The sequence below is a fragment of the Acanthochromis polyacanthus genome, chromosome 9 (genome assembly GCF_021347895.1).
Source record: "Acanthochromis polyacanthus isolate Apoly-LR-REF ecotype Palm Island chromosome 9, KAUST_Apoly_ChrSc, whole genome shotgun sequence".
Classification (NCBI taxonomy): Eukaryota; Metazoa; Chordata; class Actinopteri; family Pomacentridae; genus Acanthochromis; species Acanthochromis polyacanthus.
The window spans coordinates 5,219,593-5,445,696 of NC_067121.1; the positions used below are offsets into that span (position 1 = coordinate 5,219,593).

At 40.7% G+C, this 226,104-nt stretch overlaps 14 protein-coding genes and 1 pseudogene across 27 annotated transcripts; 6 read left to right on the forward strand and 9 right to left on the reverse strand.

The window, feature by feature from the left end:
• Positions 1-576: 576 nt before the first annotated feature.
• LOC110965058 (zinc finger protein ZFP2-like) lies at positions 577-3,494 on the reverse strand. Its single transcript, XM_022213981.2, has 2 exons — positions 3,197-3,494; positions 577-1,810 (listed from the first exon to the last, which is right to left on the reverse strand). The coding sequence occupies exons 1-2, from the start codon at positions 3,366-3,368 to the stop codon at positions 924-926; spliced, it is 1,059 nt and encodes a 352-aa protein (XP_022069673.1). The 5' UTR covers positions 3,369-3,494; the 3' UTR covers positions 577-923.
• A 2,480-nt stretch (positions 3,495-5,974) lies between these two features.
• LOC110965062 (zinc finger protein 502-like) lies at positions 5,975-19,162 on the forward strand. The gene is made up of 5 exons (XM_022213986.2): positions 5,975-6,248; positions 7,138-8,036; positions 10,862-11,108; positions 13,248-13,577; positions 13,868-19,162. The coding sequence occupies exons 1-5, from the start codon at positions 6,035-6,037 to the stop codon at positions 15,139-15,141; spliced, it is 2,964 nt and encodes a 987-aa protein (XP_022069678.2). The 5' UTR covers positions 5,975-6,034; the 3' UTR covers positions 15,142-19,162.
• A 687-nt stretch (positions 19,163-19,849) lies between these two features.
• LOC110965057 (zinc finger protein 501-like) lies at positions 19,850-24,343 on the reverse strand. Its single transcript, XM_022213980.2, has 2 exons — positions 24,042-24,343; positions 19,850-22,390 (listed from the first exon to the last, which is right to left on the reverse strand). Exons 1-2 carry the CDS (start codon positions 24,262-24,264, stop codon positions 21,300-21,302), a joined length of 1,314 nt encoding a protein of 437 aa, XP_022069672.2. The 5' UTR covers positions 24,265-24,343; the 3' UTR covers positions 19,850-21,299.
• Positions 24,344-27,180: 2,837 nt separating this feature from the next.
• Positions 27,181-30,824, reverse strand: LOC110965055 (zinc finger protein OZF-like). The gene is made up of 2 exons (XM_051953173.1): positions 30,538-30,824; positions 27,181-28,777 (listed from the first exon to the last, which is right to left on the reverse strand). Exons 1-2 carry the CDS (start codon positions 30,707-30,709, stop codon positions 27,411-27,413), a joined length of 1,539 nt encoding a protein of 512 aa, XP_051809133.1. The 5' UTR covers positions 30,710-30,824; the 3' UTR covers positions 27,181-27,410.
• A 665-nt stretch (positions 30,825-31,489) lies between these two features.
• On the reverse strand, positions 31,490-40,382 carry LOC110965061 (zinc finger protein 62 homolog). Its single transcript, XM_051953655.1, has 5 exons — positions 40,089-40,382; positions 37,829-39,275; positions 37,188-37,224; positions 34,927-35,125; positions 31,490-33,268 (listed from the first exon to the last, which is right to left on the reverse strand). Exons 1-5 carry the CDS (start codon positions 40,258-40,260, stop codon positions 32,343-32,345), a joined length of 2,781 nt encoding a protein of 926 aa, XP_051809615.1. The 5' UTR covers positions 40,261-40,382; the 3' UTR covers positions 31,490-32,342.
• A 201-nt stretch (positions 40,383-40,583) lies between these two features.
• Positions 40,584-50,563, reverse strand: LOC110965059 (zinc finger protein 862-like). 4 transcript variants are annotated; one of them, XM_051953043.1, is made up of 11 exons: positions 50,237-50,563; positions 48,189-48,546; positions 45,665-45,818; positions 45,140-45,394; positions 44,766-44,971; positions 44,445-44,639; positions 43,998-44,228; positions 43,104-43,326; positions 42,688-42,870; positions 42,319-42,526; positions 40,584-42,118 (listed from the first exon to the last, which is right to left on the reverse strand). In XM_051953043.1, the coding sequence occupies exons 1-11, from the start codon at positions 50,406-50,408 to the stop codon at positions 41,691-41,693; spliced, it is 2,613 nt and encodes an 870-aa protein (XP_051809003.1). In that variant the 5' UTR covers positions 50,409-50,563; the 3' UTR covers positions 40,584-41,690. The 4 variants fall into 4 exon arrangements, with proteins under 4 accessions (XP_051809003.1, XP_051809002.1, XP_051809004.1 ...); XM_051953042.1 differs by having other exon boundaries at positions 45,140-45,433; XM_051953044.1 differs by lacking the exon at positions 50,237-50,563 and adding an exon at positions 46,193-46,317 and having other exon boundaries at positions 45,140-45,433; positions 47,977-48,323.
• Positions 50,564-51,276: 713 nt separating this feature from the next.
• On the forward strand, positions 51,277-55,662 carry LOC110972154 (zinc finger protein 37-like). Its single transcript, XM_022222557.2, has 2 exons — positions 51,277-51,536; positions 53,603-55,662. The coding sequence occupies exons 1-2, from the start codon at positions 51,491-51,493 to the stop codon at positions 54,805-54,807; spliced, it is 1,251 nt and encodes a 416-aa protein (XP_022078249.1). The 5' UTR covers positions 51,277-51,490; the 3' UTR covers positions 54,808-55,662.
• A 6,158-nt stretch (positions 55,663-61,820) lies between these two features.
• Positions 61,821-65,141, reverse strand: LOC110972153 (zinc finger protein 391-like). Its single transcript, XM_022222555.2, has 2 exons — positions 64,861-65,141; positions 61,821-63,535 (listed from the first exon to the last, which is right to left on the reverse strand). Exons 1-2 carry the CDS (start codon positions 65,006-65,008, stop codon positions 62,298-62,300), a joined length of 1,386 nt encoding a protein of 461 aa, XP_022078247.2. The 5' UTR covers positions 65,009-65,141; the 3' UTR covers positions 61,821-62,297.
• Positions 65,142-66,924: 1,783 nt separating this feature from the next.
• Positions 66,925-85,733, forward strand: LOC110972152 (zinc finger protein 568-like). 4 transcript variants are annotated; one of them, XM_051953038.1, is made up of 4 exons: positions 66,927-67,199; positions 79,420-81,376; positions 81,972-82,083; positions 84,155-85,733. In XM_051953038.1, the coding sequence occupies exons 1-4, from the start codon at positions 67,028-67,030 to the stop codon at positions 84,683-84,685; spliced, it is 2,772 nt and encodes a 923-aa protein (XP_051808998.1). In that variant the 5' UTR covers positions 66,927-67,027; the 3' UTR covers positions 84,686-85,733. The 4 variants fall into 4 exon arrangements, with proteins under 4 accessions (XP_051809001.1, XP_051808998.1, XP_051809000.1 ...); XM_051953039.1 differs by lacking the exon at positions 66,927-67,199 and adding an exon at positions 75,663-75,796; XM_051953041.1 differs by lacking the exons at positions 79,420-81,376; positions 81,972-82,083; positions 84,155-85,733 and adding an exon at positions 69,361-70,055 and having other exon boundaries at positions 66,925-67,199.
• A 4,597-nt stretch (positions 85,734-90,330) lies between these two features.
• LOC110972393 (zinc finger protein ZFP2-like) lies at positions 90,331-94,450 on the forward strand. Its single transcript, XM_022222777.2, has 2 exons — positions 90,331-90,648; positions 92,234-94,450. Exons 1-2 carry the CDS (start codon positions 90,477-90,479, stop codon positions 93,211-93,213), a joined length of 1,152 nt encoding a protein of 383 aa, XP_022078469.1. The 5' UTR covers positions 90,331-90,476; the 3' UTR covers positions 93,214-94,450.
• A 1,341-nt stretch (positions 94,451-95,791) lies between these two features.
• vcpip1 (valosin containing protein (p97)/p47 complex interacting protein 1) lies at positions 95,792-110,897 on the reverse strand. Its single transcript, XM_022222776.2, has 3 exons — positions 108,074-110,897; positions 103,998-104,084; positions 95,792-101,452 (listed from the first exon to the last, which is right to left on the reverse strand). The coding sequence occupies exons 1-3, from the start codon at positions 110,721-110,723 to the stop codon at positions 100,665-100,667; spliced, it is 3,525 nt and encodes a 1,174-aa protein (XP_022078468.2). The 5' UTR covers positions 110,724-110,897; the 3' UTR covers positions 95,792-100,664.
• Positions 110,898-116,276: 5,379 nt separating this feature from the next.
• Positions 116,277-119,638, reverse strand: LOC127535361 (immunoglobulin lambda-1 light chain-like). The gene is made up of 5 exons (XM_051953205.1): positions 119,205-119,638; positions 118,792-119,112; positions 118,481-118,519; positions 116,905-117,204; positions 116,277-116,780 (listed from the first exon to the last, which is right to left on the reverse strand). Exons 1-5 carry the CDS (start codon positions 119,245-119,247, stop codon positions 116,527-116,529), a joined length of 957 nt encoding a protein of 318 aa, XP_051809165.1. The 5' UTR covers positions 119,248-119,638; the 3' UTR covers positions 116,277-116,526.
• Positions 119,639-127,304: 7,666 nt separating this feature from the next.
• LOC127535360 (immunoglobulin lambda-1 light chain-like) lies at positions 127,305-132,017 on the reverse strand. Its single transcript, XM_051953204.1, has 5 exons — positions 131,639-132,017; positions 131,232-131,546; positions 130,910-130,957; positions 128,718-129,017; positions 127,305-128,594 (listed from the first exon to the last, which is right to left on the reverse strand). Exons 1-5 carry the CDS (start codon positions 131,679-131,681, stop codon positions 128,341-128,343), a joined length of 960 nt encoding a protein of 319 aa, XP_051809164.1. The 5' UTR covers positions 131,682-132,017; the 3' UTR covers positions 127,305-128,340.
• Positions 132,018-167,455: 35,438 nt separating this feature from the next.
• Positions 167,456-168,875, forward strand: LOC110968725 (uncharacterized; annotated as a pseudogene).
• A 23,632-nt stretch (positions 168,876-192,507) lies between these two features.
• LOC127535331 (NLR family CARD domain-containing protein 3-like) lies at positions 192,508-218,791 on the forward strand. 8 transcript variants are annotated; one of them, XM_051953033.1, is made up of 8 exons: positions 192,508-192,632; positions 192,814-194,599; positions 194,677-194,850; positions 204,189-204,362; positions 210,401-210,574; positions 210,872-211,045; positions 217,043-217,089; positions 217,240-218,791. In XM_051953033.1, exons 1-8 carry the CDS (start codon positions 192,560-192,562, stop codon positions 217,311-217,313), a joined length of 2,676 nt encoding a protein of 891 aa, XP_051808993.1. In that variant the 5' UTR covers positions 192,508-192,559; the 3' UTR covers positions 217,314-218,791. The 8 variants fall into 8 exon arrangements, with proteins under 8 accessions (XP_051808993.1, XP_051808990.1, XP_051808991.1 ...); XM_051953030.1 differs by lacking the exons at positions 217,043-217,089; positions 217,240-218,791 and adding exons at positions 211,118-211,165; positions 211,210-211,390 and having other exon boundaries at positions 210,872-211,069; XM_051953031.1 differs by lacking the exons at positions 217,043-217,089; positions 217,240-218,791 and adding an exon at positions 211,210-211,390 and having other exon boundaries at positions 210,872-211,093.
• The last annotated feature ends 7,313 nt before the right edge of the window (positions 218,792-226,104 follow it).

A 226,104-nucleotide genomic window follows, 5' to 3' on the forward strand; every position in this document is an offset into this window, starting at 1 on the left:
ATAGCAGTGAGTTCTACTGTTGATTTCCTACAATCACCTAAGAGTTTGTTCCTCGAAGATGATGGTTCTCCACTATCCTTCAGGTTTTAATCATGCGTTGGATGGTTCTTAACTTGATTTTAGTAGTTTCAGAAATCTCCTTAGTTGGTTTCTTTGCTTGATGCAGGCCAATAATTTGACCCTTCTGAGACAGATTAGCATCCTTTCCATAACCACAGGATGTGTCTTCCAACACGGTTGTTTAAGAAATGAGAAGCTCCTCACTGCATCAGCTAGGGTTAAATCAGTTGTTGCCTACATATTCATCACTGCAGTAATTATCCAATGGAAGGATCTTACCTATTTGCTTAGTTAAATCCAGTTGGTGACTTTTTTATTTGGATAGGCAGTGTACATAACTGGTAATTCTAAGAAAACCACCTCAGAATTACAGAGATAATGAACAATATACTGATGGTGCAGCAGTTGGAACAGTTCAAAAGTAGCCTGAAAATCTTGAGGTTTATAACATTTCTTCAGTATCAAAGTCAGTGATAGCTTTTGGTACATCCAACAATAAACAGCAAAACTGCAACAACCGATTCAATGACCTTCATTTTGCACAATGTAAACAAATACAGGCAAAAAAAACAGAGCTTATGTTGCTGCACATCTGTTCATTTAAGACTTTTAATGTGACATTTTTAAAAACACTTTTTTTTCCAACAATGAAATATTGTTAAAAGTAAAACTGTAATGCTCTTTGGGAAGATTCACCACAAATCCACTGAACAGTTTGACAGCCCTCAAATCGATCGTGCAGTTCAACACAGATGGACATGCAATAAACTCACAGGCTCATTGTTGAAGCACAGTCTAAAGGCGCTTTAAATCCAAAAGGTCTACTTTGAACCTGAACAAATTCTTACAGGTTTTTTTTTTTTTCAAGCTTGACTCCCACTGACGTTTTGGGACGACAACTTACCACCTTTGTGTGTTCTTAGGTGATTTCTTAATGCTGATGAGTCTATAAATCTTTCTCCACAGGTGTCGCAGGGAAAAGGCCTCTCACCCGTGTGGATTCTCATGTGGACCAACAATTTATCACTAAATCTGAACCTTTTCCCACATCTTTCACAAGAGTACGGCCTCTCGCCTGTGTGGATTCTCATGTGGGCTTTCAGCTGAGAGCTAAAGCTGAAACTCTTCCCACATGTTGAACAACAGTACGGCTTCTCACCTGTATGGATTCGCATGTGAAGTTTCAGCTGAGAGCTAAAACTGAAACTTTTCCCACATATTTTGCAAGAATATGACCCTTCACCTGTGTGTATTCTTTCATGATATTTCATAAAATGAATCTGATAGAATCTTTTCCCACAATAATTGCAAGCATACGGCTTCTCACCTGTGTGAATATTGTGATGTCTCTCCATTTGGTATTTATACTTAAAGCATTTTCCACAAACATCACATTGCACAGACTTCAGCTTCAGCTCTGCATTTCCACTTGATCCTGAGTCCGCATGCTTGCTTCCTTCCTGATCTGGGCTCTCAGCTAAAGGAGAGTAGTGAGAGAGGAGTTGGACACTGTTTGGTTCTGGTTCACTGTGGTCACTGTCCACATAAGTAGGAGTCACCATGAAGACGTCACTCTCCTCCTTCAGTATAATCGGCTCTCCCTCCTGACTGGCACAGAGATCTTCCTGTTCCTCTTTAATCACTGGAGGCTCGAGGTCCTCCCGGTCCAGATCGGAGTTCCTGTCCTGGCTGCAGCGTTGCTGGTCAGGGAGAACCCTTTCTTCAGTGGAGACATGCTGATGTGGGAGATCTGGAGGGACAAATGGACACAAGATAAAGGTTACCAATGTAATGATCAAAACCACTGAATATATATATTCTTGCTTAAACAAACAGAAGGGCTCTACAGTGCGAGCAAGTTGCTCAAATATGGAAGTGAAAATCAAACTGTGCAAATTATTTGGGTGCACTGGTGTGAGCAACTTCAGCTGTGATACTTTTGTTGGTAAAGCTCAGTGTACAAAACTTTCACGTCACCGTGGTTACAGATTCGGTGCAACCTCAGGTGAAACCTCTAATTTACACCTCTGACATCCAGGCTCTGCTGTTCCACTTGATGTCGTAGTGTCACCGTGTCAAGATCTGAGGAGCTGTCTCAGATTTTCAGAAAAAGGATTGTGGACACTTACAGGGAATTTAAAAGGACCTCCAAAATATTTAAAACAAATCATTCCACTGCAGGGAAAATCACTTATGAGAGGTTTCGATTTTAAAAAACTGTCATTTTGTCCAAATTCAGCCCAAGAGCAGACTGTTGGATGCAAAAAGACCTTTATTATTATTTCCTATTACTAAATACTTAAAGCATCACACAGTCGCAGAAATTATGTACGCATTCCAAATGATTGAGCATATTTATGCAAGTATCATTTCATAATGATCACAGGATCAGTAAGGATCAAATGTTAAACAGCACCGAGTTCTTTTCTACACAACACAGAGATCAAATCTGTTGGCATAAAGTTGCTGTACCAATGAGCCCTGGGTACCATTTAACCTGTCAGAACATTTCTATTTTATTGTTGGTTAAAGTCAAATCCTAAGGATCACACAAGAGCATGACTGATATGACTGGTCAGAATGTTAAAGATATGCATTTGTATATAGAAAAGCGAAAAAACAAGTAAAAGTAAAACCGTTGTATTATCTAACTACATGTGTATTTTCCTCAGTGCCTTCTAGTTACATGTATCACTATGCACATAATCTGAGCTAAACTTGTTGATCAACTTGGGTTCTGATCTTGTCCACAGCATTTTAAACACTACAGATGTGGTTTTGTTAAGGCACAAATTTTTTCACCAAATTTCTCTCAAACAAAAGTGATTTGGTGAGATAGTTCTGGCCCGACTGGTGGCAGTGGCTAAGCTAACGTTAGCAGGGAATGTGGAACAGGAAAACTTCCAGAAACTTCAAAACACCAAAAACACACAGCCCCGTTGTCCCGTTAGTCAGTTTTCTGTCGTTACAAACAACCGTTAGCTCTGACAGCTAGCCCTGTTAGCATGCTAGCCTGCCGCCTGTACACCTGTGTGCTCTCTGTTAGCTTCCTGCTCCATCTCAGGTCTACAAACCTTCACCAGGCTGTTACACCAGTCCTTTTCATTTTCGCTTCGCTAAAGCCGTCTTTACGTACCTACTGTGCGGATCTTGATGTCCGGCTTCCAGCTGACATCCAGCAGTCTGCGCTGACGGTCGATCTCTTCTTCGTACTGAACGACTATCTTCTCAAACTCGGTGAAGATTTCCTCCGCGGCTGCAGTCAGTCTCTCGCTGATCAACTCCCTCAGATACAGAACCGAAGACATCGTTGCTCCAGCACCTGAAATATTCACCTACAACGCAACAACGCAGCCGTCTTCAATAACTTCCACACATCAGTGAATGCTGCTGGCCTCACTTTAACCGGGTGTCACAATGTGAACGTCCGACAGGACATGTAACTTCAGTTCCGCCTTCAACATCTTTCTTACATCTTTCTCTCCCCTCGCAGTAGGAAAAAACAAAGAATATTTACATATGATGTATTTTCAACGCCAGAAAAATGAAAATATAAAAATACATTTAAATAAATCAACAGTAGACAAATGTACATAATAAAGCAAATTATCAAGTCAAGTCAATCAAGTCAAGAATATTTATTGTCATTATATGCAATTAGTTTTCACCAGTCACATAACGAAGTTTCTTTGGTAGCACTGGTTTAGGAGTCAGCATTAAAAGACATGGACAGTTAATCATACAGTGCATTAAAAAATAAAAAATACATTAAAAGTATGAAAATATATATGCATCAGACTGATGAAAGTGCAGCAGTACAAGGTGCAGATTCAGTCCCATCTCGTCTCAAGCTTTTAAAGTGAGTAAGGATGTATAGAGTTTACAGCTCTGGGGAAGAAGCTGTCCCTCAGTCTGTAAGTTCGAGTTCTTACAGACCTGTGTCTCCTTCCTGAGGACAGAGGCACAAACAGTTTGTTATCAGGGTGGGTTGAATTTGCCGCCTTTCTCTGGAGGCGACCAGCATGAACAGATTCCAGGTTTGGCAGAGGGCGTCCCACAATCCCCTGAGCTGTCTTTACCATCCTGGCCAAGTCCTTCCTGTCCTGCACTGTCATACCAGACCACCATGCCAAAACAGAGAATGCTCTTTATGGTGGTTCTGCAGACGTTTGTCAGCAGCTGAGAATGGAGTTGAGCCAGTCTGAGGAAATAAAGTCTTCGCTGGGATTTCAGTACCAATTATCTTCACTTTCCAACTACTTTCACATAGCTTGAGCATTCTAAGACAAGAGAAAATCAACTTCATTCATCCCAGAGGAAATTGTTTTGCCAGAGTAAAATAAACAAAGGTTGGTGAAACAAACATAATTACAGAGAGGTCAGTAATTTTTTAAAAAAAATAAAAGAATACACAGTACTAAACGCAAAGTGTTGAAATGGACGCCAAGAAATAGTGTCAAAGTACAAAATGTAAACTGTAAATTAAATAACAAGAATCAGATAGATAAGCTGAAAACAAATTGAAAGTAAATAAAAATATTGCATTTGATAGTGATTATTTTGATTGCAAGACTATTGCACCTGATAAAAGCTGCAGGATTCCAGCACTGACTTCAGTTTATAGGATCTCTTCAGCATCAAAATAATTTAGTGGCAGTTGTTGCTGCTACATCCAAGAATACACTGAACCCAAATACAGCGTTACAGCGGAATGTTGGACCATTCTGGAACACTGAGCTTTGAATAATTTTTTCTCAGAAGCTACAGAAAGTGGGTCAGACCACTCTGCTTCCAAATCTTTTAACTTTCTCCTATTAGACGAAGTCAAGAGGAAGTCAAGTCACCTAATTTATTTATACAGCACATTTAAAGCAAATGACATCCCACCAAAGTGCTTTCCAGTATAAAAAAGAGATAAAACTGGGGTTATGAGTTAACCTAACAGACTTCAATCATACAGTGTTATTTGTCTTATAGAGTTATCTGTGCAATTTAAACACAGACCCTATAAAAATTATATGAAATCCAACACCTGACGGTCATAAATAGCTTTAGCTACAAAAATATACATGAAAACTCAACTGTAAATGCTACTTGTCAAAAATTTAATTCAAAATGAAGAGCCACTGGTGGGACATGGCCGTGTAGTGAAAATACGTCTGTTGTCCATTTTGTTGTTTATTTGTCAAATGCAAGCAGGAAAACAAACATGTGAAATAGAGTCTTTGTCCATCTTGTTATAAAATAAATCAAACCAGCTATGAATTGATTAGAATAACTAAATCAAACAAAAATGGAACTGAATAAGTAAAGAAAAAAACTCTGTTCAAATAAAGATCAACTTTTTTTAGTCCTGGAGGAAATTGTTTTGCCAGAGAACAATGCAGTAAACAAAGGCTAGTTAAATATACACAATTACAGAGAGGTTAGTAATTACATACAAATGAAAAAATACAAAGTTCAAAATGCAAAATGTTGACATGTGTAAGATGTCTGAGTGGATGTCAAGGAACAATGTCTAAAAAAAACTTAAATACAAAATGTAAATGAAATAACAACAGATAACAAAAGGAATTCAATAAAAAGAGAATTTAAAAAAGAGAAAATAAGTAGATATTTTGCACAGGAATATTGCACTTGATGATATTAAACATTGAAAGTATCCACACAAACAAACAAATTGTAATTATAAACCACAAAACTAATAAATACCTCTGGCACAGTCTTTATTATTATGCTTATTTTCATCTTTATTCTACTTTTGTATTTCTTGTCTTGGGGTTTTGTTTTGTTTTTTTACTTCATTCCTATCGACTATCGGTTATTTAGCTATTTTAGTGTAGTTCTATAAATGACCTGAAGAGGGAAGCAACACGCCTCCGCTGCGTCTATTCTGATTTTTTGAAGACCACAAAGAAGAAGACACCCGGAAGAAGTGCAGCTGCAGCGCAGGCGTCATTTGCTTTCCTGATGGATGGAAGTTTTTAAATACGGATTAAATATGCCAGCAGTCGAAGTCAGAATGTCTTCAGCTTTGAGGCATTTTATAAACGACAGACTAACTGCTGCTGCCGAGGAAATATTCACGGAGTTTGAAAAAACCATCGTCCAGTACGAAGAGGAGCTCGACCGTCAGCGCAGACTGCTGGATGTCATCTGGAAACCACAGATAAAGCTACACACTTTAGGTTTATAAAACTGTGATGGTCTTAGCCCAGCCACTGTAGCCAGACTGCCTCATCAGTAACACAAACAGCCGCTATCAGTTTATTTTAGATGGAATTTTGGTGAAAGGTTTTGTGATTTTCTTAATTTAAATGTATGAATCGTTTAAATAAGTTAAGCTCAGCTCACATGCACAGGGTGACACATGTAAATGGAGATTATGCTGGAGTCACCCATGACCTGAGTGCACATTAGGAAGATGGATAATATCAAAGTAATGTTTTCAGCTACAATCCACAGTTAACATGTTTGAGCATATTTCAAGTTCTTGTTTACATACTGTGCAACCATCTATGCGACTCATTGTAGGTGGCTAATTTCCACATTCCTCCACACTGCAAATGTTTCTTTTACTTTTCATGAGTTGTAAACCCTCGATTACTCTTGCTTGCTAGAGGTGGTCAGGACAGACTTATTGGAAGCATAACAGTGCTTCTTTCTTATTACACTTCTTTTTTTAAATTATGCCAAATCACATTTTGAGTCTATGTGTTGCTGTTCTACTGCTTTAAAACGTCAAGTCAAATTCCTTGTATGTCAAGAACCATGTGACCATACATTTCTTTCTGATTCTGATTTGGATCAGTTTCACTGATTAGTCAAGCAAGATGTGAAAATGTGGTCTTCAGAGTTTGGACTTTTTTTCAGGACTGATGACACATATATCTGTGATTTGCCGATATTGGTTGACTAACAAACCACTGATACTGTAGCATTATGAAATATTCTGTGCATTTAAAAGCCCAATTCTTTGGAGCCTTGTTAATGGCTTAAAATAGAATAGATTTTCTCGGACATTTGTTTTTGTTTCATCACAATAGTAACATTTTTCTTGTCCCTTTGTCCTTCCAGACCTCCCACAACATTATGTCTGTAAGGAGAACAAGGTTTTTGCTGATCAGCAGCTCTGTGACATTAAGAAAAACTTCTGCCGGGACCAAGAGGAACCAGGACCTCTACAGAATAAAGAGGGGCAGGAGGAACTCTGCACTAGTCTGTGCCATCGGGGACTGGATCTTCCACAGATAAAAGAGGAACAGGAGGAACTCTGCACCAATCTGCATCAGGAGGACACAGAGCCTCCACAGATTAAGGAGGAAGAACGGGAACTTTGCACGAGTCAGGAGGGAGAGCTGCTTGTACTGAAGCAGGAGACTAATACCTTTTTGGTGACTCATAGCGACAATGTAGAAAACCCTTTGACATCAGAGAGTCACTGCAATACTGATGCAGGTGAGAAGCCTTATGCTTGCAACACTTGTGGCAAAAATTTCAGTTATAGTGCTGCCCTCACAGTCCACATGAAAACCCATAGAGGTGAGACACCGTATGCCTGTCAAATATGTGGTAAAGGGTTTTATGAGACTTTTTTGCTGAAATATCATGAAAGAATCCACACAGGTGAAAAACCATTCTCGTGTGAAATATGTGGGAAAGGTTTCAGAAGTAATGACGGCTTGACTGTCCACATGAGAAGCCACACAGGTGAGAAGCCTTTCCTTTGTAACATCTGTGGGAAAAGATTTACTGTTTCATCAGCATTTAAAAGGCATGTGGCTATCCACACAGGTGAAAAGCCTTATTCATGCATTACATGTGGGAAAAGTTTTACTCAAAGTGGGAATTTGACTGTTCACATGAGAACTCATACAGGTGAGAAGCGGTATTCTTGCAACATATGTGGGAAAAGTTTCAGTCGAGGGGGTACTTTGGTTGCCCACATGAGAATTCACACCGATAAGAGGTTGTTGTACTGAAACTTCTGTGAGGAAAAAGTAGCCAAGCTTGAAAAAACATGTAAGACTTTGTTGTTTGTCTGGGTTTAAGGCAGATCTTTCACATTTAAAGTACCTTTTGACTGTATTTCAGCAATGATCCTGTGAGGGCTATCAGGCAAATTCTGAAGTTCTCCAACTCCTGCACCTTCAGTGTATTTATACACTATCTCTTAAATTATTAGGCAGTTTTCTTTCATTTACAATTTAAAGTCTCAAACTTATTTTTTCTTCTTTGAATGCCTCCCTAAGCTCTTGATGCTACATAAAAACTGAAAAGCAGCGTGAGAGCAGAGATAAAGGAGACGCAGCTTAATTTTTCCACTCCCGCCCTTCATTTTGGTTTGTGATTTAACCTTATTTGACAAACGGTGCTTACATGATGATCTTATATTTGTAGGGGATATTTTATTTTTCCAGGAATTTTCTAATTTTGGCAACTATTGTTTCACGATTTAGATGTGACACTAATGAATCTTGGAAGATATTTTTTGTGATCTCGTGTTTATTCTGGCAATAAAGCTTTGTAAACTGAAAATGCACCAGCTGTACACAGATTTGTACTTTGAGTAATTCCATTTTATATTAATTCTTTTACTTTATCATATTTTGTGCGTATGTGAACTAGGTTGGTTCTGTTTTTGTTCCATATGTATATTCCATAAAATTGGATGATAAAACGAAACAACCACAGAGCCTAGTTTATATACGACACACAATTATGGACAACAAGCAAAACTGTCAAAAAACTTACTCCTTCATGCATCATATATGTATAGCGCTTTGAAGAACTGCAGCAAAAAAAAACTTTTCCAAATTGTAATTTTGCAAAACAGGTCTTTGAGCCTTTTAAATCAAGTTCTGTGTTTGCTGAAAAAGGAGCATATGAACAGTTTTTGCGGATCATTTATCAATGTTCTGCTCTGTTTCTTTCAGTTACTGACAAAGTATTAGAAATGTCAGCTTCAGAGAAGTAACAAACACAAAAAAAACAGTCATGATGAGGAACAACATAGAGCCCTAAAACTTTCAAGTAACTTGTTAATCCAAACTAAAAATCAAGAAACACTGAATAGATTTGGCAGCTCTTGATGTGTTCATTTTAAGAACTTTTATGTATGAACTGTAAATGTAGTGTATGTGGGTTCTTGGTCAGACACAAGTAACCTACTGAGCCCTTCAGGACGAATGAGCTGACATCCGACAATCTCATTAACTGTGCTGCGTATGTGGAACTTGTTGCTGACTTGGGATTTCTGGTCTATGAGTCCACTTTTCATTTTTCACTTCCAGTATAAGGTATTCTTGGTTGTTTCCTGCTTATTTCCAGCTCTGTTGTAGAGACGCATGATGGTTTTACTTTGTACATTTAAATCTGTAGCAACTGCAATGAAGGAACATTTGTACTAAGTATTTAATTTGAACTGAATTTAACCTGACTTTAGCTGAGATTACTAAACTGACATCTAATCAGTTAAACTGCTCAGTTTGGAGTTCCACTGGACTGTGGGCCCAGACATCACAAAGCCAAATATATAGCAGCAGATCCTTCAGGTCCTTTAAGTTGTAAGGTGGGGTCTTCATAGATTGGACTTGTTTGTCCAGCACATCCAACAGATGCCGGATTAGATTGAAATCTGAGAAATTCAAAGACCAAGTCAACGTCTCAACTCGTTGTGTTCCTCAAACCATTCCTGAACCATTTTTCTTTGTGGCATGAAACATTTTCCTGCTGAAAGAGGCCACAGCCATCAGGGAATACCGTTTCCATCAAAGGGTGTACATGGTCTGCAACAATGCTTAGGTAGGTGGTACGTGTCAGAGTAACATCCACATGGATGAAGGACCCAAGGTTTCCCAGCAGAACATTGACCAAAGCATCACACTGCCTCTATCAGCTTGCTTTCTCCCCATAGTGCATCCTGGTGCCATGTGTTCCCCAGGTAAGCGACACACCCGGACATCCATGTGATGTAAAAGACAATGTGATTCATCAGACCAGGCCATCTTCTTCCATTGCTCTGTGGTCCAATTTTGATTCTCACGTGCCCATTGTTGGTCTTTCGGCAGTGCACAGAGGTCAGCATGGACACCCTGACTATGTAGCCTCATACACAACAAAGATAAGACCAACTTTTTTTATCCTGAAGGAAATTGTTTAACAATTAACAAACTGTGATGTTCTGGGTATTCTGCCACCTTTCTATCAGAACCAGCATTAACTTCTTCAGCGGTTTGAACAACAGTAGCTCATCCGTTGGATCAGACTACACAGGTCCGCCTTCCTCCCCAGGTGGGTCAATGAGCCTTGGCGGCCTATGACCCTGTCACTAGTTCACCACTGTTCCTTCCTTCTGAGATAGATCCTGACCACTGCAGACCAGGAACACCCCAAAAAAGCTGCAGTTCTGGGGATACTCTGACCTAGTCCCTTAGCCATCACACTTTGGTCCTTGTCAAAGTCACTCAAATCCTTAAACTTGCCAATTTTTTCCTGCTTCTAACACATCAATTTTGAGGACAAAATGTTCAGTTGCTGCCTAATATGTCCAACCCACTAACAGGAGCCATGATGAAGACATAATCAGTGTTTTTCACTTCACTTGTCAGTGGTCAAAATGTTCTGCCTGATCAGTGGAAGTAGCTGCTGTATACCCTGTAAACTCAAAGCTACTGTCTGCGCTGTCCGGTAGGTGGCGGAAGTACATTTCCAACACTTGTTTACCAATCACCAACGAAGAAGAAGAACACATCCTGCGGAAGTAAACAATGACAAAAGCGTTAGCAGTTAGCAGCGTTAGCTTTATGGATGCGTCGAGGTAGAGGACGGTTGTGTTGTCATATATCAGAAATATATTTCAGCCGCTGAGGTAAAAATGACTTCAGTCCAGAATCTGAGTGAGTTTATAAACGAGCGACTGACTGCTGCTGCCGAAGAAATATTCTCAGAGTTTGAAAAAACCATCGTCCAGTACGAGGAGGAGATCGACCGTCAGCGCAAACAGCTGGATAACATCTGGAAACCACAGATACCGTTACAGACATCAGGTATGTAGAACTGTGATGGTCTGAATAAATAAAATAATGAATGTGACTCGTGCAGGATCCTAATCAGAGCTCTGAGGTGCGTTTAAGGGCCGCAGAGTGAAATAGAAATGCAACCGTAGTCATCGTTTACACAGAAAGAAGAAGAATGCATATTAAAGCTTTTTTAAACAGAAGAGCCTGATTTAAGGTCACAAAAAAATAATGAAAGTATGTTAACAAAAAACGCAAAACATCAGTAACCATTCCAGATGTCTATTGAACTGAGGATTACATATAAAACCTTGTCATTCTGTATAGGAGTCCTCAGGTATTTCTACAAGGCAGCCTTGCCTACATATGTGAATGGTAGGAGTTAATGAACAAAAATCCAATTCAATTTTATTTATATATCGCCAATTCAAAACATATGTAATCTCATAACACATAACAGTACAAATTTTAAACAGAGAACCCGACAGTCCACAGTTCTCTTTTGGATTCTCTATGAGCAAGCAGTTGGCAACGGTGGGAAGGAACCAAAAACGAAACGAAATAAACCTTCAACAGGGAAGAAATAATAATCCTCAGACAGAACCAGGCTCAGGAAAGGCTGCCATCTGCCTCGACCAGTTGGTGTGAGGGTGGGGTTGAGGAGGGTGGGGGGGATAACAGGACAGCAGATGGAGAACAGACAAACAGTACAAAGAGAACAATGAACATTTTGGAGGTTGGTGAGGCCTAAAACTGCAGATCAGAGACATTCAGCTCCAGACAACAACCACAGAACCTCGAAGAAGAAACAAAGTTAGTGACATATAACAGTGGAGTATAATTGTAGAGGAGAGAGGCCCAGTGCATCATGGGAATCCCCAAGAGTCTAAATCTACAGCAGGGAGGGAGAACTTACAGTGGGTACGGAAAGTATTCAGACCCCTTGAAATTTTTCACTCTGTGTCATTGCAGCCATTTACCAAAATCAAAGAAGTTAATTTTATTTCTCATTAATGTACACTCAGCACCCCATCTTGACAGAAAAAAACAACAGAAAAGTAGAAATTTTTGTAAATTGATTAAAAAAGAAAAACTGAAATATCACATGGTCAGAAGTATTCAGACTCTGTGCTCAGTATTGAGTAGAAGCTCCTTTTCAGCTAGTACACCCATGAGTCTTCTTGGGAATGACGCAACAAGTTTTTCACACCTGGATGTGGGGATCCTCTGCCATTCTTCCTTGCAGATCCTCTCCAGTTCTGTCAGGTTGGATGGTGAACGTTGGTGGACAGACATTTTGAGGTCTCTCCAGAGATGCTCAATTGGGTTTAGGTCAGGGCTCTGGCTGGGCCAGTCAAGAACGGTCACAGAGTTGTTCTGAAGCCACTCCTTTGTTATTGTAGCTGTGTGCTTAGGGTCATTGTCCTGTTGAAAGGTGAACCTTCGGCCCAGTCTGAGGTCCTGAGCACTCTGGAAGAGGTTTTCCTCCAGGATCTCTCTGTACTTGGCCGCATTCATCCTTCCTTCAACTGCAACCAGTCGTCCTGTCCCTGCAGCTGAAAAACACCCCCCCACAACATGATGCTCCCACCACCATGTTTCACTGTAGGGATTGTATTGGGCAGGTGATGAGCAGTGCCTGGTTTTCTCCACACATACCACTTAGAATTAACAGCAAAAAGGTCAGTCTTGGTCTCATCAGACCAGAGAATCTTATTTCTCATAGTCTGGGAGTCCTTCATGTGTTTTTTCAAACTCTATGCGGGCTTCCATGTGTCTTGCACTGAGGAGAGGCTTCCGTCGGGCCACTCTGCCATAAAGCCCCGACTGGTGGAGGGCTGCAGTGATAGTTGACTTTGTGGAACAGTACGACTCCCCCACTGTCTGGAGGTCCTCTTTTGTAGTGTCTCTGATGGACTCTTTGTTTGTATGATGAAGTGTATTACATCACTCAGATGGAAACTTGAAAAAATCCAAGAGTCAGATTTAAAGGTGCTTTTATTACATTCAACGTCAGTATAAATTGCCTTTGACAGAAACTTTTTAAGGTGCAAACATTTAAAAAAAAGTTACACACAAATAATTGTACTCCTATTTTCACATGATGCTAATGAGTGTAACTTGTTGCTCTGACTTTTTCTTTTCTCTTGTGCCTCTTTGTACCTCCAGACTTACGACAGCAACATGTCTGTAGCGACAAGGAGGTTCTCGCAGACCATCAGCCCTGTGACCTGGAGAGGAGCACCATTCAGGCCCAGGAGGAGAAAGAGCCTCTGCAGATTAAAGAGGAACAGGGGACACTGTGCACCAGTCAGCAAGGAGAGCAGCTTCCATTGAAGCGGAAGACATATACAGTGATGCTGGTTCAGTGCAAGTCCAAATGTGAAGAGATATTCGGAGTCTTTGTAAAAGCAGTTGTCCAGTATGAGGAAGAAATCAACCGTCAGCGCAGACTACTTAATATCATCCAGACACCTGAAATAAAGTTACACAGATTAGGTAAGTAAAACTAGAATGGTGATCAGCACCTGATTTGACCTGCAGTTTGGCATTTTCACCACAGCGCTGAGTCAAAGTAGGAAGCTGTTACACACTGAGCTTCTCTAACAAGAGTGTCATTCACAATGGTGCATTCAAATAATTTGTCAGTTTTGTACACTTTTATTGCACATTTGGATGACATGCTCACACTGTAGAACCTTGTTAATGGTTAAAATTTAAAGACATTTTCAGACGTTTTCCTGTCATCGCAGTCATAATGTTTGTCTTGTGTCCCTTTGTCCCTCAAGACCTCTCACAACAAGATGTCTGTAAGGATGAAGAGGTTCTTGATGACCAGCAACTCTGTAACCAGGAGAGCAACTCCAGTTTGGACCAGGAAGAACCAGAGCCTCCACTAATTAAAGAGGAACAGGAGGAACTCTGCACCAGTCTGGACCACGAGGACCCAGAATTTGCCCAGATTAAAGAGGAACAGGATGAACTCTGTACCAATCTGGACCTGGAGGACCCTGAGTTTCCACAGATTAAAGAAGAACAGGACGAACTCTACTCCAGTCAAGAAGGAGATCTGCTTGTAGTAAAGCTGGAGTCTGATACCTTTATGGTGACACCTTCTTATGAGGAAAGTGACCACAGTGAGCCAGAACCAAACAGTGACCAGCTCCTCTCTCACAACTCTTCTGTAGCTGAGGGCCTAGCTCAGGAAGGAAGCATGCATGCAGACACTGGGTCACTTCAAAGTGCTGAATTTCAGCTGAAGTGTATAAAGTGTGATGTTTGTGGAAAAGCCTTTAAAGATAAGTACCACTTGAAGAAACATTACAGAATCCACACAGGTGAGAAGCCGTATGCTTGTAACACTTGTGGGAAGAGATTTTACGAGATTTATTTAATGAAATATCATCAAAGAACTCACACAGGTGAGAAGCCATATTCTTGTGAAGTGTGTGGTAAGAGTTTCAGAAAAAGTGGCAATCTGACTATCCACATAAGAACTCATACAGGTGAGCGACCATACCTTTGTAACACCTGTGGCAAAAGATTTACTGACTCATCAACATTTAAAAAGCATAAGGCAATCCACACAGGGGAGAAGCCATATTCTTGCAAAATATGTGGAAAAGGTCTCTCAAGTAACTCAGTTTTGTTGGTCCATATGAGAACCCACACAGGCGAGAAGCCATACCTTTGCAACACTTGTGGCAAAAGATTTTCTGATTCGTCCACCTATAAAAAGCATGCAGCAATTCACACAGGTGAAAAGCCCTATTCTTGCAAAATATGCGGAAAAGGTCTCTCAAGTAATTCTGTTTTGTTGGTCCACATGAGAACCCACACAGGTGAGAAGCCTTACGTTTGCAAAACCTGCAAGAAAACGTTCAGTTCAATGTCCGCTATGAAAAAGCACACCAGAGTCCACACAGGTGAGAAGCCATACCTTTGTAACATGTGTGGGAAAAGGTTCTCTGACTCATCAGCATTTAAAAGACACACTGCAATCCACACAGGTGAGAAGGCCCATTCTTGTGGAACATGTGGGAAAAGTTTCACCCACAGGTGAAGAGTCATAGTCCTGGTTCATCTGTGGGACTTAAAAAACTGAAAATTCGTTGAAGTTCAAAGTAGATCTTTCAGATTTAAAGCACTTTTAGACTTTGCTTCAACAGCCCTCCTACGAGTTAATTGCATGACACACAGTTAGAGATGGATCCAGATCTGTCAAATATTAGATCTTTTCTGCGATTGTCCCTCCTAGTTGGAAGTTACTGTCACCAAACCTTTCTTTGTGAATGCTTCTGTAGAATCTTGGTGCTACAGCCTTAGAGGAGAAGACCTCAGAAATGTAATGCAGCAGCAGGATAGAAGAGTGTTTGTCCTCATTTATACACATTAACAACCTGCTGCTTGAATCTTAACTTTCTTGTTGATTCTGTTTGTGATTTTTGCCAGTTACAAACTCCCCTTAGGGCTGCACAGTGGAGTAGTGGTTAGCACTTTTGCCATGCAGCTAGAGGATCTCTGGTTCGCGTCCCAGCTTTCCCGGGATCTTTCTGCATGGAGTTTGCATGTTCTCCCTGTGCATGCGTGGGTTTTCCCAGGGTGCTCTGGCTTCCTCCCACAGTCCAAAAATATGCTGAGGTTAATTGATTATTCTAAATTACCCTTAGGTGTGAATTTGAATGTATATGTAGACCTGCGACAGACTGGTGACATGTCCAGGGTGTCCCCTGTCTTCGCCCGAGTCAGCTGGGATAGACTCCAGTACCCCGCGACCCTAATGAGCATTAAGCGGTGTATCAGTAAGGGATGGATGGACAAACTGCCCTTAAATGTTTTTCTCTGACCATAGCAAATGTCTAGGAAGTTTTTTTTCTTTCTTTCTTTTTAACTCAGAACCTACTAAAGATGTATGTGCACATGTTTTGCATCTTGTTTTATTTTTGAGAAAATAAAAACAGCAGCTGGATTTCTGTGATTCGCTGAACTTTAAAGTCCCAGCAATCACAACAGCGACTGAGCCAAACCATTCGATGTTGCCTCTGAGTTTAGCAGAAAACAACTAGATAATTTTTGTCTACGGTTTGTGAATGTTTCTCGAGTTGTGATTAGATGTTTTTACAGTAATCTGCTGTTCCAGCATGTTTTCTTGCCCCATTTTGGTAAAGTTGCCTTTTCCTTGTGGCTTCCTCTTGTTCAGATCAACTCGTATCGGTCTATTGTCTGAATGGTAAATATGGACAACTGGTTAGCTTAGCTTATCATGAAGGTTGGGATTGTGGACCTATTAAATGTACCTATCAACAGCTATAAAGCTCAGTGATCCATCATGTTGTATGTCATTTATGTAATCTGAAGCGTGAACCACCATGTGGCTGTAGCAGACCTGGCCGTCAGTTTTCCCATCTAAAAACACAAACATATTTTCCAAAGCGTCAAACTTCTGCTTTCAAAAAGACTTGCACACAGTCTTACTTGCAAGAATTTGTAATGTTGTAGTATTTTCTTGGGCAAATTCATAAGTAACGCCAGACTGTGTAGAAATGAACAACGAACCCCAGCGAATAAGTGTTTAGCAGAAAAGGAAACATGCAGGTGACAATTTACCAAATGTAAATATAGAATGTAAGAAATCACAAGAAGATGATAGGAATTAGTTCACCAATAAGTATCTTTGAAGCCAATGTTTGAAGAGTATGATTCCAGAAAGTCTCATGCTCTTTGAGTGTTTTACTAAACAGGGTTATTCAAAAAGAATACACCAATTTCGTAACGCAATATTTTAATGAGGAAAAGCAATAGAAAACTCCAGCCAAGTCACAAGTATTCTACTCACAATCAACTCTTATTTCCCGTCTTACGAGTGTTCAATGTGACTACCCCCTGCAGCTCGGGCAACGTCATTGCAATAAGAGAATTCCTCCCAGACGCGTATCAGCATATCACAATCCACTGAGTTGATTGCTGTTGCTATCTGATGTCATTCGATGACCTATAACATCAAATAAAAGTTGATTGTGAGTAGAATGCTCGTAACTTGTCTGGAGTTTTCTATTGTTTTTCCTTATTGAAGTATTGCATAATGAAATTGGCTCATTCTTTTTGAATAACCCCGTAGTTCTTGCCTCTTAGTGGTAAGGTGACGTGTTTTTTCCCTGTTGAAAATTTGTAACATCTTCACCTTACCATGAGGTAAGTGCCATGAGATGACATACGGTATGCTGTGAATTGGCCGTAAGAATGGAGTTGAGCTGAATGTTCAATCCCTCAGAGGACCAACGACAAGTTGTCCTGATGAGCATCACTGAAATGTACAGCTGTGGGTTTATCCTGGCCATTCGGGTGTGTTGTGCTTTTATGTTCACCGATCTGTTGTTTCATATTTCTGGTGGCTTTCCCCAACACATGATACACAACTGATGACACTGTTGTTAGAAATATCTTTGTATGTATTTAAGCTTTAGTGGTGTTATTGCACTGTGCACAGCAGTAGTTTCCATTCAGAGGAGGGTGCAAGCATGCCTGTGTTAAATGACTAGGTTTCTCCTGGTCACAGAGGCATGCTTAAATTGATGCCTTATATTTCCTCCCAGACTTTAAGCTGTACCAGAATGGAAGGGCCAACTCACATGTTTGGATAATTCTCAGTGATAGATACCCCCATTATGCAAAGCTAATCCTCCTGCTTTATAAAATCCTCTGTAGAATGACAGACCTTTCTCAGTGGGGAATCCCTCTTTCATTTCTATATCTTGATGCAAATTGTGGGTTGCTTTCACGAGTGTTCAACAGGTAACAAAACTGATAATTCACCCAAGCTTCCAATATAAATTCGTTTGGAACTGGTCGTCGTCCTCCTACATATCTGCTTCATAAAATAGATGTGCAAACATTTATTTTGTTTTAAATCCTGCTCCTGCTTTAAAATGACAAAGATGAAAGTCAGTTTACACATCTGTTGCCAACAAATAATTTCTCCATATCTCCCTGTTGCTCTTAAAATGGCAACAAATGATGTCTTCGGACTAACTCATCTTCATCAGGCCTCAAAAATAGTGAGTTTTGTACAAAATAAGTTGCTTTACATTTTATTTGATTGGTCTGTTTTACCTCAAACTGTCACTTCCTTTCACCTAAAGCTTCATAATTGACATAAAAAATGTATTAGTTTGAGCATTTTTAGGGGGTCTTCTGGTAAGACATGCAGCAAATGACTGTGGGTCAGACTCGAACCCATCGCCGCTACATCGAGGACTAGAGCCCCCGATGTGGCGACTATGGGCATCTCCATATACTGTAGTGGATAGTCTATTAAAGGAAAAAACTTTTACTTCTTCCAAAGATTATTTTTATTTTCTTTCTCAATTCTTAGTTTTTTTGAAAAGACTATGAAACAGAATAATAAAGTGAAAGTGGGAGACAAAAACTTACCACCTGTTTTAATTTTCTTCTTTACAAAACCCAACATAAATTAGATTTCTTTGTCCAATTTGCATTTTATTTTGTTTTCATTTCATTAAACTTCTATTTTTTTAACTTCAAAATATTCTCCAGGGTGTTTTTTGTTTTGGTTGGCTATTTTTTTCCGTTTGCCTGTTGAGCTACCTAAGCACGCAGTTTGAACTTTTTTTTCTGGTTTTCTGGCAAAAATCTCTATTTCAAACTGTGAGTCCCACACCTTATGTTTTACAGCTCTCCAAGGTTTATTTTGCTGTTGAGGTGAACAAATGCAAAAATGAGCACTTTGAGGAAAAAGAGGGAACATTAGTGTAGCATGTTAGCATTACCTGAAACTGAATCTTCATCAGTCAGAGAAGAAAGCGGTCGGTCGGATCAATCAGAACAGAAAATTTGTTTCGGACAGTCACTTAACTGAAACACGCAAGAAGATTTTCTTAATGATCTTTGTACTAATAATAGTGTACATTGTAGCATGTTTGGACCTGTACAGAAAGTTCTGTCTGTTAATTTTTGTTAACTTCTCTCTGGTTTGGTAATAAAATATTGATGATACTCTGCTTCAACGTCGCTGTTTGCATGTGTGATGAATTTTCTGCCTGAACAATAAAAATCACTTCCTTCAACTGTTTTTGTGTTTTGTCGTCATCTACAGATTTTACTGTGCAACACAAAGAGACAACCATGCCAGCTCACATTCACACCTACGACAAATTTAGAATCACTAGTTTATGAATCTTTCATCTCATTTTGCAAAGTGGCCAGTGTTTGAGTGTCTGACTGTCCTTTTGACAGTTAAAGCAAATAATTGCCTATTTTCCAGCAAAAAAAAAAAAAAAAACCCGTAGAGAAAAGTGACATCACGTGTGGTTTTGTATTCATCAAACTTTTTCATGATGGTATCATCTGAACTGATGTCTCTCTTCAAATTATTTCTGGAAACAAGAGAAAGACAGTTCAGTGCTGAGATTACATATACATCGTGATGCATTCAGGAAAGGAAGTAAGTAAAACTATGAATGGAAAATTTTATATATTTCTCCTAAACCCTGTACAAACCTTCCACTACCCTCACGGAGCATTAATGCAGCTTTCAGCTAAACCACACAGAAATCTGGCAGGAGGCAACCTGAAGTCTCTGCTTTCACAGCTGCAGCTTTTGACACAGTTGTAGCTGTATAAGCAAACCCTTCAGTATCTAATATGAAGCTGGTATCACACAGTGGAACTTCATAGTGTAGTAATACAACACTATCAAGATGTTTGCAAGTCTTTTGAGAAAGATGTCATGTTAGTCCAATCAAATCCGTCTCTTCCAGATGATACTGAACAGGAAACTGGCTTTATTTCTCATCTTCATACAAAGATTTACAAAGCATCACTGTAGAAATACATCACATTTCAGCATGATTAACAGCACTGTAGCAGATTTACACACATATGACCATAACATGACATTTCCCAAAGTACTTCACTTAAAAAATACAAACATTGATGGTTAAACTCGAGTTCATTTGTTAAATCAGGGATCACAAAAAGATTTGACAACCATCCATCCATTCTCTATACACCACTTTATCCTCACTAGGGTCGTGGGGCGTGCTGACTCAGGTGAAGGCAGGGGACACCCTGGACAGGTCGCCAGTCTGTCACAGGGCTACATATACAGACTATTACACTCACATTCACACCTACGGACAATTTAGAGTAATCAATTAACCTCAGCATGTTTTTGGACTGTGGGAGGAAGCTAGCCTAGCCGCGCTAGACAACCCACGGCAACGAATTTAATTCTCTGCCAGGGTGGGTCTAGTTACCCTCCATAAGGCTCGAGGTTGGATGCTCCTAAAACTGGCCGGACCAATCACCATGAAGTGTAGAGTCAGAAGGCGGGCGTAACTAAGTGACGACAGAGGCGTGACGATTCTGACAGAAACAACCGGCGCACAATAAACAGTTATCTTTCGACTCGGCTTTGGCCACAGCCCTTAAAGATTTGAAGCTAAAATTCAACTTGAAAGATAAACAAAGGACGGCACTGAAGTGTTTCATTGAGAAGAAAGACGTATTTGGACTTATGCCGACGGGATATGGCAAATCCTTAATATACCAGTTGGCTCCGCTGGTTGGGAAGCTAATGGGACTTAGCCACAATCCACCGGCGCTCTAGGAACTACGTCAGCCTATTCGTTGCGCTGATTGCTTGTATGCCTACCCAACTGCTGCAGAGTGATTTGAAAGACAACCTTTTAGCCCGCCTCCCTCCCTGTCGAGCGTTCCTAGACCCTTGTGTCTTAAGAGCTGGGTCTAGTGCGGCTAGGCTAGGAGGAAGCCGGAGTACCCGGAGAAAACCCATGCATGCACAGGGAGAACATGCAAACTCCATGCAGAAAGATCCCAGGCCCAGGCCGGGATTTGAACCTTGGATCTTCTTGCTGCAAGGCGAAAGTGCTAACTACTACTCCAATGTGCAGCCTGATTTGATAACCAGCTTATTAATTTAAATAATCCTGAGGTTTTTTTCTTAGCGGTGAGTTGTCTTACTTCTGCAAATTTATTGTGCTTCTCTAAGAATCACCACGAATCCACTGGACAGTTTGCCAGGGCTTATGAGATCCATTTCTCACAATGTAACAAACTCACAGAGTGATTGTTAAAGCAGTGTAAAGGCCCTTTAAACCTGAAAGGACTGCTATTCATCTGAATCCTTTTTGACATTGTTTTCAAGGTTCGTTCAAGGCTGATGTATCAGGACTATGACTTCTAACCTTTGTGAGTCTTCATGTGGCGCAACAAATGTTCATGCTGAGCAAATTTTTTCCCACATTTTTCACAAAAATATGGCTTTTCCCCTGTGTGAGTTCTCATGTGTCGCATCAGCGGTGATGCAGCCTTGAATTTTTTTCCACAGATGCTGCAGATACAGGGTTTGTGATCTGTGTGAGTTTTCATGTGGACACTCAGAATTTCACTCTGATTGAATCTTTTGCCGCACGTCGCACAAGGATAAGGCTTCTCGCCTGTGTGGATTCTCGTGTGGCGCAACAAATGACAGAGCTGCATGAATTTTTTTCCACATGTCTGACAAGAATGAGGTCTTTCACCTGTGTGAATTTTTTTGTGGCACCTCAAATGGCCGAGTTGGGTAAAAGTTTTTCCACACGTTTCGCATGAATACAGCCTTTCACCTGTGTGAGTCCTCGTGTGTGCTACCAAGCCAATATTAGCTCTGAAACGTTTGTCACATATTTCACAAGCATAAGGCTTCTCGCCTGTGTGGATTCTTTGGTGATACGTAATTGATGACTTTCGAGTGAATTTTTGCCCACAAGTACTGCAAGCGTATGGCTTCTCACCTGTGTGTGTTCTGCGATGATAACTCATTGCCGACTTATATTTAAATCCTTTTCCACAAACGTCACATTTGACGGCCATTCTTTCCGTCTTTGTGTCAGTAGCACAGTGACTCTCTGACACAGGACGTTTTTTTTTCATGTCATTTTGAATTCTTTCTTTGAGAGGTCTCTTCTTTGGCTTTACTGCTGCCTTTCTCCTTGATCTTAAGTCTATATTCCTCTTTCTTTTTCGTACACGGCTCTTTGTTACAGTGGAGACGTGAAAGGCAAATGGGTCATTGTCTGGTTTTGTTTCACTGTCGTCACTTTCTTCAGAAGACTCCAGCCTCAGGACAAACTGTTCTCCCTCCAAGCTGGTGCAGAGTCCCTCCTGCTCCTCTTTAATCTGTGAAGGCTCAGTCTGAACCTCCTGGTTCAAACTGGAGTCCCTTTCCTGGTTACAGGGATGCTTGTCAGTGAGAACCTCCTTTCTGTTACAGGCATGTTGTTGTGGGAATTCTAGGGAGGCAAAGGGACATCAGAAAAAGGTCAACAGCTACATGCAATTGAGCAAATAAGTATTAGCAGGGTGTGAAAAGAAGGTGATTTTTAATGTTCAACAATGTGAATAAATCTTGAGTTATGACACTCTTTTTAATAAAACATGGCAGGAACATTGGGACATAAATGACACAATAGACCTCTTCAAATTTGACCTTTTTCATCAAACAAATGCAAACTGATATTATCCCCATTCTCCAAGGTCTAAATTAACTAAATATATCAGTTACTTTGATCTTGGACCTTGGCTATGCCTGCCTCAAGAGCCATGTAATGTTATTGTTGACGTTTTTCAAAAACACTGCAAAATTCGAGACATTATATCCTTGTTTTCATTGTAGCTTCCCAGAGGTTGATGCTATAGTATTGAAAGTGGTACCAAATGAAAGCCAATAAAATTTTCTTGCATATGGTAGTAAACACATGAACACCTGTGTAAGTACTTGTGAAGTACCACAGGAACAAATTTGACAGTTTCAAGAAAGCCACATTGAACAAGCGACACTACATGTATTAGTGACATCCTATCTGACAGTTTCTTATGCGATATATGTGTCAGTGCAGCGCTATCATACTACCACATTGATTTTTTGCAATGTCCCAATTGTTTGTGCATTAAAATGAGTTAAAATGTACACAGGCTCTTGAGGCAGGCATAGCCAAGGTGCAAGATCAAAGTAACTGGTATATTTAGTTAATTTAGACCTTGGAGAATGGGAATAATACCAGTTTGCATATGTTTAATGAAAAAGGTCAAATTTGAAGAGGTCTAATGACACAAGAAGGCGTGTCTAGAGTACTCAAAAGCATGTGGGTGTTGGAAGGAGAGTGGGTGGAAACCGAAGGTGCAATTACTAGTCTCAGAATAGTGAACACAGGGCATTAAAACTACCTGGAATGGATTTTGTGCAATCAGCATCGGTTTAGCACTGATGTGAAGCAATCCAGCTCCGCCGAGAAAGGTGTGAAGTGAGCAAGCCCTCGTATTTAGGGGAGCCTGTGTATACTTGACATTACGGTAATACAGAACTGCAGGAAAACTCCTAGTTTCCACAGACTCATTTTTCACCTCAATCTTGTAGTAGACCACTCCAGGAAGACCCCCACTCAATTTGGGGTCAATCTGATGTGCCATTTATCTACACAATACTAAAAAATCTGAAAATTACCGGCAGGGGATCAATTGTTTCGTAAACGAAAGCAGATAGACGTACTCGGCCCATCGCCTATTAAGAAAGGCTCCCAAAGCAGCAAAGCCTAACTTCACAGTAGAGTCTCCTTGGAGCAGCATCATGGTGAACAGGTGCCCAACTACTGATCATTTTTAAGACACACAGTTGATAGAATGCTTTTTTTTGCGGAAAATGCCAATGTTCCGTTTCAGTCCAAAGCGTGGCGGTAATGCATCTTAAACAGGTTTTGCCAATAAACCCCCCAAAAAGAAGAAATTGTTCACGTTTCGCTAGCTCGTTAGCATGTTAGCCTGTATGTTTCTATGCTTTTCGCTAGCTCTCAGCTATTTGTCATATTTCCAAACTTTGCAGTGATCTTCTTGTTCAGTCAGTCTCTCTTGTATTTAGTAGATTCGGACCGTCAGAGTTTCACATACCTGTTGCGTGTTGTGTTATCTGTGGTTTCCAGATGTTTTCCAGCTGTTTGCGCTGACGGTCGATCTCCTCCTCGTACTGGACGATGGTTTTTTTAAACTCTGAGAATATTTCTTCGGCAGCAGCAGTCAGTCGCTCGTTTATAAACAGTTTCAGACACTGAGCTGAAGACATGCTCGCTTCAACTGAAGTTACTGATCCGCGCCCCGAAGACACAACTGTCATCACAAACTTCCACACATTCGTAAAGCTAACGCTGTTGGCGCCTTTTGGCTGTTAACTTCCGCCGCTTGTCACACCCCGAAGTTCCGGCAGAAACAACTTTTTCAAAGCAAATGTTCTCACATAGTTTAACAAGACTTAATTGTTTAGAACCTTATTATAAATAACACTGTAATGTAATTTAAGTTAATGATTCAAAGTACAAAAACCTTAAACTGGATTTTTTTTCATTTAAATAGTTCATTATTTCATGCGTGTGTAAATAAATGTAATCTGGCCAATGTGAAGACAAGCATGTACTTGGAGTATTTGAGTAAATGTACTCAGTTACTGCAAGCAGGCTGTTGTTCAGACAGTATTGTCAGATCCAATAACTATAAAACTATGTGTTTTCAGGGGAGCAAAGAGTCCATCTGAGTGGCCCTGAAAAACTGTCTTGCTGGTCATGCCAAAAAGCTTTTGGTAAACAAATCGAACCATTTCCTCCCTTTTGGCATCCTCATCTGGTAGCAATGTTCTTGTCTAGCATCACATTACCGATGTAAATGCCACAACAGACCTTCAGTTTTCCAGTATATACATGCACATAGAACTGGAGTTGTGTCCAGTAAGTTTTGTTTTTGTGTGTGATTAAGAGGACTTAGTGGCCGAAGCCATTGAATCCTATGCCACAGTTGAAACAGAAAGCCTATTTACTATAAAAATTAAAAAAAAAAACAGAAAAGTTTCATGAAACAATGGCACGACCTTGTGCATGTCCCAAGTTTCTGCAGTGAAACGTCGCTTATTTATAAATGGCACCAAGTAGGTCTGTGGTTACACCAAAATACTGGCTAAAAGAAATGATTCATGACCTGCAGAAACCTGACAGAAGAGGATTGTTCTAGTAAGATAACCATCCAAAGCACTCTGTAAAAATCATACCAAAAAAGGACACTGAAGAAGAGTTTCTAAAGAAGGATGGAGTAAATAAAATAACAACTTGCAAAGCTATGTCACCTGACTTGGAATCCCACAGGACACCTTTTGGGTATTTTAAAGAGAAATGTAAAGCAACACAACCCCTTCAGAAAGAGCAGGGTAAAAAAATCTCTGCAAAGAATCTCTTGACAAAATTGTGGACACAGGATGAGGACGATTGAGTTTGTCATCAAAAAATAAAGGTTTACCTGTCAAGTACTGCAAAAATAAAAGGTTTGAATCTCAGCAATGAAAGGTGTACTGACTTTTGTTGCACTGAGTTCCAACTTTGGGACTTGTGTTTGTAATATACTAAATCTAAGTGTCAACATAGACGGGTAATTTTTAATTTGGTGGGAGAACAAATAACTGTAACATAAAACAATTTAGAATTGTCCATCCATCCTCTATACACCGCTTTATCCTCACTAGGGTCACAGGGGGGCTGGAGTCTATCTCAGCTGACTCGGGTGAAGGCAGGGGACACCCTGGACAGGTCGCCAGTCTGTCGCAGGGCTACATATACAGACACACAATCACACTCACATTCACACCTACGGGCAATTTAGAGTAATCAATTAACCTCAGCATATTTTTGGACTGTGGGAGGAAGCTGGAGTACCCGGAGAAAACCCACGCATGCACAGGGAGAACATGCAAACTCCGTGCAGAAAGATCCCAGGCCCAAGCCGGGATTCAAACCGGGGATCTTCTTACTGCAAGGTGAAAGTGCTAACCACTACTCCGCTGTGCAGCCCAATTTAGAATTGTTTGACATTTAATTAAAACAGCACACTCACCTCTGCTGCATAGTGTATCTACTAACATGGCCAAAATAAAAACATGACAGCTTCATTAATTCCTGAGAAAACCAAAAACTAAAGACTAGAGCTGAATATTAAGAATTGTAATCAATAATTTGACGGATACATGATCCAATAAATTAGTCATTTTTTTAACCCTCGTGCTGTCTTAATATCCGGTACACTCCCCTTGTCCTCAGGGTCAAAAATGACCTGCCTCCATTCAGGATCTAAAATAGAGCATCTTAACTGAATTTTCAACCAAAAATCTATTATACAGGAAGAAACAATCTGTCATTTATCACACACTTTGTGGATATCTGGGGTTTTCCCTCTTCAGAAGGCAAAAAGACTGTATTTAATCAGTGGACACCACTCGTTTTTATTGCATCACACGTTACAACTGTTTTCTTTATTGAAGTAGAGGTTTATCATCACTATTATTGCTGCTAAAGGTACTGCATAAGTCTAAACATTATTTGATTAGCAATATATTGTACATTTATATCCGAAGAAAGTACCAGACATATACAGAAAGTAGCTTGAAATGCATATTTGAAGGGAAACAACAGTGTGCTGTTTGCTGTACAATAGACTGGAAAACTACAAAACTCAACTACAAAATACCAGTCACCTAACATCTTTTGAATCATTGCTCCCTCCCACAAGGTCCATAACCTACAACAATAACAAGAATAAAAAAATAGAGGCAAAACTAAAATATGAAGAACATATTAAACTGTAATTATAACATGTAGAACAGTATGCAAATATGTGTCCATAGACTTTACAAGTGTGTTTCTCACATGTGCAGCACACAGTATTAGTGACTCCTCGATGTCTAAAAAAAATCTGATCTGTGACCTGCTGGGTACTAAAAACTGAACTGAAAACTGAATCTGGAATCAATCAATTTTAAATTTTACTGTCTTTTTTAGAATTTGTTTAGTATTATGGCTGTGATTATACTAAAAGAAATTGCACTTGAAGGCCAAAGAGTGATTCTTAATGCAATATTTCACAAATGTTTGGGGTGTCCAAAAACTTTTCCCAGCGCTGTATAAATGAAAAGATCAATTTTGTAAAACACAAAAGCTGCACAAATTTACCACCACTGAATGTAGAAGCATAAATGACTTGACAATTACTCGACCGATAGCATAAATGAGCTTTTATTAGGTAATGAAAATTGACATTTCTCAACGTCCTTTCATGTACATGAGGCACTTGATTGTAATTCAAGTAAAAAATAAGGTTGGAAGTCACTGCTGTGAATTAAAAAATGTACTTTACAACTTGCTAACACAGACACTTGGAGTTGTGATTAACCTCTATGAATTCTTACATGTTTTTTCAAGGTTGGTTCCCAGATTATTTTTTTCAGGACTATGTCTTCCCACCTGTGTGAATTGTCATGTGGCGCAACATATGGCTACGCTGAATGAAGCTTTTCCCGCATGTTTCACAAAAATACGGCCTCTCACCTGTGTGAGTTCTCAGGTGTTGTGTCAGTTGTGAGACAGATTTAAATTGTTTTCCACAGACGCTGCAGGCATAAGGTTTCTCACCTGTGTGAGATCTTATGTGTATTTTCAATGTTGAGGTATCTTTAAACAATTTCCCACAAGTGTTGCAGGGGTATGGCCGTTCACCTGTGTGGGTTCTCATGTGGAGCAACAATTTCTCATTTAATGTGAAACTTTTACCACATGTTTTGCAAGAATATGGCTTCTCACCTGTGTGGATTCTGAAATGGACTTTAAGGTGAAAGCTACGACTGAAGACTTTCCCACATAATTTGCAAGGGTACAGCTTCTCACCTGAGTGATTTTGCATATGAGTTTTAAGGTAAGAGCTACTAACAAAACTTTTCCCACATGTTTTGCAAGAATGTGGCTTCTCACCTGTGTGGATCTTCATGTGGCGTGTCAAGTAATAGCCAACCCTAAAACTTTTACCACAGGTTTTGCAAGAATAAGGCATCTCACCTGTGTGGACTCCTTGGTGATATATCAATAATGACACCTTGTAGAACCTTTTCTCACAAATTTTGCAAACATACATCTTCTCACCGGTGTGAATTCTCTGATGTTTCTGCATTTGGTACTCATCTTTAAAGGTTTCATCACAAACAGAACATTTTATCGATTTTTTCACCGTATCATTATTACTGTGACTCTCTGACAAATGAGATTTGTCTACATTGTTACTGTGATGTTTCTTCTTTGGCCTCAGCTTTGCATTTCCACTTGATTCTGAATCTACATCCTTCTTTCCATCATGATCTGGGCTGTCTGTCACAAAACAGTTACGAGAAAGGAGCTTGTCACTGTTTGGTTCTAGTTTACTGTGGTCGTTGTTCTCATTAGCAGAAGTCACCATAAAGGCATCAGTCTCCAGCTTTACAACAAGCAGATCTCCCTCCTGATTGGTGTAAAGTTCCTCCTGTTCCATTTTAATGTGTGGAGGCTCTGGGTCCTCCTGATCCAAACTAGCACAGAGTTCTTTCTGTTCCTCTTTAATCTGTGGAGCCTCTGGATCCTCCTGGTCAAGACTGTTGCAGGGTTTATCCTGTTCATCTTTAATCTGAGGAGACTCTGGGTCCTCCTGGTTCATAGTGATGCACAGTTCTTCTTGTTCCTCTTTAATCCGTGGAAGATCTGGGTCCTCCTGGTCCAGAATGGAACTGGTCTTGCTCTTACAGAGCTGCTGGTCAACCGTGTCCTCCTTAAAGACAAAATGCTGTGACAGGTCTGAAGGGGAAAAGTGACACAAGAAAAGAGAATTGATGTGATTGATGTAATTGTGAAATGCACTACTAAGCAAACAAATGCTGTATTCATTTTATTGGCCTGTATGTTTTCCTTTTCCCTCAGTCTCTCTTGTCAGCTCCTCTCTGCTCTGTGAAAACACATCCTGCAACTCGGCTGAAAACTCTTTGAAATTATGTCATATGACTGATGGTCAAATCTGGGTCAGTCATGGCTTCAGGACATTTTTTGTTTTTACAGAATTTGGTGCAAACGGTTTATTTTTGGTGCATTTTTAACTTAACACATACAGTTAAGTAATTTTATTGAAATATCACAATTTTAAGCTTTAGCTGGTTTCAATTCTTGACAGGATCACATATGACATGTATTTAGTTCAGTGACCTTTGGAAATCTTAGAATCAGATGATTCTTTCTGTTTCCACACTTTTTTGGCTTAAAAATGGTGTAGAATTTGTGATTTTTCTTTTTAAAAAAGCCCACATATTTCAATCTCAACAGCAGGTTTTGGGTTCGAAGGGGGAAACCATGAGCAGCACCCTACAGTGAATACTCATTAACTAAAGAAATGTAAAGTTTTCCAACAGAGCAGAGCTAAGTCTACAATACATTCAGGTGGCAATTTTCCATTTTAAACTGGTGTTGATTATCACTGTTATCGATAATGATGGTAAACAGCTGCTCAAATCTGCTGTCGTTCACTAACAGCAACTCAATGATTTAAACTGATGATGGAACAAAATGAACATTTGCCTTTGTAAGATTGGTGTAACTGTAATTTGGTGGATAAATAGACTTTGAAACAAAAAGTTGAGACACTATCCATCCATCCATTCTCTATACACCACTTCATCCTCACTAGGGTCATGGGGGGTGCTGGAGTCTATCCCAGCTGACTCGGGCGAAGGCAGGGGACACCCTGGACAGGTCACCAGTCTGTCACAGGGCTACATATACAGACACACAATCACACTCACATTCACTCCTATGGGCAATTTAGAGTAACCAATTAACCTCAGCATGTTTTTGGACTGTGGGAGGAAGTCGGAGTACCCGGAGAAAACCCACGCATGCACAGAGAGAACATGCAAACTCCATGCAGAAAGATCCCAGGACCAGGCCAGGATTTGAACCAGGGATCTTCTTGCTGCAAGGCAAAAGTGCTACCCACTGTGCAGACGTTGGGACACTATGTAAAACCGAAATAAAATCAGAATGTGAACACGTTTGAATCATTTAAACTGTATATTTATGCCACAACATTACAAAAAAAAATCCATCAATGTTGGAACATTGTTTTACATGAATCAGCTGATACAGTGGCAGGGGAGATCATATGTGAGCCCACAGACTCCTGCCCAAAAACCCAAACATTAACAAGACGACTGCAAAATGTTCTTGTTGTCAGTTTTAACATCTGATTCACATATCGTTGTTATTGCGATATGATCTCAGAACTGTTCCGCCTAAAAGGAAAGCTCATACTTCAATGGAAGCTAACACTCAATCCACACTCCAACTAAACCTGAACACCCACCACTTCAAAGCCTGAGCTGCAGCTGAAGAATTTAAGTCAGTCTTTATACACACTGTGGCTTTAATGTCACATGTTTACAGGTTAGAAGGCAGATGCATTAATGTCACTTGTTGTTGTTGCCTCTAAAACTAAATGCAACTCAGAGCTCTGATTCGGTTCCTACATGATTCATAGTTATTAGTTAGTTCATCACAGTTTTACATACCTACTCTATGTAGCTTTATCTGTGGTTTCCAGATGATGTCCAGCAGTCTGCGCTGATGATCCATCTCTTCCTCATGCTGGACGATGGTTTTCTGAAATTCTGTCACTTTCTCTTCAGCAGCAGAAGTTTGTGTCACGTTTATAAAATCTCTTAAATGTGGAACTGAAGACATTATAACCTAAACTAGTGAAATATGTATCTGCTACACAACAACACAACAGCCTTCAAATGCCTACATTAAGCTAATGTTGCTACCAACGCCCTTGCATCGTTTACTTCCGCCGGTGTCACACTCTGGAGCTCCGGCAGAAACACAGACTTTACTTCAATTTCTGCCTTCTTCTTCAAATAAATCCAATCTCTCTTTCCAAAACACTTTATGTAGCCTTATTATAGAATTTCTACGAGGAATACAGGCGAAAAAACAAAAATATGTAAATATTACAGAAAAATGAAAAAAAAATTAACTAACCTCCAGCAAAATATCATCACATTCTAGATGCTAGTGTCATAAACCATATCCACTGCACCATAAATTATTTATGTATAAAAGTCCTATTAACAAATCTTGCATGTACAAAGATAAACATAGATGTGTTCTCTAAAACAAGGCAATGCTATTAACTCAATGGTTATTATCATGGAGACGTCACAGCTTAAGGTCTTGACTTTGTCAATTATTTAATAAAGTTACAAAGAAAAAGAAGAGAACACTGTCATTCAAGTAAAAAGTATTCAATATGCAGAATTATGTATGTGTGTACTGTACATGGTTATGCCTGAGATGATCAGCATTTACTTTGAGACGTAGCCGAGTATAAGACTGTAAAACTGAACTCTTTTCACGATTTACCACACTTTTAAATGAGTCTGTCCACTTTGGCTCCAGCTTTTCCGCCCTTTCATAGTTGGTTATGTCAAAACAGTGGAAGAAACATTCTACGCATCAAACTTCTTTTAGGAAAGAAACTTTATTTATACATCACCTATAAAATAATATAAAAATCTCTCTTATAAAAATGAGTGACTACAGAAACATTGTTGATAAATGCGTGAATCAATGGCATGGCTAAGTTTTGAATCCAACTCTACATTCACAAATCACCAGGCCCATGAAGAGACCTTTGGAGGGGCAGGTGCTCAAAGTTAAAAGGGAGTGTATGAAGCACGAATTTGAAACACCATATAGAAACACACCTTACAATATAACTAGCTGAATTGTAGCAATCCATATTCCTGAAAAATGTAACAGGGAAGATTAAAAAAATCTCTCTTATAAAAATGAACAAAACATTATTGAAACATTATTGTTGGTGAAAGTGTGAATCAATGGCATGGCTAAGTTTTTAAACAAACTGTACATTAACAAATCACACTGCATTCACATGAGGAAAGAAAATTTGGACATATTCACTCAGAAATATTAGGGACGATCTCATGAAGGCAAGAAAAGATGTCACAGGTGCAAGATCTCATACCATGTCACAGTTAGAGACATAATGTACAATACACTGATGGTTAGTTGTTGGAACAGTTCAGAACTTACTCAAGAATCTTGAGATTTTAAAGATTATGTCAGTAACAGTTGTCAGTACATCCAAAGGCAAACAGGAAAAAACAATGATTTAAAATAATAATTCAGTGAATTCTATTCTGCACATTGTAAACAAATACAGGCTATAAAAAACATGATTTATGTTGCGACACAGTGTACCTCACTGACGTTCACATTTATTATGAGCCAAGACTTTAAACATTTCATTTTCTAAGATAATTCATGGTCAAGCTTGGCTCCCACAGGTGTGTCAGGAGTATGAATTCTCACCTGTGTGACTTCTTTTGTGAACAGTCAAATGACTACGCTGAATGTAACTTTTGCCACATATTTCACAAAAATACGGCCTCTCACCCGTATGAGTTCTCATGTGCGTTTTCAGTGTTGACATGACTTTAAATCGCCTCTCACAGACGCTGCAGGCATAAGGTTTCTCACCTGTGTGAGATCTTGTGTGTACTTTCAGTGTTGATGCATCTTTATATAACTTCCCACACCTGTTGCAGGAGTAAGGCCTCTCACCTGTGTGGGTTCTCATGTGGACCAGCAATGCATCATTGCTTCTGAATCTTTTCCCACATGCATTGCAAGCATACGGCTTCTCACCTGTGTGGATTCTGTGATGTCTCTTCATTTGGTAATTATCCTTAAAGGCTTTTCCACAAACATCACAGTTTATAGATTTTTTCCCTATGTAACTATTACCATGACTCTGTAAAACTGGACAGTTGTCTGCATTGGTAATATCGCTGCCGTTTCTGTCAAGCCTCATCTTTGGCATCAGTGCTGCATTTCTTGTTGATTCAAAGTCTATATACCTGCTTCCTTCCGGACCTCGGCTCTCAGCTACAGGAGAGTTGTGAGAAAGGAGCTGGTCATTGTTTGGTTCTGGTGCACTGTGGTCCTCATACGTAGGAGTCACCATAGAGAAATCCATCTCCTGCTGTAGTACAAGCTGCTCTTGCTCCAGACTGGTGCAGAGTTCCTTCTGTTCCTCTTCAATCTTTGAAACCTTGAGGTCCTCCTGGTGCACACTGATGCAGGGTTCCTCCTGTTCCTTTTTAATTTGTGAATGAACTGGCTCCTCCTGGTCCAGACTGGAGTTCCTCTCCTGGTTACAGAGCTGCTGAACAGCGACATTCTTCTCCATCCTACATACATGTTTCTGTGGGGGCTCTGAAGACACAAAAGGACATAAGAAACAAGTTACTAATGTGATGAAAGTAAAAAACACATCCAAGCAAATCCTTCCAGTTAAAACCATAAAGAAGGCTTGACTGTATGAACATGTCAATCAGATTTACAAACAAAATTGAAAGTGTGAAAATTAGACAAATCATATCAAGAGCCATGTTGATTATTTGTTTTACACTGTTCGTATCAAAACAGTTCCACTCCCTTCATTTACCAAAAGACATTCACTTCAGAATTCCAGTACTTTCAGTTCCTAAACAAGCTTTTAACATTGCAGCTTTCATCAAAAAAGAATTCTTCAGAATCAATCATTAAGCATTCTGATAATAGCTCCTTATAAAGTAGCATGAACAACACAGAGCACTAAACTTATCTGTGTTTACATTCATGCTGTTGGATTTACACAACTTGTCTTCAGCGGCACTATTATGGATCACACTACATTTTCACAGATTACTCACAAGCTGCTCAAGTGCAGTTTTTGGCTACTTCCCTCCTTCTACTGCTGCTTTTCCTCTTCATTCAATTAATTCTTTATTATTACACAGGAATTATAGTAAGTCTGTGGGGCAGGGTGTGTCCTGATGTTAGGAAGAATCATGATGCAGGGCTCACCACTGCAATGGCTGACAGCATCACGACGGACGTTAGCATCACTCATTGGCCTAACTGGAGTTGGATGATACAGCTAAATAACTTAGCATAACACAATGTTTCATTTTCATTTCATTTAACCCCCCAAAAATCATTCTATACACCTTCTACAGTTCCTTTATTGAGAATTAACAGTGTCCATTTCTTATGTACTTCCCTCTATCCCATCCATTCATTATCTACACACCACTTTATCCTCAATAGGGTCACACGGGGGCTGGAGTCCAACTGACTTAGGGTGAATGCAGGAGACACCTGGACAGGTAACAGTCTACCACAGGGCTACACATAGAGGCAAACAATCACACTCACATCCACACCAAGGGACAATACAGAATCCCCAATTAAACTCAGCATGTTTGTGGACTGTGGGAGGAAGCTGGAGAACCCAGATGCACAGGTAGAACATGCAAGACCCAGGTCCAGGTCGGGATGCGAATTGGTGCAAGGCAACAGTGCAAACCACTGAAACCTATCTCCTTCTGTCAAACAAAAAGAGCCTCCAAACAGCTAACATGGCTTTTGGCAGTCTTGTCAGTTGTTCCGCCAATCAACCTGTCATTCACTTCTGAGGCCATCTGCTTGGTGAAAAAAAAACTTCCTCTGCATTTTTATATTATTATTATTATCAGTTTAACAGCACTTTATCACCAACTTATCATTAAATTGGTTGTCTTTTCAACCAAGCGGTTTGAACTCCATTCCCTACCTTTAATTTGTCTTCCTCAAAGTGTACAATGTCTGAAATGACAAATAATCACAGTCTGGATCCCAGAAACACCACAAATACATTATCAACTGTCCTGTTAGCTTGACAGTTAGCTTTAGTTAGTTAGCCCCGTTAGCATGCTAGCAGTCGGCTATCAGTTTGTGTGGTCTCTGTTAGCTCACAGCTACATGTCACGTTTCTAAACTCTGCTTTAATCTTCCAGTTCAGTCAGTTTCTCTGGTATCTTCTACATCCAGACCATCACAGTTTTACATACCTGGTATTTGTAAGGTGATCTGTGGTTTCCAGATGTTATCCAGCAGTCTGCGCTGATGGTCGATCTCCTCCTCGTACCGGACGATGGTTTTTTCAAACTCTGTGAATATTTCTTCAGCAGCAGCAGTTAGTCTCTCGCTGATCAACTCTCTCAGATATTGAACTGAAGACATTCTTAGCTCAGCTGCGAACAACACAACCTCCTACAAAAACTATCACTCATCTGTGAAACTTGTCTCCAACTTCATTTTTTCCGGGCGTCTTCTTCTTCGTCATATTCTAATAAAGTTTGCAGCAGACTCGACGCAGCGGAGGGGCTTTGCTGCCCCCTATTGGTCATTTTTCGAACTCCTTGTGTTGAGGTCAAAAACTCAATTTGATTTCTGTAAATCAAACAATGTCGGATTTCATAATTGTTCTTTGTGTTCTTTATATTATATAACAGACCACAGCTATCAAACCAATTTATCATCATATCCATATAGATTATAATGCTTTGTATGTCCTCTACCTTCTTCCAATGGACAAATGCAGAGTATATCTCTATACGGTTGGAGGCTCTGGATCCTCCTGGTCAAGACCGTTGCAGGGTTTCTCCTGTTTCTCTTTAATCCGAGGAAAATCTGGGTGCTCTTATTTCATACTGCTGCAGACTTCTTCTTGTTTCTATTTCTTTAGCTAATAACTTCACTAATAAAAAATAACTAAACCTCCAGCAAAATATCTTCACATCCTTGCTGTTAGTATCACCAACCATATCCACTGTACCAGAAATGATTTATGTATAAAAGTCCTATTAACAAATCTTATACGTAGGGAGCTGAACTGAGATATGTCCACTGAAACAAGGCAATGCTATTAACTTAATGGTTATCATGGAGACGTCACAGCTGATGGTCTTGACTTGGTCAGTTCTTTAATTTAACCTATTTTAAAATCGCTGCATTGGCTCCCCGTGTGCTTCAGGATCGATTTTAAGGTTCTTTTATTAGTTTATAAGTGTCTTAACGGTCTTGGGCCTTCTTATTTGTCTGCATTACTTTTATTTTATCAACCCTCGCGGACCCTGAGGTCCTCTGGTGCTGGGTTTTTAACGATACCACAAGTTAGAACTAGAACACACGGGGAGGCGGCATTCAGTTATTATGGCCCCCGATTGTGGAACACCCTCCCAGAGAACCTCAGGGCCGCAGAGAACGTTGATGTTTTTAAAAAGAGGCTCAAGACCCATCTTTTTAATCAGGCTTTTAACTGACTCATTTTAACTCTTTATAATTTCTTAAGCTGACTTCTACATTTTTTATTACTATTTTATGTATAAATTTTTACTTTATACATTCTTTTCTCTTATCTTCAGTTTTAGCTTCCATACCTTTTATTTATTTATTTATTGATTGATTTTTTATTTATTTATTTGTTTTACTGTTTTAGTTCCTCGTTTCTCCAGTGTTTCCTCCTGGGGGCCTACCACACCTGGAGTTGATTCTGGTCCACTGATGGGGGTGCCGGCCCGTGGATGGCCCTGGCCCGGGTGGCTGGAGAGCTTTACACCTTCGTGTGGAGCTTCTTGACTGCCTGGGCTGGGGTGGTCCTTGTGTCGGCGCCCCTGCAGTCATGGTCCATGACTCCACTCGGTGTGTGTGGCCCCCAAAGGTAGCTTCTTCCTCACTCCGGATTTCGGTGCCCAGCCATGTCTCCTCTATATCTCCTTACCGACAGATGGTGTATGTGGGTGTGTGTATGTTAGTATGTTTGTGTGTGTGGGTATGTATGTCTGTTCGTATGTCTACGTATGTGTGTGAATGTATATGTGATTGTGTATCTGTGTGTATATTTGTGGGGGGTGGAAGGTTTCGGGTTTTTCACAGTGTTTTGTATTGTGTTGTTTTTGTTTTTATCCTCTGTGAGGCACTTTGTGTTACTCTACTGTATGAAAAGTGCCATATAAATAAAGTTGATTTGATTTGATTTGATTTTAATAAAGGCAAGAAGAAAAAGAACAAAAAAAAACACTGTCATTAAAGTGAAAAAGTATTGAATCTACAGACTTATGTATGTATGTATATACTGTACATGGTTGCGCCTGAGCTGATCAGTATTTCAATCAGTCAATCAAACTTTATTTATATAGCACATTTCAAACATTTAAAATGCAACACAAATTGCTTTACAACATTCAATTAAAAGCAAGAATACCTGTCCCTCCCACCCTTGGTATGTACATATATACACACAACTGCACATACACACGCACGCACTCACACTCTCACCACGGACTGTAGGGAGACACGGTATGGCACTGAGGATCACAGAAAATGCCACCATTGGGGCCGTCCACACTGGGAGGAGTCGCAGGCCATGACCGCAGGGGGCTCTGGCTCCTGGACCCCCCAGACCCTCGAGAGACAGACAAAATTTCTTATTTTTTATGGAACCAATCGATTTTAAGTTTTTAATGTCTTTTTAAGGATTTGTTTAGTAGTATGGCTGTGACTGTACTAAAAGAAATTGCATTTGAGGGCCAAACAGTGATGCTTAATGCAATATTTAACAAATGTATGGGGTGTCCGAAAACATTTTCCTACCACTGTATAAATTAATGAAGCAATTTTGTAAAACACAGAAGCTGCACAAATTTAACACTATTGAATATAGAAGCATACATTACTCGACTGATAGCAGTAGTGAGCTTTAACTAGGCAATGAAAATTTACATTTCTCAACGTCCTTTCATATACATGAGGCACTTGATTGTAATACAAGTAAAAAGGTTGGAAGTCACTGCTGCGAATTAAAAAATGTACTTTACAACTTGCTAACACAGACACTCGGAGTTGTGATTTACCTCTATGAATTCTTACATGTTTTTTCAAGGTTGGTTCCCAGATTATTTTTTTCAGGACTATGTCTTCTCACCTGTGTGAATTGTCATGTGGCGCAACATATGGCTACGCTGAATGAAGCTTTTCCCGCATGTTTCACAAAAATACGGCCTCTCACCTGTATGAGTTCTCAGGTGTTGTGTCAGTGGTGAAGCAGATTTAAATTGTTTTCCACAGACGCTGCAGGCATAAGGTTTCTCACCTGTGTGAGATCTTATGTGTACTTTTAGTGTTGAGGTATCTTTAAACAACTTCCCACAAATGTTGCAGGGGTATGGCCGCTCACCTGTGTGGGTTCTCATGTGGTGCAACAATGCATCACTTAATCTGAAACTTTTACCACATGTTTTGCAAGAATATGGCTTCTCACCTGTGTGAATTCGAAAGTGGATTTTCAGGTGATAGCTACAGCTGAAGACTTTCCCACAGGTTTTGCAAGGGTACAGCTTCTCACCTGTGTGATTTTGCATGTGAATTTTAAGATAAGAGCTACTAACAAAACTTTTCCCACAAGTGTTGCAAGAATAAGGCTTCTCACCTGTGTGGCTTATCATATGCTTTTTCAATCCTGATGAGTTACTAAATCTTTTCTCACAGGTGTCACATATATATGGCTTCTCACCTGTGTGGGTCTTCATGTGGCGCTTCAAGTAATAGCCAACCCTAAAACTTTTACCACAGGTTTTGCAAGAATAAGGCATCTCACCTGTGTGGACTCTTTGGTGAAATATCAATAATGATACTTTGTAGAACCTTTTCTCACAAATTTTGCAAACATACATCTTCTCACCGGTGTGAATTCTCTGATGTTTCTGCAGTTGGTACTCATCTTTAAAGGTTTCATCACAAACAGAACATTTTATCGATTTTTTCACCGTATCATTATTACTGTGACTCTCTGACAAATGAGATTTGTCTACATTGTGACTGTGATGTTTCTTCTTTGTCCTCAGCTTTGCATTTCCACTTGATTCTGAATCTACATCCTTCTTTCCATCATGATCTGGGCTCTCAATCACAAAACAGTTATGAGAAAGGAGCATGTCACTGTTTGGCTCTAGTTTACTGTGGTCGTTGTTCTCATTAGCAGAAGTCACCATAAAGGCATCAGTCTCCAGCTTTACAACAAGCAGATCTCCCTCCTGATTGGTGTAAAGTTCCTCCTGTTCCATTTTAATGTGTGGAGGCTCTGGGTCCTCCTGATCCAAACTGGCACAGAGTTCTTTCTGTTCCTCTTTAATCTGTGGAGCCTCTGGATCCTCCTGGTCAAGACTGTTGCAGGGTTCATCCTGTTCGTCTTTAATCTGAGGAGACTCTGGGTCCTCCTGGTTCATAGTGATGCACAGTTCTTCTTGTTCCTCTTTAATCCGTGGAAGATCTGGGTCCTCGTCCAGAATGGAACTGGTCTTGCTCTTACAGAGCTGCTGGTCAACCGTGTCCTCCTTAAAGACAAAATGCTGTGACAGGTCTGAAGGGGAAAAGTGACACAAGAAAAGAGAATTGATGTGATTGATGTAATTGTGAAATGCACTACTAAGCAAACAAATGCTGTATTCATTTTATTGGCCTGTATGTTTTCCTTTTCCCTCAGCCTCTCTTGTCAGCTCCTCTCTGCTCTGTGAAAACACATCCTGCAACTCGGCTGAAAACTCTTTGAAATTATGTCATATGACTGATGGTCAAATCTGGGTCAGTCATGGTTTCAGGACATTTTTTGTTTTTACAGAATTTGGTGCAAACGGTTTATTTTTGGTGCATTTTTAACTTAACACATACAGTTAAGTATTTTTATTGAAATATCACAATTTTAAGCTTTAGCTGATTTAATTTCTTGACAGGACCACATATTACATGTATTTAGTTCAGTGACCTTTGGAAAGTTTAGAATCAGATGATTCTTTCTGTTTCCACAAACATTAACAAGACGACTGCAAAATGTTCTTGTTGTCAGTTTTAACATCTGATTCACATATCGTTGTTCTTGTGATGTGATCTCAGAACTGTTCCGCCTAAAAGGAAAGCTCATACTTCAATGGAAGCTAACACTCAATCCACACTCCAAGTAAACTTAAACACCCACCACTTCAAAGCCTGAGCTGCAGCTGAAGAATTTAAGTCAGTCTTTATACTCACTGTGGCTTTAATGTCACATGTTTACAGGTTAGAAGGCAGATGCATTAATGTCACTTATTGTTGTTGCCTCTAAAACTAAATGTAACTCAGAGCTCTGATTCGGTTCCTACATGATTCATAGTTATTAGTTCATCACAGTTTTACATACCTACTCTGTGTAGCTTTATCTGTGGTTTCCAGATGATGTCCAGCAGTCTGCGCTGATGATCCATCTCTTCCTCATGCTGGACGATGGTTTTCTGAAATTCTGTCACTTTCTCTTCAGCGACAGAAGTTTGTGTCACGTTTATAAAATCTCTTAAATGTGGAACTGAAGACATTATAACCTAAACTAGTGAAATATTTACCTGCTACACAACAGCCTTCAAATGCCTACATTAAGCTAACGTTGCTACCAACGCCCTTGCATTGTTTACTTCCGCCGGTGTCACACTCTGGAGCTCCGACAGAAACACTGACTTTACTTCAATTTCCACCTTCTTCAAAAACTAAAAAAATTTCAATCTCTCTTTCCAAAAAACTTTATGTAGCCTTATTATAACATTTTTATGAGGAATACAGGAAAACAAAAAGATGTAAATGTTACAGATAAATTAAAAACAAATGTAACTAATAAAACTAACAAAACCTCCAGCAAAATATCTTCAACTTCAACTTCAGCTTTATTGTCATTCAACAATGTACCTAGTACACAGTTAAATGAAATGATGTTTTTCACATCCATTCACAGCGCAGAAATAAAAGTAATACTATAAAAATTTAAGAGTATATATAAGGTAAAAATTAATATAAGATAAATAAAAAAAAGACTAAACTAAATTAAAAACACAAGCATACATCAGGCACAGTCATATTCGCTACTGGGGTGATAATGAGTGAGATTAATGTGGCTGCAGTTTAAGGTATGGAGGTGATGGGTGAAGGTCTATTTGTGTTGTAGCCGCAGGGTGTTCGACAGTCTGACTGCCTGTGGGAAGAAGCTGCCTGATGTGTGGGTTCTGATGCTGTGCAGTGTCTTTCCTGATGGAAGGGCAACAAATCGCATCGTTGTTGCTGATGAGGCCCAGTACTAAGGTGATATCGGCAAACTTGATGACAACATTGGAGAGTCTGTCTCGGCAGCGCAGTTATGGGTGAACAGAGTGAACATAAGGGGGCTGAGCACACATCCCTGGGGGGCACCGGAGCTCAGTGCGATGGTGCTTGACGTTCTGTCACCAACCATATCCAGTGTACCATAAATTATTTATGTATAAATGTCCTATTAACAAATCTTACATGTAGGAAGACAAACTGAAATGTGTCTACTGATATACCTTTAGCAGTGTTATTATCTTTATGGCTAACATGGAGACGTCACAGCTTAAGGTCTTGACTCCATCAGTTCTTTAATCAAGGCAAGAAGAAAAAAACACTGTCATTCAAGAAAAAAGTATTTAATCTGCAGGCTTTTGTATGTATGTATGTATGTATGTATGTATTGTACATGGTTGTCCTCAAGCTGATCAGTATTTATTTGTGATGTAGCCAAGTATCAGACTGCAAGACTGAACTATTTTCTTGATTTACCACTCCTTTAAATGAGTCTGTTCACTTTGGCTCCAGCTTTTCTGTCCTTCCATAGTTGGTTATGTCAAAACAGTGGAAGAAACATTCTTCTTATCAAACTTCTTTGAGTAAAGAAACTTTATTTATACACCACCTATAAAATAGTATAAAAATGGGATAGGCTCCAGCACCCTCCGCGACTCTAATGAGGATAAAGCGGAGTATAGAGAATGGATGGATGGATGTTAATTTCATCGTTTTTACACTCTTCCTCGGCTGCTCGGAGCATCTGGCGGTAGGCCCTCCTGTTCCTGTTGAGGTGCCACATCCTGAATGACAGGTCATAAGGAAATTCCTTGTAGGGTGGCGCCTCCAGGGACAGGGTAATGAGCTCATCCATGGACTCCACCTTGAGGCAGTTCCTAGCAGACGTTTTTATGGCTGTGTACCTACTCACTCCTCTTTCACAGTTGACAGATGTCACTGTCACTGTGAGGACTATCTGCAGTAACTTGGACAGGTTTGGGTAGGCCTCAGAGTTCATACGTACGTAGCTGGTATACAGCTCTTTCATGGTGCTGTACTTTGGGATGACAGGGGACAGAAGCTTCCACTCTGTTTTGGCTGCATCTGCAAATAAATAAGACAGCGTTTTCAATAATATTGATAGGTTTAAATTAATTCTCAAAAACTTTCATCATAAATCCAACAATTCCTTTCTTCAAATTGACAATCAATTTTTATTCAGCTACTAAAAAAATGACAGAAATAGCAACACCAATCAACAGGCATCAAAAATCACAATGACATACGTATATGTGGAGACTTACCAGGATCCACAAGTCTTTCATGTGTCACACGCCCCTTCTTCTTCTGCCGACCATACATCCAGAGCAGCTTATCCAGCTTATCCTTGACATCCTTCTTTGGCAGGTTGAGTGATGGCTGGAAGATGTCAAAGCTGGACATCACATCATGGTCTGGGAAAGTGCTTTGGAGATGGGTCACAAGCATCTCCAAAAACAGATCCACTGCTTCCTGAAAGTACAAATGACACTTATTGATCATTCGAATAGTTCTGGATTCAATGTTGTCATTTCATGTGTTGTGAAACTTTACATTCAGCAAAAAACAACACATTTACATGGTTTAAAACATTTTCATTTCTTTTTGCCAAATGTTTTACTTTACTATTTTACCTTAACTTGTTCACGTTGCTTGGCAGTGTCCTTTATGAAATGGTCCTCCCAGTCCGATTTGCCTGAGCTTGGGGCTGTGGCTGGGAACGTCCCATCCAGCTTCTCCAGGAAGCCACAGGTTCCCTTAACCTCCTTCAGGGCCAGTAGCGACACGACAGCGTTGTCCACTCCATCTTTGAGGTGCTATTGTGTGAAAAATAAATCATTAAAAGTAGGGGGAAAAATCAATATGCGGCCTAGTTACATTTATAGCAGTTAGTTGAATAATGATTTGGTGATGTTCTTTTGTGGTAAGAATGTTGCAATATAATTTGAAAGCCATTTATACATGACTTTGCTTTTTCACTTCAGAAAAGACAGAAATTATCAACTCTTTCATTTTAGAATCAATGTCCAAGGGTAAAATTTTGGCAAACCTGGTAAGTCGGTGTGGCAACTTGCATCAGCTTCGACAGGATCCCCAGAAGACCAACCGCATCTGCCAAGAAGTGGGTCAAGTAGATGAACTTGTAGGATCCCATGTCATTTGCCAGGCCCCTGAGTTTCGCCTTGCCCTCTGTTGTTGCCTTCTCGAGGGCACTAAGCACCGCAGGAATGCAGCCTGCTATCGCCTGGGTGCCATCACACAGGCTGAGCCGTCTGAAACAAATGTCATTTCAATGTCTGAATTTTTCATGCAAAAGGTGTTGCTACTGTTAGATAGTTTTTAAGGTTATTTATTTTAGTAGTCTAAAATATATCTACATAATTTTTTGACCTAATTATTCTGGACATATTTTCTTATTCTCCATAATGTACCTACAAACTTTGGTGTGTCACATGATGATGTTACATACAGATTCCCAGGTAACCTATATAATATAATCTGCATAGTTTCTCTATACTTCACATCATTCCATAAGCCACCTTTCCCTTCCTACACTCCTGGACATATTGTGATTGTGATTATCATTATCATTATATTGTTGTTTACTGTTGCTATTGTTGCTCTACTGTATGATGTATGCTGCTGTAACAAGGGAAATTTCCCTGGACACGGAGAGTAATAAAGGATTATCTTATCTTATATGTCCCACCAACAGGTTTCCACATGAAACACCCGTCAAGAAATAGCAGCAGTTGTGGCAGCCTTCAGCCAAAGTTCTTAGAAAAGTCATCACCTTAATATTTTCACCGTATTTAGAATGCCTTCCTGTTGCTATTTCTTACAGGTTCACACAAAAGTTTTTTGTTTCAAGTGCTAAATCTTGCACATCTTTACTACTGTTAATATGGTTAATAGTTTTTAGTTTTTGAATAAGAATACTTACCTTGTGAAAAATGCCTCTTTGATTTTCTTTGTCTGTCCGGTGTGTAGTTTCTGGCTTTGCTCAATGGTCCTGATGAGTTTGGCAGAGAATTTGACAGCGCTAGCGAAACAGTTGAGGGTTTCGATGTACTTGCCAATGAGCGGCACTTGGTTTGCTGCCTTCTCGGCAGCCAGCTGCAGCCTATGTGCCATACAATGACTGGTGACGAGAAATGGCACTTCCCTCCTGAACCTGTATGAAAATATGAAAATTGTGATCATCATGAATAATACAATTAAGTACGCTTGGTCATGAATGCCTGAAGTTTATATCAACAGCCACAAGGAGGAATCAAATTTGCAATTCAATTTTTTTATTTGCAAAAAAAAAAGTGAAATTAAATTGTAAACATTTCAAAGAGATTCTCTTAAATTGTAAATATTTTAACATGCATTTATAAATACTAACTGTGTGGTGATGCCTTTGTTTACTCCAGTCATGACTGAAGCCCCATCTGTGGCCAAACCAACCATTTTCGATTTGTTTAGACCTTTGGCCTCCAATAGTCGGTGGAGCGTCTTGGCAATGGCATCAGATGTTGTCATCTCCAGCTCTCTCACTCCCAGGAAGCGTACTTTGGGGGTTCCATCGTGACCCAGGTACCTGGAACGAAAAACATAAAGAAAGGTTCAATAATGCGGTAAATGAACTTTAGGATTCACTGGTCAAAACATATTTCAGAAATAAAATATTTTTTTAATTTATATTTTACCCATTTGATATACAAACCTTATGTAAACTATCAAGACTGATTTGTTTGCACAGTCAATAGCCTCGACTGCTTCCAGGGAATACAGCTCTGCCTCTTGCACCTCCATCAGCATTTCCTCCTCTACAACTGCTACCATACATGCTCTCAGGTCCTCAACAGAAGTGTGATGGGTGTAATGGAACGACCCATCTTCTTTCTCCAGGATGCGAAGGCTCTTGGCACCCTGAAATATATCAAAATAACAATACTGGATTTAATATTGTACTGAGTAAAACTATAGTAATATAAGTAGGCGCCCTGAAATGTATTGGTACCTTGTTGAGTCATACTTTTTTACATAATATTCAACAGTGTCTGTGTTGGTTTTTTTTTATCTACAACAAAAACCTACATTTTCTAACTGGAGGTCCACCAGGCTGCCAAACTTGACATTTGGGACGTCTTCTTGAGCCATCCAGAGGGTGGCTTTCATGGCAGCCACAATGCTCTCTTTTGCTTTGTTGTCTGTGGAGGTCCTGGCCTTCAGCATCCTCAGGCTGGCTTGCTTACCACCAGCTGCTAGCTGGTGGTCCTCCGTCTTCTGATGTCTTGTCAAGTCATCTTTCTTGGGCACACTCGCATCCTTCCCCTTGGTAAAGATGTTGTCCTTTTTGGCAGCCAGACAGTCCAAACAGAAGAACAAATTCTGAAAAAATAAAATTTAAAGCTTATTTATTTTTTTTGCAAAGTCCTACATTAGCTGCTAACATGTCTTTTTTTTTTCAGTGCAATTTTTATGTTATGAAAATATCTTGATGTGATGTTTACTTGATCATAAATGCTAGACATTTTCCCTTGTAAAAAGGAATATATTTATTCATTAATTTATTTGTCTTTAATTTAACAATGACTAAAGTTTGAATGTATATCTATTTACCTTTTCTTTATCATACAGAAGCCACTTGTGAGAATCGAACCACTCTGCTTTTATCTGCCGGTTGCTGTCGCGCTCTTTCTGAGTCAGGGCTGTCTTCTTTGTCTTGGCTGGCTCTGACAGCTTGACCTTCTTCGAGGGTGGTTCGACAGTCTCACTGTGTGGATTGAAACGTGAAATGTTTAAGTCTAAGTCCTGAATATAAATATCATCACAAAGTGTCAGTCTATATCATTTTGCTAAACTTTCAGATCCAAATTTAATGTTCTTTTCGTAAAAACAGGCAGTCAGGGGTGAAGTCACATTCCCATGTATATATGCATTTGGCCATTTAAAAACCTGTACCTGAAACATGTTCATGATCAAAACTTTTTGACCCATAAAAATATTCATTTCATGTCCAATTTATCTTCTTTTCCTCCTATGGCCAATTCTTCAACCCTCACTATGAACCATATCTCACAACTGTGGCATAAACTCAACAAAAACCTCCTCTTTCTTTCTCGCTTTTCCTGATCGCAAATGACTTGCCTTGTGGGCACACCTTTCACAGATTTCACGCAGTAAAAATAGCATGCTTTTCTGTGATTGGCCGAGAGCGGGTCATGACCCGGGCGTGTGATCAAGATTCGGGTGGCTCCGACCATTTCCGACACCTGCCGAGAGAAAAAGTTTGTTTTTCTTATATTATCGCTCAGGCGTTTCAAAGAAAAAGTAAGTCAAACCCTTTTTTGTTGCTTTTTATAAGAAAAATAGAGCTCCACTGTGGCTCACACAGTTCAGAATGACTGCGCCATCCAGCAAAACGATGTGCCAATGGTGCTGTGGTGATCGGCTAGCGCAAGCATAGCTTTGTTATTCATAGTGCTAATAATGAAGTAAAAAACAACAAAAAAGACCCTAAATGATACAGAAATCATGTATTTAAATGTATTTGTGCTTTTATTCAGTTTGACTGTCCACTTTGCGCAAGACAGCAAGGTTATAAAAGTTCTACATTTTATATTTACGCATATTATATTTAATTTGTCTATATATACAAATGTTATAAACAAGTAGGCTACTGATATCTCTAAATGAGAGGTTGAGAAAAATCACAATTCAAATTCTTCTAATTATCATTGTTATTGTATTTACACTGCAATAGTCCAAAATTATGTGAAAATACATGTACATAGTTTTAGTGAAATAACATAACCTCTGCCTCATTGCCTCTAGAAACACACTGCGACTCACTGACAGTAAAATAACACATCTCTCTGATGCACTTTAACCTTGACAAAAGAAATACATACAGACACAAAAAGAAGCCTGGCATACTTTATCTTCTCAGCACGCTGTGTGGTTAACTAGCAGCTATAACTGATGAGACGTGTGTTTAGAGTCAGACACACACACAGGATGCTCATTCTACTTAGTCAGTCATCTAGAATACACTGTACACAAATGAATCCCGTGCTGTACACACACACGCTTACAAATAAAAAACTAAATTTAAATAAGATTAAAAAAACAATTTTGACAAAAGGGCACCTTGGGCATCAAGAGGCAAAAGGGGAAGGCGCTTCAGCCCCCCCGCAAATCACACTGCATACATATTCACTCAGAAATATTAGGAACTATCTCATGACTGCAAGAAAAGATGTCACAAGTGCAAGATATCACACTATCTCATAGATAGATACATAATGTACGATACACTGATGGTTAGTTGTTGGAACAGTTCAGAACTTACTCATCAGTACACCCAATGGTAAACATGAAAAACAGACTTAATAATTTAAAATAATAATTCAGTGAATTCCATTCTTCACAACATAAACAAATACAGGCTACAAAAACATGATTTGTGTTGCAACACAGTGTACCTCACTGACGTTCACATTTATTATGAGCCAAGACTTTAAACATTTCATTTTCTAAGATAATTCATGGTCAAGCTTGGCTCCCACAGGTGTGTCAGGAGTATGACTTCTCACCTGTGTGACTTCTTTTGTGAACAGTCAAATTACTACGTTGAATGAAACTTTTGCCACATATTTCACAAAAATACGGCCTCTCGCCCGTATGAGTTCTCATGTGCGTTTTCAGTGTTGACATGACTTTAAATCGCCTCTCACAGATGCTGCAGGCATAAGGTTTCTCACCTGTGTGAGATCTTGTGTGTACTTTCAGTGTTGATGCATCTTTAAATAATTTCCCACAACTGTTGCAGGAGTAAGGCCTCTCACCTGTGTGGGTTCTCATGTGGACCAGCAATTTATCGCTACTTCTGAATCTTTTCCCACATGCATTGCAAGCATACGGCTTCTCACCTGTGTGGATTCTGTGATGTCTCTTCATTTGGTAATTATCCTTAAAGGCTTTTCCACAAACATCACAGTTTATAGATTTTTTCCCTATGTAACTATTACCATGACTCTGTAAAACTGGACAGTTGTCTGCATTGGTAATATCGCTGCCGTTTCTGTCAAGCCTCATCTTTGGCATCAGTGCTGCATTTCTTGTTGATTCAAAGTCTATATACCTGCTTCCTTCCGGACCTCGGCTCTCAGCTACAGGAGAGTTGTGAGAAAGGAGCTGGTTATTGTTTGGTTCTGGTGCACTGTGGTCCTCATACGTAGGAGTCACCATAGAGAAATCCGTCTCCTGCTGTAGTACAAGCTGCTCTTGCTCCAGACTGGTGCAGAGTTCCTTCTGTTCCTCTTCAATCTTTAAAACCTTGAGGTCCTCCTGGTGCACACTGATGCAGGGTTCCTCCTGTTCCTTTTTAATTTGTGAATGAACTGGCTCCTCCTGGTCCAGACTGGAGTTCCTCTCCTGGTTACAGAGCTGCTGAACAGCGACATTCTTCTCCTCCATACATACATGTTTCTGTGGGGGCTCTGAAGAAATTAAAGGACAAAAGAAACAAGTTACTAATGTGATGAAAGTAAAACACACATCCAAGCAAATCCTTTCAGTTCAAACCATAAAGAAGGTTTGACAATATGAATATGTCAATCAGATTTATGAGCAAAATTTAAAGTGTGGAAATAAGGAAAATCATACGAAAGCCATGTTGACTACTTCTATGTTTTACATCGTTGCAATCAACAACAGCTTTGACCAAACAAGAATTCTTTGCAACCAATCAATAGTCATTCAGACAATAGCTCCTCAGAGCATGACTAACTGCCTAACTGGACCTGGATAATATTGCTAAATGGCGTGATATAATGTTTCAATTACTTCATTTCAGTAACTCCATATATTTTTTGTTGAACTATCAGGAGAAAAAAGGTTTGACTTAAATTGAAAGCCTTTGACCAATAATCAAGATACACAGGTACCAATTTCACTGTCAACATAACAAGCATAAGAATAAATTTACACACATAAATAACAAACTTTGTATTATCGTTGTGTGCTTTCATGGCAACCTGCGCCCAATGTAGTTCTAAAGAACTATAGAATTGTTAACAACTTTGTTTTTGCAGCTCATAAAGCCTCTACCACTAAAACATATCGTCTTTATTTTATTCACACAAAACCTTCCACAGTTCTTTTATCGAAAATATAGAGTGTTCATCTCTTAAATACTTCCCTCTATCCCCTTCTGTCAAACGAAAAGTGACTCCAAACAGCTAATACGGCTTTTGGTCAAGTGTCGCCTCAGTCTCACCAGCTGTTCCGCCAACCAACCTGTCATTCATTTCTGAAGTCATCTGCTTAGTGAAAAAAGAAACTACCTGTTGTGGCTTCTGGCTGCTCTGATGTGCTCCTGTACTCCATTGTGGCCCAAAAATAACACTAATACAGTCTATACTTATAAAAAGTAATTGTTCAAACTCACAATTATGAACAGATGTATCATCAGTTTATTTATCTTCTGGAGTTCATCAATATTAACAAAGAGCAAAGTCTTTCCAATAATCCGCCACAGTAAAAAAAAAAAAAAGACCTCCTGTATGTGCCACACCTGTGTACAATTAGTGTGGCCATTAAGTACACAGGTAACTAGGTCACAGCACAACTTACTGGTTGCCCATTGAAATGGCTACAACATTATTAATACCAGCATTTTAAAAACAAAGACAAAAAAATCATTGTAGCAATTACACTTCCAGCTTAACAAGTCAACCCTTTTGTTGATTTGCCTGTCTCTCTTTAAGCTTATGCAAATAATGTAATTGCCTGAAAGGAGGGATGAAGTTGTACTGAGCTGAACTAAGTTATGGCACAAAAACATTCACATCCTCTTGCAGTTTACAGCATTTTATCACCAACTTATCATTAAATTGGTTCTCTTTTAACCAAGTGGTTCAAACTCCATTCCTTACCTTTAATTTAAGTCTTGATCAAAGGTAACGTTGTCCAAAATGACAAATAATCACAGTCTGGATCCCAGAAACACCACAAATACAGTTAGCTTTAGCTAGTTAGCCCCGTTAGCATGCTAGCAGTCGGCTATCAGTTTGTGTGGTCTCTGTTAGCTCACAGCTACATGTCACGTTTCTAAACTCTGCTTTAATCTTCCAGTTCAGTCAGTTTCTCTGGTATCTTCTACATCCAGACCATCACAGTTTTACATACCTGGTATTTGTAAGGTGATCTGTGGTTTCCAGATGTTATCCAGCAGTCTGCGCTGACGGTCGATCTCCTCCTCGTACCGGACGATGGTTTTTTCAAACTCTGTGAATATTTCTTCAGCAGCAGCAGTTAGTCTCTCGCTGATCACCTCTCTCAGATACTGAACTGAAGACATTCTTAGCTCAGCTGCGAACAACACAACCTCCTACAAAAACTACCACTCTTCTGCAAAACTGGGGCTCTAACTTTGTCCTGGAACTGTGGCCGCAAACAAAACAAAAGAAAACCAAACCTGACAACTCTTCCGGGTGCCTTCTTCTTCGTCATATTCTAATAACGTTTGCGGCAGATTGAACGCAGCGGAGGCGCTCTGCTGACTCCGATTGGTCATTAGTAGAATTCCATATGCATCGTTAAATCCTTATGTAGAGGCCAAAAACTCAGTTTGATTTTTGTAAATTCAAAGCTTCCAGATTCCTTCTTCTTCCTTGTGTTCTTTATATTATATAACAGACCACGACCAGACTCTTCAACTTGCCATGATATCCAGAAAGATTGCAACACTTTGTAATATATTCTATCTTGTTTCTGTGGATATATACAGAGTATATCTCCATAAAGGTGGGATGTATTAATAGGATCTCACTACATAAATGATTTGTGATACAACTGATATGGCTGGTTACACTAGCAGCTGGAATGTGAAGATATTTTGCTTTAAATTTTATTATAATTCTTGCAACATGTGTGTTATTACACGAATTTTATTATTTATCCCAATAAACACGAATATTTTTGGTAAAATTCTACATAACTGAAGTTTACGTAATATTCATCCAGACAGGTTTGCAGAGTTGTATCTGTTTTATATTGTCACTATAACCTTGTTGTTATTCAGAAAATTTCCTGATCTGTACATGTGTTTTATCATGGATTCATACTTAATCATTGTTGTATAACAAAGGTTATTTTTTTTCTTATTTTCCGAAAAGAGAATTCAAAAGATGAGCAAGGCGACACCACAGATGACCAGTTCCCCTCCGGAACTTCACAATGTGACACCGGCGGAAGTAAACAACGACGGGGCGCTAGGTTTGTTAGCTTTACTGATGTTTGGAAGTTTTTAAAGACGACTGTGTTGTCTCGCAGGTAATATTTCAGGAGTTTAGGTAGTAATGTCGTCAGTTCAACATTTAGGTGACAAACGAGACACAAACCGCTGCTGCTGAAAAAAACATCGTCCAGTACGAAGAAGAGATGGATCATAACATCTGGAAACCACAGCTAGCATTACACACAGCAGGTATGTAAAACTGTGATGATCCAAACGAACTAACTGATTAATATGATCCATGTAGGACCCTAATCAGAGCTGCGAGTTACACCAACTGCAACAAAATACATCTGTGAACATATGACATTAAACCCATTCACGTTCCCCTCAGACTGCTGTGGGTAACAGAAGTTGTGGTGTGTTGACAAATACTGATCATCTGCCAAAAACTGATTGTGTACTTCATGTTAAAGCTGTATTGTTTAGTTTATATACGGCTGTGGTCACAGGTAAAGAGCGTCTTTCCTGAAACTTCAGCGTTATCTCAGTTTATAGTGTAGTCAGGATGGACATTTACGATTATTCAAGGCAATACTATTCTATGTTATCCCATTTTTAACCCATAGTATCCTTCCTTAGCATGTAATTAGCATCACTTATTTAAAAAATGAAGCCCTTACGTCTCTTGCGATCATCCTGTCCTGGAAGTCCTTTATGCCTGCAGCCATCAGGTACCACATCACCATGTGATATTTCAGTTTTTCTTTTTTAATAAACTTGCAAACATTTCTGCATTTCTGTTTTTTTTTCTGTCAAGATGGGGTGCTGAGTGTACATTAATGAGAAATAAAACAAACTTTTTTAATTTTGGCAAATGGCTGCAATGACACACCCATTCTCTATACACCGCTTTATCCTCACTAGGGTCGCTGGAGTCTATCCCAACTGACTTGGGCGAAGGCAGGGGACACCCTGGACAGGTTGCCAGTCTGTCACAGGGCTACATACACAGACGAACAATCACACTTGCATTCACACCTATGGGCATTTTAGAGTACTCAATTAACCTCAGCATGTTTTTGGACTGTGGTGGGAGGAAACCCACGCATGCACAGGGAGAACATGCAAACTCCATGCAGAAAGATCCCAGGCCCACCCCGGGATTCAAACCAGGGATCTTCTTGCTGCAAGGCGAAAGTGCTAACCACTACTCCACTGAACAGCCCTGCAATGACACAGAGAGTGAAAAATTTCAAGGGGTCTGGATACTTTCCGTACCCACTGTATGTTTTGTCTTCAGGTGATCATTCACTGCGTTGCTCTGGTCTTCCATCAAAACAGCAGGTAACCAATGACCGCAGCCAAAAACAAATGAAGTCATGACACAACTACACAGCGAAAGTAAAGAAAAACTATTGTTCTATTAAACTGAAGTTTAAAAACTTGCAAAATGTTGCAAACATCAATTTTACAAAAAGAAGGTATTTTTCAATAGACAGAGTTTTCAGTTTCAACATCTCTGCTATTTTCATGATATTTTCATATGAAAACAGAGTTGAAATGACTTACATGAAATCATATTAAGTTTTTATTTGCATTTTACTAGGTTTGGACATCCTTGAAAAATTTCAGTTGCACTAGCCTAATACTGTGTTGGCCCCCTTTATGCTGCTAAAACTCCTCTGACCCAGTAGAGTAAAGAACCCCTGGGGATGTCCTGGGGCACCGGGATGGTGGCAGTGATTTCTGTGGGTCCTGTAGGTTGCAGGGTGGGACCTACCTAGATCAGGCTTATCCTGGAACATCCCACAGATGTAAGATAATGAAAGAATTTAAATCACTAAGTAAAATAATTAAAGTACCAACAATACTGAACCCTACATGCTATGCATCCTGGTGTTACAGAGTGATTCTTCTCCAGCCTCATGAACAATCTTAATTGAATGCAGACAACAGGATTGAAGCCTTTATCTTGACCAAATTACAGACACCAACCCTACAACAGCAAAGGTTTATTTTGTTCTGTCATCAATTCAAGTCATGGAGATACCATTAGTCAGCAACACCTGCCTTGACCTACTGTTTCAAATGACCACAGTGGCCGTCAAGCCAGACTTAAAGGGCAAGCTGCTGCCTGTTTCATACAGAGTTTTGCTAATAAAGGTGTCAGAAATTAAGAGTCACTCAAACAGGTGCTGTCAGATAATTTGTTGTACATTATTTACACATGTTGCTATTGGTTTTAACTTGTATGTATGTACTCAATTGCAGATCTCCATGACTGACCGTTTTCTTGTGTCCTTTTGTCCCTCGAGACCTTCCACAGGAACATGTCTCTAAGGAGGAGGAGGTTCTTGCTGACCAGCATCACTGTGACCTGGAGAGGAACTCCAGTCTGGACCAGGGGGACCCAGAACCTTCACAAATTAAAGACGAACAGGAGGAACTCTGCATCAGCTTTAACCGAGAGGACCTAGAGCATTCGCAGATTAAAGAGGAACAGGAGAAACATTGTTCCAGTGTAGAGCAGGAGGACCCAGAGCCTCTGTGGATTAAAGAAGAACAGAAGGAATTCTGCACCAGCCTGGAGCCGGAGGATCCAGAGCCTCTTTGTATTAAAGACGAACAGGAGGCACATTGCAGCAGTCTCGAGCAAGAGGACCTAGAGATTCCACAGATTAAAGAGGAACAGGAGGAGCTTTGTATTGGTCAGGAAGGAGAGCTGTTTGTTGTGAAGCTGGAGACTGATACCTTCATGGTGACTCCTATTTATGAGGAAAGTGACCACAGTGAACCAGAACCAAACAGTGACCAGCTCCCTTCTTACATCTGTCCTTTAGGTCAGAGCCCAGATGAAGAAGGAAGCAAGCATGTAGATAATTTTCCCGTGTCAGAGACTCACTGTGGTACTGTTGCAGGCGAAAAGAAAGTAAAATGTGATATTTGTGGAAAAGCTTTTAAGGATAGTTACCAAATGAAGAATCATTATAGAGTTCATACAGGTGAGAAACCATATGATTGTGAAATATGTGGCAAAAGCTTCAGTCGAAGTCGAAGTTTGTTGCACCACATGAGAACTCATTCAGGTGAGAAGCGATATTCTTGTGAAACATGTGGGAAAAGTTTCCGCCTAAGTTCTAATTTGTTGTGCCACAGGAGAACTCACACAGGTGAGAAGCGGTATTCTTGTGAAACATGTGGGAAAAGTTTCCGTCAACGAGGACATTTGCTGTGCCACATGAGAACTCACACTGGTGAGAAACGATATTCTTGTACTGCATGCGGCAAAAGTTTCAGTCAAAGTGGTAATTTGTTACTCCACATGAGAACTCACACAGGAGAGAAGCCATATTCTTGTGAAACTTGTGGGAGAAGTTTCAGTCGAAGTGATAATTTGACAGTTCACATGAGAACTCACACAGGTGAGAAACCTTACCTCTGTCACACCTGTGGGGACAGATTTACTCACACATCAATATTAAAAAGTCACATGAAAAAGCACACAAGTGAGAAACCTTAGGAAATATTTATCAGACCTTAAAAAACAAATGCAGCAGACCACTCAGGTGAGAAGCTGTCATCTTGCAAAACATCTGTGAGAAGTTTCAGGTGAAGTGGTAATCTGGCTGTCCGACTCCCATGGCTGAGAAGTCGTAGCTCTGAGACATGCTTGGAGAAAAATGGAACAACTTTCTCTCCTTCTTTGTTGGTACAATAAATGACACGTGGGTCAATATGACAAGAATATTTATTTGAATTTAGTAAGAACTCTTCAGAGGTTTTTGTGTTTTTATCATTTAATTTTGTGCATCTACTTTGCTGTATTACACAGGTAAATATTAGACTCTGCAGTGAAGTTAGATTCACTTGAGAGCTGTCATTTTTGTACTTATACATGAAACTGTATATGGAAAAACATCTCCTCTTTGACTGCCAAAAAAAATCTGTTTTAGTTGAAGATGTAATTGAAAGTTAACCCACTGTCTCTGCTGGTGTCACGTTGACATGTCTTCCTACCAGCCCTGTCTGAAAACAGTGAACTGGATGAGAGTTCAGAGCAAAGCTCGGCTCTGAGGTGCTGTACTCATACCACTGCAGTTCAAACTATGAAGCTTCAGCTTACCTTTGATTGTGACTGTTGTCTGTGGAAAGTTCTGTTGTAGAAGTGAAAGGAGATTTTGTTGTAGATTTTAAAAATGACAGTGAATGAACTAACCCTGCTTTGTTCCGATGTTTCTTCTTGTTGCCAACACAATCAATAACTGCTTTTCTCATCAATGAGTCTTTGACACTCCAATATTGTCTCTGTTGCTTTTTAAGGAAATTTAATGTATTATATCATTTGTAGACTAGAAATAAAATTTTAATGCTGTGATTTAAAGGGGAAATGGAGACTTATTGACATAAATGTCATTTTATAATCTCAGTGTTTGATCATTTACAAAAAAAAAAGACTTATGTCTGTGAATTCTCTGTCATCCAGGTCATGGTAAGTGTTCCAGTAAAAGGAAGTGAACTTGTTTTTGGTTTCACCTCTCATCCAAATGACGGTACAGCATAAATGAAGCGCATGCATCTAAAGTAGAAGGAACACTCTGAAAACAACGACCCCAGTCTGAACAGAGAAGACAGACGCATTGAGAGAGCAGTGATTAAGCCATCTCTGAACAGTAGAAGTGGGCAACAGCAACACCTGCAGCTAAAAATCAGACATTTAAGGTCAGGTTCTGTGCTCTGTGAATATTTCCTCAGCAGCAGCAGTTAGTCGCTCGTTGATCAATTCTATGTGATTCTGCACTAAAGACTTTGTTAATTCAACTATTGACAACTTGACCATCTTTAAAAACTTCCACACATCAGAAAAGTAAATGCTGCTGGAGCTTTAACTTCATTTCTTCTGGGTGTCCTCTTCTTTGTCATCTTCTAATAGTTTACAGTGGAGGCGTGTTGCTGCCCTCCACAGGTCACTTTTAGAATTCTTTTACATAAGATAAATCTTTCTGTAGTCCAATTCAATTTTTGTTTGATCAAAGTCCATCACAAAACAGTGACCTGCAACATTAAAACACTTCTTGCATTTTATGTCACAACAATCAATTTATCCATCAGTTTGAACAAGAAGCATTGAAAGAAATATTCTTTGTATCGATGTTCTTTGATAACAGTAAGTTTGTTTATGAAGCCTCTTTTACAAAACCAAATCGCACATCTTCCACAATTTGTTAGTCAGCTCTAAAATTTGAAACGGCAAGTGGATTTAAAAATGTCGAAGCAACACTCTCTCAACAGCAAGAAAAGACTGCAGTTGGCAGGGAGCATTAGAAGGTTTCTGTTACAACCTCCAATCAGAATTCAGGTCTGACTGAGGCAGAGTAAATTAAAAATGAAAAAAAAAAACGGGAACATACTGTATCAGAATATGACCTGAAATGACAGAATATGCTACTGACATTGGGTACATCGTATTTTAAAATAAAGTTTATACACAAAAAAAATAGAAGTGAAGAAATAAATGTTTGTGTCCACCTTTGATAAACTGCTTATTTACAGCATAAGAGTGATGCAGATACTTGCTGATTTGTACGAGTGAAGATGTTTGATGTGACGCATTCTGCATGTTGCTACATTTGACGCTTAGCTTTAAAGGTCACATTATACAGATTTTTTTACCTGTGTGCGATCCAAAAGTTAAGACTGTGCCTATAAAAAACAAAAAACTATGAGTCAACTTCAATGTTAGCTTGTTCTTTGTATGTATCATCTAGCTAATCATACATGTATCCAACGGTGTGTTATATGTTCCTTGTTCCCCACCCCACTCTTCTCCCATCCCTCCCCCTTTCCACCCTTCTACCTCTCTACCTTTTCTGTCCCCTAACCCGCCCGGCCAGCAGCAGATGGGTCCCCCCACATATAGAGTCGGGTTCTGCTCGAGGTTTCTTTTTTTCTTGCCACTGTCGCCTTAGGGCTTGCTCTGGGGGTCAGGCATATGGGTTCTGTAAAGCGTCTTGAGACAATTTGACTGTAATTGGCGGTATACAAATAAATAGAATTGAATTGAATTGAACTTTATTTATATTTGGCCGCCATCCCCATCAAAGTAGTCTCCTTGTGCAGCAATACACCGCTCCCATCGCTCCTGCCATGTTTGAAATGCTCTCTGGAAGTCCCGCTGCTTAAGTGTGTCCAGCACCAACTGTGACGCATTCTGAATCTCCTCCACCGTTTCACAATGGTAACATTTCAACTTCAACTTCATTTTGGGAAAGAGAAAGAAGTCACAGGGAGCCAAATCTGGCGAGTAGGGTGGGTGGGGAATGATGATTGTGTTGGTGTTGGCAAACAAGTCCTGCGTTTCCAAACCCCTGTGAGCGGGCGTGCTATCATGGTGGAGCACCCAGTTACCATCGTGCCACAGTTTAGGTCGTTTCTGGCGAATGCTCTCCCTCAGATGCCTCAGGATGTTACAGTAGATCTCGGCACTGACAGTCTGAGTGTGCGGGACGAACTCACGGTGCACAACTCCATGAATGTCGAAGAAGACCACAAGCATGTTCTTTGTCGTACTCTTGACCTGACGTGCCTTCTTCGGTCTCGGAGACTGCTGTTTGGTTTCTGTGTTGTAGTCATAGACCCAAATCTCTTCACCAGTGATAATCCTCGACGTGAAGGTTGGGTCATCCTGGGCCTGTTGACGGAGATCGTCGCACACTTTTACACGCTGCTGTTTCTGCTCAGGAGTTAGGAGCCTGGGCACAAACTTGGCAGCAACACGGTGCAAGTTCAAATTGGACGTTAGGATTGCCTGAACTGTTCCAAAGGACATGTTGACCATGTAAGCAATTTCCTTTATGGTGAGCCGACGATCCTGACACACAATTTGTTCAATCTCTTGGACATTTTCAGGAGTCGTACTCGTAGACGGTCGCCCTGGCCTATCGTCATCATCCAGTGAAGTTCTGCCCATCTTGAAACGTGAATGCCAGACAAAACATCTGGACCGGCTCATCGCTTCCTTGCCGTAGGCTTTCTGAAGTATCTTGAGAGTCTCCTTTGCCGATTTCCCGAGTTTGACACAATGTTGTATTTTTGCTCTCTGCTCAAGTTTGAGGTCCAGGTCACCAGTGGGCACCTGCAAAGGGTCACACGGATGAAAATCACTGCTCGTATTTGTTGCATGTGCGTGACTGTTCTGGGCTCCGTCTGTTTGCAGCAGAGATGGTTTCAGAACTTTTTGATCACACTTTGTGCTGTGATTCTCTGAAAATGTGTCTAAAGTATTATTGTGACTGCTGCTACTGTGATGTCTTCTCTTTGGTCTCAACACTGCATTTCTGGCTGATCCTGAGTCTACATGTTTGCTTTCTTCTTGATCTGGGCTTTGAGCTACAGGTAGGTTGTGAGGGAGGAACTGGTCATTGTTTGATTCTGGTTCACTGTGGTCTTTTTCTTCATAAGTAGGAGTTACTATTAGCATATCAATCTCATGTTTCAGTGCAAGCTGCTCTCCTTCCTGACTGGTGCAGAGTTTCTCTTGTTCCTCTTTAATGTCTAGAGACCCTGGGTTCTCCTTATCAAAGCTGATGATGAGTTCTTCCTGTTCCTCTTTAATCCCTGGAGGTTCTGGGTCCCCTTGGTCCGGACTGGAGTTCCTCTCCTGGTTACAGAGCTGCTGGTCAACGAAAACCTCCTCCTCCTTACAAACACATTGCTCTGGGAGGCCTGGAGGGACAAAAACACATAGAAAAGGTTGTTAATGTATTTAGTAAAGACACACACCCAAGCAAATATATTCTAATTCTAAATATTAGCAAGGTTCTACAATGCAAGATTTAAAATGTGCCAATGTGACAAATTATTTGGGGGCCCAGGTGTGACTGACTTTTAGTCTGTGCTGATTGTCAGTGTTAACAGTTAAATCACAAAGAGCAAGTCAAACCAGCTGTCCTTAACTAACAATGATTCTACCCATAAGAGCTGTGTTTAGTTTAGGATAAAGGAAAAAGCATCTTGATGGAGAAACAGATCTTGACACCGTAATGTGCAGAAGAGAAGGCAGCTTTTTCTAAATTCAAACCAGAATTTCTTCTATTGAAGGAAAATGGTCTACAAATAAAAATGACTGCATTTTTTGTTTGCCAAGAGGTTCTGATCATTGATCCAAGCTTTGCTCCACATTAATCAATGTTTCAGTTTGTCTCATAAGTCTCTCCTTTTCTCCTTCAACTTCAACAGAGGAAGCAAAATCCAAATCAGGTAAGAACACAAAGAGATCTGAAAGTATCAACATTAAATAAATTAATTTAATTGGGGATTCAGAACAGATAAATTTTTAAAATTGCTCTCTCATTTTAAAAGTCTTCAATTAATCCACAGACCACAAGCTGTTTACAGGGAACTCATGAAACACAGAGAAATGAAATATGAAAAATAAATTAAATGCAAAGAATCATCTTCTTTGTTTACTTTTATTTGCTCAAATCTTATTGTTCAGTTTCTACAATAATCCTCTAGTTCAGTCAGTTCCCTCTGTTGTTCTATACATAATGCCCAATTAATGCAGAATATTTCTACTTCAAAAAGACATTTTTGTGTAATTTCTTTCTGCAGCTGTGGCCACCCAACAACCAATAGTGGAGATTGTTAGCAAGCTGTGTGAGTTACATCCAGTAACTTATAGTTACATCCAGTAACTACCATGCTTCTGACAGAACTTTTTTAAGGGACCATTTATTTCCACACAGATGTATTTTACCAGCACAACCACTCACATACAACCAAGTAACTCTGACCATCGAGAAAATGTTCAGGCTGATTTTGCAGCAATTTGACTATGTCCTATTATTGTCATTGAAATGTACAAACACCTGTTTGTTTTTTAACTGTAAGCCAAGAGTGTCTTTGCACAGGGTTTTATTGTTAAAGTAATTTAGGTTTAGCTGTGATTTAGCTGAAGTTCTTGAAGATGAAAAGTAGAGAAGAAAAACAACTTTGTGGAGCTCCAGAAAAAAGTGGAACAAAACGCAAACAATGTAAGACTGACCGAGGACCTGCAGTCAACAGAGAGAAACTGATGGATGTTGGGAGTCCGGACCACAACAAGGAAGCTTTGACTTAAGTGTCTGACATGTACTTATCCCATGTAACTTAAATTCTATTAGATAGATAGATAGATAGATAGATAGATAGATAGATAGATAGATAGATAGATAGATAGATAGATAGATAGGACTATTTGGCCTGCAGAGATTTGCAGAAGAAAACTGGTTGCACCATCGTGCTCCCAAAATAAGTGCATTTTAGAACTATTAACAGAACCCTACATTAGTCCTATTTATTATTTAGTTCATTCAGACCATCGCACTTCTACATACCAGCTGTGTGTTGTGTTATTTGTGGTTTCCAGATGTTATCCAGCAGTCTGCGCTGACGTCCCTCGTCCTTGACGGTGGTTTGTTCGGCAGCAGTTCGTGTCTCGGTAATTAATTCTCCTAAACACTGAGCGGAGCTCATTTTAACTCAAACTGCTGAGATATTCATCTGAGACATGACAACACAGCCTCCCTGCAGCTCAGTCCAAACATCCGTCAAGCTAACGCTGCTGGAGGCTTTCCTTTGTTTACATCCGCCCGGTGTCACACTGTAAAAATCCGACAGAAACACTTAGTGAACGGCTAAAGCCCGGTTCATTTGTTATTTATTCCAGGAAAAAAAAAAGAAGTATATATATATATATATATATATATATATATATATATATATATATATATATATATATATATATATATATAGCAATCAAGTATTTACTAAATGTCTTTATTAAATATAACCAAACAATAAATTTCTCCCCGGTTGTTGATTAAAAATTCTGAGTTACAGTTTTCTCAGTCTCTTTGCTTCATTTCTCAGATCAGAATTGAAATTCTCAAACTACTTGTTCAATCTTCACATCATTGTGTCACTTGTTCACATCAAAAATCAGTTTCTCATTTCTCTGAACAAGTTATAAATGCTTTGGTTCATCCATGCAATGATTCTGACAGGTTTAGGCTGACAGGACAGGTTAGGGGCTTGTTCCTGTGAAGGATTTTGTCACCTTGTGCCTGATCAAAGTTGTTGCAGTAGGAATCTTGAATGCATCTCTGAACACACTAAACCCAGACATGCAGGAGGAATGATTGTTGTAGGTTTATCCCTGTAGAACAGAATCGGTTTAAAGTTCATGAATGTTTAGTATCATGAACATCTCTACCTTTGATAATCTATTTTTACCACCCTGCTGTCAGAGATTCAACGCTTCAGTTTAGCTATTATGAGCATGAATGGAGCCGCGTCACCTTTCCAAATCCGTGGCTCCCAGAGGTACAATACCAGAGCACAGCTTAAAAAACGTAATATTTATCAAAGTTTCTATGCAAACTGTTTTCTTCTTTAATTGGAGGAAAAAGTGCACTAAAGTGCAGACTATTTACCATTTATGTTTAAGACTTGGAAAAGATAAAAACGTCTGAGTTATTTACAAGGACAATGCAGTGTCTTTTCAAGGAATTTTACTGCTCAGCTCACAGAATTTCCAGGTTTCCAAGAATATTCTTATTACAATGTTTGAACCAGAGTCTGTTATTTTGACAGCAATATGAACCAAAAGAAGTCATCTCCAAGTGGTGCTTTTTTGTTTTGCCTTTGTTTATTGAAACATGTGGATTCAATTGAAAATCCACGGGTTTCCCTCCCATTAGCAAACAGCTGAGGATGAAGTCAAGTTCTTTTTGTTTTGTTTTTTTTTTGTTTTTTTTTAACTGAAGCTCCTAGGATTACCAAGACCTGGATGAATGATAATCCACACAGACAATAAGCTGACTACATGTAAAACACAAAGCTGAGGGCTCTTTGCTGTTCAGGAGAAAAAGGATATATTTTCCATATTTTGTTGTCATGTAGTGTAGTGATTTGGTTTCCCACAGTGTGGGCTCACAAAGTCAGAAAGCTCTGTCTTACTATATAAAAATTTCAATCTGTATGAACTCCTTGGTGCCTTCTTAGGTTCGTCATTCGACTGAATCTTTTCCCACAGGTGCGACAAGAATACGGCTTCTCACCTGTATGGATTTTCAAATGACCATTCAAGGTTGACCGCTCAGTAAATTTTGTCCCACAGGTGTTGCAAACATATGGCTTCTCACCTGTGTGAATCATCAGGTGTGCTTTTAACTTTGATGTGCAGAGAAATCTTTTCCCACATGTGCTGCAGGCATACGGCTTCTCACCTGTGTGGATCATCATATGTCTTTTCAAATTACCGATGCCATTAAATCTTTTCTCACAGGTGTTGCATGAATATGGTTTTTCACCTGTGTGCGTTCTCATGTGAATGTTAAATACATCTATCTGACTAAATCTTTTCCCACATGTATTGCACGAATACCGCTTTTCACCCGTGTGAATCATCACATGCCTTTTCAAATTTGCAATGTTTATAAATCTTTTCTCACACATGTTGCAGGCATATGGTTTCTCACCTGTGTGACTCCTCTGATGTATAAGTAGTTTGGATTTATAAGGAAAACTTTTTTCACAAACATCACATTTTAAAGACATTTTCCCTGCGTGAGTATCACATTGAGACTCTGACATGGAAGAGTTGTCCACACTGTGAATTCTATTTCGACGATATCTTTTCTTTGTTTTGAGTTGTGAACTTCTACTTAATTCTGATTCTACAACCTTGTTTCCTTCCTGATCTGGACTTTGAGCCACAGGAGAGTTGTGAAAGAGGGGCTCGTCATGGTTTGGTTCTGGTTCACTATGATCACTTTCCTCATAATCAGAAGTCACAATACAGATGTTTATCTCCTGCTTAAGTGCAAGCTGTTCTTCCTCTTGACTAGAGCAGAAATCATCCTGTTCCTCTTTAATCTGCAAAGGCTTCAGGTCCTCCTGGTCCAGACTGGTGCAGAGTTCCACCTGTTCCTTTTTGGTCTTGGGAGTCTCTGATTCCTTCTGGTCCAGATTTATGCAGCATTCCTCTTGCTCCTTTTTAATCTCAGGAGGCTCGGGGTCCTCTGGTTCTGCCTTAATTTGTAGAGAGTGTGGATAGTTCTGGTTCAAATAGGTGCAGAAATTCTCCTGTTCCTCTTTAATCTGTGGAGACTCTGGGTGCTCCTGGTCCAGACCATTCCTCTGCTGGTTACAGGGCTGCTGGTCAGAGAGAAACTCCTCCTCCTCCTTACAGATGTGCTGTGGGTCATCTGGGGGGACAAAGGGACACAAGAAAAAAGTTACTAGCATACTTCAAAATCAGACATGCAAATAGCTGCAATGCTACGAGTACAACACACAACAAACATTGTTTCAAATGATTAGGCTGCTGCACAGTTCTGTGTTATAAACTACTTAAATTAAGTGTTATCTGTAGATAAACAGGATAGATTAAATGATTTATCAGATGTTAATACATGTCAAGAGGTACTGATAAAAGTTTTTTATACAAATGTCTTCCTATCTCGCCTCACATGACCAGATCTATTTCCACAGCAATGTATCAAAGCTGAGGGCAATGGTCTGGCTGCACCTCATTATTACTATCAATCTATCGACTATTGTGCCGCTTTGATTAAGCTACACTACTAATTTTAACTCAAAAAAAGCAAAGTTAATTTTATTTTGACAAACTGTGTGTCTCTAAAAAGATTAACATATCATATAAAGTGCAAAACTGAAGATTCCAGCATGATAACACCGATTGATAAAAGAGGGATTATTTGAGTCAGTGGTAGAACTCCACAAGTTTTATTAATCCCAGTTTTCTTAACAAAGTGACCAAGTTTGGTCAGTGTATTAAACAAAGTGCAACATGAACATGGTGGATATTTTTACAGCATGTAGCAACTAAAGCAACTCCTTTTCTCTGTGATTGGCTTAAGTTTGGCTGTGTTGACAATTTAATTGACAGGAATATGATCACTGAGGCGTTTCTTAGTCATAATTATCACGATGTGGTTCTGACATCCTTAGCACAATCAAACCATACAACACAAATGTCATGCTGTAAGTGTCAAAGATCTTGGATTTTAGAGGATAAGAAACTCGTTTTGATGTTAGGATTTGTTCATTTTTGTTGAAAGCTGCCCAACCTTAAGCAATGTGATGCTGTACAGCAACCGCTCCTTTGTTTTTTGGTGACAGTTTGTGACCAAGACACAGAAATCCTGTTACTTGAGTGATTTGCTGGTGGCTATGTTTTGAGTGTTGTGGGGCAGATGTGTCCTCAGAATAATGAGGTGCAGTCGGACCATTCTAATCTACCTGTTTCAGAACTCTTCAAGTTCACTGAGTTTCCCTTGTGTCTTTTACATACTGCAAGTCTATGGCTAAATGTTTCTGCTTTTAAAAATAAATGCATTTGTGTTCTTTTTTCTACACAATAACTGACAGTAGAAATACTTTATTACTTTATTAATCTCTGAGGGGAAATTCAAACACTAGAAATAAATGGAACTCAGAGCTCTGATTAGGATCCTAGATGAGTCACATTCAGCATTTATTTCATTCAGATAATCACACCTCGACATACCCGTTGTGTGTAACGGTATCTGTGGTTCCCAGATGTTATCCAGCTGTCTGCACTGACGGTCCTCGTCCTGGACGGCGGTTTGTTCGGAGACTCCGAGTTTTTCTTCTTCGTCTGTTTCCTGCTCGATAATAAACTCAGCCGAAGACATTCTAACTGCAGCTGCTGAAATATTGATCTGAGAAACGACAACACAACCGTCTTCCACCTCAGTCCACACATCAGTCAAGCTGACGCCGCTGGTTTGTTTTCGTCGTTCGCTTCCGCCTGGTGTCACACCGTGAAGCTCCGGCAGGGGACAACAGTTACCTTCAGTTCCGCGCTGTACAACGTTTGTTCCATACTTGGAATAATAATTATGCATTCCTCTAAAACAAAAGAACAGTGACTTTAAAAATAGATATGTAAAACAAACAAACAAACAAACAAAAAACAAGTAGATTAATGTGCTTTAAACAAATTAACTTAAAGCATTTTTTACATTGCAGCTGTGCTGAATTTCATTTAGGTTTTGATAAAGTAATTATATCTATTGTACAATTAATCATTTGAAGAGTTCATTTGCAAAAACAGATAACTCCGTTTTGATACATTTTCAGAAAACGTTTTTTTATTGTTTATTTGAGATAATATCAATCGAACTGAAGTTGAGTGGATTTGACTCAGGAGACAAATACATGACAAAATAGAGAAAAAATAAATTATTAGTGTTAGTATTATTATTATTATTATTATTATTTCAAGTAAACAATAAAAAATGAGTTTTCTGAAAACGGAGTTACCTGTTTTTGCAAAAGAACTCTTCATTTATATATTGAGATGTCAGAATTTCCACTTAACCCCATTTTACACATGGTTGTGTTGTCTTCAGTGTGCTTTATTTTATTTCATTTATTTCTAAGGAAAAGAAAAAAATTCTTGACTTAACAGTTACTATTATATTGCATGTTTAGGATTTTTTAACCGTTATTTGTTATTATTTATATGATATTTGTTTATTCCAAAGTGCGTATTAATAGGTATTACTAACTTAGTAATTATTATTATTATTGTTATTATTAGGCATATTGTGACACTTGCAAATTTAAACTTCTACTCAGGGAAATAAACAGTTGACAATTTCTGCACAGTCATCTTCCTGCTCCATAGAAAAGACAAGTGTTGGGTACCGAGATTACACAAAATCACTGAGGACAAAAACAGACCAACAGAACAAACTGACAGAACAAGAATTAAACATTATTAGAACATTTGAAGAGTCACAAACAAGCTCTGGATGCTGCAGACTGATTAAATCAATGAAATTAAACTGTTCTATGAAACATATTAACACCAAAGTTGTTTCTCAATTTCACAGCCAGAAAATGCATTCGCAAATGTCAAAATACGCTTATATTAGAAATTTTGCCCTTTAAGGTTTACCTAAAATGCACTTTTAAAAAAAATCTCTGGGGAATAATGAGAAAACACATCCAGAGTACCAATGACTGTTTCCATGACTCTGCGTCTTAGACATTAAACTGCTGAAGTCAAACTTAAACTTCTTACTAAAGAATTGTGTTGAACACAAAGATTTTCCATATGACAAATAAAGGATGGTGGAGCAGAAATTAACGATTTGAGTTAGAATTAGTATCAGAATTTTCTCCCATCATGCATCACGGTCGTGGAATAATCTTCAACGAACTCTTAAACTCTGAAACATTCATATGTCTTAATGAGTTTAAGAGTATCATAAAGAATGCAGTGAAGTAGGGATGTCCTTGCATAGCAGTCATTTTGTTTCATTGTTTATTTGTGTATCATGCATTTGTTTTATATAACTTTGGAATTTTGTATCTCTCACAGGTCTACTTCGTGAAAGAGATCTAAAATCTCAACGGGACTTCCAGGTTAAATAAAAGTGAATAAATACAATGTATTTATTTATTAACATTTACTTAATCAGGATAAGATTAGAAATCTGAATCTGATTTACATAAAGGTAAAAACAAATCGACAAAATTGAAACGCGTCGGTGTAATTCCAGTAATGTCCTGTGGAGGGCAGCAACGCGCCTCTGCTGCCTCCAGTCTGATCAGAAGAAGGAGAAGAAGAAGAGCTTCACTGATGTGAGGAGGAAGGTTGTGTTGTCGAAGCTCAGATCAACACCTCAGCAGCAGAAGTAACGATGAGTTCAGTCCAGAATCTGAGAGAGTTGATCAGCGAGAGACTGACTGCTGCTGCCGAGGAAATATTGTCAGAGTTTGAAAAAACCATCGTCCGGTACGAGGAGGAGATCGACCGTCAGCGCAGACTGCTGGATAACATCTGGAAACCACAGATAACACAGCACACGATGGGTATGTACAGCTGTGATGTTTTGGAAGTGCAGGGATAGAAACATGACATTTAACTAAGAGCTAACAAAGACAACACAGTGAACAAGACCAGCATGCTGACTGGGCTTGCTGACAGAGCTCATGTGAGCGTCGAGGTTGTTGTGATTCTAAGAGATTCAGCAAAAAGCAGCTGGTTTATCGGTTCTTGGGATGTTTCACCGTCATCCAGAATGCATCTTCGGTTCTAACTGTCTGCTGAGGAGTTCCACATTTCTGTTTTCGTGGCTAACATCCATTAACAAGACAAAGCAGACGAGCCTGGAGCTGTGAATGGTTGTGAAACTGACAGGTCAGAGATGACTCCAAGTGTTAATGATGTGAAATTTTCTGGAATGAAATCTCAAGGCTGCATGGAGGCAGTAATAGGCGTCGTAGACCTTTTTCTGTTTAGAGGTACACCGATCAGGCATAATATTTGTCTGATATTGTGTTGGTCTCCTTTATGCTGCTTAACCCTCCTGTTGTCTTCATTTACAGGCATTAAAAAATATTGTTTCCTTATCTTAAAATAATCCAAAAATTCAGCAAAATAATTCCCCAAATTTCAGAAAATTTGCAAAACCTTCAGGGAGAAAATTCCAATAATTCCTTAATTAAAAAACAAAAACAAATTTGGCAAGAAAATTCCTGTAAATATTTTCAAAAAAATAGTAAACATCTTTCAAAAAAATCCTAAAAATGTCTAAAGTGATTACATATATATCAGCAAAACTTCTAATATTTTCTTTAAGAACATTCACAAAAAAATCAACCAAAATCCAGCAAATTTCTCTGGATTTGTTTGATTTTTATGTGAATGTTCTTAAAGAAACATTTTTAACATTTCTTTTTTTCTCCACCAAAGAATGTTCAAAGATTTCCCAAAAATGTTGAAAATGTGGACATCAGAAGTTTCACTGTGAAAATATTTTTTCCACATTTTCAATCTAAAACTGGTCAATTTTGACCCGCAGGACGACACAAGGGTTTAAGGGATGTCCTTCATCCTTCTGATGCAGGGAACTCCTGAGTCTCACTCTGAGGAGTTGACTTGAGTCGTGTTTGTTGGACTGCTCGTTTAGTTCCTCCGTGTTTAGGTGTCTGCACTTCTCACTGCGTTGCTCAGTTTGTGCGCTGGTGTTTTTTCCTCAGGATAAACCAGCTTTTGTCTCATAGTGTGACTTTTTCTGTGTTATGTTTGGAGAAAATGCTTCTAAGCTTCTCAGCCACTCCAGCTACACAAGGTTTAACAGTAATGTTCTACCTGTTCTTCTTTTCCTCTGCTTGATGTTATGCTGTTTTTTTTTCAGGATCTCTTTGCTGATTTAACAAAGGGCCAGTTTCAATATCAACAAAGTTTAGGTGCTTTTTTAATATGTGCATGCTCCTTTTCTGTTCCATGTCAGTTTCACAACCCAGATGACCACCCGGTCTGTCAACAGAAGAATAGAGCAAAGAAAAAAAAACTGCTGCAGCTAGTGTTATTTGAATGAGATTTTGTGAAATTATTTGTTTTGAACCACATTAAATGCGTATATTAATGCTAAAACATATAATTATTTGCAGAACAAAATCATGTTTCGAAACATTACTAATAGCAAACTGCAAAGTCCACAGTTCAGGATGTATGTTATGCAGCACGTCTAACGCAGAAATTAAACTCATGTCCCAAAGGTTTTACAAAGAAATTCTTCCGTCCTTGTGTGACAGTCAGACTTTTGATGGTGTGTCATGTGGTAATGCTTCAACACATGTTTGAATTTTCTGTCCTGGTGACTATTGAACAGAAGCAGGACATTAAAATATTCTATCACACATCCAACATGTTCTTACATCTGAACAGCAGAATAAGTTGATTGATAGTGATTCCCACTGCAGCATACTGTATATGAGGAGTGTGTGGGTGGAAGCGTCAGTCAATCACGAGACTTTCAGAATATCAGAACAATTTTTTTCCTATTAAAATAATTGAAATAAGTTGTTTAATTCTAAACAACGTAAAATGTAGGAGTTCCCACGTTTGCACTCTTTAAATTTCCTTTTCATTCATGAGCGAAGTGTTTGGAAAAAAACTGGAGTGTATTTGCTCAGATGTGTTCATAATCACATTAATAACCTTTTTTGTGTCCCTTTGACCTTCCAGACTTCCAACAGCAATATGTCAGTACAGAAGGGGAAGTTCTTGCTGAGCAGGAGCTCTCTAACCAGGGGAGGATCTTCAGTCTGGACGAGGGGGGTCCAAACATTCAGCAGATTAAAGAGGAACAGGAGGACCTCTGCAGCACGTTAAAGCAGACTGACTCAGTGCCTCTCCAGATTAAAGAAGAACAGAAGGAACTCTGCAGCATTATGGACCAGGAGGAACCAGACCCTCAACCGATTAAAGAGGAACAGGAGGATCTCTGCAGCAGTATGGACCAGGAGGACCGAGATCCTCCTCACATTAAAGAGGAACAGGAGGAATGTTGCAATAGTCAAGAGGAACAGCATGTTGGACTGAAGCAGGAGACTGGTATCTTTAAAGTAACTCCTACTTATGAGGAATTTGACGACAGTGAACCAGAATCAAACAGCGACCTGTTCTTCTGTCACAGCTCTCCTGTAGCTGTGGACCTGGAGTCAAAGATGAGGCATCATGGACACAGCAGCCACAGTAGTGATGTAGAAATATCTCCTGTGTTAGAAAGTCACTGTGATACTGACACAGGAAAAAAATCCATGAAATGTGATGTTTGTGGAAAAGCCTTTAAGGATAATTACCAATTGAAGAGACATCACAGAATCCACACAGGTGAGAAGCCATAGGCTTGCAACTATTGTGGAAAAACATTCAATCAAATTTATTTTATGAAATTACATGAAAGAGTCCACACAGGTGAGAAGCCATTTTGTTGTGAAACATGTGGGAAAAGTTTCAGTTGTAATGCTCACCTGAAAGTCCACACAAGGATCCACACAGGCGAAAAGCCATATTCTTGCAAAGCATGCGGGAAAAATTTCAGAAGTAGTGACCAATTGTCTGTCCACATGAGATTCCACACAGATGTGAAACCATATGAATGCAACACTTGTGGGAAAAGATTCCATCAGATGTCAGCGATGAAAATTCACAAAAAAATTCATACAGGTGAGAAACCGTATTCTTGCAAAATATGTGGGAAAAGTTATACTCAATGTGGTAGTTTATTGCGCCACACGAGAACTCATACAGGTGAGAAGCCTTACCTGTGCAGCACCTGTGGCGAAAAATTTACAGATGCATCAACACTGAACAGTCACATAAGAACTCACACAAATGAAAAGCCCCATTCTTGTGAAACGTGTGGGAAAAGTTTCAGTTTTAGCTCTCACCTGAAACTTCACATAAGGACCCACACAGGTGAGAAGCCTTACCTTTGTAACACATGTGGGAAAAGATTTACTGGCTTGTCAGCATTAAAAAAACATGTTGCAGTCCACACAGGTGAGAAGCCATATTCTTGCGAAACATGTGGGAAAAGTTTCACTCAAAAGAGTAACTTGACTGTTCACATGAGAACACACACGGGTGAGAAGCCTTACTCCTGTAACACCTGTGGAAAAAGATTTAGTCTTGCATCAGTGTTGAAAAGTCACATGAGAAAACACACAGGTGAGAAACCTTTCCTTTGTAACATATGTGGGGCAAAATTTGCTGAGTTATCAGCCCTTAAAAAGCATACAGCAGTCCACACAGGTGTGAAGCCGTATTCATGCGAAACATGCGGCAAAAGTTTCAGTCGAAGTGACAATTTGGCTGTCCACATGAGAACTCACATGGGTGAAAAGTCGTAGACAGAAAAGTGCAATAGCTTTTTCTCCTTCTTTGTTGAAAAGATGAATGATATATGAGACAACACAGCAAAAATATCCATTATAAAATGTTAGACATGTTTTTAATGTTGCATTCCACTTGCTGGGTTTGAGGTTTAAGTGTGATATGATGTAGTTTGATCAATGCAATTCTCTCTTATTGACCAATTGTATTCATAGGAGTGGGAAATAACTGAGCCTCTAAGAACAGCATCATTTTCATCATAAGCCCCAGATTACATCTAAATGGCAAACAAATTACAAATTTAAATACTTTAATCAAATAAGATCAATTTTCAGGTTGTTGTAATTTAAGTCAACTAATTTTCTGTTGATCATGTTTAAACTTAATGTATTACACAGGCAAATATTGGACTTGAACTGAGATTAGTTGACAGCTGTAATTTCCAATGCACCTATGAGATATAGTGTCAAGTGTAGGTTTGACCAAGAGTCAAGATAAAGTATCTTCACTTCAACCGGCTGCTACGAAAAATTGTTTTTCATTTGAAAGTGGATCTAAAATGTACCTCACTGCTTCTACTGTTATCTGTAGACTGTGTAATTTTGCAGTGTTTTATGTTGTTCTTAATCAGTGACTGCTATTTCAATCAATAAATGTGTCACGTTTGAAAATTCTCTCCGGTGCTTTGTGGGAACATTTGATGTGGTTTAATGTCGCAGTGGACTGGAAATAAAATTATGACTCTGTGATTTCAACAGAGATGTCATTTATGTAAATGTGATTTTTTTTAAAAACTATTTTGAAAAATAATATTGCCTTGTGTTGGTGTAGACAGTCATTCATGTCACAACCCTCAGTGCTTTAGGACAAAGAAGCAAAGCTTTTTTTTTGGTTTACCTGCATCTCAAAGGTAAGGACACTCCTTCGAAGACAACAATGTCAACAGTCTGGACAGAGAAGACACATGCATTGAGAGAGGAGTGAAGGAAGCAGTGTTTCAAACTGGAGAAGCCATCTCATCTCCATCACCCTGATTACAGAGTACTCAGCAGTAGCTGCTGCGTAGGATGGTGGCGAGGCGGGGCGTGTTTTGGTAGAGAGACAGACGGGAAAATAGGGAGAAGATCTACAGCAAAGGGCCATGAGCAGGAATTGAGCTCGGGCTGCTGCATTGGGGAATATAACCCCTGTTTATGGGTCATCCATTCAACCAGTGAAGCTATCTGGGCACTCCAACACAGACTGTTTTGTGGACATAAAGAAACATTGCCTGTAATATTGCTCGGAGGAAAGTTATGTGCCTCAAATGTTTTGTTTTTTGCTGGGATGGCATTGAACGGTGGGGTTCAGTCTGACTGACCAGATCTGGATTGCTGATATAAGTCGTCCGCTACGGGAAACGAAACGAACAGCCTCCATTCTGTGCTACAGAGACGACGCCAGGATTAATAGCAAACATTTGTCAAGCCCCTTGAAGAACCGTGCTCCTGTGGGCAACAACTATGAATCACACTTTAATGGAAAACTGCCACACAGAGAGAAGCCCCATGTAAGCAGGCCATTCACTGAAATCAATGCACAACACAGAACACTGTGAAACAACATAAATGACTAACTCGATCATTACTCCACCAAGAAACGCATCGGAGTTATGTGACAATTGGTGTATGTTTGTGTACGAATCTCTCTGTCTGTGTGCAACATTACTCAAAAACAGAACAACATATTTGGATGAAATTTTCAGGACCACCTCATTAGATTTTGGCAGTGATGCGGATTATAATCTGGATCCACAGATTGTTCAAGGAATTCCCTATGCGAGATACGGCAGCCAGCATGGCGTCACCGTAACCATGACGAAATTAACTCTTCATTTATATATTGAGATGTCAGAATTTCCACTTAACCCCATTTTTACACATGGTTGTGTTCTCTTCAATGTTTTTTTATTTTATTTCATTCGTTTCTAAGGAAAAGAAAAAAATTCTTGACTTAACAGTTACTATTATATTGCATGTTTAGGATTTTTTAACCGCTATTTGTCATTATTTATTTGATATTTGTTTATTCTAAAGTGTGTATTAATAGGTATTACTAACTTAGTAATTATTATCATTATTGTTATTATTAGGCATATTGTGACACTTGCAAATATAAACTTCTACTCAGGGAAATAAACAGTGGACAATTTCTGCACAATCATCTTCCTGCTCCATAGAAAAGACAAGTGTTGGGTACCGAGATTACACTAAATCACTGAGGACAAAAACAGGCCAACAGAAAAAACTGACAGAACAAGAATTAAACATTATTAGAACATTTGGAGAGTCACAAACAAGCTCTGGATGCTGCAGACTGGTTAAATCAATGACATTAAACTGTTCTATGAAACATATCAACCAAATTATAATTACATGTATGCATTGCAAATGGGTGTCAGCATGTCATGACATCTACAGGTATGGCTCTAAACTAGACCTTGTGACACAAAAAGGGCATTACACTTTTTGAAGGTAGTCACCTTTAACAACTAACATTTCAAAAAGAACAAAACATACATAATACTACCATTGGAATGACTACTAATACTTGTATCCCAATTTAAAGTACTGAAAAGCAAAAAAACATTTTGACATCACCCGTGCCGTTTTGAGTAAGAATATCTCAGTAACTACAAATATAACCCTGCTGCTTTTTTGTACAGTGATAGAAGACAGATAGAACTGTCTTGTAGAAAAATTTGGGGTCTGTGGTACCTGTCCCACACTGAGGTTTTTGCCACCAAAAATAGCCAATTAAAAATCTCGTCCAACTTTGGGAGTTCATATTTTCCAAACTGAGGTACCTAGAAAGCTCCAGTTTACTAAGTTATCACACAAGTTTGTGTAGAATGGAACCCAGGCGTGTTCTTCTGTGCAGTATTTCCAGTACTTTTAAGGTCCCAAACCCCACTCGCGAGTAAGTTTTTCTTAATTTTTAGCATTTTTAGCAAGCCCCCACGGCCTGCAGAGTGTAGGGAAACACCTGGGGATGTTTGTGGGGCACTAGCTACATGCAGAGGCCTTGTTTACCAACTCACAGCTCTCTGGTATGTCTAGAGGCTGAGAAATAATCACTTAAAGATGAAAAAAAAAAAAACCCTGGCGAGTCCTTTTTTTTGGCTATTAATAGCCCAAATTCTGAAAATTTCAGACCCCCACAACTCAGAAACTATTTGAGCTACAGGCCTACAATTTTGCATAGAAAGTATTTTTGTGAATATCTAATGGAATACAAATTTAAGACTAATTTGAAAATGGTGCAGCAACACCCCCAAGGACTATCTGGTCATTTCACCTGGAATGACCCGACTGTTTCCATGACTCTGTGTCGTAGACATTAAACTGCTGCAGTCAAACTTAAACTTCTTACTAAAGAACTGAGTAAATTTTACACGAAAATTTTCAACCCTGATAATTCCATGTGTCTTTCTGCTGCAGTTATGAAGTTATGAAGCTCAAAAATGCTGGGAAAAGAATGACAGATTTGAAAACGTGAAACTGTGATGCATGCTAATGTTCTTTGAGGGTATCGTCTGACATTAAACTTTGAGGTTAAATACAGAATAAAGATCAATCATTTTGAAACTCCAGAACTCTAATGCTCTTGGATTACTATCAATATTTTTGTGGTGTATGTTATCAGATCAATCAGTATGAAAATAATGAAAATAGCTTTCTTTGTCATTTCTATGACCGAGTATTCCATTTGAAAAACTATTCTATATGTTTGTGTGATTGAAACATGCATGGTTCAGAAAATATTATGATCATGCTTTACCCATTTTTTGTTGTTATTGTTGTTCTGTACTCAAAATATGACTTTTCATGGAGACTTCAATTATTTTTATTCCGTTTTTCATATTTTAATTCACCAATAATCAGATATTATTTCATTTATTTGTCAAATATTGAAGATTGTAAAATAATTCCATCATGAAAATTGGTCTTATCCTTCATAGTTCCTGAGACTCTGGTGTTGAAAGAGCCACAAATTTCAATGTGTTAAAAAATGAGTGAATTCACACGTTTAAAAGGAAATATTTTTGATTTATCAAGGTAAAATTTTTCAAATAGTTTTGTAAAAAAAATAGTTTTCTTAAAAAAATTCAATATGACAAATAAAGGATGGTGGAGCATAAATTGAGATTTGAGTTAGAAATAGTATCAGAATTTTCTCCCATCATGCATCACGGTCGTGGAATAATCTTCAACGAACTCTTAAACTCTGAAACATTCATATCTCTTAATGAGTTTAAGAGTATCATAAAGAATGCAGTGAAGGAGGGATGTCCTTGCATAGCAGTCATCTTGGTTTATTGTTTATTTGTGTATCATGCATTTGTTTTATATAACTTTGGAATTTTGTATCTCTCACAGGTCTACTTTGTGAAAGAGATCTAAAATCTCAACGGGACTTCCAGGTTAAATAAAAGTGAATAAATACAATGTATTTATTTATTAACATTTACTTAATCAGGATAAGATTAGAAATCTGAATCTGATTTACATAAAGGTAAAAACAAATCGACAAAATTGAACCGTGTCGGTGTAATTCCATTAATGTCCTGTGGAGGGCAGCAACGCGCCTCTGCTGCCTCCAGTCTGATCAGAAGAAGGAGAAGAAGAAGAGCTTCACTGATGTGAGGAGGAAGGTTGTGTTGTCGAAGCTCAGATCAACACCTCAGCAGCAGAAGTAACGATGAGTTCAGTACAGGATCCACAGATAACACAGCACACGATGGGTATGTACAGCTGTGATGTTTTGGAAGTGCAGGGATAGAAACATGACATTTAACTAAGAGCTAACAAAGACAACACAGTGAACAAGACCAGCATGCTGACTGGGCTAGCTGACAGAGCTCATGTGAGCGTCGAGGTTGTTGTGATTCTAAGAGATTCAGCAAAAAGCAGCTGGTTCATCGGTTCTTGGGATGTTTCACCGTCATCCAGAATGCATCTTCGGTTCTAACTGACTGCTGAGGAGTTCCACATTTCTGTTTTCGTGGCTACTTCTTCTGCTTTTCCTTTCGGCTTTTCCCTTCAGGGGTCGCCACAGCGAATCAATTGCCTCCATCTAACCCTGTCTGTTGCATCCTCTTCTCTCACACCAACTGCCTTCATGTCCTCTTTAACCACATCCATAAACCTCCTCTTTGGTCTTCCTCTAGGCCTCCTGCCTGGCAGTGGGAAACTCAGCATCGTTCTACCAATATATTCACTCTCTCTCCTCTGGACATGTCCGAACCATCTCAGTCTGGCCTCTCTGACTTTATCTCCAAAGCCTCTAACATGTGCGTCGAAGAGTGTAGTCAGTTCCTTCATTTTGATGCAGGAAGTGGTATCAAACTTTTTTTTCATCAAATATCCTTTTATTTTTGCTAAATGAAGTTGGCACTAGGTCGCAGTGTCATGGCTTTCCCGTTAAGCATTTGATTTGAATGGTAAAGTGATACAAAATAGTGCAAAGAACATTCAGACAGGTCAGAGAGTACTTGGTGTGTCATCTGGAAGGAAAGGAGATAAGGAGACTTGGTGGTGGAATGAGGAGGTGCAGGAGTGGATCCAGAGAAAGAGGTTAGCTAAGAAGAAGTGGGACACTGAGAGGACTGAAGAGAGTAGACAGGAGTAGGGATGGGAATTTCGACTAATTTCCGAACCGAAAACTTGCAATTTAACCCTTTAAGCGCCAAAGTCGCAATATTGTGACAAGCAACATTGCTGAACATAACAAGCCGTGTTTTCATTCAAAGTTTTGGAGTTTACAGAGTTTGAAAACCGAGGAGACGAGACTCGCCGTCGGAGCGTATCAGAGCGCAAGACGGCACATTTTAGAGTGAGAAAACTCACCGTACCGAGAGGTCTGGTCAACGCTGACGAAGTACTTTGTCAAGTAATGGTTACTCATATTCTGAAGAGGAATATTCACCCTCTGATGAAGATGTTCAGTCGTCCACTGAGACGGAAAGTGCCGCTGCGTCTGTGCCTAACGGCAGCGGGTCGGTGCGCCATGACAGTCCACGAGCAGCACGTACTGGAGCCGATGCTTTGCTTCGGGGTGGCAGGAAGGGACGTGGTGGGTGTAGCTGGAGTGGTCAAAACACCACTAATGATGAGGGGGATAGCGGGGGTTGAAAAAAGAGACAAGCATATGCTACTGGCAGGATCAACCAGGTAGCCCAGACGGGACGAGCGCGCGGCGCACGCCCGAGCGTAGAGCTGCATGGCGGCGCCTGGTTGCGATCGGGGCGCCGTAAGCCCCTTGTTTGGCCTTTGCCACCTCTACTTTCACCTTACGCTGCATCTCCCTGTAAATATATTGGTAGAAGGATGCTGAGCCGCCGCGGCGCTAAAATGAAAGAAAAGGTTTACAAAACTGTGGTGAGACCAGCCATGTTGTTTGGTCTGGAGACAGTGTCCCTGAGGAAAAGACAGGAGGCAGAGCTGGAGGTAGCAGAACTGAAGATGCTGAGGTTCTCTTTGGGAGTGACCAGGATGGATAGGATCAGGAATGAGTACATCAGAGGGACAGCACATGTTAGGGGCTTTGGAGATAAAGTCAGAGAGGCCAGACTGAGATGGTTCGGACATGTCCAGAGGAGAGAGAGTGAATATATTGGTAGAAGGATACTGAGTTTCCCACTGCCAGGCAGGAGGCCTAGAGGAAGACCAAAGAGGAGGTTTATGGATGTGGTTAAAGAGGACATGAAGGTAGTTGGTGTGAGAGAAGAGGATGCAGCAGACAGGGTTAGATGGAGGCAATTGATTCGCTGTGGCGACCCCTGAAGGGAAAAGCCGAAAGGAAAAGCAGAAGAAGAATGGTAACCTTGCCAGCAAGTTGATTTCTCGCGATATTTGTGAATTCACAAATCTCTCAAGAAACCATCTTGCACCGCTCCCGCCTTCACTATTCGTACCGCACCAAGTTGGTTCGGGCCAATCACGCAGCAGTATTCGTGTGTGGGGCGGGATAATGTGCGGGATATCCGAGTGTGACGACAACACCAAACGCCAGTAGATCAAAACAAACATGGCAGCGGAGGACAACGATCGCAGTGTTTCCCCTGGGTTGAAATGGCTGTGAGGCGGTGGGGTGTAGGCAAGGGCCAAGGGGGGGGGGGGGGGGGGTGGGTGCGTGCGTGCGTGCGTGCGTGCGTGCGTGCGTGCGTGCGTGGTTTGTCCGGGGCAGACGAGCGTCGGCAGGTGTTAGCCAACCAGCTAGCGGGGAGACCGGGGGAGAGCAGCCGGCGGACCCGCACAGTTAAAAATGTCTGCTCCGGTGGCTTGGTGCTTTCCGTTTGTTTGTTTTTTTGGGCGCGGACCAGTGAGGCGGCAATTTCGGCAAAATTGTAGTGAGGCGGTGGCCTATACCAGCGAGGCGGCCCGCCTCGTCGGTCATATAGGAGGGGAAACACTGCGATCGTGTAGATGCTGCTATTAAGTCAGTTTTACTTTGACCACACCATAGCACCTGTGCGCAACCCGATGACAACATATTAAAGTTTGCCACGATTGGCTAAAAACAAACCTGTCAGAGGCGGGACATACTGTTGCATTGTCCAATCCGTGCCTCTTTCCTCCGAACGGATTTACATGGAGCGGTCCCAGATTGATATTGTGGAGTACTATCAAGTATACAATTATTAATCTGGCTATTGCCAGGTTAGAAGAATGATAGAGCAAAGAAAAAAACCTGCTGCAGCTAGTGTTATTTGAATGAGATTTTGTAAAATTATTTGTTTTGAACCACATTAGATGCATATATGAATGCTTAAAACATAATTATTTGCAAAACAAAATCATATTTCAAAACATTACTAATAGCAAACTGCAAAGTCCACAGTTCAGGATGTATGTTATGCAGCACGTCTAACGCAGAAATTAAACTCATGTCCCAAAGGTTTTACAAAGAAATTCTTCCGTCCTTGTGTGACAGTCAGACTTTTGATGGTGTGTCATGTGGTAATGCTTCAACACATGTTTGAATTTTCTGTCCTGGTGACTATTGAACAGAAGCAGGACATTAAAATATTCTATCACACATCCAACGTGTTCTTACATCTGAACAACAGAATAAATTGATTGATAGTGATTCCCACTGCAGCATACTGTATATGAGGAGTGTGTGGGTGGAAGCGTCAGTCAATCACGAGACTTTCAGAATATCAGAACAATTTTTTTCCTATTAAAATAATTGAAATAAGTTGTTTAATTCTAAACGATGTAAAATGTAGGAGTTCCCACGTTTGCACTCTTTGAATTTCATTTTCATTCATGAGCGAAGTGTTTGGAAAAAAACTGGAGTGTATTTGCTCAGATGTGTTCATAGTCACATTAATAACCTTTTTGTGTCCCTTTGACCTTCCAGACTTCCAACAGAAATATGTCAGTACAGAAGGGGAAGTTCTTGCTGAGCAGGAGCTCTCTAACCAGGGGAGGATCTTCAGTCTGGACGAGGAGGGTCCAAACATTCAGCAGATTAAAGAGGAACAGGAGGACCTCTGCAGCACGTTAAAGCAGACTGACTCAGTGCCTCTCCAGATTAAAGAAGAACAGAAGGAACTCTGCAGCATTATGGACCAGGAGGAACCAGACCCTCAACCGATTAAAGAGGAACAGGAGGATCTCTGCAGCAGTATGGACCAGGAGGACCGAGATCCTCCTCACATTAAAGAGGAACAGGAGGAATGTTGCAATAGTCAAGAGGAACAGCATGTTGGACTGAAGCTTCAGACTGTTATCTTTAAAGTAACTCCTACTTATGAGGAAGTTGACCACAGTGAACCAGAATCAAACGGCAACGGTCGCTGTTTGATTCTGGAGAAAATAGAGAGAGAAAATTCAGTGAAGTCACTGAAAACAACGCCGTTCGAGAGGAGAACACTGCAGGAGAAACTGAGAGTGAAGGAGCTCGGACCTGATCGGCCGGACGTCTTAATTAGACAACAGTCGAAGGACAGAGGGAGGAGATATACGCGGTCTTTTTCACGGGCCTGGTATGAGAAGACGTCTTGGCTGACAGGATGCAGTGAGGCAGGTGCTTTATTTTGCTTCCCTTGCCTGCTTTTTCAAACCAAGGGAACTGATCAAGCCTGGATTCAGACAGGTATGGTAGATTTAAAGCATTTATCCGAGAAAGTAAGAAGGCATGAGCAAGCTAGGAGCCACATGGAAAATGCTATGCGTCTGGGCATGTTTGGGAGAGCTAACATAGCAGCGCAGCTTGATGATGGCTACAGGATAGGCATCCGTAAACATAACGAGGAGGTCGACAAAAATAGGCATGTGCTGTCTAAAATAATAGACTGCATTAAGTTCTGTGGTGCCTTTGAGCTCGCCCTGAGAGGCCATGATGAGAGTGAAAGCTCCGAAAATCCAGGTGTTTTCAGAGGGCTGGTGGATTTTGTAGCATCACTAGATGCAGCTGTCCATGAGCACCTTCAGACTGCCACTGTGTTTAAAGGGACATCCAAAACAGTGCAGAATGAGCTCCTTGACTGCATGCTGGCAGTTTTGAGAGAGTCCATTATTGAGGAAGTTCAGTGTGCTGACTTCATATCTATCCAGGCTGATGAAACGATGGACATCTCCACCCAGTGTCAGCTTGTTCTTGTGATCCGCTACATCGACAAAATGAATGAAGTGCAGGAGAGATTTTTTGAGTTTATACCTCTGCAATCTGCCACAGCTGAGTCCATTGCCACAGCACTTTTGGAGAGGCTGAGCCTCATTCTCCCTGATGACCAGAAGAGCAAGCTCATCTCCCAGGCCTATGATGGTGCGAGTGTCATGAGAGGAGCCACAGGTGGTGTACAGAAGAAAGTGAGCGATGTGTATGCGAATGCACACTATGTCCACTGCTATGCTCATCAGCTCAACATTATCATGCAGCAGGTGACATCCCGTATCCCAAAAGTTGGTCAGTTCTTCTCTGACCTAGCTGGATTCTCAGGATTTTTTTCAAGATCCCCCAAGAGAACCAGTGTGCTTGACAGAGTGGTGGCACACAGGATTCCAAGAGCAGGCACAGTAAGGTGGAACTTCCATAGCCGTGCTGTCAACACTGTGTTTGAGCACAAAGACGACCTCCTTCAGTGCTTCGAAACCATCAGGGACTCAGGTGACTTTGATCCTACCACTGTCCGTGAAGCTGGAGGTTTTGTGAGGCTCCTGGAGGATGCTACCTTCTGCTTCTTCCTGGAGCTTTTCCACCGCATCATGCCTCATGTGGACATGCTCTATAGCCAACTCCAGAAGAGGTCCATCGATTCGGTCTTTGTCCACAGAGTTATGCAGCATTTCACCGACAATGTGCAGATGATCAGGTAAATACATTGTATGTAACCATATTAAACCCTTATGCATCCTCTCACTAAAAGTGTCATACGCAGTACTATGGGACAAAAATGTCCAAGTCACAAACTGTAATAAAATTATTATATAATAATATCATTTTTCTCTTACATAGTTAGATTTTTAAACCATCAGTCCAGATAATAAAAGTTTTGATTGAACTGATCATTTTCAGAGTATTAACATTTTCTTTATTACCTTTAATTCCCAGTTCATTTACATTATATCACTATTGTTTATTGTTAAAAATAAAATAAACTGAGTTTTACCCAAACACTTAATGCTAAAGGAAATATTTAAAACTAATGCAGTCTTGGATGTATTAGTGATGAGTAACAATGATTGATTTTGACAATGATTTTGTTTCCATCGTTATCTATTTGTGGATAATTTGTGTGAAATGAAAAACTCACACTCGGTCATGTGCGCATCACATGACTGTAATAAAAAAAACTTCTGATTAATGTTAACCATAATAAGTCATTATTTATGATACTTAATGTGCTTAATTTCTTTCTGTTTCCTGGCAAGTAAAGTTTAATTTTTTTCTCTTCTGGGGCTGCTCAGAGACTCCCTCCCTACTGTCAGTGAAGAACATCACAGCTGTGTGCCTCAGCAGCCGCTGGCCAAGAAGCGCCGCACACTGGGACCAGATGAACTACAGAGGATAGCTACAGAGGTGAGATCAAAGCTGAGGCTCTGCTAACTGAGTATCCTACCATTTGTCTGTGACTGTTGTCCTTCCTGTTGTTCCTTTCTATACATATGTGGACGTCGTCTCTCCCTGAAGTTGATGAGTGGTGACCTGAACAATCCAAACTTTTCTCACCCCTCATCAGGTCACACAGCTTCATAAATAAATCTAATATCAACTGGCAGCGGTTCCTCCTTACCTTAGCAATCTGAACAACATGGCTCCATGTAGTGCTGATAAACCTGCTGGACAAACTGCCACATGTAGATAGCAGGGCGTTTAGAAGCACAGAATTCAACTGCACAACAGCTGCTAGTGCAAACACATATGTCAGCAACAGTAATTGATTATCTGTGTTGAATTAACACTGGTAAACACTGGTAAACCTCCAATTTCTCCAATAAAGTACATGCTATTCTGTTGTAGATAAACATTTTCCAAATAAGATTCAATAATATGGACATGACCTGAGTGTGTTGTATGGTTTTTTACTGTGTTATAATCATAGTAAGCTGTTATATGAATGTTACGATCCAACCTCTAGGGGTTGGCTGGATGCAACAAAATAACCAGATGGTGTTGGTTTAGGTTAAGGGATTTATTGCTTAGTAGTAAAAGGAACGAAAAGTGACAATAAAACACAAGACTGGTGGGTGTTGCCAAAACAAAGAACGGAATAAAACATAACGAAGGCTAACAGAGTTTGTAACTGAGATAAACACAAAGAAAACAACTAAACTCCCTAGCCAAACCGAACTACAGAAGCAACACCCACCACCAGGAACAAAAACTAATACAAAAGGTGTACAAAACAACTAAACAAAACTGGTGCCTCTGAATAAGTATACATACTGAGCACAGTTCAGAAAAGCTCAAAATACGAAGTGGCTTCTACACAGTTGGCAGACTACGAATTGGAGCCTCAGTCTCCACTGACACATAGGGCTCCACACTAAACTAAAGCCACCAACAGAAAGGTCGGAGTTGTCTGTAGCACCCACCACAAGTGCTTCCAGACCAAAAGACCACACAGAACAATACAGAGCCACAATACGAAGAGGCACCAGGGTGGCTGGTACTTTGACCAGTCCACTTCGTATTTTGAGCTTTTCTGAACTGTGCTCAGTATGTACACTTATTCAGAGGCACCAGTTTTGTTTAGTTCGTTTTGTACACCTTTTGTATTAGTTTTTGTTCCTGGTGGTGGGTGTTGCTTCTGTGGTTCGGTTTGGCTAGGGAGTTTAGTTGTTTTCTTTGTGTTTAGCTCAGTTTCAAACTCTGTTAGCCTTCGTTATGTTTTATTCCGTTCTTTGTTTTGGCAACACTCACCAGTCTTGTGTTTTATTGTCACTTTTTTGTTCCTTTTACTACTAAGCAATAAATCCCTTAACCCTTTAAGCTTCAGTCAATTCCAGCCGTTTTCAGTACAAAAAATCGCTAATATTCTATTTTTAAATAGAAAAAATTACGAAAAATACAGGGAATATTAGACGGGCATCGCGAGGTGCATTTCCTTGAAAATGACCGATTCGGGGATTTTATACGACTTCAGGACATGTTTTGGATAAAATAGTTTACTGGCTTGTGTCATCTGGATGTAAAAGGTTGGATTATGGCCGTTTTTTGTGGAATCTTTTTTTGTGTGTAATAATAAACCCGGAAATGTGAGTCGCGCTGTGTGCGTTGAAGCCGTGTATAGAGAACGGATGGATGAATATTCGTTTTTGTCGGACAAATGTGTTTTTCTCACCCGCTGTGGTAATCGCATCTGAAAGTGGTTTATACCGGCGGATTCATGAGAATCTAAGCTTTCCATCGGTGTATAGTGTTTGTATAATCGTGTTTGCAGCCGTCGGACATTCTTGAAATTCCTATGCAAATTAGTAGGTGTACCGCCGGCGGTACACTGAAGCTTAAGGGTTTAACCTAAACCAACGCCATCTGGTTATTTTGTTGCATCCAGCCAACCCCTAGAGGTTGGATCGTAACAGTGAACAATTGGACAAGACACTTTATTGTAGGTTCTGTGTGATATAATGTGTGTCTTTCTGTATAGGTTTGTGACACAATCCTGGGCCATGCAAAAGAGAGGTTTGCCTTCACCAAACACCTAATCAGTGCTACACTGCTTCAAGGAGACAGATTCCAGGAGTACAACGGCCAGTTCCCTGAAGCAGCGCTCAACACCACCATGGAGGCCTATCCAATGCTGAACAAATGCAAGCTGAAAACTGAACTGTCGCTCATCTTCAGCAGCACACAGTTCAGGAGTTGCAATGGTGCTGTGGCTCTGTACCAGCTCTTCATGAGCAACAATCTTCAGGACACCTTCTCGGAGACTGTGTCTCTCCTGAAGATCCTCATCACGACTCCAATGACGACAGCTGAATCTGAGAGGTGCTTCTCAACACTAAAAAGAATCAAGACCTTCCTCAGGAACACGATGTCACAGGATCGTCTTAATGCTCTGGCCATGCTCTCTATGGAAAAGAAACTTGTCAGAGAGACCCCAGATTTTAACCATAGAGTCATTGAGAAATGTTCATGTCTCAAAGACAGAAGAGCAAAACTTGCATACAAAAAATAACACAGATGTAGAGGTGCTGGCTCAGAAACCTGGAGGAACACTTCAAAGACATTCCATTCACAAACAAAGGAACTCTGGACTCACCTCAAAACTAACAAAGACAATCAGCTCCCAATTCTGGACAAAACTCCTGTTATGTACATCCACTTCACCAAACAACTGAACTTTTCAATGACTGTGTGATTAATCTACCTCTTGCCTTACTTTTAATATTTTATTCCTCCTGATTAGTATCAATGTCATAATTTTAACATGTCTGCCGATCACATATGAGCATGTTTGGTGTCATTTCAATCAGCTATCTGTCAGTAATGCTCCTAGATAAACCATGTTCAACAAATTTTAATATTTTGGAAAGTTACAGAAATTTCCTGAAAATGTAACTCTGTGGGACCTCTGGACCTCAGCCTTCCCTGACAAGGGATGTACCAGACCCCTGCTGAGTTAATGATATGCAAAGGCACCCCTTTAAAAGACCACATCTGAAACCACCATTTTGAGTTCTCCTGAAAGCACCACTCTGAGTTCTCCTGAAAATTGAAGTCCACTTGCCATCCATCACTCCGAGAGTTCTTTTGAGTTCTCCTGAGTTCTCTTGAGTTCTCCTGAATTTTGAAGTCGACTTGCTATCCATCACTCTGAGGCTCCACTCTGTCCACCGTTGTTCCGACCCACATCAACCAAGGCCGACCGGATCATCATCATCATCATCATCATCATCATCACACGCAAGTACCTTTCAGTCTCTGGAACTTGGTGCAACTTTCTCAGATTATCTTTTCAAAGATAATATTTACAGGCTATCAAATTAGCCAACTATCAAATTGACGGCTGCTTTCAGGTGTGGTCTACTTATCCTGTTTCCCTCAGAACTCCATATTTCAAGTGTAATATTAATCCCAGTGTTACGCTGAAATATTGTGTTCTCTTCCTTTTTCCCATCATTCACATCTCGCCATCTTATTTGTTTTGTGTTGTTGTTGGTTTTAATGTGTGTTATTGTTGTTGTTATTGTTTAGCTTAGTTTAATAAATGTACATAAATATAAGTTCAGTGCCTCAATTGTTTTGTTGTTCACATCTTGGTCCCTAACTTGTATAGATTCCAGCTACCTCAATTTTATACATAACCTCTCAAGCTAAATAATTCCCCTTATGATTCCTGAAGCTCTTCTTGACAGCGCACCAAGAAGTGTTTCATAGGCTAATTATTATATTTGTCTAATCTAAATACTTCGCTGGTCAAATATCAGGTAGACTATATAATAATTCTATATAAAACCCTTAATTAACCCCATTTGAGCAAACATTAACCCTACATTAATATTGGTGGAGAAACATTATCCTACACAGGCAAAGTGACAATTTTTTATTGCTTTGATCTTAAATATGCAGATTTGCTGTTTTCTCATTGTCATGTAAGGTTGTTAATGTAAAAGTTAGCTCACAGAAGCACTGTCTGCTTTAAGCCTTATAGTTAGGATTTTTTTTAACAAAATGTCCAATGTTTGTTGGTTTCACAGGTATGGATTTGTTTTTGTTGATTTGACCTGTACAGCTTTGCCCTAATTATAATTCCTATAATTCTGTGACTGTTTCAGACAAAGCAGACTGATGGCCTACCGAGCTTTCACCCTGTATCTGCATCGCGGGCAGACATTAGGAAAGCACGTGAGACGGCCACTGCCATCATGCTGTGTTGAATACATACACCAACAATTTCCTGACCCAGAGGGGAAATACGTGGGATTCAAGGAGTACAAAAGATCTGGCAATGATGAAGACGCGTGAATGGACCTCATGTTTGGTGTACGAGGGGCGTTCAGTAAGTAATGCCCCTGACCCACTTCACTGTCACAGCTCTCCTGCAGCTGTGGAGCTGGAGTCAAAGGTGAGACATCATGGACACAGCAGCCACAGTAGTGATGTAGAAATATCTCCTGTTTTCGAAAGTCACTGTGATACTGACACAAGAAAAAAGTCCATGAAATGTGATGTTTGTGGAAAAGCCTTTAAGGATATTTACCAATTGAAGAGACATCACAGAATCCACACAGGTGAGAAGCCATTTTCTTGTGAAACATGTGGGAAAAGTTTCAGCTGTAATGCTCACCTGAAAGTCCACACAAGGATCCACACAGGCGAAAAGCCATATTCTTGCAAAGCATGCGGGAAAAATTTCAGAAGTAGCAACCAATTGTCTGTCCACAAGAGATTCCACACAGATGTGAAACCATATGCATGCAACACTTGTGGGAAAAGATTCCATCAGATGCCGGCGATGAAAATTCACAAAAAAATTCATACAGGTGAGAAACCATATTCTTGCAAAATATGTGGGAAAAGTTATACTCAATGTGGTAGTTTATTGCGCCACATGAGAACTCATACAGGTGAGAAGCCTTGTCTGTGCAGCACCTGTGGCGAAAAATTTACAGATGCATCAACACTGAACAGTCACATAAGAACTCACACAAATGAAAAGCCCCATTCTTGTGAAACGTGTGGGAAAAGTTTCAGTTTTAGCGCTCACCTGAAACTTCACAAAAGGACCCACACAGGTGAGAAGCCTTACCTTTGTAACACGTGGGAAAAGATTTACTGAGTTGTCAGCATTAAAAAAGCATGTTGCAGTCCACACAGGTGAGAAGCCATATTCTTGCAAAATATGTGGGAAAAGTTTCACTCAAACGAGTAACTTGACTGTTCACATGAGAACACACACGGGTAAGAGGCCTTACTCTTGTAACGCCTGTGGAAAAAGATTTAGTCTTGCATCAGTGTTGAAAAGTCACGAGAAAACACACAGGTGAGAAACCTTTCCTCTGTAACATATGTGGGGCAAAATTTGCTGAGTTATCAGCCCTTAAAAAGCATACAGCAGTCCACACAGGTGTGAAGCCGTATTCATGCGAAACATGCTACAAAAGTTTCAGTCGAAGTGATAATTGGGCTGTCCACATGAGAACTCACATGGGTGAAAAGTCGTAGACAGAAAAGTGCAATAGCTTTTTCTCCTTTGTTGAAAAGATGAATGATATATGAGACAACACAGCAAAAATATCCATTATAAAATGTTAGACGTGTTTTTAACTTTGCATTCCACTTGCTGGGTTTGAGGTTTAAGTGTGATATGATGTAGTTTGATCAATGCAATTCTCTCTTATTGACCAATTGTATTCATAGGAGTGGGAAATAACTGAGCCTCTAAGAACAGCATCATTTTCATCATAAGCCCCAGATTACATCTAAATGGCAAACAAATTACAAATTTAAATACTTCAATTAAATAAGATCCATTTTCAGGTTGTTGTAATTTAAGTCAACTAATTTTCTGTTAATCACGTTTATACTTAATATATTACACTGGCAAAAATTGGACTTGCACTAAGATTAATTAACAGCTATAGCTTCCAATGCACTTATAGTGTCAAGTGTAGGTTTGACCAAGAGTCAAGATAAAGTAGCTTCACTTCAACCGGCTGCTACGGAAAATAGTTTTTCATTTGAAAGTGGATCTAAAATGTACCTCACTGCTTCTACTGTTATCTGTAGACTGTGTAATTTTGCAGTGTTTTATGTTGTTCTTAATCAGTGACTGCTATTTCAATCAATAAATGTGTCACGTTCAAAAATTCTCTCTGGTGCTTTGTGGGAACATTTGATGTGGTTTAATGTCGCAGTGGACTGGAAATAAAATTATGACTCTGTGATTTCAACAGAGATGTCATTTATGTAAATGTGATTTTTTTTTTAACTTGAAAAATAATATTGCCTTGTGTTGGTGTAGACAGGACAGACTGGCGACCTGTCCAGGGTGTCCCCTGCCTTCGCCCGAGTCAGCTGGGATAGACTCCAGCACCCCCGGCAACCCTAGTGAGGATAAAGCGGCGTATGGAGGATGGATGGATGGTGTAGACAGTCATTCATGTCACAACCCTCAGTGCTTTAGGACAAAGAAGCAAAGCTTTTTTTTTGGTTTACCTGCATCTCAAAGGTAAGGACACTCCTTCGAAGACAACAATGTCAACAGTCTGGACAGAGAAGACAGATACATTGAGAGAGGAGTGAAGGAAGCAGTGTTTCAAACTGGAGAAACCATCTCCATCACCCTGATTACAGAGTACTCAGCAGTAGCTGCTGCGCAGGATGGTGGAAAGGCGGGGCGTGTTTTAGTAGACAGACAGGAAAATAGGGAGAAGATCTGCAGCAAAGGTTCATGAGTGGGAATTGAAGCCAGGCCGCTGCATTGGGGAATATAACCCCTGTTTATGGGTCATCCATTCAACCAGTGAAGCTATCTGGGCACTCCAACACAGACTGTTTTGTGGACATAAAGAAACATTGCCTGTAATATTGATCGGAGGAAAGTTATGTGCCTCAAATGTTTTGTTTTTTTGCTGGGATGGCATTGAACGGTGGGGTTCAGTCTGACTCACCAGATCTGGATTGCTGATATAAGTCGTCCGCTACGGGAAACGAAACGAACAGCCTCCATTCTGTGCTACAGAGACGACGCCAGGATTAATAGCAAACATTTGTCAAGCCCCTTGAAGAACCGTGCTCCTGTGGGCAACAACTATGAATCACACTTTAATGGAAAACTGCCACACAGAGAGAAGCCCCATGTAAGCAGGCCATTCACTGAAATCAATGCACAACACAGAACACTGTGAAACAACATAAATGACTAACTCGATCATTACTCCACCAAGAAACGCATCGGAGTTATGTGACAATTGGTGTATGTTTGTGTATGAATCTGTCTGTCTGTGTGCAACATTACTCAAAAACAGAACAACATATTTGGATGAAATTTTCAGGACCACCTCATGAGATTTTGGCAGTGATGCGGATTATAATCTGGATCCACAGATTGTTCTCAGAATTCCCTATGCGAGATACAGCAGCCAGCATGGCGTCACCGTAACCATGACATCAAGCGAATGCTTTGTCAGTTGCCTGCTGACGATCACACGATTACGATCCTACTAAAAATCCACCACTGCTGACTTACTGGAAATGATACAAGGAACAATTGATTAAATTGTGAGGGTCTTTTCAAGTCCCATCAATTAACGGTGACCGGTCACATGATTAGGTATTTGTGGCGACGGGCGTGGGAGAGCTCAGCTGCAGGGGAGAGAGGTGTGGAGGGGAGCGTGGAAGCAGCGTCAAGGTAATTGGCACAGGTGGTGGTAATCGGCTGACCTAATTATCCCTGCAGTAGCAGCCGGAGCGGAGAATAAAAGTCGGGCGGACAGAGAAGAAGGGGTGCGATGAGAGGAACAGCCGAGAGACAGCGGAGGCTGCGTGAACTGAGAGACAGCGGACTGTGATGAACGCTAAGTAATTATGGAATAAACGATATTCCCCGACAACCTGGGTGTGTGTGTATTGAGTGGACCCACGGACAGCGAACCTGTCACAGTATTCATACAAAAATGTACACATGCGTAAGACACTGTGCTCAGCACAAGGTCAGGGAATGAATAGTCTTGGCGGAGTACTGCGCTCTCTCAGTGCTTTTCTTGTTGTGATAAGTTGTACTGGATTCTACATAAGGACTGAAGTGTATCAATGCAACTCTACTAATGACCTGTGGATGGCAGCAGCATGCCTCTGCTGTTTCAAGTCTGCTGCAAACTTTATTTGAAGCCATCGAAGAAGAAGACACCCGGAAAAAATAAACTGAAAGCGCTAGCAGCGTTAGCTTTACTGATGTGTGGAAATTTTTAAATGACGGCAGTGTTGTCCTGTTGCAGGTAGGCATTTCATTAGTTGAAGTAACGATGTCTTCGGTTCGGTATCTGAGAGAGTTGATCAGTGAGCGACTAACTGCTGCTGCCGAAGAAATATTCGCAGAGTTTGAAAAAACCATCGTCCAGTACGAGGAGGAGATCGACCGTCAGCGCAGACTGCTGGATAACATCTGGAAACCCGAAATAACGCTACACACTATAGGTATGTAGAACTGTGATGGTCATAAGACACAAGAGGAACTGGCAGAGTTATAAAGTCACGACAGAGTTCAGAAACATGGGATGGAACTGGGAGGTAACAGGAGCACAGACTGACAGCTAACATGCTAGCGGGGCTAACTGACAAAGCTATCGGTTAACTGTTGTCTGTAACGATGAAAAGCTGGCCAGCTGGCAGAAAACAGAACATGTGTTCATAGTGTTTGGAATTTCTGTACTCAGCCATGCTAACATTCCTGTGGTTAGCCTAGCCACCGTGGCCAGTCTGTCTAATCAATGCCAGAGCTGGAATAATGTCAGCAGTCATTTGCTTTTAGAGTCAAATTTGAAAATACAAAAGACTTCTTGCTTGTAAGAATTCAATGATTAGATGTTCAAAATCATGTCCCATGCACATGTGAGGATTTTCATATCAAAGCTAATCATGTTAGCCTGAGTTCAGCTCTGATTACATGCCTAGGCTACAAGCACAGAGAATATCAAAATAATGCTTTCAACTTCGATTAGACACAAATTTTAGATTTAACTTTGCTGATTATTAAAGCCAGGTGTGATCTGGAGCGTGACTGATCAATTCATTTTTCCGGGGTACGAAATTCCAATTTATACGTCAGTATTCTTTAAATATATAAATATACATGGATTATGTTTGCATTAAACTGGCAAGGACAAATGATGAGCTGTTTATTATATTTCACAAACTTACCTTGAAGACATCACTTAAGTCAGCACCACCTTCTGCACAGCTGTGATGCACAGTCTGCTCTGCTACATGTGCTGCAGACAGGGCTGACAGTACAGAGCTGCTCTACTGGACATACTTTGAGAAAACACTATTTCTAAATTACCCCAAGCATGTTTTCCAATGCTCTGGTGTGTGTAAAGAAAATAAATGGACAACATATGCTACATGTGTATCTGTTATAAACCAGTATCAGCTGACCAATAATATCGGTCATTCTCTCACGCACCTGCAGAGTTTAAACTTTTACCAACAGCCTGACAGGTTTGATGTTACTCCAGGCACAAAAGATCAGCTTTTTTTCCAATAGATTTGACTGAATAGCTACAAACATTCGTATCTGCATGATATACACAAAAATACTCAGTGCTCTTAGCAGCGGATCCTTAATGATCCTGTGGCATTACGGACTAATATGTGCATAAAAATACCTATTTATGCGGAGATGCTTGTATCACTTCTCCTGTGATGTCTGTAAGTATTAATAAAATTCTAATTATAAATCCATCCTCTTAGTACGCTGTTATTAATTGACATTCTGGAATTACTGTTAGTGGACGACAGCAAACTTTGCCTCCTGTTTTTTATTTTAATTGAAAACTGTGAAGATCAACTAAAAGTAGGAGGCTGCTGCCTGAATATTTTGTACACTGAGCTTTGCAAACAAGAGTGTCAGAACTCCAGAGCCCCACACGTTGGTACAACCAAATAATTTATCACATTTCTGCAACATCCTACTAATGATTTAAACTAGGAAATGCTTGTTCACACCTTTCTTTCTATCATTGTATTAGTACCCTTTTCTTGTGTTCCTTGGTCGCCCCAGGCCTCTCACAGCAACATGTCTGCAAGCAGGAGATTCTTGCTGACCAGGAGAGAAACTACAATGTGGACCAGGAGGACCCAGAGCTTCCGCAAATTGAAGAGGAACAAGAGAAGCTCTGCACCAGTCTGGACCAGGAGGACCAAGAACATCCACAGATTAAAGAGGAACAGGAGGAGCTCTGCACCAGCCAGGAGGGGCTTTGCAGCAGTCAAGAGGGAGAGCAGCTTATATTAAAACTGGAGGCTGAAACATTTTTGGTGACTCCTACTTACGACGAAAATTATCATAGTGAACCGGAACCAAACAGTGACCAGATGCTCTCTCACACCTCTTCTATAGCTGAAAGCCCAGATCAAGAAGGAAGCATGCATGTAGGAAACTCTCCCATGTCAGGGAGTCACTGTCATACTGACACAGGGAAAAAGAAAGTAAAATGTGACGTTTGTGGAAAAGCGTTTAAGAAAAACTGTGAAATGAAGAGACATTACAGAATCCACACAGGTGAGAAGCCATATATTTGCAGCACCTGTGGGAAAAGATTCAGTGAAGTGTCATCATTTAAATATCACAAAAGAATCCATACGGGTGAGAAGCCATATTCTTGTGAAATGTGTGGTAAAAGTTTCAGAAGTACTGATAACCTGCTGGTCCACATGAGAACTCACACAGGCGAGAAGCCATACTCCTGTCAAACATGTGGGAAAAATTTCAGCCGAAGTGGTCATTTGTTGGGCCACATGAGAACTCACACAGGTGAGAAGCGGTATTCTTGTGAAGCATGTGGTAAACGTTTCAGTCAAAGTTGTAATCTGTTGCGCCACATGAGAACTCACACAGGTGAGAAACCGTATTCTTGTGAAAACTGTTGGAAAAATTTCGCTCAACGTGGCCAATTGTTGCGCCACTTAAGAACTCACACAGGTGAAAAGCCTTTCCCTGAAACACCTGTGGAGAACGATTTAAGTATGCATCAGCACTGAAGAGTCACACGAGGACTCGCACAGGGGAGATGTTGTACAGGGTGACCCAAAAGTTTGGAAACAAATGAAAAGTCTATAATCCAAATAATATAATGTTATTTCAATAAATCAGTACCACAGATGTATTCAGAAGAGTATCAGATTAGTGTAAAACAAACATATTTCGACATGTTCATGTTTGTTTCTGATACAAAGACGTGAACGTTTCCACCACCTGGTTACACTGGTATCTTCTGGAATGTACCTTCATTTATGCTGAAGCACTTTTGCACTTACTACAGATTTTTCCTTATGTCTGAATTCTTGCTTGTGTTGTACGTCACTTTGGACAAAAGCGTCTGCTAAATGAAATTGTAGAATTGTAGAATGCTTAGGAAGGTTCCTCAGACTGGCCAGTAAATGTTGCCTCATAGTACTTTTGGATGTTTAAAAAAATCAAAACTGTCAGATACTTTACCATCAAGAGTTTTGAAATCTGACACTGATGGCCTGCATTTTGAAGTTATGCTCCAGCATACCTGGACCTTATGGTTCTATTCATTTTCTTCTGAGTTTTTGCACTTGGCAAATACTATGTTTTTAAGTTATTTTATTATGGTATAACAATAATGGGTAAAATAAGAGATACTTCATGCACCCCCAACTGAAATAGACACTGCAGTTAAACTTTGTTTCCAAACTTTTGGGTCACCCTGTATTCCTGAGACATCTGTGGGAGCCAAGCTTGAAAAACGTCTAAGAATTTATTAAGGTTAAAAATAGATATTTCAGAAAAACGCACCTACAAGCTGTGTTTAAACGATGATCATGTGACTTTATTGCATTAAAATCTGGTTTCCATCTGTGCCAGATTGTACAATCAGTTTGAAGATGTGAAACTGTCCAATGGATACTTGGTGACTCTTACAGAAGAACACTGCATTTGCAAAAGTAAGAGAGTTAGAGGCATCTCATACTTCTGAGGAAAGATCTCATCATTAATTCCATGTTGGTTATCAGTGTCTACCAAACTTGAGAGGACAGAGGCGCTGGTGCTACCCGATTAAATGTCTGAACAAGAACTTTGAAAGCCAGTATATTTTCTTCTAATGATGGAAAATGTCTTGCTAGCTTCACGTGTGTAAACTACATACAGTCCTGTTCATCTTGTAAAATCTGATGTATTCCCGTGGTGGTTCTTTGCAAAAAAAAATTTATACAAATAAGTAAATAAAATCATTTTCTGGTTTGTATCGGATGCAGCTGCAGCTTTTTATAAGACGGCTCAATTTAAAAATTCAACATGCATGAATTTATGGCAACTGCATTAGCTTCTCTACAGGATAGTCCAAGGTTAAAACAGGGGTTGTGGGAAATGTAGTTTAAATCAATATGACTCAAGACCTTAATTTATCACAAACACAATTATACATAGTGTAATGCACAGTGAGATGCATTGTGCACCTGTCCCAAATTAAAATAAGAAAAAGAATACAGACACACAAGGAATATGTGTATATACAGACAGACGGATAGATAGAATTAAAGAAATTAGCAAAACAAATATAAATCTAAGTGAATTAGTGCAAATAATGTATACCTATACAAGGTAAAATTGAATGAATATTGAAAAGAGGTTGCAGGTTGATTGTCTATTGAGTCTATTGTTTCAGGTTCAGCAGGTTGACAGCCTGTGGGAAGAAACTCCTCCTCATCCTCTCTGTGTTTGCCATTAGGCAGCGCTATCGCCGCCCTGGTGGCAGCACAGAGAACAGTCTGTGGCTGGGGTGGGTGGCCTTTAACCTGCAGCGTTTGTTGTAAATGTCCTGCAGGTTGGAGAGGGTGGTTCTGAGGGTGCTCAGCTGAGTGGACCACCATCCTCAGGGCCAAGAACTCCTGTTGGGTGCTGCTGCCTATCCAGGTCGGGATACTCCCAGTCAAAACACTCTTAATGGTGCAGGTGTAGAAGTTCCTGAGCACCTTGAGAGGGAGCTTAAAGTCCCTCAGGCAACTGAGGCGGTAGAGATGCTGTGGCGCTTTCTTCACCAGGGTGTGACAGAACCAGCTACTTGAAGCTCTCCACCTCTGTCCCGCTGATCCTGAGTGGGTGGTATGCCGTCTGCTGCTTCTTGCTGTAGTCCACCATCAGCTCCTTGGTCTTGCTGATGGTCAGGAGGAGGCTGTTGTCTCTGCATCAATCCTCCAGGTGGGTGATCTCCATCAAAATTGTCCTCCTCGTTGTTGGAGATCATGTTCATGGATATGCTGACGTGCATTGTGTTCAAACTCACATCAATAATGTCTAATAATCAAAGCACTGAGCTGGTCTCACTGGTTCAGTGATGATTTACTTGCAGAGCGATCAGATGATTCTGTCATTTAAACTATTTATTATCATGCAGCCGGACTCTAACACAAAAGCACATGTGATCTTGCTTTTCTCTCCAGGTTGATTTTTGTTAGAAAACTGAAGCGATCCTCTTTCTGGAACATTAAAAAGACATTCAAACTTTTAAAAATGGAACACAGATAAAATGATTTAGTATCAAACGTGAACAAACACAAAAATCTGTCAGTGACGACAAAATACAAAAACAAGTGAAGGAAGTGATTTTATTGTCGGGGTTGAAAATTCATCACACATGCAAACAGCAATGTCGAAGCCGTGTATCATCAATATTTTATTAGCAAACCAGAGAGAAGTTAACAAAAGAAATTTAACTGAAGAAACTGAACAATCTGTGTTTCTGTACAGGTCCAAATATACTACAATATATACTATTATACAACTGGATTACAATTCATGTCATTAGTACAGCAGTCACAAAGAAAAAACTTCAAGTGTGTTACAGCAGTGTCGTCGGGTCTGAACAAACTCTTCTTCCTTCTGATTCGTCCAACCAACCAGTTTCCTCTCAGACTGACTGACTGATGATCAGGTTCAGTTAATATGAGAATGCTACGCTAACGTTCCCTCTTTTTCCTCAAACAAAGTGCTAAGTCTTACATTTGTTCACCTCAACAGCAAAATAAACTTCAGAGCTGAAAGATACGACTGGGATTCACAGTTTGAAAGTGAGATTTTTGCTCAAACCAGAAAACAAAACATCTGAGAGTTTTAAGATCAAAATGAAGATTTCAGTTAAAATAAGAGACAGTTTAAGGTAAAACAGGTACAGATAAAAAAAATCTAAATGTAAAGCAAATTTGTTTGTATAAAATTAATAATTTTTAAGGCCTAATGATGATGAGTTCTTCCAACAAGATCATTTGTCGTCATTTCAAGAGCAACATGGAAATGTGAAGAAACAATTTGTTGGCAACAAAAAGTGTAAACTGACTTTCATCTTTGTCATTTTAAAGCAAAGGTTTGACCCTTTGGGGAACATGTTTTCTTATTTGGAAAGATTGAAGCACTCCCAGGTCTGTCTTTCACACTTCAGCTTAAACAACTTAGAAACACCATGTCCATCAGTGAGCCGACAGCTGCTGATAGTAAGATCCACTCAGCCAGTTCCCAGTCTTAATGCTAAGCTAAGCTAACCAGCCGCTCATATTTACCGTACAGACTTGGGAGCGACATCAATCTGACCAACTGAGCAAGAAAGAAGCATTTACTCCAAAACAAAATGGTGAGAAAAACCACAAAGCAGGCTGGAAACAGCTGCAGATTTCATTACAAGCATCTAATCACAACTTGAGAAACGTTCAAATGTTATCCAGTAGATTTCTGGTAAACTCAGAAGCAACATGACATGCTTCGACCCGGTGGTCAGCTTTCTGGAAAGCGGGATTTCTAGGTTTTGTGACTGAAGCACCAGTATGGAACAGTTCATGTCCTTCTGGCCACGCCGTGTGGTTTGTAGCTGCAGGATAAAACGTCTCCGAGGACATTTCTTAAAACACACGTTTAAAGATCTGTTGCTTATCTGCATTTATTCCCATGTTGCTCTGATAAAAAACAGCAGCTTTTAGGATTCTTACTGAACATATACACTACCGTTCAAAGGTTTGGACTCACTTAGAAATGTCCTTATTTTTGAAAGAAAAACAGTTTTTTTCAGTGAAGATAACATTAAATGAATCAGAAAGACAGTCTAGACATTGTTAATGTGCTAAATGACTATTCTATCTGGAAACAGCTGATTTTAATGGAATATCTCCATAGGGGTACAGAGGAACATTTCCAGCAACCATCACTCCTGTGTTCTAATGCTACATTGTGTTAGCTAATGGTGTTGAAAGGCTCATTGATGGTTCAGTTATGTCAGCACATGGATAAAAGTGGGAGTTTTCATGGAAAACATGGAATTCTCTGAGTGACCCCAAACCTTTTGAACGGTAGTGTACATCAGCAATAAACATAAAAACCCTAAAAACTGTGATTAGATGCTTCTATAGATATCTTGTTGCTTGTATTTTGTTTCCATAGCTGCAGAAAAGCAAAAGTCAAGCGTGGACTCTGTAAATCAACACAAAGGTGGGATTCTCATGGGTAGTATTTTTATATTCCGATTTAGAAGTTCAGTAAATTTTTTTGCATAGAATCAAAGCACAAAGGCCTGTGGAGGAATTGGTTTTAAATTGGAGTGAAATTTTTAACCTGGTTTTTCTTTGGGCACATTCTGCATTTTAAAGTTTTGCAGCAGCTGTTGAACCCAAAGGATGACAGCAAAGGGACTTTGTGTTGTTTACTCAGCGAAAAGAAAACCTCATAAACAGGTTTTTTTTTTTTTTTTACACCCTTAAGCCCCATCCAAATGGGAAGATGGTGATGATGATGAAAAACAGGGAGAAGAAAACATTAAAATGAAAGGATGGGATTTAAATTCAGGTGGAAGCAGTGAGGACACTGGAAAAACAAGGTGGGTTTAGTTGTATCGACCACTGGGGAGGGGGTGACAGATTACTAACATCTGTCATACTTTAAAACCTCCACCTCTGAAGACAAAAATTCCCATTTGAACGGGGCTGTTTGGTTGTTTCTGTTGGTCACCTCTAACTGCATTACAACAACAAGGGTAAAATAAAACACAAACAAATGATGGGCTGTTGATCACTTAAATTCTTTGCACGTTGACATCTTTTTCTTTGAGAAACCAGCCTTTTTAGATGACTAACACGCTTACGTTTTGTCTACATTCAAAGCACCTCCTGATTGGAACAAACTTGTGACTTGCTCAGAAATTCACTGTTAACACTTTGTCCACATGGGGGAGCTGTTTCCTGACTCTCTGCCCTGAACACCTGCAGCACCAACCTGCAACACCGACATGCTTCTTTTCCTGCAGCTGGAACACGGGATGGCAAGAAGCCCTGATGAGTAGCAGGGGAGACGTTTATCTTTTCTGAATCACGCATCTGTCAGAGCGATCAGGGTGTGTTGTATTATCGTTAAATGTGTCGCAAAAGAAAGATGGAGCATGATTAACATAACTATGCATAACTTTAAGCAATAGTGCAACACAAACGGGTGAATTCTATAAAAATTAACCCCCTATAGGTGCCACAAACGGGAAAACTAGCTACAGAGACCAAAAAGTATTTTCTACCAGGCTGTTAACTCATTTTTTCTGCTGTAAAGTTGATACTTTATCATGAGGGTGACTGACTGGCTGTTGGAGCCTCAGGTGGACATTCAACAAACTGCATTTTTTTGGCACTTCATTTCTCAGCCCTGCAGGTTGCGGCTTGGCTTGGCATCAGGACTGTTCAGGTGGCGTGCTCCGCCTGATCAGCGTACTGCAGGTGTACGCTGCCGTGGAAAAGGTGCTTTTACAGTCTCACGACTCACTACATCCTCGTTCAGATTATGTGAAAAGTTCAGAGGTGATACGACGGTCGTTTTTCTCAGTATGTCCTAAGATTATTGTGTTGTTTTTTGACTGAAAGCAGCTCTGTGGAAACACCACACCTATGTCGAGAAGCAAAGAAAACTCGGGAATTTTTGTTTTTTTTTAACCGAGAACCAATGTGTGGAACTTTTGTTTTTTAGTGCCCTGGATAGTGAAACAGTGGCTTGAATAACTATAGTTTTTGAGTACTTACATTTTCATTTTGTTTCCACTTGACTCCTCTACAGTTCAGCCGAAGACTTTGATTGTGTTGCCGAGGCAGTTGTGGCTTCTCAATAGTGATGACAAGCGCAGAATTTTTAGTTTTTTTTTCTCCACAGAATCTGATGCACTCTATTTTTGCAAATTTTTTAATGTGACGTCAGTGTAAATTCTATGATTTCAAACGCTGCTGATGGAACGGTACCTCATCAAATATCTAATCAAACACTGTTGGAAGGTTGAAAATCTAAAGAAAGTCTAAATCTTCTGAATTTCTGGCTCTGACAAATAGTTTAATTCTTGCAGTTTTTTTTTTAAGTTAACATGCCTTTTGACCCCACCGGCGGGATTTGGGGTGGAGAGTGTCAGGCAGTGAATAAAACTTCTATACAGAAGTTTAAAATGTAATGTTTAATAACCTCACACATAAACCCTAAAAATACACAGCTATAAAAGAGAAAAAATGCAGATGGAGCATCCTTTAATTTTTAATCCTCAAAGATGTCATTTGCTACCTCTCGGTGGTGCAGGTTGGTCTGAAGCGTCACATCAAGGACACTGTTTCACCTGGAACATTAAACTTGAAGTGGTGACTGTTAGAGGGGCAGAATATTAAATCTCAGGTCAAGAAAGAGTCAGACAGTCAAGCAAACACAGATCCAGAGTTCTCCCTGCGCTCCTCAGGCTAACAGACGGTGGAAAAGCAGATTTCGGTGACGAAGGCGTTGATGCGTACAGAGGCCGGTGCACCTCTCAGAGTGTGCACTTTGACGGAAGCATGGTTGCAGGACGCTGCCGGCGGCCAGCAGCTCTCACCTGGTGGCGGATTAAGACTCAGAGGATTCTTCTATCTACAGGAATGCGTCTCACACGGGAATCCGACCGGTTCATCCTCCCCGGACGACGGTGCTTGTTTATAGCGAGAGGATTACACATCCGCAGGTGGGAATCACAGAGCTAAAGCAATCCTGTCACCGCAATATACTGCAAGACAGTCGTTTACAAAACATCACCAACCCAAGAGAAAACTTATTCTAATGAGGCAAAATAATTCCTTTTAAAAGCCAGAACCAATCATTTACTGTTTTGATTATTAACGGAGTTGCGTCCACAGCTGAGGTGAGGGTGTGTAGCAAAGCACGTACAGTATAAACACACACACAGCCACAGCTTCAGTACTGATCTGTGACTACTGGTGATATATTGCAGACGGTGTGTTGCAGTATATCGCCTTACTGATTGTTGTCCCACCTGGAGTCTGCAGCGGAGAGGACGGTCGACCTGCTCTTTAGTCATGCAGTAAAGACAACGCAACACGATGAAGACCAAAGCTTTAGGATCCGACCTGAGGCGTTATGACCCACAGATGGCGGCCAGGCGGGGAGAGGGCGGGGCGGTGCTGGGGCTCAGGACTGATCAGGAGTGATCCATGGGTTCGGTGGCGTTGCTCTGCCCGGCGTCCTGGCTATCCATCTCCTCCGGCTCCTCCGTCTTCTCGTCTGGTTTACCGGCCGCCGTCACACCCGCTGCAGCTACAGGTTCGGCCGCAGACGCTGCCTGGATCGTGGCCTTTTTAGTCCCACCTGTCCGGTCGAGGCTGGCTCCGCCCCCTGTGGCGGCGGTGTTCTGTTGCTCTCTCAGGTGGCGCTCCATGGAGGCCTGGATGGATGAAACCATCTCCTGCAGCTTCCTCCGCTGCTGCTCCATCAGGCTGGGGTCCAGGCCGCGGCCGTCCTTCATGGTGACAAAACCTGGAGCCATACGGACCAGCTCCCTGGTGGTGTCCTCGGGGATGTCCGACAGATCTGGGGGTCCTCGGGAGACGCTGGCACTCAGGTCCACGCCGCTGCTGTGCTGGCGTGTGATAGGCCGGTGTTCGGGAGGGGAGGAGCCTCCGGCACTGCCCAGAGAGTGGCCTTTACCCTGGAAGGCAGTGACGCTCTGCAGCTGCTCCTTCTTGCGGACGACGCCGCCGCTGCCCAACCGCAGGACGCCGTGAGAAGGACTCCCCTCTCTGCTGCCCCTGGAGGCCGCCTCCGAGCGCAGCTGCACCAGCGCCTCCTTCACCAGCTCCTCCACGTCTGGGCCGACGGGGAAGTGACCAGCAGCGTCCACACAGAGCTCCAGACGCTCCTCTGCTGCGTTGTAAACAAAGGTTTTCCCCGCCAGGTGAGGCAGCGTGCAGTGCTTCCCATCCATCAGGCCTGGAAGAGAAGAGGATTAGACTGTTCAGACCACCATCACACAGCTTCATTAAGAGGAGCGTTGTAGCTGCTCTCCCTCTCTGATAGGAGGAAGGTGAGATGTGTCAAATACAGTGAAAAAGGCTTGAAAGGAAAGAAATATGAACTGAGCCTGCAGCAGCCTTTTGTAAGAAAATCATCTTCAGTTTTCATTTTTGAAAATGTCCAAAAATGATAAAATATTAATTACATTTAGTATTTATGCTTATAAATTATACTCTGCTTGCTTTGGCAGCAGAAACAGTAACAGACACTACGTTTAATTTGTATGTGCATCACATATTTGTACAAGAAAGCAAAAAAACCCTCTCTTTTTACTAAAACACAAATTATATAGTATCAGTCTTTTTTTTCTAACTTTATTATCTTGATTTTTATCTGGGGTTTCTAGACTTTAATATTATATGATCACAGCAAACATATTCCCTTCTGTTTTTGTAATTGTAACCAAATGTCACTGATGATGTTGCATATAATCCACAGCTCTTACACCTAATATGAACATGTCCGTAGATAAAGGCAAACACACGGGCAGCAGAACCGGCTTCATAACGCCACTTTTTTCAGGATGGCTGATGTATCCCAGGAAAGCCAAACCAAACTGAAGTCCAGGTTACTGTTAAATGAACAGTGACGTTCCTGCTCAGACTTCTCTCCTGTCCTCACAGTAATAATGACACAACAGGCCGCTTCGTTAAGAGTTTTTACAGGCTCTGTAGAGAGAATAGTCAGTGTTCAGGTGAGAAACAGACACCTAGAGGCTGCTTAGCTTTAGTTTATTTGAAGTTTGATTTTCATCTAAGCCTCTCTAATTAGCTTTACTCTGCAGTCACAACAGTGTTTTTCCTGTCTGAAGTCTTTCTCACACGTTTTAAAGGGAGACGAGACTCCATTTGATTCTTGTTGACTAATTAAATGACCAAACTATAAGGAATGGATCTGACTAATAAGTTCTTACTCCTCTGCTGTGCAAAAACTATTAAAAACACATTGGAAAGCCAATCAGGGCTACAGCTAACGACTGGTTTCATTGTCGTAGCTGTTTGGCCTCTAAAATGTCAGAAAATAGTGAAAAATGTCAAACAGTGTTTCCCAAATAGTTTTTTGGCGACAACCCAAAGATATTCTGTTCACTGTCCTAGAAAAGGAAAGAAACTACAATCACATTTAACGAGGTGTAATCCCAAAAAATGTGACTTATGTTCTTCAAAAACGACTGAAAGCATTTGTGTAGTTTGTAACAGCTCCACAGGTAAATAAGAGCCATAACCGTCTGCGTTCACTGTGGGAATCTGGACGGCACGTTTATTTACTGATCGGAAATCCAGTTTAGGAGACACGACAAATATTTGTTAGCTGGATCAAATCTTTGTTGTTTTTGTTCTTCATGAGATTTGCTGCCTCGCTGTGGGCTCATTTTTCACTGCAGTATAAAGTCCTGCACCTCCATGGAAACAGAACAACCATGAAAAAAGAGAGAACTCTGAAATGTCTCCTGTGCTGTACGACACATTCAGAATGTCATAAATCACAAAAAAGAAAGAACTAGAGTTAATTATTTTACAAACATTGAAAAACCTTTAATCAAAATGTACAGATGTGACAAATAGATCTGAAAATGGGATGATTCTTGCTGTTTTTACGGTTTTTAGCTGATATATGGTGTCATTTTGTGGACTTTTTAAAGATAACATGCTTGTTAAACCTATTCGCTGGTATTGGGGTTCAGAGGGAAAGGTTTGCATATGTTTTAGGTTTACAGAAGAAAGATGGGTGTGAGATTAAATAGTTAGTAAACATGTTGAGCCTGATGCCAGGTGTGTCACAAACATGGCTCCCTTTTACCCTGCTACATCACCATGATGCTGCACAGGAACCTACAGGCATTTAGCTTGATGCAGAAAATGTAATAATCGGTTTTATGTTGCTGCTCAGCCTGTTTGACACTGCTGATACTGCAGCTATTCGGACACAGATTAGAAAAACAGAGAAAGAACACAGAATATTCAATTAATACCAATAACTTTGACCCTGACTGACCAAAACACTAAAGTGATTTCCATGTGTCCTGCATTATGGGACAGGGTCTGACCTCAATGTTGGTGTTTAAACAAATGTAGTTCGGTAAAAGTTGCAGAGCTCTAATTTGCAGCTCTAAGTTGGAAATAAGCAGCTGTGCTGAGAGTTACTGAGTGGGATAATAAATAACTTCACTTACTGCATCAACAGTTTTCAATCAGCATCCCTCTCTGGCCTTTTTTAGAATAATAGCACAGCAGTTTACTGGAATACTTTTCCTGCTTAATGCAAGAGTGCATGAATTAGACCTAGGCAACAAAGAATATGATACCCGTTATCTCTGATTGGGGTTTTAGGTTTTGTAGAGCTGCCAAACATGAAGAAATCCCGGCTATGTCGAACCTGCTTTGTAGGATCCCTCCTCCCCAGGTAACATGAGGCGATGAATGCTGATTTATTCCAAAAGTCCTGATGAAAACCGACTCACCCATGTCTTTCTTGACGATGTTGTAGAAGACACCACCCTGCTGGAATAAGTGCGGCAGCTTCTTTGCGTACGACCAAACGTCTTCACCTAGAAAAAGACAAACATTTTACAGGTTAAAAAGAAGTAGTGTTGCTTATTTTGATTCCATTTTATTACAGAGTGATTTTTTTCTGTTTTGTTGACTGTGTCAAATGAGAGATTTTGTTGGATAAATTACTGTATGATCTAAATACATCATGGTGTTATTGTTGAGTGTGCTGTGTGATGCAGAGGATTGGAGTCCAACAGATTTACCAGTGAAGCATAAATGTATCTACCGATTTAACACCCTGTAATAATAAAATGCGTCTGTGTTAGAATGATATGATGCTGCTTTTGTAACACCTTACCACTGAGCAGCAGCAGCACACATCTTGATCACAGAAAAAGCAGAAACTGATTGTTGGAGCATAAAAAAAACAATCAGTCAAAGCATCAGCAGCCTGTAGCGAGGTTAAATATCTAATAAAATGACTAAAGTCTAGGACAAGTTCTTGTTTTTGTGGTTTGTACTGTCAATGATGAGAGCATCACTGTTGATATCTGATGATGCTTTGACTTGAGTGATCAGATTGGCACCCAAAATTAAAACGTTGTTAAATAAAGCCTCAACTTCAGCATGATAAATACATACAGGTCAAACTCTTCTGGCCTCTTCTACTCCTTGTTTTTCCCCTGGAGATCAGTGGTTTATATGACTGATTCTAACCCTTACTACCCCCCAAAAAAAACCACTGGCAGGTTTGAAAAACACGTCAGCTGTTAAAAAGAAAATCACCAAAATTACACCATTCATCAACCAGAAACTGTAGAAACAGAAAGAATCTTTCCGACAGGCCTCGAGATAAATGTGTGAAAATTTACCTAAATCTAACCTCAACATTTTGATCCTTAATCAAAATATTCTATGAGCTTCACTGAAAAAAGCTAAATATAAAGCATTTAAAACAGATTCTGTTAATATCTAAATAAAAATCTGTTCTCCTCCATGCAGCTGGGAAGCAACGATTGAGTCAACCGAGACCAAAAGAGAGTTTTTAGGTGAACTGCAGGCAGTGTAGGAGCACGTTGTTGGAAGATACATTCAGCATGGTGAAACGTGTTTCTGGAATGGATGTGCAGAGTTTGCAGAGGCTGTAAAAACTTAAATAGTTCAATATCTATAGTAAATAAAAGCACTACTTTTTTACTGGCAACACCTGTTAGACACAAAATGGTCTACATGTTCCAGATTCTTCAGTTTTTGTGTGATTAACGGCATTCTAACGTTTCTGAGTTTTCTCTACTTCTAGTCATAGTTCTGTTGCTTCTATAGACATGCAGGAGCTCATAGTGCAGAGAAAAATGAGCCACAGTGAGGAAGCAAATCTCATGAAAAGACCAAAAACAGCAATAAAATGTGCAGGACTCTCCCAGAGGGTTAATGTAAAGTGCTTAAAATATCACATTAGCATTAGAACAACATCACATCTATGCTCAGTGATGGGATGAGCACATTTTTACTTTTACTTGCATGACTGTGCATTTTGTTTAGCTTTGTTTTTCTCCACACATTCAAAGAATACAGTCAATGTCAGGGTAAGTTCAACGCAGATATTGCACATTGAAAATGCTCAGTGACGCATCTACTGACAGTCAGCTGTGTGGACACTCTGTGCAGACGCTGGCTGATGAGCGGATGTTTTGTTTTTTCTTGGACAGTAGGATTATTGAACGCAAGCCCTGAGCTGACGGGAAGTGCAGCGTCAGGCCTGCCGAGCGTTCAGAGTGCAGATGAAACCTCCTGAATATCGACAGACGCTGTGTGTCACGCTGCCTGTTGGCCGGCTCATCTGTTTATCTGAATGCAGCCGCAACCTTTGACCCTGTTGGCAGGTGAGACGGGGCGGGACGGAGATGCCTGAGTCAGCACAATTACACACACACACACACACACACTCACACTCACACTCTTTCTGGTAGCGTTCATGGCAGTTGATCAGAACCCTGGGAGCTCCATCAGCTGCTGAGTTGATGCCTGTTGCCTGATATCTACCTGCCCACTGTGGCTAATCACAAACTAGCGTGCATGTGTGCTACACACCTGGACAGGTTTGTTGACACTGGTTTTCTATTTTCCACTCTCAACCAGAAATAAAAACAAAACACTGTACTGTGTCGCTGTGTAGCAGACGCTGCTGTTAACCCTCTGAACCCTCAAGTCCACTGGCAGGTTTGAGAGGCAACAGAAAAAACAAAACAAAGAATATAAACGGCAAAAAATTATCAGTTATCTATTTGGTTGGGAACTGAACTAAATCCAAGCATGCAATTGTGGTATTTCAGTGGAAAATTCTCAAAAAAATAACCTCAGATAGCAAAAAACAACAAAAAACGTGCTGTACCATAGCAAAACTGAGCTGCCGTGACTGGCTAAACTCTGTGAAAATATCAGAGTTTTCAAGTGAACTGCAGGCAGTGTTTCCACAGAGCAGAGAACAAGAGAGAACAGAAGGAAAATTAAACCTACTGGGTCGATGCCATAAGTGCAGCATGGCTCAAAAACCGTGAACAGAGGATCAAGTTGTAGGAAGATACATTCAGCATGGCGACACGTCTTTATGGAAGTGACATGAGAGGAGTGGAAGAAATTCAGGGATTGTCAAAGCTGTAAAACTGCACCCTGTTAAATATCGACAGCATTTGAAGTCATTTTTTCCAGTATTGATAACGTACACCAAGCACACAAATTCAACTCTTGCTTGGTCTTTTTTTCCATTCTAACGGAGTCAAACTGCACAATAGACATGTTGAGTTCTCTCTACTTCTAGCCATGCTTATGTGGTTTCAATCAAGGCGCTGGACTTTATGTTGCAGTGAAAAATGAGACCACAGTAAAAATGTAAGACCCAGAAAACTGCATGAGGTTCAGAGGGTTAAACCGTGTGATGAGCAGCATGAGTACATGCATAGTGAGAAGAAAGACACAAAAGAGGTAAACAGATTCAATCCAGGTGGGCAAACTCAGGTCAAGACAAACTGCGAGACCTGAAAATGTTTCAGTCATTTAAATATTGGACTCAACTGCCAAAACAATGCCAAAGACAAAAATATTACTCCCACACAACACAATTTTAAGTTATCTATTAAAACAGAAAATCTGAACATCTTAACGTTAAGTTTATACTGACTGACTAACTGTCTTTGTGGCATTAATCTGAATGAAATGATCGGATTAACTGAAGATGTTTCCTTGATAAATTCTCCTTCATTTGAGGTACTTCTTATTTAGATCATCAGTAAATCAAAATGAATTTATTTTAAATGTTTGCCACATATTGACATACACTTTCAACTGCATAATATTTTTAACTGCTTGAATCTTTAGGAAGCAATAAAAGAATAAAGAAGTCAATTTATATAACGTCATATGTAGCTGGAACATTTTGCAGCCGGAACTCGACTGTGAGCGTCTCAAATAAGAAGTTCCCTACAGTGACAGTTTAAAAACAGCCCAAAAATGTTCAGCATGTCTTCTTACTAATGCAGGAGTTTTAACTCTGAATTTAAAAAGAGTTTGATATCCACAATATTTTCTTTAAAAAAAAAATCACTCAGACAAATCTTGAACTGAAGTCAGATTTGACAAAAATTAACAATCTTACTAGTTGTAGGAAGATTACACTGATATCTGAACAGCAGACCTGTTTGATAACTGTCAAAGTTATTCAAGAAATAATACCAAACATTATCTGAAGTGTCAACTTTTCAAATTTTGCTTTCCTGTTCATAGTAACTGCACAAGTCATTTTGAGTAGATTTGCTTCAGTTCTTTCACTAATTAGTTGGAAAACAATAAACTGAACGCTCAATAATGAGAGTGATCATTAGTAACAGACTTAGTCCAGCTGGTAAAGTGACTTCACTCACGTTACCTGATCTCTGCATTAACGTCTGCTCTCAGAATTAAACTCAGTGTTTTTCTAACAGAGGTTGTATTGGAGGAGGCGGGAGACCTCGGGGGAGGCGGCCTACATGTCAAACTCATGTATTCTTACCCATCAAAGTTGCTAGGAGACAGAGGGAGGACATCTCAAGGTCGATGCTGTCCTGGAGTTCCCGGCTGCTCATCCTGCTGGACGTCACAGAGTCTTCGTTCTTCACTGAGTGCAGGCCGGAGTGTGAGCTGGAGGCTCGGGGTATGGAGGCCGCTGGGCTCTTGTCCTCAGGGCCCCTCAGTATCTCCACTGTCACCCTGTCGCCATGCTGCAACGCCACCGGCTCGTTCTCCTCGCCGTCCTTCGGGGGGATCAGTTCTTTGGGTGGGAAGCCATATCGGATGCACTGCTGCGCCGGCGGCACACCAAACTGGTTTGTGATGCTCCTCTGCACCTCTGAAAAGGTGGTGTGGGCCTGCAGGGTCAGCATGGCCTGCCTGCCATCACTGGTGGTCACACGGATCTTCTTCTCTTTATTCGATGAAGACGGGGAGGAGGATTTGGTGGGCGTGGCTGGAGCTGAGGAGGAGGAGGTTTCTGGAGACCCACCAGGGGAAGATGTCCGGCCTTGGCCCTTCTGCTCCTGTTTCAGTTTGTCAGTCCGTCTCTTCTGAGTGACGAAGGCCTGCTCACTGATGCTCTGCTGGATGCTGCGCTCCGCCCGGCTCATCGTCAGCTCCTCTTTGTGAAGTGTCTTTGCTTTCTGACCTGTCAGTATGATCTTAGTAGGAGGCTGGGGATCTGCCACCTGTGGAGTCTCTGTGGCGTCGGTGAGACGCTGCACGTGAGCCCCGTCGATGGACACTGGGTTGTACTCATCCGGGTTCTTCTTGGCGGTGTGATGCAAGATGGTGTTCACCACTTTCTGCACCAGAATCTCACTGCCAAACTCCCCTGGGAAGTGCTTGGTGACCAGCTTCATAGCCACATCGTACACATTGCTGTTCAGTGCCGGGTCAGTCTCATACTGGAACCAGTACACTGTCTCACGCACCACCCGGCCCCCCCACTCCAGCGTGATGGGGAAGGCCTCGGGCAGGTTGTCATACTCCTTCCCATCCCAATAATGCTTGAAGCCACACCCACACTTCCCACCTTGAGAGCGGGTGTTTGTTCTGTCCCCATCCAGGTAAACCACCGAGCCGTTGCCCCGTATGTGGCGGACTGATGTGCCGTGACACCAGTTGCAGGTGTTCAGGGAACTCAGTTTGTAATCTGGGACCAGGACATCTCTCTGGGTGTCATACGAGCAGACCACATTGTTGAGGGGGAAGCTGTAGTTCTTGTCTGGTCGCAGTTGGCCGTGTGTGGATTTGGCTAAGTTGTAGAGCTTTCCACCAGGAACCAGCCACTCTGGAGGGACGTGGAGCTCAGAGAGGGCACCACAGATCAGGCAGCGGTGCAGTCGGTTTTCCATCACTGACTTCTTGGCTGCCTCCGTCACCTCCTCGGGCTGGATGCCGATCACACCGGTCCGTCTGTAGACGTACTGATGTACGTCTGCCACCAGCGATGGGTGGATGCTGTGCTTCTCCATGAAGACCTCTTCCATAGCGTTGACCAGCCTCATCAGATATTTATCTTGCAAGCTGCGGTCGCCACCGATTACGCAGCTCCCATCTGACTCCAGCTTGATGTACTTCCTGATGAGCTCCTGAGGGACGCCCCATGCCTTTGGCAGCAATCGAGCGGGCAGGTTGGGCAGCACCGTATTCTTGATTCCTACCAAGGGAATGTAGTGGTTCCTGCCAGAGCTGCTCCAGGCAATGCAGATGGGTTTGTTTAGCTTCCCGTCTTTCCCCCTGCACTGCTCCTCAGCCACCAGCCCGGGCAGGAAGGTGGCCGAATAATCTCCAGAACTCCTCATCCCACTCAGGGAGTCCAGCAGGATTATGGGTCTGTGGAGGACGTTGGCTAAACCGAATATGTGGATGTTGCGCAGTCCAAGCGGCACGCCTTCAGGTGGGATGAATAGGGGGTCACACTCATTGATGATATCCTCCCACTCTGCAGCATCAATAAAGTCCTGAAAGAGGGCCTTATAGCGGTCCAGGTTCTGCTTGAAGTTCTGTTTCAGGTTCTCCCTCAGGGCGTGCCAGAACAGTTCTCTGCCCACCAGGGCTCGGGACACAGCGTGGACCAAGCAGTGCCCGTCTCCGTCTACGTGGACTGGAATGAGACACTCTCTGTTGCCATTGGCCTTCTTGACCTCCTCCAGAGTGTCATGCAGGTATATGAGGCTCCCTGACCGGTCCTTGCCGTAGCCCATGGTGGACACATGGTCCGGCTCTATCAGAAAGGCTCTGTCTCCCAGCAGTGAGCAGTCAAACATCTCACCCTGGTTCATTTCTCTGAGCAGCTTGGCTTTGCCGGTTTGTTTGTCCATGCCGTACCTGGTGAGCACCGGGGACAGAAGCTTGCAGTGGTAGTTAGAGAGCCCCATTACCTTCACCAGCTCTGTCCCTTTCTTCGGGGCCCCGGTGACGCCGAGCAGGGCGTTCCTGAGCAGATTATGAAGCACCACATCTGGATCGGTCACCTCCTCGACGTTCAGCAGGTTCTTCTGCTCGTGCCGCTGACCACATTCCGTGCACTCGATGCTAATGGAGCCGTGAGCGGGGAAGAAAAGCCTCGCCTGACATTTCGGGTCTGGGCAGGTACCCGACAAAATACGCTTGTCTTTTTTCTTTGAGCTCTGCAGCAGCGACATCTCGGCCGAAAAAAAGCTGAAACTGTCCGTCAGCTTCACAAAACCATGATAGTCACACTCCGGCGGGGATGTCAGACGAGCCTCGACGCCGCTAACGAGAGTTTATTTGCCAGAATAACACAAGAACAACACGGAAGCGGCTGTTTTTTACCTTTAGCAACTGACCGCTGCTAAACGTGACTACGTAATGATGACGGATTGTGGGATTTGTAGTTTTTCTCTGGGAGTACGCCTGAACATTTATACACCACGTTCAAAGTGACAGCACTTTCTCTTTTGCTTTCAACAAAATTATCAAAGAATGACAGCAATCATAGTTAATTAAGTCGCTATATGTGGCTCACGGGTTAAAATTAGCAACTTCAAAGTTCGGCAGACTCCACTTACCAGGATGCAACGCGGCGCAGTGACGTTTTGTTGTGTAAGGAAGTCAGTTCAGCAGAATCATGGCAGATGGGGCTCATCAGAAGGATTTTTCGCGATTTCTGTCATAGGTTTTATTCAGTAAATCTTTAAAATGTATTTGATGGCTCCGGCTGCTTTTACAGTTTTGTGGTGAACTGTGGTTTGTAGGTTTTGGGCCATAAAACGAGCCGAGTTTGGCTTCAACGGTCCTGACAACAGGAGTTTATTGGTTAGCTTAGCTGTTAGCCTGCTGGATCATCATCACTGATTGATAGAATAAATCATTGTATTCAAATGAACGAGCAGTCAATAGTGGAAACGCATACTGCTTAAGGCTGAAACCAGCGAAAATTGGGTTTGTAACGTTCAGGGAAACATACTGTCGCCGAACTGCATTCACTTCTGTGTGAATTTTACGCTTTCTTTCTTACCGATCAATCGAGACGACTCAAAGAACTAAACTGATGGTTTTAAATTGGTTTTGATCAATACGGCTTAAATTTGATCCAAATTGTACTTAGTGTCGACAAGACTTTCGGGTTAATGTGGTTAAAGCAGCCTACTGCTGCCACCTGGTGAGATTCTGTGCAGGTGACTGAAGAAGTAACGAGCTCATGGTGGTTTGGATCTGTGCTGTCTCATCTTGTCCTCCATAAACAATAGACTGTATCAAACACTTATATACAATCTATGCTATAAACAGTGTTTTTTCAGTTAATTGGACATTTGGACTTAAAATGACATGTTTGAGCAGCATCTGGTTTGTGGTTATGTGTCTGAACGATTTAATCGATTTCAAATCAAAATTGCAATTTGAAATTATGGAATTAGGAAATCACAAAGGCTGATATTAGGGTTAGGATTATGTGCTATAAAATGTGTCTAACCCAGGGTTTAAACAGTTCTGATAGAGGTTTTGCAAAGTCCTGTTTGTGTCACCATGGACACATTTGACGGTGTCTAACACAGTTTTACATCTTTTACACAGCAAACGTTGAACTGAAGGTTCTTTTTTTTTTTTTTTAAATCTAACTGCATGCCGTTGGCAGAAATACAGATGCATGAAATATGCTAATCCACAGCAACTGGTGTAAACCTCCATCCAACTTTGTTCTAAAGCAAATACAGTAGATCTCTGTGTTGGCGTAATCCCAGGAGGTTATTGGTATTTACAGTATTATTTAGAAAAATAGCAGTAATAGGAGTATACAGTATTAGTTTTAATAACACTAATTGTATTAGGAAATTATTACTGCAGATTGTGAAACTGAAGTTACATCCAGAAAGTACTGTTTTTATGGCAGAACTTTTTTTTTAAATGTCTTTTGCTAACTTGGACAATAACCAAGAAATGTGAAATTTGGAGCATCAAACTATTTATTTATGGCTTTCTGGTGAATTTTTATGCCGGACTTTGCTCATTTTCTGTATCAATTAATGGTGGAAACGTCTTTATTTATGTATTGAGTCGGCAAAATTCGGACACCAGGTGATAATTCCAAATATAATGGAACATAAAGCAGTCAGGCTCTCAGGCTCTCAGAGTCACTTTCTGTTCTCTGGTTACATTAATGTTGATAGTAGTAACTGGAAAAACAATAGTACTAGTAATAGTAATTTTCTTTATATAATTTATCCATCCATCCATCCTCTAAATGGTAAATGGTTGTATTTATGTAGCGCTTTTATCCAAAGCGCTTTACATGATACGTCACATTCACCCATTCACACACACAATCACACACTGATGGCGGAAGCTGCCATGCAATGCACCAACCACAACCCATCAGGAGCAATTAGGGGTTAGGTGTCTTGCTCAGGGATACCTCGACATGAGCACAACGGGCCGGGGGATCGAACCGCAACCCTCCAGTTGCGAGACGGCCGCTCTACCCACTGTAACTATGTCGCACCGCTTTATCCTCATTAGGGTGGCGGGGGGTGCTGGAGCCTATCCCAGCTGACTCGGGCGAAGGCATCAAATATTATTTCTAGTTTGATTTTTTTGTCAATTACTGTCATTTATTTGCCTATGCAGTGATACATTTTAGTCATCTTTAATCACCTAACTTTGTTTTTGTTGTGTTATTTTTGCCATACGAAGTTACATTTATCTGTGAGAGAATTTCTTCAGTCCTTGTTTTGATCGGTAGATTGATTTATAACACAGTTGTTATGGTGGATTGGGTGGGTATTTATTTGTATTATTTTAAATTCCTTTAGTCTGTAAAGTGCTTACAGTCTGTTTGTATGAAAACTGTTACATAAATAAAGTCTGACTGACTGAATCATACTGTATTCATAAGCTATTGTTGAACGCTGTGGCTATTAGTGGCTAATTCAAGCATTTTGAAAAGCAGCTATCATTTGGAGAGAGCACCATGATCAATAAATACTGGTTGGAGCAAGAGTATATGCAGCAGGAGTATCTGTCCGATCAGTTAACGTGTATTTAAACAACCACAAGAACCTGGATTCATAGAACAGATGTCATCCCACAACCACATACAGATAAAACAAATGTTGAGAGACTAAATGAGGTGAAGAGTCACTGAGAAAGTTCTCTCACAGATCTGAACGTGTCCCTCACAAGCTGTGCTTCTGATTCTAGGAGTTACTGTTTTACTGAGTTTTGTTTTAGTTGCAGTAGAGTGAAGTAGCAGCAGGCCGACTGTCAGCTCTGCCGTGTGCTGGTTTGTTCAGCAGATGTCACTGTGGTCCAATTCAATGCAATGTGAGAGTGTTGAGCAGGATGTGGGGTCAGGTGTGGGATATACAATGCAGAGCTCGTGTATACTATTGCATATTCTGTATTCTGTATTTTGTATTCTGTGTCATTTCACTTTTTAGCTCTTCAGACCAAACGAGGGGCTTATTGTTCGTAACAGTTTGAAAATGTTTGCTCTGTTGAAGGAACCAATAAAGTGTAAATTAAAAAAAGAATGTGAGAGTGTTGTGATGTGTTTGCATTGAATTTTTCCCCGTAGTGTTAACAGAAACAGGCTTAACAGTACACACTACAAGTACACACAGACAAGTGAAACTGCATTTTGTCCAAATTCTCTATTATTAAGAATAAAAATAACTTTATTTTACAGCACCGTCCACACAGCAAGTAAAACTCAAAGGACTTCATATTACACAATAAAAATAATAGCAATAGTCATAGTAGTAATAATAATAATGATAATACAGCAATAAAGAGAGAACAATAATGGTAAAATCACAGAAAAACACATTCACGTACCTCTTTGTCCGAGAAAATACTTCATCCACATCAAAAATCTATCAATGAAAAATTTACTCATCGTTTGTTTTTGAAAGAAAATATGTAACTAAAAAATTACAGTTTTCCTTGTATTTAAATTAGCAAAAATGTCATATTTGCTAGATATTTCATATTGACTGTTACTCTACAGATTTTCCCTGTTTTTATAAAATACAAGTCCATCCATCCATCCATCCATCCATCCATTCTCTATACACCACTTTATCCTCACTAGGGTCATGGGGGTGCTGGAGTCTATCTCAGCTGACTCAGGTGAAGACAGGGGACACCCTGGACAGGTCACCAGTCTGTCACAGGGCTACATATACAGACACACAATCACACTCCCATTCACACCTACGGACAATTTAGAGTAACCAATTAACCTCAGCATATTTTTGGATTGTGGGAGGAAGCCGGAGTACCCGGAGAAAACCCACGCATGCACAGGGAGAACATGCAAACTCCATGCAGAAAGATCCCAGGCCGGGATTTGAACCGGGGATCTTCTTTCTGCAAGGCGAAAGTGCTAACCACTGCCCACTATGCAGCCTGTAAAATACAAGTGAATTCTGTAATTCAGCAAAACATTTGTTTCTCCCTTCCTGATGAATAAAGTTCTAGAAAGTATTAATTAGCATGTTGGCTATACAAAAAAATGGCCAAAATTTTACGTACTGCCCATATAAAAATATGCATTTTGATTTAAAAAAAGAATGCTATTTAATGTATGACCGTAAAATTGCAAAGTTTAAAGGAATTTAAATCAGCTAGAAACATCATTCTTCAACAGCAATTTACAATGACTATTGTATTCCATGGATTTCTAACATATGTTTTCTGACTTCCAGATTTTAAATGGTATTTTTATTGATTGTTTTTTACAGTTTGAATGTTGAGACTCTCCTGTAAGTTCTCTGACGTCGTCCTGTGAACTCTGACTGGAAGAACAACTGAATGTAAACTTTATGAGATGTGGAAAACTTTCCTCCTCTCTTTTCACACCTGGAGAAGTACTCATTCATTCATTTACAATATTTAAATTGTAGATGTGAATCACAGAGGCATGGAATACAGTAACTGTGAGCAGACATGTCAGAGGTCATGATTATTGTTGGCTGGGCTGAAACAGCTGCAGACAACAGCAGCAGATACCAATCTGTTCTCTGTGTTTTCAGACTGTTGACAGTCAATCACACTTCTTTTCCTGTGTGGCTTTCTGCAGCCTCCACACCGTTAGCTGTGGCTTTTCACTTTATTAGCACAATGAGCATCAAGTGTGCAGAAAGAATGATGACAGGAAACATCTGTGCTGTTGATCTGTGAGAGAAACAGGTCAGAGCATCAGGTCAGAGCTGACAAATGAACTGTGATGGAAAAACAACGAGAAAAGAGACCATGAAGCTCCTGCACAAAGTTTGCTGCTGGTCATTCATTCTGAATAAATGAGAGAAATTCTAAAAATCTAAAATTTGTTATTTTCTGCATGAAAAAACAGATGTTTGAATGAAAATGTGTTTAAATGAATGTTCAGTTTTGTAGTATTTTGGTGAAGCAATCAGCACATCTTTCATTTTTCCAACATTTAATCTGATCAAACTGCTGCATGAACATTTTTAAAGCAACGCTGGTTTGAGAATCTAAAGTTATATTCAAGCGATTTATTCTCCTTCATCGTGTTGTTTTTCTGTTTGCTGATATTTGTGCGTTCTCTACATTAATTTCTGTCTCTGAGTAAAGAGTCACTGACAATCAGGAATCAATAAATTTGATTAATAGAGTTTAATTTGTTCCTGATCATTTGCTGTGAAGTCCCTTAAATGCAGTTCATTAAACACAGATACAGTAATTATTTGAGTTTATTGATCAATTTGCTGCACTTTACATAAAATGTAAGAGATTATACAATCAGAATATCAAAGCAACACTGTCCTGCAGAATTAAAAAAAATACATTTGAAAAAATATTTGTGAATATCTGTGTTTACAGGATGACCATCAAACATGTGAGTTAAGAGAAGCATTTCACAGCCAAGAACACGTCAAAGCTATCATTTGTGATCACTGATCAAAGAGATCAATGAGACGTATTGATGAGATGTGACGGTGAGAAAAGTCCAGCAGCAAACAGTCAGTCAGCATGTGTGCAGTTGGTGGACGGTCCCTTGTTTGTGAGGATCATCAGCAGAGAGAGTCCACAGCAGAACACCAGACTCTTCACTATCAGCACTGTGGACAGCAGACAGAGCAGATTCACCTGAGACTCAGAAGGAACGGAGGCTGCTGGATCTCTCTCAGAAAGAACAGAGGTTGTTGGATCTCTCTCTGAAGGAACAGAGGTTGTTGGAGAATCTGTTGGTTGTTGAAGCTCAGGAAGCTCTGAAACTGCAAAAACACAAAGAATGAAGATGAAATGTTTGTATGTGCAGTGAGAAACATGAGTGGTGTTTGACAGCGTCTCCACATGAAGCTGAATCAGTGCTGAACACAGTCATCCAGCCTTCATCACCTTGTTGTGTCTGGGCCTCCACTGGTCCCCCCTCGTGCTGGACGTAGCAGCTGTATTTATATGTGCTGTCCTGTTGCTGATGGATCAGCAAGATGGAGGCGCTGCGTCCCGGCTCTCTGATCTCCAGCTGCTCTGCCTCAGTAGAGGACAGCTTCACCGGCTGGCCGTCCTTCTTCCAGGAGAAGCGGACCAGAGGAGGAAACATGGCTGAGGCCAGACACAGCAGGGAGCTGCTCCCCTCCAGGTGGACTCTGGATGCTGCTGGGTACACGCTCACCACGGGCTTCACTACCTGCTCACCTGGAGCTGGACAGCAGCAACAAGCAGCACAAACATTCATTCAGTCAACAGCAGCTTCCAGCACTGAGCTGCATTCAGTCTGATCCTGGAAACTCCATGGAGTCTGATCAATAAACTCATCAATACAGCACAAAGTTCACCACAGACGCTGTATTCAGCTTCACATTAAACATAAAATAAAAATAAAATTCACCTACATGTGACAGCTTCTCTTCATTTTAAGATGCATATTTATATATTCTATGATCAGACATATTTATCTTCACAGAAAATACTTTGATCATCTCAATGATCACAGAATATTTAACACATCAAATATTTATCACAGAATACTTCAAATAAGAGAAACAGATTTTCAGTTACTGTGCATCAGTGACATAAATTTAAACTAACATGAAAAAATAATAATTTGAAGTTCAAAATGATATATGTTCAGATTAATGACATCATTTGTAAAATTAAAATATACTATAATATGTGCACTATTTGATACATGACATTTACCTCCAGATACTTTTTTATAGTTCAAATACTATTTATATTCTTTATCAAGCACATATTAAAATACATAGAAGTGATTTTTTTTGTTTGTTTTCTTTAATAGGTTTCAAAGTTTTTACAAATAATTTGTTTCCTTCTTTATCTTTTTAACTGTCACTGTCTGTTGTCTCCGGTTCATCTCCAATTTTAAAAAGTGTTGATATGAAAAGAAGATTCATTATAATTATTCCTGAAGATTGTTTCTCGAATTGTACACCGAAGTTTAAGCTGAAGAAAGTGCGCTAGTTCCATTTATTGTTATAATATTTTTCAAATTATGGTTGAATTCTGTTTTATGTCTTAAAATTGCTTTTAATTGACAGGATGTATCTTTTATGGTTTACAATATTTGTCACATATATTTTCCATCATATTTAAAGTTAAGATTTCTATTAAATACATTTATCAATGTGTTGCGTTTTGCTTAAGTTCAGATTTCTGCCTCTGTTCACAAACCAAGAGACGCCACAGAATCAAAGACTAAAGAAATAAAAACACTGAATATTTGTAAGCTCACTGATATTTGCAGAAATAACGAATAACTTTAGTTGTTCAGTCACATTTCAACATGTTTTCACACATTATTGAGCTTTTCTGATGGAACAGTGGCTGCAGATGAATCCTCCACTAATGATGGAAAAACTAACATGGAAAGCCTGAAACAGCACAAAGTGACTTGAAACACATTTTCAGCTTCACAATAAAACAGCAGAAGAAAAGAAATGTTTCTTCTTACCTGTTACATACAGTTTAGTTCCAGAGCCAAAGGTATAGATTCACACAGTGAAAAATGGTCGTACAAAAACCTGCTGCTGAATGTTTGCTCAGATCTACACACTGTAGCACATCTTTCAGTTCTCAAAGATGCTTCTAGAGATGAAAATATACAAATATGAATAAATGATGAAGTGATGGTGTAACAGTGGACTGTAGTTCTCTGAACTCTGTGATCCTGGGCTGTAGTTTACTGCTGTCTTCATGTCACAAACACTGTTTGTTGATCTGGAGGTTTTTGTACAGGCTGCAGCCACAATCCATCACTGTGGGAGTTTCTTATCAAACAGTTGCAGTAGTAGGTGGATGAATGTTGGAGTTTAACTTTCTCTATCTTCAATCCCCAGTCGTTCTGATTCTTCACAGATGAGAAATCATCTATCTGAGGATGATTGTAACGTTTAGCTATGTTACCATTCCTCCGATCAATTTCAAGAATAACTCTGAATGTTGCTGTCTCTTTCTTTTGGTACCAGAAAACATAATTGGTATCACACTGATTAATTTGTCGACAGCTGAAGGAAGCTGATTCTCCGACTCTCCTGGTCAAAGTCAGATCGTCCTGAATCGGCTGTGCTGCCATGGCAACCAGTGCTGCAGAGACACACACAGGTAGATGAAGGTCAGTGTGACAGCGTTTGTTCCAGGTGGACTTTTTGGCCTCCTGATTGGCTGGAAACACTCACCTGAACACAGACAGCACAGAGCAGCAGCTGGGAGGAGAAGCATCTTGTGCAGTGGTGTTTCCTCTGGAGAAGCTGAGCACAAGTGGAGCTGTGATGCAGCTGAGGCCAAACAAGGACGAGCTGTGAGAGCAGAGCAGGCCACGTGCTTTCTAACAGCTCCTCAAAGCTCCCATCAGCCCCTGTTAGCGGCCCACAGATAAGGCTGCTGCTGCTGACTGACAGCTCAGCTCAAGCTGCTGTGTGCTTTCATGCTCTGGATTTAAAGCTGACGGCAGATCCACTAAATCTGCTTCACATCATGCACAAAGACTCAAAACATTCATGTTCCCACAAACACATTCAGGTTGGTGGTCAATTTAGTGACACAGACTGTTATCTGTTGTTGGGAGCAAAACAGAAAACTACAAATCCACACAGCTCCTCAACTCTCATCACATTTCAATCATAGTTTCACTTTCAGAACATGACAAACACTTTTAAACTATTTGACAGATTTATTATTGATACTTGTATTGATTCATTGACAACATTCAGGTTTGGAAACTTTTCAATCTACACTGGAGTTTTTAATAAACTGTCAGAGTTTGTGTTTGAGAATGTCTTTTACTGAAATACTTAATGTGTGTTTCATTTCCATCATTTATAAAAGCAAATTTTAATATTTTATCATTACGAGAAGATCTGGGTCTGTGTCTGGGAAGATAAAGGAAATTAATGTTGATAAAATACTTGCAGAGTTTTTTGGTCAAAATCGTACTTGAAAAGATTTCTTTTTGTGTTTGGCATCTTTAAATTTAGTTATTACTGATATATCTGTATTTACGTTAAAAAACTTTTTACAATGCGATAATTCATCATATCCATTTAACATGTTTGTTATTCTTCATATATTTCAATCATCTGAATATTCTGCTGCAGTTACACAATATTTCCCTTTCCTCATCTGTTATTAATGTCTTTCATTCCAGCCGTCTCATGTCAACATGTGTCCATAAAGAAGTGTCTGCATGTGATGCTGCTGCTGCATCAGGATTATCAGTGTTACACTGCTGCCCTCTAGTGGCTGCAAACACACACTGCATCCAGCCTTCTACTACTGCTGCTACTATGAGCACACACTACTGCTGCTGAGGCTGCTGCTTCTTCTGCTGCTGCTAATGCAGCTACTTCTGTCTGTGAGCTGCACATAACTTTCCTTATTCATTGAGCATTAAAGAGCTGCTGTTTGAAATGACTATAAGAACCTCTTGTTGGAGAATCATTCAAACAGCTACATAGGGATGCAAAATGACCTGAAAGAGACAAAATGAATCAAAGTTGTGGAAAACAGCCTCAAACTGACTCAAGAGACTCAAAATAACCTCCAGACCAAAAACTGTCTGAAAATAACAGTAAAAGGATCAATAAGAGACACATAATTATCCACCAAAATGAAAAAATGCTACAAAAAGGCACACAATAAGCACAAGATGCAAAATGACAGAAGCAAGACTTGAAACTGGCAAAAAAAACATCGGCATGATGGAGACGAAATCACCTCCAGGATGTCCTGATGTTCAGTCATTTACTTCTGAGTTCATTGTACAAACAAGGTTTGATTGTGAACAAATCTTGTGTTTGCATTGTGTGTTGTCAATAAATCAACAGCAGGCAGAATGTCTGAATCTTCAGCAACTTGATAAATCTAAAAGTCAGTAGGATAGAAGCTGAATAAGTTCATCCCTGAAGCTTCTTTACATTTTATCACCTACTTTCATACAAATAGATGTTTCAAAGGCTGACTTATGGCTGGTATTGGACACAGAGGAGCAGGTTTAAGACTCTGATTGGACTCTCTGGTTAGCTGACATGTATCACATGATTTGATGTAAACAGACATCTTTCTTCAGTCGAGGTCAGAAGAAGTACACAAAGGGGAAACTCTGCTAAACCTACCAAGAGAACCTCCTCTACCAGTAGCATGCACTCACTGCTCAACATTTACCTCCTCATGACTCTGTGATCCCAAACTATCACAAGACAGATAAACAACCTCCTCAGCCCACAAACAAAAGAAAGCCTGAACTGAAACACACAAACACCTCAAAGTAAACCTCCAAGATCTCAATCAAATAACCTTTAAAGGTTTGCCAACAGCTGAGACAAAAGGGAATCCCCAACATCATGATATCAGTCTTTAGAATTGATCTGCCTCCAGACCACAAAATTGCAACAGCCCATAATGCTGTGCTAACAAAGTGCTCAGTTCAAATTAGGATAATAAGAAACTTACTGAAAGAGAAAGACACACACCAAACACCAGGAAATACCTCACAATGGATGAGTTCCCAGTTTGTTCTGATTGGCTCTCAGGCTGCTACAAAGGAGGAGATGAACAGAGAGGTTTTACTGCAACAGACAGAGATTTATGAAGAAAAAGCATCAGTGGTGTGTGAGGGTGTATGATGGCAGTGGTCAATGTGTGGTTCATGTTGTCAATGTAAAACAAACCACAGTAAGACAAAGAAGAGCATGGATGGATGGATGTAAGAGAGAACATGGAGATCTCTGTCTCCACAGGTCTGCTTATAGAACCAGGAACACTGTCCAGGTGTACCAGGTGAGGTGATTGTAGCTCCACCCAGACAGAGACCTGCAACAGAAGAGCAAGAGAGAGAAGACCAAGACTCTGGGACCATAAGACACCAACAACAGAGAAAAACATCTATAAAAGAAAGATAGAATAGAGATAATACACAAAACGATAAAATACAAACGTCTGTATCAAAAACATCAAATGGGTCTGATATCAGTGAATGAATATTCTTTTATATATTAACCTCATTTTACAGATTTTCCCTGTGTTGTTAAATCACAGATAATACAGTTCTACAATTTCATTTAGCAGACACTTTTATCCAAAGCAACGTACATCTGAGAGTAGCTATAATGCAAACAAGGATCTAGTCAGGAAAAAACAACCTGATAAGAGCCATAAAACAACTTCTAGTGTGATAATAGGACCTTGGTTTCTACAGGCAGTGCAGACGTAAAGGGATTCTTTTTGTTTGTTTGTTTGTTTTGCATCTGTTAAGTGAAAAGTGTTCAGTGAAGATCTATGTTTTTAGTCTGTTCTGAATGACTTAGAGACACTCAGCAGATTGAAGAGAGTTTGGTAACTTATTCCACCACCGGGGAACCACAGAAGAGAAGAGTCTGGCTGTGGACCAGCCCTGTTGTGGTGGTTGTATCAGTCACCTTTTGTTGGAGGGAGTACAGATCTGAATCAGGGTTCAGGTAGAAGAGAGCTCTTTTCATTGTAGTTTTGTATTCAAGTGTCAGAGGTTTTAATTTTATGTGAGCAGCAACTGGAAGCCAGTAAAACGATCTGAACAGTGGGGTATTGTGCTGTTTTTGGTTGGTTGAAAACCAGACGTGCTGCTGCATTCTGGATCATCTGCAGAGGTTTGACCGTGTATTTGGGGAGGTTTACCAGTAAGGGGCTGCAGTAGTTGATGGTGATATTATGAAAGCCTGGACCAGGATTTATGCTGCTCGTTTAGACAGAAATGGTCTGATCTTCCTGATGTTGTACAGGGCGAATCTACACAACTGAGCAACAGTTGAACATTGATCATATCAATCATGACACCCAAATTCCTGCCTGAATTGGGTTGATTCAAACTGGATGTTGATTTCTTGTTGTATAGAGGGACTGGTTGGGATGACAAGGAGCTCAGTCTTGGAGATGTTGAGTTCAAGGTGGCGTTTTTTCATCTGTGCCAAGATATCTGTAAGGCATGAGGAGATCCAGGCAGGGACAGTGTGGTCGTCCAGGAGTAATGACAGGAAGAGATGGGTATCATCAGCATAGCAATTTTATGCGAAACCATGGGAGTAGATTTATTGCATCAAGTGAGGTTGTGTGTATTGAGAAGAGGAGGGGACCAAGCACTGACCCCTGAGGAACCCCTGTGGTCAGTTCAGACACTTCTCCCCTCCAAGATACTCTGAAGCATCTCCCTGAGATAACCAGGAGGAACCAGTGGAAGATTGATCCTGAGATGCAAAGCTCAGTGAATGTGGAGAGGAGGATTTGGTGTCAAAAGCAGCTGACAGATCTAATGGCAATACAGATTAATATCTATTAAAATCACAGAAGAAAATCGTGATTTATTTGCTAACCATAGAAAAAACATTTGGCTGGCTGCAATAAACAACCCAGAATTGAACATAATGTCTACATCAAACATCTATATTTTTACATATTATAATAGGCTTTTTTTCGAACATGTTACCAGAAAATTATTCAGTTTTAAAGAATTTAAATCAACTACAAACATCACTATTCAACAGATATTTACAATGTCTGTGTGGTTTCTCAGTCATCATGGTCGTGGTGATTGTAGGAGCTTCATTAGAAATCAAACAGGCTTCTTCAATCGGTTCTTAAAGATGTTGCACCTCATTCAAGAGGCTTCTTCAGTTCTAACTAACACCACCTGCCGGCCAAAAAAGGTAGATGCACTGTGGTACTCAACACCGCCGACTACCACAGAAAAATAACAACTTTGCTCAGTGACATACTACTTATGAGACCCTGAGAAGGGATCGCTCAAAAATCTGCAAAAAGAAGGTCATCAACTGCCTACAACAGCTGGAAAAAGAAGCCACAGACTGGCAATCCATCATCCTGGAGAAGACAGACTGTGCATTTATGGCCATCTGAAAATACACAAGGAGGAAGCACCACTCAGACCAATAATCAGCAACATCAACTCAGTCACCTCCAAAATAGCAAAAAGCTTTAGCAGGAAACAACACTCACCACATTCAAAACTCCACTGATCGAGCAAACAAGATCCAGAGAGTGAAACTGGCCCAGGATGAAACCATGGTATCTTCTGATGTCACATCACTCTTCACATGCATTCCCACATCAGAAGCAGTGGAGACTGTCAGAAAACACCTCCTGGAAGACAGAACCATCCTCACCTCCAACCAGATATGCACCCTGCTGCATCTCTGTCTGACCACCACCTTCTTCAGATATAATGGAGGATTCTACAGACAGAAGCATGACTGCACCATGGACTCTTCAATGTCATCCGCTGTGTCCAACCTCTACATGGAGGATGTGGAAAACAGAGCACTGAACTCTTTTAAAGCAACATCTTCTAGCCACTGGTTCAGATATATAGATAATACCTGGGTCAAAATCAAAGCCCAAGAAGTAGAAGCCTTCACAGAGCACATCAACTCAGTGGACAGTAATATAAAATTCACGTAGGAAGATACGAAGGATGGACGGTATTCCCACATGAGGAGAGACTGAGGAACTGTAGCTATCCCAACTGGGCCTTCATCAAATCAACTAAAATATCCAGGAAACACAACACAACAACAAACAGCAACGAAAACAGGAGGAACAACATTGTTATGCCATACGTAGCTGGAGTATCTGAAAAAGTCAGGAGGATTTACTCTAAATATAACATACTGTTGCACGTCAGACCCAGCAACACTCTGAAACAACGACTGGTTCATCCCAAGAGTTGAACACCAACACACAAGCGGAGTGTAGTGTTATATTTTGGGGTACGATGTGCTAGAAGTAAAATATGATATAATCATGGCAAATGCTATTAAACTGATGAGTAGTGTTAAAATATGTGTGAAATACATAATGATAAATATTCTAGGAATCAGTGATGTTTTGATGGTATTGTGGTTGTGTAGAAACGAGGGTTAAGAAGGTCATGAAGCAGTGAGGATGTCTGGAATGCTGGTTGAAGGTCATAGAGTGAAAGATGTACTTATAGTGTGAAGACAAATCAAATGCTTTTTAAAAAGTGAAATGTTTAGAACTCAAAACATAATGGTGTCTACTTTAGATAATGTAACCTTTTAAAAACTGTAAAATGAACATAACACATAATGATGTAAAATGCATGAAGACTGTCATAGAAAATGATAAGGACAAGCAGGAAGTGAGGGCAGGGCATGTCTGGGCATGTTCTCTAGTAAGTATGACCTGATGGTGTAATATGAGAACCTGATGCAGTGATGTGACCAACAGATAAAGAAAAACCTCGTGAAAAAAGTGACCAGCTCTGACAGTATAAAAGCAGATGTACAGGTCAGTCAGATCAGAACTTCTGATTGCGCTAGCTGCTGCTAAGAACTGCTCCTGGTTTTTTTGTTGTGGACAATAAAAGCTGCTGACCGTGACTGCTGACTTTTTCTGGTTATTTTTTGAAGATCTTTAACGAACCTTTTATGAACATTTGAACACGTTTAAGTCTTTGACTCAGGCCCCTGATTTGTGTCTTTGTTTCCACATCAGGAGCAACGTTGTACATGCAGTCCAATGCAGCAAAGAGACTAAACAACAGCTTCACAAGGCTCAACACAGGAGAGCAGCTCCTCAGGACAAGACTGATACAGGAAGTGGAGACATGAGACACAGACAGAGAAACAGCAGTCCACCTGCATCTGAAGGATAAGGAACATTCATTTGAGGACAGCAACGTACACATTTTGGACAGATGGTTTGAGAGAGGAGTAAAGGAAGCTATCTCGGTCAGACTGGAACAGTCATCTCTAAACAGAGGAGTTCTGTGACACCACTTACCAAACACCTATAACACAGTGATGAGGTCTCTCCCCAGAAAGTTTCACTATCATTAACATTTAGAGTCACTCCTGACTTTCAGCCATGTGAGTTGTAGTGACCATATATTCTGGAACTCCCCATCAGTCATTTAGAACTGAAGAAGAACCTTAGATGAAGGTGAAATGTCTTCAGGAACCTACAAGAGAAGTTTTAAATGTTAAACTATTCCTTTGCTTGTTTATATATTCTTTCTGGCTGCCAGAATTTAATGTTTTTTTATTGATTGTTTTTACAGTTTGAATGTTGAGACTCTCCTGTAAGTTCTCTGATGTCGTCCTGTGAACTCTGACTGGAAGAACAACTGAATGTAAACTTTATGAGATGTGGAAAACTTTCCTCCTCTCTTTTCACACCTGGAGAAGTACTCATTCATTCATTTATAATATTTAAATTGTAGATGTGAATCACAGAGGCATGGAATACAGTAACTGTGAGCAGACATGTCAGAGGTCATGATTATTGTTGGCTGGGCTGAAACAGCTGCAGACAACAGCAGCAGATACCAATCTGTTCTCTGTGTTTTCAGACTGTTGACAGTCAATCACACTTCTTTTCCTGTGTGGCTTTCTGCAGCCTCCACACCGTTAGCTGTGGCTTTTCACTTTATTAGCACAATGAGCATCAAGTGTGCAGAAAGAATGATGACAGGAAACATCTGTGCTGTTGATCTGTGAGAGAAACAGGTCAGAGCATCAAGTCAGAGCTGACAAATGAACTGTGATGGAAAAACAATGAGAAAAGAGACCATGAAGCTCCTGCACATAGTTTGCTGCTGGTCATTCATTCTGAATAAATGAGAGAAATTTAACAGCAACTGAATTCACTAAAATGTGTAGAACCAATAAACACATAAACAGTAATATCAGTGTTAGATAATATTAATCATGTCATCCATATTTTCTACATGAAACTGTGTTCACAATTTAAAAAATCTCAAATTTCTGTGTGAAAACAATAGATGTTTGAATGAAAATGTGTTTAAATTCATTTTGAATCGTAACTTGTGTCTTCTTAGATTTTGTTTTTTATCAGTTATTTTATTGTAATTTATCTGTTGCTTTCCCTGTAAAACATTTTGACTTGAAAGAGCTACATAAATAAAGTTATTATTATTATTAATTTTTGTGGTATGTTAATGATAAAATTAACACGTCTCTCATTTTCCAGCGTTCAGTCTGATCAAACTGCTGCATGAACATTTTTAAAGCAGCTTTTGTTTCAAAAATAAAAATATATATTCAAGCAACAGAACTTGTTCTCCTTCATCGTGTTGTTTTTCTGTTTGCTGATATTTGTGCGTTCTCTACATTAATTTCTGTCTCTGAGTAAAAGTGTATTAAGAGTCACTGACAATCAGGAATCAATAAAATTGATTCATAGAGTTTAATTTGTTCCTGATCATTTTCTCTGAAGTCCATTAAATGCAGTTCATTAAACACAGACACTGTAATTATTTGAGTTTATTGATCAATTTGCTGCACTTTACATAAAACTTTATCAAGAGATTACAAGACCAGAACATCAAAGCAACACTGTCCTGCAGAATTTAAACAGAAAAACTGAAAATATGTTTGTGAATATCTGTGTTTACAGGATGACCATCAAACATGTGAGTTACAGTTTTTCTCTTTGCTTCATTTCTCAGATCAGAACTTAAATTCTCAAACTACTTCTTCAATCTTCACATCATTGTGTCACTTGTTCACATCAAAAATCAGTTTCTCATTTCTCTGAACAAGTTATAAATGCTTTGGTTCATCCATGCAATGATTCTGTACAATTCTCTGCTGTTTCCTACATTATCAGCTGCTTCTGTCATGTTGATCTAAATGTATTATAACGGCTCTCTGTTGAATAGTCTCACCCCCACAACATGTTTTTTCTTTGTGCTGTGCAGCTCTGTTCTCCTTTCTGTATCACAATGACGTGGTCTGTCAACAAACTACAACACAAACAGTCAAAGAGTAAATGTGAATCTTGTCCAGTCTCTTACAATCAATCTCCCACATACACTAAGATGGAACTTACAATTTACAATAACTGTCATCAAAACTTTATCCATAGTTTACATCAGAACATCCCTCCAGAGAACACTGTTAGAATGACAACATGACTCAGCAATCTGACTGTTTTATCCACACAATGACACAAGGACTGATCATTCTGATGCACTGACATGTTCATTGACACAGATATTTACTTTAGAGAGATGAACGAAGGATTTTGAGCAACAGACTGGCTTTAGAAGGTAATTTATGATGTTTTGCTGTTTGTATGAATTGTTTTGAGAAATTCACTTCCTGTGATGGAAATGTTGAGGATGATTTGAGAAATGTACCAAAGTGACTGAGAAAAACTGTAAGAGAAGCATTTTACAGCCAAGAACAACACGTCAAAGCTATCATTTGTGATCACTGATCAAAGAGATGAATGAGACGTATTGATGAGATGTGACGGTGAGAAAAGTCCAGCAGCAAACAGTCAGTCAGCATGTGTGCAGTTGGTGGACGGTCCCTTGTTTGTGAGGATCATCAGCAGAGAGAGTCCACAGCAGAACACCAGACTCTTCACTATCAGCACTGTGGACAGCAGACAGAGCAGATTCACCTGAGACTCAGAAGGAACAGAGGCTGCTGGATCTCTCTCTGAAGGAACAGAGGTTGTTGGATCTCTCTCTGAAGGAACAGAGGTTGTTGGAGAATCTGTTGGTTGTTGAAGCTCAGGAAGCTCTGAAACTGCAAAAACACAAAGAATGAAGGGAAATGTTTGTATGTGCAGTGAGAAACATGAGTGGTGTTTGACAGCGTCTCCACATGAAGCTGAATCAGTGCTGAACACAGTCATCCAGCCTTCATCACCTTGTTGTGTCTGGGCCTCCACTGGTCCCCCCTCGTGCTGGACGTAGCAGCTGTATTTATATGTGCTGTCCTGTTGCTGATGGATCAGCAAGATGGAGGCGCTGCGTCCCGGCTCTCTGATCTCCAGCTGCTCTGCCTCAGTAGAGGACAGCTTCACCGGCTGGCCGTCCTTCTTCCAGGAGAAGCGGACCAGAGGAGGAAACATGGCTGAGGCCAGACACAGCAGGGAGCTGCTCCCCTCCAGGTGGACTCTGGATGCTGCTGGGTACACGCTCACCACGGGCTTCACTACCTGCTCACCTGGAGGTGGACAGCAGCAAGATAGATAATATTCACAATAAAATAGAGCATTATAAAAGTACAAGAAGGCATGATGTGAAAATAGAGCTCCTAATAATAATCATAGAGGAGGTGTGGTTCATGAGTCCTGGTGGTCTGGATTATTGGTTTACTGCACATGACAGAATAACAGATTATTTAACATCAAATATTTTTCTGTCTGCACAAATTAACACATAATGTCAAACAACATAATAAAATATTTTATCACTTCAGGTAGGAGGATCATTTCTATCATCATTTTTCAACCTACTATTTTCTAAAATGTATTTACTTTTATTTATTTAAAGCTCTGTTGAGCATCGTTTACATTTTGTCTTCATGTAACTTTTATTGACAACAAATATTTTCTGTTTGACATTAAAATGTTCTCCATGATACATAAATAACAAAAAAAATCTAAAGGTTTTTCTTCAACTAAAGTATTTTCTAATTAAAGACAAATCATCATACAAACAATAAACTTTACTGATTTTATTTTGAGAAATATTAATTTTTCAACTGTATGAAAAAAATCAAATGATCAATTATATTTTCTTTTAAATATTGTTAGAAAGAGGAAAACATTAAATTAATCATTTAAAACATGAATTTAAAAATAATCTTCAATGATGAATTTCTCACAACTGAAACAATACAAAGACAGAAATGTCAAATATGAATAAAGAATCATAGTTTTTATCAGATTAAATATTATTCTGTCAGCATTAATTCACATGTTATAGAACATAAACATAACTAATATAATGTGAAATAATTGTATCTTTGGTTTTGTGACGACCCTCCACTTGGACACCAGGTGTGGAAGGTCGTCACAATTTTATATCTGATATTAAATATTTATCACGGACTACTTGCATTAAATATGTGAAGTTAAGTTTAGCATCAGATATATTTTATATTTATTTATCATTCATTAAAATACTAATTTACGCATGTTTGTAAATTAATGATGTCTGATGTGATATAAAAATGAAATATTAAAGCAAATTTGTGCTTCATTTAAAAAGTTAAATTTTCAAACTCAGTGTCTGTTTTCTGTTGTGTATTAAAATATTTTTAAAGAAAAATTCATCATCACAGAAAAAATAATAATCACTGATTTCATTTGAAACAAATGAACATAAAAGCTTTACGTTTTTTACACACTTTTATAAATAGATAAATATGGAATTATGATTTTATCTTTAAAACATTGATGTGTTCTATGTAAAGTAGTGTCATTTTTAAATAATATTTTACCAAAAATTACATTTTACACACAAATAAAAACTAAATTAAATAACAAGAAGAATAAGATCTGTCTGATATGAAGAAAGATTTGAATGAAATATGTTTGTAGTGTGCTATTCTATATTACAGATAAATAATAATCATGTAAAAATATTGATTATATTTCATGTCTAGTTTATGTTTTGACACATGATCAGATAAAACACACATGTGTCATCAAATGAAACATTATTAAGAACTAAATTAATAATATTTATGAATTATTCTCCACAATCCAGAGACATTTATTCCTAAATATTAAATTGTGTTTAACATCACTTTTCTTCTTCTGTTCACAAACCAAGAGACGCCACAGAATCAAAGACTAAAGAAATAAAAACACTGAATATTTGTAAGCTCACTGATATTTGCAGAAATAAAGAATAACTTTAGTTGTTCAGTCACATTTCAACATGTTTTCACACATTATTGAGCTTTTCTGATGGAACAGTGGCTGCAGATGAATCCTCCACTAATGATGGAAAAACTAACATGGAAAGCCTGAAACAGCACAAAGTGACTTGAAACACATTTTCAGCTTCACAATAAAACAGCAGAAGAAAAGAAATGTTTCTTCTTACCTGTTACATACAGTTTAGTTCCAGAGCCAAAGGTAAAGTAATCGTTTCCTCCCACAGTGAAAAATGGTCGTACCAAAACCTGCTGCTGAATGTTTGCTCAGATCTACACACTGTAGCACATCTTTCAGTTCTCAAAGATGCTTCTAGAGATGAAAATATACAAATATGAATAAATAATGAAGTGATGGTGTAACAGTGGACTGTAGTTCTCTGAACTCTGTGATCCTGGGCTGTAGTTTACTGCTGTCTTCATGTCACAAACACTGTTTGTTGATCTGGAGGTTTTTGTACAGGCTGCAGACACAATCCATCACTGTGGGACCTGATATCCAACAGAAGCAGTAGTAGGTGGCTGAATGTTGGAGTTTAACTTTCTCTATCTTCAACTCAACACCGTTCTGTTTATTCACAGCTGAGAAATCATTTTTCTCAGGATGACTGTCACGTAAATCTATTTTATCATTATTCCTGTTAATCCTAAGAATCACTCTGAATGTTTCTGTTTCTGTCTTCTGGAACCAGCGGACATACTCATTACCACACTGATCAGTCTGACAGATGAAGGAGGCTGATTCTCCGACTCTCCTGGTCAAAGTCAAATCGTCCTGAATCGGCTGTGCTGCCATGGCAACCAGCGCTGCAGAGACACACACAGGTAGATGAAGGTCAGTGTGACAGCGTTTGTTCCAGGTGGACTTTTTGGCCTCCTGATTGGCTGGAAACACTCACCTGAACACAGACAGCACAGAGCAGCAGCTGGGAGGAGAAGCATCTTGTGCAGTGGTGTTTCCTCTGGAGAAGCTGAGCACAAGCGGAGCTGTGATGCAGCTGAGGCCAAACAAGGACGAGCTGTGAGAGCAGAGCAGGCCACGTGCTTTCTAACAGCTCCTCAAAGCTCCCATCAGCCCCTGTTAGCGGCCCACAGATAAGGCTGCTGCTGCTGACTGACAGCTCAGCTCAAGCTGCTGTGTGCTTTCATGCTCTGGATTTAAAGCTGACGGCAGATCCACTAAATCTGCTTCACATCATGCACAAAGACTCAAAACATTCATGTTCCCACAAACACATTCAGGTTGGTGGTCAATTTAGTGACACAGACTGTTATCTGTTGTTGGAAAACAGAAAACTACAAATCCACACAGCTCCTCAACAATTTGAAACAATTCTACACATTTCTTATTAATTCTTGTAATGATTCATTTATGAGACATAACAATAGATACATTGACTAAATGTGTTTCAGCTTTTGGAAACTTTTCAATCTGCGCTACAGTTTTTAATAAAGTATCAGAGTTAGTTTGTGTTTTTCTGTTACTGAAATGCTAAATGTGTGTTTCATCTTCATTACTTATGAAAATTATAATCTTCACAATTTGTCCCTATTAGGAGGTCTGAGTCTGGAAAGATGGAGGTATTTGGTTTTTTCTATTTTTTGATCAAAATTTAAATTTCCTTCTTCTTCTTTTTGGGCCATTTAAATGTTTTGAACTTCAGTTATTCTGTAATTTACACAAAATAAAAACAAAAAAAATAAATGTAAACTTTAACATTTCATCATATCCATTCAACAGGTTCATTGTTCTTCATATATTTCAAGTATCTGAATATTTTACACAATATTTCTCTTTCCTCATCTGTTATTAATGTCTTTCATTCCAGCCGTCTCATGTCAACATGTGTCCATAAAGAAGTGTCTGCATGTGATGCTGCTGCTGCATCAGGATTATCAATGTTACACTGCTGCCCTCTAGTGGCTGCAAACACACACTGCATCCAGCCTTCTACTACTGCTGCTACTATGAGCACACACTACTGCTGCTGAGGCTGCTGCTTCTTCTGCTGCTGCTAATGCAGCTACTTCTGTCTGTGAGCTGCACACAACTTTCATTATTCATTCATCTGATGCTGATCAAACTGCATGTTCATCCAACCAACAATAAAAACTAAATGATGAACTAAATGAATACAGCACTTTGTTTCAGGCTCTTCAGATGTTTGGATTCTTCTTCATCAGCATCAGGAGGCGTCTGATGCTCCCAGATTCCTTGTGCAGCAGGACAAGCAGCCCAAACATCCAGCCAGACTCATGAAGAACCATCTGCAGCCACAAGAAGAAGCAGGAGTCCTGCAGCAGATGGTCTGAGCTTAAAGAGTCCTGATCTCAGCATCATGGAGTCAGTCTGGATCACATGAAGAGACACTGAGACACACTGAATCCTCACAAGAACTGTGGCAAGTTCTCCAAGATGCTGGAAACAAGCGACCTGCCACAGAAGCAGGAGCCCAAAGAGTCAGGAGGCCGGTCCAGAGCTGCTGTTTGAGAAGACTGTAAGGACCTCTAGTTGGAGAATCACTGAAACAGCTACAGAGGGATGAAAAGTGATCAGAAGTGATAAAATGAATCAAAGTGGTGGAAAAAAGTCAAACTGGATACAAGTCTCAAAACAACCTTCAAACCAAATCTGGCAGAAAACAACCACAGAAAGATCTATCAGAGACAAAATTTCACAACAAAATGCAAAAATAGCACAAGGAGGCAGAAAACAAGTACAAGATACAAAATCACAGAAACAAGACCTGAAACTGCCACAAAAACCATCAACATGATAAAGAAGAAATCACCTCCAGGATGTTCTAATGTCATTTTCTGCTGAGTTCAGTTAGAGGATCCAGACATGTTTTTATTTGAGTGGATCTAAGTAATAAAATGGTTTGATTCGAAACAAATCTTGCTTTTGCAATGTGTTGTCATTAAAATCATAGAAGGGCAAATGTCTGCATCTTGAACAACCTGATAAATCTCAAAGTCAGTTAAGTACTGAAGCTGAATGAGTTCATCTCAGAAGCTTCTTCACATGTTATCTGCTCCTTTAATACAAAAAGATGTTTTGCAAGGTGACTCATGGCTGGTGTTGGACACAGCAGAGCAGGTTTAAGAATCTGATTGGAGTCACTGGTTAGCTGACATGTATGACATGATTTACAAGTACACAAAGAGGAAAAGCTGCTAAACCTAACAAGAGAACCTCCTCTACCAGTAGCATGCACACACTGCTCAACACTTACCTCCTCATGACTCTGTGATCCCAAGCTATCACAAGACAGATAAACAATCTCCTCAGCCCACAAACAAAAGAAAACCTGAATTGAAACACACAAACCCTTCAATGAACACCTCCAAGAGCACAATCAAATAACCTTTAAAGGTTTGCCAACAGATGAGACAAAAGGGAATCCCCAACATCATGATATCAGTCTTTAGAACTGATCTGTCTCCAGCCCACAAAACTGCAACAGCCCATAATGCTGTGCTAACAAAGTGCTCAGTTCAAATTAGGATCATAAGAAACTTACTGAAAGAGAAAGAAACACACCAAACACCAGGAAATACCTCACAATGGATGAGGACCCAGTTTGTTCTGACTGGCTCTCAGGCTGCTACAAAGGAGGAGATGAACAGAGAGGTTTTACTGCAACAGACAGAGATTTATGAAGAAAAAGCATCAGTGGTGTGTGAGGGTGTATGATGGCAGTGGTCAATGTGTGGTTCATGTTGTCAGTGTAAAACAAACCACAGTCAGACAAAGAAGAGCATGGATGGATGGATGTAAGAGAGAACATGGAGATCTCTGTCTCCACAGGTCTGCTTATAGAACCAGGAACACTGTCCAGGTGTACCAGGTGAGGTGATTGTAGCTCCACCCAGACAGAGACCTGCAACAGAAGAGCAAGAGAGAGAAGACCAAGACTCTGGGACCATAAGACACCAACAACAGAGAGGAAAACATCTAGAACAGAAAGATAGAATAGAGATAATACACAAGACAATAAAAAACAGACGTCCATATTAAAAACATCCAATGGGTCTGATATGAGTAAATGAACATTCTTTTACATTTTACTGTCATTTTACAGATTTTTCCTGTGTTGTTAAATCACAGATAATACAGTTCTACAATTTCATTTAGCAGATGCTTTATCCAAAGCAACGTACATCTGAGAGTAGCTATAATGCAAACAAGGATCTCGTCAGGAAAAAACAACCTGATAAGAGCCATAAAACAACTTCTCGTGTGATAATAGGACCTTGGTTTCTACAGGCAGTGCAGACGTAAAGGGATTCTTTTTGTTTGTTTGTTTGTTTTGCATCTGTTAAGTGAAAAGTGTTCAGTGAAGATCTGTGTTTTTAGTCTGTTCTGAATGACTGAGAGACACTCAGCAGATTGAAGAGAGTTTGGTAACTTATTCCACCACCAGGGAACCACAGAAGAGAAGAGTCTGGCTATGGACCAGCCCTGTTGTGGTGGTTGTATCAGTCACCTTTTGTTGGAGGGAGTACAGATCTGAATCAGAGTTCAGGTACAAGAGAGCTCTTTTCATTGTAGTTTTGTATGCAAGTGTCAGAGGTTTTAATTTTATGTGAGCAGCAACTGGAAGCCAGTAAAACGATCTGAACAGCGGGGTCTCTTGTGCTGTTTTTGGTTGGTTGAAAACCAGACGTGCTGCTGCATTCTGGATCATCTGCAGAGGTTTGACCGTGCATTTGGGGAGGTTTAACAGTAAGAAGCTGCAGTAGTTGATGGTGATATTACGAAAGCCTGGAACAGGAGTTATGCTGCTTGTTTAGACAGAAATGGTCTGATCTTCCTGATGTTGTACAGGGCGAATCAACTAAGCAACAGTTGAACATTGATCATATCAATCATGACACCCAAATTCCTGCCTGAATTGGGTTGATTCAAACTGGATGTTGATTTCTTGTTGTATAGAGGGACTGGCTGGGATGACAAGGAGCTCAGTCTTGGAGATGTTGAGTTCAAGCTGGCGTTTTTTCATCTGTGCCAAGATATCTGTAAGGCATGATGAGATCCAGGCAGGGACAGTGTGGTCGTCCAGGAGTAATGACAGGAAGAGATGGGTATCATGAGCATAGCAATTTTATGCGAAACCATGGGAGTAGATTTATTGCATCAAGTGAGGTTGTGTGTATTGAGAAGAGGAGGGGACCAAGCACTGACCCTTGAGGAACCCCTGTGGTCAGTTCAGACACTTCTCCCCTCCAAGATACTCTGAAGCATCTCCCTGAGATAACCAGGAGGAACCAGTGGAAGATTGATCCTGAGATGCAAAGCTCAGTGAATGTGGACAGGAGGATTTGGTGTCAAAAGCAGCTGACAGATCTAATGGCAATACAGATTAATATCTATTTAAATCACAGAAAAAAATCGTGATTTATTTGCTAACCATAGAAAAAACATTTGGCTGGCTGCAATAAACAACCCAGAATTGAACATAATGTCTACATCAAACATCTATATTTTTACAAATTATAATAGGCTTTTTTTTCTAACATGTTACCAGAAAATTATGCAGTTTTAAAGAATTTAAATCAACTGCAAACATCACTATTCAACAGATATTTACAATGTCTGTGTGGTTTCTCAGTCATCATGGTCGTGGTGATTGTAGGAGCTTCATTAGAAATCTAACAGACATCATTTATCGGTTCTTAAAGATGTTTCACCTCATCTAAGAGGCTTCTTCAGTTCTAACTAACACCACCTGCCGGCCAAAAAAGGTAGATGCACTGTGGTACTCAACACCGCCGACTACCACAGGAAAATAACAACTTTGCTCAGTGACAGACTACTTATGAGACCCTGAGAAGAGATCGCTCAAAAATCTGCAAAAAGAAGGTCATCAACTGCCTACAACAGCTGGAAAAAGAAGCCACAGACTGGCAATCCATCATCCTGTAGAAGACAGACTGTGCATTTATGGCCATCTGAAAATACACAAGGAGGAAGCACCACTCAGACCAATAATCAGCAACATCAACTCAGTCACCTCCAAAATAGCAAAAAGCTTTAGCAGGAAACAACACTCACCACATTCAAAACTCCACTGATCGAGCAAACAAGATCCAGAGAGTGAAACTGGCCCAGGATGAAACCATGGTATCTTCTGATGTCACATCACTCTTCACATGCATTCCCACATCAGAAGCAGTGGAGACTGTCAGAAAACACCTCCTGGAAGACAGAACCATCCTCACCTCCAACCAGATATGCACCCTGCTGCATCTCTGTCTGACCACCACCTTCTTCAGATATAATGGAGGATTCTACAGACAGAAGCATGACTGCACCATGGACTCTTCAATGTCATCCGCTGTGTCCAACCTCTACATGGAGGATGTGGAAAACAGAGCACTGAACTCTTTTAAAGCAACATCTTCTAGCCACTGGTTCAGATATATAGATAATACCTGGGTCAAAATCAAAGCCCAAGAAGTAGAAGCCTTCACAGAGCACATCAACTCAGTGGACAGTAATATAAAATTCACGTAGGAAGATACGAAGGATGGACGGTATTCCCACATGAGGAGAGACTGAGGAACTGTAGCTATCCCAACTGGGCCTTCATCAAATCAACTAAAATATCCAGGAAACACAACACAACAACAAACAGCAACGAAAACAGGAGGAACAACATTGTTATGCCATACGTAGCTGGAGTATCTGAAAAAGTCAGGAGGATTTACTCTAAATATAACATACTGTTGCACGTCAGACCCAGCAACACTCTGAAACAACGACTGGTTCATCCCAAGAGTTGAACACCAACACACAAGCGGAGTGTAGTGTTATATTTTGGGGTACGATGTGCTAGAAGTAAAATATGATATAATCATGGCAAATGCTATTAAACTGATGAGTAGTGTTAAAATATGTGTGAAATACATAATGATAAATATTCTAGGAATCAGTGATGTTTTGATGGTATTGTGGTTGTGTAGAAACGAGGGTTAAGAAGGTCATGAAGCAGTGAGGATGTCTGGAATGCTGGTTGAAGGTCATAGAGTGAAAGATGTACTTATAGTGTGAAGACAAATCAAATGCTTTTTAAAAAGTGAAATGTTTAGAACTCAAAACATAATGGTGTCTACTTTAGATAATGTAACCTTTTAAAAACTGTAAAATGAACATAACACATAATGATGTAAAATGCATGAAGACTGTCATAGAAAATGATAAGGACAAGCAGGAAGTGAGGGCAGGGCATGTCTGGGCATGTTCTCTAGTAAGTATGACCTGATGGTGTAATATGAGAACCTGATGCAGTGATGTGACCAACAGATAAAGAAAAACCTCGTGAAAAAAGTGACCAGCTCTGACAGTATAAAAGCAGATGTACAGGTCAGTCAGATCAGAACTTCTGATTGCGCTAGCTGCTGCTAAGAACTGCTCCTGGTTTTTTTGTTGTGGACAATAAAAGCTGCTGACCGTGACTGCTGACTTTTTCTGGTTATTTTTGAAGATCTTTAACGAACCTTTTATGAACATTTGAACACGTTTAAGTCTTTGACTCAGGCCCCTGATTTGTGTCTTTGTTTCCACATCAGGAGCAACGTTGTACATGCAGTCCAATGCAGCAAAGAGACTAAACAACAGCTTCACAAGGCTCAACACAGGAGAGCAGCTCCTCAGGACAAGACTGATACAGGAAGTGGAGACATGAGACACAGACAGAGAAACAGCAGTCCACCTGCATCTGAAGGATAAGGAACATTCATTTGAGGACAGCAACGTACACATTTTGGACAGATGGTTTGAGAGAGGAGTAAAGGAAGCTATCTCGGTCAGACTGGAACAGTCATCTCTAAACAGAGGAGTTCTGTGACACCACTTACCAAACACCTATAACACAGTGATGAGGTCTCTCCCCAGAAAGTTTCACTATCATTAACATTTAGAGTCACTCCTGACTTTCAGCCATGTGAGTTGTAGTGACCATATATTCTGGAACTCCCCATCAGTCATTTAGAACTGAAGAAGAACCTTAGATGAAGGTGAAATGTCTTCAGGAACCTACAAGAGAAGTTTTAAATGTTAAACTATTCCTTTGCTTGTTTATATATTCTTTCTGGCTGCCAGAATTTAATGTTTTTTTATTGATTGTTTTTACAGTTTGAATGTTGAGACTCTCCTGTAAGTTCTCTGATGTCGTCCTGTGAACTCTGACTGGAAGAACAACTGAATGTAAACTTTATGAGATGTGGAAAACTTTCCTCCTCTCTTTTCACACCTGGAGAAGTACTCATTCATTCATTTATAATATTTAAATTGTAGATGTGAATCACAGAGGCATGGAATACAGTAACTGTGAGCAGACATGTCAGAGGTCATGATTATTGTTGGCTGGGCTGAAACAGCTGCAGACAACAGCAGCAGATACCAATCTGTTCTCTGTGTTTTCAGACTGTTGACAGTCAATCACACTTCTTTTCCTGTGTGGCTTTCTGCGGCCTCCACACCGTTAGCTGTGGCTTTTCACTTTATTAGCACAATGAGCATCAAGTGTGCAGAAAGAATGATGACAGGAAACATCTGTGCTGTTGATCTGTGAGAGAAACAGGTCAGAGCATCAAGTCAGAGCTGACAAATGAACTGTGATGGAAAAACAATGAGAAAAGAGACCATGAAGCTCCTGCACATAGTTTGCTGCTGGTCATTCATTCTGAATAAATGAGAGAAATTTAACAGCAACTGAATTCACTAAAATGTGTAGAACCAATAAACACATAAACAGTAATATCAGTGTTAGATAATATTAATCATGTCATCCATATTTTCTACATGAAACTGTGTTCACAATTTAAAAAATCTCAAATTTCTGTGTGAAAACAATAGATGTTTGAATGAAAATGTGTTTAAATTCATTTTGAATCGTAACTTGTGTCTTCTTAGATTTTGTTTTTTATCAGTTATTTTATTGTAATTTATCTGTTGCTTTCCCTGTAAAACATTTTGACTTGAAAGAGCTACATAAATAAAGTTATTATTATTATTAATTTTTGTGGTATGTTAATGATAAAATTAACACGTCTCTCATTTTCCAGCGTTCAGTCTGATCAAACTGCTGCATGAACATTTTTAAAGCAGCTTTTGTTTCAAAAATAAAAATATATATTCAAGCAACAGAACTTGTTCTCCTTCATCGTGTTGTTTTTCTGTTTGCTGATATTTGTGCGTTCTCTACATTAATTTCTGTCTCTGAGTAAAAGTGTATTAAGAGTCACTGACAATCAGGAATCAATAAAATTGATTCATAGAGTTTAATTTGTTCCTGATCATTTTCTCTGAAGTCCATTAAATGCAGTTCATTAAACACAGACACTGTAATTATTTGAGTTTATTGATCAATTTGCTGCACTTTACATCAAACTTTATCAAGAGATTACAAGACCAGAACATCAAAGCAACACTGTCCTGCAGAATTTAAACAGAAAAACTGAAAATATGTTTGTGAATATCTGTGTTTACAGGATGACCATCAAACATGTGAGTTACAGTTTTTCTCTTTGCTTCATTTCTCAGATCAGAACTTAAATTCTCAAACTACTTCTTCAATCTTCACATCATTGTGTCACTTGTTCACATCAAAAATCAGTTTCTCATTTCTCTGAACAAGTTATAAATGCTTTGGTTCATCCATGCAATGATTCTGTACAATTCTCTGCTGTTTCCTACATTATCAGCTGCTTCTGTCATGTTGATCTAAATGTATTATAACGGCTCTCTGTTGAATAGTCTCACCCCCACAACATGTTTTTTCTTTGTGCTGTGCAGCTCTGTTCTCCTTTCTGTATCACAATGACGTGGTCTGTCAACAAACTACAACACAAACAGTCAAAGAGTAAATGTGAATCTTGTCCAGTCTCTTACAATCAATCTCCCACATACACTAAGATGGAACTTACAATTTACAATAACTGTCATCAAAACTTTATCCATAGTTTACATCAGAACATCCCTCCAGAGAACACTGTTAGAATGACAACATGACTCAGCAATCTGACTGTTTTATCCACACAATGACACAAGGACTGATCATTCTGATGCACTGACATGTTCATTGACACAGATATTTACTTTAGAGAGATGAACGAAGGATTTTGAGCAACAGACTGGCTTTAGAAGGTAATTTATGATGTTTTGCTGTTTGTATGAATTGTTTTGAGAAATTCACTTCCTGTGATGGAAATGTTGAGGATGATTTGAGAAATGTACCAAAGTGACTGAGAAAAACTGTAAGAGAAGCATTTTACAGCCAAGAACAACACGTCAAAGCTATCATTTGTGATCACTGATCAAAGAGATGAATGAGACGTATTGATGAGATGTGACGGTGAGAAAAGTCCAGCAGCAAACAGTCAGTCAGCATGTGTGCAGTTGGTGGACGGTCCCTTGTTTGTGAGGATCATCAGCAGAGAGAGTCCACAGCAGAACACCAGACTCTTCACTATCAGCACTGTGGACAGCAGACAGAGCAGATTCACCTGAGACTCAGAAGGAACAGAGGCTGCTGGATCTCTCTCTGAAGGAACAGAGGTTGTTGGATCTCTCTCTGAAGGAACAGAGGTTGTTGGAGAATCTGTTGGTTGTTGAAGCTCAGGAAGCTCTGAAACTGCAAAAACACAAAGAATGAAGGGAAATGTTTGTATGTGCAGTGAGAAACATGAGTGGTGTTTGACAGCGTCTCCACATGAAGCTGAATCAGTGCTGAACACAGTCATCCAGCCTTCATCACCTTGTTGTGTCTGGGCCTCCACTGGTCCCCCCTCGTGCTGGACGTAGCAGCTGTATTTATATGTGCTGTCCTGTTGCTGATGGATCAGCAAGATGGAGGCGCTGCGTCCCGGCTCTCTGATCTCCAGCTGCTCTGCCTCAGTAGAGGACAGCTTCACCGGCTGGCCGTCCTTCTTCCAGGAGAAGCGGACCAGAGGAGGAAACATGGCTGAGGCCAGACACAGCAGGGAGCTGCTCCCCTCCAGGTGGACTCTGGATGCTGCTGGGTACACGCTCACCACGGGCTTCACTACCTGCTCACCTGGAGCTGGACAGCAGCAAGATAGATAATATTCACAATAAAATAGAGCATTATAAAAGTACAAGAAGGCATGATGTAAAAATAGAGCTCCTAATAATAATCATAGAGGAGGTGTGGTTCATGAGTCCTGGTGGTCTGGATTATTGGTTTACTGCACATGACAGAATAACAGATTATTTAACATCAAATATTTTTCTGTCTGCACAAATTGACACATAATGTCAAACAACATAATAAAATATTTTATCACTTCAGGTAGGAGGATCATTTCTATCATCATTCTTCAACCTACTATTTTCTAAAATGTATTTACTTTTATTTATTTAAAGCTCTGTTGAGCATCGTTTACATTTTGTCTTCATGTAACTTTTATTTACAACAAATATTTTCTGTTTGACATTAAAATGTTCTCCATGATACATAAATAACAAAAAATCTAAAGGTTTTTCTTCAACTAAAGTATTTTCTAATTAAAGACAAATCATCATACAAACAATAAACTTTACTGATTTTATTTTGAGAAATATTAATTTTTCAACTGTATGAAAAAATAAAATTATCAATTATATTTTCTTTCAAATATTCTTAGAAAGAGGAAAACATTAAATTAATCATTTAAAAACATGACTTTAAAAATAATCTTAAATTATGAATTTCTCACAACTGAAACAATACAAAGACAGAAATGTCAAATATGAATAAAGAATCATAGTTTTTATCAGATTAAATATTATTCTGTCAGCATTAATTCACATGTTATAGAACATAAACATAACTAATATAATGTGAAATAATTTTATCTTTGGTTTTGTGACGACCCTCCACTTGGACACCAGGTGTGGAAGGTCGTCACAATTTTCTATCTGATATTAAATATTTATCACGGACTACTTGCATTAAATATGTGAAGTTAAGTTTAACATCAGATATATTTTATATTTATTTATCATTCATTAAAATACTAATTTACGCATGTTTGCAAATTAATGATGTCTGATGTGATATAAAAATGAAATATTAAAGAAAATTTGTGCTTCATTTAAAAAATTTCATTTTCATATTCAGTGTCTGTTTTCTGTTGTGTATTAAAATATTTTTAAAAAAAAATGCATCATCACAGAAAAAATAATAATCACTGATTTAATTTGAAACAAATGAACATAAAAGTTTTACGTTTTTTACACACTTTTATAAATAGGTAAATATGGAATTATGATTTTATCATTAAAACATTGATGTGTTCTATGTAAAGTAATGTCATTTTTAAATAATATTTTACCAAAAGTTACATTTTACACACAAATAAAAACTAAATAAAATAACAAGAATAAGATCTGTCTAATATGAATAAAGAATTAAATCAAATATGTTTGTAGTGCGTTATTCTACATATATATAAATAATATTCATTAAAAATATTGATCATATTTCATGTCTAGTTTATGTTTTGACACATGATCAGATAAAACACACGTGTGTCATCGTATGAAAAATAATTATCAAGAACTAAATTAATAATATTTATTAATTATTCTCCACAATCCAGAGACATTTATTCATAAATATTAAATTGTGTTTAACATCACTTTTCTTCTTCTGTTCACAAACCAAGAGACGCCACAGAATCAAAGACTAAAGAAGTAAAAACACTGAATATTTGTAAGCTCACTGATATTTGCAGAAATAAAATAACTTTAGTTGTTCAGTCACATTTCAACATGTTTTCACACATTATTGAGCTTTTCTGATGGAACAGTGGCTGCAGATGAATCCTCCACTAATGATGGAAAAACTAACATGGAAAGCCTGAAACAGCACAAAGTGACTTGAAACACATTTTCAGCTTCACAATAAAACAGCAGAAGAAAAGAAATGTTTCTTCTTACCTGTTACATACAGTTTAGTTCCAGAGCCAAAGGTGTATCCTCCCACAGTGAAAAATGGTCGTACAAAAACCTGCTGCTGAATGTTTGCTCAGATCTACACACTGTAGCACATCTTTCAGTTCTCAAAGATGCTTCTAGAGATGAAAATATACAAATATGAATAAATAATGAAGTGATGGTGTAACAGTGGACTGTAGTTCTCTGAACTCTGTGATCCTGGGCTGTAGTTTACTGCTGTCTTCATGTCACAAATACTGTTTGTTGATCTGGAGGTTTTTGTACAGGCTGCAGCCACAATCCATCACTGTGGGAACCATAACAGACGCAGTAGTAGGTGCCTGAATGTTGGAGTTTAACTTTCTCTATCTTTAATTCAACGCCGTTCTGTTTCTTCACAGCTGAAAAATCATTTTTCTGAGGATGATTGTAACCTGAATATATTTTACCATTACTCCATTCAATCCTAACAATCACTCTGAACGTTTCTGTCTCTTTCTTTTGGTACCAGAAGACATAACTACACTGATCAGTTTGTCGACAGCTGAAGGAGGCTGTTTGACCGACTTTCCTGGTCAAAGTCATATCGTCCTGAATCGGCTGTGCTGCCATGGCAACCAGCGCTGCAGAGACACACACAGGTAGATGAAGGTCAGTGTGACAGCGTTTGTTCCAGGTGGACTTTTTGGCCTCCTGATTGGCTGGAAACACTCACCTGAACACAGACAGCACAGAGCAGCAGCTGGGAGGAGAAGCATCTTGTGCAGTGGTGTTTCCTCTGGAGAAGCTGAGCACAAGTGGAGCTGTGATGCAGCTGAGGCCAAACAAGGACGAGCTGTGAGAGCAGAGCAGGCCACGTGCTTTCTAACAGCTCCTCAAAGCTCCCATCAGCCCCTGTTAGCGGCCCACAGATAAGGCTGCTGCTGCTGACTGACAGCTCAGCTCAAGCTGCTGTGTGCTTTCATGCTCTGGATTTAAAGCTGACGGCAGATCCACTAAATCTGCTTCACATCATGCACAAAGACTCAAAACATTCATGTTCCCACAAACACATTCAGGTTGGTGGTCAATTTAGTGACACAGACTGTTATCTGTTGTTGGGAGCAAAACAGAAAACTACAAATCCACGCAGCTCCTCAACTCTCATCACATTTCAATAATAGTTTCATTGTTAAACAATTCTACACATTTCTTATGAATTCTTGTAATGATTCATTTATGAGACATAACAATAGATACATTGACTAAATGTGTTTCAGCTTTTGGAAACTTTTCAATCTGTGCTTCAGTCTTTAATAAAGTATCAGAGTTAGTTTGTGTTTGTGAATTTCTGTGACTGAAATGTTAAATGAGTGTTTCGTTTTCATTAGTTATGAAAATTATAATGTTCACACTTTGTCAGTATTAGGAGGTCTGAGTCTGGAAAGATGGAGGTATTTGGATTTTTCTAGTTTTTGATCAAAATTTAAATTTCCTTCTTTTTCTTTTAGGGCCATTTAAATGTTTTGAACTTCAGTTATTCTGTAATTTACACAAAATCAAAACAAAAAAAATCAATGTAAACTTTAACATTTCATCATATCCATTCAACAGGTTCATTGTTCTTCATATATTTCAAGTATCTGAATATTTTACACAATATTCCACTTTCCTCATCTGTTATTAGTGTCTTTCATTCCAGCCGTCTCATGTCAACATGTGTCCATAAAGAAGTGTCTGCATGTGATGCTGCTGCTGCATCAGGATTATCAGTGTTACACTGCTGCCCTCTAGTGGCTGCAAACACACACTGCATCCAGCCTTCTACTACTGCTGCTACTATGAGCACACACTACTGCTGCTGAGGCTGCTGCTTCTTCTGCTGCTGCTAATGCAGCTACTTCTGTCTGTGAGCTGCACACAACTTTCATTATTCATTCATCTGATGCTGATCAAACTGCATGTTCATCCAACCAACAATAAAAACTAAATGATGTACAGCACTTTGTTTCAGGCTCTTCACATGTTTGGATTCTTCTCCATCAGCATCAGGAGGCGTCTGATGCTCCCAGATTCCTTGTGCAGCAGGACAAGCAGCCCAAACATCCAGCCAGACTCATGAAGAACCATCTGCAGCCACAAGAAGAAGCAGGAGTCCTGCAGCAGATGCTCTGAGCTCAAAGAGTCCTGATCTCAGCATCATGGAGTCAGTCTGGATCACATGAAGAGACACTGAGACGCACTGAATCCTCACAAGAACTGTGGCAAGTTCTCCAAGATGCTGGAAACAAGCGACCTGCCACAGAAGCAGGAGCCCAAAGAGTCAGGAGGCCGGTCCAGAGCTGCTGTTTGAGAAGACTGTAAGGACCTCTGGTTGGAGAATCACTCAAACAGCTGTCGCGCTCACTCTGCAACAGTCACAGTCAGTCACTCCCATATTACTGAACCTCATCACTGTCAGTCACAACACCTGAACCAATCACCAGCATTCTCTCTCCCAAATGGAATCCACCCCATTCCTTTGTTTGAAGCACATCAGCTTCATTCAGTCACACACAGCAGTAACTTGAACAACAGGATCACCCCACACCACTCATCTCTGGAAACCATTCACTTATAGAACCAGGAACACTGTCCAGGTGTACCAGGTGAGGTGATTGTAGCTCCACCCAGACAGAGACCTGCAACAGAAGAGCAAGAGAGAGAAGACCAAGACTCTGGGACCATAACAACCATCAGCACATAAAATCAGGGTCCCCAAAGGACCTCTGGTACCTGAACAACCAATAAGTGCTCTCTCTAAATAAGGCTTTCTCTGGAATCACTTTGTTTATTTATTTGTTGCCTGACCTTCCCCCCTAAACAAAATACATGCCAAAGTATAACATCAGAAAATCTTACCATTGCTGAACCAAACAGCCGTCTTCAATTCCTATCCATCCTCAGCAGCTGCATAGGCGGAGATCCTGGGGTGGACAAAGGGGATGTGTCCCCCCCTTCCATAAAGTTGTCCCCACCAAAATCATTGTAAACACACAAAAACAATTGAATAATAACATAGCAATGTTTAATAAAAGCACAACACAAGCGCTGCAAATTATAAATGTAAAACTTTCTATTTTTTAATTGTTGAAGCTAATGTAAGAGGACAAATGAGGACCTCAGGAGATGGAAAACAGCAGAGAATAACAAAAAGAAACCCCCAAAACATTCAAACCTAACTGAGACTTAGTCAATGCGTCTGCCACAACACACACTGATTCATTGTCTTGCATCTTGATGTGTTGGATGTCCAGGCAGTAAGACTGAAGAGATAAGGCCCAATGAAACAACCTCTGGTTGGCGAGCTGCAAGGGGCTGAGAAAGGTCAAGGGGTTATGATCTGAAATGACCACCACACGCTCTGTTCTGAAAGACACTGAAGTTCTGCATCATCATAATCAATGCTAGTGTTTCCTTTCAAGTTACAGCATAATTCAGTTGATGTTTGTTGAATTTCCTTGAACAGAAACAAACTGGCTTTTCCACTCCCAAGTTGTCTGACTGTAACAGCACAGCTCCCACATGAATTGCATCTACCTCCAGTTTAAAAGGTCACTGGGGAGCAGCCTGTAGTGATAGGTCCCTATGTAATATAGGAAATATCGGAACGTAAGGGGGACAATAATAAAGGACGGATGAGTGACACCTTACATGTGTATGAGTGTTTGCCCCGGTGGCTATCCTGCGGGGTTAATATTGTACCCGAAAACAAGAGAACACAGCCAAGATGGGGTCATTATAAATAAGGACCTTCACAGATTCTAAAGCCTCCTGACACTGATGACCAAACACACTTGACCTTGGACTTCAACAGGTTTGTGAGGGCAGCAACAGCTGAAAAGTTTCTGTAAGAACACCAGTAAGTCCCAAAAAACAGGATATAGTTGGAGGCAGGATATAGTCTTCTAAAACTTTCACCTTTGAATGCACAGAACACACTCTGCCTTGTCCCACCACATGACCCAGATAAGTCACTGTGACCTTTGTAAACTTGGACTTGGCCAAATTAACAGTTAACTCTGCATTAGTCAAGCAGTCAGCCAACTGCTTAACATGGACAAGATGTCCCTCCCAGTCATCAGAACAGATGACAACATTGTGCAAGTACACCAAACAACCTTCCAAATCTTAAATCACCACGTCCATCAGGCGTTGAAAAGTAGTTGGTGCATTCCACAAACTAAAGGACACCACAGTATATGAATACAAACCAGTGGGAGTAACAAATGCAGCGATCTCTCATGCTGTCTTGGATAATGGCAACTGCCAGTATCCCTTCAGCAGGTCAAATTTATTCACAAACTTAGCTGGCTCTACTTGGTCATTGCAGTCCTCTGTTCCTGGAAGTGGAAAGAATCAGACTTTGTCATATTTTTGACTTTAAAGTCTGGACCAAACCTGGGGCTGTTAGAGGATGTCGGCACAAGCAGGCAAAGGTGATGCCCAACTGGAAGACGATGGTTCTGGAATACCATTATTGAGCAGATATTTAACCTCAGTATCAAGATATTTCTGCTTTTCTGTGTGAACAGCATCAAAGTTCTTCTTGATAGGTTTATAATCCTCCACATCCATCTCATACTGCACCAAATGTATGCGAGTCAGCACATCACCAAACAGACATGGATACTGCTGAAGCAAATGAATGAACTGATTGGTTTCATTTGGACACCTTGAAATGAGCCAACAATCCCTCTATATTAAGTAGGGACTCAGTTCTTCAGAAGACCAGAAAGTGAAGCTTCATCAGCACCTCACTAGTCCTCCCACCTTGTTCTGCCATAACCAGAGGTTAACATGGAAAAGCTGGTTAGGGGATTTACGGTCAGGAATAGCCGTCACATAATTCTGATCTGACTCCTTCAAAACTAGATATGGACTGACAAACTCTGACAATACAGCAAGTATAATAAAAATACAACAATAGGCAACAGCGTAAGCACCTGATCTCCTGGGAGAAAACTGATGATTCTCAACCAACTGATCATAAAGCTTTTCATCTTGCCCTGTGCAGCAGCCAACTTGTCCCTGACTACTTCCTGTGCTCTGTACAGTCTATACTTCAAGCCACTGACATAGTCAGGATGGTTTGGTGGTGGTTTTTCAACATCAACAAAAGAGAGAAAAACCTCTGGAGATAATAGAGTAAACTGAATGGGTTAAAAAAAAATATATGGGTCTGATATCAGTAAATGAATATTCTTTTCCCTCATTTCACAGATTTTCCCTGTGTTGTTAAATCGCAAATTATACATAGTAAAATCACAGAGAAGACATTCCTTTACAAGTTAACCCGAGAACATAATCAGTCCACATTAAAAATTATTGTTGAATAGTCATGTGTCCATGTGGGGGTTAATATTGTTTATCATTGTATTGTAACTTATTGTCTATGTGAACTACAGATCAAATACAATGCAGGTAAATTCTGTAACTTAAGAAAACAGGATTAAAAAAGTTCTTATAACTCATAAAATTGCAGAAAAAAATCACATATTGACTGAAAAAAAGCATTTCGAGGACAATAACAACCACAGCATGTGGCAGGAGATCAGAACAATTACCAACTACAAACAAAACTCCTGTCCACCCTCTACAGTCGATCCCTGTCTCTCTGATCAGCTGAACTCTTTCTTCTGAGGGTTTGACAGCAGCACCAGCAACATGACAACACCATCTCCAGCACCCCTCACCTACAGCCTCCATCCCTCACACACCAACAACCCCCCTCAGGAAGAGAGACAAACAGTGACATTGAACCAGAAAAAGGTTAATCAGACTCTGATTGACATCCACAACAAGAAGACCACTGGTCTGGACAGGATCCCAGGATGTTCTCTAAAGGCATGTGGGCACCAACTGGCTCCTGTCTTCACTGATATATTCAACAGGTCATTGAAGGAGGCCACAGTCCTCACCTGCTTCAAGGCTGCAACCATCATTATCTCAAAGCGCTCAGCTGTCACATGCTTGAATGATTATCGGCCTGTTATATGAACTCTGATAATCATGAAATGCTTTGAAAGACTGGTAATGAACCACATCAAGGCTTCCATCCCTGCTGACCTGGACCAGTACCAGTTTGCCTATAAAACCAGTAGGTGCACTAAAGATACCATCTCAGTCCTGATCCACAATGCCATGACACACCTGGAGAACCACAACACTTATGTGAAGATATTGTTGATCGACTTCAGCTCAGCCTTTAATTCTGTCACCCGGGCCACCTGGTCAACAAGCTGCTGTCACTGGACCTGGACTACCACCTCTGGATTAAGGACTTCCTCTCTAACAGACCACAGCATGTGAGATCTGGAGACCTCATCTCCTCAAACACCAGCACCCTCCAAGGTTGTGTTCTCACTCCACTCTCATACTCACTTTCCACACATGACTGCACTCCCACTCATAACACAAACTACATATACAAGTTTGCAGATGACACAGCCGTGGTGGGGTTGATAACCAACAATGATGAGGCAGCCTACAGGGAGGAGGTCCAGGTCCTCACATCCTGCTGTCAGAACAATGACTTCTCCTCAACACCAACGAGACAAAGGAGCTGATCATTGACTTCAGGAAACACAAAGACACAACACATGGCAGTCTGGTGATCACTGGAGAAGAGGTGGAACAGTTGGAGAGTTTCTAGTACCTAGATGTTCATCTCTCAGAGGATCTGATGTGGGGAGTGAAGACCAGGGAGGTGGTGAAGAAGACCCAGCAGAGACTCTTCTTCCTGTGGACACTCAGAAAATCTGGACTTCCACAGGACCTCCTCACCAACTTCTACCAGTGGACCATAGGAAGTGTCCTGAGCTATGGATGCACGGTGTGGTTCTCCAGCTGCACCTCAGAAGAAAGGAAAAACCTGCGGTGGATCACTAAGACTGCATCAAATGTCATCAGTGCCCCTTTCCCACCCGTGGAACAAATGTACTTTGCCTGGCTGAGAATCAAAGCCGAAAATATCTGGTCAGACAACACATCAACTGGACAGTATCTTTTTAACATCCTCCTCTGTGGCAGACTCAGGGTCATGAGGACAGAAAGACTCAAAAACAGATTTTTCCTCAGAGCTATAGAAGACATGTTGTCAGCCTGAGCTGGACCTGCACTTTACACCCTGTTGGACATTATCCCTGTTTTCTTGCCCCTGTTCATTTATCTATTTTAGTGTTTTAATTATTAATAATTTACATCTATTGTTTACACTACTTTATGTGCTGCTGTGACAAGAACTGTCAAATGAAATTTCCTTGTATAGGAATGTTCAATGACAACAAAGAATCTGTCACGCTCCTGTGCTCTGGCTCATTAGGCTGATGATGAGCGGCTGTGCTTTAGGGCACAGCCGGCGCAAATCCCCAATCAAGCGCAGCATAAAAGCCTGGCTCTCCTCAGCTTTCATTGCTGGTTCATTGCTTCATCCTCCATGCCACACAATGCACTCCGCTCCAGCCTGCACACTGTTGACTGTCTCCTGTACGCTGCTTCCTGGACTATCTTGCCTGTTTCCCTGCCATCACCACATTCCCTCCATCGGCTCTGTCAGTTCTGCCCGTTTCTGCCTCCTAAAACGCTGGACAATTCTGTGAGTCACCTCTCCCCGTATTTTAGTTTAGTTTTATTTTTAGTTTACCTCGGCCTTCGGGTCTGCCCTTGGTTTAGTTAGTTTATTTTCTCCTCCCTGTTGTTTCCCTCCTGCCTCCTTATTTAAGAGTTTGTCTATTCTTAGATTCTTATTTTCATTAAAGTATGATTACTTTCACTCCCCTGTCTGTGCCTGCTGCTTGGGTTCTATTCTGCCTGATTCGTGACAGAATCGGTTTAAAAGAACCCAAAGTTGTACATCACACCCACATCAAAGAAGTATACAAATTTACAAATGGTAATGTTTTTTTTTAATGTGTTGACATAAAATTTGAGCATTTCAAAGAAATTAAATCATTGACAAATATCTTTTTTTTTTTTTGACAAATATTTAGTTATCATTCCAGGTTTGAAATGTTGAAGTCCTCCATTGTTTTTTTTCAATGTATTTTGTGTGACTGCCAGATTTTAATTGTCTATTTTATTAATAGTTTTTATTTTTTTTTTTTTGAATGTTCAGACTCTCCTGTAAGTTCTCTGATGTCGTCCTGTGAACTCTGACTGGAAGAACAACTGAATGTAAACTTTATGAGATGTGGAAAACTTTCCTCCTCTCTTTTCACACCTGGAGAAGTACTCATTCATTCATTTACAATATTTAAATTGTAGATGTGAATCACAGAGGCATGGAATACAGTAACTGTGAGCAGACATGTCAGAGGTCATGATTATTGTTGGCTGGGCTGAAACAGCTGCAGACAACAGCAGCAGATACCAATCTGTTCTCTGTGTTTTCAGACTGTTGACAGTCAATCACACTTCTTTTCCTGTGTGGCTTTCTGCAGCCTCCACACTGTTAGCTGTGGCTTTTCACTTTATTAGCACAATGAGCATCAAGTGTGCAGAAAGAATGATGACAGGAAACATCTGTGCTGTTGATCTGTGAGAGAAACAGGTCAGAGCATCAAGTCAGAGCTGACAAATGAACTGTGATGGAAAAACAATGAGAAAAGAGACCATGAAGCTCCTGCACAAAGTTTGCTGCTGGTCATTCATTCTGAATAAATGAGAGAAATTTAACAGCAACTGAATTCACTAAAATGTGTAGAACCAATAAACACATAAACAGTAATATCAGTGTTAGATAATATTAATCATGTCATCCATATTTTCTACATGAAATTGTGTTCACAATTTAAAAAATCTCAAATTTCTGTGAAAAAGTAGATGTTTGAATAAAAATGTGTTTAAATAAATTCTGAATCGTAACTTGTGTCTTCTTAGATTTTGTTTTTTATCAGTTATTTTATTGTAATTTATCTGTTGCTTTCCCTGTAAAACATTTTGACTTGAAAGAGCTACATAAATAAAGTTATTATTATTATTATTAATTTTATTATTATTATTATTCAGTTTTGTGGTATGTTAATGATAAAATCAACACGTCTCTCATTTTCCAGCGTTCAGTCTGATCAAACTGCTGCATGAACATTTTTAAAGCAGCTTTTGTTTCAAAAATAAAAATATATATTCAAGCAACAGAACTTGTTCTCCTTCATCGTGTTGTTTTTCTGTTTGCTGATATTTGTGCGTTCTCTACATTAATTTCTGTCTCTGAGTAAAAGTGTATTAAGAGTCACTGACAATCAGGAATCAATAAATTTGATTCATAGAGTTTAATTTGTTCCTGATCATTTTCTCTGAAGTCCATCAAAATGCAGTTCATCAAACACAGATACTGTAATTATTTGAGTTTATTGATCAATTTGCTGCACTTTACATCAAACTTTATCAAGAGATTACAAGACCAGAACATCAAAGCAACACTGTCCTGCAGAATTTAAACAGAAAAACTGAAAATATATTTGTGAATATCTGTGTTTACAGGATGACCATCAAACATGTGAGTTACAGTTTTTCTCTTTGCTTCATTTCTCAGATCAGAACTTAAATTCTCAAACTACTTCTTCAATCTTCACATCATTGTGTCACTTGTTCACATCAAAAATCAGTTTCTCATTTCTCTGAACAAGTTATAAATGCTTTGGTTCATCCATGCAATGATTCTGTACAATTCTCTGCTGTTTCCTACATTATCAGCTGCTTCTGTCATGTTGATCTAAATGTATTATAACGGCTCTCTGTTGAATAGTCTCACCCCCACAACATTTAGGCATTAGTTCATCACATCAGTCTTTACATGCAGAATGGTTGAACAAGTTGTCAGAATATGTCAAAGATGTTTCTATACATTTCCTTTTGACTTTTTGTCTAAATCTGTCCTGAATTGGTAAATTGCTTCCAGGTGAATCTTGACTTCCTCTAACAAAAGGAAATGTGTGAAGGGTTAGAGTTTTCTGAAATCACTGAAAGACTCAAGAGAAGATCTTCATGATGTGGATAGAATTTGTGGTCCAACAGACAGGAACATCAGGAGGTGTAGGAAGACTGAACTGTAATTCCTGCAGCACTGCATGTACAGTTTTCCCTCAGGAGATTGTCCTATGTTCACATTTCTACTGTTGTTTTGTTTTTTCTTTGTGCTGTGCAGCTCTGTTCTCCTTTCTGTATCACAATGACGTGGTCTGTCAACAAACTACAACACAAACAGTAAAAGAGTAAATGTGAATCTTGTCCAGTCTCTTACAATCAATCTCCCACATACACTAAGATGGAACTTACAATTTACAATAACTGTCATCAAAACTTTATCCATAGTTTACATCAGAACATCCCTCCAGAGAACACTGTTAGAATGACAACATGACTCAGCAATCTGACTGTTTTATCCACACAATGACACAAGGACTGATCATTCTGATGCACTGACATGTTCATTGACACAGATATTTACTTTAGAGAGATGAACGAAGGATTTTGAGCAACAGACTGGCTGTAGAAGGTAATCTATGAGGTTTTTCTATTTGTATGAATTGTTCTGAGAAATTCACTTCCTGTTCTGTAAATGTTGAGGATGATTTGAGAAATGTACCAAAGTGACTGAGAAAAACTGTAAGAGAAGCATTTTACAGCCAAGAACAACACGTCAAAGCTATCATTTGTGATCATTGATCAAAGAGATGAATGAGACGTATTGATGAGATGTGACGGTGAGAAAAGTCCAGCAGCAAACAGTCAGTCAGCATGTGTGCAGTTGGTGGACGGTCCCTTGTTTGTGAGGATCATCAGCAGAGAGAGTCCACAGCAGAACACCAGACTCTTCACTATCAGCACTGTGGACAGCAGACAGAGCAGATTCACCTGAGACTCAGAAGGAACAGAGGCTGCTGGATCTCTCTCTGAAGGAACAGAGGTTGTTGGATCTCTCTCTGAAGGAACAGAGGTTGTTGGAGAATCTGTTGGTTGTTGAAGCTCAGGAAGCTCTGAAACTGCAAAAACACAAAGAATGAAGGGAAATGTTTGTATGTGCAGTGAGAAACATGAGTGGTGTTTGACAGCGTCTCCACATGAAGCTGAATCAGTGCTGAACACAGTCATCCAGCCTTCATCACCTTGTTGTGTCTGGGCCTCCACTGGTCCCCCCTCGTGCTGGACGTAGCAGCTGTATTTATATGTGCTGTCCTGTTGCTGATGGATCAGCAAGATGGAGGCGCTGCGTCCCGGCTCTCTGATCTCCAGCTGCTCTGCCTCAGTAGAGGACAGCTTCACCGGCTGGCCGTCCTTCTTCCAGGAGAAGCGGACCAGAGGAGGAAACATGGCTGAGGCCAGACACAGCAGGGAGCTGCTCCCCTCCAGGTGGACTCTGGATGCTGCTGGGTACACGCTCACCACGGGCTTCACTACCTGCTCATCTGATAGATAGATAGATAGATAGATAGATAGATAGATAGATAGATGGATAGATGGATGGATGGATGGATGGATGGATGGATGGATGGATGGATGGATGGATAGATAGATAGATAGATAGATAGATAGATAGATTATTGATTATTGGTGGATTATTGGTTTACTGCACATGACAGAATAACAGATTATTTAACATCAAATATTTTTCTGTCTCCACAAATTGACACATAATGTAAAATAACATCATATAACTTCAGATCAGAGGATCATTTCTATCCTCATTTTCTAGCATCCTCCAAATCCAATGCTTTGAAAAAGACACTTATCTATGGTGACATCAAACTCTGGGATAGCTCCTCCTCCACATACGACAATCTAACATCAAGGCCTCATTCAAACACCATCTTAGAATGCATTACTTAACGGCTGAGCAATGATCCAGTCTGACAGCTACAATGTCTCTTTCTGTCTTCTTTCTTCTTCTCTTTCTTCCTGTTGATTGAATGATTGCTCTGGTGACTAATATCAACTTGTTTCAATGGAATCAAATGTCAGATTACACTCACTAATGTGCTGTGGTTAGTTTTACCGTAAACATGATGGATATTAAGATGTCTGTTTTTACTGATGTCATCTGGAAATATGATCTTTGATGTGAGCTTGTTTTCTTTTTTCTGACCCAGGAAGACTCTCTGGTGTCGCTGGAATCAGCTAATACGGATCCTTTTAAATAAATCAATAATTCTTCAACCTGCTGTTTTCCAAAGTCTATTTACTTTTTCACTTCATTCATATTTTTGTCTTCATGTAACTTTTATTATCAACAAATCATTTCTGTTTGACATTAAAATATTGTCAATGATAAATAAATAATAAAAAAACTATCAAAAAATTTGCTTCAAATAAAATATTTTCTAATTAAAGACACATCATCATATAAACTATTAGAATCACTAATTTTATTTTGACAAAAGCTAACTTTTCAATTGCATGACAAAATGAAATGATCAGTTGTACTTTCTTTCAAATATTCTGATAACAAGATAAAGATTGAAATCATGATTTAATCCTGAACAACTTTAAGATAAAAATAATTTTCAATTACAAATTTCTCAAAGAACTAAAACAGCTAAAAGACTCATTAAAGTCAAATATGAATAAAGAATCACAGATTATATCAGATTAAATATTTTTCTGTCAGCATATTATAGAACATAAACATAACTAATATAATATCAAATAATGTTTTGCTCATTTTCATTTCTATGTGACTTTGATATTAAATATTTTCCACCTTCTACTTCCATTAAATATGTGAAATTATATTTAGCATCAGATACAACTTTTTATTTATATATAATTTATTAAAATACTATTTTATGTTTGTTTGTTATTAAATGACATCTGATATTGTCTAAAAAAATATTAAAGCAATTTATACATCAATTTAAAAAAGCATTTTGTAATTCAGTGTCTGTTTTCTTTGGTGTATTAAAATATTGTAAATGAAATAGAACAAATAATTGTCATTGCATTTATTTTGAACAAATAAACATAAAAGTTTTTCATTCTTTTCAAATAGAATGAAATCAAATGTCTACATTTTCATCGCTCATATGAACAACGAAATTTAAAACTTTTGCACACTTTTATGAATAAGTAAATATAAAATAATTATTTAATCATTGAAAACATCGAAATGTTTTTTAATGTCATTTTCTAATAACAATGTCTCATAGTTACATTTTTATACACAAATATAAACTTAATAAAATACAAGAGGAACAAGTTCTGTCTAATATGAATAAAGAACTAAATCAAATGTGTTTGTAGTGTGTTATTCTATATTACATATAAATAATATTTATTAAAAATATTGATCATATTTCATGTCTAGTTTATGTTTTGACACATGATCAGATAAAACACACGTGTCATCATATGAAAAATAATTATCAAGAACTAAATTAATAATATTTATGAATTATTCTCCACAATCCAGAGACATTTATTCCTAAATATTAAATTGTGTTTAACATCACTTTTCTTCTTCTGGTCACAAACCAAGAGACGCCACAGAATCAAAGACTAAAGAAATAAAAACACTGAATATTTGTAAGCTCACTGATATTTGCAGAAATAAAGAATAACTTTAGTTGTTCAGTCACATTTCAACATGTTTTCACACATTATTGAGCTTTTCTGATGGAACAGTGGCTGCAGATGAATCCTCCACTAATGATGGAAAAACTAACATGGAAAGCCTGAAACAGCACAAAGTGACTTGAAACACATTTTCAGCTTCACAATAAAACAGCAGAAGAAAAGAAATGTTTTATTCTTACCTGTTACATACAGTTTAGTTCCAGAGCCTAACGTATAGAACTCATATCTAAGCCTGAAGCCAAAGACAAAGTATCACAGTGAAAAATGGTCGTACAAAAACCTGCTGCTGAATGTTTGCTCAGATCTACACACTGTTACACATCTTTCAGTTCTCAAAGATGTTTCGAGAGATGAAAATATACAAATATGAATAAATAATGAAGTGATGGTGTAACAGTGGACTGTAGTTCTCTGAACTCTGTGATCCTGGGCTGTAGTTTACTGCTGTCTTCATGTCACAAACACTGTTTGTTGATCTGGAGGTTTTTGTACAGGCTGCAGACACAATCCATCACTGTGGGAAACCCCTCGTCCCACAGCCGCAGTAGTAGGTGGCTGAATGTTGGAGTTTAACTTTCTCTATCTTTAACTCACAACCATTCTGTTTCTTCACAGCTGAGAAATCATTTTTCTGAGGATGATTGTAATGTGAATATATTTGACCATCAGTCTCAATCCTAAGAATCACTCTGAATGTTTCTGTTTCTGTCTTCTGGTACCATAAGACATAATCACACTGATCAGTTTTACAGCTGAAGGAGACTGATTGACCGACTCTCCTGGTCAAAGTCAGATCGTCCTGAATCGGCTGTGCTGCCATGGCAACCAGCGCTGCAGAGACACACACAGGTAGATGAAGGTCAGTGTGACAGCGTTTGTTCCAGGTGGACTTTTTGGCCTCCTGATTGGCTGGAAACACTCACCTGAACACAGACAGCACAGAGCAGCAGCTGGGAGGAGAAGCATCTTGTGCAGTGGTGTTTCCTCTGGAGAAGCTGAGCACAAGTGGAGCTGTGATGCAGCTGAGGCCAAACAAGGACGAGCTGTGAGAGCAGAGCAGGCCACGTGCTTTCTAACAGCTCCTCAAAGCTCCCATCAGCCCCTGTTAGCGGCCCACAGATAAGGCTGCTGCTGCTGACTGACAGCTCAGCTCAAGCTGCTGTGTGCTTTCATGCTCTGGATTTAAAGCTGACGGCAGATCCACTAAATCTGCTTCACATCATGCACAAAGACTCAAAACATTCATGTTCCCACAAACACATTCAGGTTGGTGGTCAATTTAGTGACACAGACTGTTATCTGTTGTTGGGAGCAAAACAGAAAACTACAAATCCACACAGCTCCTCAACTCTCAGCAGATTTCAATCATAGTTTCACTTTTAGAACATGACAAACACTTTTAAACTATGTTCGTGTTTGTTATTATTCATTTATTTCAATCATCTGAATATTCTGCTGCAGTTCCACAATATTTCCCTTTCCTCATCTGTTATTAATGTCTTTCATTCCAGCCGTCTCATGTCAACATGTGTCCATAAAGAAGTGTCTGCATGTGATGCTGCTGCTGCATCAGGATTATCAGTGTTACACTGCTGCCCTCTAGTGGCTGCAAACACACACTGCATCCAGCCTTCTACTACTGCTGCTACTATGAGCACACACTACTGCTGCTGAGGCTGCTGCTTCTTCTGCTGCTGCTAAAGCAGCCAAGGGCGTAGGTTTGCATAGGGAGGGTAGGGACATAACACTACCAACTTTTCAAGAGGGTCAAATTGTCCCCACCAACTTTTAAGCAACCTTATTTGCATTTTATAATGAGTTCAGTTATATAGGTAATTTTGATTGTCTTCCCACATGTTGTAAGGATAGAATTGACCCTACCATTATTAAGTGAATTATTTTCATTATGTTCAGACCAGGTTCAGACTTACATTTACCCCTTTTCACTTGCTGAATGTGCCGGTCCAATCAAACACACACACACTCACACAGCCCCGACAGAAATACGCAAGAAATAAACATGCCGCCTTCTCCGCCCCCTTCGAAGAGGAGGGATATTAGAAGTTTTTTTCGGCCAGCAGCAGCAGACGAGACTGTAAGTAATGTAAAAAGACGTCAGTGTTGTGGACGTGGGGAACACACCACTAATGTTGCTACTGAAAGTCCGACCTGCATCAGAGTTAGCGTAACATTAAACTGTGTGAACTTGCTAACCTGCTAAACTCGAGTAGGAAGCTGCTTAGAGAGAATTGTCCTCCTGTATGTGTTTTCTACTGTTAACGTTAATTGAACTGTGAGAAATGTAGAGAACTCTGCTGGAAAATATAGAACCAGAAAAACGTGAGCAAGAAGCTGCTTAGAGAGAGAGGTCCCAGTCTGTGTTTCACAGGAAAGTGTTGACAATCAAAAAAAAACCACATGCTGGTGTTTTTCTTCTTGTAAACGGCCTGGTTTAGAAGGAAAGAAGGCTAGAGCATGTTGTGACTTTACACTTTTGAAACCAAATACCTATTAGTGCATTTATTTAATAATTAAAATGTATTTAATTATTTTCTACATTATTTAAAAATATTTTTATTTGCAGCCTATGCAGACATTTTTTCAGATAATCTACATTAATCATGATCAAGGTAAAAAGTTCAATTAATCCCGATTTAGATTTTTTCCATAATTGCTCAACCCACTGATGCTCTTTCGAGATGAAAATAAGGGAGAAGAAGATGAAAGAGACCAATAAAAACAATGTATTACTCTTGTGGTGAAGGACAATGTAGGCTAACATGTAGTTCCATGTATAGGTTAAATAGTACCCCCCCCCCCAAAAAAACAAAAAAACAAAAACAAAAACAAAAAACACACACACACAAAACAGCAACTGTAAATTTCCTTTATATGAAGCAAGGGGGAACTCCCCCATTTTGAAAATTACTTTCTCCCATGAAAATAACAATTTTAACTTTTTTCATTTTTATGTAGGTAACACATTAGCAACTAAGAGAGGGAGAGAAAGAAGGGACACAGCAGAGGAAGTTTTCAAAATGTTTCTTTAGTAGTTTTTGAAAACAAAGATTTGAATCGAATGGTGTATCACCTGAACCAATACACATGAAAGTTAGTATAAGTCAATACAGATTTATTTTTGCATTGATCATTTAGCTTATCAATTAATTAGGTTCATATTCGTGAGAAATGTAGCCCTGACCCCCATTCACCCAATCTGTTTGGTCTTATTAATGTCCCGTCCCCAGCAAAAAGTGTACATGCAGGTTATGCTGTTATATCGTCCCTACCAATGTTGAGACCAAACCTACGCCCTTGAATGCAGCTACTTCTGTCTGTGAGCTGCACATAACTGTAGATAAGTGTAATCGGAGGTTTTGATAACGGAGTCTGGTGAGCCTGCGCAGTAGCACAACCGGTTGTGCTGCCCATCATGGTGTTGTTGGCAGTTTTCCTCTGTGTGGCTCAACTTTAGTAAGTGTTTCATAGAGCTTTAAAGTTTTGCAGTTCAGTTTTTTCACACGCCGGAGAGAAGTTTCTCGTCTCCTAGAGATGAATCTGTGTGTGAAGTACTTTTCATGTCCCTAAAATTTAACCATAAACAGAAGATTCCTGAAGTTGCTGCTATTTGAATGGAGTTTGTTTTTTTCGCAGCTGTGATAAGTGGAGGCTGGTGTTGTCGGTATTTGGTTAATCCTCCCTCATTTTCCCCTCAAGCGTCTAATCTAGTGCAGTGTTTCTCAATTGGTGGGTCGCGACCCAAAAGTGGGTCGCGGGCCTTTGCCTGAGGAAAAAATGTGAAGAAAAAAATTGAGTGTCATTCATACTCCTGAACAGTGGATGGCGATAATGCTCTGTATTTCAGGTTGACACCCACCATTTCACACCATAGAAAAAGACCTGCGAAGTCTATTTACATACGTTGAGCATGGCGAAACACAGATACAACGAAGAATATAGGAGATATGGTTTTTCTTATCTTGAAGACAAAGGAGGACAAAAACCTCAGTGTGTTTTGTGCAGAGAGGTGCTGGCACCTTCAAAACTGAAGATGCATTTGGAAACAAAACACCATTCTCTCAAAGATAAACCTGTTGAGTACTTCAGAAGACGACTTCAAGACCTGAGGACATCACTAAAGTGTCTTACTTCTTCGTGCTCGAAACAAGAACAGGCACTGCGTGCATCTTACCAGGTGGCACATCGTATTGCGAAGTTAAAAAAGCCCCACACCATTGCAGAGGACCTCATCCTACCTGCAGCTATAGACATGGTCAGAGAGGTTTTGGATCAATCCGCAGCTGATAAACTTAAAACTATACCTCTGTCGGACTTCCGGCAAGATGGCGCAGAGAGAGACTGAATAGTTCTGAGCTCCTCTAAGTCGGTTAAAATAGCTCCACTAAAACTACCCAACTCGATATACAAATATTTAAAATTTAGTAATGAGTGGAGATCGTGGAAAAGACGCAAAAATAACAAGAAAACAACGCAGGAACAGAGAGCAATGGAAGAAGTCCCTGAACACAACCAAGCTGAATCTGACGATATGATGGTGGGGAAAGTTGACCAGGACCATGCTGAGGCCCTCCGGACCGGGCTAGCAAACATTAGCCGAGACATAAAAGATCTCCATCAAAATCTCCGCGATGAACTACAAACATTCAAGAATGATGTAAAAAGGGAAATGAAATAAGAATTGAATTCACTCCGACAAGATATTGACAGCAAACACAGAGAGAGTAACAGAGAACTACAAGAACAAAAGACAAAGCTAACCGAAGCTCAGGGCCGTATAGCGGAACTGGAGGAGTGGAATACCGAGGCTAACGAAGCGCTGCTGCATCTGCTCATATGCAAGACAAAATAACTGACCTGGAAGCGAGATCACGAAGAAATAATACCCGCATATTCAGTCTACCAGAAGAAGCAGAAGGAAGCTCTGTGATCAACTACTTAGAGCAACTATTGAGAACAGAGCTGGAGCTTCCCGGAGAAATGAACCTACAGATTCAGCGCGCACACAGAGCATCACCACAGAAGCCGAGCATAGGTAACTCTCTGAGATCAGTTCTAGTCAACTTTCTTCAGTTCGAAACCAAAGACATGATCCTGAGAAAAGCATGGCAGAAGAAGATGAAAGTGGGAGAAAAGATAATTCAGTTTGACCACGACAACCCATCAGAAATAGTCCAGACACGCAGAACATACCTGGACATAAAGAGAGCTCTGAGGGAGAAGGGAATCCGTTTCCAGACCCCGTATACGAAAATACGAATCCACTGGAATGACAGAGTAAAAAGTTACGATAATGCCAGAGAGGCCACACGGGATATGAAAACAAGAGGATTCACACTGGATATGCCGAAAGACGCCGACGAACGAGAGGGGAGACTCCGCGGAACGCCGGGATGGCAGCGGCTTGAACCGGGACACGGCACAGCGAGCGAGGGAGAAACTACAGGGATACCAGAGGAAACTCCAGAGATCATAAATCATCAGGAATAAGACACAAAAGGCTTTCTTTAAAAGCAGCTTGTGGTAAGACAAAGAAAAACAAAGGATGTAGTGGTTAAAACATGACTGTCATACAGCAGGGACCACTCCATGTAACTGTTTAAATTCATGTTAAGTAGAAATCAAAAGTACAATACAGGAGATTAACACAACTCAGTGGCTTTAACTATTTCATTTCATCACATGCCGGCAGAGAGGAAGAAAAGTTAAAAATGTTGGACAATTCTAGACTGAGGAGAGATCCACGTGGTGGATACATGTCACTGTCTAGGGACGGGCCCTCATGGAAGATGAGGATTCCCTATCCACCCACCAACAGGGACTATGGGGGAAGTAGGGTGAGTACCCTCATATGGAAGTTCGTTATGGTTCATGTTGTTCAGAGTTGTTTAGTTTTAAGTTGCTTGGGAGAGCATCTACAGACAACAGCTCAACATAATGGTGCTTAACAGTCTGGAGGTGCTGTCACTAAATGTTAATGGTTTGAATTCACCTCAGAAGAGAAGAAAAATCATAACAAAACTGAAAAAAGAAAAGGTGTCAGGGCCCCCTCCTCACCCCGCTTCCCACCTGACATCCCAAAAGACCTCTTTTCCCTACCTTTCTCCTCTCTGTCTCTCTGTCTCTGTCCCTCCGTCTCTCGGTCTCCCTCCCGGTCTCCCATCCACTCCTCTACCTCTCTCTCCCCCTGCAGCATGGCACCTGAGTGGAGTTCGGCTTCACAGCTGACTCCACTCAGGTAATCAACCACATCCACGGGTCCCGGACAGCTGGAAGACATCTAGATGATTACACTCCAGCAATAAGTACCGTCTTAACCTTCCACACTCTGCCAGATTGTTGAACAAGATATACCAGTCAGTTCGCTCTCTCGCCTACCGCAGCCCGTTGTGTTTTTGACGCTGCTAACAATTTCTCTCCTCTGCCCTCACCTAGATCCGGCTGTCCGGGACTCCCTCCGCCCTGATCCCACATCTGTCCTCCCGAACCATTCGGCACCGGTTATTCCCCCGCTGGATTCCCCATTCTGCTCGGACCCCCTCCCTGGATCCCCGACCGGTTTCCCCGACCGGTTTCCCCGACCGGTTTCCCCGACCCTACCCAGAAACCACAGCAGCACCCCGGCTGCATCTCACCTCCGGTGCTCCACAGACCATATCCCCTTACCGGCTTCCCTCCCGGAACCCCGTCTGGACGTGAGCCGCCGTCTGGCCCTCCGACCACCTTGGCCCCCCGGATCGTCGGCGTCCTACGTACCCCACTCTACTAGCCTCTTCCCCAGCTCCCTGGCTCCTCTCATCCCCCCCACCATTACTCACTCCCTAGCCAATAAAATCACTCTCTTTCCACCAGCCTTGGTAGTGTGGCTCTCTGCCCAGGTCTGTCTCGTTAGATTTGTGACAAAAGGTACAACTTATATTTCTACAAGAGACCCATTTATCACAGACAGATCATGAAAAGTTAAAAAAATATGATTTCAGGAATTCATACTACAGTTCATGCAAACAAGGACATGGAAGAGGAGTGATAATATTAATTTCCATTTAAATGAAATTCCTATGTGAGAAACAAATCCAAGATAAAGAGGGAAGATATGTCCTAGTGAAGGGAAGGCTAGAAAATGAACCTGTTACCCTAGTGAATGTATACGCACCCCCAGAAAGTGATAAGCACTTTCTCAAATCCATGTTCAATGTACTAGCAACAGAAGCAGAGGGCATACTAATCTGTGGAGGGGATTTCAACACAGCAATAAATCATAGTCTAGATACAACAAGCTCAAGGAAGGACAAAAGACAATTGGCTAAATTTGTAAAGCTCTCCCTAAAAGAGATGGGAATGACTGACGTATGGAGAAATCTTAATCCTTCTAAAAAAGACTTTACTCATTATTCATCAAGTCATGGGGTCGACTCGAGGATTGACTACTTCTTTATGAACATGGATTACAGATATAGAGTCGAAGAATGTAAAATTGGAACTGCAGATCTTTCAGACCATAATGTAGTTTATCTACAAATAAACTTAAATACCAGGAAAAGACACACAATCTGGAGGCTCAATGTAGGAATATTAAATAACAAAGACCTTGTAGAAGACATAAAAAAAAAAGTCAAACAATATATAGAGGAAAATAATAACGAGGAAGTTGACCCAACAATAGTATGGGATGCTTTGAAAGCAGTTGTCCGGGGAAAGCTTATAGCAAGGAGCGCATTAATAAAAAAAAGTCAGACAGGTAAGTACAAGAACTGCACTGAAATGGAAAAAAGATGTTTGTTTATAAAACAAAGCTATTATGAAATGGGTCCTAGATCAACAAAATTATTTGCAAAACGTATTAGAAAACAACAGGCAATAAATACTGTATATAAAATTAGGGACCCAGACACCAATGAGGTCACCTACGAACCACAAGATATAGAAAGAGTATTCCAAAAATGTTATGAAAAATTATACACACAACCACAGGCTGCAGATGAGAAAGAAATGGAAACTTTTCTAAATCAATTAGACCTACCTTCAATCGGAATCTTTCTAACAGCTGCTATCACCAATGAAGAAATACAGGAAGCCATAAATTCATTAAAAAATAACAAATCCCCAGGTAGCAACGGCTACCATGCAGAATGGTACAAAACTTTGATTAAGGCGTTAAATTCCCTGGGCTTTGGGAACAATTTTTGTACAGTCATTAAAATGTTCTATAATGATATATACAGTGCAGTATCTCTAAACCCAGGTCTTACCCCGAGATTTAGGGTGGAACGAGGTATTCGACAAGGATGTCCGATTTCTCCAAAAGTGTTTATTTTAGCTACTCATTTCCTAGCTTTATCGATTCATAATAATCCTACACTACAAGGAATTAATGTTTTTGGTAGACAATTTAAAATAAGTCAATTTGCAGATGACACAGCGTTATTCTTAAATAACAGTTTAATGGTTGCAGCTGCTCTTGAATCAATATCTGTGTTTTCAAAGGCTTCAGGGCTAAAACTGAATATTCAAAATGTGAAGTTCTTCCTATCCATACATGCCATTATAGTATTATCTCATCAGTAAGGGTCAAACAGGAAGTTATATTTGGGTATGCTGATTTAAAAAAAAAGCCATAAGGAGAGAAGCTGTTAATATTGCAGATCGGTTAGTGGACATGAAAAAAGTCTTAGCCATTGGTTGACAAGAGATGTCACTATCTTTGGAAGAAACCTACTACCTAAAGCTGAAGGTATTTCTGAGGTCATATATCCTTGTCATTCCATGTTCGTTTCAGCGCAAAGTATAACAAAGGCCAACTCTATAATTTTTCAGTTTCTCTGGAAAACTCAAACACACTATGTTAAAACATCACAGCTGGTTAAGAATTAGGGTGGAATTAATGCTCTAGATTTTGAAGCCATGGTGGGCACCTTTAAAATCAAATAGTTACAATCTGTTTTAAAGCAAAAAGACTCCTAATGCTCTATTTAAAAAAGGGATAGAATTTCTGCTATGCTGTGATTTCGAGATTACTTAAATTCCAGTAAAACTATCTAAGTTCCACAAACAAATACTGCAATTTTGGAAATTGATATTCAGTCATAACTTTTCACCTCACAACTCAACTCTGTGGAACAACAGAACTATTTTAGATGGTAAAAAATCAATATTTATACAGGATTGGTTTGATGAAAAAAGGATTTTTGTAAATGATTTACTAGAAAAAACGGTAAATTTTTGAATTTCACATCCTTTGTACAGAAATATAACTTATAATGTGAAAGAAAGGTTTTTGATAAGGTTTGTGGATCAATCCCACAGTCATTGATGCAATTAATCCAAAATACACTTCTGTACTCTTTCATTACCCAAGTTAAAAATAAATGACTGTGACTTGATGGATTATAAGTGTAAAAATAAGTTTATCAATGAAAAGTTGAGGCAGGAAATTTACTATGGCTACAGCAGACCTTCTTTCAGGAAATTGGATTATTCAGATGATCAGTCAGTAATGATTAAGGCTCATTCCACATTTGTTAAATGGCCAATTTCTCCAAAAGTGAAGGAGACCCACTTTAAAATAATTAATTACTTTCATCCTTTGGGCCAGTTTCTTGAAAAAAGGTTTAAATTTGATGTTGACCCTTGTGCTTTTTGTAACTGAGAGATTGAAACTATTTGCCATCTATTTTTTGAATGCTGCTATTCAAAGGAAGTTTGGAAAGACATACATAATTGGATCAATTTAAAACTTCATATTCCCCCATTCAAAATGTCTCACATTTTGTTATACATGGACAATTTGGACTCTTCTTCATCAAATGTTATCAATATTATCATACTTCAAGCCAAATACCATATTCACTGTTGTAAATGGAGAGGGAGTACGCCCTCTTTCCCCTGTTTCATTAATGAATTCAAAATATACTACAGTTCCCTGAAAACACTAAAAGACTGGAACACTGCAAGGATCATCAGCTACCAGACTGCACAACTTTTGTTACTTTAATACAGATGCTCCAAACACAAGACGTACAGTCTTCCTTTTTGTTTGAAATTTTGAAATGTACTATTATTTTAACTGTTCTCTGACGCCCCCTGGTGCTTTGCTTGTATATAGTCCTCATCGAAAGTTTGTCAGTTTATTTTTTTTTGCAATAAAAAAACAACATACTATTGAGATGGGGACTCCCACCTCCATCCTGTCCACACCCACACACGCCCTTAAAAACAGCGGCTGTGAGGCTGCCCGGTGTTTTTGAACTGTTTCTGAGTGTAGTTTCATGGCGTTGTGGTGAACCCACCTGAGCCATGGCAGACTGGAAGACACAGATAAGCTACAACTACAACCCTCCTTATCATGCCTACGTGTAAGGCATAATGCACCCGTCTGGGCCCGAGCAGAACCACGGCAACCTGACCCGCTGGGGTGAAGGCACATTCAGCAACCTGAGCAACTACAACGCCGGGGTACCACCGGCCTACTGCTCCGCCGCCAACACCATCAACACCGAGGACGAGTCTCCGCCTCCCACCCCGGAGCAGAATGCCGTTAACGGTCACTGCCACTACCAGGGCTCCGGGGTTGTGTATTTCGGTGAGTCCCAGACAGACCGCCTGCTGCTGGCCGGACCCCAGCAGGCTGCATACAAAGCCCGGGAGAACGAGGTAGGACGGCTCAGGAGCGACACCATTAGCAATACCGAGGCGCGGCGCACTTCACCAGACTCCTGGAGCTCCAGCAGCAGCAGCAAGGAGGGGAGCCTCCCCCTGGCAGACCCTGCTACATGGGTCAAGAAAGACCTTCTTGAGGAGGTCAGCAGAAAGAGCCCCGATGCCAACAGAACCATCTCCAGCTCCCTGAGAGAGGAGTCAAAAGTGTTGGCCACCACTGAAGGCGAGGGCACCAACAACGACACCTCTGCACCACCTTTAACTGACCCAAAGAAGCAAGGTGCAGCCGGCGTAAACAATCCTAAAGGAAAGGTCCGGACACGCTTCTCAGAGAGTCAGGTGAACACCCTCATCCAGCGTTTCAGTGTGCAGAGGTACCTCACCCCGTCTGAGAGGAAGAGCCTGGCCGAGCTGACAGGCCTGACCTACAAACAGGTGATGACTTAGTTTCAGAAACGAAGGATGAAGCTGAGGAGACACCAAAAGGACACCACCTGGGTGTCAGAGCGCTTTTCTGTCAACAAGGAAAGCATGTACTCCAACATGGCCTCTCATATGCCACCATATCAGGGAGAGGCGCACCCTCCGCTCAGGGAGCATTACAACCAGCACATGATGGAGGCGGCCTTCAAGAAGACGACTCCACAGAACCTGGCCTTCTATCTGGCTGCCATGGGCTCTGCTGCCGGATCTCCCGGATCTCCCCCCTGGTCCTCTACATCACCGCAGGCCCCTGTGCCCTACAGGCCCCAGGTGACCGGCCGGTCCATGCCACCAGGTGTCAGTCATTATGATTACAACCCCGGCACGTTCAACGTGGCCGTTGTCAACGTTGTTCACAGCCCAAGCTTTGAAAGCAAAGATGGAGAGCTTATGGCCAGAGCACCATGAACACTGCTGCCATGGTACACAACGCTGGCCTGTAGTCAATGTTTGAGCTGATCATTTTATGAGTTTTTTAAAAATGTTTTCTAACGCCTGTGTTTTGATTCTTCTCTTTGAGCTTGCTGAATTTAGTTGTAACTGTTGTCAGGCTGGCTTTTTATGTGCCTTATTCCTACAAGTGTCAAAAGGTTTTACATTTTTTTTAAACATCAAGTTCTTTTTCATATATGCACCTTTTTAATGTATATTGGTGTCTTCATTGCACTTGGTGATACCAGATGTTGTCCAAGTTGGCTGCATTCCTTGTATTACATAATTTTTTGAATAGTTTTCAGGCAAAGTACTGATTCAGATTTGATATGGAGACATTTCAAAGCATTTTTTTCTATGAATACATTTTCAATTTGGCAAATTGAAAAAAAAGAATGATACAAAAGTTTTAACCCTTTAAGCTGCGGTCAATTTTCCCCTGAAATTTCCACTGAAGATGTACAGAAAGTAAATTGAATGCTGTTCTTGAACTGTTTGGAGTACAGGCATGGTTGGGGTCTCCTTTGAAAGCTGACAACCTGCATTGTCACCCAGTGCAGTCAGAATTACTCTAGGTGCTACTGGCACAGAGTTATTTATGTTGGAACACACTGAATTTGGAGGAATTTTATTCACACCTAAATTTTTTCCCTAATAAAACACCTGAAAATTAGTGTGGCAGCACTGTGAGAGCTTGAAACACAACAAGGCAACAGCCTGGGGTCTTACATAGTTCAGGACAAAATTTCAGAGCAAAACTACAAGAAATGAGTGTTTCACACATGTTTTTGTACAAATATGCCCAATTATGTCAATTTTGGACACCCTATGTACACCCTGTGAAAAAAATGGTATATGGTCGTTTATTAGCCCTTTTCCACACTATTTTCACTCCAAAAACTCATAAAGAACTAAAAAAAATCACTTAAGATAAGCTTCAGTGTGGATCTTGATCTGAATCAGAGGCTCAGACGGAGACAGAGAAAAGCAGCTGCAGCAGGAGAGCCGGAGGTGTGAAAAGTCACACTGGGCCGCTAAAACCCGCCTCTCGGCTATTCAGCAAGCTCATTGGCTACATGCCCTGTCAGTCAAACGTTTCCTCCGGCGTCATTTTGCTCAGAATTTAGTGAATAGATGAGAGTCACCAGATCCATCGGTCTCGGCAACGGCTGGCTGTTCCGGGTTCGGAGGCAGCGATGAGTCACTTGATTGGTTGAAATGCGGTTGGGATCGAAAGCAGAGGGTTCAGTCGCCATTTTCTGACCGAGATCGTGAGGATAACAGAAAGCTTCATAAAATTATGGATGAAAATGCAGTGAATTATGGAACGGGCAGCGCCACCATGCGCCACGTGGACGCGCACGGAGCCGAGCTATTTGTGGATTATTTACTTATTTCTCGACATGTTTTGGACAAAATATGATACTTGCTAGTATTGTCTGGATGACTACTCTTGGATTATGGCCGGTTTTTGTGGATTATTTTCATCGTTGACCGGTAAAAGACCATCGAAACGTAAGTTATGCCCTTTATGTGTCCCTTTAAACTTTTGTTGTTTGTTTTAGAAATGTGTTTATATTACCCGCTGTGGTAATCACATCTGAAAGTGGTTTATACCGGCGGATTCATGAGAATCTAAGCTTTCCATGGATGTATAGTGTTTCTATCGTCCCGTTTGAAGCTAAAAATGCTTTTGCCGTTAAACTTCAGCCGGCCATTTTCGGCCCGAATACGGGCCCGTGAAGCTTAAGGGGCAGAGCTGATACCAGTACTCCAAACATCTTTCAACTGGACTCTTAAAGAAAACAAAATTCCACCAACATGGGCAGAAGCAATAATCTGTTATTCCAAAACTAAGGAAAAATAAAGAAGAATGTGCAAACTATAGGCCAATTTCAATATTAAACACTGACTACAAAATATATACATCTATTATTTCCAAAAGATTAAATTCCTTTCTATCAAATCTCATCGATGAAGACCAATCAGGCTTCATAAAAGGTCGCCAAACTCAAGACAACATTCGGAGAACATATTTAATTTTCTATAAAGTAATAGAACGACTAGGATTTAACGTGAAATCAGTACAGTTAATAAAAACAATATACAAAGAACCCTCAGCCAGAATTAAAATAAATGGAAATCTGACTGATAAAATTAGGTTGCAACGATCTACAATACAGGGATCCTGCTTATCACCAACCCTCTTTGCTATTTTCATTGAACCTTTGGCGCAGGCATTTCGGCAAAACAAAGACATAAAGGGGGTCACAATAAAGGATGTAGAACACAAAATTGGACCGTTTGCCGAAGACGTAATAGCCTTCCTCGGACAACCAAACATGGCACTTCCAGCACTGATGAAGCTTCTGGAATCATATGGCCATTTATCAGGATACAAAATTATTATCTCCAAGACAGAAATCCTCACAATTAACGATAATCCAACAAAGGCAATCCAGGAAACTCACAAATTTAATTGGAACCTTAAATCTATTAAATATTTGGGTGTGACAATCACTCAAGACCCATCAAAACTTTATGAGGAAAATTACGGAACACGAAATCGAAAAGACATAGAAAGATGGTCCACTTTACCACTAGACTTCAACTCAAGAATTGAGATAATAAAAATGAATATGTTGCCCAGATGTTTGTACCTGTTCCAGTCACTACCTGTGGAAGTTCCTCAAAGTCAATTCATAATGTGGGCCAAAATCATTTCTAGATTTATTTGGGGTGGCAAAAGACCCAGAATAAGATATGAAACCCTCCAACTGCCCAGATAGAGGTGGAATGGCTCTGCCAAGATTAAAAGAATACTTTTATGCAGCTCAACTGAGACCTCTTTATTGTTGGTGCGAACCAGACTACGAGGCGAAGTGGAAAGATATTGAGAAAGAAATAAACTAACAACCAATTCAAAACATAATTGGAGATAAGGAGATGTACAGAAAATTCAGGAAAAATATGGATCCAATAACAGGTTATACACTAGACTTATGGTTTAGAATATGAAAGTCCAACAAATGTCTCACTGAATCCAACAGATTAAAATGGGTTGCTTATGAAAGCAACTTAAACCACCCCGATACAACCAACGATTTAAACAATGGACAGCAAAAGGGATGACAGCTTGGTGTGTTTTAGAAAATGAAGGGCAGCTGGAGAGTTTCGAAAACTTGAAAAGAATGTTTGATCTGGCGACGCATGACTTCTACAGATATCTTCAGTGAAGAGATTACTACAGAATAGAAGTCCAGGTGGATCCTTCCAGAAAAGTGAACGGTGTGATACAAACTATAATCAAAGCTTACAGGGAAACTAATAAGGATAATTTCAGCAATATATCAAGCATTAAATCTACAAGATAAACATTCAACTAACTATATAAAACATAACTGGGAGAAGGAACTTAACATGGAAATTACAGATGATGATTGGCTCAATATGTGGAAGATTCACCACACATCCACCAGTTCACGGACATGGAGGGAATTCTCCTGGAAAAATTTGGCACGCTTCTTCCTTACACCAAAGATAAGGAATAAACAGTTAAACCGGCATCTGGAACGTTGGCGAGAATGTGGAGAGCTTGATGCAGATCACACGTTTTTTGGAAATGTCCAAAAATAACTGTGTTTTGGGAAAGCGTGTGTGAAGAACTACAACAAATAATGGGTTATAAGGTCCCTTTGAGCTGCAGCGTGCTTTATCTTTGTAATTTCTCTGAAGAGAATGTGATGGGAAATGACAGCTATTTAATCAAAATACTGCTAGTGGCATGTAAAAAGCCATAACGAGAAACTGGGCGAAAACAGAACCACCAACAAAAGACCAATGGTTGAAAATAACTGAGGAAATCTACATAATGGAGAAATTAACTCACAAACTGAGACTACAGGAAGCACGGATGGGCAAAAAATGGACTAAGTGGACAGAAAAGGACTCGAAATGCCAACGTTGGAGGAGAACCAGGGGAAAACTACGATTGCAGGACTGAAAGACGATGTAGATGATCTGTTACCACCCAAGCATTGTTCAGTTGTTGTTTGTGTATCTGTTTCTCTATGTTTGTGTAAGTATATAAAATAAATAAAAACTTGAGTGAAAAAAAAAAACTATACCTCTGTCAAATGACACAATAAGACCACAGCTCGCATTCAGGCAAGTGGTCATTTTGCTTTACAAATGGATCAATCTACTGACATCACAAACAAAGCTGTTTTACTTGTTTACGTGAGACATGTGGGATGGGGACTTACATGAACAATTTCTCTGCGTAAGACAGCTCCTTACTACTACGACTGCAGAAGACATTTTCGGCTCCATGGACTTGTATTTGAGTTCAGTGGGCCTAAGCTGGGACATGTGCGTCGGTATCACAACTGATGGTGCCTCCATGACAGGAAAAAACTCGGGGGTCATGAGGAGAATACTTGAGAAGCTCCAAATGCAACATGGAACCACTGTTTTTTTTGCATCGGGAGCGCTAGCAGCAAAGGATATGGTACCCGTGCTTCACGGAACATTAAATGATGTCATCCAAGTGGTAAACTACATTAAACGGAGTGCAAAGAACAACAGATGTTTTCAAAAACTGTGCCAAGATGTTGTGGCTCGCACACGTTGCTTATCTTGCTGATGTGTTTGAACAGTTAAATGTATTAAATGTGTCTGTCCAGGGGAGAGGGCACAACATTTTTGAACAATATGACAAATTCAAAGCTTTCAGAAAGAAGATCTCCTCGTGGGCAAGTCATGTTTCTAAAACCGGCTCGACATGTTCCTCACTGCCTGTCATGAGGGACAGCAACTGGACACGGGAGGAAAAATGTAATGACCAAAACGATGAGGACACATCAGAATAAACGTCTAGCGCGGTTTAATCACTACTTTCCCAAAAAAAGGAGGGATGATTGGATGCGCGACCCCTTCGGAATTGACTTGGAAAGCGTTGCGTTGCCAGGCAACAAAGAGCGTATGCTGGTGGAGCTGCCATGTGACCGCACACTGAAAAAGAAATTCATGGAGGAAAGCCTCTCCCATTTCTGGTGCTTTTGTGATGAGCGAGTATCCTTCCCTTCCACTGGAGCAGTAAAGATCCTCTTTCCATTCAGCACCACCTTTCTCTGTGAGTGTGGCTTCTCAGCTGTAGTTCAGCTGAAGACAAAGCACAGAAACAGACTGGACATTGAGCATGACCTCAGAGTTGCTTTGTCGACTAGAACTCCAGACTTTGAGACTCTTGTCAGGAGCAAAAACATGCCCAGTTCTCCCATTAATTCCTCCAAACTCAGGTCTGTGACCTCAGTGTTGCACCTAAGATGGAAATAAGTGCTGCTTAATTTTCTTCAAAGCACAATGTTTTTCAGTATTTACCTATTGATAAGCTATTCTGAAGAAAAGTTCGTTTTGTGTACTTGAATCATTTTGAATTGCACTTTTTGTTTCATTTTTTTTTAAGTTTGTGGATAAAATTGTTACTGAGGAAATGGATTTTTTTCCATAGTGCAGTGTTGATTGTGTAGGTTCAGAGAGTGAGGATCCTCTGTTAAAACTACATAATTTGAGATGTTTTAAAAAATCCATCCATTCTCTATTCACCACTTTATCCTCACTAGGGTCATGGGGGGTGCTGGAGTCTATCCCAGCTGACTCGGGTGAAGGTAGGGGACACCCTGGACAGGTTACCAGTCTGTCACAGGGCAATATATTCACCTTATTTCACCCCGCCCACATTTAATTCTTCGTAGTGCCGCATTTTGTCTCCTCACTTCCGGTCAGCCTTTTCCAGTAGCCGGCTCCGCAGAATTAAAGCATCAAAATGTCAACAGACGCGACACCAGGGACTCGAAAATGGCAAGAAACTGTCTTTGTGCTTGATGAATGAATGTATCTCTTAATTCACATGTTGGATGGCTGTGTCATAAGCAAAATTATGTTTAGGTGTTGTCATTTCAAATCCTCATGGTCTTTCCCTCAGGATTAGTGAAATATCTATCTATCTATCTTAGAATTATTTTGTGTTTTAGAACTTTTAGATTGATAAATCAAATACTTTCCAAGATTATTGTCATTGTTTGAATTGTTCAGCACACTTTCAATAGTTTTTTCACATTGACATTTGAGGCTTGAATGAAAATACTTCAGGCACCATGAAAAATAAGAGCTTTTAATGTTAGCTGTTTTATTTCTAATGGCAATGATTCTGAATCTGCAACACTGGACACAGAGATCAAAAATGTCTGATGATGGATGAGAAAAGAAAACAAACTGAAGCCTGATCTAACAGCAGTTTGATCACAGTTGAAGTTTGAATAATGGAAAATTGATGAATGTGTTGATTTCACTCCATCCATTCATTTTCTTCTGCTTGTCCAGGTCTGAGTCATGGAGGCAGCAGATGAAGCAGGTCATTCCAGATGTACCTCCTCCTAGCAACACTTTCCAATTCTTCCTGGGGGATTCCAAAACATTCCCAGCCGAGAAGAGATACATAATTCCTCCAGTGGGTTCTGTTTGCCCCAGGGTCTCCACCAGGCGTATGTGAAAGTCTCCCCAGAGGTATTCTAATCAGATGTCCAAACCACCTCACCTGCCTCCTTTCGACATAAAGGAGTTGCGGTCTAGCTCTGGTACCAGGTACACTTAGGAGCTACCTTATGCTCCAGCATGATGTTCATTATGGCCTGTCTGTGGCGAGCACAGAAGTCCAATTGCAAAGCACTGCTTGGGTTCAGATCGGGCAGGCCATTCCTCCACCCCCTCCACGGTTCTCACATGAGTGTTGAAACCTCCAGGAGAACTATGGAGTCTCCAGGTGTTATCTCTTCCAGGACACCACCCAGAGACTCGAAGAAGGCCGAATACTCTGAACTGCTGTTCAGTGCAAAGGCACAGACAACAGTCAGAGTTTTCCCCTCTGCAAACAGCCGCAGAGAGGCAACACTTTCTGGAGAGAACTCCAACAAAGATGCACTCAGCTGGGGACTCACTCTCCAGGATTTTGGTTCTAGAACCCTGCTGTGCTTTAAGGTGAGTTCAAGTATGAAACACTCCACCTCCTCCACCAGCTCAGGTTCCTTCCACACAGTGAGGTGACTTTCCACATCCTCACAACCAGTCTATGCCACCAGGGGGCGATGTACCTAAACTCTTGGTCCTGCCTTATGGCCTGGTAGACAGAGAACCCAACCCTGGTTTCCAGTCTAGTGAGTGTTGGACCCACTGGATGACGGCCCCATGTTACTTTTTCAGACTGTGACCCCACGGGGCCCCAAGGCTCGACCACCAGGTGATCTCTGGTGAGTTCCCCTCAGACCTGGTTCCAGGAAGAGGACCCAGTTTCCCTGATCGGGACAAGATGGCAGCTTTTCTTTTTCTGACTGCCATTGAGGTTTTCTGAATTTCTGAAAATCTGATTTTAATTGGAAATTGCTAAAACATCAGTCTCTCAAACTCTGGCAGTTAAAAAATTACTGGTTTTACACAAATTTTATGTTCAAGATGATGAAAGATGTTTAACACACATCAGTTCAATATTCAAGATATTTTATTGGAAATAAAAATATGTATTAAAATATAACAATGAAAAACATTATTAACTATATTGCTTTTTTTATAATGTGTTCATTGTTTCTTCTTTGATTAATAAATGTTTGTGACTTTCCTTGGTGTCAGTATTAAAATGTTCTGCTTTGTTCATCTGTGGTTTGTTTTCATCATTTATTGATTTTTAATGACCAACAGATTTTCTGCAGCAGGTTTTTCTCCTCTTCTTCTATTTCTACCTTCAGGGTGAATTTGTCAGCTCTGAGTTGAGGATTTGATCTGTTTCTCTCACGGATGAAGAACACAGATGCTTCCTGCAATGATTCTTTCAGCAGAGTTGATAGTGGTAACTTATTAAAGTGAAAAGCCACAGCTAACGGTGCCACAGAGCACAAACCCACACAGGAAAAGAAGTTTGATTGGCTGTCAACAGTCTGAAAACACTGAGAACAGATTCATATCTGCTGCTGGAAACACTCATCAGCTCCCCTCCTTCTCTGTGGTTTGTGTTCTTTCTTGGTTTCTGTCAGCCTTGTTTCCACTCAGACCTCCACCTACAGAGTTGAACTGAGCCCAATCACCACCTGAAGCTCATGTCCTGCTCACATTTTGGAGGATTTACAGCTTTTAGTGATTAAAGATGGATGTGACTGTGTCCACTCTGCTGTTTGTTCATGTGTGGAAACAACAGTGTCATCAGCGTAGAGGTTTACATCCACACTGACACACTTCTAAAAGGTGATTAATACACAAAGTGAATGATGGGGAACACAGATCTGAACCTGCTGCTTCATCCACACCTGCTAGTTCACACAGAAAACCTCTGTGTTCATCTTTATCTCAAACTGTTGAACTCATCTTCCTGTTTAGTTGTGAGCTGATATTTGTATTTCTGAGACTCAGTAACTTCAAACTACAATTAGATTTATTTGTGGGATCAACATACCACACCTACAGACAACAATGTGATCTTCACTTTATTGAAAATGCTGTTCTGAATAAATGTGAACAATCTTCAACATTCTGATTATATATTAAAAATAAAACCAAGAAGAAAGAACAGTGATGTTAAATGTTGAAATGTGTATAAGACAGCAAATAATTCAGTTGAATTTGGTCTGTAAATGTCACAATTAAAAAGTTAAAAGTAAAGTTTAAAGAAGAGAAACATTTTAATACTGTATCGAACACCACATGACAACAAACATGTCATCAGTTGCTATAAAATCCATTAAAAGCTGTTTATCAAACTCAAATATTGTAATTTTATTGTTTCTTCATAAACCTGTTGCACTCTCCATTATACTTCATAAAGAAACATAAGACTCAAATGTAAAAAGGAGATTGTCCTGCAGAAATTAAACTGAAAATATATTTGTGAATATCTGTGTTTACAGGATGACGATCAAACATGTGAGTGAAGAAAAGCATTTTACAGCCAAGAACAACACGTCACAGCTGATATTTCTGATCACTGATCAAAGAGATCAATGAGACGTATTGATGAGATGTGACGGTGAGAAAAGTCCAGCAGCAAACAGTCAGTCAGCATGTGTGCAGTTGGTGGATGGTCCCTTGTTTGTGAGGATCATCAGCAGAGAGAGTCCACAGCAGAACACCAGACTCTTCACTATCAGCACTGTGGACAGCAGACAGAGCAGATTCACCTGGAAGGAGGCTGACAGACAGACAGACAGACAGACAGGTCATTATCAAGTCCAAATGAAAGTGAACAGACGGATGTGCAGCTCTGAGTGCAGCAGAACATTGCAGCTGTCCATGCAGAGAGGCAGCAGCTGATCTTACAGTGAGCTTGCTGCAGAGCTGGCAGGTCTGCTGGCTCTCTCTCTGGAGGACAGGAGGCTGCTGGAGCTGGAAGCTCTGAAACAGAGAAGGAGGGAAATGTTTGTATGTGCAGTGAGAAACATGAGTGGTGTTTGACAGCGTCTCCACATGAAGCTGAATCAGTGCTGAACACAGTCATCCAGCCTTCATCACCTTGTTGTGTCTGGGCCTCCACTGGTCCCCCCTCGTGCTGGACGTAGCAGCTGTATTTATATGTGCTGTCCTGTTGCTGATGGATCAGCAAGATGGAGGCGCTGCGTCCCGGCTCTCTGATCTCCAGCTGCTCTGCCTCAGTAGAGGACAGCTTCACCGGCTGGCCGTCCTTCTTCCAGGAGAAGCGGACCAGAGGAGGAAACATGGCTGAGGCCAGACACAGCAGGGAGCTGCTCCCCTCCAGGTGGACTCTGGATGCTGCTGGGTACACGCTCACCACGGGCTTCACTACCTGCTCACCTGATAGATAGATAGATAGATAGATAGATAGATAGATAGATAGATAGATAGATAGATAGATAGATAGATAGATAGATAGATAGATAGATTATTGATTACTGGTGGATTATTGGTTTACTGCACATGACAGAATAACAGATTAACATCAGATATTTTTCTGTCTGTACAAATTGGCATATGATGTAAAATAATGCAACCAAAAATCGTATTATTTCTGATTAGAGGATCATTTCTATCATCATTTTTTAACCTACTGTTTCCCCAAAATGTATTTGCTTAAATTTAAAACTACTTGAGCTTCATTTATATTTTGTCTTCATGTAAGTTTTATTTCCAAAAAATCTTTTCAGTTTACCATTCAATTATCTCTTTCTCTCTCTCTATGTTATGTAAATGATAAAAAAAAAAATCGATCAAGAAATTTTGCTTCAGTTCTATTTATTGAATTTTCATATTCAGTGTCTGTTTTCTTTTGTGTATTAAAATATTTTTAAACAAAAGATAAAGACCATAGAAAGAGTAATTAACATTGTTTTTTTTAACAAATAAACACATAAGTTATATATTCTTTTGCACTTTTCTAAAAAATACTGTCGGCAAATAATAAATTCTGATTTAATCATTAAAAACATTGATATGTTCTATGGAATGCATGTAATGTATTCTTAAATTAATATGTTCTCATAAGTTACATTTTTAGACAAATAAAAATTAAACAAACTCAAAACAAGAAGAAAATCTGTCAAATATGAACAAAGAGCAAAATCAAATATAATTTTAGTATGTTATTCTCACAGAACATATAAATATTATTCTTTAAAATACTGATGACATTCACATTTACTTATTTATGTATTGATGTGTGATCAGCTCAAACACACACATGCCATCCTACGAAAAATAAAAATCAGTGACAATTGATATCAATGAAATCAATTGATAATATTTATTAATTATTCTCCACAATCCAGAGACATTTATTCCTAAATATTAAATTGTGTTTAACATCACTTTTCTTCTTCTGTTCACAAACCAAGAGACGCCACAGAATCAAAGACTAAAGAAATAAAAACACTGAATATTTGTAAGCTCACTGATATTTGCAGAAATAAAGAATAACTTTAGTTGTTCAGTCACATTTCAACATGTTTTCACACATTATTGAGCTTTTCTGATGGAACAGTGGCTGCAGATGAATCCTCCACTAATGATGGAAAAACTAACATGGAAAGCCTGAAACAGCACAAAGTGACTTGAAACACATTTTCAGCTTCACAATAAAACAGCAGAAGAAAAGAAATGTTTCTTCTTACCTGTTACATACAGTTTAGTTCCAGAGCCAAAGGTATAGACCCAGTTTCCTCCCACAGTGAAAAATGGTCGTACAAAACCTGCTGCTGAATGTTTGAGCTGAGATGAACCAGTCCAACCCACCGACACATCAAAATCAGATCTACACACTTTAGAACATATTTAATTTCTTAAAGATGCTTCTAGAGATGAAAATATGCAAATAATAAATAATGAAGTGATGGTGTAACAGTGGACTGTAGTTCTCTGAACAGATTCTGTCTCAGCTTCACTCTCATCCAGCTCAGAATCTCTCTAATGAAGTACAGTCCACGTTTAAAAATATCACTCAGAAATTATATTTATTTTGAACCATTTATTTATGTTGTGTTTGTTTTTACATATTTCCTCATCATTAACATTCAAGTTCACTTTTTACAAGTTTTTTTTCCCTTTTTGAATAAATTGATATTTAAATTAAATTGATATTTGATAACTGACTTGCTTTTGTTGAGTTGGAAGTTGCTGAAATGTGTAATAAACTCTGTGATCCTGGGCTGTAGTTTACTGCTGTCTTCATGTCACAAACACTGTTTGTTGATCTGGAGGTTTTTGTACAGGCTGCAGCCACAATCCATCACTGTGGGAGTCTTTCTTCCCACAGTAGCAGTAGTAGGTGGCTGAATGTTGGAGTTTAACTTTCTCTATCTTCAACTCAACGCCATTCGGTTTCTTCACAGCTGAGAAATCATCTTTCTGAGGATGATTGTAACCTGAAGATATCTGGCCATCCCTCCTATGAATATCAAGAATCACTCTGAATGTTTCTGTTTCTTTCTTCTGGAACCAGAAAACATAAGCTCCACATTGATCAGTTTGTGTACAGCTGAAGGAGGCTGATTCTCCGACTCTCCTGGTCAAAGTCAGATCGTCCTGAATCAGCTGTGCTGCCATGGCAACCAGCGCTGCAGAGACACACACAGGTAGATGAAGGTCAGTGTGACAGCGTTTGTTCCAGGTGGACTTTTTGGCCTCCTGATTGGCTGGAAACACTCACCTGAACACAGACAGCACAGAGCAGCAGCTGGGAGGAGAAGCATCTTGTGCAGTGGTGTTTCCTCTGGAGAAGCTGAGCACAAGTGGAGCTGTGATGCAGCTGAGGCCAAACAAGGACGAGCTGTGAGAGCAGAGCAGGCCACGTGCTTTCTAACAGCTCCTCAAAGCTCCCATCAGCCCCTGTTAGCGGCCCACAGATAAGGCTGCTGCTGCTGACTGACAGCTCAGCTCAAGCTGCTGTGTGCTTTCATGCTCTGGATTTAAAGCTGACGGCAGATCCACTAAATCTGCTTCACATCATGCACAAAGACTCAAAACATTCATGTTCCCACAAACACATTCAGGTTGGTGGTCAATTTAGTGACACAGACTGTTATCTGTTGTTGGGAGCAAAACAGAAAACTACAAATCCACACAGCTCCTCAACTCTCATCAGATTTCAACAATAGTTTCACTTTTAACAAAACCACAAACACTTTTAAACTATTGTACAGATTCATTATTGATATATTTGATTCATTTATGCTCCAAAATAAGAAAAACATTCACAGTCAGACATATTTGTTATTTTTTTCAACTTTTCATCTCGAGTTTCAAATAAATTCAGATAATTACTTGGATGTGTAAATTTATTTTTACTGAAAATCAAAATTGTCAGATTTTCTTGCATTCTCTCACAATAGCAATAGAGTTAATTGAAATAATAATTTGTTTTGATGAGGAGGTCTAGATGTTCGAGTAAAGGAGCATTTAGATTTTCCCTACTTGCTGTTGATTTCTTTATCGAAATACTGAATTTATATTTTATTTTTGTTTTGCTTTAAGGTGTTTATTTCAAGAAATTTGACTGCAGTCTGATGGTGCCTAAGTGAACTGTGAAACATATTTTCTTATGTCTTTACCTGTTTTAAAACCACAAATAATGCAATCTCTCAGCATATATTAATTTATCTTAAATTAGGACTTTTTCCATCTCTGATAATTCATCATATCCATTTAACATGTTTGTTGTTCTTCATATATTTAAATCATCTGAATATTCTGCTGCAGTTCCACAATATTTCACTTTCCTCATCTGTTATTAATGTCTTTCATTCCAGCCGTCTCATGTCAACATGTGTCCATAAAGAAGTGTCTGCATGTGATGCTGCTGCTGCATCAGGATTATCAGTGTTACACTGCTGCCCTCTAGTGGCTGCAAACACACACTGCATCCAGCCTTCTACTACTGCTGCTACTATGAGCACACACTCCCATCAGCCCCTGTTAGCGGCCCACAGATAAGGCTGCTGCGGCTGACTGACCAACAAGCTGCTGTGTGCTTTCATGCTCTGGATTTAAAGCTCGTGTCCGGAGTTTGAATCGCAGCGTCTCCCAGAACACTGTTGGTCCCTCCCTCTGATTTCGCCCCTTTATTTGTGCACGCGTGCAGTACATGAGAGAAGTGCCTGGAGTGCTGCAGCATCTTGCCTGTTTTGCTGTTTTCCCCTCTTCTACATTTAGTACATTTAGTAAATAATAAAGGAATTACGTTAGAATGCTGTATTGAGTCTAACTTGTCCTAATACCAAAATAACATGAATCTGCTAGGACGAACGAGTAAAGTTTCAATATGTGATTACACTCGTGTATCCCTCTCGATGACGTTGTTTATCAAACTTAGTGCATTTACGCGTGTATATGTGTTACATTGTTTATTTATTTCTATCTAGAGTTCAGAATTGCATGACTCCTCTGACGAAGAGTATGTCCCAGACGCCCCAACATCTTCCTCCAGAGGTCGGGCATCTAAACGAAGCCGTCAGGCGGGCTATGGAGGCCGTGGTCGGGGAGCGACGCGAGCACCCCGAGCCAAAAAACGTCCTGCAGTCTCTTGGCCTGACAAGCCGTGGGATTGGTAACTTTTCTGGAAGTTGCTGATCCCTGATGCTCTCTCCTCCACAAGCAAAACAAATGTGCGCGCGGTTGCGTAGTGCGTAGCTCGCCCACCTCTGCATGGGCTTGCTTGTTGTGCTCGTAACCGTTGATTGACAGCATGACAAAGCTGAAGCTTTTTGGAATAACCAGAGCCTTAGAGATAGTAAGAGTTGCGACACTCATGCTCTCGCAGCGGGGCGGTCACGTGGTTCATGTAAGCCTGACTAGTTCCAAACAGGCAGCGCTGTCATTTCCTTCTATGGGACTGAGAGCGGCGATTTCACGGTAAAAAAGGAATAAAATCACACCTCCAAGTACTTGTTTGATTATTAATTCATTGGAGTATGTATGTAAATGTCAGTTTTAAATTTTGAGCCGTAAGGTGACATATTAAAGACACTTTTGCGGTTTTGGAGGGAATGTTTCACATTCGTGTTAGCATGGAAAATCGACTTTTACACAGAAATGTAAGATGATTGAAGATGTTAATTTTTGCCCAGCTGGATTATTGTATTTCCAGACAATGTCTATATTTCTCTGATTCACTTACCCGTAGTCTGGGAGTTATTGAAAAGCAGAGTAACAACAGTCCATTCAGCAGATAGTGTCCAGCCACTTCTGATGAGGCAGGAGTTGACTCACTATAACCATTTTAAGACATGCACAAAATATATATTCAAGAATAACAACTCATTATGCTTTGATGAATGAAATAGTATGTTTTATTGACAATGGGAGAAACAATGAGGGTCTTCGTGTCTTCAGTGAGGGCTCTCGGGATACTGGTGGATAGATAGATACGATAGATATTAATAAATATATTTGTTAAATACTTACAAGTATAAGTTTATGCATTATAAAGGGTCTCATATAAAGGACGTAGTCTTGACAATTAAAAAGAGGTAGCGATGTAGCTAGGTAGCTTTCAAAGAAGAGCTAACAAGCACAAGGCAATGCCTGAAAGTCGGTCATCTGCCAATACTCACAAATACAGATAAATGTATGCACCACAAAGGGCTTCTGATATAATATAAAGACGTTAAAATTAAAAAGAGGTAGCGACTCATCAACAATTAATCCGTCAATATATCCCTGGAGATAACTTCACAGCTAACAGCAGAGTCGAGCTAAAAAAAGTAGCAGAAATTCGGTCGTCTACCAAGATAAAAAATATATATAATTACACTGCACAAATACAAATAAAGCTCAGCATATGCATCATAAAGAGCCTCTGATAAAATATAGGCAGTTGACAATTCAAAAGAGGTAGGCATTTCATCAACTTACACACGTGGACAAAATTGTTGGTACCCCTCAGTTAAAGAAGGAAAAACCCACAATTCTCACTGAAATCACTTGAAACTCACAAAAGTAACAATAAATAAAAATTTATTGAAAATTAAATAATCAAAAACAGCCATTACTTTTGAATTGTTGATTAACATAATTATTTAAAAAAACAAACTAATGAAACAGGCCTGGACAAAAATGATGGTACCTCTATAAAAGATTGAAAACTATTTGACCAGAGTGACATGATTAACTCAGGTGTGTCATTTAATTGACATCACAGGTGTTTCCAAACTCATAATCAGTCAGTCTGCCTATTTAAAGGGAGACAAGTAGTCACCCTGCTGTTTGGTGAAAAGGTGTGTACCACACTGAACATGGACAACAGAAAGCGAAGGAGAGAATTGTCCCAGGACATCCGAAAAAAAATGATAGACAAACATCTTTAAGGTAAAGGCTATAAGACCATCTCTAAACAGCTTGAAGTTCCTGTGACAACAGTGGCTCATATTATTCAGAAGTTCAAGACCCATGGGACAGTAGCCAACCTCCCTGGACGTGGCCGCAAGAGGAAAATTGATGACAAATTGAAGAGACGGATCGTTGGAATTGTATCCAAAGAGCCCAGAGCAACCTCCAAAGAAATTAAAGGTGAACTCCAAGGCCAAGGTACATCAGTGTCAGATCGCACCATTCGTGGTTGTTTGAGCCAAAGTGGACTTCATGGGAGACGACCAAGGAGGACACCACTGCTGAAAAAAACTCATAAAAAAGCCAGACTGGAATTTGCAAAAATGCATGTTGACAAGCCACAAAGCTTCTGGGAGAATGTCCTTTGGACAGATGAGACCAAACTGGAGCTTTTTGGTAAGGCACATCAACTCTATGTTCATAGACTCAAAAACCAAGCATACGAAGAAAAGAACACTGTCCCTACGGTGAAACATGGAGGAGGCTCAGTAATGTTTTGGGGCTGCTTTGCTGCATCTGGCACAGGGTGTCTTGAAAGTGTGCAAGGTACGATGAAATCTGAAGACTATCAAGGCATTCTGGAGAGAAATGTGCTGCCTAGTGTCAGAAAGCTTGGTCTCAGTCGCAGGTCATGGGTCTTCCAACAGGACAACGATCCAAAACACACAGCCAAAAACACCCAAGAATGGCTGAGAGAAAAGCGTTGGACTATTCTAAAGTGGCCTTCTATGAGCCCAGATCTGAATCCCATTGAACATATGTGGAAGGAGCTGAAACATGCCATTTGGAGAAGACACCCATCAAACCTGAGACAACTGGAGCTGTTTGCTCATGAGGAGTGGGCCAAAATACCTGTTGACAGCTGCAGAACGCTCATTGACAAATACAGAAATCGTTTAATTGCAGTGATTGCCTCAAAAGGTTGTGCAACAAAATATTAAGTTATGGGTACCATCATTTTTGTCCAGCCCTATTTCATTAGTTTGTTTTTTAAAATAATTATGTTAATCAACAATTCAAAAGTGATGGCTGATTTTGATTATTTAATTTTCAATAAATTTTTATTTATTGTTACTTTTGTGAGTTTCAAGTGATTTCAGTGAGAATTGTGGGTTTTTCCTTCTTTAACTGAGGGGTACCAACAATTTTGTCCACGTGTGTACCTCCACATATACTCAACAACCTGCAGTGCAAATGAACCGTGGCGATCACTGTCGAAGCGATGCTTGGAACTAAACAAGCCTCCACAACCCGGAAGTAGACCGAAAGAAAGCGTACAACGGCACCCTATGGGAGTGTCACAACTCTTACTATCTCTAAGGCTCTGGGAATAACATGGGGGTCTATGAGAGGAAGGCGGAGCTCAGGAATAAATTTTCATATCGCGTCATTCTAACATTATATTATAGTATCGAACTAGACTAACACATTTAAGCTTTGTTAAACAGTGATACGTAAATTGAAAACAAACGGAAACTCCGGACACGAGCTTTAAAGCTGACGGCAGATCCACTAAATCTGCCTCACATCATGCACAAAGACTCAAAACATTCATGTTCCCACAAACACATTCAGGTTGGTGGTCAATTTAGTGACACAGACTGTTATCTGTTGTTGGGAGCAAAACAGAAAACTACAAATCCACACAGCTCCTCAACTCTCATCACATTTCAATAAAAGTTTCACTTTTAGAACATGACAAACACTTTTAAACTATTTTACATATTTAGTATTAATACTCTTTTTGATTAATTTATTTTCCATCATAATTGAAACATACACAGTCTGTAAGATTCAGGTGGTAAAAGAGGCTCTTACTTGCCCGGGATGGCTATTGCAGCTGAGATGGTGGAAAAGAATAAGGTGAAACTTGCAGAGGATGCAGATCTTCATATTTATTCACCAGCACATCACGAAGCAGTCCGACAGCATTTCCCCAGCACACAGAACAGGCCCCCTCAAAATCCCCTCACACCCAATATATAGGTGAGCTTAAACCACTATGCCCCATTGACAGGTAGAATTCAAGGAGCAGTGCAGCAGAATTACTTACAATATATTACAATTTATATACAAAATATGCCTATTTATTATTAACAAAACACATTACAGTTTCCAAACTCATATGTACACTAAAAACTACCCCTTTAAGTTACATTAATTACCCACTACAATACATTTTCCCCAGCCCAACCTCCCCTCCCATGAGGCCACTTGGCTCAGTCCAATCAGGGGAGATGAACAGCACCTGGACTGCACTCACATGGGCATGCCTCCATGGAGTAACCCAGGCAATCACACCTGATCAGTGAGGGAAGATGGACAATCCCTCACATTTCCTCCCCCTTCGGAAGGCTGGCCCTCTTCTCTCCGGGACAGAAAATCCGCTACAGAGTTCTGTCTCCCTGGAATGTAGCAGATGTTGAACCTGTATGGTTGGAGTGACAGGAACCATCTAGTGATGCGACTGTTTGTGTCTTTCATCGACTCCAGCCACTGGAGCGCCCTGTGGTCCGTTTCCAAGGTGAACTCCCTTCCCAGGAGATAGTACTTGAAGGAGTCGATCACCCACTTGATGGCCAAACACTCCAGCTCCACTGTGGAGTAGCGGGTCTCTCGTGGGAATAGCTTCCTGCTCACAAAAGCCACCGGTTGCTTGTCCTCGCCCTCGCCTTGCAGAAGCACTCCTCCAATTCCTCTGTGAGATGCGTCAGTCTGGACAGTGAACGGTAGACTGAAGTTTGGACTCTGGAGAACCGGCTTGCGACACAGGGCCTCCTTGAGATCCTGGAACGCCTTCTCCTGCTCCTTTTCCCAGGTCCACTTGGTCTTGCTGGCACTAGTGAGGTCAGAAAGAGGGGCTGCCCGGGCTGAGAAGTTCCGGATGAACCGATGATACCAGCCCACCAAGCCCAGGAAGGAACGGACCTGCTTCCTGGTGGTTGGTCTCTCAGCTGCTTGCACCGCCTCCACCTTGTCCTTGACTGGCCGGATCACCCCATTGCCCAGGACATGCCCCAGGTACTGCAGCTCCCGCCTGGCCAAAGAACATTTCTTTGGGTTTATCGTCAGGCCAGCTTGCTTGATTCGGCCAAGAACGGCTTTTAGATGCCCCAGGTGTTCCTGCCATGAGTTGCTGAAAATGATAACATCATCAAGGTATGCTCCAGAAAATGACTCCATACCTGCCAACACCTGGTTCATCAGTCTTTGAAACGTCGCAGGAGCCCCATGGAGGCCAAAAGGCATCTTTGTGAACTGCCACAGTCCATGGGGGGTCCTGAAGGCGGTGAGGGGCTTGGCAGCATCCGCGAGAGGCACTTGCCAGTACCCCTTACACAAGTCCAGGGTACTGATGAACTGGGACTGGCCAACCCGCTCTATCAGATCATCTAACCTGGGCAAAGGAAAGGCATCAAATTTTGACTGTGCATTTACCCTCCTGAAGTCGATGCAAAAGCGAATGCTCCCGTCCTTCTTGATGACCAGTACAACAGGATTGCTCCACTCACTGGTGGATGGCTCTATCACTCCCAGTTCAAGCATGGTCTCAATCTCCTCTAATAGAACTGGCACCATCCTCTCCGGGATGCGGTACATCCTCTGCCTGATGGGGGTGCTGTCTGTCAGCTGAATGTCATGGTACACCAGATCTGTGGTGCCTGGCTTCTCCTTAAAGAGGTCAGGGGAGATGATGGCTTCAAGCTCCTGCTGCTGTATAGGAGGGAGATAGGACAAGTCAATTTGTGTGGCTGAAGGCTTTGCTGGAGTAAACTCACCCTCCTCATCTTCCTCCGGCACAGCCCGAACATAAAACTGTGGGCTAGGGGGGGGGGATCTCGAGTCTTCCACTCTTTCAATAAATTAATGTGAAAAGTCTGTTTTTTGTTCCTCCGCTCAGGCATGTCTATTTCGTAGACAGTGTCACTCTGCTTTCTCAGCACTGTATATGGACCCTTCCATTTTGCCAGGAGCTTATTTTCAGAGGTAGGTAACAATAACAGAACTTGCTGACCTGGTTTGAAGGACCTCTGTCTTGCAGCGCGATCGTACCAGGTTTTCTGGTTCTGCTGTACTTTCGCCATCTCTCTCCTCACCAGCTGTGTCGACTGTTCCATCTTGTCACGCATTTTAAGGACATAGGTGAGGATGTTGGTTGCTGTCCCCTCTGGTTTCCCAATCCAGGACTCCTGCAGGACATCCAGAGGCCCCCGGACCTGACGACCATAGAGGAGTTCGAACGGCGAGAACCCTGTGGACGCCTGTGGAACTTCACGGTAAGCGAAAAGAAGATAAGGTAACCATTTATCCCAGTCTTTGCCACTGATGGAAACAACCTTCTTCAACATGCTTTTTAGGGTCCTGTTATACCGCTCACAAAGTCCATCAGTCTGTGGGTGGTAAGGCGTGGTCCGGATACTCTTAATACCCAACAGCCTGTACACTTGCTTTAGAGTGTTGGACAGAAAGTTTGTACCCTGATCTGTTAAGATCTCAAAAGGAAATCCTACTCTAGAGAAGAGCTGAAGAAGAGCGTAGGCTATCTGCTTAGCTGTAATATCCCTTAAGGGGAATGCCTCAGGGTAGCGAGTAGCATAGTCACAAATAGTGAGAATAAACCGGTTCCCTGACTGTGACCTTTCTAGAGGTCCCACTATATCCATGGCTATCCTACTGAAAGGAACATCAATAATGGGAAGTGGCTGAAGTGGATATTTAGGGACATTCTTATTAGCAAAGAGCTGACAAATAGGACATGACTGACAAAAGTTCTTTACCGCGGACTGGAGACCAGGCCAAAAAAATTTACTGGCAATCCGGTCAAAAGTCTTTTTGGAGCCCAGATGACCCGCCCATGGAATGCTATGACCCAGCTTTAGCACCTGCTCACGTAACTGGGTGGGGACCACTAGCCTCTCTGCTTGTGATTTCCCAGACTGGTGGTACAGCAACCCCTCCCTCAGGACGTAACCCTCCCGAGGGGCCGCCTCACCAGCCTCCTGCTTTGCCTGGCCGAAGGCCTCCTGCAATGACTCATCCTGACTCTGGAGCTGTAGAAAATTTAGAGGCATGTCAATATCAGAGTCCCCTGGATTTGGAATACATTTCATTAGGATTTTTGCAGTACCTTCCATTTTTTCCCGTCTTTTCTGGCGTCTACTTTTTCGAGGTTTAAAGGAGCCCATCTGAGGGACATTAGATCCAAAAAATGGTAGGTAACTCAATGGATTTGGATCAACAGGGGAGAACTTTGGATTTCCTGGGGATTAACATCTCCCCTTTGTATGTCTAAACCAGCCTTTGACTGCCCTTTGCTTTGGGATCTGGTCACCACACAGACAGGTTTAACAGACTGGACTAGCTCGGACAATACAGGAATATCCTGGCCTAAAATCACCTGATGAGCGAGATTTTTCACCACCCCAACTGTTAGCAAATATGTCTGACCTGCCACTTCAACATACACTATAACAGTGGGGTAAGTGCGATGATCCCCGTGGACACAGGAAATATCCAAGCCTGGTCCAACAAAATGGCCCTGACTTTTCAAAATGGCGGGATTAACTAGCGTTTGCACACTCCCAGTGTCAAGTAAAGCCAATGCTGGCTCCCCATTAACTTTAACCTCTGTTAACTGCTGTTTGCCATTTCCCCGAACCTCCTCCCTTCCCGGTCGAGGCACAGTACAAAAATAGGCAGATTTAGCTTTCCTGGCAGGGCAATCAGGTTTTTTGTGTCCTTCCTGACCACAGAAGAAACATACGAGACCCTTACCAGAGGGCTTAACTTTACCCAAGTCAACATTTTCCTCTCTAGGCCTACTCGCCCCACCTGCCTGATCCGGACCAACCCCCTTGCCAAAACCCACAGACCTACCCTGTAATGTACTGCCTTTGGAGTATGGGTCGAACCGGAATGTCTTCGGTCCTCGTCTGGCTGACAGGAAGTTCTCCACAAACTCCGCAGCTTCACGCCCCGAGGTTGGGTTACGCTCCTTAACCCAAACTCTCAGCTCTGGTGACAGCGAATGGTAGAACTGCTCCAAGATGAGGATTTCACCCACTTGCTTCTTCGTCTTCTTCTCTGGCTGCATCCATTTTTGGTATAAGTCTTTGAGGCGGTTGTAAAACTCCCGTGGAGTCTCCCCGGGCTGGAAGTCTGGCTCACGAAACCGCTGGCGATATACATCTTCATTAATTTCATATTTTGTCAAAATGGCTTCTTTCACACTTTTATAGTCACATGAATCTTCCAAAGCCATAGCAACATAGGCTGCACGGGCCTTACCAGTCAGATGTGGAATTAGCCTCACTGCCCAGTCCATCTCTGGCCATTGATAAGCGGTGGCCAGACGTTCGAAGGTGGTGAGATATTGCTCAATGTCGTCACCATCCTCCAACCTGGGAATAGCCGACTGTGCCCAGCCTCTACCAGTGTGTTCCTGTGCCACTGGTACCGATTCGGCCTGTTGCTGTGGTGGGGGATGGGGGGGTGCTTGTACCTCAACCCTGGGCTCGATCTTTCACCCAGGCGGCGGACCTGCGCCTGCATCTGCCTCCATCGTTCCTCTTGCTCCTGCGTCTCCCGGTTCCATCGATTGCTCAGGTCGGTTTGGGACTGCAGGCATTTCTGTAGCATACACATGATGGAGGACAGATCCGCGGCACCTGGAGGCTCTTCTTTGGGACTGGGACTCCACATGTTCTCCTCCTGTGGCTCCCTCCTCCAAAAACTTTTCCTCGTTCTTCTTCTTAGGTGGCATGACTGATGTGATGTGCGTACTCAGTTTGGCAGCACCAATCCCACTTCTGACACCACAATGTAAGATTCAGGTGGTAAAAGAGGCTCTTACTTGCCCGGGATGGCTATTGCAGCTGAGATGGTGGAAAAGAATAAGGTGAAACTTGCAGAGGATGCAGATCTTCATATTTATTCACCAGCACATCACGAAGCAGTCCGACAGCATTTCCCCAGCACACAGAACAGGCCCCCCCTCAAAATCCCCTCACACCCAATATATAGGTGAGCTTAAACCACTATGCCCCATTGACAGGTAGAATTCAAGGAGCAGTGCAGCAGAATTACTTACAATATATTACAATTATATACAAAATATGCCTATTTATTATTAACAAAACACATTACAGTTTCCAAACTCATATGTACACTAAAAACTACCCCTTTAAGTTACATTAATTACCCACTACAATACATTTTCCCCAGCCCAACCTCCCCTCCCATGAGGCCACTTGGCTCAGTCCAATCAGGGGAGATGAACAGCACCTGGACTGCACTCACATGGGCATGCCTCCATGGAGTAACCCAGCCAATCACACCTGATCAGTGAGGGAAGATGGACAATCCTCAACAGCCTGTAGATGTTCTCTGTGTGATAAAGTGAGAGTTAACTGTTGGTGTTGATCCACAGAGTGGAGCAGCAGAACTCAGAGGTTCCCAGAGCTCAGTCTGTCCAGCAGCATCACCTGGACTTCCATATTCATGGTGAGTTCATGGACAACAGTTTGTTCTCCATCTGTTGTGTTCAGGCATCTCCATGCTGCTCTTTGTAGACCAGTGGACTGTCAGTGTGTCCAACATGGATCTGATGTTTGGCTCCATGATTTGACTCTGATGGACTCATTGACACATTTCTCTGTTCCAGCTGCTGGAGGACAACATGGTGACTTTTGTGAAGAAGGAGCTGAAGAAAGATGCAGAAGCTTGTGAGTCCAGATTACCCAGAATGCTCGTCAGAGAGTCAGAGGGAGGATGAGGAGGAGTTGGAGGTGATGATGAAGATGAGAGGAGCAGCAGAGAGATGTTTGAGCAGATCACAGTGTTGTTCCTGAGGAGGATGAAGCAGGAGAAGCTGGCTGACTGTCTGCAGAGCAGTAAGAGGATTTGTGTAAAGACTGAAGCTGCTGATCAACAGAACATTTACTAAAGTCTCAGAATATCTTCACACAATCAGTCTTTAGGGGACAAACTGTCACCTTCACTTTATTGCTACTTTGGTGCTTTAATATCCAGGTTACTTCTACTTCACTCTTTCTTTCTCGTGTTTTCATTTAGAACTTGCTGCTGGAGTTTGTGGACGTGAACTTAAACGTGGTCTGAAGAAGAAGTTCCAGAGAGTGTTTGAGGGCATCGCTAAAGCAGGACAGAAGACCCTCCTGAATGAGATCTACACAGAGCTGTACATCACAGAGGGAGGGACTGCAGAGGTCAATGATGAACATGAGGTCAGACAGATTGAAGCAGCATCCAGGAAAGCAGACAGAGCAGAAAGAAGCATCAGAGCAGAAGACATCCTTAAACGCTCACCTGGAAGAGATGGACCAATCAGAACAGTGATGACAAAGGGAGTGGCTGGCATCGGGAAAACAGTGTTAACACAGAAGTTGACTCTGGACTGGGCTGAAGACAAAAGGAACCAGGATATCCACTTCATGTTTCCATTGACTTTCAGAGAGCTGAATGTGGTGAAAGAGAGAAAGTTCAGCTTGATGGAACTTGTTCATCACTTCTTCAGTGAAACCAAAGCTGCAGGAATCTGCAGCTTTGAACACTTCCAGGTTGTGTTGATCTTTGACGGTCTGGATGAGTGTCGCCTTCCTCTGGACTTCCACAACAATGAGGTCCTGACTGATGTTAGAGAGTCCACCTCAGTGGATGTGCTGCTGACAAACCTGATCAGGGGGAAGCTGCTTCCCTCTGCTCGCCTCTGGATAACCACACGACCTGCTGCAGCCAATCAGATCCCTCCTGACTGTGTGGACATGGTGACGGAGGTCAGAGGGTTCACCGACCCACAGAAGGAGGAGTACTTCAGGAAGAGATTCAGAGATGGGAGGAAGGCCAGCAGCATCATCTCCCACATGAAGAAGTCACGAAGCCTCCACATCATGTGCCACATCCCAGTGTTCTGCTGGATCACTGCTACAGTTCTGGAGGAGCTGCTGAGAAGCAGAGAGGGAGGAGATCTGCCCAGAACCCTGACTGAGATGTTCATCCACCACCTGGTGGTTCAGGCCAAAGTCAAGAAGATCAAGTATGATGGAGGAGCTGAAACAGATCCACACTGGAGTCCAGACAGCAGGAGGATGATTGAGTCTCTGGGAAAACTGGCTTTTAATCAGCTGCAGAGAGGAAACCTGATCTTCTATGAGTCTGACCTGACAGAGTGTGGCATCGATGTGGAAGCAGCCTCAGTGTACTCAGGAGTGTTCACACAGATCTTTAAAGAGGAGAGTGGACTGTACCAGGACAAGGTGTTCTGCTTCGTCCATCTGAGCGTTCATGAGTTTCTGGCTGCTCTTCATGTCCATCAGACCTTCATCAACTGTGGAATCAACCTGATGGAAAAACAACAACGAACAACCTCCAACAAACCTGATCCAATAGTTTTCTACCAGAGAGCTGTGGACGAGGCCTTACAGAGTCCAAACGGACACCTGGACTTGTTCCTGCGCTTCCTCCTGGGTCTGTCACTGTCGACCAATCAGAATCTCCTACCAGGCCTGCTGACACAGACAGGAAGTAGCTCACAGACCAATCAGAAAACAGTGAAGTACATCAAGGAGAAGATCGGTGAGAATGTGTCTGCAGAGAGAAGCATCAATCTGTTCCACTGTCTGAATGAACTGAAGGATGTTTCTCTAGTGGAGAAGATCCAACAGTCCCTGAGATCAGGACGTCTGTCCACAGATAAACTGTCTCCTGCTCAGTGGTCAGCTCTGGGCTTCATCTTACTGTCATCAGAAGAACATCTGGACGTGTTTGACCTGAAGAAATACTCTGCTTCAGAGGAGGTTCTTCTGAGGCTGCTGCCAGTGGTCAAAGCCTCCAAGAAAGTTGTGTAAGTAGTTGGAGACTGAAGATCCTTTTTCATTTTGCTGCTGTTTCATCAGTATAATGTGCTTTATGTCTCTTCAGACTGAGTGGCTGTAATCTGTCAGAGAGAAGCTGTGGAGCTCTGTCCTCAGTCCTCAGCTCCCAGTCCTCCAGTGTGACAGAGCTGGACCTGAGTAACAACAACCTGCAGGATTCAGGAGTGGAGAGTCTTTCTGCTGGACTGGAGAGTCCACACTGTAAACTGGAAGCTCTCAGGTCAGGACTCATCAACCTGTTCAACTGATGACCATTTAAAATGTGTTTTTATTCATGATGAGCAGAACAGCTGAGATGGGAGGTTTTCTGTATTTGTATGACTCAGATCAGTTGTGTTACTGACCTTTAGCTCTAGTTCCTCTTAATGAGGCCTCTTCCACTACAGGAACTGAACAACCTGGAACCTGCATCACAGAACCAGGACCAAACAACTTGAGGCTTTTAGTCACTGGAAGGTTCTGTCAATTCAGTATGGAATGGTCATAGCTAAGAAGATGATTCTCAAAGTATGGAACAAGGAGATGTCTCCTGGTCTTGAAGCTTGGCTCACAGAGTTTTCGAGTACATTGCATTTAGAGAAGATTCGATTTGAGATTGCTGGGAAACCAGATAGATTCCATCAGATATGGCAACCGTTTCTTGATCACATTACACAATTAGTGGGGCAGATTAATTGAATAGTCCATAAGAATTTTTCACTTGGTGATACAAGCACAAAATTTGACACAAATGATGTTTAGGATGTGCATTTTGAGAAAAGTACATTATCCAGCTGAAAATCCAAGATGGCCAACAGTTTTCAAGCTGGCCGCCTCGTTAAATGCAAAGAAATGGTTTTCGAAGTCCAACTTTAATGAACAGAAACATGTTCATGATCCAAACATCAAAATGAATGTATTCTGACTGGAAAAACTCAATGGTGTGAATTAAGTTCCAATATGGCCGCCCGTTTTAAAATGGCGGCAATAACGTGACTGAAAATTAGGGGTTTCAGAAGCTGTTTGATAACAGATATTGCATTAAGTTGAAGGCAGACATCCATGATCATTCATTGAAATGCTGTGGTCAGGCTCTATTGGTGTGTAATATTTTATAAGAGAGATGTCAAAGCACAACCAGGGCACACTGGTGACATCACTGCTGTGAGACTCAGCATGGGATTCAGTGTCAGCTTGTAGTGTACTAGCTGTAGTTGTAGTTTACTAACCATTGTAGTGGTGTACTCACTGTAGTTTTAGTATACTTGAGTGTCCCAAATGCTATCTAATAAGCCCCTGTATATATCTCAACTAGAAGTTTAGTTAGTTGTAGTTTTGTAGTTCGATAGCCGCACCTGAATTGACAGGATGTGCCAGCGCGGGAGAGCCGAGCCAAGGGTAACGGGGGCTTCAGTTACCTGGATGGTGTACAGATCGCACAGGACTTAAATGGCACTGGATGAATGATTGGGCTAGGTGTAGGGCGCCAGATGCTTGAACCGAGTTGCATCCCATAGTTTAATGTGCTTTGATGTCTTGTATGGTTGGGTGGTAAAAGGATAACCCCTCGGCCTTTAACCATAAGCCACAAGATGTCCGCCAACAATCCATTGAGTTGCGCTACAAAAACTGACTGGAAGAAGTGTTGCCTCTGTCAGACAGATACAAAAGAGAAGTTGAAGTCTCCCCCTACCCGTTATGACTGTAGTTCTGATCAACCTCTTACCCATCAGGTTAGACCCATCCAGACTGGATGATGGAGGTGGTATTGAGGATACATTGAGACCAAACAGTGCCAAGTATCACCAAAATTGTCGCCAAATGTTTAGCTTCAGCCTGAAGTGTACACAGTTGTGTGCCTGCAAATGTGAAGACTAGAAGAACCAGTCGAAGCTGCACATCAACAGCAAGTCGTTTCCTGACTCAAACAACACACAAGTCTTATAAGTTTTTTCTCACATTGTTTGGAAAACAGAGAATCGAAGTCAACATTACCCTATATACAGTGCCTATCATAAGTATCCACCCCCTTTGATGTTTTACCCTTTTATTGCTTTCATAAATCAATCATGGTCAATAAAATTTAGCTTTTTTAACAAAAGAAATATTGGAAAAAAACTCTTTAATGTCAAAGTGAAACCAGATTTCTATAAAGTAATGTTAATGAAAGAAAATGATATAAATGAAAATAATTGTTTGCATAATTATTCACCCCCTTCCAGTCAGTATTTAGTAGATCACCTTTGGCTGCAATCACAGCAGTGAGTCTGTGTGGATAGGTCTCAGTCAGTCTTGCACATCTGCCCACTGTAATTTTGCTCCATTCTTCTTTGCAAAACTGCTCAAGCTCTGTCAGGTTGCGCGGGTATCGGACATGAACAGCCCTTTTCAAGTCCAGCCACAAATTCTCTGTAGGATTGAGGTCTGGGCTTTGACTCGGCCACTCCAGAACATTTACCTGGTTCTTTTTTAACCATTCCTGTGTAGCTTTTGCAGTATGTTTTGATCATTGTCTTGCTGGAAAATAAATCTTCTCCCAAGACGTAGTTCTCTTGCAGACTGAAAAAGATTGTCCCCCAGGATTTCAGTGTATTTTGCAGCATTCATTCTGCCCTCTATCTTTACAAGCCTTCCAGGTCCAGTTGCTGAGAAACATCCCCACAGCATGATGCTGCCACCACCATGCTTCACAGTGGGGATGGTGTGTTTTTGGTGATGTGCAGTGTTTGGTTTCCGTCAAACATGACGTCTTGTCTGATGGCAAAAAAGCTAAATTTTGGTCTCATCAGACCAAAGAATCTTCTTCCACTTGACCATGGAGTCTTCCACGTGCTTTTTGGCAAACTCTAGTCCAGATCTAATATGACTTTTCTTCAACAGTGGCTTTCTCATTGCCACTCTCCCATAAAGCTTTGACCGGTGAAGAACCCGGGCAGCAGTTGCTACATGCACAGTCTCTCCCATCTCAGCAGCTGAAGCTTGTAACTCCTTCAGAGTAGTTGTAGGGTCTTGGTGGCTTCTCTCACTAGTCTCCTACTTGTAGGTCACTCAGTTTACGAGGGCGGCCTGATCTAGGCAGATTCACACAAGTGCCATATTCCTTCCATTTCTTGATAATTGATTTCACTGAACTCCGGGGGATGTTCAGTGCCTTGGAAATGTTTTTGTAACCATCCCCTGAATTGTACTTCTCAATAACCCTTTCCCTGAGTTGCTTAGAGTGTTCTTCTGTCGTCATGGTGTAATGGTAGCCAGGAATACTGATCAACCACTCTCTGGACCCTTCAGACAGCTGTTTTACAACTCAATCACTTGAAACACACCCACACCACTCAGGTGATCTTCATTTCACTCATTGTGAGACTATTGGCAACAATTTGATGGACCTCTATTGAATTAGAACATTAAATTAAAAAGGGGGTAAATAATTATGCAAACAATTATTTTTATTTATATAATTCTCTTTCATTAACATTACTTTATCGAAATCTGTTTTCACTTTGACATTAAAGAGTTTTTTCAATAATTTTTTTTATTAAAAAAGCTAAATTTTATTGACCATGATTGATTTATGAAAGCAATAAAAGGGTAAACCATCAAAGGGGGCGAAAACTTATGATAGGCACTGTATCAGTAAAGTGTAATCCCCGTTGTATCATCATAGTATTCAGTCATTTTGATTTTCTAAATGCAGAATTGAACTTCTCACACTCAACAACATATATTTTGATTTATAGACCATCAAAATAGGACTATTTAATCAAAAAATAGTTAAAACACCGTTTAAACCGCTTTGAATGGTGGCCACAGGGGCGATTCTAGGATCAGAGGTTTAGGGGCGCTGAGCACCCAGAGGTGCCCAGACAGGCAAGATAAATTTCATTGTTTTGTACATTTTAATGCAATTTCATTCCCACATTTGTGAAAGAAAAGCACAACACTTTTCGAAAAAGTCTATGACTAAACCATCCAGTCTTATGAAGGTTATTTAAATGCTGAGTCACAGCAAAGGAGGAATGCTCTGGAATCTTAAAAGAAACATCGTAATCCTAATTTCTGGGAAAATCAAATCAACTTTATTTATATGGCACTTTTCATACAATAGAGTAACACAAAGTGCCTCACAGAGGATAAAAACAAAAACAACACAATACAAAACACTGTGAAAAACCCGAAACCTTACACCCCCCAACAAATATACACAATCACATATACATTCACACACATATGTAGACATACAAACAGACATACAGACCCACACACACAAACATACGAGCATACACACACCCACATACACCATCTGTCAGTAAGGAGATATAAAGGAGACATGGCTGGGCACCGAAATCCAAAGTGAAGAAGAAGCTACCTTTGGGGGCCACACACACCGAGAGGAGTCATGGACCATGACTGCAGGGGAGCCGACACATGGACCACCCCAGCCCAGGCAGACAAGAGGCTCCACACGAAGGTGTGAAGCTCTCCAGCCACCCGGGCCAGGGCCATCCACGGGCCAGCACCCCCATCAGTGGACCAGAATCAACTCCAGGTGTGGTAGGCCCCCAGGAGGAAACACTGGAGAAACAAGGGACTAAAACAGTAAAACAAATAAATAAATAAAAAATAGTAAAAAATAAATACATCAATAAATAAATAAAAGGTATGGAAGCTAAGACTGAGATAAGAGAAAAGAATGTATAAAGTAAAAATTTATACATAAATAATAATAAAAACTAAGAATAAAAAATGTAAGAATAAAAGTCAGCTTAAGAAATTATGAAGAATTAAAATGAGTCAGTTAAAAGCCTGATTAAAAAGATGGGTCTTGAGCCTCTTTTTAAAAACATCAACATTCTCTGCGGCCCTGAGGTTCTCTGGGAGGGTGTTCCACAATCGGGGGCCATAATAACTGAATGCTGCCTACCCATGTGTTCTAGTTCTAACTCGTGGTATCGTTAAAAACCCAGCACCAGAGGACCTCAGGGTCCGCGAGGGTTGATAAAATAAAAGTAGTGCAGACAAATAAGAAGGCCCAAGACCGTTAAGACATTTATAAACTAATAAAAGAACCTTAAAATCGATCCTGAAGCGCACGGGGAGCCAGTGCAGCGATTTTAAAATAGGTGTAATATGCTCCCGCCCTCTGGTCCTCAGCAGCACTCGTGCTGAATTTTGTAATAATTGTAAGTTATGCATTCTCTTTTTAGGAAGACCAGAGAGCAGAGCATTATGGTAATCTAAACGACAGGAGATAAAAGCATGCATCAGCACCTCCGTACTGGCCTGAGAGAGGAACGGGCGGACTCTAGCTATATTCTTGAGATGGTAAAAACCTATCTTTATGTTTTTGATGTGTGGAATAAAAGTGAGCTCAGAGTCAAAAATCACGCCCAGATTTTTTACTGATTTTGAGGGTTTAAAATCCTGTAACTTTGGTAAAATTTTCTCTCTCTGGCCTTCAGGACCAATAACTAAAACCTCTGTTTTATCCCGGTTGAGCTGCAGGAAGTTTGCTGCCATCCATGAGTTGATGTCTAAAACACAGTGCAAAAGGCCATCAAGTGGCCCTGTGTCTTCAGGAGACACGGCGATGTACAGCTGTGTATCATCAGCATAACTGTGGAAGCTGACACCGTGCCTCCTGATGACGTCCCCAAGAGGAAGCATGTAGAGATTAAAAAGAGTTGGACCTATAATTGACCCTTGGGGAACCCCACACTTTATCTTATGGGTTCCTGAGGAACATGTATCCATACTTACAAAGAAACTTCGGTCAGTGAGGTAGGACGTGAACCAGTTAAAAACAGTACCAGAGAGGCCTACCAGGTTCCTCAGTCTATTTAATAAAATGTGATGGTCTACTGTATCAAAGGCAGCGGTTAGATCTAGCAGAACCAAGACTGAGTTTATGGTTATCTAAATTACACCTGATGTCGTTTAAGATCTTTAAAAGTGCTGTCTCTGTACTGTGGTTCCTCCTAAAGCCAGACTGATGAGTCTCTAAAATATGTTTCGAGTTTAAAAATTCATTCATTTTATTAAGAACAAGTTTTTCTAAAATTTTACTTAAAAATGGTAGGTTGGACACAGGCCGGTAGTTATTTAAAACATTGGGGTCTAGATCACTCTTCTTCAGAAGGGGCTTCACCCCCGCCGTTTTAAAGGAGGTGGGGAAGACACCCGTCTGAAGAGAGCAATTGACCAAATACAGCAGCTGTTCCTCAAAGGATCCATAGAGTGTTTTAAAAAACGGTGTGGGAATTGGGTCTAAAAGGCAGGTCGTGGGCTTTACCTGGGAGAAAACTCGACCAAGTGTCTTCGCATCAACCAGGGTAAAACTCTCCAGGGTTTCCTCAGGTAAAAGCAATGATCCAGGTGTTAAAAGCTGTTGGGATAAAAGACTGGATCTTATGTCATTGATTTTTCTTCTGAAGTGGTCTGCAAAATCCTCACAAAGGGCATTATCCGGTGTCTTGGAGGATGTTTTAAAGTTTTTGTTTATTAAAACATCAATAGTGGAGAATAAAACTTTAGGATTATTTTTATGGTCATGGATTAGGTTTTGAAAGTGGGAGATTCTTGCTTGTTTGACCGTGTTATTGTAAATTTTGAGGTGTTGACGTAGTATTTCATAGTGAACTGTCAACTTTGATTTCCTCCATCTCCTTTCAGCACTCCTGCATTCCCTTTTAAGTTTTTTTAATATCCTCAGTTCTCCACGGAGGTATGGGTCTTGTTTTAATTGTTTTGATAAAAAGTGGAGCCACTGAGTCTAGTATTGACCTTATTTTATTGTTCAAGTTGTCGGTGATAAAATCGCAGGGTGCTGGTAAAATTTCAGCAGGAGTGCTCTGTAAGATCTGGATAAAATTTTCAGCCACTTCAGAAGTTAGGTAGCGCTTCCTCACTGTTCTCACAGAGGCCTCCCGCTGTTTAAAACTGGTGATTGTAAAAAACACACAGAAGTGGTCAGACACAGCCAGGTCCACAACAGAGGGCACACCAACGGACAGACCATGAGATATAACGAGGTCCAAGGTGCGCCCCCTGCTGTGGGTCGGCTGCGTGACATGTTGCTTAAAATCAAGGCAGTGTAAAAGATTTAAAAAGTCTCTAGACATTATGTCTGAAGAAATGTCGACGTGTAGATTAAAATCACCAGTTATTAAAATTCTGTTAAAAGAGCTATGAATAATAGATAAAAGCTCAGAAAATTCACTAATAAAAGAAGTAGAATACTGGGGTGGTCGGTAGACAGTTATACAGAGGATTGGTGGGCTGCTAAAAACGAAGGCATGGTGTTCAAATGATGAGTAGCGGTTAAAATTGACTTCGTTCATTTGCATGTTGTTTTTTGTAATTGAAGCAGTTCCGCCCCCTCTTTTGCACCCCCTAGTTGAAAATAAAAAGTTAAAATTGGGTGGAGAAGCCTCGGTGAGAACGACAGGTGCATCAGTGCCAAGCCATGTCTCCGTAAGGAGAATGCTGTCCAGGTTATTATCTAAAATTATGTCATTTATAATAAAGGGTTTGTTTAAAAGAGAGCGCACGTTCAGCACAGCCATTTTAACATCTGTGCTGAACGTGCGCTCATCATATTTATCCAATGGAATGTTAAAAACAAAAAGACGACTCATTTAGACACAGCAGCTCCTCAACATACACGTAAACAGCATGTATGTTTGTGGAGAAAACCAGCCCCTCATACTGAGTACCAAAAACACCAAAAAATGGACCTTGGACTTATTTTTGGACTTTCATTTGAAATGTGATGCACAGCATCTCTTTCCCTGATCTGCACTCTCATCTCCCAGAGTCTCTCCCTGTTCTTCTCCTCCTTGTATGGTGAAATTAAGCAAATAGTAAAGCATACAGATAATAAGGAAAATGTAATGAAGACGTCCTGTTTAGAATGAAGTCCACTGATATCTGTAAGTGTGCTTCTGGAAAGCATTTAATGTGGGGAGAACACATGACCTCCATGACATATATGTAAAATTATGTTGTGAATGGAATGTTCTTCTTTGTCATCTTAACAGGTGCTGTTTTGCGTGCCACTATTCTCCGTTTGTTTTCTTACCTGGTTATTCCTGACCTTGCACTCGCTCCTCTCCTTTTTCATCTCTTCCTGTTTGGACTGACAATCATACACAAATAGATTGTATTCAACTAGATGAAAAAATTACATAAATATGAAAAAATACCAATAAGAGTACAAATAAATAACGTCCTCTCTCTCTTTGTGGTGTCGACCTAAAGGCGAATAACCAAACAATGCGCTTTATATCTATAAGAGATATAAACATTGATAGATTGTTCCAACTTACATTACTCTTGATAAACCATTTCATCTTACACTCTTACCTAATCCTGGCTCTCTTGTTTTTTTCTCCAAAAAAACAGTCTTATGTCCATGATGAGGCTGTCTGTCTGTCTGTATATATATATATATATACACACACACACACACAAAATAGGAGTTATAATGTTAATGTGCATCCAGTCAGTCAGTAGCACCTTGGCTTTAATATTAACACATGCACTGACACAACAGCTAGCTTCTCTCAGTCCAGTTCAAACAGACACTGACCACCTGTAACGTTTGCTAGCTAGAAAAAACGTCTGCTAACTCCTACCTAACAACATAAACAGTAACCTTTGATTAAATGCAGCAAAAAGAGGACTTGTAATGATAATAATGTGTTGGTATTGAGTGGTACAAGTTAAGAATTGTGCCACGTATCCTGGTTTAAACCAGGTACTTACACCACTATAGCATTACCTTCACTGGGAGGCAGCACTAAACTCTGCAGAGCCCAAGTTGGGAAAGTTGGGCGGGATCATACCATTTTTGAGGCAACATAGGGAGGTGCTGTATTTTTGTTGTTAAAACATTACATATCAACCAAGTACTGTATGATTTTTACACTTATTTGGTTTGTTTAAAAAAAAAAAGGAAATGCAATACAATTTTTTTTTTAAATCTCTCAAATTTTAGGGGTGCTGGGATTCAGAAACGCCTATGGGTGGCCATCTTTAAAAATGGCGTCCATTTTGTATTTTCAAGTGGATAACGTACTTTTCCAAGAGAGTAAGTTCTGAAGCACCTTTGTGCCAAATATGGTGCTTGTATCACCAAGTGAAACATTGTTTCAGCAATCTGCCCACTAAATGTGGAGGACCCTCATGACCCCTCAGTTATTTTGATGGTCTTTGTCTCTTTATCTCTATATTATTTTAAATTGTGATCACAGTTATAGATGTCCACAAAAATGTGTCTGAGTACTGATGGTTTTTTTTTGTTATTGTTGTTGTTTTTCCCTTCTACCTTTTTGTTTGTCTGTTTTTTCCTTTCCTAACCTGCTTTGTGGGAGAGGGTTGGGAAGAAAGGGGTATCTGTTGGTTGGTTCTGTATATTTGAAAATAAATAATTAAAAAAATATTTCAGAGGACTGTCCTCAGTGCTGCTGTATTCTGGACATAGTGGGATGTATTTGTTGTTAAATTCACTGCTGTCTTTTCACCAGGACAGAAAATACTGAACTTAATGTATTCCTTCTTTTCTGGTCTTTGTCTCTTCAGACTTAATAACTGTAATCTGTCAGAGAGAAGCTGTGGAGCTCTGTCCTCAGTCCTCAGCTCCCAGTCCTCCAGTGTGACAGAGCTGGACCTGAGTAACAACAACCTGCAGGATTCAGGAGTGGAGAGTCTTTCTGCTGGACTGGAGAGTCCACACTGTAAACTGGAAGCTCTCAGGTCAGGACTCATCAACCTGTTCAGCTGATGACCATTTAAAATGTGTTTTTATTCCATATGAGCAGAACAGCTGAGGTGGGAGGTTTTCTGTATTTGTATGACTCAGATCAGTTGTGTTACTGACCTTTAGCTCTAGTTTCTCTTAATGAGGCCTCTTCCACTACAGGAACTGAACAACCTGGAACCTGCATCACAGAACCAGGACCAAACAATTTGAGGCTTTTAGTCACTGGAAGGTTCTGTCAATTCAGTATGGAGTGGTCATAGCTAAGAAGATGATCCTCAAAGTATGGAACAAGGAGATGTCTCCTAGTCTTGAAGCTTGGCTCACAGAGTTTTCGAGTACATTGCATTTAGAGAAGATTCAATTTGAGATTGCTGGGAAACCAGATAGATTCCATCAGATATGGCAACCGTTTCTTGATCACATTACACGATGTGGAGGACCCTCATGACACCTCAGTTATTTTGATTGTCTTTGTCTCTTTATCTCCATATTATTTTAAAATGTGATCACAGTTATAAATGTCCACAAAAATGTGTCTGAGTACTGATGTTTTTTTGTTGTTGTTGTTTTTCCTTTCTACCTTTTTGTTTGTCTGTTTTTTCCTTTCCTAACCTGCTTTGTGGAAGAGGGGTGGGAAGAAAGGGGTATCTGTTGGGGTTGGTTCTGTGTATTTGAAATTTTTTTTATTTATTTATTTTTGTCTGCATTTATTCTCATTGTTTAACTCCATGGAAGGGGTGTCAACACTTTATGAGATTAATGCATATTTTAGTCTTGCAGCCAAATATCTTATTATTTAGTGCATGCGTGTGACCATCACCAGCCCTCCCTGAAAGCTAAGCTGACACTTTTTATTACATTTCCCTGTTTAAGATCCAGGGAGGGCAGTGCTACACCTCAGTAGTGATGTGAGGGGAAACAAAGGGGTGGACAGGACGAGAGGGGACGGACAAGGACAGGGACTAGCAAGCGGTGCTATTACAGCTGAAGAATATCAGGTGTTGTGTTATTCCCGACTAATAATTACCCATCAATAAGACAAAAAAGCAAACACATACACAAAAGAACAGAAAACCAAACAAACAACAAATAAATAAATAAATGAATGAATAATTAGCCAGACAGTACTGAACACCATAGTTGTGGGTGTCATGTTAGTATAGACGCCCAGTGGGCCCACCACCTACAGGGCAGGAAGTTGGGGTCGGGTGCTATGCCCACCGGGCAGTAGGCAGGAGCGGGCGCCTGGGCGTGCCGCCCCCTGGTGGCATAGACTAGCTCTGGGGACGTGGAACGTCACCTCACTGGCGGGGAAGGAACCTGAGCTGGTGCGGGAGGTGGAGCGATACCAGCTAGATATAGTTGGGCTCGCCTCCACGCACAGCAAGGGTTCTGGAACCAGAATCCTGGAGAGGGGTTGGACTCTCTCCTACTCCGGAGTTGCCCAGGGTGAGAGGCGCCGGGCAGGTGTGGGGATACTCACAAGCCCCCGGCTGAGCGCCGCTTTGTTGGAGTTCTCCCCGGAGAACGAGAGGGTCGCCTCTCTGCGACTTCGTGTTGCAGGGGGGAAAACTCTGACTGTTGTCTGTGCTTATGCGCCGAACAGCAGTTCAGAGTATTCGGCCTTCTTGGAGTCTCCGGGTGGGGTCCTGGAAGGGGTACCGCCCGGGGATTCCATAGTTCTCCTGGGAGACTTCAACGCTGACGTGGGCAACGATGGAGAAACCTGGAGGGGGGTGATTGGGAGGAACGGCCTGCCCGATCTGAACCCAAGTGGTGTTTTGTTATTGGACTTCTGTGCTAGTCATGGTTTGGCCATAACAAACACCATGTTCGAGCATAAGGTTGCTCATAAGTGTACTTGGTACCAGAGCACCTTAGGCCAAAGGTCGATGATCGACTTTATAGTCGTATCGTCAGACCTGCGGCCGTATGTCTTGGACACTCGGGTGAAGAGAGGTGCAGAGCTGTCAACTGATCACCACCTGGTGGTGAGTTGGATCCGATGGCGGGGAAGACTGCCGGACAGACCTGGTAAACCCAAACGTGTAGTGCGGGTGAACTGGGAACGTCTGGCGGAGGACCCTGTCCGTAGGGTTTTCAACTCCCACCTCCGGAAGAGTTTCTCCTGCATCCCGGGGGAGGTTGGGGACATGGATTCTGAGTGATCCATGTTCAAAGCCTCCATTGCAGAAGCAGCTGTTAGGAGCTGTGGTCTGAAGGTCACTGGTGCCTGTCGCGGCGGCAATCCAAGGACCCGCTGGTGGACACCAGCGGTGAGGGAGGCCGTCAGGCTGGAAAAATGAGACTTTTCGAGCCTGGTTGGCTCGGGGGTCTCCTGAAGCAGCTGACAGGTACCGGCTGGCCAAAAGGGCGGCAGCTGCGGCAGTTGTGGAAGCTAAAACTCGGGTGTGGGAGGAGTTCGGGGAGGCCATGGGGAAGGACTTTCGGTCGACCTCGGGGAAGTTCTGGCAAACCATTCGACACCTCAGGAAGGGGAGGCAGGGCTTCGCTCAGGCTGTGTATGGTCGGGGTGGAGAACTGCTGACCCGTACTGGGGATATCGTCGGGCGGTGGAAAGAGCACTTCGAGGAACTCCTGAACCCGGTAAACACGTCCTCTATGGAGGAGGCAGAGCCTGAAGACTCGGGGGTATCTGCGTCCATATCCGTGGCAGAGGTCGCTGAGGTAGTTATAAAGCTCCTCGGTGGCAAGGCGCCAGGTGTGGACGAGATTCGCCCTGAGATGCTGAAGGCTCTGGACATTGTTGGACTGTCTTGGTTGACACGTCTATACAATGTCGCGTGGGCATCGGGTACAGTACCTGGGGAGTGGCAGACCGGGGTGGTGGTCCCTATTTTTAAAAAGGGGGATCGGAGAGTGTGTGCCAACTACCGTGGTATCACACTTCTCAGCCTCCCCGGGAAAGTTTACTCTAGGGTGCTGGAAGGGAGGATTCGGCCGATAGTCAAACCTCGGATTCAGGAGGAGCAATGCGGATTCCGTCCCGGTCGTGGAACAGCGGACCAGCTCTTTACCCTTGCGGAGCTGCTGAGGGGGTCATTGGAGTATGACCTGCCAGTCTACATGTGTTTTGTAGATCTGGAGAAGGCGTACGACCGTGTCCTCCGAGGGGCTTTGTGGGGGGCACTGCGGGAGTATGGGGTCCGAGGCTCGTTGTTACGGGCCGTTCGGTCCCTGTACAACCAAAGTGAGAGCTGTGTCCGCATACTCGGCATTAAGTCAGACACGTTTCCGGTGGGTGTTGGACTCCGCCAGGGCTGCCCCTTGTCTCCAATCCTGTTTGTGGTTTTCATGGACAGGATTTCAAGGCGCAGTCGTGGTGGGGAGGGTTTTCGGTTTGGGAGCCTCAGGATCGCTTCTCTGCTTTTTGCGGATGATGTGGTTTTGTTGGCATCCTCAGACCGTGACCTCCGGCACGCACTGGAGCGGTTTGCAGCCGAGTGTGAAGCGGCAGGGATGCGGATCAGCACCTCCAAGTCCGAGGCCATGGTTCTCTGCCGGAAACCGGTGGAGTGCTTCCTCCGAGTTGGGGGGGAGTTGCTTCCCCAAGCGAAGGAGTTTAAGTATCTCGGGATCTTGTTCACGAGTGATGGGAAAATGGAGCGAGAGATGGACAGGCGGATTGGTGCGGCGTCAGCAGTAATGCGGGCGTTGTACCGAACCATCGTGGTGAAGAGGGAGCTGAGCCGTAAGGCGAAGCTCTCGATTTACCAGTCCATCTACGCTCCAACCCTCACCTACGGTCATGAGCTTTGGGTAGTGACCGAAAGAACAAGATCGCGGATACAAGCGGCCGAAATGAGCTTCCTCCGTAGGGTGGCTGGGCTCAGCCTTAGAGATAGGGTGAGGAGCTCAGACATCCGGAGGGAGCTTGGAGTAGAGCCGCTGCTCCTTCGCATCGAAAGGAGCCAGTTGAGGTGGTTTGGCCACCTGATTCGGATGCCTCCAGGGAGACTTCCTCTGGAGGTTTTCCGAGCACGTCCGTTTGGGAGGAGACCCCGGGGCAGACCCAGAACTCGCTGGAGAGATTATATATCTCGTCTGGCCTGGGAACGCCTCGGGATCCCCCAGGAAGAGCTGGAAAGCGTCGCCAGGGGGAGGGACGTCTGGAACGACCTGCTTCGCCTGCTGCCCCCGCGACCCGACCCCGGATAAGCGGAGGAAAATGGATGGATGGATGTTAGTATAGAGTGGAATAGACCAGAAGATACTGGAGGAAGATACTAGAGAAAAGGAGAGAGGGTTTAGTGTGAGATTAGACTCTGGAGAGAGTCTCAGCACATTCCGGCAGGTCCCATCACTGCTCAACAGCGGAACTCGACAGGAGCTGGTGGGACCTGAGCAAACATGCACATGCAAGTGTGAAAGACCCCGAAGCCCAGAACAGCCATCACAGCAATACAGTGCCAAGCCGACAGGGCACCCCCCCACAGGCCGAGGAGCCACGGTGCAGCGCCCCCAGAGAGCAACCGGGGCCACCGTGTACCACACGGACCCCGAAGACAAGAGGGAGCAGCTACCGACAACCCCAGCACGCCAGAACCGACCCAGGCAGACCGGGGCAAGAGGACCCACCCGCCACCCAAACCCCAACCCCACCCCACCCCCCAAGCAGCCAGGAAGCCAGACACAGGGGCAGCGCGCCCCACCAAAGGGACGGCAACCAGTCCATCACCGGGCAGGCCGCCACCGGAGGCCGGCCAGAGGGAACCGGAGCCGGGACCCAATGCGAGTCAAGAGGGCAAAAATGGACAGAGCGATGGGGCCCGGCAGCGCCAACAGGGGGGGCACCTCGCATACCCACCCGCACCAGCCGCACAGCACACCCAAGGCCCCTACATCCCGCAACGCGAACCAACCCCCCCACCAGGACAGAGCCACCACACACCACCAGCCCGCGCCACAGCCACAGCACCCACTGGGACAGCCAATCCAGATCCCGCAGCCCAGCAAGAGCCACCGCGCCAGCCGGGACCAGTCGGACACGCAGGAGAACCCCCACAGGTCACGGCCCCCCGGCCCCCGGGGACCCCCAGCCACAGCGACACGGATGATGGTACACCTCGCCACCCCATAGCCGTACGGAGGGCCAGATCCCAACAGCGAGGCCATAACTGTGAAACCCACCCATTACTCTCCTATTAATACGTTTCCCGATCCCTAACGGGAAACATTATCCCAGCACCGTGATAGTGTAACCCTGAGTGTCATGTGGTGCATTAAAAGTGGGGAGGCTGGGGGGGCGTCAGCCACCCCAAACCTACCCCCAAGGTGAGTGTGTGTGGTGCATTAAAAAAAGATTGGAGAGCAGGGGAGGCAGGCAAGAGGGTGATGAGGGGGAGACAGGGCCGTATAGCCCTGCCACCCGCCCCACCACAGTGCCCATCGTTCCCACCCCCACCTGCCCTCGGGGCCCTAGCTGTTGTGTCCCTATATGTGCCTAAAGGTTGCCATTTACAGTGAGGTGTGAAAAATGTGAAGTGCACAATAAGAGGCAGTCTGGTGTGGATCCGGCCCAAGAGGACAGAGCAGTGGGGGAGGCAGGTAGCAAGACCACCAGTACTGATGCAGAGGGCCCCCAGAGCCAAGAGGCAAGGGGCCGGGGAGGGCCCACACGAGCCAACTGGCCCAGCCGGCACAACAACCCCCCGGGAGCTGCAGATCAGAGCAGCGCCCCGGCAGGCACCATGGCTCCAACACAGGCCAGCTCCGCGTAGCACCCCACCCTGAAGGGGGGACCAGGCCGCGCCACAAGGAAGCGAGGGCCGCAAGCCGCCACGCCCACCCAGGAGCCAGCACGACAAGGACGCAGGGCGCCCACCCCACAGTGACCCCAAGAATTTGAAAATAAATAAAGTATTTAAAAAATACATTTCAGTGGACTGTCCTCAGTGCTGCTGTATTCTGGACATAGTGGGATGTATTTGTTGTTAAATTCACTGCTGTCTTTTCAGCAGGAAAGAAAATACTGAACTTAATGTTTTACTTCTTGTCTTTGTCTCTTCAGACTTAATAACTGTCATCTGTCAGAGAGAAGCTGTGGAGCTCTGTCCTCAGTCCTCAGCTCCCAGTCCTCCAGTGTGACAGAGCTGGACCTGACTAACAACAACCTGCAGGATTCAGGAGTGGAGAGTCTTTCTGCTGGACTGGAGAGTCCACACTGTAAACTGGAAGCTCTCAGGTCAGGACTCACACTTTGAAACTGATGTGATTTCTATCAGTGGATAAACAGCTAACCTGAGTACAATCATTTCTGCTGATGGGATTCATCAAATGAGCTTTTACTGAACTTGTGCAGGACTTTGTCAGGGTTTATTTTTGACATGATTAAATCCCACTAATCATTGTTGAGATTGTTGATTTGCTTGAGACGCATGAAATGTGCAGCAAAATGTATCTGAAAGACAAAGAAGAAAAGAGAGAGAGAAACATCCATCCAAGTGTTGTCCATCAGGTTTGTGTTGTTTTGTGTGTGCAGGCTGTCAGGCTGTCTGGTCACAGAGGAAGGCTGTGCTTCTCTGGCCTCAGCTCTGAGCTTGAAGACCTCAAATCTGAGAGAGCTGGACCTGAGCTACAACCATCCAGGAGACTCAGGAGAGAAGATGCTGAGAGCTAAAGTGGAGGATCCACACTGTAGACTGGAAACTCTGAGGTACAGACAGACAGACACTCTGAGGTACAGACAGACAGACACTCTGAGGTACAGACAGACAGACACTCTCAGGTACAGACAGACAGACACTCTGAGGTACAGACAGACAGACACTCTGAGGTACAGACAGACAGACACTCTGAGGTACAGACAGACACTCTGAGGTACAGACAGACAGACACTCTGAGGTACAGACAGACAGACACTCTGAGGTACAGACAGACAGACACTCTCACTAAACTATCAGCTGAGCTCACAAAAAAGAGTGGAAGCAGAAGAACACTGTTAGCTCAGCTATGCACCATGACCGAAAGGAAACTGTTAGCCTAGCTTAGCTCAAAGACAGGAAGCAGGTGAACTGTTAGTTTTTTTTGTTTGTTTGTTTTTTAAATTTATTTCAAAAAGTCACAGGTAACATCCAACATCAACATGATATTGAAACAAACAGTGACAGATTTAACAAAAATCACTTTGAAGGAAGAAAGGAAGAGAAGAAAGAAAAGAAAGGAAACTAAAAAAAGTCCCCACAAAAAACAAAAAAAACAAACAGCAGAAGAAATGTAAACATTTCTAGCAAATACATTTTTTTTTACAAATGTTAACAGTTTTTATTGCTTTCTGGTTATCAGATATTTATTTATTGACTTTAAATAATATTCAAATTCTTTATGGAAAACAAGATAATTTGTCTTTTGATGACTGAATTTTTCTTTATGAATGAAATTTTACTAATATTAATATGAGATTGATGATAAAGGCCTTGTCTTTTTCATATCCATCCTGTGTGTAAACTCCAAAAATGATGTTTGTAGAACAAATCAATCTGCAGATTTAGTTTTTCTGAACAAAATTTTAAATTTCCTTCCACATTTTTCTGCTGAAACTACAATAATAAAAATGTGGAACTGTTTCTGGCTGTTCAGAGCAAAAAGAACATCTTACATCTATATCACGTTTGAACTTAGTCATAGAATGTTTTATGGACAGATTTTATGTAAGATTTTAACAGAAATGTCCCTAACTTTGTTAACATGAACTTGTGAGGTAAAAGCCAAACCTGAGACCAGAGATATTATTAATAAAAGAGTTCCAGTCATGGATAACATCAGGTTTTGTTGTCGTTTCTCTTTGGAACAGTGCACGTATAGCTCTGTTGCTGTTCTTTGCCGTCCCAAAGCATATTTAGCCACAATAAGTGTCACATGGATTAACAACATGTATATCTGCTGCAAGAGAGGAGGCAGTGCACAGAGTCACAACAGCAGCTGGAATGGAGCTAATGACCTTTGGAAACTCTTCAAGTGTTGAAGGGAATGGAGACTTTTCACAGAATTCAGTGTCATTCATAAAATGGCCACTAGGGGTCAGAAGCTGTGAGACGAAGTCCATTTTGTTGTTAAAGCAGCGATTGAGAAAGATGCTTTTATTTTGATGCAGTATATCCCCATTATTCCAGAGATAATACCCATGTGGAGAGAAATTGTGCTTGTAGGCCGTTTTCCACGACAACAAAACCTGTTTGTGAAAACTGGATCATTTTAGGGGAATCTTGTTTATTTGGTAGCTACAAACCAACAGAAAAGGGAGTCCTCCAGTTTGATGAAATACACATTTAGGAATAAAGTTCTATAAAGATGCATCATTTTTAAGAAAGATTTGAACCATTTGATCTTCAGAACATTGTTTAGAATTGAAAAACCAACAAAGTGGAGGCCTCCATTTTTGTAGTTGTTCAGAATTCCAGATTTTCTGATCTAGTGTGTCCGGTTTTTCCACAGAAAATGAACAAGCATCTTATCAATAAATGTGACAGTTTTACAGTCCAGTGCCAGTGAGGAGGCGGCATACACAAGTCTGGAAATTCCCTCAGCTTTTGACAGAAGAGTTCACCTTTAAGTGATAAGTCTCTTTGTAGCCAAAGCTTCCATTTATTCTGCACCTTTTTAATCCTTGGCTCAAAGTTGAGATGGCATCTCTCTCACTGATTTTTAGTTCCAGTAATCCCTAAATAGTTAACCTTACTCTTTACTCGTATATCATCAATTGAGGTTATATCAGAACTTTAGAGAGCGAATAGCTCACACTTATTTAGGTTTAAGTCCAAACCTGATGCTTTAGAAAACATGTGGATTGCATTAATTGCAGGCTTTATCTGTAGGGCATTCTTTAAAAACAAGGCTGTATCATCAGCCAACTGACTTCAAAGTCTGCTTCTAGCAGCAATAGAGATGCCTTCCAACTGACAGAATTTGACAAAATGACAAAAGATTTGAGCAACAACCAGGAAGAGGTAAACTGAGACAGGGCAGCCCTGTCTTAGCCCTCTTTCCAAACAAAATCTCTGAGTTGTGCCATTACTCAGTTTTACCGAGCTATTGGCGCCAGCATAGAATGTTTTCATCACACTGCAAAAGTATGGCCCAAAACCAAAGCTGTTAAGAGCAGAAAACATAAAGGAGTGTTCAACTGTATCAAAGGCTTTGTGAAAGTCTCCAACTAAAATGAAACTGTCATCCCTAATAAGGTCAGCATCGTCTATGAGGTCTAAAACTAGCCTCATGTTATTGAAAATATGCCTGTTACTCATAAACCCAGACTGATTCTCATCAATAATAGAGTTAAGAGCATTTTTACATCTTTTAGCAAAAACAAGAGCAAGAACTTTAGAGTCATTGTTCAATAATGAAACTGGTCTCCAGTTATCAATGAAGAGAGGCTCCTTTTTTGGTTTAGGAATTAAAGTCATCCAGCCTTGTGTCATACTTGCTGGAAGAGTCCCTTTACTAATACCTTCAGAAAACTTTGAACAGAAATGGGGCCAAAAGTTCAGCAAAATCTATCTAGAATTCTGAAACAATCCATCAACTCCAGGTGACTTATTACTCTGAAGTTGCATCGTTGCATCTAATACTTGTTGTTGTGTGAGAGGGGTGTCACACATCAACCGCTCTTCCTCCGTTATAGAGTTTGTAAAATCAACACATTAAACAGTCTATCCATTGCATCTTTGTCAGACTTTGTTTTATAAAGAGAGCAAAACTCAGAAATACTGCTCTTACTTTCAGTCACAACTCCATCAATGTTCAGTTGAGACATGGCATTGTACTTAGCATGAGTTTTTTCCACTTTAACCCTTTAAGCTGCGGTCAATTTTCCCCTGAAATTTCTCCTGAAGATGTACAGAAAGTAAATTGAATGCTGTTCTTGAACTGTTTGGAGTACAGGCATGGCTGGGGTCTCCTTTGAAAGCTGACAACCTGCATTGTCACCCAGTGCAGTAAAAATTACTCTAGGTGCTACTGACACAGAGTTATTTATGTTGGAACACACTGAATTAGGAAGAATTTTATTCACGCCTAAATTTTTTCCCTAATAAAACACCTGAAAATTCGTGTGGCAGCACTGTGACAGCTTGAAACACAACATGGCAACAGCCTGGGGTCTTACATAGTTCAGGACAAAATTTCAGAGCAAAACTACAAGAAATGAGTGTTTCACACATGTTTTTGTACTAATATGCCCAATTATGTCAATTTTGGACACCCTATGTACACCCTGTGGAAAAAATGGTATATGGTCGTTTATTGGCCCTTTTTCACACTATTTTCACTCCAAAAACTCATAAAGAACTAAAAAAAATCACTTCAGATAAGCTTCAGTGCGGATCTTGATCTGAATCAGAGGCTCAGACGGAGACAGAGAAAAGCAGCTGCAGCAGGAGAGCCGGAGGTGTGAAAAATCACACAGAGCCGCTAAAACCCGCCTCTCGGCTATTCAGCAGCTCATTGGCTACATGCCCTGTCAGTCAAACGTTTCCTCCGGCGTCATTTTGCTCAGAATTTAGTGGAGAGATGAGAGTCACCAGATCCATCGGTCTCGGCAACGGCTGGCTGTTCCGGGTTCGGAGGCAGCGATGAGTCACTTGATTGGTTGAAATGCGGTTGGGATCGAAAGCAGAGGCTTCAGTCGCCATTTTCTGACCGAGATCGTGAGGATTACAGAAAGCTTCATAAAATTATGGATAAAAATGCAGTGAATTATGGAACGCGCAGCGCCACCATGCGCCACGTGGACGCGCACGGAGCCGAGCTATTTGTGGATTATTTACTTATTTCTAGACATGTTTTGGACAAAATATGATACTTGCTAGTATTGTCTGGATGACTACTCTTGGATTATGGCCGGTTTTTGTGGATTATTTTCATCGTTGACCGGTAAAAGACCATCGAAACGTAAGTTATGCCCTTTGTGCCCCTTTCAACTTTTGTTGTTTGTTTTAGAAATGTGTTTATATTACCCGCTGTGGTAATCACATCTGAAAGTGGTTTATACCGGCAGATTCATGAGACTCTAAGCTTTCCATGGATGTATAGTGTTTCTATCGTCCCGTTTAAAGCTAAAAATGCTTTTGCCGTTAAACTTCAGCCGGCCATTTTCGGCCCGAATACGGGCCCGTGAAGCTTAAGGGGTTTTAAAGAAACAGGAAGTCATTTGTTCACCGTGTTCAAGCCACTTCAGTCTGGATCTACCAAAAGCAGCCTCTGCTTTAACCTTCTATATATCATCTAAAGTGTTTAGAAGTTCAATTCATTTTCATTTTTCATCATGTCAGAGATTTTCTGGTGCAATGCTAGCCAAGGACATTATATCTGTGATTACTTTCTCCTCATTTTGGCGTCTACATTTGGCTAACTCACTTCCAGATCTTCTTAAAAATCCACCCATTTCTAATTGAAGGAGTTCCCAATTTTTTCCATCATTTCCTTCCTTCAGAGCATTTAACCAATAAAAGTGAATAATTGTACTAAGTTGATGTTTGACATTGTCATGCCTCAATAAAGAGCTCTTCATCTTCCAATCAGAGAATTGCTTGGTGTCAACCATTCCTGGAAGGAGATGTAAATATCTAAGGATGGCTCTATGGTCAGTTAATGGGGGGGGTAGGACATTGATTGGAATATTGTCTTTAGAAAGTGATTTAGAGAGCAGCCAGTAATCCAGGCCAGACTGTCTGGAGCCATTTTTATTCCTCCAAGTATTTGGAAACTTCTCTCTCCATACATCACATCAATCATACTTGTCAATGAAAGAGTTGAAGTGAACATTTGGCTGTGAGCATTTAGCTGGAGGCCATCTATCATCACCTCATTCATGAGCACATTAAAATCACCTCCTACAATGAAGTAAGCCTCAGGGAATGTCTGAGTTAGAGCTGCAAGTTTACAGTCTAATGTATGAATAAGTTTATCCTTTTCTGATGTAGAATTATAAGCGTACAAATGAACAATAATCATTGCTTTGCCATTCCAGTCTACTATTAAACAAATCAAATGAGCTTGACTGTCACAGAGTGCATCAATTTTCCAGGAAAACTCCCCTTTAAACAAGATCCCCCAGCAGAATGTTCTGTCCATGTCATCACCACATGTCGTTTCCCACTGATTTTTACACAAGTTTACATCTTTAATAAGTGAGTGTGATTCTTGGAAAAAACCAAATCAGTTTTCAGCTGTTTAACATTAAAAATAAAGCTTTACGCTTTACATTATTCCTCAGTCCCCTAGCATTGAGTGAGACAAGTGAAAAAGACATAAAAAAGAAGAAATAAAGCAAAAAGCTTTCTAAGCTTCTAGCTATGTATATTCTGGCACACACACAAAAAGGAAAGGCAGCTCAGCGACACCTATAACCTGATGTTCTAGTTCATTAAATGAGATGTTCCAAAGGGATTTAAGGCAATGGGCTAGCATAGAGTGATATCACTGAAAAAGAGGAAAAAGGAAAGAAAAAAGTTCTGTTTTGCTGCACAATTGTAGAAAATGATTTAAAGTTGTACAGTCAGTCATGGCGCCAGTGAAGTTTGTATCAGTCTGGGAGAATGATGTCACCTCTATGAACGCTCTGGTCCTTTATCAGTGGAACAGTGTGAGAGCCATGTAACGTCCATGTGTGCTGCTGAAAGAGTCTCTGCTGCTCTGACCGTCCTCCTCCTTTCAGGGTGACGCCTGCTGGAGTCCCATGGTTGACACCAGGTCTGAGGAAGTGTAAGTGTGTTTGAATGGATTGATGGAAACAAAGCAGCACATTCAAGCATCTTCAAAGTGTCACATCTCTGAGGTCATCATCAAAGCTTTAATACTGATCACATGATCCATCAATAACTGCAGCTGTGTTGTGTTTGTTCTCTCCATCAGATTCCTGTCAACTCACAGTCGACACAAACACAGTAAACAGAAACTCAGACTGTCTGACAACAACAGGAAGGTGACATTATGTGGAGGAGGATCAGAGGTATCCTGATCATCCAGACAGGTTTGACTGGTGTCCTCAGCTGCTGTGTAGAACTGGTCTGACTGGTCGCTGTTACTGGGAGGTGGAGTGGAGAGGAGGGTTTATATATCAGTGAGTTACAGAGGAATCAGAAGGAAAGGAAGCAGTTATGACTGTCTGTTTGGATTTAATGATCAGTCCTGGAGTCTGTTCTGCTCTGATGATGATGGTTACTCTGTCAGTCACAATAACAGTCAAACATCCATCAGTTCCTCCTCAGTCTCTCACAGAGTTTCAGTTTATGTGGACGTTCCTGCTGGAACTCTGTCCTTCTACAGAGTCTCCTCTGACTCTCTGATCCTCCTCCACACCTTCAACACCACATTCACTGAACTCTCTATCCTGGATTTGGGTTCTGGTCCTGTCTGGTTCCTCCTCAGTGTCTCTGTGCTGAGTCTCGTCTCCAGAGTCTCCTCCTGGTACAGAAACAGTGTTGAACAGATGGTTGAGTCTCTCCATGACTCTGTCCCTCACAAACATGTTTTCACATTCATGGATTAAATGTGTTTCTTTGTCAAATCCTTCTCAATGATTCCTTGTAAACTTGTTCCTCTTCAAAGATGAAGTTGTGATTCTTCCAGGAGCCAAATGTGGTGTTTGCGTCTTTTTCCAGTCAAATGTTGAGTGAAAATCAGGATGTGGTGTTCCTCTGACGCTCACTGGAACTAAAAGCATTTGAGCTGCACAAAGTGTGAAATGAGAGAGGAAGCAGTGAATCTCCAAACTGCTGACAGACTTTCACACATTATTGTCCAGTGAAAATCAGCTTTTTGTGCAGCCACACTTGATCCTGATGTGAGTCTTTAAGTCCTGTTCTAGTGATGAAATGAGAACTTCCTTCATCTGTGTCACTCTTTCCAAAGTATTCTGTGCTCTTCTGTCATTTATGTCTTATTGATAGATCCATTTTTCATTTTTACTATAAATAAGTGCTTCAATGTTTTTTCATCAGTTTTTTTTTTATCAGATTCTGAATTTCTGGTTCATCAACAAATTCTATCAGATTGTATTTTTCCATCAAAGCTCCCATAACCCTAGCTATCTGTGGATCAAAATGTTTTCAGCATCGATATGATTCCAGTAGAATTTAAACCCACCAGGACTATCCAGATTACATTGAACTCTGTAAATTCTACATTTTTTAGCCTGTTTCATTCTATAAATGTTGTGTTTGGCCGTTAAAGGAGCTTTTCCTCACATTGTGCTGTATTTGAACCCTTCCATGCTCTAAATTCTTTGAACAGATCTTGTGCTGTAATCAATGTCTAACTTAGTTTTTATTTTCATTGCAGTGGTTGATTTTTCCTGAACAAGATCAATGATTTTAATACGTCTTTCTCCACTTTTATTTGCTCTGCCTGTGGCTTTTAAACTATTCTAACTTTCTTTTTTATTCAATAAATGACTAATAACACACTTTGATCTTCATGTTTGTTTGCTTATTTGTTGATCAGTGGAATTTAATTTTCCATGTTGAATAATCAACGTTTATCCTCTTCCACGGCAGAAATGAAAACAGAAAAAAGATCTTTAGTAAAGCAGTAAAACTGATGCTTTTATTTTGATCTTTTTGTCTCCATTTTTAATTCTATTTCATTAAATTTATCCCTAACAGCAGATATAAAGAACTCCAAAGACTAGAAGAAAAACTCCATATTTTAGTGGTGAAAAGACTCAGAAACCAAACTTGTAAATAAATGATCTTCTCTGTTTTAATTTCTATCTGTTCTTATGATCACAGTCAGTGAGCGAGTAAAACATGAACAATCTAAAGTTGTGAACTTGAACTTCTTTCAAAGTGATTTTTCTGTGAACAATCCAAATAAAGTGTGAGGTCAAAGTGTGACGGTTGGATCCACAGAAACTCCTAATATCCTGTTGAAGCGCTATAGAAGCGTCAGAGCAGCAGATTGTAAAGTCTGGTCCAGATAAGGAGCTCTACAGTGAGGCTGAGCGTCCATCAGAGCTGTCTAACCTGGACCTCACATCTCTGAAAGCGTTGGAGCTCATTTTTAATCAGCTTCATCTGGACAAACTCACCACACATTGGACCTTTTTACAACCACTTTCTCACCTCAGATCATCTGAAAACTACATTTAGTGTCACAATAACAGCAGGATTCCCAAAATACTTGAGTTTCCTCTGAAAGTTTCCTCCTCGCTCTTTGCTGCTGCTCTAAATGCATTCTGGGATATTTGGCTCCCCAAGTTTTTTGTTGTTTTATCTTTTATGAAGCATAATTGAACAACAAATAGGCACCAACTGTGTCCTACAATTCCACTGGTCCAAGCAGAAGAGAAGCAGAAAAGAAAGAGAATAATCAAATCAGACAGCTTGAAATAAATGAACTTCTCAGGGGTTCATCAGTTTATAACATGAGAATCTGAGACAGTCTGAAGGAACTTCTATTTGAGCGTTTGATTAAGGAGGAAAAGAAAAGTTTCAAACTCAGAGCAGCCTTCAAAAATCTCCATCTGTGTGTCTAAAACTCAGCAGTTCTCATTCTATGGTTCCACATAAATTCCAGATGTTTGTTGTGCATAAAGAGAGCAAACTTGATAGAATTGTATTCACAGACAGGTTGAACGTTGTTTGTTAGCAACCATTCATGATTGTGTCCCTAAAGCTCCTCACAATAGTTCAGGAGGAGAACAGATGTTCTGGAGGTTCACATCTTCTCCATCAATGTGCATGTGTTCTTCTCCACATGAAATCTCCTTCTGGAACATTCTCTACATGGAGAAACATCAGAAAGAGTTTAGAAATGAACTTCTTTCATTTGAGCTCAGAAAGGAAAAGACAAATATCTGCTTGTGACTTTGATAGAGTCAGTCTGTGGAAATGTTGGAGATCCAACTTTTCTTTGAGCAGGAAGAGGAAAACATTCTTTAGTTCCTGATCATCTCACAATGTTGTTCTAACATTTAACGTGTCAAAATGTTTCTCTGTCAATAAACAGCGTGTTAGAATGAGGAGTTCACATGAATTCTGGAACATTCCTTTGATCACTGGAACAGCTTTGATTAGCAGAGAATGTTGTTTCCAGCAGCAATCTGAAGTCAGTTTACTTTGAAAATCACTAGAACATCTTCATCCATTCAATGTGTTCCTTTCTCCATCCAATCCTTCACAAAGACACATTTCCTCCTGTACAAATCCTCCTGTTCTTCCACATTGTAGCTTTGTGTGGACTGAAGTTCTGCTTCTAAAGCATTTTCCAGGAGAAGAACAGCTGCATGTGGAAATGGGATCATTTAAAGGATGGAAATGACATGTTAAAGAGAATGAGACAAAGATGAGGCGCTAAGGTAAAGCACAGATAATGTTCCTGTTTTCTAAAGTCATTTCATGGAACCATTCATTGTTTGTCCATCAGTGACATTCAAAGCCCCTCCTCTACTCATTTTACCACATCACCTTTTAGCATCAAATCACATCACAGTCAATCTGCTGGATTTTCTTCATCCATCCATGTGAAACACATCAAGAATCTGCTGGATAAATCCATCCTGAAATCCTTCCATTTCTGTCCTCAATATTCTACCAAATATCAAAGATTCCTTTAGAAGCAGATCTTCAAGGATTTTACATTTGATTTCCAACAATCAGAATGTTAGAAGTTTCCCTGTTCATCAGATTTTACTGATAGTTTCTCCAAATGTTTCAGCTCATTTTTACTGGAATATTCTGAAGTAAACTTTGTGTTTTCTGGTGAATGGATCAGATCTCACATTTAGTTTCAATCAAACCCTGAGGCTTCTGGAAAATACACACAGCTTTAAAATAATGTTGGATCATCTGTGACTGTGTCCTTATTAAATGCTTTTAGACTTTCACTATTTTAACCCTCGTGTCCTTTTAAAGTTTGAAAATGTGGAAAATAATAAATATTTCCACAGTCAAACTTCTGATGTCCACATTTGAACATTTTTTGGTGGAAAAAGAAGAAATGTTTGTAAAGAACATTCACATAAAAATCAACCAAAATCCAGTAAATTCTCTGGATTTTGGTTGATTTTTATGTGAATGTTCTTAAAGAAAATATCAGAAGTTTTACTGATAAATGTGGAATCACTTTACATATTTTTAGGGTTTTTTTTTAAAGATTTTTACTCATTTTTGTAAATTATTTACTGGATTTTGGTTGATTTTTATGTGAATGTTCTTTACAAACATTTTTAACATTTCTCTTTTTTCCACCAGAAATGTTCAAATGTGGACATCAGAAGTTTCTCCGTGTAAATCTCTATTTTTCTCCACATTTTAAACTTCAAACGGGTCAATGTGAGCCTCAGGACGACACGAGGGTCAAAGCAGCTCTGAGGGAGCGTTTGTAGACGTCACAAAGTTGTGCTGCTCAGAGCTTTTCTTTTTCTTTTCCTGCATTTTGTCCAAAGTGTGGCTGCAGGAGCTCTGCTTCACTTCAACCTTCATGTCTTTAAAATGAGCCCAGCTAGCTCTGTGTTTGTGCACTGGGACATGCTAGCATTTCCTCAGGGTTAGCAGCTGCACGTGGAGCTTAGTGCTTGTTTTTGCTCCATGAATGGAAGGAGAATGCTGCTGTTTTGAAGCGTGTTCCAGCATGTGTGACATGTATGTTTGCTTCATCTCAGCCACTTTATCAACAGTCCACAGTGAATGTTAACACAGACAAACACAAGGATTCTGTTTGTTTTGCTGCTGTTGAAGGTTGGACATGCAGGAACAGCTGCAGCTATTAAAGCCTCCATCACAACTACGCCCCCTGCTGTCTGATCCTCTTCTCTCCAACAGAGCGACCAGGGTTAGTGGAGAGGAGCTCCACATCCAGCAGACACCACAACCTGTGGCTTCCACATCATTTCTACATCAGAAATGATGGAAGAAAATCCATCACAGGATGATTTTTCCTCATGAAATATTCCTGAAATATTGTGTTTTCAGGAACAACTGATTTCAGAGATTTCTGATCCAAACTGAGATGTTTTTATTTCATTATTTGGTCAAAAACTGTAAAGTTTGAACTTTGACTAAATGTCAGATATTTCAACAAATCATTGTTCTTGGAACAATCTGTGTCTGCTGACCTACACAAACATGAAGCTTGTAAGGTTCAGCAGTACATGTTTAACGTGCACACACAGCTGTGGGAATGACAATGCATTTAGGGGAAGCTGGACTAGTTTAGAAGGTTCTGACTCCTCTGTCTGATCACTGTGAATAAAAACAGGTGAAGGACGCCCAGACTGTTCATCATTGTTCATCAACTCATCATGACTCAGTCCTTTCTCTACATCACTGTCTCCTGAAACTGAGCCTGATCCTGAGTCAGGTTCTGTTCAGTCCACATTCATCTTCTTTATTCTTTATCTGAGTCAATTCTTCCTGAAGAACAGCACTGATCTCAGGTTTCTCCTCTGTGTTCTTAGCTCTGGCTAATGACTGAATTCCTGCTACACTGACCAGTGGAGACGCATCAGATTTCATTTTAGCTGGGGATGCATCACAGTTAGATTTAGATTGGCTTTTAGGAGGATTCTGATCAATATTTATGCTCCAAATGCAGATGAACCCCAGTTTTTCCAGAACTTATTTCTTACTATTGCTTCTTTACCTGGAGCTTGTTTTATGGCAGGCGACTTTAATTTCACTTTAGATCCACGTAAAGACAAAAGTACAGGAATGGACCAATCACATTTGAGAAGCAGAGAAGTCATTCATAATTTCATCAAAGAAATGAATCTAGTTGATGTTTGGCGAATGGAAAAAACACTCATGTTCCTCCAGTACACAGCAGTCATATTCCTGCATAGATTTCTTTCTGCTTTCAGCACTACTAAGATGTCAAATAAAGAATGTTTCCTACGATGCCGTCCTCCTGTCAGACCACGCTCCAACCTCTTTAGTCTGTTATGATCCCAGATTGACCAGTGATCTTCCTAAATGCAGATTTAAACTAAAGGGATGGAAGATACTGGCTTTGTCACTTTCCTGGAGGAACAAATAAAATACTATTTTGAAACAAATACAACCCAAACCTCAGGGAGTATCAGATGGGAAGCATTTAAGGCTTTTATTCAGGACAAATAATTAACATTACGAGTTCTAAAGCCAAAGAAACCTACAGGAAAACAAAATCATTAGAAAGAAAGATTAGAAATGATGAAAATGAGCCTCAATGAGACACAAAATGAGCAAATTCAACAAAAACAGCTGGAGGTCTCTGGAGGATGGTGTCCCATATGTGAGAGGATGTAATCCCCCCCTCGTCCCGGTTCATGGTGCAGCCCCCCCACTTCCTGATCTCGATGGCTTCCTTGATCCATTGTTTCAGTTTATTTGTCTCTGAGGGTATAATCCTCCCCCGTCCCAGTCCATAAAGTGGTTTTGTCTCCTGCAGTGATCTGTGATGGCTGATTTCTTATTTTCTTGTTCGGCTTTTTCTTTTTGTGCTCTTGTGAAACGTCCAGTTGTTTCCTTTTGACATTCTGTTTGGTGTTCCTTTCTTCTTGTTTGGAATGACCTGCCTGTTTCACCAATGTATGTGTTGTTACATGATTTACACGGTCTTTCACAGATGATGTTACATTTATTGTCCGGTTCTATTCTGTCTTTGGGATGAACTAACAGCTGCTGGAGTTTTCTGTGTGGTTTTACTGCTGTGTTGATGTTAAGTATCCTCATAATGTGTTGTATTGGTTCTGTTACGGATATATGGAATGGTGATTAAATCCTTATTTTTATTGTCCCATTTCTGTGTGTGTTTTGATTTGCTTCCTTTAGTTTTTTCTCTTTGGTTTCTGCTTGTTGTTTTCCTTTGGTTATAGCCCATGTTGGATATTGGCAGTTTGTAAGTGCATTCTTGAAGTGTTCTTCCTCCTCCTGTCTGTCTCTATCGTCCGTTATTATGCTGGTCTGTTCGTAGAGTGTTCTGACTACTGATAATTTGTGTGCTGTGGGATGTTCTGATGTCCAGAGAAGGTTCTGGTCCGTGTGTGTAGGCTTTCTGTAAACTGTTATTTTGATGCTGCCGTCTTGTCTGTGATGTATGTTTATGTCCAAAAAAGAAATGGTCCGGTTTATTTCTTCTTCATGTGTGAATTGTATGTTGTCTGTGTCGTCTATATTTTTCAGATGGTCTCTGTCTCACATCATGTAGAGTCACAGCCCTTCCTTTAATAAAACGTTTTTAAAATTACATTTACATATATATCCTATGTTTTTAACAAGCAAAATGGATAATAGAGCCTGCAGAGAGTTACTAAGATGTATAATTTGTCATAAAAAGTCAGATTAGAAACGTCATATCCGGCCGGGGCGCACTGATCTTTCCCCATTGACTCTCGTTATAACTTTGACATGCGCAGTTCGTTCCTCTTCAATACAAGAGACAGCAGACAGCAGACTGACAGCGCCCTGCTGAGCGATCAGAGCTTTACACACCACCGGCCATGGGGTGGCAGCAGAGAGCGAGCAGAGAACACAGATGGAGAGGTGCTGGCTTTAATCTCTAAAATGTGAGGATTTACTTTTGTCATTTAATAATGTAAATATAAATGTTAGTTGGCACTTTAGACTGAAAGCCTGTTGATCTTCATATGTTCTGAAATCTGAGGAATTCCTGTTTTTCTTTATTTTCATTGTAAATATTTCATGTTAGTTGACAGAAGCACTTTGGGCTCAAAGCCTAAGATAAGATAAGAAGGTTTTATTTGTCACATGCACAGTTATACAGAGTATAATGCCTCATGGTTTCACTATTTTTTTATTGCTTTGGTCTTAAATATACAGATTTTCTGTTTCCTCATTGTCATGTAAGGTTGTTCATGTAAAAGTTAGCTCACAGAAGCACTGTCTGCTTTAAGCCTTATAGTTAGGGTTTTTTAACAAAATGTCCAGTGTTTGTTGGTTTCACAGGTATGGATTTGTTTTTGTTTATTTGAGTATGTAAACATAAATATGTTGTTGACAGAAGAAGCACTTGGCCTCTTTGAAGCTGGAAAAATGAATTGTTTCTTTTTTTACTTTGAAGTAAAAAATAGATTTACATATTTATACATTCTTAATTTGTTTAATTATAGAAAAGGAGATTTTAAGGGTTTGTGGATCAATTACACCTTATCTGGAGCAAATCATAAACACTGGGAGATAAATTCACATTCACCAGCTGCTAACATTACGTGCATTTAATTGTCTGTTTGACTCAGCAGTAGTGCTTAGTGTACCCTCATAGCTCATCAAATGGCTGTGAACATCATTTACATCAATTCTTGTATTCGCTGTTGCTGACTGCTATTTGGTTTGGAAAATTAAGTGGACCCCCCAAGAGAAAAATTCACCAGCCGCCACTGGGTGAACTCCAAGGTCAAAGTACATCAGAGTCAGATCCACCATCCATCGTTGTTTGAGCCAAAGTGGGACTTCATGGGAGACCACCAAGGAGACGCCACTGTTGAAAACAAATCCTGGAAAAGCCAGAATGGAATTTATCAAACTGCATGTGGACAAACCACAAAGCTTCTGGGAGAATGTCCTTTGGACAGACGAGACAGAACTGGAACTTTTTGGAAAGACACATCAGCTCTATGTTCAGACACAAAATGAAGCACATGAAGAAAAGAACAGTGTCCCTGCTGTGGAACATGGAGGATCTGTTCTGTTCTGGAGCTATGAAGAAAAGAACAGTGTCCCTGCTGTGGAACATGGAGGATCTGTTCTGTTCTGGAGCTGCTTTGCTGCATCTGGAACA

Bases quoted from the DNA above. Each gene is read 5' to 3' on its own strand.
- LOC127535331 (XM_051953030.1), top strand. From the start codon at position 192,560: ATGTTTGAGCAGATCACAGTGTTGTTCCTGAGGAGGATGAAGCAGGAG. The intron at 194,851-204,188 runs GTCAGGACTCAT...TTGTCTCTTCAG, and splicing joins TGTAAACTGGAAGCTCTCAG to ACTTAATAACTGTAATCTGT. The intron at 204,363-210,400 runs GTCAGGACTCAT...TTGTCTCTTCAG, and splicing joins TGTAAACTGGAAGCTCTCAG to ACTTAATAACTGTCATCTGT.
- LOC127535361 (XM_051953205.1), bottom strand. From the start codon at position 119,247: ATGCTTCTCCTCCCAGCTGCTGCTCTGTGCTGTCTGTGTTCAG. The intron at 119,113-119,204 runs GTGAGTGTTTCC...GTGTCTCTGCAG, and splicing joins TCTGTGCTGTCTGTGTTCAG to CACTGGTTGCCATGGCAGCA. The intron at 116,781-116,904 runs GTGATGAAGGCT...GTGTTTTTGCAG, and splicing joins GGAGGCCCAGACACAACAAG to TTTCAGAGCTTCCTGAGCTT.
- LOC110972152 (XM_051953038.1), top strand. From the start codon at position 67,028: ATGAGTTCAGTCCAGAATCTGAGAGAGTTGATCAGCGAGAGACTGACT. The intron at 67,200-79,419 runs GTATGTACAGCT...TTGACCTTCCAG, and splicing joins GATAACACAGCACACGATGG to ACTTCCAACAGAAATATGTC. The intron at 82,084-84,154 runs GTGAGATCAAAG...CTTTCTGTATAG, and splicing joins TACAGAGGATAGCTACAGAG to GTTTGTGACACAATCCTGGG.
- vcpip1 (XM_022222776.2), bottom strand. From the start codon at position 110,723: ATGTCGCTGCTGCAGAGCTCAAAGAAAAAAGACAAGCGTATTTTGTCG. The intron at 104,085-108,073 runs GTAAGAATACAT...GTCTTTTTCTAG, and splicing joins TCTCCTAGCAACTTTGATGG to GTGAAGACGTTTGGTCGTAC. The intron at 101,453-103,997 runs GTGAGTCGGTTT...CTTCTCTTCCAG, and splicing joins CATCGTCAAGAAAGACATGG to GCCTGATGGATGGGAAGCAC.
- LOC110965062 (XM_022213986.2), top strand. From the start codon at position 6,035: ATGGAAGTTTTTAAATACGGATTAAATATGCCAGCAGTCGAAGTCAGA. The intron at 6,249-7,137 runs GTTTATAAAACT...TTGTCCTTCCAG, and splicing joins GATAAAGCTACACACTTTAG to ACCTCCCACAACATTATGTC. The intron at 8,037-10,861 runs TACTGAAACTTC...TAGCAGCGTTAG, and splicing joins ACACCGATAAGAGGTTGTTG to CTTTATGGATGCGTCGAGGT.
- LOC110972153 (XM_022222555.2), bottom strand. From the start codon at position 65,008: ATGTCTTCGGCTGAGTTTATTATCGAGCAGGAAACAGACGAAGAAGAA. The intron at 63,536-64,860 runs GTATGTCGAGGT...TTGTCCCCCCAG, and splicing joins GATACCGTTACACACAACGG to ATGACCCACAGCACATCTGT.
- LOC110965061 (XM_051953655.1), bottom strand. From the start codon at position 40,260: ATGTCTTCAGTTCCACATTTAAGAGATTTTATAAACGTGACACAAACT. The intron at 39,276-40,088 runs GTATGTAAAACT...TTTCCCCTTCAG, and splicing joins GATAAAGCTACACAGAGTAG to ACCTGTCACAGCATTTTGTC. The intron at 35,126-37,187 runs GTGAGTGCGTGC...TTTTTGTAGGAG, and splicing joins CTACAGTCCGTGGTGAGAGT to GTTGTGTTGTTCGCAGCTGA.
- LOC110972393 (XM_022222777.2), top strand. From the start codon at position 90,477: ATGTCTTCGGTTCGGTATCTGAGAGAGTTGATCAGTGAGCGACTAACT. The intron at 90,649-92,233 runs GTATGTAGAACT...TGGTCGCCCCAG, and splicing joins AATAACGCTACACACTATAG to GCCTCTCACAGCAACATGTC.
- LOC127535360 (XM_051953204.1), bottom strand. From the start codon at position 131,681: ATGCTTCTCCTCCCAGCTGCTGCTCTGTGCTGTCTGTGTTCAG. The intron at 130,958-131,231 runs GTCCCACAGTGA...TCACTGTGGGAG, and splicing joins CTGCTTCTGTTGGATATCAG to GAAACGATTACTTTACCTTT. The intron at 129,018-130,909 runs GTAAGAAGAAAC...GTCCACCTCCAG, and splicing joins AACTAAACTGTATGTAACAG to GTGAGCAGGTAGTGAAGCCC.
- LOC110965058 (XM_022213981.2), bottom strand. From the start codon at position 3,368: ATGTCTTCGGTTCTGTATCTGAGGGAGTTGATCAGCGAGAGACTGACT. The intron at 1,811-3,196 runs GTACGTAAAGAC...TTGTCCCTCCAG, and splicing joins CATCAAGATCCGCACAGTAG to ATCTCCCACATCAGCATGTC.
- LOC110965057 (XM_022213980.2), bottom strand. From the start codon at position 24,264: ATGACAGTTGTGTCTTCGGGGCGCGGATCAGTAACTTCAGTTGAAGCG. The intron at 22,391-24,041 runs GTATGTGAAACT...TTGCCTCCCTAG, and splicing joins GATAACACAACACGCAACAG to AATTCCCACAACAACATGCC.
- LOC110965055 (XM_051953173.1), bottom strand. From the start codon at position 30,709: ATGTCTTCAGTTCCACATTTAAGAGATTTTATAAACGTGACACAAACT. The intron at 28,778-30,537 runs GTATGTAAAACT...TTTCCCCTTCAG, and splicing joins GATAAAGCTACATAGAGTAG to ACCTGTCACAGCATTTTGTC.
- LOC110965059 (XM_051953042.1), bottom strand. From the start codon at position 50,408: ATGTCTTCAGTTCAGTATCTGAGAGAGGTGATCAGCGAGAGACTAACT. The intron at 48,547-50,236 runs GTATGTAAAACT...TAATTTCTTCAG, and splicing joins GATCACCTTACAAATACCAG to AGCCCCCACAGAAACATGTA. The intron at 44,229-44,444 runs GTTAGTATTTAT...ATTTTCATACAG, and splicing joins AACAAAGGCATCACCACACA to GTTCAGGAGGGAAGTGCCAT.
- LOC110972154 (XM_022222557.2), top strand. From the start codon at position 51,491: ATGGATCATAACATCTGGAAACCACAGCTAGCATTACACACAGCAG. The intron at 51,537-53,602 runs GTATGTAAAACT...TTGTCCCTCGAG, and splicing joins GCTAGCATTACACACAGCAG to ACCTTCCACAGGAACATGTC.